The sequence below is a fragment of the Pygocentrus nattereri genome, chromosome 15, assembly GCF_015220715.1.
Source record: "Pygocentrus nattereri isolate fPygNat1 chromosome 15, fPygNat1.pri, whole genome shotgun sequence".
Lineage (NCBI taxonomy): Eukaryota > Metazoa > Chordata > Actinopteri > Characiformes > Serrasalmidae > Pygocentrus > Pygocentrus nattereri.
In genome coordinates, this window is record NC_051225.1 from 29,983,130 (window position 1) to 30,271,487 (window position 288,358).

Genomic DNA, 288,358 nt, shown 5'->3' on the forward strand with positions numbered 1-288,358 from the left:
TTGTGTTCTCAACTCAAGAAAAGCCATGTGATCAGTTACTATATCATTTTGAGTTGAGCTGACTTCTCATTTTTAAAAGTGTGTGACTAGACACACCCACAAAATTCATGCCTAAAGATACAGTACTGTGCAAACATCAAAGCCCTTGAGGACACACAAATTTTAATACAGCATGCAACACCCTCTGGAAACATCTGATTGGAAGGAAATTTGTTCTACAGCATTATAATGCCCACCAGCACACTGGTGACAAGATTGAGATGTACTCATCAAACAAAGATGCTGCTTGTGTTTGCAGAACAATGTACTGGCTACCCCAGTAGTCCAGACCTCGCTGAATGCATTTGAGATTATTTGGATCATGAAAAGCAGAAAATGAAACCAACATCTAGACTGACCTTTGGATAACATCCCTGCAAATTCCTTTAAAATACTAAAAATTCTTAAAGAAATGGAAGGGTGGACATACTAAATACTGAAAAAAACATAATATTTAGACTTATAGACTTCATTATGATGCTCTGTTAAACATTTCTTCGACTGTGAAAAAAATGAATAACTCATATTTACTGGCTATTTTGATTAGACATTACAAATAAATGCGGTCTCTGACTTTTGCAACTACTAGATACTTACATATAAATTAGTATGTAATGTGAATTCACTGTGCAGCAAAACATCAACAACAACTCTGTTGCCAAAAGAACAGATTCTTTTTATAGCTCGTTGAATTAGAAGCCGTCCTTCTGAAGCAGATCCGAGACGTGCCACATGAAGAAGAAAGAAACCCATCACTGAATCACATGTGGCACTGTGTGGGGCCCAGAAGAGGAAACACACACGACCCCCCAAACCCCCACACGCATCCCTCCCCCAGTCTCACCAATGACTCAAGCCTGACTCACACCAGCTCTCTGATCTTTCACACTCCCTCACTCCTGCTTTCTGAAGTCTAACTGGCTTTATTTGCTGCTGTGAAGCAACAAGCTTGATGTCCTGAAAAGTGACCATCCACCAAAACCCCTGCCTTTAATCAATGTCCCAGTATGGGAGTGTCTCTTTCACTTGCTATCAGGCAGGGATGAAGGTTTTTGCACCCCGTTATTCAGCTTTTAGCGCTGAGTCAGAAACACATGCAACATTAACCCTAGAGCAAACTACTGGCTTGTTCTAATAGCCTGGATGTTCACAGATGACAGAGCCTCTTACCACACCTGCTCAATTTCCTGAGGTAAAGCAAACTGACACAGTTCATGATCATATTAATGAATAATAGCTGTGTACATTTCTGACATCACAATACTCCAATATGATCACTACTCCTTTAAGAAATTATTTAATGCATAATTTCTGCATTTTAATTTGACTATTTTGGTACGATTCAGAATATGGAATGTTGCCATTCCCAAAAAAAGTAAACTTTTTATGATTTTAATTTTACCACATCATGGAAACACAGCTATCATTAAAATCGTGTGATGTAATGTTAAATTGTCATGATATATAGACCAATAGAAATGCACCAAAATAATTTGAAATAAATTTTTTTTACATTAACTAAATTTTTTAAAGAATTTTTCAAAAATTCTGCATAATTACAAGGTTAAGCAAAGTCAAAGTAGTTTGGTGCAAAATGTTTAATTCTACAGACCTTTAGTAAGTCAGAATTCTTCACAGGCCTCTAAAAACTACATGACAGAAAACTATTACATTAATAGGTTATGAATACTCAGCCTGATGTCTGAGATATTGTTTTACAGTAGGTTTGACAGAAAGTTTGGCCGAAAATGTATTTTAATTAATTTATTCTAATCTGTTCATGTTGAAAGGATACATTGAAGTTGTTCTAAGACAAAATGACATCTAATTCTTGAAGATTTACCGCTATTTTACCATCATCAACATTACGTATAAAACATTTTATACATATGAACACACAAGCTGAATTAATGGATTTTATAGGATGTTAAAACTATGGGTTTATAGATCTGTGCTTGAATGCAGAGAAATATTTACATATAAAAAAACCTGAGGTTTGCATTAATGAGATGTTAGAATATATAAGTAAATCTTTTGCATCTGAATATTATTGTTATATCAAAACCTCATTACTTAGACAGCAGTGATATACAGTCATACGCAAAGCTTTTTGATTTTCCACAAAAATGAAGACAATCTCTAAGGGGAACAAATTTAAATATGGCATTAGTGCAAAAATGTTGTTTTATTTGTTTAATTAAATGGAAAGATTATTACAATTATCTTTGCGCAGGCCGTGTTGTATTTTTTGCCCAATATATTGAGTTCAGCATTGAAATGAGCAGAACTGTGTTCTCTGTGGAGGATGTGTTAACTTCGTTTTTTCACCTAGAATATCAACAAAACAGGGGTGCCTAAACGTTTGCACACCACTGTATATTGTTCCAGATAATGACACTAGCAGAATAACAGTGTGTAACTAAAGTACTAAGATAATTGCAGACTTCTATTAACCTATAAATTAAATGCCTGTGCAGTTCAGCCCAGCCCAGCAATTTTAGTCAGTTGTTTTAATGAAAATTCTCATTTCCATTATTCAGTATGAACGTCTCACGCCACAAGGCTTTAGCACTCGTACCCACAGCACTGCCGTTATTCTCTATTCTGCTGTGCTGCTGAAAGTGTGCTATAGTGCTATAGCTCTAACCGGAGACACGGCGCTCTGCTGGCCCTTTAAGAGTCAAGCTTCAGCACAGCTCAAACTGCAGCAGCCCTCACCCTCACACGTGTGCTGTGTCTCTCTGTGGGCTGAGGCATGGTCCCATGATGGGAGAGAGAGAGAGAGAGAGAGAGAGAGAGAGTGAGTGAGAAAGCTTTATGCATCCCATAGTCACGCTGATCACAGTGAAGGAAGGAATGAGGAGGCTGAGATGGTTCATTTTAAGTCAGTATGCTGAATAACATTTTGAATTAGATGTAAAAATGTCACAATCTCATTAAAACCTAATCTATTTTTAACTCCATTTTCACTTTCTCTTCTCTTCCATTTTTTTTTTTTACACCATTTGACAATGTCCGCTGACCTTTACACCTTTATACTCTATGAGACTTTCCATGATGAGTGGACTAATACAAATGGACCAGAACTTCACAAAACACGAGTTTGATACCTGAACATCACGTTCATGTTTACGTCCACTTAAGGAACACTAGACACTAGACACTAGACACATAGACAGTTTGTCTCTGGTTTTGAAACCAATCTAATCTTTTTGAACGACTGTAAAATATTCCTTCTTTTTCTTTCAAGCCAAATCAAGACATGAAAGAACAAAAAAACAACAAAAAAAAAGGAAAATAACAAAATCCAATAACAATAATATAAATCTATATAAGCTCGAATGTGTATATATATATATAGTGTATATTATATAAAACATGAGAACAGACAACATTTCTCATTTAATTTCATTTATTTAGTCATTTGTTCATATTCCTGGTGTGGTGCTAAATCAAGGGAGAGGAGCAGCTTGCACCTATGTGTGGAGCGGTCACAGCAGCTCCGTCTCTCCACTCCCACGTTGGGCTTTGTTCGTCTAATGTTTATATCTGCAGTGTTTTGTCCCAAGTATTTGAATTTGCCCGCCCAAGGCTCCTGGCAGTCGGAGACCAAAGGCAGTGACCCCAGTGACCCAGTCAGCAATCCATCCCTGCTTGAATACATAATGAAATACATCATACATATGGTGTGAGTATTGATATTGGACTATATATGCTGTGTAAAAGTCTTTGGCACCTGAGAAAATTATAATATTTAAAATGTAACGTTTCTGAGCAGGAAGCATTTATTTGCACAAAAGAACACTAATACTGACATAAACACAAGTAATCTTAATACAATAAGTATTTCTTTTATGTATGTTTGTTTAAGCATTAAAGCTTTCTTCGGGGAAGCCACGGATGTCTGGGGGCATTGAGAAGAGGTCAGGAATCAAACGATGTTCTTCTGATTAGCTCAATATATATATATGTATATATATATATATATATATATATATATATATATATATATATATATATATATATATATATATAATATTTATATATATATAAATTATATAATTTATATATATATATAAATGGTAATTTTATAGGAGAATGAAAAAAACTACTTTACTTTCAATGTAAGTCAATGGAACCAGATTTTTTTCCAAGTCATTTTGAACCACTTCTTTTAGTCCATTATTCATGGAATTTACACACAATGTAAAGAACAACAGCCTTTTTTCAAATTACATCAAAAACTGAAAAATGACAAAAATAGAGATAGAAGGTTTTCTACCGACAGCAGCGATATATGGAGAGAGAGAGAGAGTGAGAGAGAGAGAGAGAGAGCGAGAGAGATATGCACATATATCATGCAAAATTTGGATGTCCCCAAAGGACATAGTTTGTTGATTTGTTAAACTAAGTGAAAACATAATCTACACAGAAGTCATGGCATATTTTACATTTTTGTTTTTTCCGATATTTCGAACTTAGTGAATACATAGAATTTGTGCTCTAAAATTGGCAGAAACAAATGTCATATTCAAGCGTCAAACTTCCCTGTAAAAGATGTGTTCACAGAACATCAACAAAACATAATCAGCATATAACACATACAGTACGAATATATGTCATATATATTTAACTTAAGGATGGAGACTGGAAATAGGCAACTTAGAGTGTCTATATCTTGCACATATTTAGGTATATTACACATAGTGAGACAATTTATTTTGAGTATTTTTACAGAAAACCATCTCAACCCCGTTCACCTGCGCCCCTCCTTCCCTCACTGTGCTTTTGATATGAGAAGCTAATATGGTAATAGTATCTGGTAGCCCATCATAGAGCAGAACACAAATACTGAAAAATAAGATATCTGATGGCAGAAGTTCTTCTGTTCTTCTGGAATCATAGCATTGCTGCTAATACTCTCCTCAGAACCAAAAAACTGAATGGTGCCCAAACCATTCTTTTCTCCCACCCTCCCCCTCTCTCTCTCTCTCTCTCTCTCTCTCTCTCTCTCTCTCTCTCTCTCCCCAGTCTCTCACAAAGCCGCCCACGCATGTGTGCTTGCCAAACCCAGTAGCCCACACAGACGCGTGTATGTGTGTGTGAAGTCTGAAGTCGCGCCGCCTCCCCCTTTACCAATCCCATGCCCACAAGACTCCGCAGTGCTTCTGTATGACCCCACTGTGCCCACAGGGAAGAGCAAGCAAGCGTGTTGGCGTGTGTATATGTATGTGTGTGCATGCGTGTGTTTGGGAGGAGGCAGAGATTTAAGTGCAGTAATGGAGGTTGTCACGTCAGGCAAGGGAGGCCTGTGTGTTAGTGCTGCCGAGCTCAACACTGATGGAACCTAACGTACAGTATATACGTCTCATAGCTTTCAACAGATTTAACAGCACATTCATAGCTTATCTCTCAGAAATTCTCTGTAATCTATTGTCCAAAACTCCCATAGCCATTTAACAGTTATCAGACAAAATGTGCTGTATCAGTATCAGGAATGTAAAATCAAAAACACAGGACAGCGGATACAGAACAAGATGTGGTTTCCCTGCCTGAGGAAAATAAAAAGGATGCTCTGTGCATTTGTATTAATGTGAAGAGCTTATATAATGGAAAACTGAATGTTCTGAAATTCCTAAACTCAGCTCAAAAAGGTTGGGACAGCATGTGAATGGCTAATGAAATAATAGAAAGCAGTGACTAGTAAATTTGGTTTGACTCAATATTTGATGTTTCACCTGTACATACTGTATACGTTCATTCCACGTTTGATGCCCGCAACACATTCCAAAAAAGTTGGGGCAGGAGCCTGTTTATCAGTGCATTACAGCTCCTTTTATTTTAACAACAGTCATTTGGACAGTGAATACTTCAGTCGATGCAATTTTTTCTATTATATAAGTCTTCAGCTGAGCCGTCATACATTGACAGACCCTGGCCTTGGAACTTTATGCTGGTAACAGTTTGGGTGGCCCTTTCCTTTTTTGGTCCATTTATTTCAAAAGCCATCTGAAAGGTTTAGACTTAACAGATGTATCTGTATATCTTTCTACTGTGTCTCTGTATATTTCAGTTGAGCTTGAGCCCAGAGAAGTCAGCAGTGTTTCTGGAAATATGGCTTCTATTGGGAATGCAGCAACAAATGGTGTTACAGAGGACTGTGGCTCAGCACTGCTGAAATGGCTGAGATGGCAGGCAACACTGCACCAACAACCTCACAGCCCAGCAATAGCACTACGAACAATTTGTGCTATAACAACAAACTTACACAAATAACGTGCACATTTTTAAGCTAAGAACAACAGCAACATGTTTACAATATATGTTTTGCCTACCACAAATACAGTGCCGCCCAAGAGCCTCCTTGCACAGCTGCATGGCCACGCCTCCCCCACTCCCCCACAGAACAAGCGGTAGCTGGTATTCCCAACAGAATTCCCAAGCTCATGAGGTGATATCCATGACAGAAGCATGCCAGTTTTGACTGCAGTGCAGACTGAGGGATTCAATAATCACTAGCTGAGCACCATTATTTATAAATTGCTTGATTTTTTACTGACTATTGGGAACATGGTGCAGGTGTCATTCTTCTCAGAATGAAAGAGTTTTTAAAAAAACAAAGAAGGTGACAAGGTAAAACATCAAATGTCTTGTTTTTGTAGGCCTAATGTTTGTCCTTACTTTTTTGGAATTGAGCTTTGTGTGTAAAAAAGTGTTCAAGTTTCAAGCTCTACTACTCACTGCCTAGTCCAGGGGTTGGCAGCATGCGACTCTTTTACTGCTCTGCCATGCAGCTCCACGGCATAATTAGATTTTTAGGTAAAAGTAAAATAATTCTTCTTTGCAGTAAAATGAAGCTCTGCTGATCGTTCTAACAATTTGAACAATAAATGGTCTTAAACGCTGGAGTTAATGCAATCTATAAGTGCTTATTCACATTTTAACCCTGAAAGGTGGCATGGATACTGCTGGTCACCATAGCACAGACAACAATCTCACTTAGCTAGTAGCAAAGGAAAAAGCCAATAAGATTTAAGATGAACATTGATCATTTGGAGACGATAATACAATGAGAAACTGTCAAACAATAGAAAGTCATGAAGCTAAAGTCAGTTTCTCATTCTCCAACTTCTCATTCGAATTTTTCTCTTCCACTTTAAATGCGGCCTGAGATGCTAAGGTGGAACAGAAAAATTTTAATAAGAAGGTGGCAAGTGAAAATGTCAACCGTTGAGAGATATTTTACGAGAAATTATTTACTTTTGAATAAATAGACATTTTAGTACAAACTACTTTTAAAATCAAAATCTACTTTTGAATAAAAGTTTCCTGCCAGAGATGCAAGAAAAGCGGCTATAGCTGAGCTAAAACTTAAAGCTGAGAAAAGTCTGTTTTTGTTTATATTATATTTTTAGCCTATACTAATACATCAGAACATATTAATTATATTTGGGGCAGTCGTGGGCTGGAGGTTAGGGATCTGGCCCTGTGACAGGAAGCTTGCAGATTCGATCCCCATAGCCGACAGTCCATGACTGAGGTGTCCTTGAGCAAGACACCTAACCCCCAACTGCTCCCCGGGCACCGTGGATAGGGCTGCCCACCGCTCCGGGCAAGGGTGGTTGTGGGATCAAAAAAGTATCACTTAACTTAATTAAGACATATTTACAGCCAAGATGGTAAAATGGACATAAAATGTTGTGGCTTCCAAAGTGGTTTGATTTTTGTTGAAAGGACAAAATGGCTTTTCTTAACATTTGGATCACTGACCCCTGGCCTACTCTACAAAAGCAGTACAGCACTGCCTGTTCTGAATCCATCATGGTTATGATGTCACAACCTCCATATGACCTCCCATTCAGCCTACAGACATTTAGTTGCCTATTCAAGTAGAAGTGATGTGCAGAGTTGTAACTGCAGACAATTATTGGAGTGGAAGATGTGGAGAAAATAGTTGTGAAACATTGTACTGTTCCTGTCTCTTGGGAAGCAAGTATATCTTAAGCAGCTTTCCAAAGAATCCATGCAGAAATCTAAAAAGAATGGCTGAAGTTGGTGTTTTCCCTGACTTCTCTGAGGATTTTCCCCATGCATTTTAGCCTGAACTGTTTCTTCAACATTACATACCTCATTCTAATTGTGAAGGGGTCAGCCAATCATATCACAGAGGCACTGTGACAAAAACAGTTTGTTTAATGCTGCCTATTTCTGCCATTAGTTGTTTGCATGTCAAGCTTAGCAGAGGATGCTGGGAAATAGAGTGAGGTCAACCAAGGGACAGGCAGAGGGAGAGAGAAAGAGAGAAATACAAGAGCAAGAGGAAGATGGACAATATCATATTCTTCCCTGCAGCAAAGTGAAAATGACTACAGCCTCAGAAAGCAGTTAACATGATTCAGTAAAAGTATAAAATTATTAATTAAATAAATACATGGATAAAGAGGCACAAGTAGAGCATGAGGCTCAGTTTCCTGTTTAAGGAAGCGTGACACTATATTTGGTCAAATATGAGTCACTAAGATGCACTACTGTTCTAATGTTTGACATTACTCTCTTTAACAGTTTAAGCCAATTTGTTGAGAAGAAATATATGAAATTAGAAAAGTGCATTTCCTGAAGAAAATGCAGAGCAATTGCGCATGTTCTCCTCATGGATTTCCGACAGTCCAAAAACATGCAGTCAAGTGAACTGGAGATGATACATTGTCCTTAGGTGTGAATGTGTATGTCTGTGTGTCTGCCCTGTGATGGACTGGCAACCTGTCCAGGGTGTTTCTCTCAGTTACCACTGGGATAGGCTTCAGTACCCCCAGAAGGATAAGCAGCTTAGACAACGTGTGCATGTGTGTGTGTGTGTGTGTGTGTGTGTGTGTGTGTGTTGCCTTGCCATCAGGCACTTGTTTTCTTCTGAGTGACAGTAAATTCAAAGGGTCCAGAATGTGGGGGATAAACAAGCAGTAGTGTAACTACTGTGTGCTACAGTTACAGTGAAAATGATGGGCCTGTGGTCAGCATGCTGCTACTCCCTGACCATCAGTACAACAAACACACAATCAGATCACAGTATTAATATTAATGGTGCGCCATGACTGTCCCTGTCTTTGAGTTTTCTGATGTGTAAGTCAAACAACTAATTCACTGTCATTCAGTAAAAGTGTTCATACACAGGTGTAAATCGGTCACTCACATTTAATACTTGCTCTATTTGTGCCTCTTTATTCCTGATTGTAAATGAAATCAATTATGTTCTCTATATTTCTGAGTTATGTTAACTGCTTTACCGCTTCCTGAGGCATTAGTCATATCCAGACTTCAGAAGGGAGGAACATGATCTTGCACGTGTATGAACATCACTCTCTGTCAGTGTGTCTGTCAGTGCGTCTGTCTATGTGTATGATTTTGGGCAGGGGTGTGTTGTGAGACAGGAGGAGAGACTAAAGGAGGCTGACGTGACCTACATCTCCACATTCATTAGCATAGCCCCCCCAGCCCCCCACCCACCCCTTCAACATTGCGGCTGATAATAAACCAAGACCCGTGTCATAGGGGTGGGGCCATGTGAGAAGGACATTTACATTATTTACATTGGGTCTTTTGTTTGCCTTCGCCTGACCCCTCCTCCCCTTCCAGATGGCTCACTCTCAGATAACCCTCATGCGCTGACAGCTTTAATAGACAAATGAAGCACTGTGCTGTTCTTCACCGCACGTTTTCCCATCTCGTGCTCTGGACAGGGGGCATTATTTAATGAAAGAGAATGCTAGTGATGATGCTGAGGAAACTGACTATCCTCCCATAATGTCAATGTCCTAAGAGTCATAGGTTGGAATATATTATACTGATAAACTGATTGGTATAAAGTGCTAATAGAAAAGGTTTTTCATTTTACCTTAAATATGGTCAATCAGCCAAAACATGTTTGGTGTTTGCTTCTTTAGTTTTGCAATGGAGCTACAGCCACCAAGTAGAAATGTGTGTGTGTATGTGTGTGTGTGTGTGTGCCTAAACTAGAATGCAAACGTTTTGAGCAAACATAATTTAAAACTTCCTGTACAGGGAACTTAAATATGGATTTTTTTGCATATTTACTGCATCATTTTTATTTATTTCCTAAATTTATTATCCTGGACAAAAAAAAGCATTAAATATAAAATGTGCCATTAATTTCACACTGTTTTGCTTTTATATTCCAGCAAAACATTTCACCAGGGCCGTCCAAACTTGTATATGTAGTGCATACAAGTTTCTTTAAAGTGCAATATTTAACATTCTTTAACATATAAAACGGAAATGAAGTGCTGAAATGGGTAATATTAATTAATGGGCAATATTAAACACCTATAAAATCACTGGGCCCCATTCACCAATATCTTCCTACATTTTTTCTTAAATGTGTACTTGAGAAAAGTGCTAAGATTAAGTCTACATCAGATTTGTGATCTTGTGTTATTAAACCACAGAATTGTTCAAACGGTGCTCACATATTTGTATGTAAAAGCCCAAATGTGCATAATGCCCTATATAGGGAGCCATCCGAGATCCAACCTTAAGATTTTCAAAGATATCAGACTCATTCACCAGCTATTCTTACGAATGATTCTGGCATTCACCAGTGTTTTCTTATTTGGGAGCTTGTTCACACTCACAAGGCTCACTATATAGTGCACTATGCACGTTTAGGCTTTTACACACAAATATTGCACTTTATGTCCAATATGAATTGTGCAAACATGGCTGAATCCAGAGTGGTTCTTTGTTAGACACACTATGGACTGCTTAAATGCAGTAGCTGTTATTTTAAGACCTACACAGTGCACTTTGTAGTGAGAAGGGAGCCAATTCAGGTTCTGCCTGAAACAGTTTGCAGCAGTGTTGAATCACCTGGCCTGAACACTGTGCACTGATTCACTGGACGGATTTATTTGGTTCTGCTCAAGCACAGCACTGCCATTTGACTGTTTCCGCTATCGTGAACTTCCAGGGCCTTGACAATGGATAATAACGCCTTTTGTGATAAAAGATATTTCAGTTCAGAATGTGTTAAGAATAACTCACGACAGTCAGTTTGTTTTTTTTAAAGGATGGTGTATCATTTTATGCAAACGAACTTACACAACCTATCACAAGACCATGAGTGAGTCTGTGAAGAGGGGTTGAGAAACGCATCATGTGCCTCTCACCGTGTGTATATTGGTGGATTCATGTGTCCATTTTGTGTGAAACTGACCAATGGACACTCAGGAAATCCCTAAGGACTGACCTAAGGGTGTCAGAAGCCCTTCATTCTTCATTCAGTTCACACTGGAGACACGTGAAAGAGTTTATAGCCACTGAAGTTGCTGCGGCAGTTTTGGAAAGTAGTGATGAAGGTAACAGAGCATTTTGATATATAACATATGGGTATCATGTAAATTTAAGAAGATGCAAAAGTCAAGAAAATGCCCTTAGACCCCAGAGAGAAAAATTATAATCGAAATGAATTGCACACATATTGTAGTGTTCTCTTAGGCCTAATCCTTTTTCTTATTTTCACCCCATCCTTGTATCTCATATCCAAGGGGCAGTGGTGGAAATCTTCTCCCACCAAATGGGACCCTCAAATAAAGAAGAGCATTACTTCATTAACAGGGTACTGTAGGTCACCCTGCCAGTCTGCAGTGTTAGCAGATGAGGGTAAAGTTCAGCTCCTCACTGCTGGGCTTTAGTTATATTTAGGTAATCATATGCCTTCAAAGAGGGGGGATGTGACAGTTATTTACAATCACCCACCACTAATTCCACAATGAAGCTGAAGTCAGCCATTCAAAAGTTACTTGTTTGAATTTTCCTGTTCCACCTTAAATGGAGCAGCAGTTACTACCACCAAGACATTAGCATACTAGTGATTTTTACACTTGTTATGAATAAAAGGACCATAATACATCATTTTTAACAGACTCAGAGACGTGTTAGTTAGTTTGACTTTTCAACTACTTTACCATTATTAACATAGCATAAAAACTCAGAAGACGAATAGAAGCACTGATCATTTTCAATAACAAATAAGAAAGCAAAACACCATTTTTATGTTTGCTCCCTTAGAAAATCAAGCAAACGTCATTTGTCCGGAGATGTTCAATGTTTTGAATACAACTGTATTTGCATTGTATTGACTTCTGGTTCCCATCATCACTGCCTTAAAGTACAATGTAGTACAATGTACTATTTGTCATCAAACCACTCAGAATGACTTTGTATACTTTGAACAAACGGTGAAATTCAACTTCAACTTCAATAAACGAATCATTGCCTGATGTAATTTGATAAAGGACTGATGGGTTCCTGATAAATGGAAGAGCCATTACAAGAGGATGACCGTTGCTGCCCTACAGCCTTTCAGAAGTGCTGTAACTGACATATATTTGCTCTAAATGGTGTTTCTAGTAGTGCTGCATTTTCTACTGTATTGATCAAACTATTGCACATGCAATGTATACTATGTGGATATTCAGCGCAGAGAGAGCTCTGGTCTGGTGGACCTTGTGTTTAAGCACACTAAACATGGACGGTACAGTTTTAATCTCTCTCTCTCTCTCTCCCTCCCTCTCTCTGCAGTTGTTCCCAGGACAGCCATTAATCACGAATGAAAATAATGGATGTTCTGCACACCGGCAAAACCATCTATTATCATGCTCTCTCTCTCTCTCTCTCTCTCTCTCTCTCTCTCTCTCTCTCCCTCTCTCTCTCTCTCTCTCTCTCTCTCTCTCATGAGCGAACAAAACACATAGTATCAGAAAAAATGCACCGCTCAGAACAAAATGCAGATATTTCTGCTCAGTGGTGATGGTGCACTGCTGATACTTCAGCGTTGTTTTCACGTTTGCAGAAGCTGGAGGAGAGATGCTGGTCAGTCCCATTGCTGACACACCCGCCACAGGCTCTTATGACTCACAACGCCATTCAAATCAGCACCGGCAGACAATCATTAACCCTGTACTCTCTGCCCAGCGAGATGGTCCTTTATTCTGGAAAAAACACCTTTTAAAAAACAGAGAAATACTTGTTCAGGTTCTCTTACTCTGAGGCCGTAATATGAACATTTTGTCATCAGTACCAATTTTAAGGACCCAAAGATATATACAGGGTGAGTCAAAAGTCACAGGACACTTTTTTATTTTATTTTTTATTTTATTATCAACTTCTATCTCTGGGGTCATCTCAAAGAATTTGTGCATGCTGAGAAAATCCGCAACAAACACCACTTTCAGCACAGCATCATGGAGGCTTGTGACAGCTCAAAAAATAAAATAAAATAAAATCCTATGACTTTTGACTGACCCTATATACACTCACCGGACACATTATTAGGTACACCTTTCTAGTAAAAGGTTGGACCCCCTTTTGCCTTCAGAACTGCCTTAATTCTTCGTGGCATACTTTCAACAAGGTGTTGGAAACATTCCTCAGATGTTTTGGATGGTTATTTGAGTTACTGTTGCCTTTCTATCATCTCGAACCAGTCTGCCCATTCTTCTCTGACCTCTCACATCAACAAAGCATTTTTGTCCACACAACTGCCGCTCACTGGATATTTCTTCTTTTTCGGACCGTTCTCTGTAAACCCTAGAGATGGTTGTGCGTGAAAATCCTAGTAGATCAGTTTCTGATCAGTCTGGCACCAACAACCACGCCACGTTCGAAGTCACTTAAATCACCTTTCTTCCCCATTCTGATGCTCGGTCTGCACTTCAGCAAGTTGTCTTGACCACCTCTACATGCCGAAATGCATTGAGTTATGGCCATGTGATTGGGTGATTAGCTATTTGTGTTAACAAGCAATTGAACAGGTGTATTAGGTGTACCTAATAAAGTGGCCGGCGAGTGTGTGTGTGTGTGTGTGCGTGCGTGTATATATATGTATATATGACGTGAATCAGGCGTGTTCAATGAGGCAGTGTGCTGAAGTCTGCAATGTTTTGACCTGCAAAGACTGGAGCCTGACACATGTGGTATACAGTATGAAGACATTGAAAAAATTCAAATAACTGACAAAATTCTCTGCTTATTTCAGTGATGGATCATTGATAAATAATTAAAGATACACTAGGCAAGTTTGGAGGACTTGGAGACCTTTTGTAATAATGTTTTGCCTTCTCCGAGCAGATGAATCTGATGATTGCGAGTGCATTGAAAGTGTATTCTAGGTGAACTCTGGCAAAACTTGGTGAAGGACAGGTCCTCTGAGGACATAACTGAATCATCTACTCTTGTCATCATACTGTATCTTCATCAATATATAATTTTGCATTTGACATTTGAACATCAAGCTTTTTTTAAGCCTGTGTGTGTGATGCCGACATGTAAAGATGTATGGCGTGGTCCGAAAAATTCCCATGAGATTTGACCCGACACCTCTGACTTTTATTTTTTTATTATTTCAGGCTTCACCATATTATGGTGTTTCTTTCCTCTTGACTTAGTAATGCTACTTCTCTCAAATGTTACAAAAAATGTACATAGTGCAGCTTGGTTATTAAATTACAATATTTAACAACACATACAGCTGTGCCTGCTGTGACTTATCGGTCGATTTTCATGACGGTACGATATATCGGTCAGACACTTCTCTATAGGAGCTGATGTTGTGGACACATATATGGTCTGGTGGTCTTTAGGATGATCCTGGGGGATACAAAGACTTGTTTAATGAGTTAATTGCTGCTGGGTAAGCGAGCCGGGGGTCGGTGCAAAGTCTCTAAATCGAACCATAACAAAGGTGGGGGTGAAGAAGGGAGACACCACAACTGTAGGCCAGACCTGGGGCCCTGCAGTAGTACTGCTGTGTCTCTCTCTCTCTCCCTCTTCCCCCTTTTTGCTCTCTCTCCAGAGACGGCCTATGTTTTAATTGAATGTGCTCGCAGCGCTGAAGACAAAAAAAAATAAAAAGGGACGCACACTCCATGCGCCAAAGCTGTGTCCAATTACTCCAGCGGGGGGATGGGGAGGGCACAGGAGCGAGAAGGGAGCAGAGATTATGACCCTGAGAGATTAAAATGGAGAGACTGGGAGTCGCCTAGTGAGCTGTCCAGCAGTGTTGCTTACAGTAGGCCATCTCCACCATCCACAACATCTCTTCACATCTTAAGGCAGGACTAAAGCCACTGTCCATATGGCAGTCATTTGGTGCTCTTGTTGCTGTTGTTGTTTTTTTCTCTTCTCCTCATCTCTCTTTATTTATGCTTCCATTCATAACCCTCAGTGAACCCCCTCCATCTCTCAGGCATCCCCCTGTAGCAGTGTGTCACAATAACAGCGGCATATTTCCCTTACACACCCATTACTTGCACAATGACGGCGGATGGATGTAGATAAATAACTAGCATCATTCAACAAAGAGCGACACTTAAATCAGAGCGCATCCCGGCAAAATTATTACAACAGCAGCACGTCAATAACGAGGCCGCCAACTTCCAGCGGAATCTGGAACACGGCGACTGATAATCAGCCCAGTACGCCGGGTTACGTCCATGTAAATAAATCAAAAATAATTGCACGGTTGATCTCAACAATTCTAAGACATCCAGGCAATTACGATGAACAGAACTTGGCAAGAAGACACAACGTTCACATCAGAACCAGATTTATTATTCAAAAGGAAACCTCAGCGATGACAGTTTGCGGTGGGGTTTTACATATAGTAACTGTTATTCTTAAAGACACTTTAACAAACACTTCCGTAACCAGAAACGAAAATCACTTTTATAAAAGTCACATAAAAGACTTTATAAAAGATTCATTCACGTAGACGAGTGATCCTAGTAATGATGTCTGTAATCCAGAAAGTGCCAACAGGATGTTAAGGCACAATAGTATTAATGAACACTAATTTACTCTAAATACACCATCTATACATTATATATTGCATGTAGAGAAGAGCAGGGCAACACACACAAGGACACAGGAGCGAGAAGAGAACAGAAATTATGAGATTAAAACTGAGAGTCTGGGAGTTGCCTAGCGAGCTGCCTAGCAGTGTTGCTTACAGTAAGTCATCTCCACCGTCCACAACATCTCTAAAGATCTCAACGCAGGACAAAAGCCACTGTCCATATGGCAATCATTTGGTGCTCTTGTTGTTCTTGTTTTTCCTCTTCTCCTCATTTCTTTTTAATTATGCTTCCATTCAAAACTCTCAGTAAACCCCTCCCCCTCTTGGGCATCCCCCCTATAGCAGTGTGTCACAATAACAACATCACATTTCCCTTACACACCCATTACTTGCACAATGATGCAGGATGGATGCAAATAAATAACTAGCATCATTCAACATGATGATTTTAGTTTACAGTAGCACGGGGCAACATATTTACACACACACACACACACACACACACACACACACATACACACACACACACACACACATTATCTAAGCCGCTGATCCTTCTGGGCTGCAGGGGGTGCTGGAGCCTATCCCAACAGCCATCGGACAAAAGCCAGGAAACACCACAGACATGTCGTCAGTCCATTGCAGGCAACACATTTACTTTTTTGCTAAATAAATTTTGTTTGTAACACCTATAGTTTATGATCGTTTTTGCCAAAATTGGAGCTCAAATGTTACAACTTACCCCAATGGCAAAGGGCTATTTGTCTATTTTTACCTGCAAAATACAAAAAGTTAATATCAACACAAAAAGTATGTTTTTGATAACTGTGTGCATAAAACCTTTCCAAAAAGTAGCTGTTTTGAATTCATACAGGAGGAACTGGCTCCCCTCGATGTTACCCATTTGTTGGGTTAGCTGCTCACTGTGGCATAACTAACCCCACCGTGTGGAGGCTGTACTGTGGCCTGGCTGGCTCTCATTGTGTGTTGCTTGTACACATCAAAATGATGCAATATTACAGGCATCAACAGGGTGACTAAAAGAAAAGTGTGAATTCTGTGGCTTGCACACACAACACTGCGATCAAAGAACACAAAGACAACAAAATAATTGAATAGTATGGAACAAGCTTCAGGGGAACACTAAGTTTAGTCCACAGACGGAGCCCTTTTAGCCACACCCCTGCATTTGAGAGCAGAAAGTTGGACTGCATCCCTGTCCCTCATGACCACATGAGCAGTCAGATCCCATTGTTTTGAAGTAAATGTGTCCCGAAGACTGAAAATCAGTGTGGACCACTAACGAAACATAGATTTTGTGTTTTAATTAAAAATGTTGTGATTTTTAAAAATGATTGTGTACAATTCAAATGTGTCACTACTGAAACATTTGGTAAAGTTTTGTTAGTGTAGTGACTGTTTGGTAGTTACAAATGGAGTGTTTAATCATTTGTTTTAATAAAATAAATATAATTATAGCTAAAATTCTGAAACGACATGATGCAGAGAAAGGCAGGGTCATTTGTTTCGTTGTCGCTCAGCTCTGTTCACCAAAAAATACTATACACTTTACTCATGTCTTTCCCTTCAAGCAACATGAAACCAGCTGCATTAGTGCAGTACAGTGACTCCATTCTAACAGTGAAAGGGAGTGTTTGACTGCAGCTTTGAGACTCTAACTGCTTTTAACTGAAATCTGTTCTTTCTTTTCCAGTCCAACCTGTTCAGGTGCTATTCAAATGAAAAAAAAAAAAAAACAACAGACATGTGTACGGATTCCTCACAGAGCCACAGTTCATTTAAACAAACTATAGCGTAATGAAGACAAGAATGCTTGAAGCTTAATTTTAAGTTTAATGTCTGCTGCCTGCCCAGGCTTATCAGTTACAGTGATGTGTAAATACACGCTGAAGGAACATAAATCTGTGGTTTAACAATTGTTTGCCATTTTGTTTTGCTACTTTGCTGTTTTACAGCTCACAGATGGCTGAAGTAGCCATGTGCAGACTTCAGTACAGTATGTCTCCATTGCAGAAGCAGTAATTGTAAAAAGCTGCTTTTCTGCGAGGGTGAGAGCCTGGAGGCCTACCATCATGCATAGTTGTGGTCCGTAACCCATGTCATACGTCATGCTGCCTGACACTGCTGTCCACCTCTCACACTTCCAGAAGTTCAGGCCAGGCTGGCTGGTCTCAAATGGTTGGACTGGACGTGTGATTTCAGGCACATTGTGATGCTCTTATCAGTGTAAGCAATAGTCAAAGATCAAATTAAAACAGTTTTCCACCTCAGGTGTAACCAATTGGCAAAGCATGTGCAGCACCTGAAGTCTGCACCAGAGCTATGAGGCTGACCACTAGAGGCGAGTTTAAGTCAAAACTGAGTTTGTAACAGTCAATTCTGAGTTAAAACCGAGACCAAGAGTGGTGAGACTGAGACAATACCAAGATTAAGACCAGATTAAGGCTTTTTTTCAGAATATAAAAATAAAAAAGAAGAAAAGGGGGAAACTTGAAATTTGTTGGCACTTCATGTGACTTCTACATGTACTGTCATTCATTATATGTGATATACATTAATAAATAACATTATACCTACCATATTTTGTAAAACATGCTGTTTCTATGCTCATTGCCCACTGTAACAGCTTCACTTACTGTATAGCTGCACTTTGTAGTTCTACAGTTACAGACTGTAGTCCATCTGTTTCTCTGCATACTTTGTTAGCCCCCTTTTACCCTGTTCTTCAATGGTCAGGAGCCCCAGAGCCCTCACAGAGCAGGTACTGTTTAGGTGGTGGATCATTCTCAGCACTGCAGTAACACTGATGTGGTGGTGGTGTGTTAGTGTGTGTTGTGCTGGTCTGAGTGGATCAGACACAGCAGCGCTGCTGGAGTTTTTAAACACCTCAGTGTCACTGCTGGACTAAAGAATAGTCCACCAGCCAAAAATATGCAGCCAACAGCTTCCCGTGACCACTGATTAAGGACTAGAGGATTCCCAACACAAACTCTGCAGCAGCAGATGAGCTGTCGTCTCTGTATTTACATCTACAAAGTGGACTGACAAGGTAGCAGTGTCTAATAGAGTGGACAGTGAGTGGACACAGTGTTTAGAAACGCCCATGGGGGTCCTGACCACTGAAGAACAGGGTAAAAGGGGGCTAACAAAGTATGCAGAGAAACAGATGGACTACAGTCTGTAATTGTAGAATTACTAAGTGCACTAAGTTAACATAATGTTATGCCTGTTGCTGGTGTATATGCCCTAAAACATTATTACTTATAATTATATTATAGCTCCAGCACCCCCCGTGACCCTGACAGAGAAGCGGCTTAGAAAATGGATGGATGGATGGATTATATTATAGCCTTAGCCCAACTTTACATTGCAACCTTTGGAAGTAAAGGGTGGTGAGATTCTTCTCTGTCACTTCTTCAATAAAACATATTTAGAGCACCAACCAAATTTAACTGAATCTAAACCAAACAACATATATCTATTTTTATCATTAAACAAAAACAGTAATAAAATCTCTTTTAGAACCAATGAACATCAACAAACAAATAATACCCACATTCTTAAACAAAGATGCTGTAGAGAAGACAACAGTTTAACATAGAGCCATGAACACTCAAAGAGCCATCTGCATGTTTAAAGAGTTCTTTGCATGATACAATCATTCTTCAAATTATTGGAGAAGATGGTTCTATATAGAAGTTCTTTGAAAAGGGTTCTATATAGCACCAGTAAAGGGTTCCTCTATAGATACAGTGTCAAGCTTTGGTGCTATATAGAATCATATACAACACATTATCAATCTCAAGAACCATTTCACCATGCACGGAACTCTTTAAGCATGCAAATGGCTCTTTGAGTGTAATTGGTTGTGTTTACATGAAAAGATTTTTGCCAATGTGTGTGACGTGCGATCAGAAAGCAGACGCTTGTGGTTCAAACAAAAAGATAAAAGTTTTACTTGGGGAAAGGCAGAGCTGCGTCAAAAAACAGGCATGGGTCTAGTCCAGTACAATTCATACGATAACAAAGGCAAGCATAACAAGAAAGGGCAAGACAAGGCAAAATCCACAAAAAACAGCTCCTCCTCATGAGTCCGCAACAGATTCTGGGAATTGTAGTCCTGATCCATATGCAGACTGGTAGCAGGCGTAACAATGTGATTGACTCTATTCAACAATCTAATGGAAAACCTCAGTTTAAATACACACATCAAGTAATCTGATCCAAAACTGCGTGCATGCGTAGTGAACCACTTAGTGTAGACGTTACCATGACAGCAAGCATCATGTGAGTCCATTCAGAGTAAGACGAGCAGCAGTAAGTTTTCAGATGCTGCGCTTCTGTTTTTAATTAATTAATTAAATGATGCCAGACTCATGAAAACGTACTTTACATGTACTTATTAAAGAAGGCCGAGAGGAAGATGTCATGCTTTGTGACACATAAGCTGGACGCCCGTCCCACTGCCATCTTTCAAAGCTCAAAGCATAAACTTCGTCTCCTATGCAATTTCTGCTCCCGCCATATTGAACGTTATTAACATTTGCAATGTGTAGAACGTACTGAAACTTTCCGATTGGGAATATAACCAGATACAGGCGTATACATGTATATTATTCTTCTGTTTATTGGATTATTTACAGGATTACCCACCTCGTTCAATCGGATAGAAATTGTATTCCAAATGGCCGTCAATCGGACTAGACCATTCCTATTGAATGGTTTACACTGATGTATTCCTTTACGCTTGAGCAATTAGTCGGTTTATCAGGCTTGTGATGTCATTTCACCACAGCAAGTGTTATGACAACTGACCCTTTTGGAATAAGCTTTTAAAAATGTCTATATTGCTTTACATTAGTGGTCTTGAAAGCCTGAACTGTAGGTGTTACGTAGCCTTGAATGCTGCCCTTCAGTAAAATGTTGTATGCTAGTATGTCAGTGTCAGAACTCTGCTGTCAAATCAAAACCTCACATGTCCAAAATTATAACTTTACAGGAGAAGGAAAAAACTTACTTGACTTTTAATGTAAGTCAATGGAACCAGACTACTTCCCAGTTTCTTCTGTCAATTCATCATGAAATTTACACACAATGTTAAAAACAACAGGTCCGTTCAAATTATGCCAAATATTAAAAAAAGGCCAAAAATGGAGATACAAGGTTTTGTTCCGACAGCAACGATAAGTAAACATGAGTAAATCTATTTGAGACAGAGTTTGAGGCATGTATGTGATGATTTAGGCATGCAGTTGGCACAATGATAATAAATGAAGTATATACTACAATGACTACATTCAAGGGGGAAATTGTTCAAATCGTTCGCCCTTCTGTCACTTTAACGGCGATCGAAAATATGATTTATTTATTTTGTATCAATCCTCATTCCTGACATCAGTACAAACTACTCCACTTTAAACTGTCTGTGTATCGGACTGATAGTGCAGCAGCATAAGAACGAAGCAGAAAGCTGTGGTATCCATAGTGATAGGAGACAGGGGTGGGGGTGGAATGCTGTGGGGGCGGGGGGTGTCAGCTTCTCTCTAGGCCTCGTAATTAATTCTGCTCGTGGGGGCTGAATTTGGGTAGGGGAGGAGCTAGGATAATTAGGGATTAGAGGTTATGTTGTTCCAGTTTTGATGGGATTATTTACACACTAGTTTTTAATTACTGTGACCCATATGTCATTGAATGCAACCCCTAACCACATCTGAGTGGGTTTTTGGCCACAGCATTCAGCTAAATGACCTAGCCTGGCTAATTACCTGCTCATCGTTGTTCACAGGTTTGGAGTGTGTGGTTCATTGAGCTGGTCGTGTGTTCACTTTCACACCTGATTATTATCCCTTAGGAGATACTCCACTTCACTGTGGGGTCACTTCTTTGTCAGAATACTTTACTGTCCGCACTGTGCTCGTCGACAGTAATGTCACTTTGACTGTATATAGCAGGGTTGTCAAACTCAGGCCATGGAAGGCCACAGCCCTGCAGAGCTGACGGGTTTCCCTCTATTCAAACTGCATTAGTTGGGAAGGTGCTACAGCATGCCAGCTGTAAATTGTTAGAATCTAAAAGATTCTAAGACTGAAAATCTAAGAGAAGGTTTTGTCATAATTGGCATTTGAAGATATTGTTGTGGATAAAAATAGTCAAAGTCAAGTTTGGCCTGCAAATGTAATTAATTGTGAAATGACTATGTAAATAAATATGTAATACTGCCACTGTGATAAATAGTATCGCAATGCAAAAGTCAGAATTCCAGTCCTTAAAAAATAAATACGAAGATCTGTTGAAATTTTAAGTCTAAATATAATACTGAGTCCCAAGTCTCAATACAGTATTTGTCATATTTATGTTGCAGCAAAATTACTGCTTCAGTATGAAATGTGATAAAGATGCAATTACATCCATCCATTTTCTAAGCCACTTCTCCGTCAGGATCGCGGGGGGGTGCTGGAGCCTATCCCAGCAGTCTTCAGGCAGAAGGCAGGATACACCGTGGACAGGTCACCAGTCCATCGCAGGGCAGACAGACAGAAACTCACACCTAGGGGCAATGTAACATGTCCAATTGGCCTGACTGCATGTCTTTGGACTGTGGGAGGAAACTGGAGAACCCGGAGAACATGCAAACTCCACACAGAGAGGACCCTGGTCACCCGGCCGGGGAATCGAACCTAGGCCCTCCTTGCTGTGAGGCAACAGCACTACCCACCACGCCACCGTGCTGCCAGATGCAATCACAAAACTTTGCAAAGGGCTTTTAATTTAAAGCGACAGAGACATGGGCCAACAACCAAAGCAACCTTACTATGTCTGTGCACCTGACCAGAAGGAAAGTGAAAGAAGAAAGACAGAGAGAGGAGAGATGAGAAAGTTAGATTAAACAGATTAAATCTAAGTTAGATTTTACAGTTTAAAAGAATTTTTGCAATGTAATGTTATTTTCTACTGATGTTCATGGCTATTGATTATTATTATTATTATTATTATTATTATTATTATTATTATTATTATTATTATTATACCATAAAATAATGGTCCAGCTAACTTAACCTTAAAATGAGCAAAATCAGTAAATGAGTGCCAACGATGTGTACATTGGGAGAGTTACATGTAAATATTTGAAATGGGTTACAGTTCTCCTGTTAAAAATTAAAGTAATGAAGCTTAATTACTCCACCAAAGTAATGTAACTTATTACATTTAATTGCTTTTGATTTGGTCCATACTGCCAAATGAATGGAGCCCATGTAGACGATGAAAAGATGCAAAGCAACAGAATGACTGTTATATTCTACATATTAAGTTTTTTGGGTTTTTTTTTCCAAAAAGAATATGTTCGGGTGTAACTTCATTTTTAATCACTTTTTAATTAAAATCAGTCCTTATGGGAAATTCTGTTAATTTGGCAGCCATCTTTGCAACAATGCTGGGCAGTTATTTCCAGCCAACATATTTTAAAATCACTGGTAAAATCTGACAAAAAGCTCAGGAATAGTTTGTAGCATTTGGCTCAATAATGCAAAAGAAGCATGATTTTCTGAGTTGCTCTGGCTACAGAACTTACGTGCATCTCCACAATGAGGTGGGGCTTTTCCCACTCGCGCCAAAGCATCATCAATGCTTCTCTGCTTGTGATGAAACCAGCTAGCAGACTGTCTCTTTTTCTTGAAGAATAGACTTTGTACACAAACAGACGCCATGTTGAGTGTTATAAACTTTCCCACTCATATTCCAACCAGTGACCGGTCTCCTTATTAATAATGTCTTCTGCTGTTGTGTCACTTCTGTTTCATATCTTGTCTGATAGTTGCGAATTTTAGTACCTTTTGATGTGCAACTCCAGGCAGTGAACTGTGCTAGGGGGCTTGGGGATTGGAGTGAGGGCCTGCCAACACTGCTGAAAAAACTAACTGAATAACACAGTGCTTTGATTTCTAATACATAAGATGACATTGTGTAATGCTGGTGAGACCAATGCTTCTGCCAGTGTTGTCACTGTTGGGGACAGTTGGATAGTGCAGTGGACAACACACTTCCCTGCAGGGTTCGGACCCAATCCAGGCTGCACTCTGCAACACCATTATAATCTGTGAATCTGTAAATCAAGACTGTGGGGTTAACATCTGTTTTAAACCTTACTTTGTCTAATTAACAGATAAAAATGTATGCTTGGTATGTATAACATTAATTGTATGCATATTTTTGTTTCAATTAGAAAAGATTAAAGTGACATGAACAAAGTATACACTTAGATAAACCTGAAAGTTTTTTGGAGGCACACTTTGCTGTAATAACTTGCAATATGTCACATCTTCTAATGATTCTTACTTTACCAAACTATAATAGTAGCCCTTTTCAAAATTAATTCCCAGAAATATATTAACAAAACGTGGTAATAGATCCAGCCCTGTTGTTCTCATTATTGAGTGTAATGCCTGTCAGTGCATAAAGCTGGCATAAACATCTGGGCCATGACTTATCTAGGCAGTGAACATCTGGGCATCTAGGCTATCGTGTACAAATCGGCCTGTCAGAGCCCTCATAAATTCAATATACAGAAGCAGTGCTGGTGAAACTAACCCACCTCCAACAGTGCAAAACTCAATCTAGGAGGTCGTCTTTGAGTTGAATCAAGTAGGAAGCTGTGGCCACAGAGGACTGACACCCTACGTATAAAACCATTGCAACAATGACACCAAATATGGATTTATTTTTTTGGACTCCCATTATTTTTCCATGCAAAAAGAACAGTAAAATCACATCTCAGGACATCAGCATCGACAAGCAGTCAGGAGATGCTGCTGTGTAAAATGTGGAAGCATGTTAAAAACCATGCTGATATTCAGCTAAACTCAATCATTTCAAACCCCCCAGGTGCTGAGACAGCGGCACTGAGCTCTAACTGCCACACCACCCTGCTTCCAAATGCCTCTGTTTGTCAATATTGACATATAGGATGTTGCTTTTCTTCTCCTCATCCTCTCTCTCTCTCTCTCTCTCTCTCTCTCTAGCTCTCTCTCTCTCACTCTCTCTCTCTTTCTTTCCAGTACATCCCATGTGTCAGTGAGGAGCTAATCCACACAGTCTATTTGCCCTCTTGTTTTGTTTGGTTTCTAATTTCACCACTGTTGGAAAATTACACATAATTGCAGCCTATAAATGCTACCCCCCCTTTCTCTACGAGCTCTCCCATCCCCCTCAGCGCCTGTTCCTCTTCCGCTGTAGCCAATAAGTGTCACTGTTGAAGAAATTCTATATCCTAAAATTGAAAGTATCCAACCATTCATGAAAGGAAATCCATAAAACACTGACTGACAGACGGGCTTGGACATGCAGGCATTTGTAAATACAAATGTAGCCAATCATTAAAGAAGAGGATAACAAACAGTAGACAGAAGTTTCAAAATTAATTTTTAAAAATGCATTTCTATAGTAATATGCTATAGTTTGTACTTTAAAAAACACATTTTAAATGACCCTTCCTGGATCGGGGCCTTGTCGTGGCAAAAGGGCTTGTGTGGTCTAGGGACCTTCAGAGCTAAGTCGTCGGGAGAAATATGCTCCTGGTAGGGTCTCCCAGGGCGAACAGGTCTGGAGTGAAGACCCAGACTAACTTGATCCAAAAACCCCATGAAAAAAGGACACAGACTATTGTGTATCCTGCCTGGGAGAGGGTCACAGGGACCTACCCCTGGAGCCAGGCCTGGGGGTTGCATCCCTCAGCGAGCATCTGGTGGCTGGGCAGGCCACATAACCCAGCCGGGCTCAGCCCAAAAGGCAACGTGGGGATGCCATGTGGGCCCACTACCCGCAAGGTCCAGTATGGGGGAGTCTGTGCTTATGCACCAAACAACAGGTCAGAGTATTTGGCCTTCTTGGAGCGAGTGGGCGGGGTTCTGGAAAGGGTTATGCCTACAGACTCCATAGTCTTACTGGGAGACTTCAATGCTCACGTTGACAATGCCTGGGAGACCTGGAGAGGCATGATTGGGAAGAACGGCCTGCCCAATCTAAACCTGAATTGTAAATTGTTATTGGACTCCTGTCCCAGGCATGGATTGTCCATAACAAACACCAAGTTTGAACACAAGGATGTTTGTAAGTGTACATGGTACCAGAGCTCCTTGGGTCAAAGGTCAATGATTGACTTTGTTATCGTTTCATCTGACTTGGGATCATATGTTCTGGATACTTGGGTGAAGAGAGGGGCTGAGCTGTCAACTGATTACCATTTGGTGGTGAGTTGGATCAGTTGGCAGGGAAGCCTGATGGTCAGACCCGGTAGGCCAAAGCGAATAGTGAGGGTGTGCGGGAACAAATGTCGGAGGCCCCTGTTCAGAATGATTTCAACTCTCACCTCCAGGAGAGCTTTTCTCATGTCCTGGAGGAGGTAGAGGACATGGAACCTGAATGGACCCTGTTCAAATCCTCCATTGTGTAAGCTACCAGGTGTAGCTGTGGCCAAAAGCTTGTGGGTGCCTGTCGGGGTGGTAACCCAAGAACCACCTGGTGGACACTGGTGGTGAGGAAGGCCATCAAGCTGAAGAAAGAGGCCTTTAGGGGCTGGATGGCCTGAAGGACACCCGACTCAGCAGATAGGTACTGACAGGCAAAAAAGTGGCAGCCACAATGGTGGCAGAAGCAAAATCTGAGGCATAGGAGTTTGATGAAGACATGGGAAAAGACTTTCAGTTGGCCTCAAGGAGATTCTGGACAACTGGTGACTCAGGAGCAGTCAGGGTGGCTGTGCCCAAGCTGTTTTCGGGCAAGGGTGGAGAAACTCTGACTTCAAATGAGGATATTGTTGGTCGGTGGAAGGAGCACGTTGAGGAACTCCTTAATTTGGAGACATGCCTCCCTCACAGGAGTCAGGGCCAGAGGCTTCTCACGTGTCAAGTCCCATTTCTCTGGTGGAGGTCACTGAGGTAGTTGGCAAGCTCCTCAGTGGCAAGGCACCAGGGGTGGGTGAGATTCATCTGGAGGAGGGCATTATGTACGGAGGTCGGAGGGTGGCATCTCTGCTATTTGCAGACGATGTTGTTCTTTCAGATGGATCACATGGATGCCTCCAGTGCTCACTGGAGATAAGGGGAAAGGACTTGCGCCAGGGGGAGGAGTTTAAGTATCTTGGGGTCTTGGGATGGGAAGCGATGGGAAGAGGGATTGTGAGATCGGCTGCAGGCTGGCACAAGCAGTAGCAAAAATGTGGTCACTGTACCGGAATGTAGTGGTGAAGAGGATTTACCGGTCAGTCTACATCCCAACTCTCACCTATGGTCATGAGCTGTTGGAAATATCTGAAAGAACAAGATCACGAATACAAGCAGCGGAAATGAGCTTTCTTCGCAGGGTGGCGGGCTACACTCTATTTGATAGGGTGAGGAGCTCGGTCATCCGGGAGGAGCTCAGAGTAGAGCCGCTGCTCCTCCGCATTGAGAGGAGCCAGCTGATGTGGTATGGGCATCTGATCCGGATGCCCCCTGGACACCTTCCGGTGGGGGTGTACCAAGCACGGCCTACCGGGACAAGACCCCGGGGTCGTCCTAGGACCCACTGGAGGGATTATATCTCCAAGTTGACCCGGGAATGAGCTGCGGGGAACAGGGTCACCTGGGATTCTCTGCTCTCAACTGCTACCACGACCCTATCTGGACTAAGCAGTTAATGACGACGATGATGATGATTTTAAATGAAAATAAGAATTTAATACATAACCTTAATAATCTTATGTTCTTCCAGAAGTGCACTTGTGAGGTCAGACACTAATGTTGGACAAGAAGGCCTGGCTCGCAGTATCTACGCTAATTCCTCCCAAAGGTGTTCTATCAAGTTGAGGTCAAGTCTCTGTGCAGGACAGTCAAGTTCTTCCACACCAAACGCACTCGTCCATGTCTTTATGGATCTTGTTTTGTTCACTGCTCACAGCATGAAATTGTCCAAAATCTCTTGGTCTGCTGAAGCATTAAGAGTTCCTTTCACTGGAACTAAGGGTCTGAGCCCAACTCCTGAAAAACAACCCCATACCATAATCCCCTTTCCACCAAACTGTACACTTGGCACAATGCAGTCTGACAAGTACCGTTCTCTTGGCAACCACCAAACAAAGAGTCGTCCATCAGATTGCCAGACGAAGAAGCGTGATTCATCACTCCAGAGAACACGTCTCCACTGCTCTAGAGTCCAGTGGCAGCACTTTACACCACTGCATTTGACGCTTTGCATCGCACTTGGTGATGTAAGGCATGGATGCAGCTACTCAGCCACAGAAAACTATTCCATGAAGCTATCTATGCTGTTCTTGAGCTAATCTGAAGGCCACATGAAGTTTGAAGGTCTGTAGCAATTGACTCTGCAGAAAGTTTGCAACCTCTGTGCACTAAGTGCCTCAGGATCCGCTAACCCTGCACTGTCATTTTATGTGGCCTACCACTTTGTAGCTGGGTTGCTGTCATTCCCTGTCACTTCCACTTTGTTATAATACCACTGACAATTAACTGTGGAATATTTAGTATTGAGGAAATTTCACGAGTTGACCATGCTGGAATTCACTGAGCTCCTGAGAGCAACCCATTCTTTCACAAATGCTTGTAGAAGCAGTCTGCATGCCTAGGTGCTTGATTTTATACACCTGTGGCCATGGAAGTGATTGGAACACCTGAATTCAGTGATTTGGATGGGTGAGTGAATAGTTTTGGAAATATAGTGTATGTCTGTCTAGGGTTCAGGAAGAAAGGTTAGGACATCTTTCTGAAGGGCCAAATCAAACGTTGTCATGGGCCAACTATGGCATGCAGGCCCCATTTTGGGCAGCCCTGACATATACAGACATAGCTAGATATTAAAAACTTAGTCAAACATGCTAACCAAGTGACTAGATAGTCATACATGAAAGAAAGAAGGAAGAAAGTTTATCCAAATGGGCTAATGTGCCTATTAATCAGTAGGAGCTAGTAGACTAAACATAGTTTATTAATCCAAACATGCTAACATCGCTAACACTGACTAGAACTTACGCATACAGGTATAGCCAAATACTAAAGAATTAGCTCATTAAAACATGCTAGCATGATTGGACATTGACTGGACATTAACAGTGACTGGATATGTGTAGACTACTCATACAGGCCTAGCCAGATACTAACTAAAGATGCTTATGTGACTAACAGTGACTCAATGCTAGTAATCATCCACTGACATTGTGTCACATTAATTGGGGGCAGTTTGCTTTCATTTAGTGTTAGCAACATTAGCATGTCCTGATGGAACCATTCCTTTAAAAACAATGCATGGCTTCCTATAAGCTACATAACCTACTTTTGAATGCTTTTCCATTTTCAGGCCTATTCCATGAGACATGTTCTTGCTACAGTAAGAGAAGACAAATGTCAGGTCACCTGTAACAAAGGGCTCACACTCCACCCTAAAAGAGACTCTTCCTTAAGGCCACAGAGTTCAACATATTTTCAAGGACTTGCATATTTTTGATTGAGCAGCAGTGTCGAAATGTGTGGTTTTGTGAATAAGAAGAAATGAATTAAAAACAGAAGCTAGACAGTGCAAGATCTTGGACGAGAGCCACTTTAAAGCTAAGTGAAGTGGGAGCAGCGAGAGAGAAAGAGAGAAAGAGAGAGGGAGAGCAGTAAAGAGGTCATGAAAGTGGTTATGAAAGCGGCTCTGACCTAATCTGCTGTGTTTATGGCTTTTCGCAGTCGCAGAGATGCATGATGGAATTAGAGTGGGCGGTGGCATCGGATCGCAGCCGAGAAAACAGACAGACAAGACCCTGTGTGCTCATTTCTTTTACATATATTAGCACACAATTTAAGGATTAAACTTTTCACATAACCTTCAAGGCCTTCATTGAGCCATTACTCAATTTTCTTTGTTAGAATGACATCCATCCAGTTTCTAGTTATTTCTGGAAACATTTCACTGAGACTAACACTGGAGGTGTGTGTTGACTATGAAGTAAATAAGTTACTTTGAAATAAAATATTGATTCTTCTTCCACTGTAGCAAGAAACTTCACTGAGCTCCTTTTACAGTCTTTTACAGTCTTTTACAGTCCTTTTATATTTAACCACATGAGGTCCATTTATGACATTTGTATGGTTTTATGTAACAAAATTAGTCAATATCTCAATTTCCTTTTATGTCTTAGAATTACACAGACTGTTTTTGTTACTCTTTTAAGGCTGATGTATGTAAATGGCTTCTGTTCTGATTTGCTAAGGGTTAAGGGTTGCTAAGTATTTGTTAATTATGCACCAATAAGTAATTACATTTTACATTTACACTATCTGGCAGACTCTCTTATCCAGAGCGATTTACAATTTGATCATTTTTACACATGTAGGCAAAGGTGGTGCTGGGAGTCTTGCCCAAGGACTCTTATTGGTATAGTGTAAGGTGTTTGCCAAGGTGGGGATTTAAACTCAGTCTACAGAGTAGCTAATGCTTAAATACTTAGTAATTAGTAATTGAGTACACTCTAAACTGATACTTTAGTTTTATTCCACAGCCTATTATTTCATCACTAAAGAATACACTAATGAATATTGAAACATTCAGTATTTAAACATTAATTAACTGCTTATCAAGCATTAGTTAATACTTAAGTACCTAGTAATTAGTAATTAACTACACTGATAACTGATAGTTTAGTTTATTAGTTCATAGCCTATTTAGTTATTACATCACTAATGAACATGCTAATAGGTAATTAAACATGCAGTATTTATTTATATGTTAATTAACTGCTTATTGAACATAAATGAATGCTTGAGTACTTAGTAATTAATAATTGAGTACATTGTTAACTGATATTTTAGTTTTATTTCATAGCCTATTATTACATCACTAATATAATTAAGCGTAATATAATTAATGCTAATAAGTAATTAAACATGCTTAATGCTTAATTAATTAATGCTTAAGTACTTAGCAATTGAGTACACTGTTAACTCAGTTTAGTTTGTTTTTAGTTTATAGCCTATTTACTTATTTCATGTCTAATGAATGCACTAATAAGTAACTAAACATGCACTATTTATGTATTAAGTAACTACTTATTTAGAATTAATTAATGCTTAAGCACTTAGTAATTAATAATTGAGTACACTGTTAACTGGTAGTTTAGTGTTTATTAGTTCATAGCCTATTTGCTTATAACATCACTAGTGAACATGCAAACAAGTAATTAAACATTTAGTATTTATATATTAATTAACTGCTTGTTAAACATTAGTTAATGCTTAAGTACTTAGTAATTAGGATTTGAGTACACTGTTAACTCAGTTTATTTTGTTATTAGTTCATAGCTTATTTACTTATTAACTCAATAATGAACTAAAGTATGTTTTGCATATATACAGAAGTAACATGAGAACTAATAAGTACTTATAAGTTAGTCCCCTCAATTATCTGTTAATTAACCTCTTGATTTATAATTACATTTTCCTCCACTGTGCAGTTCACCTCCACATATTCAGCAGCCGCAGTGTTCAGAGCTGTCTTTACATTTTCACCATTAATTACTCATTATTTCATCTTAAAGGGTAAAATTCATTACTGCTTTATATGTTACTGTGAGTAAATCAATGACTACTAATATACTAATTACACTGCAAATTCATGATGAAAAGCAGCACATTTTAAATCACAGCAGAAACCTTAGTGGACATACTGATTAGGCCTAAAACAGGTGTATGTAGACAGTTTGTCTTAAAAGCAACAAAGTGAACGGCTGTATCTCACACTAATGTCCTAATATCTGAAATTTCATGCCAGAAGGATTCATTTCAGAGCGATGCCATGGAAACCCTGTTGGATCCCTCAGCAACTTTTTTTGGACAGATAAATGACTAACTAAATAATTTAAATAGCTAAATCAGTAGATTAATGAACAGATCATTAAAAAGAACACTTAAGTACTTATTCTCATATTACTTATTTACACATTTAAAGGCACTTATCAGTTCATTAGTGATGTAATAAGCAGAAGTTAGTGCAAAAGACATGAGTAAATAAGCTATAAACTAACAACAAACTAAACTATCAGTTAACAGGGTACACAACTGTTAAAGTACATATCATTAAATAATGCTTGTTGAATAGTTAATACATATAATTAATAATTCTTAATAATTTATTAGAATACAATTATCAATTAATCTGTGACCCTTAATGTAAAATGTTACCATTGGCTGCCTTGTATTCGTCCTCATTTAAAAAGCAGTCTGGGGTGAAAAACTCCCTTATAACTTCAGTTTGAATGGGTGGAGCTAAACTGTAATATAGGCAGATATATGTAAATGCATTGAGTTTTGTGATGTCACAAAATAGTTCATTCAAAACAGGCTGTTTTTGCAGCTTAGTTTTGGGATATGGGCTGTACGGACCGAGCTATTCATTGTAGGTGTTGAAACTTATAAAAACTGGGCAAAACCTGATTTTCCATGCTATGACCCCTTTAAAGAGTTAGTCTGGTGAAAAATCAAACGTATCCAACTGTTCACTTACCCCAAATTTAGTTGATCTGCCAAGAGACATTTGTCATCCAAAGTTTTCCTTTTTTATTTGCAACATACAAAAAATAAAACTTTTTACTGACCCAAAATAGCAACAAGACTCATAATAACACTTACTGTAGGCACTTGCTATCATTCTAATGACAGTATTTCTTTCGCTAGTCTAGAATCAGATGCTTTCAGCTAATTAGCCCACAACCCACTTTCAACAGTGTGGCGATTAGCAGACTATCAGCAGCAGCGTGTCAAGTGAAGGCACGCGTGCTCCATGCACTTGTGCCACCAACAGCAAATCTCCCTGAGCAACAGCAAAGCGCTGTGCCCGGCAATTTAAAACATGTTGATGTTAAAATAGTGTTCTAGTGTACCTACTCATGGCCTCTCTCTCTAAATCTCTGGCCAGATTTAGACTACAGATGTTTCACCACTCACGGTGTCAAAATGATTAATGTCAGGATTTAATAACACAGAAAAACAAGGAAATGACAAGCGCAAGTTATTATTTTGAGCATCAGAAAAAAGCAGTAGTTAACAGAAACTTCGTTACTGTCTAAAGAAAAACATCTACAAAATAGTAACTTTACAGCAGAGGGTAAAACATTTGTCTGTTTTTATGTAAGAAAATGTAAAAAAGTTTTATTGAAAATTATTTTTCAGCATTTCTATTGGTCCATTCATCATGGCATTTTCACAGGATGTAAAGGGCAGCAGGGTAAATAATGTAGAAAAATAAAAATCACATTTTTCTGTGGACAGTGATGTTATACAAAGTGTCCAGGGTTGGGATAGCTACTGAAAAATTAGTAGTTAGCTCCTTTGTAGATATTTTCAACTTTCTACTTTGTAGCAGCTACAATTTAGCTACTGTTCCAGAAAGAGTAGTGGCTACTTTTTAGCTACTTTCAAAGCGTGATTGTCAGAACTTTGTGAATCTCCACCTGACACACCAAACAAGCCCAACTGACAGTGTGAACAAGACAATGCATTTAATGATGAGCCAGAAAGAAACACGCAATTGAAAAGCTCCAAATATACAGGATCACCAAAAAGTGTAACCAACAATCAAACTTACACAACCAAAGGTGTGACAACAAAAATAACTGACTACAAACCAGAGAACTTTGTGCAAAGCATTGTCAACTGCTGAAATAAAACTGCTCCAGTTAAACATTTCAGCAAGATACACTGATCAGGCATAACATTATGACCCTGTTTTGATGCTCATTGTCCATTTTATCAGGTCCACTTACTCTATAGGATCACTTTGTAGTTCTACAGTTACAGACTGTAGTCCATCTGTTTCTCTGCATACTTTGTTAGCCCCCTTTTACTCTGTTCTTCAGTGGTCAGGACCCCCTTGGAGAGCAGGTACTATTTGGGTGGTGGGTCATTCTCTGCACTGCAGTAACACTGATGTGGTGGTGGTGTGTTAGTGTGTGTTGCACTGGTCTAAGTGGATCAGACACAGCAGTGCTGCTGGAGTTTTAAACACCTCAGTGTCACTGCTGGACAGCAAGATATGTTGTCTCTGGCTTTACATCTACACTGTAAACCGACAACACAGGTGCATCTGATAGAGTAGACAGTGAGTGGACACAGTGTTTAAAGACTCCAGCAGCACTGCTGTTATTGCAGTGTGGAGAATGACCCACCATCCAAATAGTACCTGCTCTGTGAGGGTCCATGGGGGTCTTGACCACTGAAGAACAGGGTAAAAGCGGGCTAACAAAGCATGCAGAGAAACAGATGTACTACATTCTGCAGAACTGTAGACCTACAAAGTGCACCTATATAGTAAGTGGAGCTGATCAAATGGACAATAAGTGTAGAAACAAGGAGGTGGTCATAATGTTATGGCTGAATGGTGTATGAACAGATATTCACATTCAGAGTCTTTATTAAACTTCAGCAACACTTCAGCCTCAAAAAAATTCTCATCATTGACTCTGACTTTGTTTGGGGTGAGAATCAGGCCTGAATAATCTCTCCACTGCTGCAGAGCTGCTGCGGCTCAGCAGCAGAACTAGATTTCTAGGTAAAATAACATAATAATCCTCCTTTGCTGTAAAATCATTATAACATACAATTCTAACACGGTTTTCACAATAAAAGTTCTTAAACGCTGAGGTTAACGCATAACTGCTAGTTCACCAACGTTTAATGCTGAAGACTGATGTGCAGGCTGCTGGTCACCATAGCAACGCAGATAACGAAACAGCAAAGAGAGAGAAGATGAACCTCTATCATTTGGAGATGAATGGACTTATTTACATTTATAAATCACTCTGGTTTGCTGATACGTTTAATTTGAGCAACTCGCAAAACTTAACTCAGCTTTTCTTTCTCCCGCTTCATCCATCATCCATCCATCCATTTTCTAAGCCGCTTCTCCGTCAGGGTCGCGGGGGGGTGCTGGAGCCTATCCCAGCGGTCTTCGGGCGGAAGGCAGGATACACCCTGGATGGGTTGCCAGTCCATCGCAGGGCAGACAGACAGACACGCACGCACGCACGCACGCACGCACGCACACTTGGCCTGACTGCATGTCTTTGGACTGTGGGAGGAAACCAGAGAACCCGGAGGAAACCCACGCAGACACGGGGAGAACATGCAAACTCCACACAGAGAGGACCCCGGTCGCCCGGCCAGGGAATCGAACCCAGGCCCTCCTCGCTGTGAGGCGACAGCGCTACCCACCATGCCACCGTGCCGCCCTTCTTTCTCCCACTTCTCGTTCCAATTCTTCCATTCCACCTTAAATGGAGTAGCAGGATAAGCTGCAATCATTTAAGGTGGAACGAGAGAATTCAAACGAGGAGCTGGAGGATGAGAAGCGACTTCAACTTCATAAAAAGTCAAACAGTGAGAGACATTTTACAAGAAACTCGCGAAGTTTCCTGAGATGCGAGAAAAGCGGCTACAGCTGAGCTAAAGGTGAGCAAAGTAAGCCTGGGTTTGTGTTTATATTTCAGCCTGTATTAGCTCATCAGAACACACTGAGACATACTTACAGTCAAGATGGTGAAACAGACAGAAAATGTCGTGCCTCACAAGGTGGTTTGATTTTTGTTGAAAGGACAAAACGGCTCTTCTTAACATTTGGGTTACAACCCCTGAGCTAAGCATACTAGTAAAGGGTGATGAGCGCGTGGGGTGTGTGCGGCTCAGTCATTACTGCACAGTCGCCACCGGCCCACTGAACGGCCGCGCTCTGTGCAGTGAAAAATTTCGCTATAGCCACACAAATATTTGCAGGCGCTACAGCTACTAGCTACATTTCCTAAAACTGTAATGGCTTCAGCTACTAGCTACTAATATTTGTAGTTAGCTTCAAAAAAGTAGTGCATTACTTCGCTACTCCCCAATCCCTGAAAGGGTCCAACACTAAGGCCCAATCCCATTTCACCTCTCGCCTCTACACTTAGCCCTTAGCCCTCCGTTATGCACATCCATAACTAGAGTGCAGTGTCCCAATTTTTTGTTGAGATAGAGGAGTAGGGCAAAGTGTTGGCATTGCATTCCAAACAGAGTGATATGAGAGAATAGAAAAACCGAGCGACCAAAGAAACCCACAAATGTGAGAATTTTCTCAGTTAAGAAATTACGATATTAGTGGGTGGAATTGGATGCGACTAAATTGGGGAGAAAATTGTGGGAAAAATTATGATAACCACTGTATTGTCTTAGTTTAATGTCATTTCAGTGTATTATGGTTCTTTTCTTCATGACAGTATTAAGCATACTGTTGTCTTAGCAGCTAGCTAGCTAATTTTTTTTTTACATTCTATTTAAGGTGGATTGGGACTTCTGCGTCATATCACTGAAGAATTAGGTTGACCTACTAATACCCTGTTAATTAAGTTATTATTATTTTTTTTTTTTGGAAGCTGTACCATTTCATAGTACCACTACATATACATATAACTCATTTCCAAGGGGCAAGTTGACACTCGAAAACAAGGGGTAGGGCTAAAAATAAGAAATGGGATTCGACCTTAGTATAATACCAAATCTATTAGAATGTCCTATACACTTCATCTAAAGGTTTGATAGACCTCCAAAACTGTCGCCATTGGTTAAACAGTGCTTACAGCTTTCCTCTTTGAGAGACAGTAGAAAATCAAGCTATAAAATAAAAGACAATAAAAAAAGAAGTTGTGCACTAGAACACTGAAACTGAGATGTCATGCAAGAGTTTTTGGATCAATGAGTCTAAACCCAAGATGTTTGGAAGTAATAGAAAGCATTATGTACGTACAAGCAATGCAAGACTTCACAACCCTTGCCTACAACCATCAGTCAAGTATCATGGTAGAGGATCAAGTCAGGGGATGCATAGCATCTGGAGTTGATGATGTGTTTTTGATTAAAGGCATCATGAAAGCTGATTTGTACATTTTAATGCACCATGCAATGCTGTCTGGAAAACATTTGAGTGGGAAGACATTCATCCTTCACCCTTAGAAAGAAGGTTCTACATTGTCACTGGGGCAGTACCCGTCTAGTTACTGGGTAGTTCCTTCAAGGGTACATCTCAGTACCTTTAGTCAGGGAACATAATTGTACCATAATTTATTGAATCTATATTTTCTAGGTTGTATTGTCTCTACACACCCGTCTTGTCTCCAGGCTTTTATTGCATCAGAAGATTGATACATGCTTATCAAACAAAGAAGCTGCCAGTGTTCTCAGAAAAATGGACTGACCACTCAGAGTCCAGACCTCAACATCATTAAATGTCTTTAGGATTACCAAAGAATGCGACCAACTTCTAAGACTGAACTTTGCAGGTGTGAAAAACATCCCTGCAGATTTCACTGAATAAGCAAGTCTCCCAAAAAGAATAGAAGCTGCAATAAAGGTAAAGGGTCGACACATTAAATACAGAAAAACTTCACATTACATTTAGTTAATGAGGCTTTTGTGCAATTTTCTGTAAACTACATGTAGCGCCTCTAAAAAGACAATAATGAATCTCCACAAGCTGTTCCTCTGTGCAGAATGCAACATAAACAGCACAAAGGATGCTGCATGTTCTTCACACGTGAGTATGCACCCATAAGATGCCTGCAGCTGCTCCATATTCATTTGATTGCAGCTAATATTTGTTTCCCTATCTATTGTATGATGTCCTTAGTGCCCTCTGTACTGTACTGCACTGTATCCAGATCCTGATGCTGAGTGCAGTCAGTGCACTGCTAGTAGATATACTGCTGAAAATGCATCTCTTCCTGCATAAAATTTGCAATATTCTTCCTTTTTCCTGATAGAATGTCAGTTTTAAATGGAATAGATGGTTTAAATATGTAGTTGGTCGGCTAAATCCTGTTTATTGCTGTTTTCTTCTTTAGTTTTATGCTGGACAGAAGTACAGAGATAATTCAGGCTTTAAGGTGGCCACTGCCAAAGCTGGTGTCTGCTACAGAGCGGACAGGCCATTATAGGGCCTCAGCCTTGCCATTTGCTTCCGCATCAACAAAAAAAGAAAATGAATATTCCTGTTGGTATTGGATACAGTGGTTGTGTTTAAATGATTAACTATACTAAATAGCTAACTAATAATAACACTGAGAGGGAAAAAGCATTAAAACACTTTATTAAAAAATGATGGACCATTCTACTGAATTAGTTCCAACCGCAGTCCCACAATCAAAAAACATATAAAACAAACAATTTATTCAGAACTTTTTCACAGAAACATTTACAAAATTATGTTATGATGTATTAAAACACAAGGCATTAACTGAGATAGTAATAAATGAAATATATACAAAATCATAACTTTCTAAGGTACTTTCTATTGGGATGTGACTGTAACCAAACCCTAACTCCTAAGTTTACACTTGCAAAAATAGTACTTTATTACTTTTAACTTCTTTTTTAAAGAGCTTTTGCCATTTAATTAAAGCTGAAAAATGTAAAAATGAATAAAATACATTTATTAATGACATGAATGTTTATAAGAAAAACACATGCACTCCAAGCCACTTATCCTTCTGAGTCACAGAGGGTGCTGGTTCCTATCCCAGCAGCCATTGGGCAGAAGGCAGGAAACACCTTGGACAGGTTGCCACTCCATCACACGGCCATCCTATAGACATATACAATCACATCTACAGGCAATTTAGCATGTTCAACTGGCCTGACTGCATGTCTTTGGACTGTGGGAGAAAACATCCAAACTCCACACAGAAAGGACTGTGGTCACCCAGCTGGGGAATCAAACCCAGTCCCTTCTGTGACAGCACTACCCACTGTGCCACCATGCTACTCTTAAATGAAAAAATATGAAAATAAATGTTGTCCGTGTAAACATACTGTCCTTCATGGCTGCATAGTGAGCAGTTAGATCCCATTATTTTGAAGTAAATGTGTTCTAAAGTCTGAAAATCAGTGTGTAACATTAAGAAATATCACTACTGAAACACATATTTTCTGCTATTAAGTAACGTTTTGCGTTTTAATGACAAATATTATGAATTTATGTATGTACAGCTGTTCAAAGTTGCGTTTGCTATTCATACTAGCTGGCATTTTTCAGCTCTGCTCAACATTTCTCTACTGAAACTTAGTGTCTTGATATGTTTATTTCAACAAAACAAGCATATCAAGATATAGGATCATTCAAAGCAAGATCATCTGAAGTCCAATTCAGTTATGAAATGTGTTTTGAACTCTGACTTTGAGTATGATGCACATACATAAAGGTTAAAGTTTGAGATATGACTGTTACATAAAGTTGCATTCTAATTTCATGCAATAAGTCATGGTGAAGGTGTCCAAGGTGTAAACCTAATAATTGATCAACACTGGAATGGAGAAAGCTGCAGAGCCATAGCATAGGCCTTAAACATCCCTGTCAGTACAATTAACAATTGCCATAAAAACACATAAGCAAGAAAATCTGAGAACTAAGTTTAAGGCAAATGTGTGATGATTAAGACTTGCTGGTTTGTAGTGTATAAGCCTCTATCTGTCATTAGCTACATAAACCTCATAGCTCTAGCGCAAAGCTAAAGAGGCAAACTTCAGAGTCTTGGCTGATCAACTACATCTAGGGATAAGGGAGTGTAATTTTTTGGCGAGTTCCTCCTTCGGCCACTAGAGGAATTGATGAAATTTGCTACTGTATGTTGTGATAACACATTTCTAAGAAGTCATCTGATTGCAGTGCAGCTGAACATGTGTGCTTTCTCCCTCATGCAGTGTAGTGTTGCACGCTAGTGGATATGAAAGCAATAAGAAATCTTGATGTTTTGCATTGTTGACTTTGTTTCTCTGGATCAGGCCAGCTAACACAATCTGCCTGTTCCCTTTCAGGGCCTCAACACCCCTCAAACCATACACACACACACACACACACACACCCACACACACACGCACGGATATACACGAACACACACCTCCCCCCTCTGAGTGGAGGAGTCATGTGGACAAACCGCAGGCAGACAGAGATACACACAGAGCCAGCACTCCACTCTCTCTGATTAGTGCAGAAGAAATACCACTGCCAAGCCTTCTCACACTCATCTATATATCCCAATTTTTATATATATATATATATATATATATATGTGTGTGTGTGTGTGTGTGTGTGTGTGTGTGTGTGTGTGTGTATTAATATATATATATATATATATATATATACATACACACACATACATAAAATAAGTAAAAATGTAAAAATAAGGGATCTTATATCATTACTGTCAATGGTAACATTTTTGAAGGCAAAAATTTTATGTAAGTTATTGTAAAGAGACTATATCTCAAGCAATTTTGGGGTGTTTCTGTTGGTTCAGTTGTTAAATGATGTGGAAAAAGTTGACAAAAACTGAGATACTTTTATTTTGGACAATGACATTACGTATTTCATATATGTACTTATATTTACTAATAATTTGTTTCATATGCATTATATACACTCACCAAGCACTTTATTAGGAGCACCCGTACACCTACTCATTCATGCATTTACCTAATAGGCAACAGCACTGCAGCGCATAAAATCTTGCAGATATGGCCCAGCATCTTCAGGTAATGTTCACATTAACCATCAGAATGGGAACAAAATGTGATCTCAGTGATTTAGACTGTGGTATGATTGTTGGTGCCGGTCGGATTTTCATGCACAACAGACTTTATAATTTACTCAGAATGGTGCAATAAAGAAACATAACATCCAGGGAGCATCAGTTCTGCAGACTGAAATACCTTGTTGATGACAGAGGAGAACAGAAAATGGATAAACTGGTTTGAGCTGACAGAAATGTAGCGGTAACTCAGATAACCACCCTGTACATTTGTGATGAGCAGAAAAGGAATCTTGATGCGGATGGGCTACAACAGCAGAAGACCACGTTGGATTCCACTTCTGTCCGTTAAGAGAAGGAAAATGAGGCTGATATTGACACATCAAAGCTGAACAGGGTGAAGACTGGAAAAACAAAGCCTGGTGTGCTGAATTTTGGTTTCGGCTGAGGTACACAGATGATCTGCAGGAGTTGCGTGATGCAGTCATTAATGGAGTTATGACATAACTGAAGTTTGAGGAAAGATCACACTTAACACTCCTCCTTCTCAATTCCAGCTTCCTATAAATGCCAGTCCTCTCCTCCTACTTGTGACGAAATATCGCAGCCCACCTCATCCCCTTTCTTCTCCACCTTGTCCACGCCTGCACTTGATCTTTAATATAGGGGGGTCGGCCTTCTCGTGAACCACTAAGTCAGAGTTCCCCTTCTCTCATTATCTCATTTACCAAGGCGTGGTCTGCATTCACAATCTTATGATAGATGTTAATGTACAGAGATCTGGTCTGTTCATATATATAAATCCTAAGTGTTTAAAACATGAAACGTAAAGCTTTGGTATAGAAGCACTTTGTATTAAATCATTTTGTTGGTCTTGTTAGGCCTGTGTTACATCAGAAAAAATGTCAGGAAATTTTTTGCTGAAAACGTACAAAAGACACCCCCCACACTCACACACACACACGAGCACACTCACATACTTACACAGTGACGTATGCAGTAACACACCCTGCTGCCTTACATACTACTGCCGCTTACACACTCCTTATCCTCTGAGATTCACACACACACACACACACACACACACACAGTCTTCTGCAGGTAGACTCCTCTCACATATTCACCTTTGCGCACACTCATCACTCACTCAGACATTTTCACTCGCCTCTTTCACAAGCACTTTGTAACCTTGATTATTGTATAAACAGCAAATATTGTACGTACAGTACACTGTACATTTCAACCCATCCACGCATGACCTCGACTACCTATGCACATACATGCGTGCTTATTCTAATTCTCCATTTTTTTTTTTTTGTCCATTGTGAGAAATATGTATTTTTATTGTGGGAATTTTTTAATGAGTTCAGTGAAAATTAATCATTTAAAAGGACATCTAATGTGATGAGGGTTTATTGACTTGATTTAATAGTTCTAACAGATTCTTATGTGTTCTAGAATTTTATAGATTGATCAACTAAACACATATCATTTGATATTGAACAAACATTCTAACCACTGCTCATACAAAGTTAATTATATATATATATATATATATATATATATATATATATATATATACACACACACACACACACACACACACATGCTATATTTCCAAAAGTATTTGGTCGTATGTCTACATACACCTATGAAGTTGAGTGAGATCCCACTGTTAATCCATAGAGTTTAAAATGATGTCAGCCCACCCTTTGCAGCTATAACAGCTTTATCTCTTCTGTGAAGGCTTTCCACAAGGTTTAGGAGTGTGTTTATGGGAATTTTTGACCATTCTTCCAGAAGCACATTTGTGAGGTCAGACACTGATGTTGGATGAGAAGGCCTGGCTCGCTCTAATTCATCCCAAAGCTGTTCTATTAGGTTGAGGTCAGGACTCTGTGCAGGCCAGTCAAGTTCTTCCACACCAAACTTGCTCATCCATGTCTTTATGGACCTTGCTTCGTGCACTGGTGCTCAGTCATGTTGGAACAGGAAGGCCCCCAAACTGTTCCCACAAAGTTGGGAGCATGAAATAATCCAAAATCTCTTGGTCTGCTGAAGCATTAAGAGCTTCTTTCTCTGGACCTAAGGGGCCGAGCCCAACTCCTGAAAAGCAACCCCACACCATAATCCTCCCTCCACCAAACTTTACACCTGGCACAAAGCAGTCAAGTACCATTCTCCTGGCAACCACCAAACCCAGACTCGTCCATCGGATTGCCAGACAGATAAGCATGATTCATCACTTGGTGCTTGGTGATGTAAGGCTTGGATACAACTCCATGAAAACTCATTCCATGACGCACTGTTCTTGAGCTAATCTGAAGGCCATGTGAAGTTTGGAGGTCTGTAGTGATTGACTCTACAGAAAGTTGGCGACCTCGGTGTACTATGTGCCTCAGTATCTGCTGACCCCACTCTGTCATTTTATGTGACCAACCATTTAGTGGCTGAGTTGCTGTCGGTCCCAATCGCTTCCACTTTGTTATAATACCACAGACAGTTGACTGTGGAATATTTAGTAGAACCAGACCTTTTTCAAGTCATTTTGGATTGTTTATTTTGGTCTAATCATCATGAAATTTACACACAATGTAAAGGGCAACAGACATTTTCAAATTATGTGAAAACTATTAAAAAAAACATAAAAAATAGAGATATAAGGTGTGTATATATATATATATATATATATATATATAATAAAGACAACTGTTTTATAGAGGACCACACTGTGTTTTCTGAAGGCTAAAAATACAAGGTGCACTGTCCTCTATACTAGTTGATCAATTCAACTTAAAACTGAGCACATTGCGGAAGAACGCAGCTGACTAGGTCGCATAATTCACGATTCACCATGTGAGCCAAAACAGAACAAAATTCATCTCTCTCACTGAAAAAAAAATATCTTCATATATTTCTGCTGGACTGACATCATTTGCGGTAACTGACTCCCCTCGTTATTGCCCGCTATCCTGCTGCCTCTCATGTTGTTTTATTTTTCTTCATCATTTGAACTGTCTTCATCCTTCCTGTCATGCATTTCATTTTATTCATGGTCATTTTCTCATCTGTCGAACTCTCCACCTCATCTTGATGGTCACTGTCCTTTCAGTCATTGGTGGAAGCTGAAATTATTGGAGGTTATTGGACTCAGTGGAATTTATTTATTTATTTATTTATTTATCTAGCATGGTGGTGCAGTGGGTAACACTGTTGCTTCACAGCAAGAACGGCCTGGATTCAATTCCCTGGCTGGGCAACCAGGATCCTTTCTGTGTGTAGCTTGTATGTTCTCTCCATGTCTGTGTGGGTTTCTCCGGTTTCCTCCCACAGTCCAGAGACATGTAGTCAGGCCAACTGGACATGCTAAATTGACCCTAGGTGTGAATGTGTGTGTGATTGTGTATGCCTGCCCTACGATGGACTGGTGACCTGTCTAGGGTGTTTCCTGACCTGTCCAGGGCTTTTTCCCATTGACTGCTGGGATAGGCTCACACTGAGTTTTCAGCTAACATGCTTGTGCTTTTAATTACTTTAACATGATGTCAGACTCAGGAAAACATGCTTCATATGTACTTATTAAAGAAGGGGTAGAGGAAGACATCACATATTGAGACACATAAGCTGTACTTAACGATTGGGAATATAATTGGATACAGGTGTTTACCTGGTTATTGTTCTTCTATTTACCGGAATATTTATAGGATAGCTCACCTCGTTCAATTTGGAATTGTATTCCGAACAGCCTCAGTCGGACTAGACTATTCTGATTTAGGTGTATGCATGGATGAATTCTATTCCAATTGAGCTATTAGCTGCATGTAAACGTGGCTAGTGTTATGGCATGACTAGTCTCACAGGACCAGACATGACCTCATAATGAGAATGTATACGTTTGGAGGCAAGTCTGCCATAAACAAGACAAGACTTCCTTGAAAGGTCCTCTAGTCACTCTTTCAATGTCCGTGATACAATGACAACCCAAGTTTCTTCGGGGACTTTTTAGAGATGCTAACGTTACACCTATGGGATAATGACAGGTTTGTTCATTGGACCATGTTGATGAGCCCACTATCGCCCCCTAAATGGAGCTTTACCTTCAAGAGGTGTTGGATTGGTAAAAACAAATCCACACTCAGTCTGTTCCCTCCCTAATTATTCTATGTCCCCGCCCATATTTAGCCCTGAATTTCTCACAGTTGTGACTTTCTTGTTACGAGATCAAGCCTGGGCCTCCGAGGCTCATTACCTAGTCATGTATTCTATACTGAAATTTAGTTCTGCTGAGCAAATATTATTTGGTCATAACACTGTTCTCACATTAACACCCGTTACAAGTCTGTTAGGAATGTTTTACATATTTCATTACAATTATTTATTTTCTTTTGGTCACACCTGTGGGACTCCTCAAGGGTGGGGCCCAGGGCCCTGCTGGCTCCATTATTGACTATAGTATTTGAGGGTATTAATCTTCTTGTTTGGTAAGAACTAGTAAAGACAGAAGAATAGCCTTGCAGGCAGTGGTTATGACTAATAATGGCACTTGATGTGGTACATAAAAATACCATTATATGTCTTATTCCATTTTTCCCTGAGTTTAAAACTAAAATATACTGCTAAATAACTGTATACCCAGTTTAGATAAGAAACAAGTGGGCTATAAAAGACACTTTCATAAGTGGTAGTTCTATTACAGCAACAGCTGAAAAATACAACAATACGTCTAACACTCACCACACATATACAAGGTTCAGGTAAGTTTCTCCAAAGGTCTGTGTGGGTTTGCTTCAGGTGCTGTGAAAACATGAGTCATGTGTGAATTGGTTACTCTAACTTGCTTGAATGTCTCTATATATGAGTGCTGATGAGTTTATTCAGGATTGAACATGCCTGTGACTGTAGGGTTCATTGACTCAATCAGCCAATCAGATTGCAGGAAACAGAAGGCAGGTTTGAGCCAGCCAACCACTTATTTTTTAAAGCTTAATATCTTAGGTTACATATTATTAATATCAATCAATTTATCAATCAATTAACCCTTATTTAACCTCAGAGAATATTTATGGTGACCCTCATTTACAATGTTGCTGAGTGCGATGTAGACACCCATCATTGTTGAATGCCTCAACACTTTCAGAGGAGAAAGCTGAGTTCCAAGTCACAGCCCTTGAGACACTTAAATTTAAGTTGGAATCTACAGGAAAAGATCATGTTTGTTCCCTCCACCTAACAAGAACATGACCAGATATTTTTTAGATGATCATGTAGGCCTCAAACCTGTACATCAACTAAAGGAATGAACATAGCAGTGAAATTCACAGTTTATGTGACATAAAACAACTTGAAATTCTGCACAATGGCTGTGTTAACATGTAAAGATTTTTGCCAACCCAAATGAATACATTCCTACTATAAATTATTATTATTATTAAGACTGAGGTGTTTACATGCGCACTTTTCTCAACAATCTGATGGAAAACCTCAGAGAACCATTTAGTGCAGACGTTACCATGACAGCGAGCACCACGTGTGTCCAGTCAGAGCGTGACGAGGTTTAAGCTTGTGTTTTTTATTGCTTTAAAATTATGACAGGCTCAGAAAAATGGACTTTCAGACAAAGACGTCGTGTTCTGAGACACATAAGCTGGACACCTGTCCCACTGCCATCTTTTAACGTTCAAAGCATAAACTTTGTCTCCTCTGCAGACCAGTTTCTGCTCCCCCTATGTTGAATGTTATAAACTTTCACACATGCTAAGAACTTACTTAAACTTTCCGATTGGCAATGTAGTCGGATACAGGCGTCTATATGGATATTATTCTTCTGTTCAAGGGATTGTTACAGGATTCCCCCCTTGTTCAATCACATGGAAATTGTATTCAGAATGGCCTCAATCGGACTAGATTATTACAATTGAGGTGTATACATGGACCCATTCTATTACAATCGAGCAATTAATCAGATTATTAACAGACTATTAGGCTGCATGTATAGGTGGCTAGTGACATATTTGGCATCCAAAATGTCTTCAACACCCAAATTACAAGTTTTAATGTAAATAATCAAGTAAATCAGTCATTAATACTGGAAAATTATATTATTATCATGATCCACAAGCTAAACAAAGCTAAGAGGAATATCATCATGGTATGAAAAGATTAGATGCAAAAAAAAAAGAAGCATTAAAATGTCTGGTGTATGCAGTAAACTTTCTTTTTTAGCATCAACTCCCTTAACCTGTGGCCTTATTTTTGCTATTATTCTTCAGTAGCTACAATAAATGATTCATTCAACTACTAAGGGACTAATTTGTATGGTATGTAGTTATGAAAGTGAGGAATTGAAGTGTGTTGCAGTTTAAGGGATTAACCCAGGGCTTTGAAATCCTACATTTTCACAGGAATTTTCTGGCAGGGTCTGTCCATGCCACCCTTCAGGGCTTATTAAGTGCCGCCAGCCCAGCCTAAAGCCAAGCATGAGTTCCCATGTCCAGTGCGAGTCTCTGAGGGTTACGCCGTCTACTCTATCCACAGCTCCTGCTCAGCCACTTGGCTCCCTGGCCTCTTAATGCCTTTGGTCCTTTTGTCTCATTTCAGTGCACACTGATTCATCCATTGTGTCGAGTGTGTCTGGAGCCCGGGACGTTCTCCAGTGAAGGTGTGTGCCAAGGTTCGCTGCTCTCCGCCTTTCCTACAGCACTCTTTCCTCCACAGCGTACTCCCCATGTACATATTCATGTCTGTTTGCATATGTGTTGCATGCATAAGCATATGCAAATCAGAGAGGGAGCACGCGGTACCAGCATGGCGCTTTGTGAGGCAATGCTAGGTGAAGGATATTTTGGCTGTCATGTCTGGTTTTAATATACTCCTTATCAGTTTTATAGACCTTGCCCCCTTTTTTTACAAAAAAAGCAGAAGATTGTGGCTTTAATGTGAACTTCTTTTCAGATCATGCTTCCTCGTTTTCTGTCAATGAAAGCTTCCTTCTCTGTATTGCTAGCTTCCCCAAAGGGTCAACTTTTCGTGGCCATTCATAATTCTCTTCATATCTTACAGAATCTTCGCTTTTTTAAAGAGACTATGAGGAAACTAAGCAATGTGTGCTGGCAGTAAGTAGCTTTATAATTGCTTTCAACGCTTTAACTGAATTCTAGGAAAGAGACTCAAAGGCAGCTGTATGCTGCATGTGATTGAAAGCACTGAGAGCTATCTTGACACATTTTGCTAAAATATTCCACAAACACATGCAAGCAGAGTAAATTAAATACACTCCAAAAGCAATGGCACGTACATAAACACCGCCATCCTACATGTCATAGCTAATGAGGTCCAACAGTAGCTTCCAAATGAATGTTGAAGCACTCTCCTCCTACTTCCATCAAATCTCCCATCCCTCCTAACTCATCAGCACGGTAGCCGCTAGTAGGCCACGTCTGTGTGATCTTTTTAAAGGCGACCAGGAACTGAACTGATTATCGTCTTGGCGGCCAGGTCCCCAAATAATGAGATTTGGCTCAATTAGGCTTGCTCTGGAGGTGCGAGTGTGAAGTGGAGAGGCTGGAGAGATGCTGGACTAATCCACACATGGAGGCTGATCTGAGGACAGTGGATTACAGCCCGCTGCTGCTGTTTATCCCGCGTGTAAACCAGCCGCCCGCACCGCTCACACCTCCTCCAGAGATAAGATCAGGTCTGGGAGGGTGTGGGGGGCTTGATGAACAACGGGACTCAGTCTTTTTCCAGCGCTCAGACGCCGTAGGCCCAAGTGTGTCTGGCTGCTCATAGGAGCATGATGTTACATGAGAGGAGAGGTGGAATTCGACTGGGGAATGAGACTGGCTTTTGTGCTGCTGTTAGTGCCGGACCTACAGGTGTAGGCTGAAGCACTGAATGTATGTTAGAATTGTAAAACTCCTTACAGTGATGGTCTAGGCTAATGTAACTAACAAGGACTTTTATACCGCTGCTGTCGGAAGAAAATCTAATATCTCCGTTTTTGATGCTTTACTTTTTATGTAAATTTCATAGTGAATGGACTAAAAAATGGCTCAACATGATTTGGAAAAAAGTCTGGTTCCACTGACTTACATTAAAAGTAAAGCATGTTTTTTTCTTCTCTCATAAAGTTACCATTTTGGAGATACAAGATTTTCTTCTGACAATTTTGGATACCAACCAGGTCTTGACTGATCAACTAAATCTGACTTTTGAACCATTGCTCTAGGCTTAATAGTCAGTTAATAATCGTAAGGTTTGTTATCCAGTATGAATTATTCAAGCATCTACTATGAAACTAATATGTAAGATATGTAGCTACGAGATTGGGAAATGGAAATCTTGACCCTCAGACAGGTCCTTAGAGTTTAAGGAATTAACTTTAACCACTATGCTTTGGCCAGAGGGTGTTGGGCTATTCTCCAGTCAGAAGATTTACATTGGTTTTCTCAGCCTTTCAAGTGGCTGTAACTAATGTTTGATTCATTAACTAATGCTTAGTCTTTGTATTAACAAGCACATGGAATGTTGTCCTTGATCTAACTGCATTCTGTTGTCTGTCTGTCATATTGACAGGAAATATGGTCATAGATAACGTTCTTCTGTAGCACACTCTCTGTTGTAAATACCCTCTTGGTCTCAATTGGCTAGTAAGCTTCAATGAGAGCAGCTTGATTTTTGCCCTGAGACCCCTCTGCCAATAAGCAACCCAAAACAATGACAAAAACATATTCCCTTTCCAGTCATCCCACCTTTTACACTGTGCTGAAGATGTTTTCTAACCAGTCTGAGTAGTCATATAGCTAGAATATGTCTGACCTGTCGCTGCCTGTCCATACTTTAATGGCTCACCAGTTTAAAAAGGTAATCTAGACACTTACATTTCAATCTAACATATCCATGGCTTCATCATGTGATCCCCATGTGTTCTGACACAAGGGTTTGGAACCCATCTCAGACTGGCTAGATTGATTTTTTTTTCCTCGCTCTGGTTTTATGGTCTTTTCACAGGCCTGTTGAGATATAGTTTCATTCTCCCCCAGGCAGGCCGAGCCTTCAGGCCCCACTGCTGACAGCAGCTTTTATTTGATGTGGACGTTCCGTGTTGGGTTTCAGCACTGGCTCAACATATGATCCCCATTACGGGCTGGAGTAGGAACGCATGGCGCGAGCTGCCTGGTGACGCTGGGCAGAGGTGGGCTGGGTGGAAGTGTTAATACGAACCATACATGAACTCACTGCCAACTCAGGGACTAAAAGGAACAGCCAAATCCAACACAAGAGATGCACAACATGCATTCAGTCAAGTGAAATACATGCTTACCTATGTATTGAGCCATATTTAGGTATAGGAGGCCTGTAGCAGAAGGATATGTTATTGACAGCGGCCTAATTCGAGGTTTTTCCAGACTTTTGGACTGTCTTCATAATGGAGTAAACCAGTATACTGAAAATGGTTTATAAGCAGAGTGAAAGGTGACTGATGGATTGTTCACCTTTTGGTTAATGTATCCTAATGTAACTCTGCAATTTCTCGCAAACGTCTGTTGTACCCTATGCAACAAAAGCAATGCACGAATATAAGTCAGATGTGGCATATAGATCATCATAGTGTGGCTGATATTGTTCTTAAATATTTGCTTATGTAATTTCCCAACTATTCAGAAACTGCATTCATCAAATACACAGATATAACACGGCTATTGGTTCAAAAGCAACAAAAACATTCATGTTATACTCACCTTATCAATGAACTCATGTGCCCGACTTCAAGGTTCTTCTCAAATGAGTAAATTAGAAGTATTCTTATTTAGCCACCATCACATTGGGCTGCTAATATGTGGAATTTTTGCTGATGGCTTGCTATACTGCTCTGTTGACAAATCTTCTCTTGTCATGTCATTGCTTGTCATGTTCACAGGCCCCAGTGTTCATTGTTCACTTCGGCTCATGATCTGAGGTGACAGTTCTGCTCATATGATAGTCATATCTCAAAATGCAGTAATTTGATGGGAAAGAAATTTTCACATTTAGTGCCTCTTTATGTTTCCATTCCAAGACCATTCTCTCCGTAAAATTGGGACTGCACACTATTTTATAATACTCCCTTATCAGCTCTGGGCTTTAGTTATTTACTTTAAAATGGACTAATTTCTTATTCTAGCGGAGGGGGGAGCGGACGCTGACTTGAACAGCTGCTTCATGACCCAAAAAACTGTCAGTCTTTCCCTGGAATAAATTGTGGAATGTTCCATTTGTCGAAGGAGGGGGGTTCGGCTGTAAGGGAAAACACATGCGAGTGAAAACCGGCACAAAAGACGCGACTTCGGCGTATCACGAAGTTACAGTGTGGAAATGTTTGCTGAAATGAAAATGCTTCTTAGCAGAGGGGCACGTTTTAGTGAAAATGTCTGGATTTTGAGTTCGTATTCGTCGTGCGAACCTCGCTCCTCCAGAGAGCGGATTCGAGTAGGCTCATAGTAGAATCAATTCACAGAGAGGGGGAGCTTGAAACCGTCTCACTCATGCCTGTGTGTGCTGAGTTTGGTGAGCGGCGTGTTGGGCACCTCGGAGCTTAAACTTTCTGTGTAAGATCTATGATATGTTGTCCATCTCTCCCGTCGCAGGCTGTGTGTCTTGTCTCATAATTTTTTTTAAAGGACGGGGGCGATGAGTCGCTCTAAAACGACACAGTAAACTGCGTTACTGTCACTTCTCTCTCGTTGAGGCGGAGTTGGTCTGTTTCAGATTTTTTTACGTCGCAGTGTTTACCAAAGTTCAGCCTTAACGTTTCGGTCGTTTTATTAACTTTACCTCAGGAAACCTTCGTGTGTCGTCTGATCTTTAGCTAAACACAACTACGATAGCCATTTTATTTATCCTAACCATGTGTCTTCCTTTTTATTTATTGTTTTTTTCCCACATTTCATTTGAGTCTGTTTACAGGGTCTTTCATCGCCCTTCTGCCTCATGAAGAGTCCCACACAGCCCAGCTGACAAAAAAACAATTCAACTATTAGGATTAAAACCTAATGGGTTTGCTTCCTAATGAGAATTGGCTCAAAATTGGTTACCTTTAGAGACCATTCTTTTCCTTTAGGACACCTTTAGAACCCATTAGGACACCATCAGATGCATTTAGGTCACCTAGTAAATCATTCAGATCCTTTACATTGTGAGATCAACCCATCAAGAAAGGCCGAAACACATTCCAGAACCACCAGGAAGAGAAACACTTATTATTTCTTGTTTTTTATTTCAGCAGGAGATCCAAAACACATCAATCTTGCTAGCACAAGTAGATTTGCACAGGTTTGCATGGTCCCGCCGAATCAGAACAGTCAGTAAAAGCAAAATGACACAGAGTCAGCACAAACAACTGGAAAGTGCATCACTTTATCATGAGTATGCAACTTTTCTGCTGTTTTTGAGGCGGCGGTGTATTCCTGTTCAGCGTTATTATGGATAAAATTGTTAGACAGTTAAAGAATTTGCCGCATTACCAAGTTAAAGTGGCATTCGGGCCTAAAACTAGCATTCAGTATGTTGTCATTACGTAGTAATACGGTTTAATAGAATTCATGTCATTTTGTGTTTTTGTCTGTTGTTCTCTCTTCAATATCCAGCTTGAATAACACATATATAACCACTATGCTCATGTATCGCTGATGTGTATAGATACAGACATTCATGCTTCATATAAGTAATCTTAGCTATCCAGCTTCCATCTGCATTAGAGAGCTAGTGGGGAAAAGCATTCAAACAGCTCGGCCCAAAAATCCATCCCAAAGCAGTTTTAGGTTTTCCGAAGTTCCTCCCACCTTCGTGATACATCATCAGAGGTGGCTTTTTCTCATCTTTAAACTGGAAAATTTCTCCCTCAAGACCATAATGGCACCACTGTAAGAGGCAAATAGGCATGTCTACAGCGAACGGATAGCAATGGTTACATTTTTCGTTCAGGCCAGAATGTCTCTTTAATAGAGTCAGAAGAGCACAGTGCTACAGGCTCACATCCACTTATACACGTCATACAAATGGAAAGTGTTTTGACTTCACATGTAATTACACAGTCCTTTTCCAAATGTGACATGAGTTGCTCCGCTAGCTTTGACTGACATGTATGTGACCTGCAGGCAGAACATGTTTGTTTCGCTGCTCTCTGTCTTCAGTGCAGTTACTGTCAGGACCTGTGAAGCAAAATCTGGCATCAGCCGGCAGCTGGTCTTGCATGTTCCGTGTGCAAGCGTGTCAGGTGAGCACCTCACCTATGGGTATGGTCTGTACGGGAGGTCTAGCAACGTGGAGCCTGCTTGTGTTTTCTCGTCTCGTGCATATTTTGTCATTCCAAAAATGATTTAAGCACATTAGTAAACCACATTCAGAAAGCACCTGTTTATGCATTCATGAGCTGATTATGGAAAATACTCAATATCACGTTCATACCCCTCTCTCTCTCTCTCTCTCTCTCTCTCTCTCTCTCTCTCTCTCATTATTCTGCTGGTTTCTACAGGGCGCAGTTATTTTCAGTGGGCTGTGTGCGGCGGCGGTGGGTTTGGCTGTTTAATGCACTGCAGGTTCAGTTTACCAGCAGGTAGGGGCTGATAAGGGAGCAGTGCGGGCTTGGAGCAGCAGAAAAGCCTACAGCCTGCCTCCAACCTCAGCCACTGTTTAAGGTACCACTCAAACGCAGCCCCACTGCTCCCCCTATGGTTACCTTGCCAGAATGGGCATCTGTCTTCGCACTGCTAGGCGTCTGTGAAAGTAGTGATGGACTAAGATTCTGTTCTTAGGGCTACACTCGCTCACATTGAGTTATCTCAGGCATGCAGATGTTTATTTGATAGTTCTGTAGCTTACAGGCTTAAAGGTGTTTTGGAAAAAGAGCCATCTTATGTTTTTTAAATGGTATTTAATGATGCGCTCTCATTTAGATGAATCTGTTTAAACAACACATTTAATAGTTTATTAGTGAATTTTATGACTGTTATAGAAAAGAAGAAATTACACACACACAAAATATAATTTATATTTAAGCCTATAAGCAGCATCTACATTGGCAGAATGGCAGCACAGTACTGGTCTTTGTTATAATAAGCCATTATTTCACCTGCTCCCTCCCTAAAGTCCTAAAGGGCAGTGCGCTTGGTTACAGGCTGTATTCAGATTCCATGTGAGCAGTGCAGACAGATGTCATTGAGTTTATTGTGCATATGTGGCTCATTTTAGCTCATATGGTGTTGGCTACCTGAGGACCCGGCCTTGTATGTCACACTTGAGCTGAACTGAGTCTCTGTGGTCCGTTGTCCTTTGGAAAACGACTGCCTGTGCCCTCTAGAATTATTAGCACCCTTAAAGCATAAAAAGACCATGTGCAAAATGTCTTTGTTGTTTATCAGTTTAAATTTATTCAAACATATGAAAGCACCTAGTCTTTCAGAGATTCAAATTATATAAAGACAAAAATCAGTGTTCTCAAAAACATGTAACGACTCAACTGCTGACACTTGTAGACATTTTAAAAACAAAATCTAATTTTCAAATCCCCATCCATGTTTTATTATTTTTTTGCACAGCTGAGTCTTTAAGAACACAACACGTGATATTGACTTCTTAGTTTGCAAGGTATAAATATGAGGTACACACCCACCAATGTGCAGATGGAATAAATCAGAAAATACACAATTCAAATGAGTGAAAAAGATTGTTGACGTTCATAAATGAAGCTGTGGCTGTTCAAAAAACAGATTCTCACCTAAAAACACTACTATTAGGGCAAATATTCAGAATTTTTAAAAACAATTTTCAAACAGTTGGGATGAAGCTGCCTGGAAGAGGATGCAAGTATATTTTATGCCCACCCACAGCGAGGGGGATGAATTGAGAGGCAAAACTTTCTCAGAGGATTACATTGGACAGTTGCAGTCGTTGGATATACAGAGTCATCAATTCTCAAAATTACAATGGATGCCACCTCAGTGGCCATGACCATTTAGAGCCCTTGCCGGCAGAAAGCCTCTGCTGTCATCAAATCACAATGGCCACAGAATCATGCCTTTGTGGTGACCATCACAATCCCCTAAACTAAACCCTACTGAAGAACCCTGGGGAACCAAGAACTGAGGATTTGGCCTTTGGAGGATGAGCAGAGATTTTGGGTGGGGGAATGATCTTAGTGAATTTAAGGCAATGTGTGCTCCCACCTCATCTCATCCAGCGTTGTAAGAGAAGCCTCGGTACAGATGTGTTGGCAAGAGAGGATGCACAAAATACATTGTGCATGATGGGATGCATAAATGTGACATAAAATATACAGCTGGTGGAAATCAGTGTCACATGTTTGATGAAGGGAATATACTTTTAAAAGGAGGCAGATTCCTAAGTGTATGGTTCTAGGAAAAAACTGTACTTGCCCTAGAACCAGTATATCATGTGGAAGTTGTGTGAGCAGAATGGTTCTTCTACACTGCAAAGAACAGTTATATGAAAATGATGATGATGGTTTGCTCAAAATAATGCAAACTGTTGACTGTAGGTTATGTTTCCAGTAGCATCTGTCCAACGGCCTAACTGTACATGTGATGGAGGCCAAGTGCAGTGATCATAAAGTCTTGGGAAGTGAAAATAATGTTAAACCATATGGGTACTGGCTTGGCATAAATTCCGCAAGATGCCACAGTAGATTAGGGCTTATGAGTTGGAGTGAAGCATTGGCAAGCTCGCCATAGTTCAAGTACGTGCACTTCAAGCTTCTGAATGTCCTATGGTCCATAAAGATATGATGAGGCTACAAAGGAGCTTCTTCCCACAAGCCATCACTCTCTTGAACAGTTAAAATATTACACAAAAACAATATTCCAAATACTGGTATGTAGTAGGTTCAACTCCATCCTCTGTAACTGCCATCTCAAACCAGTGTTTATATAACCCCTATTCCAATGAAGTTGGGACGTTGTGTAAAACATAAATAAAAACAGAATACGATGATTTGCAAATCCTTTTCAACCTATATTCAATTGAATACACTACAAAGACAAGATATTTAATGTTCAAACGGATTAACTTTTTTAGATAGTTTTTTTGCAAATATTCACTCATTTTGAATTTGATGCCTGCAACACGTTCCAAAGAAGTTGGGACAGGGGCATGTTTACCACTTTGTTATATCACCTTTCCTTTTAACAACACTTAATAAGCGTTTGGGAACTGAGGACACTAATAGTTGAAGCTTTGTAGGTGGAATTCTTTCCCATTCTTGCTTGATGTACAACTTCAGTTGCTCAGCAGTCTGGGGTCTCTATTGTTGTATTTTGCGCTTCATAATGCGCCACAAATTTTCAATGGGAGGCAGGTCTGGACTGCAGGCAGGCCAGTCTAGTACCCGCACTCTTTTACTACGAAGCCACGCTGTTGTAAAACGTGCAGAATGTGGCTTGGCATTGTCTCGCTGAAATAAGCAGGGACGTCCCTGAAAAAGATGTGGCTTGGATGGCAGCATATGTTGCTCCAAACCCTGTATGTACCTTTCAGCATTAAGGGTGCCTTCACAGATGTGCAAGTTATCCATGCCATGGGCACTAACACACCCCCATACCATCAGAGATGCTGGCTTTTGAACTTTGCGCTGATAACAATCCAAATAGTCCTTTTCCTCTTTGGCCCGGAGGACATGACGTCTGTGATTTCCAAAAACAATTTGACATGTGGACTCGTCAGACCACAGGACACTTTTCCACTTTGCGTCAGTCCATCTCAGACGAGCTCGGGCCCAGAGAAGCCGGCGGCGTTTCTGGGTGTTGTTGATATATGGCTTTCGCTTTGCATGGCAGAGTTTTAACTTGCACTTATAGATGGAGCGACGAAACTGTGTTCACTGACAATGGTTTTCTGAAGTGTTCCTGAGCCCACGTGTTAATATCCGTTACAGAATGATGTCAGTTTTTAATGCAGAGCCGTCTGAGGGATCGAAGGTCACAGGCATTCAATGTTGGTTTTCTGCCTTGCCGCTTACTTGCAGAGATTTCTCCAGATTCTCTGAATCTTTTGATGATATTATGTAATGTAGATGATGAAATCCCTAAACTCCTTGCAATTCCACGTTGAGAAACATTGTTCTGTTGGACTAACATAAACTGTTGGACTATTTGCTCATGCAGCTGTTCACAGAATAGTGAACCTCACCCCATCCTTGCTTTTGAATGACTGAGCCTTTCAGAGATGCCCCCCTTTATACCCACTCATGAAACTCACCTGTTTCCAATTAACCTGTTCACCTGTGGAATGTTCCAAACAGGTGTTTTCCTCAATTTTCCCAGTTTTTTTTTTTTGCCCCTGACCCAACTTCTTTGGAACGTGTTGCAGGCATCAAATTCAAACTGAGTGAATATTTGCAAAAAACAATAAAGTTTATCCACTTGAACATTAATTATCTTGTCTTTGTAGTGTATTCAATTGAATAAAACTTGAAAAGGATTTGCAAATCATCGTATTCTGTTTTTATTTGTTTTACACGTCACAACTTCAGTGGAAATGGGGTTGTACTAGTCCCACAATGGGGAAATCTCACCTCCGCATTTAACCCATCTGTGAAGTGAAACACCACATACACTCTAGTGAGCACACACACACACACACACACACACAAGGGTCCCAATTCGCAGTGCCCGGGGAGCAGTTAGGGGTTAGGTGTCTTGCTCAAGGACACCTCAGTCATGTGCTTTCAGCTCTGGGGATCGAACCAGCCACCTTCCGGTCACGAAGCTGGTTCCCTAACCTCCAGCCCATGACTACCCCATACTGCCCCATACTTACCTGCCATATTACCCCACTTATCTGAGTGTCACCTCAACTCAGCTCTTTAACTTTAGACCCATACTTTGCACATTGTAAGGTTTACAGGTATGACTGTGTGTGTCTGAGTGAGTGAGTGATGGTAGGAATGCATGTTTTATTTTATTTTGTTATGTTTTAGTTCATTTATTTTTTTCACTACATGTAAATGTCTGTCTGATACTGTGCACTGTGAGCTCCTGTAACCAAAACCAAATTCCTTGTATGCGTAGCATACCTGGCCAATAAAGCTTGATTGTTATTCTGATGTATGATCCTATTCAGCAGTATAACAAAGAAGCCTGTTTTTCTCAGCATCATTCCTCGTACAGTACATGCATTTAATTCAACATATGAGTATTGATGTTACATCCTGTTCTTTTTAAACTGTTTTAACTGCAACTGTCTCCTCTGGGAAAGGCTCAGTGGACACATTAAGCGTGTGTGCATGTCTGATTTAAAAGGCAGCTATTTTTCAGAAGATACTGCTGGACAGCTCTTAAAAATGAGACACTTTGTGACTGATTGCTTGACACACTTTAGACGTCAAATTCAGGGAGATGTTGAAAGACTTAGCTGATGGGATAAATTCCCATTTATCCCGATTTTGTTGAAAGTGAAATGTAGACGAAGGCCACATTGAAATACAAGAAATAGAAAAGGCAAATATATTTTCTTTACATCAGAGGTTCTGGCCTTCTTTGTTCTTTATGCAATGTTTTGAAGTTAAAGTGCGGGTGTAAAAGCAATGATGCAGTAAAGCATACTCTGCGTGCATATAAATGTTTTTTTTCAGCCGACTCCATCTCCAAGCTAACGTCTACCATCTAGTGGCCATATGATAAAAACAGGTTTATCCAAGTTACAAGTATTAAGATGGCATAATATGGGGGGAATGGTAACTATCCACCTTTTTCCAGCACTCGAAGACATTTGTTATGAGCCTCTGATTATGGCTCATGAGTCTCTGAAAGATTGTGTATGTTCTGGTGTCTTTTCCACTTCAAAAAAAACGTAATATTACTGCCATCTTTAAAAAAGAACTAAGTATGTTCACATAGCTTTGATGCTTGGCTTCCCATGCAGGTCAAACGCTGCACCACTATTTGTGTGAACAGTTGTGGATGATTGACAGGATGTCAATTTTATAATGAAAAAATAACTGCCAGAGATCCCTCTTCCGACTCCAAGTGGTATTGTTGCTGTTGGCTCGTCACTGTGAATGATGGAGAGAAAATCTGTCGTTCAGTGAAGTCTGCCCTCTACTGTTGAGCTCTGTCACTTGTCTTTTTCCTTGCACTAAATGCTAAAAATGCTAAAACCTGGAGCAAACAAACAAATACGACCAACACTCGGCTAAGTACAACATGAAAAGACTTTATTTTATTGTGTATTATGGATTAGGTCATTGAAAACTGTTCAAAAGAGAAAGTCTTATTTTATACAGCAGTGACCTTAACTGAGAGCCAGTTAGGATATGGACTTTAAGATACACACTTTCTTCCCTCTTTATCACCTGCAATTATAATTACACTGCCTATTCAACATTAAGCTGTAAACACAAAGATTAAAAGCGTACAGTAGTTTGCTGCCAGAAGGTGACAGGTCATTTAAGTCTCATAGCGTACTAGCATGCACTGCGACTAGGACTGAATAGATAAAATAGCTTTACAAGACACTTTGCACTAGAAACGACCTTAGGCTGGTCAGTTCTACAGCTGGTTACAAATAGTCTATTTATTAAAGCCTAGCATTAAGCGGAAGTAGAACCATCCCATACCCTACCCATGCACACACACATATATATGTGTGTGTGTGTGTGTGTGTGTGTGTGTGTGTGTGTGTGTGTGAACACAAAAAAGCCAGAGGATAGTAGAGAAATTCACATTTTTACTGTACAACAGTACAGCAACATACCTCTGCATCACCCTACCTGCCCTATGAGAAATCTGCGCTGGGTGTAAATACTAGATGGCAGCGATTCACACAGGGGACAAATTTGGTACACTTGCGACGGAATCTTATCAAAGAGCATCTAAATGATACATGAGACGCTTAAGACTTTATACATTAGTGTTATCATAAGCTCTGCGTAAACACAGAAATAGATAAATAAATAAATAACTACACGTATGTACACTGCGTCATGCTCCCATTAATCTGTGAGTGGGGGCACGCTTCCAGTTGTGTTCAAACAGATCTAAAATCTCCCATTTCCAAAAAGGGAAACCACTCCCGATCGGAGACAGAGACCAATCACAAGCAGGCTAATCAAGCTGTCAGCTTTTGTCTTTTTCTCGCTGTAATTAAGAGCGTCTTCGCTGTTTCGGCGACATGCTACTTCAAAGAATATATTAGTGTTCCGTCTGCATGTTGTGCAAATGTTTTAATCAGCTGTTCCGACAGTGCGACTCCGTTTATGGGCCAGGTTTGATTCCTCACACTTGTCAGATCAGCGAGTATCTGACGTTAACAAAGCTGGATAGTTTCCAACAGAATCACCTTCAAAGCCCCAGGCTTATCTATCTGTGTGCTTCATCTCTGCATGACACTAATTAATCTGCGCGAGCACTTAGGAAGTGTTCACCTTCCATTTACGTTGCAGTGTGTGTTCTTTCTTATCTAAACTCTTTAAGCACAGCATTCAATGCTTGGCAAGTAATCTTGTTTTCCTAAGTAGCATTGTCTAGTGAACAAAACCTACAAATCTACATAGCCATGAAGAAAATTACTCTCATGACAGCTGTGTAATTTATTCCTTAGTCCTTAGCTCATATACAGTTATGAATATGGATTGCAAAAGAAAACGAGTGTGGACAAGCATTTATAGTACAACTGCAAGTGTCTGGCAGATTCTGTGAAGACCTCAGACACCAGACAGGACATAATTATAAATGTTATATTAAATGATGCCATGCATGATTATTTTAGAAAAAAAATGGTGTGATTTTTATCCCTGTAAATGAGAGCGAGATTAACCGATTCCGACCCCTCTAAAGTGAGGTTTTGTTCAGGTCAACTTTGACTGGCAGAGGTCCTGCCTCTTTTCCCTCGTCAGACTGGCCAATTGCGACAGCAATCACTGGAGTCAGATGGTATGGGCTGACCTTTGGCATGTCGTCCAGGAACTCCTTATCTCCGTTGATGCTCAGCTGCAGTGGAAAATGAGCCCATGAGTAAAAACCTCAACAGCAAACATAAGACTGCCTCTAAGTTCATATATCCAGATATGCAGTATATAAAATATAGTATGATACTGTTGTTGTTCTGTCCTTTATATGTTACACACAGCAAAATCAAGTGTTAAATGTGTCATTAGAAGTTGCAGCTGTTGTCACTAATAATAAAATTAGGATATAACTTGATTTATTTATTTCTCAGCCATAACGCACAGTAACGAGCGGTTCTGTTGAGTGCGGCTTCCAATCGGTACAAAATTTGTAAGTAGGAGACATTTTTCACTATGATGTGGAGTTGATGAAAAGATATTGGGCATAAAAGCTTGTTTTGCAGAAAGAAATATATAAATGTTTGCCCTGTTTTATTATGTGCTGTCATCAAAACAAATAGAAAAGAGAAGTGTAATACAAAGACATGGTTGTTTCTGCTATTTAGTCTAGTGTTCTCTGTTAATCGTGATTTCTCAGTGCTGCTGTTACATTTATTGGTTAGGAAAACAACATGATGTAGCAAACGGGTGTGCCTTCCAAATAATGTCGATTATTTTAATATTTTCAGTATTTGTAGGATTTCATGAACACATCCGGTTAACCATGGAGACGGAAAAAGCAATGGCAAAATAGAACATATCTTCATCTGAGCTGTGGCCTACCTTTTTAGGTGACAGCACTGGTTTTACACAAACATTGAGCATCATGCAGATGAATACATTTCAGAACATGTTTTATTATTTAAAAAATAGTTGAGGGAGACGATAGGTTGTCGTGTCAGACGCCAAGTTCTTACTGATCTGAACTGGCTCTGAATGAGCATGCATACTCGGACACAATAGAGTGCATCGAACCTTAAAGGAAGCCTTGTATGTCTTTCATACAGCAACAGAAAATACAGTAGCCCAGAGAAAGCGCAGCTTATACGTGCTGATCCATTTCACTCTGGCTAATGTAGACATGCATGTGTCGTAACTCATCTGACAGCAGATTTAAACAAGTTAAAGAAGACAAATTTGGTCACAGATGAGATGCATGGTTTGATAGTGTTATATAGTAAAGCGAAACAACAGTAATACCTTTGGACTTCCAAGGGTTAAGACAAGTGAATTTGCTAGGCAGCAGGATCTAGGCAGAAGGATGGGTTTGATATGGCTCTCTTGTTTGTGTGAGTATGAAGTGAACAGCTGATGAATGAGTGTGTACCTGAGTCTTGACATGCTGCTCAGGTGCCGTCACCAGACTGGCGCAACTCAGCCACAACATCACCATGATAGACAGGAAGAGACACGCTGCCAAGATCCAGCGCGGCAGACCTGAACGTCTGCGAAAGAGAAATATACAGAGAGGGAACAGATTCTTTACTGCCCAGTTCACTCTGTTTACTCTAAGAATCCCTTGGACTTTTAATCCCTTAAACTGTTTGTGGGCCCATATTTCAGTTCTGCACTCTCATTAGTATATAATCTATATATTGATATATTTGTTGCAGTAGTTAATAAGCAATTCATAGCAAAAAGTAATAAGCCTTGAGACAAAAAATGAGCACTGTTGGAACTGTTCAACCTCTCCCACCTTGACATGCAGCCCAGGAAGTCGTGCTCAGCAGCGGGGTCCTCAGTATGCTGGTTGCTGTGTTTTCCCTTTCCCGCAGCCTTCGCTGCATTTCTCTCCCCATGCGACCGCCCTCCTAAAAGGATGCAGAGGCAGCACTTTCAGCAGGAGGTCATTGATTTTGTGACCTATGAGCTTTGAAGAAACTACAGCATTGCGCAGGGCATGCTATGAACTAACCTTTAGATGTTGCAGTTATGGCTAGTGTTACCAAAAGTGTTTTCTTATATGAATTATTTCTTACATGTAGCTCCATGAAACAAGTGGAGAAATTCTGTCAAATTCTGTCGAAGGTTCAGACTCTAAACTTTTAATCCGTACCGCATTTGTGTTTAGTCTGAGATAATTTATCTGAAAAAAACATCTTTTACATTTTCGTCAATGAATCAAAACTTAAAGTAATTGCAGCTGAATTTAAATAATAACAATAAGATAAACTCAATGTAGACCAAAAGCATCATTACCCTAGACTTCTAAGGGTTAAAGTCAAGGCAGAGAATGGATCAACTGTGTTTACCGGCCAGGGCTGGGCTTACAAAGAAAAGAGCTGTAAACAGCCTGAAGAGCTAAAGGCGCTCCATCTTACCAGTGTGTGGCCGCTGTGTGTGTGGGTTGACTTGGGGCCAGGGCTTGTCTGCAACATTGGAGCGAGGAGCCTGCAACTCAGGCAGGGAGTACTCAATCTCAGGCTGGCTCTGAAAGAACCAACAAACACAGCGAGAGCCGGAAAGTGCGTTGAGAGATTTGTTCCGGAGGAAGGCTTCTGAATAACAGAACATGAACAAGACTAAAAATGACTTGCAAATTTTTTACTCTTTGCAAACATGCCTCATCAGTAGGAGGCAACAGACAGAAAAACAATATGGACAATAATATTAAAAATACATGATGATCTACTGCCCCATCATTCATATCACCTGTGTCTTGTTAACTGTAATTGTTGTGCCTGTTTTATACTGTCTTTGCAATGTCGTGCTTTGGCTATATGTTTGCAGGCCTAGTCATGTTAACAAGTTCAGGTTTTCTGTTTATCTTATCAGTATCTGTTCTGTCAGTGGTCATCAGTTACCGACCTTTGTGTGACCGTTTATGTACCACCTTTATCACTTTATCAGGAGGTTGAAATTTCAGCGCATCCCGACACACAAGATGAACAACCACACAGTGACACAGGAAGTGGTGAAATGATCAAAACACTAACGCTAGCCTAGGGAAAAGTAATCATTACAATATTTTCCATTCAACAACAGAACTGTCATTCTAAAAAATTACAAGATTAGATGTTTAACCTCTGAGGTCTACACTGAGCCAACTTTGATACCTTAATGTCAGTGTGACCCTTCAAAAGTAAGTTTTTCATGACTCAAGAGCTTTGCCCGCTGAGGATTGTACCCGAGCATCATTTTTAATGTATAATGCAGCTGTTTCACTTTACAGTCTTCAAGTACTACTTGTTCAAGGTGAATAAAATACTGTTTGATGTATTAAATATATGCACTGAGGAGGAGGCCATGGTGGATCCAGTCAAAATTTGCTTAGTCAGCAAACACTGCTTGGAAAAAAGCAACAAAACTTTGTGTGGTAAACAGCCCACAAGAGGAGAGCTTGTCGTTAACTATTTAAAAATATTACCTTAATGTTCTATCACAGTTTTGGGGACAGGATGAATCTATTTCACTACTCAATACCCCTTTCATTGAATCTGTGAATGAATATGCTTTTCTTTGCAAAAACTTTCTGAAGTTACCATTTAGGAGCTCATATGAGATGCACTCCTAAACATCTTGTGGTGGTGACCTCAGCAAAGCAGAATGTTCACAGTTCTCCTCATGAGAGAAGCTAATGCTAACTATACGGAACACACAAAGGCTGCGGCATTGAAAAAAAATTATGGTTTGACTGGCTTTCAATGAGTGATGGCATCAGTAAATACTTATAATTCCTGTAAATTTAAGTCCATGTGACTTTAATCTCACTAGACAGACAGATGTTTTAGAAGCTCTCGATTATTCTTTCAAGACAAAGAACAATTGCCCAACGTATGGGAATTTTTTTATAAAGGGCCATGGTTGGTGGCCCCACAGATATCCAAGATGAAGGTTCCTAGAGATGTTTCGTGGTGGAGAATGGTCAGTTTACATTTGCCAGGATTTCGAATGCTTTAAGTGAACAACAAGAGGCCCTACAAAGGCCCCATGAAGACATGTGCAGCAAGAAATGCTATATAGAATGGGTAATTTGGCACGCATCTCCTTAGACTGCCCAGGTCCAACGTAACCTCAAGCCTCTCGCAGTCACTGTTATTGAAAGCCATCCTGTCAAAAGCATTGAATCCAGATGTTGAAGAAGGGAGAGGATCAAAGAGGGAAAAAACGAACATCTTAGGAAGTTAATGTTCACTGGCCACAGACTGATGGAATCTTGCCATTAGTGAAAGCGGTCTAATGTGCATCTGTCACGCATTACCACAAAACATGCCAAAGGTGATCAGCAGCATTCACGAGACTCCACCAAGACAAGAGGCTGGGGTTGCTGACTTAATTGTAAACAATCTCATTTCCCTTATTTGGACTTTTCTTTCTCCGGACCCATCTTACCTCCTCTTCCGCTCTTGCGGAAAAAACCTTGCACCATGTCCACGTTGAACTCAACTGGAATTTAAACAAGATGCCAGACCTCATTTGAAACAAGATTTGGTCCCCCAATCAGTGGCTAGTCCACAGTGGATTTATGTTTATTCTCTGGCTCTGAGGAAACAGGCTGATTCCCCCTGATTACCTCTGAGGGACTCATCAAAGGCATGGGCAGAATGGATAAACATGATTAAGCCCAGGCTGCTGCTTAACCGATGGAATATGTTGCCCCATGAGTGACATCCAGTGGGTCACAGATTTCCCAAACTCCCTGCAGACCCTTCAGAATGCTAGAATGGAATGTGGTTCTGCTGGAAACCTGTGTAGATAAAGCTCAAGTAGCTTGCACATTGCAATGATTGAAGCATTGGTAGAAATGATTCTATATGGATTATTACAGATGTAAACTTCACCCTACACTTTCTTTTCCTCTGTTCATTCACTGTACGTCTTCCTTTCTTGTTGACAGTCAGTAAATATATGTATCTGGTTTTATCAACACCACACTCACTACAAGAAATTCTGCCATAAAGGAAAAAAATCCTTTTCTCCATTTAGACCACTGAAGCAAAAGGCCCATCATTAGTCCCCCTCGTTCACCACAAATGGTGTACAGCTATTCTGGGAAAGTGCTAGTTCTGTAGCCTCACTTTAAACATTGGATATCAAAGTCCTGTCTCCTTGGTCTTGATTTTTCCCTCCTTTTGGTAGTTTCCTTTGCCAAACTCAATATTTCAAATGACTGGCTGTCTGCCAGCTGCCCACTAAACACAGGCTGGTTGGGCTGAGTGATGGCCTGTGGAAGTCTCTTTCTCACTTCCCCCCATGTCATAACCGCAAGACAGACATTCATCATGACTCTGGATAAAGAAAGACAGGCAGACAGACTTGTGATGGCTTAATTCTACATTCTTGAACCACATCTCTAAACCTGTTTTTCTAAAGACATGTTTTGTCTTGGCTTGCAGAATCTGCTGGGTTTTTGCTGATGTGAATAACGGTGCTCCAACTTTGGAGTTCCATGCTGTAACTCAATGCAGAAAAACTTGAACTGAAGCCTTTGGCTTATGCATGAACCCTGGGGGGACACTGGCTATTTCTGTAGAGGTTGCTAGTGGGCGTGAAGTGGATATCACTCTAGTATACATGAGTTTTAATGCTGCGGTGGAGTGAATGCTGTCCAAAAAAGACTACATATGTTTTGGTGAGAACACGCTAAGTTAACCAAGGTTGCAGCACAATTTTTAAAATGAAATCTAGTGCTTTTAAACATTTTTAGGATCTCAACAAGGTAAAATAATCACATTTACACTGTAAACCAACACACACAGTGTAATATGCCTGTTTTGTTCAAACAGATTAGTGGAAAATCATATATGCATATTTGCTTTGAGATATATGCTTGATGACTTTTCAGTGTGTATTACCCTTCATCAGCGGTCAGCTTCTGACCACAGGACTACTCCGCTGAATATTTCTGGCTGGTAGGCTATTCTGTTTATTAGTTTATCCCCTTAAAATCCCAGGCTTACTACAACCCCAATTGAAGTTGGGACATTGTGTAAAACATAAATAAAAACAGAATACAGTGATTTGTAAATCCTTTTCAACTTATATTCAATTGAATACACTACAAAGACAAGATATTTAATGTTCAAACGGATAAACGTTATTGTTTTTTGCAAATATTCACTCAGTTTGAATTTGATGCCTGCAACACGTTCCAAAGAAGTTGGGACAGGGGCAACAAAAGACTGGGAAAATTGAGGAATGCTCAAAAAACACCTGTTTGCAACATTCGACAGGTGAACAGGTTAATTGGAAACAGGTGAGTGTCATGACTGGGTATAAAAGGAGCATCCCTAAAAGGCTCAGTCGTTCAAAATCAAGGATGGGGTGAGGTTCACTATTCTGGGAACAACTGCGTGAGCAAATAGTCCTACAGTTTAAGAACAATGTTTCTCAACGTGCAATTGCAAGGAATTTAGGGATTTCATCATCTACATTCCATAATAACATCAAAAGATTGAGAGAACCTGGAGAAATCTCTGCAAGTGGCAAGGCAGAAAACCAACACTGAATGCCCGTGACCTTTGATCCCTCAGGCGGCACTAAAAACAGACATCAATATCATAACGGATATTACCACATGGGCTCAGGAACACTTCAGAAAACCCTTCAAGTGTAAGTTAAAACTCTGCCATGCGAAGTGAAAGCCAAATATCAACAACACCCAGAAATGCCGTCGGCTTCTCTGGGCCCCAGCTCATCTAGGATGGACTGACGCAAAGTGGAAAAGTGTCCTGTGGTCTGACGAGTCCACATTTCAAATTGTTTTTGGAAATCACAGACGTCATGTCCTCCGGGCCAAAGTGGAAAAGGACTATTTGGATTGTTATCAGCGCAAAGTTCAAAAGCCAGCATCTCTGATGGTATGGGGGTGTGTTAGTGCCCATGGCATGGGTAACTTGCACATCTGTGAAGGCACCATTAATGCTGAAAGGTACATACAGGTTTTGGAGCAACATATGCTGCCATCCAAATTGCAAATTGTTTTTGGAAATCATGGACATTGTGTTCTCCGGGCCAAAGAGGAAAAGGACTGTTCGGATTATTATCAGCGGAAAGTTCAAAAGCCAGCATCTCTGATGGTATGGGGGTAACTTGCACATCTGTGCACAGGGTTTGGAGCAACATATGCTGCCATCCAAGCAATGTCTTTTTCAGGGACGTCCCTGCTTATTTCAGCAAGACGATGCCAAGCCACATTCTGCACGTGTTACAACAGCGTGGCTTCGTAGTAAAAGAGTGCGGGTACTAGACTGGACTATGACTAGACTATGAAGCGCAAAATACGACAACGGAGAGCCCGGACTGTTGAGCAACTGAAGTTGTACATCAAGCAAGAATGGGAAAGAATTCCAGCTACAAAGCCTCAACAATTAGTGTCCTCAGTTCCCAAACGCTTATTGAGTGTTGTTAAAAGGAAAGGTGATGTAACACAGTGGTAAACATGCCCCTGTCCCAACTTCTTTGGAACGTGTTGCAGGCATCAAATTCAAAATGAGTGAATATTTGCAAAAAACAATAAAGTTTATCCATTTGAACATTAATATCTTGTCTTTGTAGTGTATTAAATTGAATACAGGTTGAAAATGATTTGCAAATCATCGAATTCTGTTTTTATTTATGTTTTACACAGCGTCCCAACTTCACTGGAATTGGGGTTGTACATACTAATGCTTATTATTCAGTAACTACAAGCACTTTAATGCAAAATGGCTGAGCTGTTCTTAGGTTATAGAAATGTGGCCATTTAAGGAGTTAATATACACAATAACTTTTTTTTTTAACTTTAGGCATCATTTCAGAAATTAATAACTATAATAGCACAAAGTAAGATATTTTAAGACAGTTTGTTTTTTCAATAAACATGTTAACATGGGCCTCCTAGTACCACCTAAGGACCCATCTTCAGAATTCCCTTCTTCTCTTTTGTAACTACATACCTTAAATATACCTTATACCTTATATATACACCTTAAAAAAGTTTCATAGTACTTAGAGAATAACAGTTGCTTCAAGGTTAATAAATGAAAAATAAACTCAGAGTCTGAAGGTCTAACAGGTTCATGTCAGACAAATCTATATTACAGAAATGCCTGGTTGGAAAGTTGGAAGGTGGAATGACTGAGTTAAAATTTGCATGATCATGTACTTCTAGTTTTTTTTTTGTACTGTATATTTAATTTTTATATTGACTTATTTTGCTATTTTATGAAACTGTTTATGTACAAATGACATTACTTAGCCAAACAATGTCTTTTGAGCCAAGTGTATGACAATTTATGTATGTAGTTTGCACATGGATAGCTACTAATAAGGTTACATTATTTAGTAGCTACATTAGCTCAACAGCCCCAGAACATAACTAAAAAAGCTAATAAAAGACAGCAAACATGTCTTTGCTAAGTGAATACCAGACAGAACTGAGATAACTGAAGACCAGAGAACTGTAAACAAATTTTTTACGTAGTTAAAAACTAACCTGGAAGACAACCACCTTGCCGTCATCAGCCTGTAGGTAGAAGGTCCAGGTGGAGGAGATGAAGCTTTGAGCAGAGCTGACAATATCGTTACACCAGCTGGACACAGCGTCCATCACTGAGACAGGTTTGGGACGGTTGGTCAGGGCTTTGAGCTGCAGAAAGAAATCCGAAGCTGTTTGTTAACTGGATTCAAATGTCAGAAGACTACACGCCTCTAGGAGCCGAACTCCTCCATTCCTACCTTCCTCCTTTTGATCTCGGGTTCGGCTGGTTGGCTGGCACAGCCTGTGCTGCAGGCCTCCTGCTCCAGTAACTTACTGTATGCCTCCTGGCACGCTGCAAACAAATACACAGACACATGCACGGTACCTGTCAGGTATATCCATCCCCATTCAGGTCTCCCTACAGCCTGGCAGTCATCAATATCAACAAACATCTGAGCATCTGCCTCTTCCACCAGAGTGCAGGATTGATTTTCACTAAAGCTGCCTCCCACAGGCTGGATAGCTCCAATAGAGACTGTTCTGTCTCAGGCAGTGCTGTTTGCTATGAGGGTAGAGCTGCTACTGCTGGAAAAAAAACATCTCCAGACAATCTCCAAGACAAAGACTAGTGATACAAGCCTTCCAACAGTAAATTCCAAAGGATTCCTTTAGATATTTTGTGCAGAGACACTCTGATGCAACTCTGTAGTGTCTTTGTGTGGTCTTCTTTTGTTTAAGCAACAATATCACCTGTCCAGGTGCGCCCAAGGCCTTACCTCCCTGGCATTCCTCCTTGCTGTTGTTGAAGCCAGTGTTTCCATTCACAAACTGGCAAATGGAGTAGAGGCGGCAGCCACGATAGCACGCATTCATGATGGAGTCCTGCAAACACACAAGGAGCTTTGTGAGAGCTACAATCGTATCTGATATTTACATTTATGGATTTTAGGAGATGATTAATCCAGAGTGGAATACAGAAGTGCTTTGTTGTCTTCTTAGCTTGGTATCTATAAACTAGTGTGAATAGACTACAGTCTAAAGACACCCTTAAGCTAAGACACTCCCAGAAAGAGATACTGGCGCCAATACATTTGACGGAAACATCCCAAGAATTTTTTGCAATGATAAGTGTTTGTTGATCACAGAATTCCTTCCAAACTTTCAAACACTTTCAAAATGATGGCGAATTATGCAAAATATCTATCAGTACAAAATTATACAGTGTATATATTATACGCTGTACATCCAAAATGTTTTGACACCTTCTAATTAGTGAATTCAGTTCCTTTAAGATGAACCCACTATAACCCTGGCATTCCATCGCACACATACAGCATATGTGATCTCCGATAGTATAGAATTGCCAATAGGATGGGACACTCTGGAGCTGCCACACATTGGCATAAGCAAAGCCAATGCCAAGCATTGGTCAGAAGGGTATAAAGCCCCCCCCCACCCTGCATTCTCTGGAGTGATGGAGCTCCATCCAGTACTGTTAGCTGGAGTCGTGATCCAGAACTAATCCAACACCAGTACCTGACCATACCAATGCTCTTGTGGCTGAATGCAATCAAATCCTTACAGCAATGTTCCAACATCTAGTGTAAAGCCTAGAAGAGTAGATGTTGTTACCTCAGTAAAGGTTCCAGTGAGGTTATGTAAGTAGTTCACTACACCAAATCAGTGTTTAACTTCATAATACACCACTTTTTGTTGCCAGCATAATGTACATATTTAATTGATATTTAATCTTTGTTAGGCTACTTGCAATGAATGGATGTTGTAAAGAAATTGACATCAGTAACAGAAATAATGGTATGAGTAGTAACTCAGGGGCTATATGATACCAAAGTATGGGCGAACTGAATCCTATTGACATTAGTACATAAATCAAATGAGGAGACAGAATTAAATGCAGGATATTTAGCAATAATTTAGAACAGTCAATAACTAGAGCTACCGTCTTGGTGTAGTACTACAAAGATATGTAATGCATAAATCCACCTCAGACACACACATTGTAAACTGTGAACATTGGGCCTCATTCACTAATATCTATGTTTTTTCTTGAATGTGTTCCTGAGAAAGCTCCTAAGAAAAATCAACATCAGATTCATGAAGTGTTCTTAAACCGCAGAACTGCTCGGGTGTGTGTAGATCCTGTTCATACCCAAGAACAAATTCCAAATAAGAAAACATTGGCGAATGTCCGAATCTTTGTGAAGACTCTGTAAGTGGATTAGAAGAAGGAATTTCTTCTTAAAAATGGCTGGAGAATGAGGCCCAAATGAGTTGACTTGTAAAAAAATAGTTCTGTTTTTGAAACAAATTAATTTCAAGTTAAGTCTACAAACTTTAATTTAAATAACTGTCACATAAGCATATGACATTTAAAAAAATCCAAAATTTTATGAGCATTACTGAATTGTGCCACACTTTTCTATTTAATTAAATAAGGTCGCTATACACAGACTGCATGGAACACAACTGAAACCTTTCAGTGCTATTTGGGTTTCATCGGAATAAAATTTTCTCGGAGTCAAAGTTAGCAGCTTTCATTAATTAAAACGTTCTCTCATTGGTGTTTGTCCATCTTCTGTAACCCAGTTGTTTAAAGATGACATCATTTTTTTAACAGTTTTATTTCTTAGGTCGAGTGATAATGAGGGGTTCGTTGTTTTCTCAGAACCTAAAATCTTTGTGTAAATTCTTTTGGGGCAGTCATGGGCTGGAGGTTAGCGAACCAGCCTCGTGACCGGAAGGTCGCCGGGTTGATCCCCAGAGCCGACAGCACATGACTGAGGTGTCCTTGAGCAAGACACCTAACCCCCAACTGCTCCCCGGGCGCTGCGGATTGGGCTGCCCACCTCTCTGGGCAAGTGTGCTCACTGTTCACTAGAGTGTATGTGGTGTTTCATTTCACAGATGGGTTAAATGGTACTAATAAGGGTCAATTCATCTAAAACACTTTGTTGAAACTGCTTCAAACTAATATTATCATTCTCAGTTCCCACCTGAGAAATGGACTGCATCAGTGTAGCATGCAATGCTCCAGTGTAATAATGAAAGTAACTGCACATTACATTCATGTTATTTATTTGTTTAAATGTAAATATCCCCAAAAAAAGCAACATTATTGGGATCCATCATTAAAAAGTGCTTAAAAGCAGAACATCAGCTGGCCTGCTGCCTGCATTCAGGGAGAATGCTCCAGGCTTATTTTCATGTAGCTTCCTGGCCTGATTCCCTGAGCTTACATAATCATGTAGGGATTTTTAAGGAAAACAATAGGCTACATGACGCTCTGTCGAAGTTGCGACGTCCCATTGTAATAAACAGCGCCGCCAGACGGCTGAGATGAAAACGTCAGCAGACTAATGGCATTATCTCAGAGCCGCAGTGTTACTGGGCCTTTCACAAAGCGCAGACACGCCGCTGTTCGACCTGTGTGTGACTGGGGCCACTGAGACACAGCGCACGACTGCATTTCACGGATATTCAGTCTAGTAATGGAGATGAGTGAATATCAATATAAACACCGAGCATTTGGTGACGAGAGAGTTTAGATTAGACAGCCTAGATGAGATTGTGAGGAATTCCGGCTGAACATAATGGCATCCGGCTGATGAAAACGGCTAGAGAAGCACCCCTTTGATTAAAATGCTGCATTTAATCTCTCCTGTGCTGGTGTGAGGAGCTCAGGAGCTCCTGAGCGCCCCCTAGCACTGCACCTGCCCAAGGTGATGCTCAGCGAGCCCAGAGGAAAATGAAATACAACCCCGACAAAATGGAGCAGCCTGCTTGATTATTATTCAGCTGTGGTGTATTTGGCACGGGGTGAGGATCATTCGGCGAAACGTTTTCATTCTCGGTCTCGTTCTGTAACGTGGGTGGTCAGCAGGCCCGCATCTAACAATGAAGAGCTCCACGAGGACACATTTTGGCAGAAACTGCTGTGGAGGGGGGATGAATAAGCGGCAATAAACGCTGACCGTCGCCTAATGGGTTTGGTGTAAATGGCCCATTGCTCACGTCGCCGAACATTAGGCTACAGGTCATGCATAAACTGCCTTATAATGTTAGGCCTGCTCCTCAGACCGCAGGCTGCACGGGGCAGGGGACGTCCATGCGGGCTGGAACGAAGACACAAAGCCGTAGCTGGGCTAGAAAGCCTCTATCGATTAAGAATCAGCCCGATATAACAACGATAACAACGACGATCCATTTTTGACATCACATCATCCCCCCTTGAGACAAAAATCAGAGCATGAAGACACAACTGTTCCCTTTTTTCAGGTTGCACCACATAATATTAAGGGAAAAAAGCCTGGCGGTGCTGCAAATGGCTGCGGCTGAGCGAAAAGCCTTTCCACTTTCCACACATCCCACTCTCCCTGCTGCTGCACCTTGCGCTTTAGCTGAAGCACACCAAACGTTTCGCCGGGCAGGGGTCACTTACTTTGGCCGGGCTTTTGTTTCTAATGTTGATCTGGCATTGCTTTTTGCAGTAGCTGATGTCGCCCAGCTGGTTGTCGAACAGGTCGGTGGATGCGGCCGCCAGCGCCACGCAGAGCAGAGAGAGGAGAGCTGGACCGCTGCGCGCCATGCCGCCCACCCGGAGCATCTTCTGGCCGAATGCAGTGAGCAGAGAGGCGGCGTGCACTGCAGGCTCTGTCCGGCTCGACTCCCCCGCTTTCGCTTCGATCTACATCTGCTTCGCCAGCGTTATTTTTTTATTTTCCCCACCCGTATTAGGACAAGCCCTGCCTCATGACCTAGCATTGGCCAGTAGGAGTCATCGTCCTGGGTGCGGATTGGCTGGTCACTTTACTCTTCCTCCTCTACGATTGGTTAGTGCGGTAGTAGCTTGTGTTAGGATTGGCCACGAACTATTAGCCTATTCTAGCGCAGGAGGCGGGGCTTGGCTGAATAGCATTCGCTGATGCACCGTCTAGAACAGCGGACTGTGCTTCAGAGTATTAACTATCAACCAATCACATCGCAGGGGGCGGGGCTACACGGAATGCGGGTGGGAAAAAGACAACGCCGCTTCGCTAAGGCGCGTTTGGATGCGCTGTGACGTTCCGCCTGATAACACCCTCACGCACGCGCCTGCCGCTTTTCAGCGCGCGCGAGGCGCTGCATTGTAGACTCGAACGTGCGCGCAAACAACCGCTTTACTGTCCGCTTGAATGCGCCTGTTTCACAGCGAGTTGGCGCTCACTGCAGATTAATGTGCAATTACACTGCCTGAAGTAAACAGTAAAACAGACAATCAAACAACATGACAACAAACAGGATTTCTTTCTCAGTATGAAAAAAGAGAATAATTGGCAATGAGACAACAATTGACAGTTATGAATTATAATTAAACATGTTACACATACACCAAACAGCCAAAACACCCTTGTTTCCATACTCATTGTCCATTTTATCGGCTCCATTTACAATATAGGTGCACTTTGTAGTTCTCCAAAAAAAAAAAAAAAAACAGACTGTAGTGCAGGTGTTTCTCTGCATACTTTGTTAACCCACTTTTACCCTGTTCTTTACTTGTCAGGACCCCGACAGGACCACCACAGAGCAAGTACTATTTGGGTGGTGGATCATTCTCAGCACTGCAGCGACACAGATGTGGTGGTGGTGGTGTTAGTGTGTGTTACGTTGGTGCGAGTGCATCAGACACAGCAGTGCTGCTGGAGTTTTTAAACAGCTCAGTGTCACTGCTGGACTGAGAATAGTCCACCAACCAAATATATGCAGTCAGCAGCATCCTGTGGGTAGTGTCCGGTGACCACTGATGAAGGACTAAAAGATGACCAACACAAACTGCAGTAGCAGACGAGCTGTCGTCTCTGACTTCACATCTTCAAGGTGGACCAGCAAGGTAGGAGTGACTAATAGAGTGGACAGTGAGTGGACGCAGTGTTTAAAAACTCCAGCAACGCTGCTGTTTGTGATGCACATGTACCAGCATAAGACACACTAACACACCACCACCACCACATCTGAGCTGAGAATGGTCCACCACCCAAATCATACCTCCTCTGTTGTGGTCCTGACCACTGAAGAACTGGGCGAAAGTGGGCTAACAAAGGCCCAATCCCATTTCTTAGTTTTACCCCTACCCCTTGTTTTCGAGTGTAACCCTACCCCTTGAAACTGAATTACAAGGGGTAGTGGTTGAAATCGACCCCCCATGAAATGGGACAACCCTTCAAGAACCGGAAACGTCATCAGTTGTCATCAGCGACTTTTACGTAAACAGACGAGGCTAGGTTTTCCGGCCATTTCCAGTGTGCCGCCTCCAGGTGTGGTGATGTCGCTTGTGTGTCACATGACGGGACAGGTGAATCATATTTAAAATAGCCTGGAAAAATAATCAGGATGTGTTTTCCTGCTTTGTCTCCAGACTATAGCAATAATGGTATATCACACTGACATTTATCCGAAGGAGACTGAAAAGCATAGGTGCTCACGATTCATTCACAACTTCAGTTTTACGCATCAATCAATCAAACGAGTCGCTGAATAAACAAGAGCACAAACAAAAACGACATCACTTCATTTACAGCTACTAGCGCTGCTCTGCAGGCGACCCTGCCAGCCTGCAGTGACAGCAGAGGAGGGGAAAGTTCAGCTCCTCACTGCTTAAATTCATTTAGGGCATCATCCGCCTTCAAAGAGGCGGGGCAGTTATTTATTATCACCACCAAGAATTCTTCGGTGATATGAAGCTGAACTTAGCTTTCTAATCGCCAGTTTCACGGTCGATTTCCCGTTCCACTTTAAATGGTGAGGCAACCTCACGTACCAGAACGTAACTGCTGCACCATTTAAGGTGGAACGGGAAAATTCGCCCGGACATCAGCGTATTACTAGCGATTTTTATGCGTGTTATGAAGGAAATGACCATAAAATGCTACTACAACGGTTCTCTTACAATAAGGGAATTCGCAGGGCATTCTGGGAATTTTCTCATAACCCTCCGTTTGTAATGCGCTTCTGAAAAATCTCCATTTGAAGGGCCAAATAGCCCTAACACTTCATCCTACCCCTCCACCTCAACAACTATCGGGACAACCCTACCCCTAGGCGTGAACGCGCAAAACAGAGGGGTAGGGCTAAGTGTTAGGGGCAAGGGGTGAAATGGGATTGGGCCAAAGTATGCAGAGAAACAGATGGACTACAGTCTTTAACTGTAGCATTACAAAGTGCTCCTATATGGTAAGTGGAGCTGATAAAATAGACAATGAGTGTAGATACAAGGTAAGCATGATGGTTGATCAGTACATACAGAGAAGTACCAGATAAGCATATTCAGAACTACAATAACATACACTCATGTGCAAAAGTTTAGGGTCAAATTACATGTTTTATTGATTTTCTGAGTGAACGCTATAAGTTAACACATCCTCTACAGAGAACACGCTGCTACACAGTGTAATGCACTATTGCTATTTATTTGCTGAATTTAACATAATGGGGAAAATGAATAAAAGGTGGCCTGTGCAAAAGTTATGGCACATTTCACGTTTTCACATTCAAGTATGTTAAACTTAGCAAAGTCATAAAAATGATGCATTGAAAAATGGCATATTTAAGTTTGTTCCCTGTAGAGACTTTTAACTTATTTTCAGCAACACGTTTAATGTGACGGAGGTGTTCAGACTTTAGCAAACAACTGCATATTACAATCACGACCACCTTCTTTAACTTTATGCTCTTCAACTTTATAGCACCACGTCATTTCTATGGTATGTGTCTATCCTGAACATGTGGATGCCTAGATCTGTGTTTATGGTGCCAACTGAGCTCATTTTGCTGTCATTAGAGCCCGACTGCAAGCCTGACAGGTTTATGGCATATGCTTAAACCATCACCGGTAGTTTGATGCTGCAAGGAGTAATTTCACACAAGGTCTGTTTGTTATCCTCCAATAGCCTAAAGAAAACCACAGTAACAATATGAAAGATACATTAAACATACTGAGAGATTAGAGCGTCAGTCTTTGTATTTCCATCTTCCTTATGGTACACACTCTTAGCACTGTAAGGGCACCTTTATAGCCTCGTATCAAAAAAAGAAAACCATATAGAAGAGTTTTCTGCACCATAGAACTGTATAACTATGCAAGCAATGATTTGGGCATTCAGATTATTATTTGAATTGTGATGGTTCTCTATATAGTGAATGTATTTGCTAAAAAACTTTGAAGAACCCCTTTTTGAAGGGGGTGTACGGGTTAAATACAAGAGAAATCCCAAAAAAGAGAGCAGTTTTAAGTTTCAGTTATCATATTTGTTGAAGGTGCTAATAAATTCCATTTGGTGTTCTGTTGGCCAATAACGTTTATTTTTCATTTGCTAGTTATTTTTATGTCTGCTTAGAGTATGAACAAGCAAGACTTACACACCTTTTACCTTCTCTATAGAAATGCACTGACCAACAGAATTGATGAGCCTAAGGTCATCGTGTCCAATGCCAGGCATCATTCAGAAAGGTATAAACCCCCCAGCATTGGGATGTAGTGAAACTGTGTTCTCTTAAGTGATGAAGGTCCATCCAATACCTTTGGGATGAGTTGGAATGGAGTTTGTGATCCTGAACTCAGGCACAGCAACTCACTACACTAATGCTCTTGTGGCTGAGTGCAGTCAAATATTTACAGCAATGTTCCAACATCTAGCCTTTCCAGAAACGAAGAGCCTGTTACGACAGCAAAGAAAAGGGGATGTTGGGATGTAATATACAATACAATTATTGGGTATACGCCTTCAGAATACAGAAGTCAAGTACCTGTGTTCAGTCTAAGTTACATTTAGTAAAGGAAGTATTCAGAATACAGGTAGGGGAATACTAATAGAATACCTATAGGCAAGATTTAAAAAAATACAGTCTTCAAAAGAAACGCCAGCAATGCTTGCTTTTGAGCTATTTTAAAATCAGCGCACGGCATGTAGCAAACATGCTCGTTAGACAAACTCTAAAGAGGATTAACACTGAAGTTCATACTAAAGCCTGAGTAGACTGATAAACCAACATGATGATCAGTTATTCATCTCAGCATTCCTGTGCTCTTTTGAGGGAGGATCAAACTAATAGCCTCCTCAGTTGTGGATATGTGTGGGAGTGATTAGTGTCGGTGTTGTAGTGGGCTTCTGCTTGGGGGATTACGGGCGTAGAAGTACACTTCAGCAGGCCTGCTAGAAAAAAATAAAACAGTACAGGCTGGCATGGCTGATCACCAGCACAACCAGCATATGCTGTGTTTTGGATGCTGGTGTGCTGGTCAGCTAACATGGCCATGCTGGCTGACCAGCCAAACCAGCACCAGACCAGAATAGACCAGCTGTTTTTTTCAGCAGTGGACTTTTTCAGAGTACTCTGTTTATACCCTTGCTCTGAGCAGGTGTCTAAATATATTTGAACGTGAGGATCCCCACAAATGAAAGTGTTACATCTAAAATGCAGACTTGATTGTCCATTCCTTAACCTTGATGTCCAGTTTTACGTGTTCAAATGAACGAAAAATGGACCACTATATGACTACAATGGACAAATGAAGGAGTCTCCTAATGATGAGCGACTGGGGAAGATGTAGGAGGAGCTTCAGGAGTAACTTACTCCAGACTTCCAACACGCACTCAAACCTCTCTAAAAACTCCGGGCTCCGTGTGAACGCTGCTCTCCACAAAGGAAAAGGCGTCACACACCTGCTGTGGTTTGCTGGTTCATGTAAAACGGCTTTTTGCACTTTTGCCTGAGAAGCGAAAATGGCTCGTCCGCGCATCTGTTCCCACCAACGTGATGAAAACGGTTCCCGGAGCAGCAGCGAGACGCTGAAGACGGCACTAGTAGTGTGGACTACATCGTGTCTGATCTTCATCCCACACGTCTTTACCTCGACAACACGTAAGTAGACTGGGCTGCTTAGCACGCTGCCTGAGTTTGGATAGCTACAACAGAAAGGTGTGCACAGGCCAAAGCAGCCTTCCTGAGGAAATGTGCAGCTAAAGCCCCAGTTTAGAACTGAATCAACACCTACAGTGTTGAACTAACGTCCTAGTGGAGGCTGTGGATGTTAATTAACCCATACATGTCGAACAAATTCCACAGAACTTGATCTGATTGGCCTAAAGTGATGAAACTTTGGTAGAACTTTCTAACAGAACCCATTTGGAGTTTTTAACATGTACTTGAATTCAGAAATCAAATTTGGGGTTCACACGTTCAATTAAAAATAGTTCGGTGTGACCAAAAGACTAGATTTTGGTAATATTAAGTGGTTTTAGCCATACAGTTTGATTGATTAGACATGTCTTCAGATTTTTGTGTAATCTCAGAGAACACATAAAACAAAGAAAAAGAAAAAATAAACCCACAGATGGATGTTAAAGGGTTCATTAAACCCTGGGGATTTTACTGAAAAAAAAAAAACTTGCTAAGAATGCATAGGATGCACTGGCCTATAGTCTTGTCATAATGAATTTAAATGACTGTCCTTTAAAAAAAACTCCCCCTTTATAACATAATATTCCCCTTTACTCCATATTCGCCCTTAGTCCAAATGCCATCGATCAGCCAAGACATGTTTGGTTCAAAGTTAGCTTCTTTAGTGTTGCAGTGGAGCTACAAGGCAGTATAAGTCTATTCCACCCGAAAAGCTTCTGGGTGACATAGACTTACATTATGTGTTAGCCGCATTAGCGTCGACCTTTAGTGCAAAACGAAAGAAGCAAACACAAAAACGGTCCTTATTATAAATAGGATTTTTCGCTGAACCATTCCTTTAAAAAGTAAATGAACTATAGGATAGATGAAAGAGTAATGATACACCCTTTGACTGCCAAACATTCTGCTTCGTATTCCTATCACAACATTTCATTTGAATTCTCTGAGTCGTTATGACACAGAAGAAGAGAGACAGTAAAAATATTTCATCCAGAGAGATATGGTGTTTAAATGTTTAAAAGGTTTATCCACCTCCCACCAAGAGTAAACTGGGTCCACGGTGTCCCTAAGGAACGTAAGTAGCAGTGCGCTAGAACAGCCTAGTTTGCCTTTTGAGCATTTGTCATAAACCTGAATAAAATGTGAGGGCCCCTGACAAAGAGAGGGAAAATTTGGAGGATGGAAAACCACTTAAGCTCTTGACAAACGACCTCGTGTGACCTCTCCAAGTGATCTCCCAAGTGTTGAAGCATTGCTGTCATAAATCCAGCTCCAAACTCCCGTTTCTGCTGGTCGTAAATACAGACTCTTATTTTTCTGACCCCCAGACTTGGCTGTGATCTCCCCCCAGGACCCAGCACTTCTCATCGGTTCCAGCCTAACCGTGGTGTGCACTGTTAGCTCTGAGCTGGGGCTAGCGGCCAGCTCTCTGTACTGGACGCTTAATGGGAGACGACTGGCCAAGAGCACCTACATGGTGCTCAGTCCAACAGAGCTGAGCGTAACCTTGCACAGGCTCAACGGTTCCCAGCAGCAGTCAGGGGACAACTTGGTGTGCCATGGTGGCAGCGGGGATGTGCTGGCAGGCTCCTGTCTTTATGTTGGAAGTAAGTGGGATATAGTAGCAAATTCTCAAAGTGTAGAATATCTAGAAAGTGAGGTATTTTATGTAATTTTATTTCAAGGTATTTTATGTAATGTTGAATTGTATAAGTACTTGATTCATTTATTAGTCTGAAATTATGTGCTAACTACGTTCTTTAATAGGGGTTTAACAATTCTCAGTTCAGTTAAATTCATGGTGTTGTATAAAAGAAAATAAGGTGAGGTTTTGCCTTTTAAAAAGTATATGAATCACATAGTGGTTAAAAATGCATGACTGTCCTTATAAAATACTTCATTTACTTTTTACGTTAAATTGTCATGACATTTCAGCCTGCATGGCAAACGTCAGATGGAGGGAAAAAAATACACTCCACTTTTAATGAGGCAATGCAGATGACAAGCATTAACAATGATTACACCTTTACATACTGGTAAAAGTGGTGGGAGGCTCCACCTAGCCCCCTTATATAGCCCTGGCCAACCAACTGAATTCTTGGGGAATTCAACAATACAAATACAGACTGAGGCAGTCATTGTGATTTTAATGTGAGTTTTTATAAGGAGTTTTAGTCAAGTTTTTGCCACACTGTTGTTTGGATTACATTTTTCTCTGTGCCTAAAATGTGCCTTAAATTAATACGTTAAAGTTCATGTTTTTAATAGTACAGAGTTCGAGACTTGGAATTAGAATAGAATGCCACACTGAAATATTGTCTAATCCATTCTGGTTGGTCTCTTAGCAGCATGTAAACATTAAACAGTAGCTGTACTAAAACATCACACTAGTCACAATCTAATACCGTCGCTGCGCAGAGAAAACCATTTCTCTCCTTTGTTTCGTAACATACCAGCTGTTCTTTACACTGTGTGAAAATATCATGATGAATGGACCATTAGAAATGCTCTAAACTCACTTAGAATAAAACCTTTTTACATTGACTTACATTGAAAGGCAAGCGTGTTTTTGCTCTCTCCTGTAAAGTTACTATTTTGGAGAGCGATGATATGTTAACTCTGAGCTAACACACTATGATACAATACATTATTTTATATGAATAATACAATATTCCTCGTAACTACTGTGAACTTTGTATGGAAATTGAGTGAAGAATTAACATGTAGACCAACATAGAAATGTGTCCTGTTTAAAGGCTCAGTTTTTGACTCTCAGATGATTAGGAAAGACTTGATAAGACTGGATTAGAGATGGAACAATACCACATTTTCTTTAACAGTACTGGAAGCTGATACCAATAATAATTCGATATTTTTTCTTTAAAAACTACCAAGCTTCAAAATGAGCGATTTTTTTTTTTTTTTTTTTTTTTTATGGAATCACCTCATGTGATTTTCTTAAAGTACCATGCTCAGACTACTGACTACAAACAATGTACTCCCCCAAAGGAACACATACATAACCAGCAAGATAACAAAAAAAAGGGCAGCAATTTTTATTCAGGTAAACTTTCACGCACAACAACACAACAAAAACTATGGTTACTTAGCTGCCTACTTGTTCTTATGTTAATGTTAGGCTATTCTTGGCTATTATGACTATACTCTTATGACTACTCTTGTCATCATGCAACCTACTTTACATTATGCTGCACTGCAAGAAACTCTGTGGTATTTCAGGCTAGGTTGCTGCTGTTTATATCCACTCCAGCATTTTCTGCTGGTCTCGGCTGGGTATCAGATTGGTGTAAGTGCCACTGTAGATCATCTAGTTATCCTGTTTGTGTGCAGTGCCCCCTGAAAAGCCAGTTAATCTGTCCTGCTGGTCACGGAACACCAAAGACCTCAGCTGCAGATGGAGCCCTGGTGGTCATGGGGAGACTTTCATCAGTACAAAATATGTCCTGAAGTACAAACTGCGGTGAGACAGCACATTTAAAGGCACTAACATTTAAAACACGTTCTCCTCCCTGACTATAAAGTTTAAATTGTGAGCCAGAGAGAAGCTTGGTGGATCGTAAACTTGCCAAGCAGGTGGCTTGAAGTTAAATGACTTGTGATCTTTTAACATGTGTTATTATTTGAGAGGTTTGTGCAGTGTATTCAGACCTTTTAAAGTTTTAATTGGTGTGCAGATGGTATGGCAAAGAGAAGGAGTGTGAGGAGTACAACATGGGCCAGCTGCATACGTGTTACATCCCACGGGATTTGGCCATTTTCACACCATATGAGATTTGGGTGGAAGCATCCAATCAGCTCGGCTCTGCCACCTCTGATGTCATCATCTTGGATATCTTAGATGTGGGTAAGTAGAATGCACTGCCTGTGTCTTCTTAAATGAGGCTGCAGGATTGTATTGTTAAATAGCTAACGAAAGCAAAGCCAAACCAAGCAGAATGGCTTGGGATTTTTTCTGCAAGTATCTGGCCGGCACTTCCCAACAGTGAGCTCATCCTCCAGCTCCTTTATGCAACATTTGAGCATATCACATATGGTACACACACTTTCCTGTGAGAGTGGGGTTTTTATTAGGTTTGGAAAAGGAAAAAACATCAGGGATGTGGCTGAAATTCCAAATGTGGTCGCCTTACAATGGGCACAGGCACAGAAAGCATCTAAAGCACTACTGGAGCTGAATTAGTTTTATCAGGAAATGTAAATTGTGAGGGATTTGACTGCCCGGTTGGTAGAAGACAAGGATGAACAATAATGTAAATTTAGGCAAATCATTAGTGTCTGCAGATTATTGTGATAACTGATATTTTCATGATCCAAGTTCATTTACAAAGTACCACATTTGAGCGTTACAGAGCCTTAGCCTCTGGCTTGCATTTTCCCTGATGGTAAATTAATTACCACACAATGACTTACTAGGTTAGCTTCTAATACTACTTAAAGCTTCACTATATTTCCAAAAGTATTTGCTTGTCTGCCTTCACACACATGAACTTGAGTGATATCCCATTCTTAATCCATAGGGTTTAATACGATGTCAGCCCACCCTTTGCAGCTATAACTTCAACTCTTCTGGCAAGGCTTTCCACAAGGTTTAGGAGTGTGTTTATTCTCTGTGCAGGCCAGTCAAGTTCTTCCACACCTTGCTTTGTGCACTGGTGTGCAGTGTTGGAACAGGAAGGGACAATCCCCAAACTGTTCCCGCAAAGTTGGGAGCACGAAATTGTCCAAAATCTCTTGGTCTGCTGAAGCATTAAGAGTTCCTTTCACTGGAACTAAGAGTCCAACTCCCAAAAAGCAACCCCACACCATAACCCCCCCTCCACCAAACTTTACACTTGGCACAATGCAATCAGACAAGTACTGTTCTCCTGGCAACCGCCAAATCCAGACTCGTCCATTGGATTGCCCAACAGTGAAGCGTGATTCGAGTCCGGTGCCGGCGCTTTACACCACTGCATTCGACGCTTTGCCTTGCGCTTGGTGATGCAAGGCTTGGATGCAGCTCCTCGGCTGCTCTCTACGCACTGTTCTTGAGCCAATCTGAAGACCTGTGCTGTCATTTCACATGGCCTACCACTTTGTGGCCGAGTTGCTGTTGTTCCCAATTGCTTCCACTGTGTTTTAATACCAAGGACAGTTGACTGTGGAATATTTAGTGAGGAAATTTCACGACTTGTTGGACTTGTTGCATAGGGGGGGTCCTATCATGGTACCATGCTGGAATTCACTCAGGAGCTCCTGAGAGTGATCCAATCTTTCACAAATGTTTGTAGAAGCAGTCTGCACAGCTACGTGCTTGGTTTTATACACCTGTCGCCATGGAAGTGATTGGAACACCTGAATTCAATGATTTGGATGGGGATTTGGAGATCTCTCTGGTAGAAATGTGTAATTGCATGCAACATGCGGAAGAACATTTTGTATCATTTGATTTTTAAGCCCTGCTTGCACAAGCTATAAATCGGACACTCCTACAGAAAATCAGCACCATATGTTTTGTCCCACCTGCAGTCCGGTAAAGGGCTAGTTTCCATCTGCATTAGGCTATTCATTCATTTGCAGAATTTCTCTGCACCTGTGCATCACACTAGCCCTGCACCACAAGATATCCTGGTGAGTCCAGTGGGAATGCAGACCTCTACTTCAGACCCCTTCCTCAGGGGGGATGAATTTGATGATTTGGAGTGCACATTCAAATAGAACCTCTAGTGTGAATAATATAGTTTTGTTGTCATATTTCCTTAAGTATAATGTAGATTTTGCATTTGCGGCATGAACATTGAGTTGGACATTCTTTTTAACTTGAAATTGTGAAGCCATTTGATGTGGTCTAGAAAACTCCTGCAAAATCCAACCTGACACCACAACATTTAAATTATTATTTCAGGCTTTAGTTCTGTTTGTATGGCTATAATGACAGCTATAATTTACATAACATCAGCACTTGTTTACATCTATGTGATATTTGATAATATCAATTATCAGCCTAAGGCCAGCATGGGATAAAGTATGTGTGTAATTTCTCAACAGATAATTAAGATTGAAACTTCAGCCTGGATGTTTATGTCAGACTTATGTAACAGACATCGCATTCAATAACAATAACAACACAGCGCACAGCGATCTCTATCACCAGGTTGTTGCATTACCATGAGGTCAGTTCAAAGTGGACTGCTATTACCGAGGGAACTCCAGGTTCAGTGAATTACAGAGAGTAAATTGCTCCAGAATTATTACTGTCAGACTTAGAAGCAAAAACTACAGACATTAAAGAATGATACTAGATAAAAATCACATATCTCATCTGTAATCACTTCAATTACATTTCCCCAGGTAAAACTAATCCAGCTTTAATAGGGCTTAAGATAGGACTAATTACTTTTTCAGTTTTTTATGAAAACTCTTCTTTCTGTGGCACACAAACATGGTAAGGAGATGCTGAGGGAAGGCAGGGGGATGCCGGCTGCATGGAATGTCCCTAACCTCTCCTTTCTTCATTCTCTCAATTACGGAAACAATAAGTCTTGGAATTCACTTCTCTTTCCCCCGGAGGCAAGCTTGATTCAGTGACAGCATTTCATATTTGCAGTGAAAGCATGTCTTTCTGAGCTGTGACCAAACAGAAAAACGTTCATGCAATAATCACTGGAGAGTGATAGTCACTGACCTTATCGTCATGTGTTGCTAAACCAGTTACAGAACATACACAAACACAGAGTCAGTGACAAAGAGAACGTGGAGTTTTGCTGTGTTAATCTTTCGTTGGAACTGTCTGAACATTGCAGAAGAAAGTGAAAGACACTAAGTATGACCGAAGATGCTCCGAGTAGATACTTTCCTAGCTCTGTTACCCCCCCTTACACCCTAAGGGCTGCACGTAACTTACATATTATTTTCAAAGTAGACGCCAAAGTGAACAGCACAAAGTGTAAAGCCAGAAACATCACCACTGTTGTAAGAAAACATCTCTGAAAGACTGTCTGACATAATGCCCATTGTGAAAAGAGCTAGATAAATAAATCTTGAATTTACTTTAATGTGTATTGTAGTTATTAACTGAATAATAAGCCTGTAGTTTAAGGAAGTAAGCTTACTGCTTTTGTGAGTTTTGATCTCGACTAGAACTTCAGCCATTTGAAATACTTCCCCAAAAAACCTCCCTTTGAGTTTTGGTTGCTGGTGAGCCAGCAATCACAAGGGTGTGGGTTCAAGTCCCAGGACTTCCTGAGTATTTCTCGTTGTGCCCTTGGGTAAGGCACTCCCCACCGCCTTAGGCGGTGCTGCTCTGTTAGACACACTGTACTGTTCCCAGACTAGGATAAGCCGTAACACCATGCTTATTCTGTGGTGGTTACATATAGATAACAAATGCAAGCCCTGTCATAAATATGATTTTTGTAATTGGGTTTACATTGTGATGTGTAGGTTTTTTATGCTGTTGTTCCGTTTTTGATTTGTCTTCTTTTTAGTAGCCTCTTTTGTAGGCACCCTCATGGCTATTACACTGGCATAAAGGAAATCATCTCAACTTTTTTTACTTAACTTTGTACATCAGTCTAATTGTATGAACACTAGATCTAGTTCCACCGCCAGCTAGATCTCCCTCCATCCCACAGTGCTACCAAGCTGCAATGGTGCAGGCTAGCACATACTTCCACTAAGACATGTGAAGCCAGCAGCCACATCTTTATAAACTGCCGCCGGCATAACATCACTGGACAGCTCAACACGCTTGGAGAAGAACTGGCAATGTTATGTTCTCTAACAGATTCCTGCGCTGTCTAGTATCACGCAGAGTGATGGGTGGGAGAGAGAGGACTTCCCAGAGAGAGAGTGAGGCCAATTTTTCTCTCTTGGCATCTATGTGTGAAATGTTGTGTTGAGCTGCTAGCGAGCAATGGGGGGCAAAACAGGAGGAATAGGAACCCACTGCTGTGAAAAGAATTGACACAGCCGTGCTGAGATACACAAAATAACTTCAGAATTTTTGACATAAGAAAATCATGTACAACTGCAACAATAAAAAAATGTAAACATGCTAAAACTCTTTTTTTTAGATTAGAAATGTTCACTTGCTTGCTTGCCTGCTCACTTTCCTTCCTGGTTTAGTAAATCATACACATTCCATCATACTAATGTCTTCCCTCTACATTGTAACATGCATTGAATTGAGAATTGAGTACATAATTGAGTATGAATTGAGATTCACGTGTTTTGGGCAATAATTGCGCTGATGTAGTTTAGTCATGTGAAAAGTATGTACATGACATGATTCGATAATTCTTGCATTTCTCCTATCTCAGTGACCACTGACCCCCCTCCTGATGTGCACGTGAGTCGGGTGGGTGAACTAGATGATCAGCTGAGTGTTCGCTGGGCCAGTCCCCCAGCCCTCAAGGATTTCCTCTTCCAGGCCAAGTACCAGATCCGCTACCGCCTGGAGGACAGTGCCGAATGGAAGGTACAGACAGGACATTCCCAAATACTTGAGTCATGCTTATTAGAGGGCATTTCAAAAGGAATGCGAACAGTAAGAGAGCACAGCAATCCTTTAATCAAAACTAATGAAATTGTAAAATGTTTTAAATAGCAGTCTTTAGTGTCAAGTTAATGGTGATTTATGTAAAGGCCTTGAACTGCAAATTAATTCAGCATGAGTGCCCTTAAGGGATTGTTGTGCATGTAGTCGGTAGTGACACAAGTTTGTACATGCTGTTTCTGTAGGGGAAACACAATCAGTATGCAAAATGTGTCTGCAGAACATTGTGGTAATATCATCGTTGGTACTCCAGTGTCACTGCACATTTGTGTCCCATTAGGTGGTAGATGATGTGGGAAACCAGACATCTTGCAGGTTAGCAGGGCTCAAGCCTGGAACAGTCTATTTTGTCCAAGTGCGCTGCAACCCCGTTGGCATTTATGGCTCAAAGAAAGCAGGGATATGGAGCGACTGGAGCCACCCCACAGCTGCTTCCACACCCAACAGCGGTGAGCTTGTTGGGCGTATTGTACTTTTATTGTACATTTGCTGATATGGGATGGGGTTCATTCTTTACAGCACTTGAAAGGCCTTTTTACATTATTCATTTTTTAACAACCCTTTATCCCTTATTATTATAATGTTGTTCCTTTGTGTTTAAAACTGATATAGTTTAATGGCCTCTGTCTTGACTGACTACCTGGATTGTACTTGTTCGTAAAGCAGAGAGTTCTACAACAGTTCAGCATGAATATCTGAAGGGAAATGTGTTGGTTTTGATGCATCAAAACAGCACTGAATTCAAATCTGGCTGGTCTTATAGCTTAGTTTACATACACTATATTGCCAAAAGTTTTCACTCGTCTGCCTTTACACGCATATGAACTTGAGTGACATCTCATTCTTAATCCATAGGTTTAATATGATGTCGGCCCACCCTTTGCAGCTATAACAGCTTCAACTCTTCTGAGAAGGCTTTCCACAAGGGTTAGGAGTGTGTTTATGGGAATTTTTGACCATTCTTCCAGAAGCGCATTTGTGAGGTCAGACACTAAGGTTGGATGAGAAGGCCTGGCTCGCAGTCTCCGCTCTAATTCATCCCAAAGGTTTTCTATCGGGTTGAGGTCAGGACTCTGTGCAGGCCAGTCAAGTTCTTCCACACCAAACTCGCTCATCCATGTCTTTGTGGACCTTGCTTTGTGCACTGGTGAGCAGTCATGTTGGAACAGAAAGGAGCCGTCCACAAACTGTTCCCACAAAGTTGGGAGCATGAAATTGTCCAAAATCTCTTGGTCTGCTGAAGCATTAAGAGTTCCTTTCACTGGAACTAAGGGGCTGAACCCAACTCCTGAAAAACAACCCCACACCATAATCCCCCTCCACCAAACATTACATTTGGCACAATGCAGTCAGACAATTTCCGTTTTCCTGGCAACCGCCAAACCCAGACTTGTCCATCGGATTGCCAGACGAAAAGGCATGATTTGTCACTCCAGAGAACACGTCTCCACCATTCTAGAGTCCAGTGACGGTGCTTTACACCACTGCATTCTACGCTTTGCATTGTGCTTGGTGATATAAGGCTTGGATGCAAATGAAGGCCACATGAAGTTTGGAGGTCTGTAGCGATTGACTCTGCATAAAGTTGGCGACCTCTGCGCACTATGCTCCTCAGCATCCACTGACCTTTTTCTGTCATTTTGCATGGCTTGCCACTTCGTGGCTGAGTTGCTGTCATTCCTAGTCGCTTTCACTTTGTTGTAATACCGCTGACAGTTGACTGTGGAATATTTAGTAGTGAAGAAATTTCACGACTGGACTTCTTGCACAGGTGGCATCCTATCACGGTACCATGCTGGAATTCTCTGAGCTCCTGAGAGCGACCCATTCTTTCATAAATGTTTGTAGAAGCAGTCTGCAGGCCTAGGTGCTTGGTTTTATACACCTGTGGCCATGAAAGTGATTGGAACACCTGAATTCAATGATTTGGATGGGTGAGTGAATACTTTCGACAATATATTGTATATGAACTGGGGACTGAACCTAAGAAGTTTATATGGTATGCCAGAGCTTTTTTTTTTAATCAAAAATAGAACAAAGGAAAATTTGGTTTTCCATGATATTGGCTTAATGAACACTTATTGCTCAGTAGTTCCATTGACAGTGTGATCAGAGCTTTGAATGAGAACTGTGGAACACTCATAGCTTAAATACCTCAGTTTAATGGAACTTTCCATTAAGCTGCAACATCATGGGCTAATTAGATAGTCCATATGTAACCCCAGAAAACAACAAAACAAAAACGTCAAGCAACTCGATAGGGATCTCTCATCAGCGTATTCAAAGCTTTCCAGCAAAATGTCAATGGGCCTCAGGGAACAGTTGATGAATTCTTTTTGCGAGTCTTCATAAATGGCTGGATTTAGCCCTTCAAATATGTTCAGTATAAAGCGGTGGCCACATTCAAACTGAGTGGAAACGTCTGGAATCAGTTGGAGAAATGACAGGTTACATGACTTTCACATGGCCTAAGACAGGAAGCTGTACCCTGCTCTTTTGTTTGCCATGTTTTTGGCCCATATTAGAGTTATTATGATTTGTGCAATACCAGGTTATTTAGTGAAACAAATGCTGAACCAAATCCTGCCCTACAAGCAGCACAGTGCTAACTTTATGCTTGTGGCCAGTCATTTTATATCTGTTGATTTAAGATGAATAGTCATCGAGTGCTATTTTTAGTAATTATCAGTGCTTAACCAGTATATTAACTTATAATATCAACAAACCATGGTTTTATCAGTGTTGGCAAAATATTGCTGATAATGTGCTGATAATTAGTGATTTTTCTTGGCCACGGCATCATGAAGATTCAAACTCCTGCCTGTAAGATGAAACTTTACAAGGCTGTACCACTGATGAACCCATTTGAATATTTGAATATGAAACAATGTTAAAAATGACAAAACATGTAAAATGTATCCAGACATAACCTGTAGCATGATAAAAACCTAACACAAAAAATCTTTTTTTATGAAGAGCACTTACGAAAAATTCACCCGCAAAGATAACTACAATATCCATATACTATATTACCATCTGCTGTTTAAGGTTAAGAAATGTGATCTTTGAGAAATTACAGTAATATTACAAAATTTATAGTTGACAACTAACAGTCACATCAGTCTGTAAAGCACTTATGACAACTAATAAGAGAACAAAGTAAAAAAATGTGAACATTACAAAAATAGCCGATATCAGTTAGCAGAATTCGTAGCCTCAAAAATTTCATATAGGCCTTAGTAATTATGATGTCATCACTACAATCTTTTTATAAACTTTTGGTCAACCTGGTTTCAGACATCTTGTTCACTTATCATAACAATACCTAATACCATCTCTTTCTGTAGAGCTTCTGCAGAGTGGGTCATGTGATCCAAAGTCAGAAGAGCAGAACGCCACCCTGCGGCGTGAACTAAAGCAGTTTTTTGGCTGGATGCGGAAACACACTTACGGCTGCACCAACGTCAGTATCAAACTTTATGACCAGTGGCGTGCATGGCTACAGAAAGCCCAAAAAACTCGCAATCAGGTAGGTAAGAAGACATCTCGCACTTCTGCTCCACCTTTATGATGATTTCATACATTTTTCAGCAAACTTTAGTTCACTGTTGATAGTTATTTGCTGAGTTTAACAAAAAAATACACACACACAATGTGGTATACTTACAATATATGTGGTGTGCAGAGGTCACATTTTACATTTTATTTTTTTCCAAGTATATAGACCGTTTATATTGCAATATGTTATATTTTGTGTAGAAAGGGATGTTTACTTATTGATATTTAGAAAAGCAAGTAAACTGACAAATCATGACCTCTGCCTCACACACAAATATACGTGTATATATAAAAAGGAAATTCATGTTATAGGGGGTATTAATGGGTAACCTGCCCATGTGTGAAAGCATCATTAACACTGGCCATATTTTAGAGCAACATATCACTGTCCAAAGAATAACAAGTATCTTCAGAATAATATCTTTACAGGAGAGGGCAAAAACATTCTTTACTTTCAATGTAAATTAATGTAAAAAGGTTTTATTCTTAGCAATTTAGTAATATTTCTATTAATCCATACATGCTTTCTTTGGACAGTGGCAATATCTTTCTAGACACATTTTGAGGGACACCCATGTTTATTTCAACATTACAGCAGCAAACCACTTTCTGCACTTGTTACAACAGCATGAGAGTGGGGGGCTGGAGTGATTTGCCTGCAGTCCAGAATGTCTCAATGTGTGTTAGTACACTCAAAATATGACTAAATATGACTTGTGTGACACACACACACACACACACACACACACACACACACACACACATATATATATATATATATATATATATATATATATATATAAATATATAAATAATGTATACAAAATTTATGTATACAAACTCACACGTATGTTGTGTATATATACATACATAGCTCCCCGTGTGTGTGTATAATCTACTGCAAATGTCATGCAGCATTGGGTCATCCAGCATATCCTCTGTGTGCTCCCTGAACCAAAGTAATTGTTGTTTTGTTTTTTCCCCTCAGGAGACTGGTAAAGACTTGGATTACTTGATTAGTTTAGAATGTTCTTGTTGTCACATCCGTTAAGAACTGTAAAGCTGCATGTGGCATGCCTCAAGAAGAGCTGGTACCAATTATATTGAGCAGTCCCTATAGATCATGTCATCACATTTACTTGTAAATGTCATTTCTCTTGCCTTTCAGGTAGTACAAAGCGGTAAATCTTAGCACAAGTCCAAACAAGACTGGAACAGTTTGTGGACAAATGTGACTATGGGGTTTTTATCACTCTCAAGTGCTTAGGATAGTTTGTTTTGACAAACCCAAAGGCTCTTTTGAAGAATGCAAATGGAGCCCAGAATGTGGCGAGATGATCTGTTGATGTGTCCCTGCTGCACAACTGCGTGCGATCTCTAACCAAGAACAAAGACAAAGAGGAAAGTGCATGAGAAACCATTCCAAGGACAAAGGCGCAGAAGGGGAGAGCTCTGAGGTAGCCGGAGCACTGCCCACATGCCTGAGATGGAGAGAAAGCATCAGGCAGGTCAAAATAAGAAAGAAATGGAATTTGCCCTTGTATCATTTGTTTAGTGTCTAGCTTCTGGGCTCATTAAAACAGAGCCTTGCTAAAATCCTCTGAACAAGAGCCAATGGCAGATACCCTGCTCTTCCTGGACACATCAAGCAAATATTTGTTACAGTGAATTGTTGGAAGAATAAATATCATTTGTGCACATTCAAGGAAGCAGAGACACACAATTTGTATACAAAAAATAGAAACGGATGTCCCTACCAGGCATTGATTCCTTGTACATGTTTTCTCTTTTATTTTTGTATAAAATCACAATATATTTAATATATATTATGCAGCCTCTTTCAATACAATCTGAACTGATATTGTTTATGGGAGTTGATTTCATGGCTCATAAAAAGTGATGGTATTTTAAAGAAACGTGTTAGCAAAAAAAAAAAAAACCTAATTTACACAATTTACCTCTTAGCGCAGATGTAGTGGATCAGCCAAGGTAGGCTTGGTGTCCAAATTCTGCTTCTTTAAGTACTGGAGCTACAAGGCTAATGATGCTAAAAACATTAGAAGTCAACAGATACACAAGTCTTTTCTATATATGTGCCCAAAATTTCTCAACCCACTCAAACCACTTAATCATTAGCTTGTGCAGACTCATCAGTGTGGTTTAGGACACAGTATGACTTTCTGCGAACCACATAAAATGAACAAAACTTCACTATGTAGCTGTGCAGGCATGTTACACAACAGGTGCTGTGGTTGAAATCTGATTTCTCTAAAGACTGCCCCGCAGAATCGGACACCTCTTCACATCATACTGTGCCCTAAACCTTCCTGACAAGTGTTTACGACCTTAATGAAGACCTGGATATGGTTTGAGCAGGCTGAGAGAACTTCTGGTAATATTTTTAATGGAATTTGTAATGCTCGAATAAAGAAGCGAAATTTGGACACCAAATGTCTTTGCTGATCTCAGCTACTTCTGGGGGTGTTTGGAAATTGTATAAAGTTGATCTTTTGCCAAACCATTCCTTTAACAAGACCACCAAAAGGACAAGCAAAAAGTAGGATTTCTGAGCTTATAAGCCACACTCAGTCTTGCCAAACATGTCCACATCAGCAGCACATGTGCACACTGCACGCATCAATAGCTTCAGCTGATCCAAAAGGCAATGCTGTGGGAGAGAACACCTATATCTGACTGGGTGGTATCCTCTACCTCTCATTCCGGTTCTTCTGAGTCATACTTGAAGTCCTGTAGAATCTCACTTAGAGCCTCCTTGTTCTTTATAATACTGAAGAATCAGAAAGAGAGAACAGGAATAACACAATTCACTTAAGCTGGCTTATTACAGCTATTACAGCATGTTTTCATCAGTGGCACGGTCAATCTGGCTGTATATTGATCAAACACAATAACGTAGAGTCACTCTTACTCCTGTTTGATCTCCTGGACCTTCTCCTGACAGCCTTCATCATCTGGATGATCTTGAGCACTCTGCTTGGCCAGCTGCAATTTAGCTGTCTGTAAGAAAGACCATTTATACTCATCAGACTGTTGATAATCATACACTGTCAAAGTTCATAAAAATGATCAAAGCACATTTTCTTTCACAGAACGCTGCATGTTCATGATTCAAGAAACATTACAAATACTTCTTTGGGAATTATGAGAATAGACACGTCTTTTCACAAAATACAGTCTGACACTCTTGTTTATCTTACAACTTGGTGTATCTTATTGCGTTTTCACACTATTTACTGTACTGAAATGAGATGAGGGAAAGGCTACTAGCATTAAAACAAAGTAGTTTATTGTTGATACTGAGATGGTAAACTGACCCCTTGTGGCAGCAACTGGGACAGCAACATCCAATTATAAAATACTTAAGTGATGGCAATAGGTCATTCCCTGAATGCAATAAATGATCGTAATTAAGTGGAATTGCTACAGGCAAGTCCCTGACTGACATTTATCGCCATAGTCCATTGTCAAAACGAACTGTTCATAGGTCCTTCCCTATAACTGTCCCCTGGCAAATTTGTAAATATGCCTAAAAAGGGAAAAGAAAAAATGAATGTACTGGCAGTCTGATTGCTGTGACTCCTAGGCTCTGTATGGAATTTTTCCTGTCCCATCTGCCTTCGACATTTAGTGCACCTATTAAAATATGTGACAAGCAACCTACCTGAAGCACATGCATGCATTCTACTCTTAAAAACAGTCATTTTGACCCACATCTTAGTAGCAACACTGAGAAATCTTTAATGAATTTCATAATGGAGATGGAAATATTGCTTTAGAATGCTATAAATATTCGTGAGACAATGCCCACAGACATTTATTGTTTAAGTAAAGAAGCACTAGCAAAGGTTTTTTCCACACATGAATTATATACCATCCATGGGAAAGCTTTGGGAATAAAATGAGCGCATCCACACATAAAACTAAGGTCACCATGGCCAATGACAAGTACTGTCATAGAATACCTTTATATATAGAACTAATCAATGAACATCAGTAATGCTCTGTGAATTCACTAATGCTGTTGTGACTGAACGCATCCAAAATGCACAAAGATTAATGTATACTTCTACACTGTACTTGAATATTCCATTGGAATTTTTTGCCAATAGAATGAGGAGATACAGAACTAATCATCAAACATCAGTAATGCTCTGAACTCACCAATTTCTTTTCAGTCTGGCTGGATTTGTGTTGCAATTTTTTTATGTAAATCACACAACTCAGGTAAGTGCATTCAAGTGAATGTTACTGCTACACCTGTACACATAAATGTCACAGCATGATTATGTACGATTAATTGTGCTAAATAGGTCCTTGATTAAGTACTAATCAGAGTACAGATTCCTGCACTATGTACTTCTGCTTTGGTGTCTACTTTGTGATGAGTCCAAATCAGCTGCGTCATGTGAGCAGAGTCTCAAATCTTTAATACTAGAGTTAGAAACTTAATTTAGTCTTGTTTATTAGCTGCAGGCAATGCCCTGTACAAAAGTAAACCCTATTTAAAAAATGGTCAGGTTTGATACGGCTTCAAATAAGGACCCCTTCACTGGAGCATAACCTTCAGAAAAACAGTGCTACAAACATTAAAAGCCATGTTTCAAGGAAATAAGCAAAACTTTGAAAAGGTTAGTCTATAGTTTCAGCTGCAACTAGCGCAAGAGCTAATTCAGCTGAAGCTTTACTTCAGCTAACATGAGAGGGAATGCATTACAGCGAATAACATCACAGTTGTGATTTGGGATAAAACACAAGTTTAAATGCTCTAATGCTTTTATACACCAATAAAAAAACATACAATGCAAAAAAAGCCCAAACAATATCTGCAAGTTCCTCCTCCAAAAAAGTAGCCTTCTGTGTTATGAACAGAACTGTAAAACTGTCACAATATCAGGTTTAAAATAGCTTTTTTCAACACTTTCCAGATTAACCTGAATTTTACTGTATAACTCTGACTAATTCCAGGTTGTTAAGTTGTTTTAGCAAAGGTAGAAAGCTTCTCAACCACTGTCAATGGAACTAACTGATGTACATTAGGTTTTAAAGGAATGCGATCTTTACTAAAACTTCAGCTAAATTAGCTGTAGCTATTGAAGCTGTATTAAATCTGAGGCTGTTACGAGCTGCAAAAGAACGGCACTGCATTATCGATTCATGTTGCCGGTTCTAATTTAATCACTTTTCTTCCTGTTTCTTCAGGTTGAAATGCCCTGGGTCTTTAGTCTCAAGTCGATTCACCAATCAGTTAAGGTTGAGTCAGAGTCAAATGGTGAGTCACTTGACATGCGACTCGAGTCAACATTTGACTCTGTTATCATGGAACGCAATTTCTGTGTGACGCTAACATAACTCAAATAGACATTACAGGGAGCTGCATAAAAGAATGATGATAAACACGGAGTACACACCAGTTCCAGTTTCTGCTTCTCCTTGATCTGCAGCTTTTCAATGTGTTCAGAGAGATCTGGGCGGTCAAAATCTTGGTGGAGGCGCTCTTTAATCTCCAGCACCTCTTTGGAGATACCACAGAATGCCTTGGTTATCTCATGAACCAGTTGTCTGTAATGGTCAAAGTCGTAGTGGGGCCCTGTCCTCAAGTATGCCTCATGACCCCTGTGAAATAAGCCAACCATATTACTTTATACAGACCAACAGTAATAGCCTACTGAAGTATTTCTCAGTCCTGGTTTTCCCAATTGCACTGCACAGGTTCATGTTCTCCCTGCACCTGTGGCATTTCATTGATGCCTCAAAATTTTCAGTTAAACATGGAACAATAAGAGATTTAGCACCTGTGGATCCAATTGTTAGGTCTGCATTGCTACTGCTACTGTTACTACTGAATAACATACATGTCAAACTTCATGTCTTGTGTTTCAAATGTCTTTTATTTAAGAAATAATTACATTTTTATCCATCTGACCAATGAAATGGAGACCCTGTATTGAAGCCTCTAAAAGGGAAGAGTCTCTTCAATATTGCACCTTACTGTTAGGAGTGTAATCAGCCGGACAAACCCAGCTAGCATCCAGAGTGACCAGTTTTGGCTCTTTTGTGGACTCATTGATGTGCTGGCTGTGTGGTTATTGATGCTATAATGGTCAGAATAATATATTCTCATACCAAAATGTAAGTACAATGTTTTAAGGCTCATTAATGGTTGAATCAGAACTTCATCCAGCCTAGCTACTGTCCCCTTCTAGAGTCTTAGTCTGTCTGCATGGTATATTTATTGACGTACATATCTGAAATGCTGCACTTTCTTTAGTCCATATGGCCCCTGAGTCTGCAAGAGAGTAAATCTTTTTTAAAAGTTATGTTTTTTTGAACCAACCAATCCATATCGCAACAAAAGTTAGTTAGACTCACATATCATATTAAATCTGGTCTCTTGTAACTAGCTAGCTATAGAATCTGAACTGACTAGCAGTATGAACATGACAATGTTAAAAGATGACCCAGTTTGATGTTTACATAAAGTATAACTGTACAAAATTACATTACGCTAGACAAGACATGTATTCTGTGGTATTTTACTTCATACATGAATGGATTAACATAAAAAATCCTGCAGAAAACTCAACGGCTCAGCGCGAGCCTGATCCCACGGTCATTTGAAATATTTAAAATTCAACGGAAACTCAACGGATCCAGCGTTTATTTGAAACACTGGAGATGACGAAAAATATTCTTAAGACATAATAATATACTTAATATAGTGTATAAAATTCCTGTTTGAGTAATTTTATAATCTACTCCACCACACTTTAATCTTGTGTTGACTCACCGACGTTCAAAACTGTTAGGCCATCTTTAGAGCTAAGGCTAGCCCGCTTTATTAGTTAACTAACTAACCTAGCTAACCTAGTTAACATAACTCAGTTCTTAATGAGGCAGACTAACGTTGAGTGCAATAACGTTAACTTTTTTTTCCTTTAGGTGTCTGAAGCAGCCATGTCATATCAAGTGAACCCATAATATGAATGGTAAGTTATGATAACCTTTTCTGTTTTCTGTTTTTTCTAAAAGCTAACGCAGCTAGCTAACTAGCTAATTTAAGCTTATTCGCAATGTCCCACCGCTACTAGGTTTAAATCAATCATGCTGGCTAACATTAGCTACACGGTATCTCTGACTGAAAAAAATTTTTTTAGAAATGCCAACTGAGAAACATTTGTAGTCTGCACTTTCGGATACTGTGCTTCTAAAACAACCATAGTATCAGTATTCAAACGTTTGAAAGCGTTTTACTACACAGTAGAGACTAACGTTCATCTCCGTCGTGGCTTAGAACCAGATGAACTGCTGACCTGTTGATACCTAGGCTGGTTCTCAAGGATTCCTGATCAGCGGAACCAGATGTAGCACGAAAACATGGACCGGTGCAGTGCATATGAACTACAGCAGTGTTTCTCAGCCCTGGTCCTGGAGGCCCACTGTCCTGCACATTTAGAGCGTTTGCTTATTTAACACACCCACTTTAACTCAATAACAGACTGTTAATGGATGAGGTGTGTCGAGTACGTTAGGGAAAACACTGAAAAGTGCAGGGCAATGGACCTCCAGGTGTTTTAACAGTTTGTCCTATTGAGCACGCGCATATCATCAGTATAATGTAGCTAGTAACTTATGGTAGTAAAGGTTTCAAAGATTTTATTGAGGATTTAATATTCAGCTTATAGCATTTTCTGATAAGCTGATTTAGGCCATCAAAATTCTACCTTCATTTTTACGCATGGAGCTTTTAATAAATATGCGCACAGATAGGACATTTCGACTGAAATTAGACAACACTAAACAAGAAAATGTACAATACAGAAAAATGACAACATTAGTTGAACGTGGTCACAAAGCAGTAAAACTTACTCTTCAAAAAGCTTGTATGCCTCCACGCGTTCAGCCTGAAGTGCGTAAAACCGTCGCACCAAACTTCTGAAATCTGAGGGGGGCTGACAATAAATGATGGCATTCATTTAACATTATAATGTAGCTAACTAGCTATCATAATCAGATGGAAGAGGCCGTGAAAACGCTAAAGAGCTAAAAAGACAATCGAACCAGTACCAGCTGGTACATTAAACACTAAAGCTTGTACGTAAGAGCAGCTGTATCTTACAGCTATGAAAAAAAAAGCAGTGTTTTCCAAAGTTTCATTCAAGATTTCACTTATCACATGAACTCACCATGATGTAGCAACGCTGCTGCTTCTCTCTGGTGGTCTTTTACTTTCGATCGCCTGCTAACGCTACTTCCTGTTTACCTTCGCTTAAAAAAAACTACACTACGTCCGATGACGTCACGAACACGTGGCAGCCTTTCAGCTAGTGCTGTACTGCGCTGAAACACAAACACAACCGCAGCTATAGTTTTCATTCATTCAGTTTTTATTCACTCGACTAGTTAAGGTGCTCTTTTGTTATTATGATTTGCGTTTTCCGCTGTAGCAGACTGTGTGTCTCGCCTGTGCGTTTAAGCCTTGCATGCAGAAAATGTTCAAGAATGAGCATATTTGTCCAGATTTTTTAAAAACGTGTCTACGTTTATAAAGCTACATGTATGCAAAAGTTTTGGGCATCTCTGGTTAAATGGCATGTTTTTTTTTTGCTTATAAGTGAAAATAAGTGAACACATCCTCTACAGAGAGCACACTTCAGCACATATTAATGTGTGATTACTGTTTGTTTGCTGAATTTAACATTGTGGAAAAATTAAAACAGAAAATGTAAGCTGTCATGGCACATTTCATATTTGAGTTTTTCCAGTATGTTAAACTCAGAAAACAAATAGAAATTGTGCATGAAGATTTGAAGAAAAAAATACACTTTTAAGTTCACTCTAGAGGATGTTATTTTATTTTCACTTTAAAAAATCAACAAAACATCCCATTTGCATGCAACTGTAGCTACTTGTAAATCATCTCCGCATTTATCAGTTTTAACCTGAAGGTATGCAAATAGTATTTTATGTTGTTATGTGGATAGTTTATTTCAGGGCAAAAAAAATCTAATCACTATCTGCTAAAAAAATGCCCTAAGTTTTTTATATTTATTTTTTAGGCATTTGCGTTCTGTAACGTCTGTCTCGTTCTTTTCTGTCGCACTGAAAGTACCTGTGGCCAGGGCGCAAATACAAGCGCAGGACACTTCAGGCAACTTAGGTTCTTCTTAAATGGGTTAACGTTTGCTCTATGTAAGAACCTTTAGACAAAACTGTATTGTGAAAAAACGCCACTAGGGGGAGTCAGTGTGCCGTCCAAATCCGAGTCTTTCGGGCTCGTGGTTTCGCGAGCAGGATTCCAGATTCTCACCCATATAACGCTACAGTAACAGTGCTGCTTCATTCAGGCGCATTAGAAATGCAGGCTAGTTAATTGAGGATTTATCCCCAGACACTGCTGTACTCAGATTAGCGATCAGAAGCCTGTCCCCATTTTCGTGTCAGATCGTGTAGACGAACTCAATCTGCAGACTCTCAGAAGTTCAAGCATGGTGCTAAGCCTCCCTGTTAAAAACTCCAGTGCAGTGCAGTGCATCCAGCGCACGCGACTCGATTCTTTTTCTGGCGCGAGCGCTGACTGAGAGCAAAAAAGAAGCTCGGAGTGGTCAAACGGGAGAGCGAGCGAAGGGCTGCAGTTTTAAGACGCAGACTGACCGCACTGCTGCTGGAGGAACCCACTCACTGGCTCCATTCCGATCGGCATTAACGAATATTTCAGGGGCGGAGGTGGTCGGTAATCATCGCTAATGCTGAAATATGAGCAAACGGAACTAAGGCGGATGAACAAGGCACGCCAAGAAGTCGTGTCTCTGCGTGAGGACAGAAGTTAGCCCCCAAGAGAGAAAGAGAGAGAGAGAGCGAAAAAATCGGGTTGCACGGAATGGGATTTCGCAAAGGGAGATAAAAGCCTCTCTCTCCTCTCGCTGAACCGGGAACGAACGGCGGCGAACGAGCCCCTATGTTTCCATCAATGGCGAACTTCTGACTGAGGAATTCACAGGGAATAAAAGGTTTTTGGTGGGTCTGATAAGGCAGATTGTAAGCACAGCACAAGACGGTCTGAAGACGGAGCGAGAATGATTAATTTGTACCAAAGGTCGTGGACTCTGTCGTGGTCTCTTCTCCTGTGTATTTTTGGGGGAATCGCTTCACAGGAACGACAGTAAGTTTGTATGAAAGTGTTCAGCTCCTGACCTTCAACTACTGCCATTTAATTAATATTTAAAATTGATTCAATATCTTATCCCCATGAGTTAGCTTCTTTCAGCTCTTTTGCTGCTTTGCAAATGGACCAGGTTTTACTTTATCTGAGTTTTTTAGTCTTAATTCATTTGTGTTTTTCAGATGATTATAGGCCTCTCTTAGATTTATTCCAGTATGTTTGTGATGCAGGGAATATTTTACTCAGTCCCATTTTGCGCATCAACATTTTATTCCATAATCCATTTAATTCCCTTTTTATCTTACAATTTATTATGGGCTGCTGGTGACAGCACTTGAATTCTGTTACTATTGCTCACACCTCTCACTTTTGAGTTTCAGCATTATATTATAGGCCAAAATGATCACAAAAAGGGGTAACGGGCAATCTTAAGTTCCTGTGCTGATAGATGCTGCATGTTCTAAGAAGTTCCACTGCTGTTCTCTAGGGAGGTTTTTGCCCTGAAGTTGTTTCTTGTTGCTTTTACTTTCCCTTGAGTAATGCTTTTTGACTGAAAAAACAAGACCTTCCCTTAAGTGTGGTTTAAGGCTACCTGACCAACCTGTGCTGCAGATCAGACCGCTATCAAGGTTAGCTGGAGATTGATTAAATCTTGCACAAAATTATTGTTTCCTGTGACTGAACATTGACAATCACTCTATCTGTTTAGATTTCCATTGATTTTGGACTCAAAACACATAGCATTATAATGTTAAAAGCCATACAGTAGCTTTTCAGGAAAGATGTTATGACCATGAAAGGATAACCTCATTCATCTCTTAGTTCTGATTTTATCAGGTGCTAACAATAGAGCACTACAAAGCTGGGAGTTTGGCACACAATGATTTGATAATTTTATAAACAATCCTCTTTAACTCCCAAGTGCTCCAAGCTTCATTTTCTCCTCAGTGTTTGAGCAACAACTTCTCAGACTGTGCTAATTCCTCAGTGCTATGATTGACCCAGACTGGCAGCCTTGTGGTGGGTTAATGTGGGCTAACTGTCATTGCATCGCATTCTGATCTGCCTCCTAGGGCTTTCTGCAATAACCCCGTTTTTTTTTTCCTGGTGCCTTATACTTGTGTCAAAAAAGGCCTGGATGGATACTTTTTAAAATTTGGTGATAAATTGCACACCTAACCCTTTACCTAGGGTTAGGTGATAGGAGACTTGTTACTTGTTAGAAGACTTGTTAGAAGACACACTTGTTAGAAGATGCTTTCATTCAAGACACTCTCATAAAATAAGCTCTTTTTTATTCCTGTTACAGCTGATTCTAACTAGAGTATGTGACATAAACGAGCAGAAGAAAATATTACTAAAAGGGTTATTAAATTACAAAAGTCATTTTAGCAGAAGGTGAAGAAATTGTCATTCAGAGCCTAATACCTGATGTCCCCTTACCAACCAAAGTCTACCCTACTGGAGCTTCCACTTGACTTTGGTTTAGAGATGTTAGTTGTTAGTCAAAGTCAACTGATTAGAAGAATGGCAAGAGAAATGAGGATAAAATGCTAGCTTGACGCTGCAGGGGAATATTCTCGTTGCTTAAGATGATAATTGCCTGTGGGTCACAACCTGCTGCGCAGTATTGCCAACCTTCTGATAGCAGACAGACACACTACACTAATGCAGTTTGATTTGAGTGCACAGCGCCCTAAAAGCCATATGAACAGTTGAGTACTTAGAGAACTTTTTGTCTTTACTTTTAAATGTCTACAGAATGTCCCTTTTGTAATGGCAGTGGTCTTTCCATTAGATTGAACCTTTGAACACACAAGGAAGCATTAATGAGGTATTATGTTATTATTAGTGCATAATCATGAAGAGAGCGCTGACCTATGCCCATATACTTGTATACATTCCTACAGCTGTATGTATCAAACACAGTACTCTTCAAGTGTCCATCATTGCTACTTTTCCGAAGGCATTGAATTTGTAAGCGTGAGCAGGGTGTAACCAGAAAAAGAATGTGAGGCTAAATTGGTATATAGTAATCTTGTCAGGGGTTTTGATGTTTGTTTAGAACACTGGAAAAATAAGTGTAGCTGAACAAAAAGTGTTTAATTTTGAGGAAAATCTGTAATAGGTAAAAAGACAGTGAAAATAGTAAAAAAAAAAAGTGTAAAGCAAAGGAGACCTGATCTGTTTGCAGCAAATTTGTCTCTTGCAACATGACTGCATGTTTTCAGACAGTTTTGTGACTTATGACCTTTGACCTCTGTAACTGCAGCCTTCAAAGCTGTGAGCTATCGGAAAAACAACAACAAAGACGTGGCAGTAAAATTATAAAATGCCTTCCCATTAAACTATACTAATATTTAAGCTAACTTTATCATCTTTTGAGAATGTCGACTTTAACCTGACAAATATCTTGTGTTTTTGTTAGAGTGAGAGGGAACGTAGATAAGTAGGACCATGTGTTCCCATTTGTGTGCATTCCTTGTAGTTCATTTACACATAATTTAAGTTTGTGTCTCATGCACAGGGGCTACCTGATTGCCGCTCCATCGGTTTTTCGTGCTGGAGTGGAGGAGGCAGTGAGTGTCACCCTCTTTAACACTGTGGAGGAGACACGCGTGCAGGTGCAGCTAAGTGTTAAGGGTGAGACAGTGGCACACAGTCATGGCACAGTCCTAGGTAAGTACTCTGCTAGACTGGCTGTGGCTTGATTCAGTATCAGCATTATCAGTCTAAATTACCCTAGTCATTAATAGAGAAAAGGCATACTGCTCTTAAATCAGCACTAAGAGTTCATGTGGTGCCTTGCAGCTTGGTGTTGTTAACTAGCTATTAAAACTGCACATGCAATTTGACCATTGACTTGGTCCTACAACTACTGTGCTTACTTGCGCAGTTTCACATGTTAAATCTATGATAAGTGGACACGGGTGTTGCATAGTATGCCTTTGTATATCTTATTAAGACTGACACTGATATGCTACCTGATGACAAAACATGGCACATTTTCTGCTGTTATTTATTGCATTTTAGGTGGTACTGCAAATGCTTTGGTAAGCAGTAGATTTAATTAATTCAGGTGCTGCTGTCTGTCGTGTACCATATCTTACAATTGACTAAAATGTTTTCTTTTTTTCCAGATAAAGGCACTCTTAAACTGAAGGTAAGGCTAGAAGTCACTGTTACCTGTTTATTCTTATAAAGACAGTCATGCCCATGATATGAAGTAGAAACAGGTTGTGATGCCAATATGTTGCTTCCCTGATGCACATGTTAGGTAAAAGCACCCAAATGTTTACAATAATTAATCAAAAGTTATTAGTAACTTTGCTTTTAGCCCTGACCTCAGTGCAACAGTTTGACATGTGTTTGCTGGTAGTTCCTTAGCGCATTCACTGTTGTGATTTGCTCAGGTGCCATCAGACTTACGGGGCCAGGCTGTTCTCAAGGTGTGGGGGAACCGACACCTCACTGAAGGTGGCTACATCTTCCACAACCACACTACAGTAACCATTGACAGCAAAGGCACAGCAGTCTTCATTCAGACCGACAAGCCCATCTACAAACCCCAGCACAAAGGTCTCTGTCCTCACCCTGACTGTGTTGAATAATATTCTTAGCTGTGGTAGTTATTAAAATGATGATTCAGAGAAAAACCTAATTTACAATTAATTACAATGTAATTTACAAATTTCTATTGGTTTCATTCTGGAAATACAGAGCTAATGTAGCTAACATGTAAGAGTAGAGGTGGGCAATATGGCATATAGTATTGCAATACTTTAAGAAATTTTCACTATAAATGAAACCTTCTCAGACAACTGATCACTTGGAACAGAGAAAACAGTAGTACTACGTTTAAAAAATCTGTCAAAACTGAATACAGTAATTTTTAATTCAATATTTTGCTGTGTTGCACTAAATCCAGTTAAACAAGAAATACATTCTTTTTGTAATGAAACAGACAGTTTCATTACACTTACTTACATGGTTTTTGACACACTGTTAGCTATAAAAATGGACAAAAGTGAAAAATAGTAACAGAAACATTTTCTCAGTAGTTCTGTTAAATTTGAGCTACATTAGTCTCATAGCTCCTGTGTAAAACTAAAGTAGATTTCAGACATTACATAGGTCTCAGCTATTCAAATCAACATTTGTGACTCGGCACGAAAGTTGATATATTGTGAATATCTGGTGCTGCAAGTTTACATTAAGGTAGAATGGAGGTGTGAATGACTTTCTTTTCTTGTTGTTTGTCCTCTCTGTGTTAGTGCTCATCAATGTGTTTTCCATCACGCCAGACCTGAGACCTGCTAATGACAAGGTAAAGTGATTTCCTACCCACGTCTTTGGTAACTAACATCAAAATGAGTACCTATAGTAACTTCCATGAAGATGTTTCTTTCAGTAGTTTGACAATATACAATTAATGTTGGCTACTGGTAATTACTGACATAAATGCAAATTGTAAAGGTTTTTCAGGACAGAAAAAGCACAATACTTTAGTTGCACTCTTTCTGTGTTTGGCGCATATAAATGCATGCAGCTACACAAAAACAGCGCAATTATATTATTTACTGCCGACAGTGTGGAGTCAACACCTTTTTCCTGAAGAGTCTCCAAACCAAGCACATTTCAGGGTAGATAGTGCCCTCATTCACAACCAAAGCCTCAAGAGTTAGCTAGTGCCAGAGGCCTGCACTGCTTTAAACAGATGCCAGATTGTTGAAGCTCGAGGGGAGGGGATGAGAGGGCACCTTTTACCATGCAGTTATGCACTTACTCAAACATGTGCCACTTTTTTTCTTTATTCACAGATTGAAGCTTACGTTGTGGTGAGTGGACGTCATGCGGCTGGGACCACCCTGGTGGCACAGGGTGCTTTTGGGCTTTATTTTCCCAGCAGGCCCAAGATTACAGGGCTGTGCCTTTTGATAACAGGCCCGGAGTTCATAGTCTGACCCTGACGTAGGCACACATAGGCAATGGGACAAGATGAAAGAGAGGTGACTTTGCCCAGGCCACCGCCTTCTGCCACTCTAGACTTAGATGTCACTTCCATCCCTCATGCTGTCCAGCCTTTGAAGCCTCTCTGCACCAAATGCTGCTGCCTGCCTCTAGAACATTCCTCTGGAAGCTGTGTAAAGCTGTGTAAAGAGGAGGATGGGGAGTTGGAGGGCACATTAGATAAATGTTTGCTAAGTATACAAGTTGTGTGTAAGTCTGCCGCTGCAGCCGGTCGGCCTTTGGGGAAGTGGCAGTCAGGGGATCTGCGTAGTTTAGCTATGACTGACAGCTCCCACTGTCTCAGACCTTTGAATGGAGTAAGGTTAGTTTGTTCAAGGCAACACGGGAGTTGGAGTTAGTTTACTTAACTCTGATTTTCAGCAACCTTTTTTAGATGTGTGAAGTGGCCTCTAGTTTTAGACAAACTAATAGTGGAGAAGTTTTTTTACTAGATGGTTTTATCAATTACATATGTATTTACCCAGGACCCAAGAGGATCTCGTATGGTCCAGTGGAAAGATCTCAAGCCCATTTGTTGTGGTAAGACACCATCCTTTAGATAAGTCTACTGTACTTATAATCGTACCACTACAATGACATTTAAATGGCTCATATTCTAACACTGAACTCCTTGTCATCTTCATGAAATCTATTTGAGACAACTCTTGCTTTGTGATATGGTACATTACCATGCTGGAAGTAGCCATTATTAGATGCTAAATTGTGACCATGAAATGTTACACATGGTCAGCAATAATACTCATTTTGTGGCATTGAATTAGTGATTGATTGGTATTAACAGACCCAAAGTGTGCCAAGAAAGCTTTCCCCACACAATTACACCACCTCCACCAGCCTGGACATGTCGACACTATGCTTTATGCTTTTGGTTCAAAATTATGACCCTACCATGTGTTCCTCAGCAGAAATCAAGATTCATCAGACCAGGCTATGTTTTTCCAGTCTGTCCCGTGTCCAGTTTTGGTGACCCTATGCTCACTGCAGTCTCAGCTTTCTGTTCTTAGCTGTGGAACCTGATGTGGTCTTTTGCTGTTGTAGTCTTTTTCTCAAGTGTTGTGAATGCTGAGATACTTTTCTGCTCACCACAGTTGTACAGAGTGGTTACCTGAGTTACTGTAGCCTTTCTGTCCACCTAAACTTCTCATTGTCCATTGACCTGTCTCATCAACAAGGAGTTTCATTCCACTGTTGTGCATGATTCAGAGAGAACAGAAGTTAATACTCTGACCAGCCTGTCTGGCACCAACAATAATGCCACAATCAAAATTACTGAGTTCACTTTTTTTCCCCATTTTGGTCGTTGATACTGATGTGACCCGTATCTGCATAATTTAATGAACTGCATGGTGGACTGATTAAATAATTGCATGAATAGGTAGGTGCACAGGTGTTCCTAATAGTAAAATAAAATAATAAAAGTTTCTGGTGAGTGTGTATAAATTACCACTGTTCTGATTGGCTGCTATGTATGTCTTAATATAAGCAGTCCAGGCTGGAACACTCATTATAACTTCAGTTTGAATGAGCAGCGCTAACCTGCTGTATGCTGAATATGCCTATGTAAATGCACTGGTTTTCATAACGTCACAAAAATAATTTATTATTTTAAAAATGAACTGTTGTGATATGATATGGGCCCTTAAATGCATAGATGACTTACTCTCCAGTTGTACATATCTCCTGTTATTAGTGACCCAGCACTTTTATCTTAACATATATTGAACTATAACAGCCATGATATGGTAAAATTGGCAAAACATTTTACTGACAAAAATGAAGTAATAGACTAATACATGTTTGTAATGTTTTGATGTTTGTAAATTATCTGAAGGAAATAGATAAAGTAGTAAGTGGGCAAATGTTAATGGGTCACTTACACCACAAGGTATACATTTAAATTTAAAAATTTATGCATGTTATATGTAATACAGCTTCAGTATTTAGTCAGTTTATCAGTAGTTACAGTAAAGAGTCTGTTGACCCTGGCTTTTTTGTCTGTTCTCAGGGATTGTTAATATGAGTTTCCCGCTATCAGACCAACCAGTCTTTGGCGAGTGGCTTGTTTTTGTTGAGGTGCAAGACCACACCTACAACAAGTCTTTTGAAGTTCAGAAGTATGGTAAGTTTTATCAAGGGTAGAATATTTTGTAATGTCTTGATCTTTGAGATGGAGGCATTGAGTTCTGTCACATTGAGAGCTGTCAATATGTTATATTTTTATGATTAGAATTGTGCTACTGCTTCAATCACTGTCTCTTCTTTTATCATCTGCCTCGAACAGTCACACCCAGGTTTGAGCTGATTTTGGAGCCCCCGCCATACATACGAGATCTCAACATATGTGAGCAGGCCACTGTAAAGGCCAGGTGAGAACATGATGGATGCATTACTTTAATAGATAGCCCAATTAGAATATCGTGTTTACAAGCACTTATTTGCTAGGTATACGTTTGGGAAGCCTGTGACAGGCAAGTTAACAGTGAACATGACAGTAAACGGAGTTGGATACTACAGACATGAAGTGGGTCATCCTGTGGTGAAGACCATGGAGGTAAGTGAAATTTTATCTGGATTGCACATACAGATTTTTCCTGTAGGGTTGTATAAATGAGAACCAGACAAAGTTTTTTAAGAAAGCTGAAGCCTTAATAAGGAGCATTTTGAACATGCAGTGAAAATGGTAATGCATTGAATTGACTTCATTTAGATGTGTATATAATTTGTACATTAATTAATTGTGTAACATCAGCATAATTTTGTCTTTTTCTTGCTTTTGGAAATAATTTTGATGTAATATTAATATTCCTGTTAAAATTATGTACAATTAAATTGCATTCATTTTTTCAGTGTTGATCTGATTTAGGTTCACATACACTGAACAAAGTGTTTAAAAAGTACTAAAAAAGCATTGTTTAGAGATACAAATTAATAATTTGAAGTATGTAAACATAAATTTAGTTTTTGCTCTTTCTCTCTAGATCAAAGGGTCAGCAACCTTCAGTCTCTGTGTGAAGGATATGATGCCTCTGGATGTCACTGACCACTTCCGGGGCACAGTACACATGTGGGTATCAGTGAGTAGTGTGGACGGAGGCCGGCAGACCATGTTCGATGATTCCACGCCAGTCCACAAGCAACTCATCGACATCAAGTACTCCAAGGACACACGCAAGCAGTTCAAGCCTGGTTTGCCTTATAAGGGGAAGGTGAGATGCTCTTTACAAGCAGATACATTGTTTTCTTTATTGTAAATCGACCCACACATTGCATTTTTGAAATTTTTATTGAAATGTGCCAGAAATGTAATTTTTTTTACATTACTGTTCCCTTTTGACCTGACTGACTGGCTGCTTTTGCAGTTTCCATTATAAACTCTACTCTCTGGACTAGAGAGTAAATGGCACATTTAAAACTGTAACAGTGTTTGCGTAGTAAACTCTTAAATTTTATAAAAAGGAAGGAAAATTTCGGTTTCCAGAACATATGCCCTTGATTAAAATTTTAGTGAGAGCTTTTTTTTTTAAAGCTTAAACATGCAATTTCGTTTTTTGTTATATGCTCCCAGATTGAGGTATTGTTTCCAGACGGGAGCCCTGCAGATGATGTCCAGGTCCGTGTGAAGGCTGAACTCACACCAAAGGACAACGTCTACACCAGTGAGCTGACTTCGCAGAATGGCGAGGCAGCTTTTGAGATCCCTTCCATCCCCACTGCTGCCCAGTATGTCTGGCTAGAGGTCAGTGGGAGGGTCGTGCTGGCCAGAGACTGAGGGATCTCCTGCAGCTGTGTTCAGAATTTGGCCTGGAACCTGGCAAGATTGTCATCTTCTATCAGTGATAGAAGTTTAGTATATTGAAAATGTTTAAAATTTAGTATATTGAAAAAGTATGAAGTCTTTTTAAACAAAGATGGCACACATTTCTAGAAATAAAGAAGCTAAAGGGAGTGTGTTTTCCTTGTGGATCCTGAGTGGATTTCTTAAAAAAAAAAAAGAGTGGCACAATGCTCACAATGTTTTCAGGTTCCTATGATGGTGATCCTTCATTCTTTGCACACATTATCTAACCCTTAACAGTTTCTCCCTTCATTGCTTGCAGACCAAAGTGATAGCTATTGATGGAAAACCAGCAGGGGACCAGTATCTGCCCAGCTATCTGTCTATTAGCAGCTGGTACTCTCCAAGCAAATGTCACATTCAGATCCAGAGCCCTGTTGCTCCACTCATAGTAAGTCACAAAGTCATTGTCAATCATATCCCTAAACCTTATGAGCAGTAGGTTATATACAGTTGTTTTCTTACATACCATTCTTACATATAACCTATATGTCTTACATTGGTGGGCCTGTGGACAGATTAAGGAGAGACTTGCTAGAAATTAGCACTGCAGATTTGAATGTTTATAAAAGGTTCAGTATTATGTGTGAATTTAGCATTACTGATTTTTGTGCTTTTTCTGTGATTTTATGACCAAAATGTTACTTTAGATTGGGCAGGAAGCAGAGATCATGCTGAAGTCCACTTGCCCCTGCAACTTCACCCTGCACTATGAGATCACGTCTCGTGGGAATATTGTCCAGTCGGGCCACAGGCATCCCAACAACACAGCCCATCGTGGCAGGAGAGCAGCTGTTACCTTTGACAAAAACATTCACACCACTCCTCAGCCCCCACTAGATTCGGGTCAGTATTGTTACAAGGCCATTAAGCTTAATATTGTTAATCAAACGATTGCTGTCAGTAATGCTAGCACTTCACAGAAATTCTGGTATATAGCTCTTTTAGATCTATAGATTATTCTCTGCTCAGAATGCCATTTTAGCAAGACCCATTTCATGTTTTGTTTGGATTTTTGGACCATTTTTGTTGAAGCTGTACAAAAGGATCTCACAATTACCAGTGATATACAAGCAGCATTTGTTAACCAACAGTCAGCAAACTGTGCTCTATGGGTTGCTATGTAGCTGTCTCAGATGCCAAACATGTCTGAGAAGACTGACCTTCACGTCTTTAGTTTTACAGTGAGTCTGCTTGAGACTACAATTTATGGAGACAAAACGGTGATGAAAGTGTGATGATTTAGGCATGCAATTTGCACAATACATACCTATCGGCTGTACGCTGAAATTACTTACTAAATACTTAAACCACGCAGACTTAGTGCAAAGCTGAAGAAACACAATATGGACACCTGACATTTCTTAGATGATTGACTACAAGGGGAAACTGTATAAATTAGATATTTGGTTGAATCATGTGCCACTGTATATGTTGCTGCTCATGGAATCTTCTTTTTTTTGTATAATTGGTGGGCTACATGTCCAGGTTCAGCAGAAGCCTCAGCTCAGGATGATTCAGACAGCTGTGTGTCTGTAGTGAACTTCCCTGTTATTGCTGCCATGGCGCCCCTCAGCCGCCTGCTGGTCTATTATGTCCGTGAGAATGGAGAAGGGGTGACTGACAGTCTGCAAATTCCCGTGCTGCCTCGCTTTGAGAATCAGGTCTGTCTCCTTTTTCTCTCATCATCCTTCTCTACTTTTCTTCTTCAGTTTTTTTTCTGTTTGGTTCTCATTCTTAATTATTCTACCTTATTTCTGAGGTAATAAATACTGCTCCTGGATGTAGAGTTTAGTTCAAATCTGTAACGCCAGGCAGCGAGGAGGCGGACGCATATGCTGAGATAAGTGACTTTTATTAAGGTTCATAGTCAAAACAATCCAGGTTCAAATAGCCGATACGGAGAGCAGGAGGGACAGACATGACAAAATGAACACAGAACCTCAAACAAGAACCAAACACCATGACAATACAATACACCCAACACGGTCAAACATCCAAACAACAAAGACCAGCAAAGACAAGGGGCAAACACAGGGCTTAAATACAACAGGGATGATAAGGGACAGGTGGAAACAATCAGGGGCGGAGTCACGAAACAAGGGGCCAGACTAGATGGAAAAACAAATGCACATGGAAGATCAAAACAGAGGGGCATGTTGTCTATCAGAAAGTAAACAGAAAAAGCACATGGAGTCGTGGGAGAATCCAACCGTGACAGATCCCCCCACCTAGGCGCATGGCTCCGAAGTGCGGCAAACTAAAACAAAACCAAACAGACACAGGAGACCAAAACAGGCAGAACTTAACCAGGACAGGAGCTGGGACAGGACATGGAACAGGACCAGAAGGCACAGAAATCGGAGCAAACACCAAAGGCACAGAAGCAGGCACAGAAACAGGCACAGAAGCAGGAACAGGCACAGAAGCAGGGGCAGTAATAACAGGCACAGGAACAGAAGCCAAAACAGGAGCCAAAACAGGAACAGAGACACAAGAACGCGGAACAGGAGGAGACACAGAAAGAGAACACGGAACAACAACCGGAGCAGGAACAGGCACAGAAACGGGAGACAAGATACCAGACACAGGAACCGAAGAATCAGCAATTGAACGAGGATGAAAAACGGAGGGAGGATGAGGAGGCACAACACAAAACAACGCCAAATGAGAGATGAACGGAGGAACAACAGGACGAGGGAAACAGGAACGCAACACAGACCATGTAAACAAGAGGGGAACAGGAACCAAAACAGAAACCGGAATAGAAACCGACACACAGACAGAAACCGGGACAGAAACAGAAGGAGAGACAGGAACAGGAACCAGAACAGGAACAGGCACAGACACGACAGGAGGGAACAAAACCACGCCAGGAACAGAGGATGGCAAAAACGAAGGGACAGAAAAACCCGCGGACACAGAAGCAGACACAGGAGGAACAGGAGGCCCACAGGGACCAGCAGACAGGAGAAACAGGATGGCCACGGGGAATAGCAGACATAGGAGAAATAGGAGGCCCACGGGGAGCCACAGACACAGGAGGAACAGGAAAACCACAGGGAACAGCAGACACAGGTGTAACAGGAGTCCCACTGGGAGCCACAGACACAGGTAAGGGCAGGACAGGTGGGAACAAAGGAACTGCAATGTCCACGGGGGCAGGCTGGCCTGTGGCAATGTCCACGGGGGCAGGCAGGCCTGCGGCAACATCCACAGGGGCAGGCAGCGGGTCCGGAGGCGCGAGAGTGCCGCAGGGTGCGGCCACGGGATCAGGCTTGCCGCGAGGTGCGGCCACGGGATCAGGAACTCGGGCTGGGTACAGCTGCACCAACCTGGAGGAACAGGCACAAACAGAACCCACTCAGCCGTTCCCAAGGTTCACTCAAGCTATGGAAAACGCGCAGTGGCGCTTGAGAACGAGCTGAGTACCACAGTAAGGGTTTTCTGAATGTTCCATCCGTGTCACCACGTCTTGCACTGCAGGTCACTCTTCCCTGCAGCGTTACTCAAGATGGGCAGACCCAAGGCGCTTATCTGAGTGCTCGTCGTCCAAACCGAAGACAGGATGGTCTTTTGCCGTCCTACGGGACTGACGAGACGCTCATGTACCCTCAGCGCCAGGGGATGTGCTCTCACTGGTGTGGCGGCATTGGGACGGAACAGCCACATGCCAGTGTGTCGCTTACTCACTGCATCCATTGGCGGCTGGTCTTTATGTAACACCGGGGAGAAAGGAGGCGGACGCATACGCTGAGATAAGCGACTTTTATTAAGGGCAAATCCATGGTCAAATAGCTGATACGGAGAGCAGGAGGGACAGACATGACAAAATGAACACAGAACCTCAAAGAAGAACCAAACACCACGAGAATACAATACACCCAACACGCTCAAACATCCAAACAACAAAGACCAGCAAAGACAAGGGGCAAACACAGGGCTTAAATACAACAGGGATGATGAGGGACAGGTGGAAACAATCAGGGGCAGAGTCACAAAACAAGGGGCCGGACTAGACGAAAAACAAATCCATGTGGAAGATCAAAACAGAGGGGCACATGGACGATCAGAAAGTAAACAGAAAAAGCACATGGAGTAGTGCGAGGAGCCAACCGTGACAAAATCCTAATGTAACAAACCTGGGTGTAATGGTCAGATGCTACAGAAGTGCTTGATTCGCTACATTTGATTTTTTTTAGGAACAGAACTAAACTCTGCTGGGCATCCTTGCCTTACATTTCCATTTCCATTCTTTTTCTGTTCTTTCTGTCTCAGCTGCTAATATAGGCTAATGCTGTCCTCTAGGTGTCGGTCTCTTTGTCCACCAATGAGTCGATGCCAGGCAGTCCACTCAGTCTTCGTGTCAGAGGGGAGAAAGGCTCATGTGTGTGTGTGGCCACTGTGGACAAGAGCATGTATCTCCTGAAACCTGGCTTCCAACTCACCCCTGAAAAGGTCTGGCCTAAATAAGTTGTTCAATTTGCTTATTTATTTTATTTCCAGAGCATAATACTTTTGTCTAGAAGTTTTGATTTGAAGTCCAGGAGTTTTGATTGGTATTTTGCAGGTGTTCAAGGAGCTTGCTGATTTTGATGTGTCTGATGCTTTTGGCGTCCCCAAAGATGATGGGCATTTCTGGTGGCCTGCATTGTCATCACGGCGACGGCGCTCTTCAGTGTTCCCGTGGCACTGGGATATCACCAAGGATGCTCGCTTCGCTTTCACGGTGAGGCATGGTCAAGGTTAGCATTAATGTACATCAGTTTGCACATATTTTATGTGCAACCCCTCTAATTATGTGAGATTTACTTGCCATCACACCACTCTGCAGCACTAAATGATTTGCTTCATCATTGAAAGTTTGCCATCTTAGTGAGACAAATAAATGTTGGATGAGGCTTGTGCTGATCCTTTAAGGTTTGGTTACATTTTGAATTGTAAATAAATGTTTGATTGTACATATAGGCTAAGTGCTGTGGCTACTGATACAGCAAAGTGCTGTAGCTACTGATGCCCTGGATTTTGCATTGATTCTCTCAACAGGAATTCACCTTAACATTAACATGAGGCTAAAGTCCTATAGAAACTTTGTTGAATAAATACATCTAAAATGCATTTTATGATGGGCTAACTCGCTGATTTGGCCATTATAGTTTCTACAATTCTACAGCATGACATTAGTGCAGAAAAAGAGATAGTACTGGTGACTCTGAGCACCAGTTGGCCCATTTTATGCGTGCTTGGTGGGCATATATCTGACTGACTGGACCGCTATATGCAGCTATTGCCAGGGCCGTATATGTATCAATTTAATGATGAGGAATACCCGGCAGGAGAAAAGACTTTTCCTCTGCGTGGTCCGATGGACATTTTAGACAGTCTTGTCTATTTTAAGAATATTATCAACAGACTACTCTTTCAAAAAGCTTTCAGATAGCTTGTGAAGACAAAATTGAGCATTTCAGAATAGTGATGGGGACATGTCTCAAGTGTATCATGTGTGTGAATTATGTTTATGGTAAGGCTAGTGTCTACTTAAATGCTTGTGATGTTAAAATATTAGCCTTTGCAGCTTGTTTTCAGAGGAAAAGTTTTTTTTTGATAGTCTTAAAGAGCAGCTGGGTGTATGGTTGTGTGTGTTGCAGGAGACAGGCTTGGTAGTGATGACGGACATGGTAAGGCTGAATCACAGGCAGACTGGTGGCATGTACACAGATGAGGCCGTTCCTGCCTTCCAGGCTCACACCTCCACCCAGGCAGCTATGCACTCCCGCTCATCAGCACGGTACTCATGCCCACCAAATTCTGACTGACTAAGAGCCACTTACACTTGGTCAGGGGTGTCAAGCTCTGATTTTAGAGGACTGTGGTCCAGCACTGTTTGGTGATTTTCTTGCTCAGACACAACTGCTAAAACGTAGCACTTAGTTTCCAGGTTTAAAAAGTTATGTCTGAATAGGAAATGACTGTAGGCCTCCAGGACCAGTCTGAAGACTGCTCTAGAAAATGAGCCATCAGCTAGCAATTAAAGACCACAGTGGTGTATGAAATGGGATGAACTTAGGAGATCTCAGTATTTCTTATTTATAACCATGCCTTACAAATTTAAATGATCTGTCTGACTTGCATATTTAATTATCTCATGAATGTTCAATTTTTTTTCTATAGAGCAGTCAAACACAAACGCACTTTCTTTCCTGAGACGTGGATATGGCACTGCCTCAATGTTAGGTACTCAAATTGCCCATTGCTCTTATCACAGAGCATTAGGCTACAAGTCATGCATGAATTTACAGAATTGTATAAGAATAACGATGTATGTATCCATTATCATTTACATAGTTATTGTTTAACCTATATCTTTGACAGCAATGCAACTGGAGAAGCTGAGTTGCAATTGGATGTCCCAGATTCCATCACCACCTGGGTGACAGAAGTGACTGGTCTCTCAGAGACGAAGGGGCTGGGCCTAGCACATCCAATAGAGCTCCGCACGTTCAAGCCCTTTTTCATTGACTTCACCTTGCCATACAGCGTGATCCGCGGAGAACAGACCAAAGTCCCTCTCACTGTCTACAACTACCTCCCCACCTGCACAGAGGTAAAAGACATAGTCTAAGATCCAGATCAGTTGATATTGAAAGTAAGCAACCAAAGCTTGTAATAAAAATGCCAGACACTGGAAAAGCCAGTGTGACTTATTGTCCTATTGATCAGAGAGAAATCCACTTATCACTATAGTTCAGCAAAAAAATATTAGTTTACACAGTTTTCCATTTATCCTAAATCTACATAAGTGCTACATAGACCAATTAAATTGTTAATTGTTTTTCAAAAGCTATCATTTTAAGGTTGAAATGTACATAGTTTCGGTATTCTGTTATGCAAGCTAATATCAGCTCCATTTTGAGTAGACGTCCATATTCTTATTTTGGGGTCTGTTATTGATGTACTATGGCATGTGGAAGCGGAGCAGAAATGGAACTGGTGCGCATTTATTTCATTTGCAGAGGAAGAATTCTTAAGGGACTATGGGAAACCATGAGTCAGGCAGCATGGAAAATGAGCAATGCGCCTCCAATTCCCCAAAATCCTTTATGAGCCTTCAGGAAGTCACGCTACATGAGCGCTAGAAAGTGAGAGCAAGTGACCGGAGATATGATGCAATTTTGTGTGCTGAGAGTTCCATTCACAGTGTATACTGAATTATGGAGGAACACCCTGACTTACACTGTTTCACTGTTGCCATTCTGCCATGCAGGTTCATGTGAAGGTGTCTGTGCCTAAAGGGATTAAGTTTGTGGGTCACCCAGGGAAGCACCATTTGACTCGCAAGAAATGTGTGGCCCCTGGAGAGGCAGCACCTACCTTTATAGTACTGACTTTTATGGAGCTGGTTACAGCAAACATCACAGGTCAGAACCTTTGCTTTCCAATGCAGTGTGGCTGCACCTGATGTATGGTGTCCACTTTAATAGTACTTAGTACATTGAAAAGCCAATTCTTCAAATTTTGCATTTGTATTACACTGTAAAAAATTAGAGGTCAGTTCAACTTAAAATGATTTAGTAACTGATTACATGACTTTTCTTCAGTTGAGTCAACTTGAGGACACAAAAGTTCACACAACTCAAAGGTCTTAGTTGAGTCAAAAATTCTCCAAGCTACTGTTTCTAGATCTGCATCTCAGTTAGATAAACTAAACTGAATGTGTTTTTTTTACTCAGTTTCCCCACTAGCTGGCGCTTCTTCTATCACAGTCCCATCTGGCATATTCTCCTCTTGGGTTTCCGGATAATGGACCACTGTGGTATTGCTGGAATTCAAACTCAGAACCACCTGATGTTGATGAATTATTACACAGCTGCACCACATGAGATGATGCCATGCTTCAAAGTCAAAACAACAAGTATTTCCTCCAGTGTATTAAACATTTGTAGACACAAAATCTGAGTTGCTTCATGTGTTCCTGAGTGGTGCAGTAGACTGAGCCATCTACCCAACAGGAGGTTGTGAGTTTGAGCCCCAGCGATTCCATTGCCATCCATGCGTGTGTACTCAATGTCTCGCAGGATGGTGTGATGGAGAGAGTCTTGGCTGGTGTGGAAGTTGAGTATAAAAAAACAAGTTAATTTTATTTACATAACTGAGATGCAGTACTAAAAGCATTAAGAGAACTTTTGACTCAACTAAGAAATTTGAGTTGTGAACTCAAGAAAAGCTATGTAATCAGTTACTATATTATTTTGAGTTGAGCTGACCTCATATATATATATATCATGTGTTTTTTTTTCTCTCATGCTCTCATGCTTCCTCTCATCCTCTCATGCTCATTTTTTGACTTACCCTTTTAAAAACGTAATATGCCATTAAGGTTGAGAAGTTACTTGCTATGACGGTTCGTTATGACCTCTTCGTGTTTTGACCCTTTTGCCAATCTGCTGCACACCATTGGAATTGTGGCTGAAGAGGGCTTACTTCATTGGCTAGGGGTGACCCAGGTTTGACCCCACCAACATAATAAAAGTTATTGACTTGAAGACGGCATGTGTCTGAATGAAAGGCTGTATGAATCTGTGTCATAGGGTGCGAGTGTCCATGTGTAGATTAACTTTGTGAGTTTGAACTCAAGTGTCCTGCAGCTGAACATGTGATATCACAACAGTTTCACTCATAGTAAAGTGAACTAAGTGCTAAGACCAAAGCACAAATATTTTGAAATCCAGACCCACGTGATTTGCTTTTGATGTCCAGTAGTGGTCCAGATGCATGTAAGAAATCACAAATAAATGTTAGTATTACACAAGAAAAGAATCACAACAAAAAATGAGACATTTTTGAAATGGACAAATGTTTTGATTACAACATATGTGAATACTCAGTTATTAACACATTTCTAATCCTTACATTAGTTCTCAAATTGGAATAATTCTTCAGCAAGAGCTTTATTGCATACTTTCACACAACATTCATGCAATAGCTTTCATGTAATGGCCCCTGCTGGAATGACCCTCAGTGCATTTGAGGGCAGCAAACAATAGCAGAGAAAAGTACATCCTGGGGACAAAGCTGGTGGTCAGTGGGGGGGCTGGATAAGGGAGGCCGGCTTCTCCGTGGCTCCCAGTGGCATGTGGATGAGTTTGCGGGTCACTGCTGGTCAATGAGCCCCCCATGGCTCTGTCCTAGTCCTTGTGAGCCCTGGTCATTTCCCTCTCACTACACACACACAAAGAGAGTGCGCTGGCATATGGCCATCTTGCAGTAGACCCATGTGTGTGTACTTCACACACCTTTCACACACATCCAAAGCAATCATGGTTGATGAAGATAAGGAGGGTTTTTGTATAGCGTAAATGGCACCATTATGTGCCACAGTCATTGTATTTGCATAGCCCCTTTCATCCGTTTACAGTAAGTCAGGAGCTTATGTAACTGAAGGATGTCAAAATGGTCACCTATTCCAACCACCTCTGTTTTCACATTGATTTGATAATACGGCTTACTGCCAGTGTTCTGCCAGTAGACTCCATACAGTGGCTGATGTAATTTGCTTTTATTTATTTATTTTTTTTGTGACAGCTCGTGCTATTGCGTACAGTGAGCCAAGCTGCTGTTCTGATGGCCTGCAGCCCAATAAAGCAGGCAAAGCAACTGAGGAGCAGGAGGAGCGCAGGAGCCCTGCGGGAATGGACTATGTGCGCAGAAGTGTGCTGGTAGAGGTACAAGCTGCGCTTCTCCATATTTTCTTGTTACCTTATTACGATGGTCACCGACCTTGCTCCTGGAGATCTGCCTTCCTGTCAAGTCTAGTTCGAACTATAATGTGCCACACCTGCCCTAACTAATTCAGTCTTTAGAAGTACTTCCCTGAGTCTCAACGGCAAAAATATTAACTGTAGAATGCACACTGGCAGGCTGCCATATGTAGCAGGATGCAAGTAGCCATTAGAGGTTACTATACTTAAAGTAGTTGAGATTGGCATATAACAATATAGAAAGTTTAATAATAGACTTACTTTTGTGCAACATCATTTCAGTGCACAGGAGTGATAGTGTGCTTGTAGCTTGCATTTAGCATTTTTTTACATTTTGTCTTAACAACATCACAATACAGAGGATACACTGACATTTGGAATAAAATACAGACAGGACCAAAATATTGTGTTTTGAACATTTTTGTTTAAAATGGCTTAATATGGGCTATTTATGAAAACACCATAGGCAAATCCTCCTTAGACCTGGAGTTAATAATTACATGATGCTGACTATAGAATGAGGTATGACATTTGAGGTATATATTAACATTGAGGATTGAGGTAAGGAGTGGTAGCATGTTAGACATGGTCTAAATTCTGCAAGGAAACATATACATGTCATGAGAAATGGTTACTCACCTGTTATGTCTCTACAGCCTGAAGGTCTACCTAGAGAGTATACATACAGCGTCTTCTTTGTCCAAATGGTAAGCAAAACCTCTTTCAGTTCACTTACATAAACACCCACTACACAGCTTAAGAGTCAGTTCAAGAGTGTAAGTTTGGCCAACAGTATCAGGCTTCTTGATTAATCTAGAAAACATAATGTAGTCATCTAATCTAGTACAGCACTGACTGATATTTTGTGCTAGGTAGCCTAGATATTTATGCATGCTGCCACAATTATGTTTCTGTTCTTGTTGTTTAAACCTCATTGCAGAAAGAATCCATATCTCCACGCCAAATAAGTATGAATACCAGTATGTGAAGAAGCCATCAAAAGTCACACACATACAAGTATCAGTGAAGACCCACAATGATGCCCACATTGCCCTGGCACCAAGCGCCCATGACAGCACTGAGATGGTGGAGGTGGTGCTGGGTGGCAGGCAGAACTCTCGCTCTTGGATCTCATTGGGGAAGATGGGGGAACCTGTGGCCAGTGTCCCCACACCTGGTATCCTGTCCTGGGACGAGTTCCGTAGCTTTTGGATCAGCTGGAGAGGAGGTGGAGTTCAGGTAGGAAATTCTTTCCTGATACATGGAAAAAGCAATATATTAATGTTCTATTTGGCCAGAAGTTTCATTTTTGAACATTTGGTTGGATTGATAGATAGGTAGATGCATGGATGGATTAAGAGAGGAATGAATGAGCCAGAAATAGAATAAGAAACTGTTTTGGCTCAGGGCTAGTTCTGGGCGCTGGATTTAGGAGCACTGGCTGAAAGCCATAGGATTTCTGTGTGAGCGTTTCCTGGCGCCTGGGCAAAAGGGGCTTCTTTGAGTGTGTGCATGTGTGTATTGGAGTGTCCTGGCTCACTGGCTTGGCACACAGACTGGGCTTTTAATGGCATACTTGTGTTAGGTCATGCTTAGTTGGCTGATGTCACTGTGGGGACTCAGTGATCCATGGCCAGTGCCTTTCTCACACTGGTGACCAGGGTTCATGTCCAGTATTGGACCCACACTACTCACTGTTAAAAGCAATTTAACTGAATATGTAGTTCATAGCCTCCCCTGTACTCCTATAGCCAGAGCTGCATTTGCTAATTTAGTGACCTCTTTGCAGATTGGTTTGATGAGATTATGGTTATGCAACCATAAAATCATGTTAATATCATGGTAACTCTGTGTAAGGCTACAAATTGGGTTTAGGTAGGCTTAAGGTGAAGGGACTATGTTTTGCCAAGGCTTGGCTACCACTTGGCCCAAATATCAAAAGCTGCTAGTAACTTGCAATATTCATCAAACTGTTTTTAAAGGAGACCTCAATTGACTTCCAGTGTGTTATTATTAAATTAAACTAGTCATGTTTGCTTCATTTCCTCTGAATGAGGCCATACATGTTTGTAACACGGCAGGAACTAATTGCCTAATAATTTTGTCAGGATGTAGCTGATGTGAAAAATCTGGAAAGCATTGTCTTGAGAGGCTTTTAAGGGCTCAGTCAAATCAAGCAAGTACAAAGCAACTGTATAGTTTCTCTCTGGACCTGCTCACTTTCAGTGTTGTCATGGTAACATCAGACAATCTGTGATAGGTGGGTTATGGCCTGGAGCCATCCACTGAGTCGCTGATCCTGCAGTGGGCTGGGCCCCTCCAAGCGCAGGTACACCACATTGGTTTTTCCACGGGATGGGGCTCTGTGGGAGAGTTCAAGATATGGCGCAAAGAAGATGTAGACGAGAACCACAACGAAGCATTCACACTGGGAGTCCCACACAATGTTGTGCCAGGTTCAGAGAGAGCCACCGCCTCCATGATTGGTAAGCAGGTTTAGTTTAGTTTAGCTAAGTTAGCTAAAGTAAGTAAGTATTAAGTGCATCTGGCCCACATTAATTTCCAGTAGTGGTCCCATAAATAAATATTGTGTTCTTTTTATGCATCCTTTCTTTGTGCTTTAATATTTTACACTGCAATTTCAACTCGTAAAACTTGAAGTTCTTATATCTCTGTTGTCGAAACAAAACTTTGTATCTCCATTTTTGTCGATTTTCTGTTTTTGACATAATTTGAAAATGCATGGTGGCCTTTATATTGTGTGTAAATTTCATGAAGGATGGACTAAAATAAATGGGCAGAAATGGCTTGGAAAAAGTCTGCTTCCATTGACTTACATTTAAAGTAATGTATGTTTTTTCCTTCTCCTGTAAAATTACCATTTTGGAGATACAAGTTTTTGTTCTGACAGCAGCGATATGTTGGCCCACACTTCAATTGCTCACTCCCATAATTACATAACTTATAAATTAGCTTCATAGTAGTTACCAAATAGTGCATAATATGATTATTAACGGAACAGTAACCCTAGGATTTAAAGTGCTAAACTCTGAGATATAAAAGCATTTTTTCATTGTGTCCCAGGGGATGTCATGGGTCCTACTCTGAATAATCTGGACAAACTCCTTCGGTTGCCCTTTGGTTGCGGGGAGCAAAACATGATCCATTTTGCACCAAATGTCTTTGTGCTCAAGTACCTGCAGAAAACTCATCAACTCAGCCCAGAGGTGGAGGCAGAAGCCATAGACTACCTGCTACAAGGTACTGCTGTAAGGTAGATTTTCTCAAATTCCAGAATTGACCCTCAACCCCTGAATTCATACCTGTCCATACCTGACTCATTTCAGGCAGCTTACATGTAAATCACTGTAAATTTGCCATAGATAGTTTTTTTCTGCACGTACAGTTGTGAACAAATGCACTTTCAATGTATCATAGGATATCAAAGACAGCTGACATATAAGAGGCAGGATGGCTCTTATAGTGCTTTTGGAGAGAGAGACTCTTCTGGAAGCATGTGGTAAGTTTCAATCTTACAACATGAAGACTTCCTGAATATGCATCTTTCAACAGCTTTGCCTTCTTTGTGTCTGCAGTCCCTGCAGAACTGCCTATGGGCATATTTCAGTAAGATAAGTTTTTTATGGAGTCAGTAATTTACTTTTTATAGAGGCATGAATTGTTAAAACCAAGATTAACTAGACTCATGAGTCTTAATAAGCAACCCAACTCCAGTTATTTGACTCCAGTCATTTTCACGTTAATTTATGTAGTTTGGGGAATTCCTTCCAATAGTTCAGAATAGATGCCTTTAGCCCCCCTGTTGCTCGCTATAGTGCTCTTTACTTATGCTGTCAGACATGTGGGAGCCTGTACAGGAAAGAGAATTAGCTTTGGCTGTTCATGAGGCTAAAAGTAGGGCACATCTTGTTCGAAGCAATTAGTCTCTTGATCCGCTGTAAACCTGGCAGACACCCTATTCAATTTCCATCAGTGCGCATGACACATGTTTCACTGGGAAACATGCATTAAGAAGCCTTTTGACTTCATGAATCACTTAATTTAGTGGCATTACCATGTAGTACCTCAAAGCCACTGGCACTGAGCCCCTTTGCAGGTGTTGAACCCTTACACATATCTGCAACCAACAGTTTATTAATCCATCAGAAAAAAATGTTTAGAAGTCTGAACAGCCATGCTTTTGTTTCTGCTCCAGAGTTAATCATTAGCACACATCATTTAAGGCCAGGTTAACAGCAGCCTTAGTACTGGGTTAATATGTCCCAGCTTTGGCCCAATCAATGTGAGAGGAAATTGCTGCTCCTAATTAAAAGATTGAGCATAATAACGCAGTGAGTATTTAATGTCTCCATCAGTGTTTTGGTGCCCTGGTCATGTGAAGTTCTTCAGTACTAGTCTGGTCTGGCACTTATTGAGCTGGAATTAAGCATGAGCAATTAATCTGACAGCATTCCTTGTTACTGCCTGGAGGGCGTGCTTTATGAGAGTGTAGCAGAGTATTAGCATGTCTTTGAAAGAAAGAAAGTTGTTTGTGTCCTGTGTGGGTTCTAGCAACCTATCCTCTGGCATCATTCACATACCTGACACTTCTGGATCCAATGAAAGCCACATGTGGCTGTAACCGGTGTAACCCTCCCATTCCCCTTACTCCTCACATGCATCCCAGTGGTAACCCTCAGTCTTGTAAACTACTTGCTATGCAGATTTGAAGTAAAGACTCAAGACTACATCCCGATCTTTTTGTCACAACCTTGAACTATGATGATATGTATATAACTGTGAAGAGAAAACTACAGTTTCATTTTGATTGTGCCACTTCACTTTTGACAGTATACACTGTGGCTAAACAACATATTCTTAACTGCTATCTTATTATTTTAGTCTTTGCAATATTGTTTTCACAGAGGACTGTGATATGCAAGTCCTGGCCAACTTTACACACTCCAGATGAGTCTCGATGAGTGTTTGGATGAATCAGGATGTTCACCTGATTAAACAAAATAATTTTGCACAAAAATAATGCAGGCCAGACTTTAACTATGCCATGTCAAGGATTCACTAATGTGTTTTTGTAATATATTGTAAGTTATACTGCAATCACCGGCCACTTTATTAGGTTATTTATTTATTTCTGTTCAGTTGCTTGTTAACACCTAAAGCTAATCAGCCGATCACATGGCCGCAACTCAATGCATTTAGGCATGTAGAGGTGGTCAAGACAACTTGCTGAAGTGCAGACCGAGCATCAGAATGGGGAAGAAAGGTGATTTAAGTGACTTTGAACGTGGCATGGTTGTTGGTGCCAGATGGGCTGGTCTGAGTATTTCATAAACTGCTGATCTACCGGGATTTTCACGCACAACCATCTCTAGGGTTTACAGAGAATGGCCTGAAAAAGGGAAAATATCCAGTGAGCGGTAGTTGTGTGGGCGAAAATGCTTTGTTGATGTGCGAGGTCAGAGAAGAATGGGCAGACTGGTTTGAGATGACAGAAAGGCAACAACTCAAATAACCAACCAAAATCTCTGAGGAATGTTTCCAATACCTTGTTGAAAGTATGCCACGCAGAATTAAGGCAGTTCTGAAGGCAAAAGGGGGACCAACCTTTTACTAGTACCTAATAAAGTGGCTGGTGAGTGTATAATCGCAATATGTAGCGGTACAATTGAAATATGGAATTTCATTCATATTGCTCCACCCTAGTATATGCCTTTCTATCTAGAGCAATTGCTTTAACAGTTTTCTGCCAAAGCCAAACTCTAGTTAGCTAATCACTGATTGTAAGACCTGAGCAAGCCTGAACTAAGGAAGCTGAGTCTGTCTCCTTCATTTCCTTGCCCACTAAATCATGTTTACACTTCCTAGAGCCTCTCTCATGGGACAAGCCATTATAGCCTCTGACACAGTATTACTTAACATTATAAAAATTCCTTCAGGCCGGAGGCTCCAGCCCTGTTCCTCCTCTTGGGAGAAATAACATCCAGGGCCTGGATATCATACCCTTTTTAATGAGTGGGTGTTTGGCTTGTTCCTGTAGTAACAACACAAATGTACACAAAAAAAAGTGACTGTTTATTTACCGATCTCTCCTTTCATTGACAAAGCAGCTTGCTTCATCCCTTGGCGGCTCCCAGAGGAATGTTGTCATGACATGCCATGTTACCATTAAACTAAGTCAGCACAGGGCTTGCGTGCTGGAATGGGGAGAGGTTGCAATGACTTATGGAGGTGGGAGCACTTGCTGTGTTAAGCTTCTCACCATTGCCTTAAGCTGTTTCAGATTGTGCCTCTGAGCTCATCCTCACTTACGTCATGAAGTGAAGCCAGGACGCCTTTTGGAGAGAAGGGTACTCTAGGATAGCTGTCAGTTGAAAGTATGGAATGCTGCTCTGATATGTCGGCATGCAGAAACATACTTGATGTGGTATCATGACTGTTCTGGATTTTCCAGATGGAACAGCTGCTTGGTCCTGTAACACTGATCTTCACATGTATCTCCAGGATAGAAAATGACACATCCCATCAGATGCATGAGTGTCTATATTCCAGACACTTGTTATTTTTCATTCTCCATGTTTAAATAAAATTCAAGTGAGACTGAAGATATAATTTTATCTAAATGTATGCAGTGTGGTAATACTAATACAAAGACCTATAGCAAAACAGGTTAAAGTTAACTCTCTATATGCGTGATGGGTTTTGACATCCTTCTCTTCTGCAGGTTGACGGCATTTGTGCTGAAGTCTTTTGCTCAGTCTCGTGGTTTTATCTTCATTGACCCAGAGGAATTGCAGGCAGCCAAAGCCTGGCTGATTAGCCACCAAAGAGAAGAAGGCTCCTTCCCTGCTATGGGCAGGATACTCAACAAAGACCTGCAGGTACCCAAGCAAAGTTTTTGACAGTTGTCCTGGAGCAAATACTTATGGATGTTAGTGGACTAAAGCTGTGACAAAGCTGCGACAAATGTGGCAGGATATGAAAATTTATTGTTTGCACTTTCAAATGACACAAACTGTCATTCAGCTGAGCTGTTCTTCACTGTTCTTCTCATCACTCTTCTGGATGTTATCCTTTTTGTTTCTCTGAAAGGGTGGGATCCATGGAAAGATCTCATTGACAGCATATGTAGTGACCGCTCTCTTGGAGACTGGGATTACAACTGAGGTGAGACCTTAGATTCTTTTAGGAATTTTTCCTATGTATTCTGTCTATACCTGAATTTTCCCCCATGCAGGTCCTCAGTTCCCGCTAGCACTCTTCCCACTTAAAATAACTCCAGACTCTTGGCACCGTCTCACCAACCTACTCAGACAAAATTTGCCGACCTGTGTTGAGTGCATTCCTGTTAGCTGAGAAGATGGATATTCTGGCTGGATATCAACAGTATTTTTTCCAGCTATGTGACAGAAATCTAATATGGAACCCTGCTGTCTAAATCGAAAGATTTATGATAAAAGCATGTAGATACACTAGAATTCTTAGAAATTTTCACTCTTCCCACATTCTTTTAAGCTTACTTGGAATTACGTAGAGTTCTGCATGTATATAAAATTGTGTTACAGATTTGGTAAACTGTAAAACTACTAATACAGTGGAGGAAATAATTATTTGATTCCTTGCTGATTTTGTGAGTTTGCCCACTGACAAAGAAAAGAACAGTCTATAACTTTTAATGGTAGGTTTATTTTAACAGTGAGAGATAGAATATCGAAAAGAAAATCCAGAAAATCACATTATAGAAAATATATAAATTGATTTGCATTTCATTGAGTGAAATAAGTATTTGATCCCCTAGCAAAACAAGACTTAGTACTTGCTGGCAAAACCTTGTTGGCAAGCACAGGGGTCAGACGTTTCTTGTAGTTGATGGCCAGGTTTGCGCACGTATCAGGAGGAATTTTGGTCCGCTCCTCTTTGTAGATCATCTCTAAATCCTTAAAGTTTCGAGGCTGTCACTTGGCAACTCGAAGCTTCAGCTCCCTCCACAGGTTTTCTATGGGATTAAGGTCCAGAGACTGGCTAGGCCACTCCTTGACCGTAATGTTCTTCTTCTTGAGCCACTCCTTTGTTGCCTTGGCTGTATGTTTTGGGTTATTGTCATGCTGGAAGACCCATCCAAGACTCATTTTCAATGTCCTGGCAGAGGGAAGGAGGTTTTCACTCAGGATTTTATGGTACATGGCCCCGTCCATCCTCCCATCGATGCGGTGAAGTTGTCCTGTGCCCTTAGCAGAGAAACTCCCTCAAACCATGATGTTTCCACCTCCATACTTGACAGTGGGGATGCTGTTCTTGGGCTCCTAATCAGCATTTCTCTTCCTCCAAACACAGCGAGTTGAGTTGATGCCAAAGAGCTTGATTTTGCTCTCATCTGACCACAGCACCTTCTCCCAAGCACTCTCTGAATCATTCAGGTGTTCACTGGCAAACTTCAGATGGGCCTGCACGTGTGCCTTCTTGAGCAGGGGGACCTTGTAGGCATTGCAGGATTTTAATCCATTACGGCGTAATGTGTTACCAATGGTTTTCTTGGTGACTGTAGTCCCAGCTGCCTTGAGATCATTAACAAGCTCCTCCCATGTAGTTGTAGGCTGATTTCTCACCTTCCTCATGATTATTAATACCCCACGAGGTGAGATCTTGCGTGGAGCCCCAGACCAAGATCAATTGATGGTCCTTTTGTGTTTCTTCCATTTTCGAACAATTGCACCAACAGTTGTCTCCTTCTCACCCAGCTTCTTGCTTATGGTCTTGTAGCCCATTCCAGCCTTGTGCAGGTCTACAGTCTTGTCCCTGTCATCCTTAGACAACTCTTTGGTCTGGCCCATGGTGGAGAGGTTGGAGTTTGATTGATTGATTCTGTGGACAGGTGTCTTTTATACAGATGACAAGTTGAGACAGGTGTCTTTAATGCGGGTGACGAGTTGAAATTAGGAGTATCTAACTGGTCTGTGGGAGCCAGAACTCTTAATGGTTGGTAGGGGATCCAATACTTATTTCAGTCAATGTAATGCAAATCAATTTATATATTTTCTTTAATGTGATTTTCTGGATTTTTTTTCGATATTCTATCTATCACTGTTACTTAAACCAACCATTAAAAGTTATAGACTGTTCATTTCTTTGTCAGTGGGCAAACTCACAAAATCAGCGAGGGATCAAATAATTATTTCCTTCAGTGTATAATTTTTTTTATGATTACTTGAAGTGGTGAGCCAAATACTAATCATATATAGTCCATGCTCATTTATATAGATATTGCCTTTTCATCCACAAAACTCATAGTGCCTTGTTTCTGTGAGAGATTGGGGCTTGGCCATGTTCCTGATCCTTCTTATCAACCTAAGTTGATCTTGAGAGTTTTGCTCTTCGAAGCGCAAAAGGAATCACCTGCTTAGCTTACTTCAAAGGCCCAAATCCTTCCACTTTCAAATTGACTTAATGATAATAAAACTGCTTAGATCAACATGAGTGACTGATCAGGGACTGCATCCATGAGAAAGAGGACATCTGGAGCAGATGAATATCAGTGCTCCAGTATCAAACAGATGAAGCTTTGTCAGCAAGTATCTACATTTTAGAGATGTACTTGGTAAGTCCTGAGGTCCTAATATTAGACTATTCAAAAATTCAGGCTTTTTTATGTAAATAAATAATACTAACACCAGTACAAGAAATGTCAGCACACTTGAGCAATACATAAGTCTAAAGTTGAGCATATACTACACAATTTAGCAGTCTTTACAGAATTTATTGTATTGTCTTTTCTTTATATGATTATGCAAAAACACAGGTATCGGGTTTTGGCTATGAAAAAGTACTCAGAATCCCAAATATGTGACAACAGCACTAGTCTGAAACTGCACCAGACTAGTCTGTGATTTTTACAAACCGTATTTTATGAACCATTTACACAAATATTTAGATGAATATGGGGTTGGGTAACGTGGATGTCATCAGTATTTTACTATGATTTGGCAAGTTGACATGAAATTGTATTGTAAGTCAACAGCTTTTTTATCACTGTGCATACTCATTGTTTGTTTTCTTTCCTGGCTCTTTTATTGACTTTATAATATCTTTTATAATATCTTTTATATCACTTTATTCAAAACCACGCAACTATGTATACTACACGATAGAATGTTTTGACATACTATTTAATATAGTTGTAAGTGGTTTTGGATTGACTTTGCCCACCAGATCATCCATTTAAATTTATGGGTATGCTGAGGTTAAAATTACACTACAAATTAGATTATGCACAGCGTAGGTTCCTAGACTCTGAGAAAACATTTCTGGAGTTTGTCTACATCTTAGTGAGTCATTGGACATGTTGGTACAGACGGTTTCTTAACATAATATATTATTTCCTTAAATCAGAAGTATCTTTTTTGGCAGGAGGAGAAGCTAGCTGTGGATAAAGCTAAGGCCTTCCTGGAGAGTAACACATACTCAGCTGATGACCCATACACAACAGCCCTCTCTGCATATGCTCTTGCTCTGTTGCGAAGCCCTTATGCCCCCCTGGCTCTGCGACGCCTCAACCACATGGCCATCACCCAAGGTATTTCAAGGTGTCTGTGCACTAGTGGAAGTGACCTTAATGTGCACTTCCACACAGAAACCTTAGAAGGTACAGTTCAGTGGTTGTCAATGGTTGTTTCATCAGACATTTTTTGAGAGCTCTTTTAAAGTACTTTTTGGTGTTTAAAGGTCTTTATTATTCATTATGTGCTATGAGTATCCTGACCAACCTTTCACGCTCAAGATAAGTTTCTGTGGGTGTCTGGATGATTCAAGATATTGACCTTATCCCACAAACATAAATCATTTTGATCCAAAATAAAGCAAACTGGTCAAGTAAATCACAAATTGTATGGTAGATGGGTTAACTAGGAATAAAACAGAGAAATACAGCTATTTTAAGTCTCATTATTTGTTCACTGTTAACCCCTGTATGTGCACAGATGGCTTTACTCACTGGAGTCTCACTGGCAGCACTGTGGCTGATGAGGACACCTTCATGGGTTTTAATGATGGCCTTTCTCAGTCAGGTATTGATCCAGCTGTCACTCCTCATTCTCACTTGTTCAACAAAGAATACAACAAATTGTTGTAACAGTTTTAATTAAGCTCAACAGCAACTACTGCTCATTCTGCTAATATTTTTTTCCTTTAAAAGCTAGTGAGCTTAAATATTAGCAAGGGTTAGCATTAATTGAATCAATTTACATAAGATGGCTAACATGCTCAAATGCTCTGTTATTCCACAAGAAGAAGTATCTAGCCAACAGCAATTACTTATTCTTCTGTTAATTTTACACTACATGTGGCTACTGTTGTTAATGTTATCATGTGACATATTTCACTTTATATTATGCTGCATTATTTCTGATATTTTAGGCTAGATTTGTTACAGAATTTGATGAGATTTGTTCTGTTTCACCTTCTATGTCTGATCTTACTCGTGTTGGCTCAATACCACTACTGGGTATTGGATCAGTGCAATCTGTCATAGTAAGTGCTGCTTTCATTGTGCAAACCCAGAACATACTATTTTCTTTTTCCATTAGTGGTGTCAGCAGAAGTGGAGATGACAGCCTATGGTCTGCTCACTTACACCTTGATGGGTGATGTAGCATCTGCTCTTCCTGTAGTTAAATGGTTATCTCAACAAAGGAATGCACTTGGTGGCTTTTCCTCAACTCAGGTAGCAAACAGTGCAAGTAAAATGTTATTGAATTTACAACCCCAATTCCAATGAAGTTGGGACATTGTGTAATCAAATCAAATTAAATCAAATTTATTTGTATAGCGCTTTTTACAACGGATGTTGTCACAAAGCAGCTTTACAGAATTTCAGACAAGAAAAAGTAAAACATAAATAAAAACAGAATATGATGATTTGCAAATCCTTTTCAACCTGTATTCAATTGAATACACTACAAAGACAAAATATCTAATGTTCAAGCAGATAGAATTTGTTGTTTTTTGCAAATATTCACTCATTTTGAATTTGATGCCTGCAACACATTCCAAAGAAGTTGGGACAGGGGCACCAAAAGACTGGGAAAGTTGAGGTATGCTCAAAAAACTCAACAGGTTAATTGGAAACAGGTGAGTGTCATGATTGGGTATAAAGGGAGCATCCCTGAAAGGCTCAGTTGTTCACAAGCAAGGATGGTGCGAGGTTCATCACTTTGTGAACAACTGCGTGAGCAAATAGTCCAACAGTTTAAGAACAACGTTTCTCAACAGGCAATTGCAAGGAACTTAGGGATTTCGTCATCTACAATCCATAATATCATCAAAAGATTCAGAGAATCTGGAGAAATCTCTGCAAGTAAGGCAGAAAACCAACATTGAATGCCCGTGACCTTCAATCCCTCAGGTGGCACTGCATTAAAAACCGACATCATTCTGTAACGGATATTCCCACATGGGGTCAGGAACACTTCAGAAAACCAGTATCAGTGAACGCAGTTCGTCGCTCCATCTACAAGTGTAAGTTAAAACTCTGCCATGCAAAGTGAAAGCCATATATCAACAACACCCAGAAACGCCGCCGGCTTCTCTGGGCCCCAGCTCATCTGAGATGGACTGCTGCAAAGTGGAAAAGTGTCCTTTGGTCTGACGAGTCCACATTTCAAACTGTTTTTGGAAATCATGAACGTTGTGTCCTCCGGGCCAAAGAGGAAAAGGACTGTCTGGATTGTTATCAGCACAAAGTTCAAAAGCCAGCATCTCTGATGGTATGGGGGTGTGTTAGTGCCCATGGCAAGGGTAACTTACACATCTGTGAAGGCACCATAAATGCTGAAAAAGGTACATACAGGTTTTGGAGCAACATATGCTGCCATCCAATCAACATCTTTTTCAGGGACATCCCTGCTTATTTCAGCAAGACAATGCCAAGCCACATTCTGCACGTGTTACAACAGTGTGGCTTCATAGTAAAAGAGTACTAGACTGGCCTGCCTGCAGTCCAGATCTGTCTCCCATCGAAAATGTGTGGTGCATTATGAAGCGCAAAATAAGTCAACAGAGACCCCGGACTGTTGAGCAACTGAAGTTGTACATCAAGCAAGAATGGGAAAGAATTCCACCTACAAAGCTTCAACAATTAGTGTCCTCAGTTCCCAAATGCTTATTGAGTGTTGTTAAAAGGAAAGGTGATGTAACACAGTGGTAAACATGCCCCTGTCCCAACTTCTTTGGAACGTGTTGCAGATATCAAATTCAAAAAGAGTGAATATTTGCAAGAAACAATAAAGTTTATCCGTTTGAACATTAAATATCTTGTCTTTGTAGTGCATTCAATTGAATGTAGGTTGAAAAGGATTTGCAAATCATGTTCTGTTTTTATTTATGTTTTACACAACGTCCCAACTTCATTGGAATTGGGGTTGTACAGAGAATGTTTAAGATACATCATCCTAACTGAACTGTGACTCAAACTTTAAGGAATCTCTAACATTCTAATGTTATAGGACACGTGTGTAGCCCTGCAAGCACTATCAGAATATGCCATCTTGTCCTATGTTGGAGGGGTGAACCTAACCATCTCTCTGGCTTCAACCAATCTGGACTTTCAAGAGACCTTTGAGCTTCAAAGGGATAATAAGAAGATTTTGCAGAAAGCTGTGGTAAATAATTCTCATTCTCAACAAGGCCACCCTGCTGTACTACCTGACTAGAGGTTTGTTTCAGTAGTCAATACCAATACCAGTGAAATTATGCTATTCTCAAAAACATAAGCACAACAAAAACAGAAACAACATTCAACACTCACTTCTTTCCTAAACAATTAATAATGAATGTTAACAATGATAAATGACATAAAGCTTCAAGTGCTTAGCAAAAGTGAAGAGCAAACAGCAGCCTTAATTATTTGCATTATTCAAGTTAGCAATATTGTTTCAGTAATGATACTCTGAAAAGAATATATCTGGAATCCACACCTACCCTTCCCTCTGGATGAAGCAATAAGGGGATTTGAGACTCAGCCATATCAAATATTGTGTCAGTAATTTCAAGCCAAAATAATCACAGTATGTGTATTTTCTGAATTAATACACATTTTATAATGGTAGTTTTTAATTAGTCATCAGATTACAGTTGCTATATTTGAGGAGTTTCCACTTTTACTTTTAGCTTGAAATTAATGTCATGGACATGTCCTTATCATGTCTTGAAAGCAAAGTATGTTAATATATGAACTTTGCAGTTTTTCTTCTTAATTACAATTTAATCACTGCAACAGCACATTGAGGCACCATTGTCGTGTTTTTTTCCTTTCATATCAGTGGGTGTTCCCAAGTTTTCTTCTGTGTGCAGTCAGACAGAAATGTGGAACCAATTTCGACTTGGTACTAGAAATCTAGTACTGTTTGCTTTATTATAATTCTTTTGCCGTTTATTTTGCACTGATAACATCTTTACAGTGGATACATAATGTAGATCTTTGATATAAAAGGTCCTGTATGATAAATGATTAACTTTTGGATGCATGTGTAGAGACAAATGGGTTACTTCTTAGCTGAAGGCTTCTTTCAAGCTTTGCTGAGCATTTTTCTTGCCTGTCTGCCACTTAAGTGTTTGTACTTTAACCAGGCTAAAAGGATGCCAGGCTCTAGAGAGTTTATTTGTACCTGCCTCATTAATTTTGAGCTGTAATGGTTCTGCCCTTTCTCTCGCATTTATTCATCCTTTCTCTGCCTCCCTTAGATCCCCAGTATTCCCACAGGGCTGTTTGTGAGCGCCAAAGGAGAAGGCTGCTGTCTGATGCAGGTAGGTCTCTCTGTCCTCGTTCTTCATAGGATTTATTATGTCCTCTCTAAAACGAATTCCTCCGTAGGGACATCCAGGTCCATTTCCATGACTCATTCAGTGCTAAATGTCCACATTCCTCTATGGAAATTGCTGAGATCTGGTAAAACTTTGGCAATTGTGCTACAAGGGTATGTTCTTTCCTAATTACTTACCCCCTGGCTAGGATGCCATTTTTTCCCTTGTACCTTGTCCCCCAAAACAAAAGGCTTATTGAAACCAGGGCCTAACAAACAACAGCTTGGCATATTTCCCCAGTCCCCGGATGCTGTGTGTTGTGCTTAGGATAATTGTGATGAAAAATGTGAATCTTAAAAGCCCATTCCAAATCTGTTCCTCACTGGTAAAAAGTAAAGGTGTGTAGAAGGTTAGTGGATTACCTGTGTATTGGTAAGAAAAGTAATTGTCTGTGTAATAGATGCACATGAAATGTCTTTATTTACAAAAGAGATAAAAATATGGATAAAACTGATAAAGCATAAGGCATGTTCTTAGATTAGGTAGGATGTGTCTCTGTGTGATCTCTTCAGCCTGACAGTGCCTTAGGCTCAGAGGGAGGGTTTGTACTGTAGCCTTTAATCACACACAAGGGGACCACATGAAAGAAATGTTGGTGCTCTCTACACTGTGTGTGTGTTTCTGTGTAAGCATATGTGTAAATATTCAGCTGAAAGTGCACATTTTTCCATAATTTCTTAGCAAGCTTGATATATATTCAGTGCGTTAATAACAGTCTAATTGCCATTTTTGTTACCTCTTCTTCAGATCGATGTGACTTATAACATCCCTGATCCTGTAGCTAAGCCGGCCTTTCAGCTGATGGTGCAGCTGAAGGAGCCCAGGCAGGAGCGCCACACTCCGCTGTCCTCCTCATGGCACTCATCCTCTCGTTCCCGTTCCCGTGCCGATAACCGCTCAGAGCTAAGCCGTTCACGCAGGGCTCCTGCCGAAGACGAGGACCCTGCTGGCCACCAGGACCACATGGACTACCGCCTTACCCTTGAAGCTTGCACCAGGTACAGTGAAGCACCTTCGTCCTGTCTTATGAACATTATCATCTGATTTACCTTGGTTCCTTCTGATGTTTAATTTTTGTTTACATTATGTTGCTTTATTGCAGTTTTTGCTCAAATCCAGTCTGTTTTGCTCAATCCAAACTGTTCACATTCAGGAAATATTTAAATGACTTAAAGTACTGTGCAAATGTCAGAAGCCACCTTACATTTTTTAATTTCCAGTCAGAACAGAAAAGAAGTACAAGTTATTAATTTTTTAGCATTGGGAATACATATTAAATAAACTACACAGAAGCCACAGTATTTAGCGTGTCCACCCTTTGCTTTCGTTACAGCTTCCATTGCTTTCAGTGTTTCAAAGAAATTTGCAGTAAAAAATTAGAAATTGTCCAGATCTCAAGAGTAAGAGTTGGTTTTGTATCTAATGATCCAAATCTCCTTTGTGTGATTTGCATATTTTCTTCGATTTATCTATTTTCCTTTTCTCAGTTATAGCCTCTTGACCACAACACCTCCTTTCAGACCTTTAACACTGTTGAGAGTTGTCTTATCACAGAGGAAGGATGGACAGAAATGCCTCTGGATATTTTCAGATCTGAAGCAAGAGTGAAGCTCAGTTTTCTCAAACATGAAAGCTTTAAGTGCTGTTTATCTGTTGATAGTTATAGTTGTCTACCTAGTCTTGTAAGTTTTTTAGGTATCCAATATTCTCTGCCCTTTAATCATTTTTTTTAAGTTCAGTTTCAGTTTGACTTTCATCTGTCTTATGTAGGTATATTAAATATAGTATATTATATCTAATCTTATCAGAAATATCTCCTGAAAAATGAATAATTTGTATTTAATGGCCATTTTGACTGAAAACTGCCATTTTGACTGAAGACTGCACAGTAATGAATGTCATTAGTGTGAACACACCTCTGTCCTGAAAGTTATAGCTAATTTTATCAATTGCTATAGCTATTCATAAACTGATGCCCACACTGGATGACTCTGATTGTTGTTGACAGCTGTTGTTGTCATATCTTACATGGCCATGTATTGTACATATATCCAATGTCGGGCCAGTGTCTCAAAAAAGGTATTTGTCACAGATTCTTGGCACCTCAACCATGTAATGTGAACATAGCCAAAAACACATTTTTGCTAAATGACAATACCCGGTGAATAAGGTTAGATACAGTTTTGTAAGTTCACACTTTAGAATATGCTCTTTTGTTACCTAGTTTTTTTGTCAAGCTGATTCTAATCCTGGACCAGCAGCTTGGCCTCATGCTCTCTGCCTGTCCACAGATGGCTACATCCTGGTTCATCCAACATGGCTGTCCTGGAGATCCCTCTACTATCAGGCTTCCGTGCTGATGTTGAGAGCTTGGAAAAGGTAAGATACATGGGGTTCACACCCTTTCTTGTAGACTTGTGCATAGAGCAGAGATTGTTGTGCAACAATTCATAGTGAATAGGAATAGGATTCTTTATTTTGTGTTTGTGTAAATATTATTAGACGAATGGTTTTATAGCAGCATATAAAAACCATGTCTGGCTGCTGGCCAGCTCGACCTCGTTCAAGTTACCCAATTCCTAGGAGAGAATCATGAAGCCTTAACATATCCTCCACAGAGCTATAATGTTACAACAGCAGCCTGAACCAGGTCCTCTCAAAACCCCTGACTCTCACTGGGGTATGGGGCCTAGTAACACAGGTAGTGGAAGGTTTGATGAGGTGTATGGAGTCCGGGAGTTAGCTGAGGTCACTTCCCCCCAGCCCTCAATCAGCTGCATGTCCCTCATTACAGCCTTGTTATATGTCCCAAGCCTCCTGTCCCCCACGCTAATAAAGCATAGGCTACCCGGGGAGCAGTGCGCTACAATTAGGCTTCAGGCCTTACTGTGGTGGGACAACCCTGTTAGCACTTTCAGCCGCTAACGAGCTGGCTTTACATGGCCACCTCTGGCTGGCTCCATGTTTATGACATGGCTGCCGCTGTTTGCATTCCAAGGTTTTTATGGGATGCAGGCTCACTTACGGCGTCATGTCTCATTGTTTTGATAGAATGCTGAGAGAGGAAGGGGGGGTGGGGGTCATCTACTTATACTGCGGTCAGGTAATGAACTGTGGAGCTGTCAGAGACAGAATCAGAACATGGCAGCCAAAGATCTGTGCTGGTGCATTGAAAATGAGATTATGTGAAGAAACAAATCTTTTGTACTGAAATGTTTATGATGCAGTGATATCAATTTGCGCACAGAGCGCACAAACATATGCATAAATTCATGCAGTATTTCTTGGGTGACAATTTATATGGGGTAGCAGTAGGTGTGTGTGCATGTGTGTGAGAGAGACCCTTATAAAACCCTGCACCCTCTCCCATGTCCAGCAGGACACATTTAAGGCACATACACACACTGGTAAACAGAGTCTGACTAATTCATCCTGACTGTTTCATTGTCCATGTAGAAAATAAAGCCCTTCTGTCTTCAGCTGTAAGATTACAACTGGGCAGAACCTGCGAAATATACTCCTAATTGTGCTGTGAGAATCCCTAAACAAACAGTGAGGCTCTAAAAGATGTACTCTTTTACTTCTCTCTGTTACATACTGTCACCTTCCCATCACAATTGGTCTCATGACAGAATTTCTTCATCTGCCAGGGGTTTCATGATTACTCAATTAAACTCAATTTAATTAGAGAATAAAAATATATATATATATATAAAATATCTACATAATCAGTCAGCAGTAATTAGTTTACTCTTTGCATAATGATAATGCTTTGATGCTATACCTTAAAACCTTTATATCTGTTGGACACACCATTTATACACATTTTTAAAAACACAGTGTCTTTATACTATGTGTTATATACTCTCTTAAAAAGACAGTGCTTCAGGTGTTCAGTTCTTTGCATCATAAAAAACAAGAACCTTTTTGAAAAGGGTTCTATATAGCACATAAAGCTTGTATCAATAGGAGAACCCTTTTGGCTGCTATATAGAACCAATTTCGTAAAACAATTTATGGTCTTTTTCACTCTCCCGTATACATATAAACGTTTGTTAGTTTCTTTTTGAAGTGAAGTACTTTGGAATCTTTGAAAGGTCCTGCATGGTGGGTTATGTTTCCGTAAAGATATTTATTCTGATTACTAAATTGTCATATGATTAGATTACTCAGTTATTTGTGTAACCAGTAGTGAAACCTATTTATGTCATTTGTCTGCACATTATGTACTACTTATTCTGTTTGCAGCTGTTGATGGATAAACGAGTGGGGCTCAAGAGATACGAAATGGAGGGCCGTAAAGTCCTCTTCTACTTTGATGAGGTGAGCAACAGGCCTATTAATGAGTACCCTTATCATCTGTGTTCAGTCCAGCCTTTCAGTGGATCTGCTCTGCAAAACAAGCACCTTCTTGCTACTGAATTGAAAAAAGTGTATGTAAAATAAATGTAGCATCATACAGACTGGGTTGGGGCTTCTAAACATGCTGAAGGGTTTTAATTTTGTGTGTTTATTGCTTCCCACAGATCCCCAGTCAGTGCATGACTTGTGTAGCCTTTCAGGCAGTGAGGGAGTACATTGTGGGAAAGACAGCACCAGTGCCAGTCAAGGTCTATGACTATTATGAGCCAGGTAGGATTTATTTCCAAATGTAACAAACACATCACATTAGATACCTCGTTGACTCATTTGGCTCATTGTATATATGTCTGTGTGCAGCATTTGAGGCCACCCGTTTCTATAACGTGAGTGAAAGCAGTCCACTGGCGCGGGAGCTGTGTGATGGTACCTCATGTAATGAAGTAGAGAGTTCCAGTAACCAGTGGACAGGTACAGTCACCATTTCCAGCCAACAAAACAAGCCAACTCAACTCTTTCTTTACTAAACTGGCCATTCTTCAACTCACTCTCTACTCTCATAGCAGCAAGTGTTCTGTTGTCTCAGTTTTTTTATTTACACCTTTAGTGAAGATGATGCCATGAGGCTTTGCAGTTAACCCTTAGATGTCTGTTTGTAGTCAAGAAATGACAGAATCATGCCAAAAACACTGTATTTGCAATAGTAAATTTGAAACAAATTAAAATAATACAAAAAACCTAGTATTCAAAGTTTACAATCCACACTTTCAACAGAATTTCTCTGCTTGTTTAAATGAGCTAAGAGTGAGAAATATTTAAACAGAATGTAGAAAGAGTGTATACACCATAGGGGACAAAGGAAGATTAACAACTGCTAGCAGAAATCACAATACAGGGCTTGTTGCAACTACTCACCATTCAAGGCCACATGGCTGAACAGCATCTATGAGATCCAGTCATGTTGCACTCTTCCCTATCTGGTCAAGCTGAAACGTGGGGTATGCTTCTGATTTTACATGTCTGTTTTAATAAGGGTATGGTCTTAGAAAGAGAACATTAAGATGAGATAGTGTCTTTTACCCCTCAGATCCATGTGGTTCTGCTCTTTCAGTCGTGCATTGTTGGTGCATTACAATAACACATTGTTGTTGCATTACAGCAACGGGGCAGGGAGTTGTGCAAACGAAACATTCTATCAACAGGCCCCACTCAACTCTTTGCTTTTCCTGCAGAGCGCTGAGTGTGTTTTTGTTTGTGGTGTAGCACACAGGCACGCTTATTAGCGGTGGCTGATGTTGCTACAACAGATGACTGGGTTTTGGCCCTGTTGCTATAGAAGTGGCCGCAGCCTGACCCTGACTTATTTGATGTAGAGTTTCTGTGGAGATGGACCTCTAGAATATATAGAGTGTGCATGTCAAGTTACTCAACCAGTTCACCTTTTGTTTTTGTTTTGTTTTTTTTTTTTATTTCTGTCACACTTTTCCTTATTCTGTCTTTTTTCCTCCTTCTCTGTCTTTTTCCTACTTTCTTCCTACAGGCTTTGTGCAGGGCAGTCAGTGTAATAATGTGTTTGGCTGTCCAGAAGAAGAGCATTATGAACGCTGTACATGCTACAGGGATTGTGGGTATGATGGAGAGCCAGTATGTGGCTCTGATAGCCAGCTCTACCAGAACCAGTGTCAGATGGAGGTGTCTGCCTGCAGAAATGGCACACGCATTGAGCAGGTGCCCCTCAGCCAGTGCCCTCAGAGTAAGTGCTCTTACACCTTACACTAGGCGTTCCCAGCTCCAGTCTATGTCTCTGTTTTAATATTACTAATTATACTAAACCTGATACTTGGTTCTCTATACGCAATACACAAATGGATTCATCCATTTGTAGTAGTCTAAATCACAACCAATGTTACAAAATGTTACAAAATGTACGTTGCTTGCAAAACCACATCAGAGTCCCTGCAGATCCTTGAAAACATCCTATGTTTAATTGTAAATACATTAATTTTTGATTTTCCAGGTCTAAAATTGTATTAAAATGTCTGGAATTGTATTGCAATCCTGTTTCCAAAGTTTTTGATGCTGTGTAAAATGTAATTAAAACCCCAATGCAATGACATGCAAATAATTTAAACTCTGTATTTAATTGAAAATAATACAAAGACAATGTGCCAAATGTTGACACGTTTTTTATTTTTGTTAGTTTTTGTTTTTTGTTTTTTTTTAAAAATACATGCCCATTTTTTAAAAAATACATGCCCATTTAGAATTTAATGCCAGCATCACGTTTTAAAAAGGCTGGGACAGGGCAACAAAAGACTGTAAGTCATGCAATGCTAAAAAACACCTGATGATTAATTGGTAACAGGTCAGTAACATGAATATAATGGGTACAAAAAGAGCATCTTAGAGAGGATGAGTCTTTTGGAAGTAAAGACGGGGATGGATTTACCACTCTGTATAAAACTGCACAGGCAAATAGTGCAACCATTTGGATTCTATCCATATTTTGTACAACCAGGAAGACTTCTATATCAGTATTCTATCCCTTGTACCTGCATCTCATTTATTATCTACCTCAAACTAACTGTACAACAGTACATTTCATAGTTTTATTTCATAACTTATTACTGTACAACTGTACATTGGAATAGTGCAATACTAGTGTATACTGTGTATATTCAGAGTCAGTGTATATATTTATTTCCTTTTCTTCTTAGATATTTATATATATTCTTGTATTGAATTCTATAAGGTGGCTACACACCTATGATTTTCACTCACTTTCCACCTCTGTAAATGTGTGGTGACAATAAACATGATTTGATTTGATTTGATTTAAACCACTCAAGACTTAATATTTTTCACTGTAAAATAACAAAAAAATCTTGAGGATGATCTACAGCACATAATATAATTAAATGATTCAGAAAATCCAGAGAAATCTCTATATGCAAGGGACAAGGCCAAAAACCAATATTGGTTGACCTCTTGGTTTGGGCTCTCAGGCAGCACTGCATTAAAATCAGACATGATTCTGCATGGGCTCAGGAACACTTCCAAAAGTCAATGTCTCTGAACACTGTTCATTCACAGTGCAAGACAATGACAAACCTCATTCTGCATGTATTACGACAGCATGGCTCCCTAGTAAAAGAGTTATGGTGCTAAACTGGCTTGTCTGCAGTCCAGACCTGTCACCCATTGAAAACATGTGGCCCATTTTCAAATGAAAACCACAACAAATGAGACCCCAAACTATTGAAAACAGCTCAAATCTTATATTAAACAAGAACAGGAAACATTTCACTTTCAGAACTACAGCAATTAGTCTCCTCAGTTCCCAAATGCTTAGTGTTGGTAAAAGAAGCAATACAACGTAGTAGTAAATATGCCCCTCTCTTAACTTTTTTGGAATGTGTTACTGGCATCAATTTTCAAAATGGACGTTTATATAAAAAAAAACAATAAAAGTTCTCAGTTTCAACATTTGTTATGTTGTAGTAGTATTTTCAATTACATATAGGGCATGATTTGTTTTCATTTTTTATTTACATTTTGTTTCTCAGCATTTTTGGAAATTAAATTTGAGGGAAGGGATTAAATTTGATCTGGGGTAGAATGAATGAGCATGTCTATTTTCAGTTTTATGATTTAGTTTACTGGTATTTTATGTCCCACAACAATGAGCATTGCTGCAATGTCCAATACCTACAGTATTTGATTTTACTTTATATAGTCCATGTGGTAGATTATGGTAGTATGCCTTCTGTGGCCGTGATCTGCAATTCAAACTAGAAAAAGAATGTTTTCATTCAGCTTTTGATTTGAGGGTCACAGCGGTAAAAAAAACAAGAGCTGTGAGTAAGCAGCACAGGTTAAGCCATGGGGACATGCAAATTCAGTAATGGTTTTACTTTTTCCTTTTAGAAGTATTAAAAAGTCTTAAAAGTCATTAAATTTGTACTTAAAATGTGCAAATACCCTGAACACATTTTCACCAGAGAGGTCTCCAAGTTCCAAAATCTTACATTTACATTATTTGGCTGATGCTCTTATCCAGAGTGACTTACAATTTTGATCATTTTACACAGGAAGGCTGAGGTGGTGTTAGGAGTCTTGCCCAAGGACTCTTATTGGTTTAGTGTAGGGTGTTTGCCCTGGTGGGGATTGAACCCCAGTCTACAGCATAGAAGGCAGAGGTGTTAACCACTACACTAACCAAACACACTTACATAGTGCTGATTAGTAGTATTAAGTGTGTTTGAGCAGAGAAATCAACTTTGACCCTGCTGGACTGGCATTGAGCAAATCTGGCATATGCACTAACCCAGTTGTTGCCAGCCCTGGTCCTGCACACCTTGCCCTGCGCAGTTTGGTATTTTCCCAGCTCTAGCAATTCAACTCTGGAAGTACTTGCTAATTAGTTAATTAGTTGGATCAGGTCTGTTTCAGCAGAGAAATTTAGGACTGTCACTATTGATTATATTGGTACTCAAGTTATCTGGTGCTTATTTTGATGATTATTCAAGTAATCTTTTTCATTTCTTTCTTTTTTTATTTTCAAAGACCCCAACAACAGTTATAGAACACTCTTTGGGATTTTTGACACAGAAGCCAGGACTTAAGAGAAAATGAAGATTGACTTTGTAATTATAATGTTAAAAATACATAATAAAAATAAAGATTATCTAGAAATAGAGAATATTGATGTGAAGTAAACCACAACAATTAATGTTCAGTGTCATTATTGCCCAGCGATTAATGTGACGGGCTCCTACTATAAAAATCACCATGTAGGATCAAAGTTTCAAAGTCAAAGTTTCCACATTTAACCTAAGACCTCCTGAGCTGCTATGTTGCAAACCTTTTTTTGAAAGAAACAAAAGGAAATAATGTGTTTGTTATTTATTTGAATTGCTAACTAATCACTAAGTTCCTTCATCAAGTGATTAATTATAATACTAACTACCCTAGAAAAATTACCAAAATAAACAGAATATGATTACTTCTGGACCAGGGGTGGAAACCATTGCACTGTCCAGATTGCTCAGCTGCTGCCCTCACAATAAATGCATTTGAATACACTAGTGCCCATTGCAACTAAAGAGTACAGGTCTTAGCCAGTATATTCAGAGTGAATGTGCTTCTACACCCAAAACCCCAGAGGCCTTAGCCAGTGCCCTCAGAGTGGCACTACTTATAGTGAAGTTTTCTGTAAAAGAAGGAACACAAACAGCAGCTGTTCAGTTCAGGGCTGAAGGAACATCTAAACTAAAGTGGATCTCAGCCGAGTGTTACAACGTTATTCAAAATGGTTTTGTATTAATGAATCTGGACAGTTTTTCTCTTACACCTGAAAACACATCGGGGGGGCAGAGAGAGCTCCCTGCTTGCAATTACAGCCTTTCCTTGTCCAGACAAGCTCAGCTTTAGAGATTAATTCCAGCTCATCCTTGAAAGTGTGAGGTATGTGTGCCTGGTTGGTCAAAACAGCTGTTCAGGTGCAGACTGGTAGTTACATGAAACACATACACAGAGATACATGCACACATTTCCCAGCCTATGCTGTATTACAGGGCACCCCAAATGACATGGCACTTTTGTCCAAGGCCCTTTGAAAAAAAAAAAAAGAAAGGGGGGAAAAAGGAAAATCCGTGTCACATTCCTTTCCGACGCACAGACTAACAACAAAGGCGCTTTCTTGTTTTACGGAGCACCGTGGGGAGGGGGAATAGGGGGCAGAAGAAAAAGGCCGCGCGGGAAATCTCACAGGCCTTGCCAAGCACTCCTTCCTGTCGACCGGCTTGAAAGGGGCCGCGGCGGCAGGCTAAGAGTTCCGCTTGTGTTTGTTTGGATATGTTTGGTGCCCTGCTCCAATTTTGCGTAAACACAGACTCAGAAATCAGGGACTGATCGTGTTCCAGAAGTGAGGTTTGAAGTGTCAAGAGAGGCACAAAAGTATCCCCCTGAGCGTTGGTTATGGAAGCCAGATTACACCTAAGGCTGAAACTACAGAATGGTGAAATCCTCTCTGAGCATTTTTTAGCCTTTGTAATTCTTTCCATAACCTGACCTGTGTAACTCCATAACACTATTAATATTCAGGGAAACAGACCAATTTGCAGGTGTGTTTTGGGTAGGGTTGTCATAATACCAGAATTTTGAGGTTGATACCAAGTGTGGTATCAGTACTCAAAGAATATTCCCACTTGTTACTCTATATTTAACATCTATCATTTTCATGTTTCTGCCTTTTTATTGATACAAATCTTTTGCAATCAAGTAGATAACTAATTTACACGTCCTCATCTAGCATGATTAGGTGTCTAATATTAGGTGTCTAATATTAGGCAGCTTCCTTGCCTGTTAATCATGAAGATGAAAACCTGCCCAGAATTGATTTTGCATTATTAGCTAATTTGTCAACTTTTCAGGTCAGGGATTTATAACTTTTGGCATATTTTGTCTTCATCAGCAAAGCAGAAAAACTTTACCCAAACCTCAGGCCCTAACAGAGAAAGAGAGAATGAGAGTGCAAGGGAGGAAATGTCTTTTACTGAATGACTATATCATTTTAAAATACACTCACCAAACATTTGGTTAGGAACACTTCCTTTTTTCTACACTCACTGTCCATTTTATCAGCTCCACTTCATATAGGTGCACTTTGTAGTTCCACAACTACAGACTGCAGTCCATGTGTTTCTCTGCATACTTTAGCCCCCTTTCACTCTGTTCTTCACCAGAGGGCAAGTATTATTTGGGTGGTTGATCATTCTCAGCACTGCGGTGACGCTGATGTGGTGGTGGCATGCTGGTGTGTGTTGCGCTGGTACAAGTGGATCAGACAAAAATATGCAAATACATAAATTATTCTAATTTAAGTAGTGGAGAAATTGCGTAAATTGTGTGTACTTTTTTTTTAATTGCTTCATCTAACTGTCATTGCACAGAAATTGCAGGCAACTCACAATTGCATGAATATATATGACAGCTATAACCACTGTAATTACTTCTATTTACATTCTAAATAATTTAATTATGAAAAAAGTGTAACGCTCTGTCAGGCCAGATCAAATGTCCAAACAGGCCAAGTTTTACCAAAGTTCTGATCCGTTGAGAAACACTAGTTTTGAGGGTGGTTTCCCAGTTTTTGCTTAAAATTGTTCTTAACTGTGTATGTGTGTGTGTGTGTGTGTGTGTGTGTGTGTGCGTGTGTGTGTGTGTCTGTCTGTCTGTCTGCAGTGGAGGCGATGATTGAAGAGCAAGAGCCAGCAACGGGCGAGGAGCCAGAGCAGACCCCAATGCTTATTCTTACAGGTAATACCTCTCTCTCTACCTCCCTCTCTTTCTCTATCTTTCTCTCCCCCTCTCTCTCTCTTCCTCTCTCCTTTCTTTATCTCTCAATGGCCGTCTCTCACTGTCTATTTTCTCTCTCTCTCACTCACACACACCCTCCACCCCCATCCCTCTGTCTGCACACCAGCTGCACTCGCCCTGCAGAACTGTGTGTGTGTGTGTGTGTCAGTCAGTCAGACAGGTGCTGGAGAGCTTATCCTGTTGAAGTGCAGATTGAAGGGAAGCTTGTGCATGTTGTGTCTTGCGAGGCAGTCAGGGTTACATAAAGGTATTGGCTGCTCAGCTCTCAACTCTGTCTCCCTCTGTAGCAGCAAATAACCTTCTGCCACCTGCAAAACATACAAGTAACATCAGGCAACAGGAGATTCTGGGTCCACTTTGATTAAAGACTTTGGGATGTGGTTTCCTATGGGAGTCTGTCATGAATATTCCTGTGGTGTGTTTAAATTTCAAATTGATGGAACATCAGGTTTGAATAATGGAGTTACTCGTGTGACAAATGATGTCCCAAAAAAGGTAGAAAGCAAATACTTGATGAGGCAGTAGTAAATAAAATATTGGTAACACTTCACTGAAGGGCAGCATTCATAAGCATTTTGTGCATGACACCTCAAGCCTTTCAAGAAAATTGATGTACACCTGCTGTATAAATAAACATACTTATAAAGGCTTATTCCAAGTCCAGTTCTCATAAAGGCTTCCTTTGTCAATTTTGATATCATTCTACTTCAGTAAGTAGCCTGTTATGACAACTGACGCTTGTTAGAATAGGCCTTTATAAATGTGTGTAGGTTTATGTCATTTGTTCTGAAAAACTTATGTAGGTGTCTCATAGCGCTATAAACGCTGTCCGTAAAGCATTACCAAAATAACTATAGTGTGTGTGTGTGTGTGTGTGTGTGTATGTGTGTGTGTAGCCACTGGAACACTGATTAGAAAGGCACCAGCAAGACTGAGTGGACTTGCCCTGTGTTGTGTTGGAGCAAGTTAAATGATGTGCTTGTTGAGTTGGCTCTCAGTGTTCATCAGCTTTGAGCTTAACTGTGTGCTCTAGTTTAGATCCTACGAGGCACAAATCTAAGCCTCTGAATTATAATCTTCTCTCAGAGCTAACTACCCACCTGGTAATTGTATGCATTGATGTGTTACTTGAGCTTAATCTTTAGTGTGCTAAGGGCTCATTACATGATGGATGTGTGTATACTGAGGGGGCCTGGCTTGTGCAGACTTGCTGCTTGGCTGTGTCTTGCTGCAGCCTTAAGCTAAACCCTGCACAGTCCAAACGCACCTCTGATCACAAACTCTGTAGCTGCTTAAGTATTCTTCCTCCACTGCAGCGACGACCTGTCGAATACTTGTAACACAACAACACACACTCTGTGGTGTGCAAAACTAGGAAAAAGGTAGATTATTTGTAACTCACACACAAAGAAATTATCTGTGTTTATGGGCAATAAGCAAGAATATAGTAAGAAATTAAGAAAACAAGTATAACATTGAGGCTTGTAACTTACCATTATGTTTTTGGTTTTATTTTTGAGTAAAATGACAAGATGGTGAAAGTCATTTTCAGATTAGATGGACTGTGGAAGTACTGTTTGTTAGCTAGGAGCTCCCCCTGCAGGCCTCATGTAAGACAGTCTTCTGGTGACTTGTTTGGAATAGTTGCGCATGGGTATGGGATTTCCCCCATACTCTAAATGCATTTGATTACCCGAGAAACATTTGGTCTCTGATATTTGCTTCTGTGGTTTTGCACTCAAACTGCAAGTCTGATGTAACTAACAAAAAACGAAAGCCAAGAAATTTACATCACACGTCATCAAAATCAGCTTGATTTTTTTCTTAGGGACCTTGAATAAATGTAAGTGAAACATACTGTTATCTAGAAAATTGACAAAAACAGATAAAAACAGTAGAAGCAGCATTAGCTTGTGGTAAATGTTGATAAAAGATTACCATCTGCTCTTTGGGGCGTCTGCCATTTGCAGATGCAACAACACGGATAGAGTAAATGTGAATTGAGTAAATGAGAGTTGGCAGCTATGTTCAGGAAAAGACCAGCTATGGGATTTGCATTCGTGCTAAACGCCAGACTAGTGAAATTTGGGGGTGGGTTTTAGATGGGACTTACTCGTGTTAGCAGTGGATTACAATGCGATGAAGCACCAAAAGTTTGTTCCTGCAAGACTGATGTGGAAGGTGACAGTGTGGCATATGTGTACAGTGCCCTGACCGTTGCTGTCATGTGTTAGAAGATGAACAGGACTCCATGGAGGAATTGTCCTACTACTCCTATGAGTATGACCCTGATGTGGAGCCCTTCCCTCTGGAGAAAGAGGAGCAGTTGGGGCAGACTGGAGAGGAAGTGGAAGCTGCTGAAATGCTCAAGCCCCTGGACAGACAGCCACCAACAGTGGATACAAAGGATTCACCTGAACGATGGTAAGCTGCAGCTGCTGAGGCCCCATTATGAATTAACCATTTTTGATATTCAAAATCTGCATCGAATATTATTTTAATGCATGTGACCAACTACTGTGCTTTCTGACCCTGAACGACAATGAGGTTTTCCTCTGTTTATCAGAGCTGGGTTTCCTAAAAGCATCTTGGCACAAAGATGGTTAATAAATGTTAAAGCGAGAATCACACAGAACACTCTCTATAGCTAAGCTTTTGGGATACTGGGCCCAACTGGCTAGCTGAGTGCATCAGGTTGTAATGAAAAAAAAAAACAAAACAAAAAAAAAAACAGAATCAGTAAAGTTGACAAGTGTCTTGGCAATAAAAATATGCTGTTACTTTTCATTTATGATTGTGCTGATGCAAGAGTACATTATCTAGAATATGTGGCTTGAGCAGTGCTCTCACTCAACACTAATTCTCCTCCCTTTCTCCCTCTTTCAAATAGAGAGCTTTTCTGGGCGGCAGCGAAGACGAACGCACATTGTACATTCTCTGTAAATACATTTGTGTGAAAGGAGAATACAAGGGTTACCCAAATCTGTTTCAAGAAGATGGTGGTACTATGTTGTGTGTATGTGTATTTGTGCCTGTGTGATTGTGTATGTGTGTGTGTGTGAAAGAGAGCTACTGTCTCTGTCTTCTTTCTACGTGATAATGGCCATCTCTCTCTTTCTCACAAGTGGTTGCCTTAGCTCTTTATACAGTATTTAGTGATATTAAGTTGTCTCCTTGTAATCGTCTTGTAATCTCATTTGAATAGTCCAGTATTTATGTTTGTAAGTATATTTGTTAAAAAACAAAATGCTATTTTATTGTTTTGTTTTCTGTGGTATTTATTTATAGCTAGTGCCTTTGTTTTCTCTGGTTGTTTCCTCTCCCTGTCTATACATCTTCCTCCCTTTCCCTCCTGTCCTCCAGTCCTCTCTTTACTCTGCCTGAATGCAAAAGATTGACAGCTCACTGCCAATGCAGGCCTTGCATTAAAACGTTGAGGTGCTTGACTACTATCATTAGGTAATGGACTCTTCCTCTTGACAACTACCAGAGAAAGGATACGCATCTTGGATATCATGGAGAGAGCAGCTGTAATGACTAACCCCAGAATAAGCTCAGTTTAAAGCTCACCCTGGCAACCGATATATGTTCCTACACTGTTTAAATCAGTCGGTCTATTGGTTGCAGTCCCTACGTTGTGCAGACAGATTAGACCGTGCAATGCATAAGCTGTTTTAAGTTCAGTACTAAGGACTACTGGCCGAAAGTCAACTATGAAGTTTGAAGAATCGGTGTAAATTGAGTAAATCTGAATTGAATGTAACCCCAGTCTCGTCAGGTACATTCTGTTTCTTGGAAGAAAAAGAACAAGGAAATAAACATTGTATACGAACTTTGACCTTTTTTCCTGTCTTTCTCCAAAGTTTAATGAGTTTTGAAAATGTGAGGATGAATGCGGTGAAGGGAGCAGCAGGTGAACCTACCAGATTCAAAAGAGGTGGGGGCTTTGAGATGCAGTCAAAGCCTCAGGTGAAATTCCTGGCAGCAGTTTTTTGCTATGAAGCTTGTTCAGAGCTTGAAGGAGAGCTTGAAAGGTCCATGACACCAGAGTCATGTACAGAGATTCTTGGGGGGCACAATCTAAAAGTATAAGAACCAGTATCATCAGAAAATGCTGGAGTGGACGTCAAAAGGAAAATAATAAATCCCTCTGTGAATCTGTATTGGGTGTGGCCTGAAATTGTACAATGTCATGTTAGCAGTGTCTTTCTTTTGTGGGGTAGGGGAGTGTTTAAGTAGTTTGAGCATGATCACCTACTTTTAGTATACTTTTTGATATTCACCTGAAGTGTTCTAATTAAAAAGCGCATAGTCTCTTTGAAAAAAAAATATTGCATCAGAATTAGCCAGTACTACTGTTTTTGATGTTGGTATTATAAAAGAAAAACTAGTACTGTGCCATCTTATAAAATGGACATGTAAATCTCTGTCCTTAATTCAATTTATATTACAATTCTTTAGGATGTGATTCCTGGTGTTTTAGATCATTAGGGTATGATTCCGATTTAATTTTAAAATACAGTATTGTGCAGAAATCAAAGACCACTCTTATTTAATTCCTGTCAAAATGGCCCTTTTAGCATCAGAATAAAAAGCAGAAAACATTTAACAGGAAATTACAGAGAAGCCCAGTTTTTAGTAATGTGTCCATCTTTTGCATTTATTGCAGCTTCCTTATTTTCAGGACACTTGACAGTTTTTCAGTGTTTTTTGAACTCCAGGTGTAAAATAGTATTCTATAACTTATTTTCCTTTGACTTTCCCCTGCCTTATGCTAATAGAATACTTTATATCTAATCTCAGAAATATTCCCTGAATAATTAATCACTTGTGCTTTATGGATGTTTTGACTGGAAGTTAAATGAACAGTGATATCTGCTTTTTGCTCAGTACTGTAAATTTGAATACACACATGTAGCTAGAGGATTTACAAATACTGGCCTATTGACAATAAAAAGATCAGAATGTGATATATTTCAATAAAAACACGAATATTTCTTTAATAAGGTGAGTGCATACTTTTAAAAAAATGAAAAGATGATGCAGCATCATCCATGTCTAAAAAACAGACCTCACAAAAGTACAGAAATGTTTCAGCTGGAAGATCACCTTTGTTGTCTCAGGGCAGGGGTCATGTTGTGGCTTATGTCAGTGTCTGCAGTGCATGCACCTGTATAACATGGTGACCCTGTGCATTAGGCACTACAGTTTAGCCAGAATGGCATCAGCCTTGTTAACCAAAGGCTCAGGTTACCTTTGTGTCTGCCTAGGATCGATTTAGAGCATATTAATGTTTAACGTGTGCCCGGTGCTTATGGTCCTGCAGGATATGTTCACTTTACATAGCTGCTGGCAATGCATCTTTACCTGAAATCAAAGTTTGCAAGGTTTTGGAAGATCCCAGCACATTTCAGGTTCACGAAGTCAAATCGAGTCCTGGAAATGATGTAGTATATGAGTTTTTTTCACCATTTTTATAATACTGGAATTTAAGTCGAAGTAGTATCATTTGTATACTGTAGTATATATTATTTGTGTGCACTGGTGCAAAATACCTAAGAAATTCATCCAAAGATTTTTTCAGCAGCTTTGCAGGGGGCCCCCCCTGTCTGCAAGTCTCTCAGGCAACCTCATGCTCTACTGAAGCTGATAGTCCAGCCTGCTCTGATGAACATGGTTGAAGGAATGAAAGGGAAAGGGGTGAGAGGAGGAGCACTAGAGAGATAGCATTACACTAGCCAGGATTCAGGTGATGACACTTTTGCTAAACACTCCTTTCATGCTTCTGAAATACCTGTTTGTATATTTTATGGGCCAGTCTGGCTCAGTCTGAGGTGACCACAGAGGAGCGCACTTCATATCCAACACTTAAGTCTTTCTCTAGTTTCTGTAAACCAGGTGAAGGAATTCCCATCTAATCTAAAAGGAATATTTCTCCACAAATTGAGGGTCACCTGGTTTGACTTGGCGAGCTGGAGCCACCTGGACAGTCTCTGGAGAGTGTGCCTTTATCTCTTCTGCTGGTGAGAAGATCAAGATCATCTCAGAAGCTCCATTTTTTGTGTAACGTAGACTTTATAGCAAAGTTGGGGGATTATAGCGTCATACTGTTCACTATTAAAGGTACTAGTAGACCTGGCTTGGGGTTTTGTTTAGTATGAACTAACCTGGCGTGAAAGATCTGTCTAGTTAATTCTGCACAAACAGATCTGTCACAGCTTCCACAAGTATTTATGACTATGAGTGATATGGAAAAAAAGAAGCCCATCATCGCAGGCAGAGAGAAAGGTGAGTCATGTCAGTGTATGACCAGGTGTGCTGATGATAAGCAGCTTATCTTAGTATATTTTGACTTGACTATTACTGAAGATTTTTACAGTAACTAGCAGAATAAAATCCATTAAACTGTAATTCTTCATTCTCAGTGGGAGTTTATCTCTGCCCCTGAATCTTCTAGTGCCTGCTGTAACATGCAGTTGATGTGAAAGAATGTTTTAAGATCCCACATTTGTAGGCTGGTAGTGTCACAGCATAACAATATGCAGATTGTGTTACCCTGTCCACTCAGAAGCAGGCCTGTCATAATGCTGAGATGAGGTTCCACTTCTGATGGGCTATAGCAAGATTCTACTTACCATTAGTCTGTGGGTTTACTGTTTAGGCATTTAGCTTTACATTTTGCTGTTTATGAAGCTGAAATTCATGTGAGTTTTAGGGTAAAGAAACACAATGGAATGCGAGCAGCATAATTACATGATTCAATAAAGTTAACAATGTGATGAGACTATACAAAACTAAAATTACATTGGGCAAGCTTGCTTGTTAATTTTACCAAATGGCATTCACATTTTGTTAAAAGGGCCTGGTCCAGGTCGCTACGCCTTACCATCAACCATTGGCTTTCTAGGCCATGACTTCACCAAGGCAACTAGTCCAGCATACTCCTTCCATGGAAGGATGAGCGATAACAGTGAGTAATGGCAGACCTTGTGAGTTTAAGTGTTTATGTATTTTAGCAGTTTAAAAAAATGAATCACTTATTTCATCTCCAGCATAATGAGACACTGTCTACTGTGTAGAGCCCATTGCTCTAAATCAAATGTTGTACGACCAGATTAGAAGCACTAGGGGGAGACAGAACCTAAACTATGTTGGGTTAATCTTAAATCGTAAATGTTACAGTCTATCTGAATCAGCAGTTCTCCGTTCTAGGGGCAAAAGGGCAAAGAACTACATTTCTGTGCTACCTGATTCAACTCACTATCACATCATTATTTGGCCTTTATTAAGATGGGACTTACAGCATGGAAAACACAGACAGGCAATAAAACCATTAATCTAATCTGTATTAAGTGAATCTGTAAAGAAACTGCTTATTTCATCTTAGATAACTACTTTGCAATTTGAAATGATTTTCATGGCTTTATTTTTTCCTTTTATTGTTCATTTTAATGTTTGCTTAAACTGTAATAAACATGGTCTTTAATGTCTTCCAGTGTATTATGTGGATTCCAGTCCAGGGCCTCGTTATCACATTGATGCAAAGGTCACTAGATTTGGTAAAGATGGCAGCCCTGCCTACTCCATACTTGGCAGAGTGTCGGGTCCAAGTAAGTTGATTAAGTAGTTTTTGAGCCGTTGTTAAATAAGACAATATGTTGACTTACTTGTGGACTGTTCAAGACCACTAAATGTCACAACCATAAGGCATTTGGTATTGGCAGAATAAGCTTAAAACCTTTAATTGACTGAAACAGCAGCGTGACATCTGCTGAATAACAGATTTTTTTTTTTTTGAGTTCCACCGCCACTGGTCACTTTTACACTCTTGCTTCTGATTTGTAGAGAGAATATTCCAGACTCCAGGACCAGGTGCATACAGCCCCGAAATAGCTCCTTTATGCAGCACCCACCGAAGACCACCATGCTACACCATGGGCTACCGCACACACTATCGCTCTGCTGATACAGTGCCAGCTCCAAACAAGTACACCCTTCCAGCTCTAATGGGTTCCCATGTGCTTACGAAACCCGCCAGTGCCAGCTATACAATCTCTGGGAGATTCGAGTCTGGTTGTCATGCAGAAGACCTGTCAAAGACACCAGGCCCTGGCAGATACAACCGCACAGACCCCAACGTTTACCTCCCCCGACAACCAGCATTCTCAATGCGGGGTAAACACAACAGCAGCCCCAGTGAGGGTCTTTTGAGACCTGGACCTGGAAGTCATAACCCAGAGAAAGTGACCGTGCATAAGCCTCAAGCACCTGCTTACACTTTAGGTTTCAGGCACTCTGAATTTGTTACCCCTTTAGTAGCAGACATATAAAATGGACTTTGTCTGGAAAAGTAGGTGTAAAAATAGAATACTATGAAACAAAATACAAACATCCATAAAAATAAACGCATTAAGATCCATCTCAACAAGATATTTATTGATGTCGATAACAAATTAATGAACAAATTTGCTGGTCTACATTTGTACAAGGGATGTTAATACATATTGATAGCAGCCAACAATCAACCAAGTAAAATTTTAGACCTAAAATGTATTTGATGAAATCACCCTGGCTCTGGTTCACCAATGCAAAGCACCAGAGCATCAACACCTTTCAAACTATGTCACATATTTATGCCAGTAAGACCTGGAAATAACATGTCAATCCACCCAGCTTTTCATTACATGACCTCAGTGCAGATCTAAACAGACACTTCTGTACACAGGAGACAGACCTTTCCCCTTAAAGCTCCATTCGGGCCTTCACTATTACATCTCCAGAATTAAGGGGAGAGGGGGGAACAATTCGTAACATTTCAATACCATAGATCTGTAAATAAGGAGCCTTATATACAACCCAAACGCATGGAAAGAAATGCACACATGGCCCAATTCTGACCACATCACTTCAACTTTGAAGGTCACCTTCCAGTTCTCTCATTCCTTGGAAAGAGGTCTTCGAAAAAGGAGTATGTGGGGTTCTGAAAGTAGAGGAATTAGACTTGTGAAAATTTCAATGCACATTAAAGGCATGACCTAAACTTTGAAATATAATTTACCTGGCTTATGGATCATGTAATGTACCCAGCCCTGGCTCTGCTGCACTCCTAGCCCTCTCCATTCCTCCTCCGACATTAAATGGGAAGAAGGCACCAGTTTGGACAGATGTTTCGGCAGCATGACATGTCTGTAAATTAAGTTTAAAAGAATGATTAACGGGAATTCTTCCCATTTTATAAAATGTACAAAAACTCAAATCACAGAACAGTTAACGGAGTCATTCGGAGTGTTCCGATGTGAAATGGCTCACTGTGGAGAAACATCAACTCAGAAGTCTTTAGCAGTGGTGATGAGAATGACACTGGGCCTAAATCACCTAACCTATATCACGTGTCCTAAGGAAAACGTCTACGTCAGATTCATGACATGTTCTTAAACCGCAGAACTGTTCACACAACTAGCTAACTCTGCTCTTACCTTGCTAAGAGCACCTCCCAAAACAAGAAATCTCTGGTGAATGTCAGAACCTCCGTGAAAGCTGCGCGGGTTTTAACCAAGGAGAACTTTCTTCTCAAGAATGGGTGACGAGTGAGGCTCATTTGATTACATAAACACTTAGAATTCCTCTATAACTTAGTATTTCCTAGACGGCTCGCAAACTGTAGCTAGCTGGTTACATTATTCCAAATTTCTGGCAAAGCGGGTAAACAACTGTTAGCATTAGCTAGCTATTAAAGAACTAAACACGTCAACGTCACCTAGCGCCAAGTAGGTCACCGCTCTTCGTAGATTGACATTAACGGTGTCAAACTAATGCCGTTAGCTAGCTGGCTGGCTAGTTCACAGTACTTATTTTCCAAACCTTTTCAGAATACAAGCTTATTTACCAGCATTAGTGCTCAAATTTAGCTCACATAGACGCCCAGGCGCTGCTTGGTTCGTCTGTCTGAAAGTGAACGATAACGCTAAATACGGCTTCAGTACTGGGTGCCGTTAGCCTAGTCCACTGACAGTGACCTACCTGTACTCATACTCATCGTCGGTGTATTTATCGGAGTAGTAAATTTGTTTCTTCGACATTTTCCCAAATTCTTACAATACAGAATCACGTCGTGGAAGGTCTAACTTTTCAGCCACGGTCTTATGTGGACAGTCTAATAAACTCTCCGCTCTCGACAGCGCTTTCTCAGACCGACAGCGGCTTCAGATTTTGAACTGTAACGGTCCCTCGCTGCGCTCTGATTGGCCGAGCGGGCGCGCTAGAGACACCAATGTCTACTCCGCCCGCGCAGACGGGCTTGACTGGAGGCGCAGAGGGACACACCGAGATTTCGCTTCTAAAAGGAGGAATTCACCGGATTTTCAAAATTTCTACATAACGCACAATCTCTGAGACATAATAGAAGTAATTTAGAGTGGTTTGATGTGAAGTGGTTCATTACAAAGAAGACTTTGCAACGCTAGCTCAAATTTCTTTACAGTGGTAGTGAAAGGAACGAGGGGTCGCCATGTGTACAACACAAATACAACCGTATTTCCTAACTTAAACGAGTTTTTATTTTATATATAATGCTTGCAATGGTAAAATAGTGCCAAAAATAATAATTTCTGCAATTGTAGAAATAATATATAATGTTTTACGATAAAACCTTGTATTAGTTTGAATAAGCAATAAATAATAAATAAAATAAAATAAAATAAAAAGGGGCATATATAACCCATCTGATCAAACTAATCAGGGCTGAGTTTTCTCAAAAGTATCACACTGAACATGCTCTATACCAGTTAAGATGATCTCAATGGGGAATTCCACCGATTTCTCAAATAATTAAATGTGTTAGATGTAAATATCATTCAGAGGGGTCTGATCTGAAATGCGGCGATCTAGACTGACTAAGTCAGAATTGTTCACAGTGGAGGTGATAGATACTGAGTGTTTGAAGAAGTAATGCCTCTAAAAGCTCCCTCACAGAAAGTTAGATATAAGGTGGTTATGGACTATATATAATTGAATTACACAGAAATTTAAAAAAAAAAGGGTGGCATTCACCTTTAATACTAAGATGCGTTCAGGAAACTGGGCCCCGCTCATGAACTTACTGTATTTAATGAATGTAGTAGAGCAGGGAAACATTAAAATGTGACACGGCTTCTCCAGGGCCAAAGTCAGGAACCTGTGCACCTAGGACACTAGCATGCAGAAAAGATTTAACTTAATGGGAAAGATAGCAAAGTTTAATTTAAAAAGCACGAGTGAAACATGGCTATAACACCTAACATGTTTATACATAGGCATTGACAATGCCAGCATGTGGTTTTATAGGGGAAAGTCCCTAATAAGCCTGCATGCCACAGAAGCCCCCTTGCATTTTTAAATGTAAATGTTGAAAAGGAATTAAAGAGACCTACAGTTGGGTTTTCTATTCACGATCTCAACTCAAAACATGACAGAGTTCTTTATTTAAAGGTTAATAACATTAACGTAGAGATTAATGAGTAAATAAATTACTTATATGACAGGGTTGCTTACTTCCTATTTCAAAAATAGCTTCTCTGAGCAAGCGTCTAAAGTCAGAAGTCAAATGACCAACCGCCGTCTTAACAGTCTGGAATATAACTGAAAAGAAACTTCTAAAAACTCATAATAGTAGCTGGAAACATTCCAGTTCTACTTGTAGTGAATCATTATATAAAAATGGTCAGTTTTGTGTGTGTATGTGTTTTTTTATATTAAAATCATTGATGCAAATCTGTATTAATTAGGCTTGAATACAAGCAACCAACAACATAATAAAATATCTGAATTTGGATTTGGTGTGTAATTACACAAAACGCTTCAATTCTCACACTGTTGTTCTCAACAAGCCCACCACTCATTCCTATGGCCTTAGTCAGAAGATTTTAAATGGAAGCCTAAAGTCTGTAAGAGCTCATGGATGCATTACGGGTTGAGTGAAAAGGAATTAGTCACCTACTTACGTTTGCACTGAGGAGTTTGCAGCAATTTTGTCAAGTTGTATCTGCTTTTCTCTTCAGTATCCAGAGCATGACTAACGCACATGATTAGTAAGATCATGATTAATTATATAGACACTGGCTGCATGGTCCAAACATCCATTTACAAAAACATATCTACAGCTTTTGAAAAAAACATACACACAAAATGAATGCGATTAGTGGAGTGACACACTCAGTGGAAAACATTAAAGCACTCAGCGCTATTCAGAGGCAATGGTGCTTTATTTTCCAACTGTTGCTGACCACAGCCACGCTGTACACTAACAACTCGTTCTCTCCTCCAGCTCACATCTCATCACATCAAAAGTGTATTATCACCTTTTCTTCAGTTTAAACGCACAGATCTCCAGTTAGATCTGAATTCATAACTCAGATCAGTCTAGTTTTTAGTCAGAGGGCTGAGTGAGAGAAGTGTGATGACACAACTACAGCACTTCATCTGCTTCAACAGACTGAGTGTCTTTACAGCCAGAATCAACAAGAAAGGACAGACAGACGGCCAGCAGTACCGCAGAGCTTAAAACTGGACTCTCCGGTCCAAATCGGACACCTGGCAACCCTAGTCAAACAGAGCGTAGGAGTCATGAATACATAAAGTACATCTTTGTGCAGAAGCTGTTTTGTTGGTTTAACAACATACAACATAATTCTGCTGACCTGCTAACACAGCTGGCTATTTCTAACAAACTGTCCACAGCTTTAGTGTTGGTATCTGGGGAGACAGCCACAGTCTGCGGATGATAAGCTGACAGTGTCCTATGTAATCACTTAGTTTCACCTCACTTTTACATGCTTAAAGGTCTTCAACGTTAGAATAGCTGAGCTCCAGTATAGGAACATGAAAGATGCTGATTGTATACGGGCTGCATTTCGCTTGAGTCTCTTCGCAGGTGCGTGAAGAGATTTCAGAAAATAAGACTTTAAACTGAAGATCCTCTCTTTACTTTGAAACAAAGATATTTGTTTAACAATTATATGATTTAAAAATACATATTATTGGTCAACTTAAAGAACAGAAAACAGTCATAAATCAGCAAATTATTAGTCGGGGGACAATTATTTCCCCTCCAAATAACTGAAGAGGACATGTACCTCTTGCCCCAATAAATCTATGCCTATGATTAAAATGAATCATTTCAGGTTTGTATGTTTTTACAATTTTTTTCTTTTTTTTTTAACAACTGCTTTGATGGTGAACTTAAAATCATACGCTGTCATGGCTAAAGTTTAGAGTTATGCTAATTCTACAGTAAAAATGTTAACTGTTAAAATGTAGTCAGTGGGCATATTTAAGAATAGAAGTGGGCTTAAAAATGACAAGCTCAGTCCAGACTGGTTTTCATCTTTTTTTGTTATTTACTTCATCATTTTAATAACACATCATATAAAACTGGTCTGTTTGTGTTAAAAGAGAGTTTAATCTTTCATCTCATATATCATTAAGGCATATCACCAAAATCAGAAAACTCCATGTGAAAAAATGCTTACTCAGATTTAGGTGGGCTCACTAGGGGCTTTTCCTGTAGATGGTGAAAGGCCGAATGTAAGAAGCCTACACATCTACTAGAGGCAGAATAAACACAATGACGTCAAAATGTGTTTCTCACCCACATTAATGTCAACAGTGTATGAAAGTAAGTAGGAAAATCTAGTACACCTTTTCCCCAGTGGGAACCCATTATACACACACACACACACACCACCACATCACTGTGTGTTGTGCTTCAGTACTTTTGTCAAGTGTAACCTCAAATCCATTCTGATCTACAGGCACACTGTTTATTTTGACATGAGATCATGTGACTAAAGTGAACTCAAAGCTAAGGTGAAGCACCATTTTCCAAAGTGCTAAAATTTGACCACAGTGTTCCTGTGACCTTTGCAACTAGAACAAATGCCAACGTAGAACAAACAAAGACAGAAACTCAATACAATATGAAATAAAAAATGATTGGTCGGCTTCCTGTGAAATGAATAACCCATTCAATTTGCCCTCCATGCAGCATTAAAAGACCCCTTAAAGTAAATATTTATAGCTTATAAGGGATGATACATCTCAGAAATCATGATGTGTAGTACACAACAGGGTACTACACTTATTTACAATTCCATTCATACGTTCACTGACCATTAAAACTGAGGAAAATAACAATATGTAAATCGTTTAAAGCTTACCTCACTGGGCGATTTGCTTGGCAGGAAGTGACATTAAATAATGTTGCCTCGGATAATAACTTTTTTTCAGACCGTTACAGCATCAACAGAAACTCTGACTCCTTTCATACATAATTTGACCTTTAGATAAGTCGTTATATTAATGCTACTGTTGATCTGTTCACAAACACGCCTTTTCATATGCAATGACTCATGTGAAATCAAGGGTGACAAGTCACAGTGTTTACATACTGAACTGTTTATACCTTGTGGTCTCATTTTATTTTAATAGAGTCCCCTATAGAGTCCCCTATACATTCTCTCCAGATGTTCAAATTATTAACAAACTATGTTGATTCTAAAAAGTGGTGGGGTTAAGGTTAGGATTTGGACCAGGGTTAGAGCTAGGACCAGAGTGAGGGTTGGGTTTAGGTTAAGGTATTAGAGCCAGGTTTTGAGTTAAAGAGCATTATGGCCAATTTAGTGGATATTTAGTTGAATGTAACTTGAAAGTAAATAAAGTGAACAATCCAAATAAACTGTTACCCAGTTTATGACTCTGACTACCCAAACTTAAAGAGATGGTAATAATCACTACAGGTAATGTTATCGGATCATTACCACAGACAATTCTGTCAGTGTGTGCTTTGAGTTTATAAACAAAAAAGCTTATAAAAGAAAAAAGAGGAATAATTACAGACTCATTTTTGTTTCTCGAATCGACCGATGATTAAGCTGCACTTCATCAGAGCTTATTTCTTACCTCCTTGCAGAGTAAAACTAGCCAGAAAACATGTTTGTACCTTTTGCAACTTCGCAAATATTGACTTTGTTAAGTTCAACAGTAACCACTGATTTCATCAAACGCTCTAGTAGCATCGTTGGACATCTCAGGGAAGGTATGTGTGTGTGGGTGTGTGTATGTGTGTGTGTGTGTGCGCGCTGTGTGTGTGGGTGTGTGTGAAAAGGGAACATGCAACAGGATAAACTGTGGTGACTTGTGCTTGTGCTCTCAGTAGTGAACTGATCAAATCTCTTACAAAGCTATCACACAGCACTTTATTTGATGTAGCTGTGAGTCAGACAGCTTTCTGAACCTGATCTGCAAATGACTTTGACATAGGTAAGTTCAGCAAAATGCAAGTTGTATTATGTTTTTTCTCTCCTCAGTGCCTCTCATGTAGGTCATGGTGACAAAAAAAGTGATGCTTTATTTCGCACTCTTGCTTCCAGCACTGATACCAATCTCTTCCTGAACTAATTATGATAGGTGATTGGCATGTGTGATATATCTCACCTTTTAGCACCTCTAGCAGTAGATAATGTTTCTCCATGAGGACTGAAACATCGTCAACTAGCATTTTAAAACTACACAATTCAAACACGTCTCGGTGGTCCTCAAACCTCCACATGGTCCACACAGTCGTATGCAAAGGTTTGTGCACCCCTCTCAACCCCAACCAAATAAGCAGTAATTGTGCATTAAAATAGGCAGCATTGTGATTAGATTAGATCATGTCATTAGATCAAAGGCGCCCAAACTGTTGCATACAACAATGATTGCTACAGTACTCGAGTCCGGACTCGAAAGTGTAAATTAACTGTCTTGGTCTCAGCATCGTTTGGACTCGGTTTCAAGGTAAAGTGGAGTCGGTAATCATTGTCGAGAGTCTGAGGCAACAGGAAACGGAACTTTTGTCCATCGTTACAAATCATCAACACAATTTTTAATAAGTCTTTCCTCCACACGTTTGAATAAAATGCATGGTTTTATTTGTTTGTTGATGTTCATGGTTTCCAAAGTTCAAACAGCTCCCGAGACAGATCAGAATGATTTTATTACTCTTTTCATTTGACAATCATAATGCATGCGTGTTGTTTGGTTTATAATTAGTTGCATTTAGGTGGTGACTGTATATTTTAGCAAAGAACGGACAGAGAATGACATCATCAATAAATGACTTCCAAAAGTTACAATTCAAAATTAAACTACGATAAAAAAAAATTATAATGTTTTAGGCCATAAATTATGTAATAAACATGATCAAATCTATTGCAAATATAATTAAAAAAAATAAAATATCTCTGCTGTCGGGAGAAAACCTTGTATCTTCAAAATTACAATTACAATGTAAGCCAATGGAACCAGACTTTTTTCCAAGTCATTTTGGGCTGTTTCTTTGGGTCCATTTATTATGAGATATACATACAATGTAAAGGGCAACATGTATTTTCAAATTGTCAAAAACTGAAAAACAACAAAAATGGAGATAGCAATTTTTCTTCCGACAGAAGTGATATATTTTACAAATTATATTTAAATTTTTTGATATTATTCAATAATGTATATTATGCAAGTGAACGATAATAATTACACAATGAACTACAAATGAATTTCAGTGCCCCCCACTTCTTCTTTTGATTTTTATATTACAAAAAAATTTTAATTTGGTTTTGGCCTCAACTCTGACTTGAGTAGTAACAAAGTCTTGGCCTTGGTCTCTGTCTTGACTCTGACTCACCACTAGTGGTTTTGACTGCAACACTAGCTTCAATCCAATTTGCAACACAATACTGGTTTGAGATCCACTGAGCTTTAAAAACAATGCATTTAAAGGTTTGAGCCAGCAGACAACGTGTGATTTAAACTCTTTTTTTAAGGCCAGTGAAATTACAGAACACGCAAGCTCCAATGATAATGAACACATCACACAATGCACTGCAAACAGCGAGTGATGGAGCTGAATTTTCGTCGGCTACACCCAAACCAGGCTTAAAAGGGTTAAACACTCTGAGGTGGGGTCTCCTGCCTTGCGGTGTGAGCAGATCCCACTCTTTGACTGTACCATTAAGGAGACGCTTGGAATGATAGTTAAAGGAACTTTATTGCTCACAAGTCTAAGGATATTAACTTAGGCTATTAGTGTGGCTCTCAGCTCACATACAGAGTGACCTGCAGTGAAAAAGCAGAGCTACCTACTGCGTTGTGCGCAGAAAAGTTGGCCTGCTGACATCAAGTTCACTTTGTAGAATAAGCTTTCAGTGTAGCTAGATGAGACACAATACAGGGCAGCCTATCAGAACAGAGGACTTTGACATGAGTCAAAAAGTCTTAAAGGCACAGTAATAAAACAGCCTGCTTAATTCTAAGAGCTAAAGGTTGGAAAATGAGCAAGTACAAATGAATTTAGACGTATAACTGCACACAAACCACACCAATGACTTCAGTGAAAAGTAAACGAGCAGAAAATAGGACCTTTAAAAAGAAAGGCACCAAACAGGAAGATCCCCTGAAGAACCACATTTTGTTCCCTAAAGATCTAGTGCAGCTTAAATAAATAATAATAACACAAAAATTTCAATGAGATGTAAACTCGTGATATGATGTTAATACACTTATTGAAATGCTACGTGGTGGTTTATACAAGTCTGAACCCCAAGTGGTTCCATTCCAACAGCATTAAGTAACTTATAACAGCTAATTTGACTCAGAAATCTGTACTTGGTAAAGTGACTCAAAGTAAATTCTAATTAACTAGACCGTTCATTTTAAGTGCCTCCCATAGATTCAACTTTATACAGTGTAACTAATGAAAGCAGAAGAAAAGCAACACAGGTTATCATGGATTCTAAGGTTTTTGGATGCCACTTAGCAGCAGCACACACGCTAACTTTCTGTTATAGCCAACAATTATGAAACTAGGCAGTTAACAGAAGAGTATAAGGAAGATGAAGACATAACGGAAGGCATGCAGGGGGAAGATAATGTGAAGAGAGTGAGTAAAACAAGTAAGACAGTATGCAAATAGCTAGTAGCAGGAACCGGCGGCACAGATGCTGAGTTTTACACAACAAAGCTGCATCAACAAAACAAACACTTACCAAGTAAATCTGACGGCTCACTGCATTTCCCAGAAACAACACAGCTGACTCAGGTCCATGGTTTTTTAAGGAACGTCAACAAGAGAAGAGAACTGATTAAAACCGACAACAGAGCGGTTTCATTTTTTGAGCATAAGATGTCTTAAGGCTTTAGAAGATTCAGACTCCCTTCAAACATATTTTGACCTTTAGGTGACCACGCAACGGAAATCAAATTGTGTTCAACTGTTCACATATGAGTTCCCGCTTAAAACAGAGTGAATGTGCTCCAGACCCACTCAGAGTAGAGGCTCCCAGGAGAGCTGTGATGGTACTGCGAGAGAGAGAGTGAGTGAGGTAGATGGGATGAGGCTCCTGGTTGTAAATTCTCTTAAGTGGTGCTGTGTCACTTGATTTTATTTCATCCAAAAGATCTAGGTACACTAAGACTACTCTCACTAATTAGAAACGGCCTCAATGCCTCATACACAGTTAATGTGAAAGTTGGCAAAATTCTTTACGTGAAAATAAGTTCACTACAACACCCTCAGCACATTTCATACACAATTACTGTTTATTTGCAGAATGTTATGTGTTGGTAAACAAACAAACACAATAAATAAAAAACAACACGAAGCTTTAATTTTTTCCAATATGTTAAATTACACCTCTAAATCATGCCCATTAATGATTCATACTGCATCCACACCTCAAACAGACTCACTCTGATCTTACCTGTCACTTCAATTTAGCAAATCTATTCCTGTACACACACACACACATATATATATATATATATATATATATATATATATATATATATATATATGCACACACACACACACACACACACACATATATATATATATATATGCACACACACACACACACACACACACATATATATATATATATATGCACACACACACACACACACACACACACACACATATATATATATATATATATATGCGCACACACACACACACACACACACACACATATATATATATATATGTGTGTGTGTGTGTGTGTGTGTGTGTGTGTGTGTGTGTGTGTGTGTGTGTGTGTGTGTGTGTGTGTGTAAACTTATTCTATGCCCTGCATCACCTTTATTTACCTCAGTCTCACTAATTGCATATATGTAAAGGCATCCAACTGCACACATCACAGCTTTTATCTCATAACCTATATTACCGTTACAATGGGAATGGTGCAATACTGATGTATATTTACAGTCTATGGACTACAGTCTACAGACGGGAATGTGTATATATTTTTATATACTTGTAATATATTTTTGTATTTAAGTACCACTCAGGGGCTGTGCACCTAAGATTTTCACTCACCATCATTTAATTAAAAATAAATACAGAAAACCCACATATTAAAGTTACCTGTAGAGAACGGATGAACTTACTTTCTCTTAGGAAATCAAGAAAACATGCAAAATTGTGCAAAGGTGTTCAAATCTCTTCATACGACTATTAAATAATGGGTTGTTTTGAGCGCTCAAGCTGTCAATTGTTTACCACTGTTTCCATGGAAAACATGGACTTCAAAAATACACCTCCTGTCTGTGTCTGACCACACTTTCACAACAAAATGCTCTCACCTACTTGTTGACACAGAAATAACTAGTGGAATATGTAGCAATGCAGTGTTTCCTGTTTGTTCTCCTAGTATAGCATAGTGGAGTACAGCATGCCGATGTGTGCTTGAGGCCACCGTGACGTCACAAACAAAGGAAGAGACACTTCTGTAAAACAAATGCTGCCTCTTGCGCAAGTGGAGCGCGTGCGTCAGACTCCAAAAGTGTCCGACGCACAGACCCCAAAGTGTAAAATAACAGAGGCTTAGAAGGTCAGTAACATGCCCAGTGTACAGAGGACAGTGGAGCAATAATGGAAGAACAGGCAGCAACAGAGTAAGGTACTTTCACGTTTACCTTCTACTTACTTGTGTTTAATCAAGTGTGCAGTGTCTCTTGCCATGACTTTACTATTTCCACTGTTTGTTATATGAGAGAACTAGCTAGTTCTTAGAACATCTTATCAGGCTCATCAGGACAGATGCAGAAATGACTACAGTAGTGAATCTTCATTCCAAAGAAAGATAACTAGACTTCATGTGAAGTGAAATCTAACACATGCATGAGTGTGTGTATTTATAAGTAAACTAGATTCATTGTTTCTTTCCTAGTGCTCCATATATAAGTGCTTAGACACATGCAGTACTGTGCAAAAGTCAGCAATCCCTTTATTACCCTTAAATAGGGCCACTGAGTACAAGTCATTCATTTCTCAGTCGTAAAGAAATCCAGAAAACACAACTTCTACATCACAATATCTATGTTTAGTATTTAGTGTGGTGGTCTTTTTATTACAGCGTTCATTCTTTTTGGGAGACTTGATTTCAGTTTTTCAAAGAAATCTGCAGGAATATTTTCCATACCTCTAAAGTTCAGTCTTAGAAGTTGGTTGCATTTTCTGCTTCTAACGAGCCATGTAATCCTAAACACACTGAGCGATGTTGAGGTCTAGACTCTGGGGCGGACAGTCCATTCTTCTGAGAATACCAGCAGCTTCTTTGTTTCATTTGCAAATGTTCTGCTTTATAGTCTATTTCCTTTTCCCAGTATGGGGCTTCTTGACAGCTGCACATCCTTTCAAAGACATAGTGCTGAGATGTCTTCACACAGCGGAGGGATGGACAAAAACTCCTTTTTTTCAGATCTGAAGCAAGAGAGAAGCATGATTTTTTTTCTGTATCACAAACATGAAAGCTTTAAGTGCTGTTTATCTGACGGTGAGCTACCAGATCTTACATAGTTATTATTATTCAGTTTTTCCACTTATTTTCCTTTTGATTGGCCTAATTTATGCAAGTGGATTATCTTATATCCAGGCTTCCTCAGGAATATCTCTTAGAAATTGAATAACTGATACTTAATGGTTGTTTTGTTAGAGATTAAATAAATGAGGGGAGATATCTGACTTTTGCACAGTATTGTATATTGAGACATACTGCATATATTTTAGATATGTCATGTTTTTAAATGTGTTTTTTTCTTCCATATGGGTCTGGTGGTGGCTACATGGCTCTACTCAATGTGTAAGTGTGTGATGTCATGCTGGGAGGAGGTGCTCAAGCAGATGTGCGTTAGCTAATGGTGTCTGAGAGCAGCTGGGCAGGGCTGATAGACGAGCAATAACATCATGACATCACCGAGAGAGAAACAGAGAGGTGGGAGGGAGTAATCGAGCCACACTAAGGGAAAGGGCCAGCAGTCAGAGAGCAGAAGGAAGGAGAGCGGGAGAGAGGGAGAATGTGTATTGCATGTTAGAGGGGTGAACACGGCACTGCACCAAATCCATAGAGGAGGCTTCTCTTCCCAGAGGATTCTTGTGGATTTCCCTTTCTCTCCCATTGCATTTTTCCCCTTTTCTCCCCCCCCTTTCCCCTTCCCCTTCCCCCCCACCCCTTGTGGCCAGTGACCATCCCCTGCTCTGGGCTGCCTCTCCGGGCATGCTACTTAAGCCCAAGTATGGCCGCTTCCGCAACGACTCCGTGACCTCCTCCGACGACCTGATGCAGAGCTTGGCCATGAGCGGGAAGGTAGTGGTGGCCACTCCAGTGGCTCCTTCATCTGCACCGGGCTTGCCTCTGCCACCCTTGGAACCGGCCACCCTCCCTCCTCCCTCACAGGCCCAGGCACTGGCTGATGCTGATTCGCCTGGGCCGGACGGTGAGCGGGACAGTGCCACCACCTTCTGCATGCTGATCCCAAAGATACCCCAATGGAAGTTCTCCAACTCGCTACTCAGCCGAAGCCCGTCTAGCTCCAGCTCGGGCTCCAGCTCCAGCAAAGACTCCGGCAAGGCCGTCCCATCTGCTTCTGGGATGGCTGCAGCCGCCAGCGGACCCGTGGCCAGCCTGGCTGCTGTGCTGAATTCCTGTGACCCTGTTTGTGTGGGTTCCTGTTCCCTGCAGGCTGTCGCCAAGCAGAGGGGTTCAGCGGGTTCGGCAGGATCAGCCAGTCCCAGAGGTTCTGGGGGTGCTGCGACGGCGGAGGGGAGTCCAGGAGGCTCTGGAGGCTTCCGGACGGGAATGAACCGCAGGACCAGGGTGGAAGGCATGTGGCTGGGTGGAGAAGACCTCAACCATAAGGGCAGCTTCATCCACAAGCCATCCCAGGGCTGGCTGCACTCGGACAAGAAGATCAGCAGCACAGGCGCCTCCTACATTGTTAGGGTGAGTCAATAAATTATTAGCTCTCAATAGTGTTTAGCAGACTTTCAGCTCTTTACAATAAGGTACTATTGTAGCCTTGGCTGTGAAAAGCATTGTGCGGTCCATGGTTCACAGTTTACATCACCTACTCTACATTGTATTGTGCTGAAGAAATGGAAAGACATTTGAAAGGCACTATGATTTCAACAGCAAATGTTACAAACTAATGCAGGCATAAAGAAAGAAATGCAGTGTTACATTCGACATCATGTGAATGTTGGTGCGAAATAAGAACAATGAACTTGCCAGTCGTTGGTTGGTCTGTGGTGCGCTGTTGGAAAATTAATCTATAATTAAATTTAGATATATTGCTCTGTGAGAACACAGTGCGTCAGCACAGCATGAGATGTAAGTAAGTAAACAATATCATAAACACATAAATGTCGAGCTTCAAAACTAAGAAAATGAATAAAAAACACTTGTTTGTCCTTTGAGAGAAGCAATGAGATAATACCACTCTACCACAATTAACAGCTCAACAGTCTCTCAATACTCATTAGTAATGTTAAATGCTGCTGACATTTGACATAGCCTGTGCGATCCCTTATGGTCCATAACGAGTTACCGTAGGTGGCAGACTGCTTGACGTCGATGTCAATGAGCTTCCCCTAACCCTCCCATATTGCTCAGTCTCTCTTTCTGACCCCGGAGAAAGAGAGAGAGAGTCTGGGCTTGAGCATAGTTCCTAATTGCATTACACAGGCACATTCATTCCTCTATTCAATTACATATAATCATAGTCATTTGTATCACATGTGCTCCAGAGGAACCAGGGTGATTTATTGGGGCTTTCAGTTAATTTTAAATGAGACCAGCTATACAACAACATATTAAGGGACTTCTGTTGCTTTTGTAAACCTTCCTATGTCTGAGAGGCCTAATCAAACCCTAACTAGGCCAAAACCACCTACTTACTACAGGACCACCATGTGAACAGTCATATTTCCAATGTTATATATTAGTACTTTTATTAATACAACACTGTAGAATAAGTTGGTTAGATGAGTGGGCTTCATAATGTCCTCCATATTACACCAGCAAGTATAACATTTTACCTCTTCCTCACACTCCTGAGGGATAGCTAATGTCCTTTGAGTTTCAAATTCCTCTCTTGATGTCATTCTGGCAAAATTCACGAAGTCATGGCTTATGCAGAATGTCTAGATTAATGCACTTTGTACAATGTAGCAAGGAGGGGCTTGTTTTGAAGTGGAAGGAGCTAGTTTCTGTTCCTCTCCAGTTTCTTGGAAAGGTTTCTGGAACAGCAAACTGAATTGAGAAAGAGCATTGCTGAGGAAACAAGATTTATCAAGCAGGAATAAATCCTGTGACAAAGAGGACTTTGAGGCTGAGAGCGAGGGTGCAGACCTCGTCTCTCAGATTAAACACTTCCCGCTGCTTCCTAATCTCATTAAAACACACTCAGGCTCTTTGGACAGGAGCCTCGGTTTGTTGTCGAGGAAGCCATGTTGCTAATCTGCACTGCCATTATTACACAGGTTGTGGAGAAGATGACTCTGTGTATAACTATAACATATAACTGGGTGTAAAATTACACTGAAAAAAGTTGCTTTGAATTTTCAGATTCAAAGATTCAAATGTGTGCATCATTTCCATATGAATAAAATATATCAACAAGATGTACTAAGCACGTTTTGTTAGGGTGACGGAGGTTAAGTTGGGCGGCATCATCAGTTAGCAGAAAAGAGTTTCATACTGGTTTGTGGGATGAGTGTTATGAGTCATCTTCATGTGCTAAAATAACAGGCAGTTAACTCCTGCAGAGCAAACTGACATACGAGCATTACTAGCATTAGTGCGTTAAATCATTATGTTAATCAATAATAACCTTTAATGAAATCCGGCTGTGGGTCTATGGTCTGTGTGGAAGTCAACTAAGTCTCCTCTAACAAAAAGAGAGACTTATGTCCACTTCTTAGGAATTTTACCACATTAAAAGCACCTAACCTCTATTAATCTAATATCTCTGATATGTCATAATTTTATTGATCTATGATATATGAATTTGACCAATTTTATATGCTCACTCTTAAAAACAAAGGTACCTCAATGGCCATTGGCTTGGATGTAGGGTTCTAGGAAATCTTTCATTGGTATATAACCCAGAGATTCTTTAAACTTTAAAAATATCCTTTACACTCATACATCTCATTTACAAAAAATAGTTCCTTATAGTATAGTAAGTATCCACTGAAAGGGTTTTTAGGGAACCCATAGTGACTCTTCCGCTCCAAAGATTCCTTTTTACCACCTTTATTTTTTAAGACCTTGACTTACGATTTAACTCAGTCACCAACTTTTCAAGTCCAGTGAAAAAAATGTTGTTCATGTGGTTTTCAAAACAAGCATCATGAACCAGTGCTTTGGATGGTCTAAAAGTCTATAACTGTCTCCTCTAACCTAAAAATATCATAATTATTAGTTTGCATTGTTTTCCACATAGTCACTGAATAACTATGCTTTGTATGCAATAAGCTTGTGAATGCAAGGGGTTAAATTATCCTTCAGCCAATATTAGAGTTTCCCTCAGTGTTCCCAGGCCTGCATGAAATAGCCTGCTGTCTGAGCACTTCTGCTTATCCCAGAAGGCCCATGCTGCCCCCCAACCCCCGCCAAACATGGGGCTTTTAGCACTGTCTATCCACCTATCCTTTATGTCTGCTGTAATTACTATCCCCAATCCACCCATTACTCTGTCACTTGGAGGCTGAGGATGAGCTGCTGCGTTGCAGAAGATATATTTTGCACCCTTACATAATTACATGCTGTTGATTAAGCTGCAGCCATATGTGGCATTCTGCATATGTACTTCTGCCACTGTCTATGCAATGTGCAACTTATCAACATCAGTGTGGTTGTGTGTGGGTGTGTCGGATGATGAAGATGGGCAATTGTTACCACCATTTCTTTTGATGAACCATATCATAGATTAACTCTTAGAACTTAGTTAATTCTCGTAACTCGCTGAAACAAGCAAACATACGAACAGAAATAAACAGAAGTCAGAAGTGCAGATTATAAGCTATCAATTCAGAATGTAAATGAAATGTAACTGTAACACATTATATAATTATTAGTTTTATCTCTATTTAATTATTATTAATTTAATTATTGCTGGCTTGCATTCATTTAAGCAGATTACACAGATATCACAGTATAAATAAAATAACTGACAGTTTTGGTATATATGACTATAATGTATTTATGTATATATATATATATATATATATATATATATATATATTAAATAAACCTATTTGTTCTGTCAGTTACAAACAGTGTACTATTCTGGGATGTCCCTTTACTGTTAAAAAGAACCATATTTAACAACTGAAGTAAATCTAATATTATTATTGGGCATAATAATAAAAACAAGTATGAAACATATGAAGACAGATATGTGGTTTCACACACACACACACACACACACACACACACACACACACACACACACACACACACATTTTTTATGATCACCACAGGACTAGAAACTGTAATTAATTAATAATTCTAGACTTCCAAGGATTAAAGTTTTTTTGTCAGTATGATTGGCTTCTTGTTTCCATAATGAAACAGTGACAAATGTTTCTATGTTTTATTTGTACATTTTGTTTCAGTATATGGGCTGTATTGAGGTTCTCAAATCAATGCGATCACTGGATTTCACCACAAGGACACAGGTGACGAGGTAAGCCACTTAGCTCATTTCCTCAATGCTGCTAATGATTTGATAGTTTGTAGAAACATTTTATGTAACTTTTAGTGTAGGAAACACTAAAATAACCACTACCCATCTATTTATCTACTCATTTTAATGTCAATATATATATATATATATACACCCCTCACATTTCTGCAAATATTTTTTTATATCTTTTCATGGGACAACACTATAGAAATAAAACTAGGATTAAACTTAAAGTAGTCAGTGAATCACTGAAAATAACTCGAAACACAGCTATTAATGTCATGACTGTGAGTCCACCTCACAGTCAACATGTCCAAATTGTGCCCAATTGTGTTGTTGTCCCTCTCTGGTGTGATGTAACTCATTAGAGTCACACAGTTCCAGGTGTGAATGGAGAGCAGGGCTGTTAAATTTGGTGTTTTGAGCACAATTCGCTCATACTGGCCAGTGGATATTCAACATGGCACCTCATGGCAAAGAACTCCCTGAGGATGTGAGAAATAGAATTGTTGCTCTCCACAAAGATGGCCTAGGCTATAAGATTGCCAACATCCTGAAACTGAGCTATAGCACAGTGTCCAAGGTCATACAGCGGTTTTCCAGGACAGGTTCTACTCGGAACAGGCCTCGCTAGGGTCGACCAAAGAAGTTGAGTCTACGTGTTCAGTGTCATATGCAGAGGTTGACTTCAAAAAATAGATGCATGAGTGCTGCCAGCATTGCTGTAGAGATTGAAGAAGAGGGAGGAGATTCTGTCAGTGCTAAGATCATATGCTACACAATGAATCAACTCGGCCTCTTCTGAAGCTGATGCACAAGAAAGCCTGCAAACAGTTTGCTGAAGACAAGCAGTCGTGGAACCTGAATTACTGGAACCATGTCCTGTGGTCTGATGAGACCAAAATAAAGATGTTTGGCTCAGATGGTGTCCAGCATGTGTGGCGGCGCCCTGGTGAGGAGTACCAAGACAACTGTCTCTTGCCTACAGTCAAGCATGGTGGTGGTAGCATCATGGTCTGCGGCTGCATGAGTGTCGCCAGCACTGGGAAGCTGCGGTTCATTGAGGGAAACATGAATTCCAACATGTACTGTGATATTCTGAAGCAGAGCGTGATCCCCTCCCTTCGGAAACTGCATGGCAGTTTTCCAAAACAATAACAACCCAAACACACGTCCAAGATGACAACTGCCTTGCTGAAGGTAAAGATAATGGACTGGCCAAGTATGTCTCCAGACCTAAACCCAATTGAGCACCTGTGGGGCATCCTCAAGCGGAAAGAGGAGCGCAAGGTGTCTTAACATCCACCAGCTCCGTGATGTCATCATGGAGGAGTGGAAGAGGATTCCAGTAGAAATCTGTGCAGCTCTGGTGAATTCCATGCCCAAGAGGATTAAGGCAGTGCTAGATAATGATGGTGGTCACACAAAATATTGACACTTGGAGCACAATTTGGACATGTTCACTGTGAGGTGGACTCACTTGTGTTGCCAGCTATTTAGACATTAATGGCTGTGTGTAGAGTTATTTTCAGAGGACAGTAAATCTATACTGCTGTACAAGCTGTACACTGACTACTTTAAGTTATATCCTAGTTTCATTTCTATAGTGCTGTCCTATGAAAAGATATAATGAAATATTTGCAGAAATGTGAGAAGTGTACTCACTTTTGTGAGATACTGTATATATGTACATTCACATATGATTTGTTCTTTGGTTGAATGAAAGCGAAAAAAGGCACACTGTGATGATTAACTTTTTTTTTTCACTGAATATATTTAAAAAACAAAAAGGGAAACAATTTATTCATTTAAACTATTCCCAAATGAAGCTGAATATCACTCTAGAAATGGAATGTGTGCCTTCAGAGACGGAATTTAGTTCAATATTCTGGTTAGGGCTGCACGATACGTACAAAATTCCATATGCTGAAGGCAAGTACAGTAATATTCATGAAGATTCTAATTCTTTTATAAAATAGTTCTGCAAAAAAAAGTAACACAAAGGCTAAACAAAAACCCTGAACATTGTCTTAAATGTGTTTTTCAATGGCCATATCCTTCAGCCCCCCAAAAAAGTTATCTAATGTTTCCATTTTCTGTTTTTGTATGTGCTGAAGGCAAAACTAAGTAATGATTAGCTCTTATCACTGAGGTGTTATCACTAATAACATTTCTCAACCAATCAGATTGTGCCTTCGGAATCAACTGTTGCACAAAATATATTAAAATACATTCATGACATTTGGCAGACTCTCTTATCCAGAGCGAATTACAATTTGATCATTTTTACACAGGTAGGCGAAGGTAGTGTTAGGAGTCTTGCCCAAGGACTCTTACTGGTATAGTGTAGGGTGTTTGCCCAGACAGGGATTGAGCCCTAATCTACACCGTGGAAGGGAGAGATGTTACCCACTACACTATATCAAACACAGTTGTGATACATTTGTGAACCTCTAATAACATAATCAAAGACTGGCCTGCATATTATCATGTAAATTATTTAAATTTGTTGGACCATGTGAATGCCTTGACTCATCAAAAAAAAAAACAAGAATACTCAGCTGAAACATCTGAGGTTGGTCAGAATGCTGGTAGCATGCGATAAAATTAGCTAATTACAGGGCTCAGTTGCTTAACCCAGCTTCCTGTGATTGTAAAGGCCACAATATCATAATAATGATACAAACTACATATTGTGCAGCTCTAATTTGTGTCCACGCACAAGACTTTCTATATGCACTGCAGGCATGTCCATGTATGCATGCACATGTGCACATGTCTATGTATGCATGTGTTTGTTCTTGTGGAGGCGGAGCTGCAGATTCCCACTGGGAATGGTGCAGTCTGTCTCTTTGCCCCTGGCTATTGATCGGCAGTAATCCAATCCCCATAGCCCACACTGACTTTAAGTGCTGCCAGAACCATGCAGATGCAGATAGAGATGTATTATTGATGACGGTGGTTAATGACTGGAGAGCTGCAGCAGGTTGAGCATCAGAGAGTGTTGAAAACAATGAACAGCGAGGTTGGGATAGACTGGTATGCTGGGAGGCGGGAGGAGGAGATGTATAGAGTGGTGCGCTTAGGGTAGAAATGTATTATGGGAGTGGTAGGTGTGTTAAGGGAAAGCATGCTCTATAGACCTCAGAGGTTGAGGTAGTAAACAACAATGTTACAAAGCCAATATAGTTTCTCTGTACATTTTTCCATGAATGTCTTTGAATAACAAGGTCATTAAGTAGTCAAGATATGATTATTGCTGCATACATGCTACAAGCAAGCTAATACTCAGGCATTTAATTGGCATTTATTCAGCACTATTATATGACAACACTAGCTATTCACATATCAGCCAAATCCACTTAACTTCAAGACTTGGCAAAGTTAGTTTGTTTGTGCAGGGTATTTTGGAGAGGTTGCATGTTTTTCATGTGAATTTAATGCAAGTGTTAACTTGCTTGTAGCAAGCATGTAGCAATATTCCTGTTCCAAATATTGAATAAACTCATAATTCAAACGACACAGTGATATTCAGCTGGAAAACGTGTGTGGAACAAAAAAGAGTTTTGGAACTTGTCGGTTAACCACAAAGTGTGATGGGTCGGGCTTTGAATAGACAAATTCTTTCCATATACAAAAATAGATTAGTCCTTTTTTTGGACAGTGGTTTATGGGAGTGGTATTAAGAAATATTGGTATTTAAGGAAGAGATGTACTATGGGGTTGGTAGAGTGGTATAGAGTGATTGTGCCCCATTTACCAGTATCTTCCTAAATGTTCTCTTAAATTTGTCCTTGATAAAATTCCTAAGAAAAAGTCTATGTCTGATTCATGTTGTGTTCTTAAACAGAATTGTTCACAACTTTGTGCTCTTGAGTGTGTTCTTACCTGAGAACAATAAGAAAACATTGGTGAATGTCAGAATCTTCTTGAAAATTGCAGAAGTGGGTTTTCAGAAGAAATTTCTTCTTAAGAACAGTTGGTGAATAAGGCCCATATTTTAGGGAAGTGATGTACTATGGTAGCTGTAGAGTGGTACAGAGTGACTGTGTTTAGGGAAACTATATACTATGGAAGTTGTAGAGTGATATAGATTTATTGTGTTTATTCACTCAAAACGCCCTTGCATCCAGCTACATTAGCTTCAGTGAGCAATACAGCTAGCCATACATTTTTAAATGTAAAACATTTTTATGAGATGTTTGAACATAACGTATATACACTCACCGGCCACTTTATTAGTTCAATTGCTTGTTAACACAAACTCAATGCATTTCGGCATGTAGAGGTGGTCAAGACAACTTGCTGAAGTGCAGATTGAGCATCAGAATGGGGAAGAAAGGTGATTTAAGTGACTTTGAACGTGGCATCGTTGTTGGTGCCAGACGGGCTGGTCTGAGTATTTCAGAAACTGCTGATCTACTGGGATTTTCACGCACAACCATCTCTAGGGTTTACAGACAACGGTCTGAAAAAGAGGAAATATCCAGTGAGCGGCAGTTGTGTGGACGAAAATGCCTTGTTAATGTGAGAGGTCAGAGGAGAATGGGCAGACTGGTTTGAGATGACAGAAAGGCAACAGTAACTCAAATAACCAACCAAAATCTCTGAGCAATGTTTCCAATACCTTGTTGAAAGTATGCAACAAAGAATTAAGGCAGTTCTGAAGGCAAAAGGGGGTCCAACATTTCACTACTAATAAAGTACCTAATAAAGTGGCAGGTGAGTGTAAATTAAGTAATTATTGTTTTGTCTGGCCTGCATATTAAACCTGTGGTGTCTTGCCTTTCTTTTTTGTTGTTGCTAGTTTCATAGCCTTTAGCATGCTAACTTGCAGGCCAGCAGCGTAAAGTAACAAAGTAGTATCAGCAGTCTTGTATAGCAGATGAAGTAAGCTGCCTTCAACCCAGTGTGAACATAACAAATCAAATATTATGGTTTTTGAAACAGTAAGTATTTTATGTGTATTACTGCTTATAAACAGCTTTGTCCACCATGCTGCTGCTGACTTTGGTGTTCACTCAGTCTCTTGCACCTTTGAGGGATCATCTAACAAATTTCACTTAAGGTAATGGAACGGCCCTTAAGATGGTGCCGAGAATTTCTTTGAGCGAGAAGTAGACGAGGGCATGTTAAAACCGGTATTGAAATGGGTGGACTGTGTTTAGGGAAGAGATGTATTATGGGAGTGGTTTAGCCTATGATAGCATTACTGAGCAGTGTGGGCTGGCTGTGATGGGAATTGCTGGAGTTGTTGACACAATTTGTAGGGTGTGTTTTGCCAAAGCTGCCCAATATAAACTGTTTTTTATGCAGGAGGAGGAGGGAGGTGGTAGAGGGAGGATGAGAGAGAGAGAGAGAGAGAGAGAGAGGAGAAAGAGAGAGAGTGTGAGTGGGTGGGCTCTCACATCAGTCATCGTCATGAAGCCAGCATACAATTTCTGTAAGACTGATCATACGGTAAATAGGGAGGAACACAACAGCGAAGAACAGTACACACAGTCACACACACATAAATACACCAACATGCCAAATCACAGACTCACATATGCATGTTGCCATACTCACCTTAAATTCAGACACACAGTGGTGGTCTGTGAACATAAAGCTATTTGCAGCCACAGCCCCCTTTCATTTTATTTAGCAATTAAGCAACAGAAGCTGGTTTATTGAAAATAATCCCTCAAAAGTCCTTCTGTGGGGACAGTCGCCACCTTTAAAATTTTAATGAGATATCTGATATCCATCAGGTCCTTCACCCAGGCACTCAGTCAGCCACCAAGCCATCAGCTCAGTGTCCCTGAGGCTGCTAGAGATGCACTGTCTGACACACTCAAGCAGCCACCATTACAGCTATAAACGTCTGTTAATGTCCACCAACATAGTGAACAAAGAAAGAAGCAAAAAAATGTGACTCTTGCTGCTTCTGAAAGCGTTTCACCCCAAAGCTAGATCACGGTATTCTATTCATGCTGAATGGCCAAACTAATAACACTGACATATTTCTGTGGTGGATATGCCTTCTTGCATGTCTCACTCACTCTTGGCTGTGCTCCAGAGCTTAGTAGACTTTGTGGTGACCTTAAACTGGCATTAAGTCTGAGGCTAATTTCACTCAATGTTAATGTTTATATGAAAGTACTGTTTATATCAGCCTGTATAGACCTGTGCAGACAAACGGTGCTTGGCAGATCCATGTAGGCTAAATGTTTTCCATTAATGTCATTATAAAGACTATTGTTTTTCTTTGATGTTAGACCTTTTGGAGACCACCCTTTTATTTATGAAATTTGCAGTTAAAGTGGCCAAGTACATGCTACTCATTTTTCAGATTTAACAGAAAATTAAACAGAAGCCTCAACAAATAAATGCAATTTTTGACCGTGTTTAGTTTACCAACCCTTTGACTTCATCACATCTTCCATTACTTTTGGGATACTTGCTTTCATTTAATTTCAGAGAAATGTGCAGTAATATTTTTCCACAACTCCAAATCCAACTCCACAGTTTGGATTTTCTTGCACAACCCAAGTAATCCCAAACACATGCGATGATGCTGTGGTCTGGACTCCATTTTCAGTATTCTAGTGCAAATTTTCTATTTTTGTCTGTTTCCTTTCCTCAGTGAGGGCTTCTTCACAGTTACACATCTTTTCATAACCATGGCAGCGAGTTGTCTTATCACAGTGGAAGGATGAGTGGTGCATGATTTTCTCTCTCAAGAAGAAAGCTACTTAAGTATTTAAGTACTGTTACTCTGAGGGTGATAGTTTTTGTGGTCTTTCAGGTCTTGCTCTGTTGTTATGCGTCTCATTTTTTCTGTATCATGTAATCATTGTCTGGAAACTTTCACTTTTCCTTTGACTTTCCCTCTTTTTTATGCAAGAGGATTATCTTATATCGAATCTCCTCAGTAACACCTCCTTTAGCCAGTTTAGATGCACATGAGAAACGTGTGATGCAGCTAAGGTATGTTTGGGTATTTGTTTGTGGACATATTATTGTCTCTTTGGAGGGGAACTTTGTCAGTGACACTTTTAGGAACAGCTTCTGTTGGAAAACGTAGCTGTAACTCAGTGGCTGGAAGGGATGGGAGAATTAAAGTGGCAGTAGTGTGCATAAATGTAAAGAGTGGACAAGTGTGTGAATGTTTGTGTATTTTTTCATATTTATAACATACTGCCTTCGTTATGAGAAAACATATGAAGTCTCAGAAGTGCAAACCAACTGTGTGTGTGTGTTCAGGGAGGCCATCAACCGGCTGTGTGAAGCTGTTCCAGGTGGGAAGGGTCCCTGGAAGAAGAAGGTAAGCAATGACGATTATTGATCTCCACTTCACATTAATATTCAGATGACACTGTCTAAATAAAACAGCTCTATTTTGCATTCATATTTTGTCTGTAGGCTGCCAACAAGGCCCTCCAGGCCATCATGGGGAAAAGTAACCTGCGTTTTGCTGGCATGAGTATTGCTGTCAACATCTCTATAGAGGGCCTGAGTTTGCTCGTCCCCACCACACGACAGGTTAGAAACTTCCACAGAGTCTTTACGCACTTTGAGCCTCACATCTGAGACTTAACATTTCCCAGAAGCTACATATAGCAATAAGAGACAGAAATGTAATCTTAGTTACATAATGAGTTACGTTTACATTCTGTATACACAGGCTCTAGTCTGCATTTTTGTTTTGTTTCTTCCAAACAACTTTTATAATGAGATATCTTTTTAACTGGTTTATTCACTCAACTTTAAGTGAGATATACATAATATGAAATTACACCATGCTCTTGGTATGGATTGCGATAACTGAGACTTCTTAGGCTTGAAAGAATTGATCTGTGAAAAAAAAAAAAAAATTATATATATATATATATATACACCTCAATTATAGCTGATGAGCTGAGACATGTTTGGTGTTCAGATTTGACTTCTTCAGTTTAGCACTGGAGCTACAAGGCTAGTGCTTACAAACACTACAGATCAATAATCACCCAAATCAACCCAGAGCACTCAAATACACAGGGAGGTTCTATTTGTTTTCATAGTTCATATTAAGTGATACTGTGTCCTAAACCACATTATCAAATTTGCACGACCGGATGCAGTTTGAGAGAGTTGAGAGAAGTTTTAGGGATGTATTTACAGAAAAGATTTTGCTTGAATTCTGGTGTTTTTTTTTTTTGTTTTGTTTTTAAGGTTCAGATTGAACAGATCGACTTGGGGAGTTGTTGACTACACTGATTTTGACAGAGTCAGACATTGTTGTCATTGTTGTTTCTCTCCCTCTGTGTCTTTCTGTCTGTCTCTCAGGTGATTGCACATCACCCTATGCAGTCTATTTCCTTTGCTTCCGGAGGAGATACGGTGAGTCCTCAAAGCACTCTCGCTCTCCTAATGCCTATCTGAGCACTCTGAGAGCGGCTTCCATTCCCATCTTTAATGTCTGCCTATCAGAGCAAATTGTTTCCAGTTTTATTAGGATTCAAGATATTGATATAAACAACTCATCCCACTGCATTTTTTATTTTTCAGGATACACCTGATTATGTTGCGTACGTGGCCAAAGATCCTGTCAATCAAAGAGGTATTGCTGATTTCCTAATGCATCCGCTACACTGTAGGTGTATAGGCTAGCTATATTTCATCACTACTTCGTCACTACTTCGCTTAGCTGTTATGGCACCTCATAGATCTACTACTTTGCCCTGATGGCTAAAACAGATGTTTAAACTGTATGTTGTCAATTATCAGTACTGTAGCACTGAACATAGAAATTTTACATAAAGAAATACAACCCCATTTCCAAAAAAGTTGAGATGCTGCAAATCATTTAAGCCCTATATTTCATTGAAACACATTCCAAAATATTTACACTGTGTTTCATTACCTCTTCTTTTAACAGCACTCTGTAAGTGTTTAGGAACTGAAGAGACCGACTGCTGTAGTTTTGAAAGTTTCCCATTCTTGCTTAACATAGGATTTCTGCTGCTCAATAGTTCAGGTTCTCCTTTGTCGTATTTTTCATTGTATAATGTGCCAAATGTTTTCAGTGATGACAGGTCTGGACTGCAGTCAAGCCAGTTTAGCAGCCAGACTCTTTTAATACAGAGCAATGTTGTAGTGAAACATGCAGAATGTGGTTTGACACTGTCTTGCTGAAATAAGCAAGGCCTTAACTGAGAAAGACATTGTCTGGATGGCAGCATACGTTGCCAAAACATGTATATAACGTTCAGCATTAATGGCGCCTTCATAGATGTGCCAGTCACCCATGCCATGGGCACTAATGCACCCCTATACCGTCATGAATACTGGCTTTTGAACTGTGCTCTGATAACAAGTCTCCATGGTTTCCAAAAAGAACTTCAGATGTTGATTTATCAGACCACAGGACACTTTTCCACTTCCAGCTCAGGCCCAGAGAAGGTGGCAGCATTACTGGATCCTGTTTATATATGATTTCTTCTTTGCACTTAAGAGTTTTAATTAGCGTTTGTGGATGCAGCGCCAAAGTGTTTTCACAGACAGTGGTTTTCAGAACTGAGGCCATGCAGTGATTTCCACTACAGAATGAATTTTTAATGCAGAGATCACAGCCAGCAAATACTGGCTTTTAGCCTTGTCCCTTACATACAGAGATTTCTCCAGATTCTCTGAATCTTTTAATGATATTATGTACTGGAGATGGTGAAAAGCAAAAGTTCTTTGCTATTTCACGTTGAGAAATGTTATTCTTGAATTGTTTCACTATTTTATCACGCAGTCTTTCAGAGAATGGTGGACCCCTCCTCTTCTTTACTTCGGAAAGACTCCATCTCTCTGGGATGCCCAGAGATGCCGTATATTGTCTTTAAAGCATTTTCAATTAAATATAGGATTTAAATGATTTGCAGATCATTGCATTTTGCTTTCATTTACATTTTTCACAGCATGCCAACTTTTTTGGAAAAAGGGTTGTATTTCATGTGGAGTGTTTCAATAAAGCGTAAACTGATAAATGATGGCTAAGAAAGGACCCATGCCTAAAGCAACCTAAAACCACACTCAAGCAAAAAAACATTTCTCCTTCAATGACAAAAGTGCAAAAATAGAGGAAAAAGTAGCTACCAGAAGTATCTGAACCCTACAGAACTACAGCGGAACAGACTGAGAAGATCTTACTTGGATATTTATAGAGTAGCTGAGGTCGTTTTCATTCTAGCCCGTTTTTGTAAGTCCATCTGCCTGCATGGTATGCATGCACGCAAAGGTGAGTTAAGGATCCAGCACAACATTTATTATCTAAAAAGGCTGACTATTTACTCCTAGCAAAATTTGTATCCCAAACATGTCATAGCTTGTCAACTACACTTAGAGTAAGTGGAAAATTGTGTGCATTTGATTTTTTGCTGAACTATTCCTTTAAGCAAGCTGAAGTCTGCTTTCCCACATGGTTAAAGTATGCCTGTATTTCTCAGCATGCCATATTCTGGAGTGCTGTGATGGCCTCGCGCAGAACGTCATCAGCACTATTGGCCAAGCCTTTGAGCTGCAGTTCAAACAGTATCTGCACAGTCCACCAAAAGCCATCCCCAGCATGGACAGGTAAGAGGCAGAGCAAATAGCCATCAACTGATATTGATACAAAACTCAGAGTAAGATGATGCTCAACACAGACAAGACGATTCTATTAATATCAAAGATGCCGTCTTTTCAGTTCTCTTCTATATCATTTCTAATGGCCATTCCAAACAGAGCTGAAACATGCAGGGAAATATCTGATGTGCTGTTCTAAAAGCATTGTCATTGTTTTGTGGTGCACGCGGTGGTAACTGGATACACAGTGCTCAGGTTTCTGATCGCCATCCTCTTTTGGTCCTGATGAACTAAGGGTCATTATTTAAAGCTAAACTCATTTCATTGGCTCTCAGAAGCTGCAAGCCTGATCAGTGTCACATTTTTACCAGAGCAGACAAATAATCTCTGTCACTGTGCTCTGGATTTTAGTCCCATCGGCAATTAACCATACTCCCTCAAAGCCCGATGAGGTACAGTAATAACCCTATTTAGAGCATGTTATTTCCAATATGACCCTATAACCTGTTTTGTGAGTGAACAACAGGATTATTGTTGTTATTTATAAATGTTTGTGTTCTTATTATGTTATTTAAGTAATGAAATCAGTTTAAGCTGTTATTAATTGATTACCTGACTATGTTTATACTTGAATGATCGTGGCAGGAACATCAGGACAGAGGAGTCAGCATGGGGTGATGATGAGGAACCATCAGAGCATGATTACTACAACAGCATCCCAGGAAAGGAGCCTCCACTGGGGGGAGTGGTGGACTCAAGACTGAGACCCTCAGGAGCATTGTTGGGCCATGTGCACAGCCTACCAAACAGCAAAACAACACAGGTAATCAATTACTCAGTAAAAAAAAATCAATTGCCCTGTTAAAAAAAAAAAAATTGATTAAATTATGTTTTCTCAATGAATCAGCAATGATCAGCTGGCAGTCTGCATGATGAAAATGCTTATTTTAAATTCCTCTATTGATCTCGCGTACAGCATGAAAACAGCTTGATGTATGCACTTACTTATATATTTACTTTTTGCCACAAAGTATATATATATATATATATATATATATATATATATATATATATATATATATATATAAATTATACACACAAATGTTTGCAAACTAAGAATATGAATGTTAGCCACTGGATCTTAAGGTAGTAGGTTTTCCGGCGGAATATGTAGAATGTTTGAGTAATTTACAAAAGGCACAAATTCAGCAACCATACTGAAGCAATGCTATATGCTCTCTCTTAGATGTTCTGCTATTCAAACACACTATAGATTAGAACCTGATCAGACCTGCTCCTTCAGCTCCGTTCTCTTTTTCTTCCTGCCTTAGTTACTTATTTACTTATTGTTATTAGCTCAGATCTACCAGAACTCTTGATGTGGTTAGAGGTCATCTCTTTTCTGAACTGGCGAATATCTCACCTCACTTCAGTGGAGCTTCTGCCTCTCATAAAGAAATTTCATATATCCATCTAAACACTGAGGACGTTGAAGGATATGAAACCGCATCATGATCAACACGATGTGACCTTTCACTGACCTTAGCTTACTGTAAACCAGAGTTTATAGGTAACGTCACTACTGATGTGATTCAACAGTGAAATATGAACAAATATGAAAATAATTGATCCAAAAGCTGTCAATAAAAATGATATCTCCCTCTTATGATCATTCACACTCTTACTGTCTATGAAGTTTCTTAAAATTCTCACTTATTTCCCCTTGATGTCTCACCTAAAGCAGAGACGTTATAAATAAACAAGCTCCCAAGTCTTGTCCTTCAATCAACACCCCGCCTGCTCGTTAAGCCTCTAGCTGTAAAACCTCAGATGTGGAGATCTGCCAGAGCAATCTGTATACATATATATATATATATGAGTGAAACGTTACAAACTGTTTATGAGGGTTTTGGTAGGTTTTTCCATTGATTTCACATATATGTTTGAAACGGTGTCCCGGTCGTCACTTTCAAGGTCTTGTAACGTTACTGACGAGATGACCAGAGATCCGAGAGATCAGACCTTCATATAAAAACTGCCTAACGTTAGCAAAATTAGCTAATAAGCAACCAGTAAATTCTCTATAGCCAGCTATACTGACCACAGTTTGTCACAAATTCATATTGTAGGCCTTTTCACTCTGTAAACTACTATTTTACTCTGTGCATGATGTATTTTGAATAAGACCTAATGTTTTTGTATGTTTTTGGCTAAAATACCAACCGACTTTACCTCCCCAGAGCAGCACTGAAAACCACCCCCAGGTCTGATATGATCGGCCAGGCCGTGCTGAACGGCAAAGGGCCTCCCTTTCATGTAGTCTCCGGGAGCTGGATTAGAGCAGCGGCGGCAGCGCCTCCCCCAGTTTGCGCCCTGCCATTATATCATAGTGTAAATTTTAAGAACGAATGAGTAAAACTATTGATTTAAAATCAGTTAATGATTTAAAAATTCGGAGTAATGTACTCCTACCTGCGCGTTTGTTTTGAGGAGTTCTGTCAGAGTTTTCCCCTCATCTTGACGGATGAAGTAATGTTTAGAGACGTTTAGACAGTTTGTGATTGGCTGAGAGACATGCCCATCATTATTTTGCAAATGGTCAGTTAATTGATCAAGCAGTTGATTGCCCCATCACTATAATATAATCTACAGTAAAGCCTTCGTGAACTTCAAACTGATGATTTCGAATGCAGTGCTGGGACTCCCAGTTACTGTTTCCATATGTCCTCTGCTTCACTTGAGTGACTTGGCAAGCTGGGAGTATCAGCAAGGAAAACCAGAAAAACAAGCAAACAGGCCAACAGTATAGTTAGACTGCACCTCCTTTACAGTTCTTAATCCATATCTCCTGTGTTTAAACATTCTTTGTGTTCTGTGGCCAATTTATTTTATTCTCTATAAGCTTTTCACGTACAAAAACCTAAAAACCTCTAAAATCCTGATGAAACTGAAAAATCTCTATAATGGTTTGAAAATGACTCATCGACAGTATATAGAAAGGAAATATAATATTTTGAGGTTTTTAGGTAATATCCATATCACCCACTCTTGCTAATTAATGCTGACAAGAGAAGTGATCCATCTTCTCCTCAGCCTTTCTAAGAGCTTTCAGGAAGCTTGCAGCCAGTGGAGCCATCATCAGTAAACCTAGAGAGACTGTGCTGGTGTTATAAGCCTGATGTTCAATTCAGCTCTGATGTGAAATGACAGGCTTCTGCTAATGTTGTTCTATTGCTATGGCTCGATTCACTAATAACCTGAAGTCTGTTTATCTGACATTTATAAGAGTTCATTCAAACTAATGTGGGAATTAGAGTGCATTAGATCATTGGGTTGGTGGTGGGGGCTATGTTTGTTATTGTGAGCTCCAAAGAAGAGTTCTGGTGCATGCAAAATAATAACCCATCTAAGGTAATTAGAACCTTGTTAACTAGCAGGCCTTGTTATCTACCAGATCTATAACCATTCAGTTCTAGCCTCAAACCAGTCTTTGCTATTTGGAGTAGATTTCCAAACAGATTCCATTCTTGTGTATATTTTCAGGCTGGATCTGCAATCAGGAGAGATGCGTCCTCTCTCCCTGCGGCTCAACTGTGTTATGAAGTGCACTGGGACACGGAGAATGGCAGTAGCTCAAGTGAGACACACTACATATTACTGTCCTGAATGTATATTTTAAGACCTTCAGAAACTGTATGTATATTTCATTTCCCCCAGGAGGGTAAATTACTACTTATCAGTCAGAGTGCAGGAGAGGAAAATATTAAAAGCCAGTCATGCACTGGAGGGAAACTCTTAGTAGCCAATCAGAGTATAAAAGAGAAAATAGCAGAAGCCAATCAAAATGGATGTGGAAATATACTAATAGCCAACTGGAGCACAAGACCAAAAATACTAGACAGAAACCAAAAACAGGCAGAAACATCATCATGATAAATGAACAAGAGAGAAAATCCTGGTAGCCAATCACTTGAAAGGAAAATATCACAAGTCATTCAAAGGTCAAGATGGAAAACATCACTAGCCAAACAAAACACAAGAGAGGTACTACTGGCCAATCAGAGATGAGTAGGGAAGAAAATCAGCAAGGGAAAACAAGCCGTAGTCAGTTAGAGTGCAAAAAGAGAAATTGCTATTAGCCTATTAGACCAAAGATGAAAATTCTAGTAGCCAATCAGAAAGCAGAAAGTAAATACCACTAGATACTCAGAGTGCAGGAGGTTCTACCAGCTTTCTACGGTACAGAAATTTCCACTGGCTGATATCAGCTGGAGGGGAGATACCAATAGCCAATTAAAGTGCAAGAGGGAAAAATTCTAGTATCCAATCACAGAGCAGGAGAGACACCCCTTCCTAATCAGACTGTATAAAAGAAAGATACAAGTAGCCAAGCAAAGTGCAGGAGGGAAAATAGGAACCAATCAAAGACCAGAAGAGAAAATACCACAAGCGAGTTGGAATAGGAAAAATACCAGAACTCAGAATGGAAAATAGACGAGGCCAATCAAAGCACAGAAGGGACGATGCCAGAAGCCAATCAGAGTATGGGAGGGAAATCTTGATAGTACATCCAAACATAAGAGGAAAAAATACCACTAGCAAATCTAGTGCAGGAGAGAAAATATAAGCCAGAGTGTTGTATGGAAAAATATATTTTGGGCAGCCCCTTGGAACATTTTCTTAAAAAAAACCTCATTGCCACTATCATTAGTCAACTATGCAGTACTGCATTTCAGTATATAAAGCATAGATTAATAGGTCAAGCAACATAATATCAGATCCTTTTTTTATTGTTGCTGGCTGATTGCATAGCTGTATATCATTTGTAGGTTTGACGTCTGATGGATATTTGAGAGCAGATGGACATCCTCCTGGAAGCCGGGACTATGAAGAGCACCTGTATGTGAACACACAGAGTCTGGACAACATGGACCCTGCAGCAGACAGGCAGGGAGGACGCAGACCTGAGAGCCCCAAGAAAGACATCTTTGACATGAGTAAGTTAAAGGTCATAGCCAAAATGTCACGGTCTTATAGTAGCTCAGTACTGGACCTCTGATTGACCCAGTGTAGACCTATTCTAGGACTGTGCATACTAGTTGATTTGTTTGGTTCTGCTTAAATGGACACTCCAGCCAAAATTAACTATCACTACATCTCTTGTAAACATGCTCACTCACATCCTACAGCAGTGTGTCTCTTGAATTATATTTTCAGGTTGAAAGACTAGGAAAACCCCCCCTATGATGATGTATCTTGAAGGTCCGAGGAACTTTTGACAAAGTACAAGTGCTTTGGGGGTGACATGTGATTTGGCCTTTAAGTGGCCTTTTTCCACTAAACTGGCTAATGAAGCCAGGTAGCTAATGTTACTGCAAGGAAGCTGAATAGCACATCTAAATTCATTGGCCTCTGCATTGGTGAATTTCTTTTTTGACATAGGGAGGATTCAATGTTGTATGATGTTTTTGCATGCTGGGTATTGTAGTGACAGAACATCGATGGATGAAAACAGGACACAAAACTATGAATTATGCCGCTGAAGGATGAATTGCAGTGGCACAGTATATTAACTTAAATGACCAATGTTAAATACTTGTTTTTGGCCAGAATAATATAGTTTAATGTTTTTTTTTGTTTTTTAGGCCAGAATCCCCCTTTAGCTCACCTGTTGGTTTTGTATTATGCAGAATACAAAATAGAAATAATAAGAACAAAAGAACAAAAAAAAAAATAAAAACAAGAATAGAAATCTACTTTAAAACAACACATTTAAAATCTCTTAGTATTACACTTCTTCAAACTGTATTGCTCTCCATCTGATCCTATGTATTCCCAGGGAAAACCCACCCCAATTCATTATATGAATGACTACCAATCCTGGCTCTGGAGTACCCTCCCTTGCATTGTTTAGTGTTGTCCTGTGCTTATACCCACATCACTTCAGGAAAGGCTTGATAATGAGCTGGACTGGGTTTCCCAAAGGCATCTTTTTACGAAGATCATATTGAAATAGTAGGGCGAGCATCATACTTAACACTGTCACTGCTTTTAAGATGATCTTAATTTTTTTTGTGTATCTGGGCCCTGATTTGTTGGATCAGGTGTGTAGGACCAGGCAAAAAACTTAAATATGCAGAGACAGAATACTACAGGACCAGTTTTGGGAACGACTAAACATATTTGGTCTTCTGTGCTTAGCCACTACTCATTCACTGACCATTCTGTGCGGCTCACAGGACCATTTGAGGATGCTCTGCGTCTGCATGAGGCTGGTGGCGGTGTGTGTGTGCTTGAGGACCAATGGCCAAGCCCCCCACGCCGCCGAGCTCCTGTGGCCCCTACAGAGGAGCAGCTCCGCCGAGAGGCCTGGTACCATGGGCGCATGAGCCGCCGTGATGCTGAGAAGCTCCTGATCCGCGATGGAGACTTCTTGGTGCGGGATAGTGCCACAAATCCAGGGCAGTATGTGCTGACAGGGATGCACTGTGGCTTGCCCAAACACCTGCTGCTTGTGGACCCTGAGGGAGTGGTGAGTACTTGTTCTGTAATGTGTCAACAGAATGTAGACAGCAGCTCTGAACAAGTCCCTTTACATGCCTACGATGTTCCAGAAAGGTGTTCCAAGGGATATATGCATAACTAAGTATAAATTTAGCTTAGTACACATGTTGTATCATTCTAAGGCTAATGCATGTTTTAAAATATTTAATGACAACATTATTTTACCCCATCCCTTTGCAACTGAAAGGTGGAATGATAACATGAAACATGCCCAAAAATTAATGGTGAGGGTATTTTTAGGTATTTTATGGGGACTTTAGCGACTCAGAGGAAAGCTGTTAACAACTTAAAAAGCTCTGAAGCATATCAGTACCTTCACAGTAGCAAGGATGGACAGATAATGATGATAACTGTGTGCAATTACATCAGTTACATCCTTTTAAAAGCGGAAAGTGAGCCTAGCCAGGGCCTGAGGAGTTGGTACCGCCAGGCTTGAGTGGTAACAGACTCAGTGGATCATGCATAGCAACACTTGGGAGGACATACAGTGACGCTACAGCTTTTTCATGGAAGGTTAGCTGTAGCAAGCATAGGTCGATAGATCATGATAGTTCATGAAGTAACATTAAATCAATGCAGACATTTACAAATGTGGAGGCCCAGTGAGGCCCTGCAAAGGCCAGGATACTCTTAGAAATTAACTGCGCAATTTCCCTAATTCATTCATGTTGGTACCACTTAATTTATGGCCCATAAATATACATAGCTTGTTTTCTCAGCTGTCTAAGGTTCTCTGAAAAGTCTTTGCCAGCAATAAAGTTCAAAGGCATCAACATTGTACAGCTTTCACAACCATAAAGAACCACGGAAACTTCATTATTTCCAGCTTCTCATGGTTTATACTCTGTACAATCCAAATTCTGACGGTGATTTTATTTTTGCAGCAATGAATTCTCTTTTCTCATTTGTCAACATCAGCAACTAGACATCCAGAAGGCTTTAATCTAGCCATGTAGGCCTTGCAAAAAAAAGATTGTAGTATAAAGCTCAGTGAAATCAAGCAAGAGTGCAGTCTTCATGGACAGTGCTTACCTTGGACTAAAACAGGGCAATGACTTGAGTTCAGAAAAACATGGATCCATATTTGAGCTTCATTGACAACATCTTGCAAATTTCTACCATTTGTTTTTGGTAACGAGTGTGGTTTTATTTCATTCATAACTCTCAGGTCCGAACGAAGGACATGCTGTTTGACAGCATCAGTCACTTGATCAACTATCATCTGAGCAACAAGCTGCCCATTGTAGCAGCTGAGAGTGAGCTCCACCTCCAGCAGGTGGTCTGCAGGAAGCAGTGACCTCCACCCAAACAACATGCATGAAAGGGTAAGAATCCACACAATCCTAAGTAAAGTAAAATTTAACTAATCAGTCATAACATTCTGTGTATTAATAGCAATCATACCAGTTAAAAGAAATTTAAATTTAATGTCATTTTAAATGCAGACTCTTCTGTGTCTGTTTGTTAAATGCAGAGTTAAATCTTGCTTCAGATCTTTTTAAATTTGAAGCTCTTATGGAACTGGCTTGTAACTAAGTCAATCAGTCACTCACTCACTCATGTTTAGCAGGCACCTTTAGCAATAAAACTGCTTTGATGCTTCATAAGAGCAATGCTTCACATCAGTGACACTGTGTGTCCTTATTAAAGTCCTATTTAATAAGTATTTCTGGTGCAAGATTTTTAGTTCAAGCTTTTTAATAAATGGGTGATGATGAATCTTTATTGAATCACCAGCAGACAATGTTGTTATTTTGTCCCAGGTTGTAATGAAGCTAGGCCTCATCCTGTGCAGACGAGCCTGGGGCCCCACACTTTTGCCTTAAACACGGACTCTCAGCTTCCATTGGACATGTGGTATCACACATGGGATTCAAACTACGACTCCCAGCATGCCCTTCTGTTCAATCAACACAAAGTTTGAACCTAGGGCCAGCCAGACAGCTCACTGAATGGGAGTCTAATGCACATTTCCTAAGACAGAGATCTGCAATTTACAGCTCACATTTGTCTTTTTACTCTGGAACATTCCAAATGAGGTGTAATTAAAAGTCACCTCTTTGAAAATGTGAACAAACAGTGACTACGCTTGAGTGCATTCGTGTTCAATGTGCCGACATTCAGTTATATCCGGGTACTGGGTCAGTTTCGGAGTCAAGGTATTAATGTCTTCAACCAGGAGATGGGCACAAGCTTCTCATTGTGCTATATGATTTGTTCTCAGGACGCAGTATTTCATATGGACATAACATGGACATATGATGTTTCATAAGCTTGATGATGTCGCTCAAGTCTGTGTTATGCTGTCTTATCCAGTACATGTATAATTTATGAAACCTCAGGACCAAATGCACGGTCATGCTTCTGTAATGTTGTTTTTTTATCATAGTATCAATTTGGAAATTCATTGTCAAGTTTTACGCAGCATACCGGCATATCACATATTGTGGGCATGGCATTTCACATTTCATCTCTGTAGAACCAACAGACAAACTGTACATCTTACTTAAACATGGTATTTCATGTAGTTCAAAAATATGTGTATGTGGGCAGATTCAGACTCTCCATATGTCTGGATTCTTTAAACGGGGAAGCATTTTTAACATTTTAATTCTAGACTTTTGGGTAGTTCAGTAGATACAAGGGTGAAGTGGCATATATGCACTACAGATGGAATATTGGTTTTGGGCTAATATCAGTAAAAAATGCGTGACTGTATAAAAAGAAAGAACAAATTCGATCCAATTCTGTATCCAAACTATTCTGAAATAGCTACACTCGCACTGTGTGATGTGATGTTATTGGCTCTGTATCTCTTCCTGTGTAGAGCGTTTGAGTAACATGATAGCCTGCTTTTAGATGCTCCTCTTAAAAGAATACTAGAGCTAAAAATTTAGCTTTCACAATTTTACATGTTTGGTGTACAAATGATGCTTCTTTAATTAAGTGCTGGAGCTACAAGGCTAACATTGCTTAAAAAAACAGCAGTCAATAGTCACCCAAACCTTTTCCATAAATACATCCCCAACACTTCTCTCAACCTGCATCAAACCGCATCCAGGTCCTCATTAGGGGTTTGGGAAGCAGTATGATTTGCTGTAAACTATAAAAATGAACAAAACATCACTGTCTAGCAAAACAAGCAGGCAGCCAATTTAGACAAGACTACACTAATGATTTCTGTTCATAATGTATATTTCTATTTATAAATATATCTTTATGGTTTGAAAATTCAGGATTAATTATAATTAGAAACAACAGAAATTGAGAGTGCACTGCCACTATCTTCCATGTGCATGCTAAAATGGCTGCCCGCTTCCAATTTAACAGCACTGTGTGAGATTTTTTAATAGTCAGGAGGAAAATACACACTAAAATATGGTCTCTGGATGCTGCTATGAGTCACCCTGTAAAGCATAAAATAATCATTTCAAAGACAGAGTCTTCAGGTCAATCACCCAGGAGTGTTTTGGACCCATCATGCGTCTTTATGTATTAACGTCACACATACAGGCTGGTCCAGTTTGATGTTTAGGTCTCGGAAGACATGTACTTCACCAAGTTTTGACCTACTTCTCTTTGAAAACTCTTTCAACGCGAATTCCAATGACCAGATTTATCTGCTCGGGGAAGGGGCCCGAAACACAACCAACGTTACAAGTGTTCTTCTGCATGTTGCAGTTACACATTTCCATCAGAGAAATGTTTAATCCCTACCATCTTACATCTTACAACTATCTTACAGTTCATCTTTTAAAATAACTCATTTTAATGATTGTAATGGCTGATGCTTAACGTTCCAATATCAGTATCGGTAGTGGAAATGAATTAGTGCCATCATGCGATCTCTCATTTGCCCTGTTCACAGTGATTTTCAATTAGACTTCCTGTCTAAAATCCTTTAGTTGACTAACAGGAATTGGCAAAAGGCTCAAACATCTATACAAGCTGAACATCTACAAAAACAAATTGTGTCTAAAGTATCTGCACTGAACTACCTAAAGTGTATTTATATTTTTAAAGTTAAAATGAGGTGTTGACCCCTTTTAAGGTTGAGTTCCTAAGACAATGAAATAATACTAAGAGGCTTTTTGTTTTGTTTTTTTTCTGTTTTTGGAGGCCATGTTGTCATAACCATAAAACAATACTAAGAGGGTTTTTTTGGGGGGTGGGCATGTTGTCAGTAGCTCTGAAAATAAAAAGAAATGAAAACTAAAGGATTATACTAAGTTTTCTGTGGTCATAGACATGTTTCCCATCCCCACTGGGGCCATGTTTGTTACTGTTTGTTGCAAATGGTGAAGATTTTCTTTTTCCTAAGCACCTACAGTTAATAGCCTATTAATATACCACAACCCAGAACATGCAGGCTTCACTTCACAGAGTATCTTCCTCTCTGTCCACTCTCTGGAATATAATATGGGGACGGTTCATTTGAAATTGCTGAAATCAACAGTAGAGATGTTGGTTGATCTGGCCATTTAAATTTTGCTGGACATTAAAGGGAAACCATTTTTGATAACACAGGTCTTGAGAAGTAAACCAAGGAGGATATGATTCATTGTAGAGAAACTTCCTGACTCTGATTTCTTCACAGTGGTGGTGAGGGGAACCAGAGATCACAATGTCCATCCATCCATCCATTTTCTAAGCCGCTTCTTCGCCAGGGTCGCGGGGGGTGATGGAGCCTGAGCAAGTCTTCGGGCGGAGATCACAATGTGTACAGTGCAAATATAGCCATTTTATTTATTTTTTATTTAAAAAAAAAAAAAAACAGAAAAACAGTGAGCCTATCCACGTCTAATTTTTTACATGTAATTTGAAAAAATACATTTTCTAAGTGTGTTGATTGGCCCTGTAACACTCAGCATGTGTCTCTCTGACATACAAAATTACATTTTGGGCCAAAATCTCACCTCAAAACTAAATGCCTGCATCAGCCAGTGCATTCAGACGTCTGGTTCCTATCATTACCACTGTCAAAAATTTGTACTCAATTTGTTTCTCTAGAACAGAGCATTTCAAATCAAACCACTCTAAGTGACTTTGTTTATAACCTAACAATGTAATGCAGAAATTTTTAAAAATCTGTGCAATTACCCTTGAAGACCCTTCTATAACTGTTGTCTGGTTAGGTAGTATTCATATCATGATAATATGCTTAATCATATCTTAGAAGTACTACAGAAAGACCCAAGTTAAGACATGTAAAGCAGTAATAAATATGTGTTCTGAGTTTGTCACCATGGAGAATGTTGTTACCAATCATCCAGCCAAAATTAAATGAAGAACAAAAATCACTAATAAAATGAATTATAAAATTAGGTTTCAGAATTGTGAAAAATAAGCATTATTCTGCTCTAAAACACCGGGGGCTTGTCCGCTGTAGGTTTTAAAATGTTAAATCACAGGAAAGGTGCAGTCTTTCTCAAGTGTCAAATATCACTACAACCTGAAAAATGGATGCTCCATCCAACAGCTTTATTATGCCAGACTTAAAGCCATGCATGTTTGACCCACAAGAGCCTGAGCCCAATATAGAGCCTTGTTCTGTAAGCAACCGTTCCTGCTAATGCAAGCTTAGACTCCACAGCTTCAACTGAAACAGCCCGAAAAGTTTAAAGTAGGCCATCTAACTGTTAGTGCCTTGAGCCAAGACATATAACTTTTAGAAACATAGCCAAAGTTAGTGAGGCAAGCGCTGTAGTTTTTAAATTGTTTTAGTGCTAGGTAATGCTAAGTATGTCTCTAGTGCGTCATCAAGCCATGATTTCAGGTCCACCCAAAATTCCACAATTTACAGTTATGTAGTTCACAGTCTTCAGTCACGTTTTCAGCAGTTATTTTCTAATGTGTTTCGAAACAATCTCTGGGTTTCCTTTACACAGACTTTAAAGGCACATTTCTATAGTGCCTCATGAAGGTTCTTGAACCACAACATATACAGTGATTACAGTAGCACTTTGATCCTTCAGTGACTGAGACAGCTCTGCATTTTACTTCCTGTCTGCTCATGTTGATCAGCCACATGACTGACAGCACACCTGCAATATTCACAAGTATTCACAACACAAAATGCTGTGTATTCCTTCCTTTAGCTGCTGTCCTGCAGGGTACCTGTGATTCACTATTAAATTCCAAAAACCTTTTCTGAGATGCTGTGATATGACAATGTAATATATATCTGAATAAAATATATTTACATCAACACAATTCAAAAGTATGCTAACTGGTCTAATATATTTGATTTGTGTGGAAATGATATTACACATTTAAAAGAATCACTTTCTTCAGTATGCAAGTATTTTACAACAGAGAGGTTAGTGACCGTCTTGAAATTCAGATTTTTGCAGAATCAGCGGTACAAGAGCTGACATGAGACACAGAGACTTGTCAGGTTGCCATCAATCCACATATCCCCTCCCATCCAGACCACTTTCTCAGCATATTCGTGTAACCATGGAGTTGCTGTTCCAGTAAAGTATAAACAGGACAACAGTGTGTGGGTTATTTATTTCTTAGCTTCTGTGCTAAGTGGATTTGAAGTGATACAGTACTTGGTCCTGCAAAGCCTTGCTCAGCAGTTTTGGATGCGCACAGCTGTCACGATTGGCTCCTCCCTCTCCTCCATGTGCTTTTTGTTTACATTTTATTGTCCACATGCTTCTTTGTTTTGAGTCTAAGTCCAGCCCCCTTGTTGTCTGACTCTGCCCTGATCGTTGCCACCTGTTTTCCGCCTGTCCCTCATTATCCTTGTTTTGTATTTAAGCCCTGTGTTTGCCCCTTGTGTTTACTGGTCTTTGATATAAGGTTTGTGTTTGAAGTGTATGTATTGTTTGAAGAGTTTTCTGGCCTGTTTGGAGTTCTGTTTTCATTTTTGTCCTGCTCTCCGTATTGGCTCTATGACAATGGACTGTTCTGACCCTGATTATGGAGTTACACTTAATAAATCTCGCTTCTCTTCGCACATGTGTCCGCCTCATCGCTCCCCAGCGATACAACAGCTATGGCAACATACTCTGGACTTTATTCAAACTAAAATGCACATTTTATACATGAAATGCTGATTAAATTGTGTATTTACAATTGCATTTCCATTGTGAGTGTGCATTATTAAAGACATTCAAATTAATATGCAAAGTATTTGCATATCTGTATATAGTGACTGGAAAAAAATTTATATGGGAAAGCAAAGAGTTTTTGACATTTCTCATTGTCTTAATAGCCTGACTCTGACCTATTTAAAAAAGGAAAAAAAACAATTTGCAATTGCATTTCCTCATTGTGACACATCAGCTCTGCCAAAATCATAATGCAATCACAATCCTGTTCGCAACAGGCCCTTTTCACATTTCTACATTTTTTCTGCTGTAAGTAATCGTTGCAGGGTAACACTGCTTCTGCTAATGCAATAACAAAAGCAAAGGTGACAAGCAGAGTGTGTATAGCTTACTCAAGTGTTCAAGCTTGAAGCAAAAACAGCCTTATCTCAGTTTCAGTGGTTTGCCCGCTGACCATGAGCAGAGGAAGATTGGTTTATGCAGTTAGAAAAGAAATAAACTGTGTCATTCAGAGTAGAAGAACCTCTGTGTCAGCATTTCACCGCTGCTGACTAACATTACACTGAATGCACTTCGTGCTTTAATCTGCCTGCTGCAGCTGCTTTGAGTGGAACCATTTTCATCTGTCCCTGAAAAACTGTCAGTGACTGAGAAGGCGAGGGCTCAGCATGAAGTAGATGTCTAGTAGAAGTAGAAGTAGTTATATATATATATATATATATACGCCTGTATTTCTGAAGTTGTTAAGTGTCCATAAGGCAATGGCAGAACGTTTTACCCAGTGTTTATGCACTTGCATTTCTTGTGAAAAAGGCTTCCTGTCAATCGAACACTGTGTTCGAGGCATCAGTAGGGACTTTTTAGCATGAAGTGCATTTTACGAGAAAGTGAGTTTAACTTTGGTGGCTCTGGCATAGAGCTAGATGCTTGTTTAATGCAATACAGAGCTACAATTCAACTGGTGAGTGACATTTTAACACCCACTAACCAGGCCGAGGATAATTCTGTCCAAAGTGATTCTAGACCGACAAGAACAAGGCCTTTGACCTTGGATTTTCCAGGCCAAAGAGCTGTAGAGATTAGCATTTACCCTCATCTAACACTCTAAATTCAGTTCATAAAGGCATTGCTAATTAGCTGATGAGCTGAATCAAGTGATTTTAATGAGGCAGTGTGATGAAGTCTGCAGGGTTTTTGGCCTGTGAGGACTGGAGTCTGACGTGTGGACGAGTTTCTTAGCTTTTAATGTAAGTCAATGAAACCAGACTTTTTTCTCTTTTTCCATGTCATTACAAATGAACTTAAGTAAAAAGACCGATTTAATTCTACTTGGCGTACTGTTACAGGGAACTGTTAGAAGTACTGTAGCGAGATTGAGTGTCACTTGCTACCTCTAAACACGTGGAATATATCTGATTGAAAGTGTCAGTGTGGTGATTTAGGCATGCAGTTTGCACTGTGTTAATTGGTGACTACAAGTTTCCATTATGTGTTAGCTACATTAGCCTCATAGCCCCTGTGCAAAATTAGGCACACTTTAGATAAATATGTTTCGGCTGTTCATCTACATTTGGCGTAAGGGGAAAATTGTATAAATTGGACTCCTGGCATAACTATGACTTTAATAGTCAGTCACTGACGTTTGAAGTGTGATAAGCGCTTGTGACAAGACCTGGATCAGCTTTGTTATGTACCATATATCAGCAAATCAAGTCTGTTCAACATTTTCATAATCCTGAAATACTTTAGAACCAAAAGAGCCTTGGGGCAAAACCTTCTCAAAACTATTGAAAAAACAATCTTAGGCATCAGCCAGTGTGTTTGCTACTGTTTCATGTATTAAAAGGGAACTTTTTTCTTCAGATGTCTGGCTCCTATTACCACCACTGTGAACATTTCTGACTCAGTTAGTTTCTCCAAAAAGCATTTCACATCAGGCCACTCTGAATCGCTTTGATTACATCTCATCCATTCAATTATGCAGAAAATTTGAAAAGTTTCTGGAGTTCCCCTTTAATACAAACATAACATAGAGGTCAAGAGAGGCAATCAAACTCCAGTAAAAACACTGAGAGTGATAGATTGATATTATGTTACTGAATAACATTCATGAAATGATTAATATGTAATCAAATCCATTTTGAAGGTGACTTTCCAAAACTTGCACGATCCTGAATCAGCAATTCCTCATTACAGTGCAGGAAAAATAATACATGGAAGACAATAGTGCTGTATTTCTTAGTGTTTATTGAAATGTTGTATAAAATTATTGGTCATCACCCTCTAGTAGGATAGGAATTAGCTAATAAAGCATCACAGATAATGTCAAACATATTCATCTCTGTCATATTCCAAAACGATATCTGCTCACATCCAGCTTAGCAATTCACAATTTACTCCCAGACATAGCGCTAACAGTCATCTGCCCTGCAAGGCTTTGCATAGTGTCAGTCCAGCCGGTTCAGGGGTACATCTGCCTAAACTCAAGCACAGCATTCATTCGATCCTGCATGAGCTGTATATTGCTGTTAGTTTAAGAACAGTGAGGTGTGTTTTAATGGCTTGTGTCCTTTTGGGACATTCGGAGGATCTGGAGTAAAAGAGCCTGCACCTCCTCATCCATTCGACCCTGCAAAATGTAACATACAAAGAGACATCTTTTGTAGCCCTTCAAACTCTAAGCTTATTATTACTAATTCAGTAACTGCTTTAAAACTAGTCATGTATTTAAGGCAGTAAAGAATGAATGACTGAACACATTGGTGGTCCATATGATATACAGGGTTAGGTAGGATACAGACACATCTTGTAGAGAAGAGAAAAGCAGACAAAATACCGTAAGGAGACATACATGAAGCCTGTGCATCACTGACCTGTACTGCAGCGAGGAGGTGAGAGCGATATATGGCAACCACTGCTTTGTGCTTGCGCTCCCAGTCCTAACAAGACAAACACAACAGATTTTTATTTTATCTTTTATTTTCACACTGCTCTTTAATTCAAGCGCACTGAGCTCTAATTTGAGAGCTAAGTGCTGCCCCCACCTGGAGTTGCTGTGTCAGTGCAGATACTCGGTTCTGGAGTGCCAGCTGCTGTCCTGGTATCCCAGAAGAAGGTGTGGAAGGTGTTGTCAAACCAAGAGGAGGAGTCAGAGCGCCCAGAGCCTCTTTCAGACGGAACACCTCTTTCGACAGCTCTGTGATCTACAGGAAGGGGGGGGGTATTAACTAAAGTAGTATTTACCACTTCTGAAAGCTTCAATACAGTATATTAACTATAGCAACAGACATTAAAGTAATGGTAACTTTAATCTGCACTGGAACTAAAACATTGAAATAATAACTTCTACTCACCAATTAGCATTGTTCAAATGGCGTTCCACACTTTCTTTTATCTTCAAAGTTGTTCATCTCAAATTTTGTTTATGGGATTTCTGACATTGTGTTTCACTGTCATCTATAAAATGTCAGATGTCTAGATGACTGCTACTATTTTTTTAGCTGAACAAGATACTTTAGTCCATTTTACTAGATAACAGGAAATAATGCAGCATCACACAAACATAACCACGTCCATTTGAGATTATTTCACAACTGGATGCTGCCTCAGTATGATGCTAATTGGTAGGTATAAGATCCTGATTACTTAATTACTTCATAAGGGAAATTAGATTCTGGCAAATGTACAGACTGTCCTATAAGGACTTCAGCTGCACATGCAAGTCACTCCACTGTTGCTGACCACTGTTGTGTTTTCTACATTATCAGCGTGCAGCACTGTGCTCTCATAATTATCTGGTATAATTATGTTCACAATTCTGTTTTTACTGTTCATGGTTATTGAGTTTGCTAGCTTGCTATCTGCACCATTTTCCATTGTCAATCTTCTGGTCCAGCCTCAGTCATGCCCATTTCGCAAGTGACACAAATTGCAAATTTCTTGTAAGACTACAACTTAATGGGGCATTCAGACAACACATTTTCAGACACAACATGGACATGCCCCTGAGTAGGGCAATTCATCACACTTGATAAACATAACATGGAAGACCAATCAATAAAGCAATAAGCCACAAAAAGCCATGCGTAACTGTGATTTTATCACAGGAAAGGGTGTTCTTAAGCGTGACATGAAGGAGTGCCTAAAACAGAGTTTCCACCAAAAATTGTGCTTCCTTTAGAGTTTAATATCATTGCCAAGCAACCATGGATCGCTGAGTGAAGGGAAAGTTCAGTCACCCATCGTTATACACTGCACATCTCATGACTTTTTAAACTTTTTGTCACGTAACAACGACAAGAGTGCTGTTTAATGCAAAAACCTTCACTTTAAAGTACTTTTTGGCCACCAGATTACCACTGCAAGTCTTATTTAGTACCAATGCAGTGGCGCCCCTCTTTTCGTGCTGGGGCTGAATATCAAATGGCTCCCCACTCCCTAAACAGTGCACTATGTAGGAATTTAAATATTAGATCCTGCAGTCCAACGGAGCAATATATAGCTAAGAAATATCTTTGGGACTCAGACACATCCATGCTCAATAAATATTGCACTATTTGGCTGTAGAGGATAGAATTTTCATAGCTAGAACACTATTTAGTGTGTACAGAGCTGTCTGCGATTCAGCCTGGGTTTGACGCTACGTCTGACATGTGAAGCCTGTAATCCATTCAAGTGACATTTTTAGACTATTACACTGTACTACACAGTTAATCATACCGTAAGTACTTTCTAGCCTGTGTTGTTAATGATGGAGTTGTTTAGGCTGACCAGCCTAGTTCAAGTTAAGAGAATAAGTGGCCAGCCCCTCAGTTTAAGCAAAAAACAGGTTAATACTTAATCAATGTACTTAGTGATCCATGCGAGCAGAATGAGACTCAAAGATGAGAGTAGGAAGCCATTAACAGCACAAGGGCTTTTTGTGACAAAATGTTTTTTCAACTTTAACGCACAGTTTAAGAACATGAAATGCGCTACGCAGGCTGGATGACCACTTTTCCTTTGCAGACTGCGATCATTGACAACAATGAAAAGAAGTCCGCTTGAGAGAGTCTGAAAAGGCTTAATTCAGCCCTTGCCTTTCTTTGCTGGGGCAGCCTCTCACCTTGCGGTCCTTCTCCTTGATTAAACCCTGTGAGTGCTGGATGTCCTGGTGCAGCTGCTGGATATGGGTGGACTGGGCTTGCAGGTCAGCCAACTGCTGCTGGACTGTCTGCAGCTGTGCCTCAGCCACCTGGCGCTCGCTCTTATTGAACAGAGCCTCCCTCTGCACCTGGAACACCTGCAGGAGGAGAAGAGGAGAATGAGACACAAGCAGATTAAGAAGCTTTACAAAATGCATGAAAATGGGTCCACGAAGCTCACACAAGAGATCACACCTCCTCCAGGGTACAACACACCAACACACACATAAACACACCTGCTTATCCTCAAAGCAGGGCTGGAGGTACTTACAGGAGAGACTGTGCATGCATGTAATGGAGAAAAGTATCATCACTGTGTTATGAAGAAAAGTCACACAGGCTCACACAGTCACACACCCACCCACACACACACGCTGGCAGACCTCAGTGCAGGTCTTCTCATGCTTGCGGGTGAGGTCAGCCAGGTGGGCAGTCAAGGTGTTGATCTCGGCCTGTAGAGAGAGACGCTGGGCCTCGTGGTCCTCTTTAGACACCAGGCCCTGCTCTAAAGCTTTCTGTGAGCGCAGCTCCTTCAGCTCCGTCTCTTTTTCACTCAGAGCATCCTGTGCTGCCTCTGCAGCACTTCGGCTTTCTTCTAGACGCTGCTGCAGCTCCTCCTGAAAAGAAAGAGGCATCCAGAGGCATCTTGAACATTATGTGTACCCATCTTCTACATGTTTTTGTATTTTGTTTTTCATCCAAGTTCCATCTGTAACATGTGTGTGCTTTTATAGAACATAAAGAGTCATCATTCATATTTACATAACAATATTTCAACCTCTCTTTCTCTCTTAGAAATAAACAGGCTGTTTTAATTCATGTAAAATGCGTTGACTCTTTGTTGCTAGTGAGCAATGAGAGCTGAAACTGGTTATGTTTACATGCAATATCATCTGATTGAATTCATTCCAACTATAGATTAAGACTGAGGTGTTTATATGCTCACTCAACTCAGCAATCTGATGGAAAATCTCTGTTTACATGCTCACTACGAGTAATCTGATCCAAAATCACACAGATGCGTTGTCCCACTTAGTATGGACATTACTATGACAACAAGCATCACGTGAGTCCAGTCAGAGTGAGACAAGCAGCAGTTTGTTACTTGAGTTTTTAGCTGGTGTGTTTGTGTTTTCAATGACTTCAAAATGATGTCAGACTGGAAAATGCTCTTTACACATACTTATTAAAGAATGCCGAGAGGAAGGCGTCGTGTTCTGACACACATAAGCTGGATGCTCGTCCCACCACCCTCTTTTAAAGGTCACAACATAAACTTCATCTCTTCTGCAGACCAGTTTCTGCTCCCATCATGTTCAATGTTATAAACTTCTGATGCACATGCGCAGAACATACTTAAACTTATCGATTAGGAATGCAATCAGATTCAGGCAATTACACTGCTATAATTATTCTATTTAATGCATTATTTACAGGTCTACACACCATTCAATCAGAATGAAATTTTATTCTGAATGGCTTCAATCGGACTAGTCTATTCCAATTGAGGTGTTGGTATGATTATTAGCGGATTATCAGGCTGCATGTAAACGTGACTACTGTGAAAATCAATGTATTCCTCTCCACAAGAAGGGCTTACTGGTATAAATCAGACAGCAGAACTGCAGCTGTCTTGATGTCAACATTGTGTGTGCAATTGACACAACTAAAAACATGAAAACACAATAAAAACACTGTTATAAATGTTGACTTGCTGGGGTATCTATGGAGATGAAAATCCAATTTGCTTCTGGCATTGTAAATCACACACATATCATAAAAAACTGCATCATTAAAGAAAAAAAATGCATAATGGAAAAAAGGAAAACTGACCTTCAAAGAGGTTAAATACATAACTTGCCTCGGGTATGTCATTAAACAATTTTAAAAAGTTTATGTAGTTTCTAACACTGTACGACAAAGTCATCTAAATAAAAAAAAAAATTATGTTCCAAGACAGCAATTACTGTTGTTTTGGCTATCTAACATATTTTTGTCCATTTAAGCAAGTTTTTGGTGACATTATTTAACAGACAGGTACAGTTTGAGACAATTCTGTGATTCTGACATTCAATTTGCATAATGCTAAACTGGTGGCTATACACTTCCATTATCTGTTAGCTTCATTAGCCTTGTAGCTCCAGTGTAAACCTAAAGAAGCTCATATTGAAGGCCAACATTTCTTGGTTGAACTGACTACATTTAAGGTAGGGGAGAATTGTCTCATTTTGACTTTCTGACACACTGTTGCTCTAAATGTTCATTGCATGTCTTAAGATGTTCAAAACTCCACTCTCACCTTGATTTTTTCATGTTCCTCTTTGCTGACCATGCCCTGCTGTGCAGCCTGCAGCTTATTCTCCAGCCTGGTCACTTCAGCTTGGGCATGCTCACGAAGTGCCCTCTCAGTCTGCAGCTCCTTTTCTGTCTGCCCCAGCTGCTGGGCTACAGCGGACAGGACCTCCTGGTGCTTGGCCAGTGGTACGGCGTCCCTCAGCTGCAGAGCGTCCTGAACACGGCCCTCCCTCTCAGCAACCAGACAGTCCAGAGCCTGTGCTGCCTCCTGCCTCGCCACCTCCAGCTCTTCCTGCACTGCCGCCAAACTCCGGCTGGCCGGCAACAGCCTTAGTGAGCGGTCTGATAGTGAGGAGAAAAAAGGGCAAACATGGCATTTTTAGGCCAATGCTAAGAAACAAAAAGGCCATCCAGGTTGTGGCCAGATTGAACGCTGTGCAAAAGTCAAAAGCCATCCTTCATTTCTCCACTTGCATTAGGAAGTGGTGAGTAAAAGAAAAATAAGCAAAAAAACTAATTCCCAAAATTGTAGTGAAAAAATGATTAAAAGATATAGAGAAAAGCTTTAATCTTTGGAAGACAGGAGAAAAACAAGCTACACTCTTGCTTCAGGTCTGAAAAAAATGCACAGGTGTTTCTCTGTCCATCCTTCCAATGTGAGAAGACAACTCAACACTATAGGTCTGAAAGGATGTGTAGCTCTCAAAAAGCTGTAACTGTAAGAAATGAAAAACAACAAATTTGCAAATCAAGCAAAGAAGCTAGTGATGTTTTCAGGACAATAGACTGTCCACCCCAGAGTCCAGACTGGTTTTGGTTATTTGGTTTTGGGTTTGCTTTATTAATGAGAAAGCAAAAAATGCAATCAACTTCTAAGACTGAACTTTGGAGGTGCTTATAAAAAGCATCTAAAAAAACAACAGGTTTCTATGAAAAACTAAAAGCAAGTCTCCTGAAAAGAACGGAAACTGTAATAGAGACAAAGTGTAGACACACTAAATACTAAAAAAATATAAAATTGCCTTTAGTAGTTAAATGTTTTTTCTGATGCTGAAAAATAAATAACTTGTACTCAGTGATTGTTTTGACTGTTTGTTTTGATTGTTTTGCACAGTCCTGTATATTTAGGTATAAACTTATGTTAAACATTATGTTGTTTAAATATAGAGATACATAGATAAGAGATAACAAATTGAGTTTAATGTGTCCAACTGTATCACAACCAATGCAATAACACCTTGATCTCTGATGAAATCATTTGATCTCTGTTCCTTCATGGTTGGTTGGTTGAATTCTGTAATGATGTTAATTTCACCAAAAAGGCAAGCACTGTCTGCAAGCAGTGACAGACTATTATAGGATATGGGACCAAATTGAAGTGATATGTCATACAAAAATCACATTTATACTTAAACGAAAAGCCTGACACCCGAAGTCAGGGTGCCAAAAATGCATAGAGCAAGGGGTTGTTTTTTAATGGCCCAGTGGACAACAAAGGCGCTCACCCGACACAATGGATTGCTCAGAACCCTCAGACCGGTCCTCTTCATCATCTTCTTCATCCTCCTCATCTTCATCATTGTGTGGTGGAGGACGGACTCTCTCCAGCTCCAGCAGGGCCTGGTTGAGTCGTGAGGCTGCCTCTGCCCTCTCGTGGGCCAGCTGCTCTAGCTGGAGGCCCAGGGTGACCCGCACCTCGTCCAGCTGCTCCTGGGGAACACTCTCCCTCAGCTCAGCCTCCAGCTCGGCCACCCGCGTCCGCAAAGAGTTCACTAGCAGTCTTTCGGCCTCCTCTGACCCCGCCCCCGTGCTCTGCTCCAGAGCTGCCTCCAGCTCACTTACTCGTTTTTTCAGCCTCTGTACTATCTCACTGTTCTCTCGCTCTTTCTCCTTCTCCTGCAGAGACGCCTCCAGCTCCTCCACCCTCTGCTTCAGCTGCTGGATCGTGTCAGCGTCGCCCTTGTTGGGCTCTGCCTTTCTGCTGGCCAGCTCCGCCTCCAGCTCCTGCACCCTCTTTGTCAGCTGCAGGGTATCCGAGTCTGCCCTGCCCTTCTGAGCCTCAGAATGGATGCCTGTTGTTAACTCTGCTGCCTCCACTGAGTAAACCCCCAGCCGCACCTGTTCCCTCAACTCCTCCAGCTCAGCCTGGGCATGGGCCAGCTGCTCCTCTAGGCTTTTGACTTTCTCCTCTTTATCCTGTCCTTCTGTGCCTGGAGCCTCTTCTTCAGGCTTCTCTTCAGACCTGAGCAGAAGAATCATAACTGTTTTGAGTGTTTGTATTAATAAAAATGAATCCGTAGTGAACTGTATAATGCTATTAGTGTGAAATGGAAGCATCTAGGAGCAACAACAGCTACGCCACAATGTGTGGCCACCCAATGCTGAAGCATGTAGTGCATAAAAATCACATATCATCTGCTGCATCACTCACTATAAAACTGCCTCTGGAAGCAACAACAGCCAAGAACTAAGCATCAGGAGCTTCAGTGGGCTTCCATGGCTGAGTAGCAGCACCCAAGTCAAAGATCACTAAACACAATGCCAAGCATTGCTCTGCGGCAGTGGAAACGCGGAGGGATCATGCTTCACTAACGGGCAGTCTGATGGAGGAATCTGGGTCTGACAGGTGCCAGGAGAAAACTACCTCCCAGAATGCATAGTGGAGTTTGGGCTCCGAGAAGGGTAATGTTAATGGTACAGCATATAAAGACATTTTAGACAATTAAACACCCTCAACTTTGTGGCAACAATGTGAAGAAGACAAAATTGGGGGACAAATTCCCACGGAAACTCTCCAAAATTTGTGGAAAGGCTTCTCAGAAGAGTGGAGATTGTTATAGCTGCAAAGGGGGGACAACTTCAAATGCCAGGTTTTTGGCATTTTCCCAATTTTCTCCTTAATTAAGTCTACCCCAGTGAGACCACTACTAATCCCACTTCATCACTACCACTGCTGAAGAGGTTAAGGCTAATTATGTATGTTCTCTGAGTCACATGAAGCTGCAAACTGCCAATTCTTTTATGCCAGTCAACAGACACCTGTGGTGTCTAGCATCACACTGAGTGAGGGGAGAGGGAGAAGCCAGACAGAGTGAGGCCAATTATGCTCTCTTGGATTCATGGCTACAGATGACTGTGGCATTGCTGGGGATTGAGTTGTATATATATATATATATATATATTTTTTTTTTTTTTTTTTTTTTTTTTTTCTTTCTACATATTATTACTATCAAATACTATATCAGTGATTGGAATATTACAATTACTCCAACTACTGTCCACTCAGACCAATGCATCACACACTAACACACCACCACTATGTCAGTGTTACTGCAATGCTGAGAATGATCCACCACCCAAATAGTACCTGCTCTGTGAGGCTCCATGGGCTCCTGCCATTGAAGAACAAGGTAAAAGGGCTAAAAAAATATGCAGATGGACTACAGTCTGTAAGTGCAGAACTACAAAGTGCGCCTATATAGTAAGTGGAGCTGATAAAATGGACAATAAACGTAGAAACAAGGAGGTGGTCATAATGTTATGCCTGATCAGTTTATTTATATACACACACATGTTGTATGTATCACGCAAAGGGTTCTTTGAGTGTTCATGGTTCTACATAGAACCATGTTCTTTACTAAAGGACCCTTGAAGAGCCCCCTTTTTTATCAGAGGCAGGCTACCATAATTAATCAGACTAACTAATGGTTTTTCCACAAGACTCTCAAAGACTAAACAAAGTTAACAATAAGAATCTTAACTTTTGGTGCTCATATGGATTAATATGTTTGTTTTGTCAAAATGTAAATTATTAAAAATGAATCCAAACACAGCCACTACAGCAGACATGTTCCAAGCAATATGATGCCAGGATGCACCTACTTGCGGTTTTAAGAATGACTACCTTACCCAGTTTCCTCCTCTGCAATGCTGGAGCCCTCGGCAGCAGCCTGTGCTCTGGAGTATTTCTCCTGCAGCTCCTCAAACTCCCTCCTCAGGGAGTCATACTGAGCCACCGGCACAAAGTCTGGGCCGGAACTCTGTATATCCGTGTCGTCCTTCTCGAACATCTCCAACATCTGCAGAGCCCACCACACAGAAGAGCATTAGGAGAGAAGAACTATCAGCTGCCATTTATTTTTCATATGAACAGCATATATTATTTAGGTTGCCTCTACATTCATAACAGAGATGCTAGATGGAAAATATGGCCTGAGCGGTATGACTGAATATGAAAACATAGTCAAAATGCAAAATATCAAAATAACAATGCAAGCAGATGAAAAAGGTTATGTAAGACATTCCAAAGACTGAGGGTAAAAAGGTCTGAGCCCATGTAGCAGATATACATGGATTTGTCAACATGTTAACATCTGAAACATGGGCTCATTAAAAGAGAAGACACAATGCTGTTGTCTTGGCAAAGGAAGAAAGTGACAAATATTTTTTCTTCAAATCATTTTAGCTCTCTGGCCTTATTATCAGGGGATCGCAAGTTCGATCCCCAGCAATGCAACTGCCATCCATCATTACCAATGATGCTTCTGGGGTGCTAGCATTAACTGATATAAGAGATTTAGTGTTAGTTAGTGTTCTCCTCCTAGCGTGTTGAGCAGTCCAGTTGCACTAGCAGCAGGTAAGCATGTGGCTGGCCTCTGATGTGGTGAAGCAAGCATGTACAGTTGCAAAGTGAGCAAGAAAATTAGGTTAAAAATCCCTCACGTGTTAAATTTAGCTCACATTTTTACTGTAAGATCAAGCTGATAAACGGCAAACTCTTTTTTTCTTTTTGCTCAGGTTGGCATCCTGGAGGTCACTGAAAATATCTGCCTCAGCACTGCCATGTTCGTCACGACATTTCAAACACTGAGAGCCAACAGTGTTCTAGATAAATCTGATAACAGAGTTACAGAGAAAAAAAAGTAACCTATTTCCTTTTATTAAAATATTTGAGTTGAGTTTCATTCAAATATAAACGCCTTTTCAGTTAACAGCCAGTGGTATAACAGCCAGTGGTGGACAGTAACTAAGTAAATGTAATTCGTTACTGTACTTAAGTAGTTTTTTCGTATCTGTACTTTACTGAAGTTTTTCCATTTTGGCCGACTTTTTACTTTCGCTCCACTACATTTCAGAGTCTAATATCTGACTTTTTCCTCCACTACATTTTGTGAAATCTGTCGTTCCTTTTGGTTTCTGTGTGTATAAAAACGTAACATGTCAAAACAAAAGAAGCGCAAAGCAAGAGCACCAATCAGGGCACAGCGGTCACTTTGTTCTGAGCTTGTTTTGACCTGTTGGTCATACCGACCCAGTGCAAGCACACGGTTCAACGTCAGTGCAGTAGCGCAAAAATACATACGTCTACCTAAATGGAACTAACCTAACTTTGTGTAAATAGACCACAATATAGAAATATGTACACATATGCAGTCGTGACTGGCATGTTTCTTTTTTTCTGAATTCATACAAACACTTTCATTTTATAGTAAATTCGTTTGGGCTGGTTTATGTTTATGAACAGAGGCCTACAGATCAATACAGTAAAGGAAAACTTATTTGTGATCCTGAGTTTAAAGCCAGTTTTTATTTCAGTTTATAACTAATTTACAAAGTAATCTTAAACTGAAACTTTGCTTGTTTGTAAAAGTGATTTCAGGGCCACTTGGTTCTACCTGCTGGAAACCGTTGGCCTTCAGTGTTTTGTGTCTCACAATCACATCATTTTAATAGACGTCAGCATCACTAATTAATAACATTTTATTAAAAAACTGGTTTACCAAGAGAGACACTGGAGGATTTTCACCTAAACTGAGTTCATGAAGCGAGTCTTGTTACAAAAATGAAAATAGGCCATTAGAGCCATATTTAAATTTTTTAGTACTTTTACTTTTGGTACTTAAGTACATTTGAAGGCAAATACTTCTGTACTTTTACTCAAGTTGAGGTCTAGAGTAAGGACTTCTACTTTTACTGGAGTTAAATTTTACCTTGGGTATCTCTACTTTAACTCAAGTACATGATTTGTGTACCTCTGATAACAGCACTTTTTGTGCTCAGACCTCCACCCATTCTAAGACTGCCGAACATCTAAAATCAAAGTATATGAGTGCTTGACCTCAGTAGAGCGTTTATTTTCTGCTGCAAGTCCTGCTGCAAGCCCTCCTCATGCAGGCCATTTGTTCTGCCCCAGTCCTCCTTTACTATGACCTTCTTTGTATGTCTGCACTCAGAGAGTGTCTGACGCCATTCTATTTTTACTGCAACACTTGTCTCGGACAGAAGTGACGACAAAAAGTTTCTGAATGTCTTCCCCGTTATAAAAGCCGAGTGCTTCAGAGGCAGTATCTTCACTGTCTCCTGTGACAATGCATTCTCTAATCCATATACACTAAAAAAGTCTGCTATTATGGTAAGAACTGGATTTACATTCTAATCCCAGTCTTCATGGTCACTGTTTGAGTTGTTTCATAGCAACTAGAGGCCGCTGGTTCAGCTGGTGTTTGACCATGCATAATAGGAATATCAGGTTATACATAGAGAGAGAACGAGAGGGAGAGGGACATGGAGAGTGAGAGACAGAGAGAGAAAGTTGAAAGAGAGAAAGTTGAGTCTGAAAGCAACTAACAGCATGTGCCCTTTAAGAATGAGGTCAGTGCTATGCGGTTTGTTTGAGCATCCTTTTTTGTATTGCCCAGCAAAGCAGCCTTTAAGTCAAATTCAGTACATACTTGCAAGGTTACCGGTGTTTGTGGGTTTGTATCTGTATATATGGGTTCATGGCTGAAGAGACGAGGCAAGGTACAGTTAAGCCACCAGTAGATTTGGGTTATTCCCACAAACGTGACAAATACTGCAACCCAACTTGAAAACATTTAAATGACTAAACTTTAATGTGTTCCTGTTTGGATGTACAAGCAATGATGTCTGATTAAATAATTAAAAATAAACCTGAATGATTTCAGTGATTTTAACCGGATTTTTAGTATCCATATTTTGTAAACAGTGTGTTTTGGGGAACCTTTCTTTTCGCAATCTTTATACTGTTGTCAGACTAAGCATTTTAAATACCTCACTTTAAACATCTCATTACTGCAACACATTAACAGCCACTGAGGTTTTTCTTTTTACTTATGCTACATAACATTTGGTTCATCCTTACAGTTTACAAGAAAGACATTCAAATAAAGATATTCAACAGTTAATTAAAAGTACACATGTGGACACACAGCTGTAATGAGAATTGGGATAAAAATGACAACTCCACAAACAAAATTATATTTTTTTTAATGTGATGCTTATGACAAATATTTCTGGACATGTTTTTTGTGAGAATGACCTGTTTGCGTATGAATCTGCGTGTGTGTATATGAAACTGCACCTGCACTTTGAGAAGCAGGTCAGCGTTCTGTGCAGTCAGCTCTTCCACCTGCGCACATAGCTGCTCCAGGCTGTCTGAGGGGGCAGGACAGCCCGGTTCTGCCTGAGCAGACGATGCCTCGGCCTCCGTGCATCGAGACCGTTTGGACAACAACCTCTCAGCTCCTAATAACAAAAAAAACGTAAGGTCACATGACTTCATCCTGGAATCTTTATTGGTGGTTCCTACAGGGAGGCAGGACTTGGTAGAATTGTGCAAACAGTCATTCTGTATTTAATTCATTCATTCAAGAGTTTCATTGTCATATGCACAGCAGAACAGGCAGTTACACTGTACAATGAAATTCTTACTTTGCTGTTCCGCCATTCACCAAATATTTGGAAAATTTTTTCTTAAGAGAATAAAAAAGAAAATATAAGAATAACTCTAAAAACAGTAGTAAAAAGTAAAAGTAAAAATGTACAGTATGTGCAAAGTTGAAATAAAATTAAAGTTACATGTGCGTATGTGCAAATATGTAGAGCAGCTGTTCATAATGTGCGTCAAGTAATAGATGTAAACAGTAGTGTTCTGACAGCAGCAGTACAGTCTATGTAAGCTGCAGTTGTTGAGTGCAAGGTTAAACAGGTTCAGAATGGGAGGGGGGAAGAGGTAGTAAGTGAGGTATTCACCAGTCTGATGGCCTGTGAATACAAACTGTTGGTCATATTAGAGATATGCTGTGTTGTTGTGGACACAAAATAAAATAGAAACATTAAAAAATGGCATAGGTTCACTAGTCATCAGGGACACAGGAAGTGGGGACACTGAAGGTGCTGCAGCACCACCCTGTATTATTACTATTACAGTAATAATAATAATAATAATAATAATAATAATACAGAGATCTGAACTTTTTAACAATTTGAGTGTGGCAAAGACCAATGTGTGCTTGTTTTAGAGTGGAGTTTTTTTCTATTTTTATTTCTATTTTGTCAAAACCTGTGGTAGCCATGCACTGTTTAAGTTAGCTCTGCATTTTCATTACAGTGAGCTGACCCACTTCTCTCAACAACTGGGATGCCACTACAATACACACATGTTGAGGTTTAATGACAAAGTGTATGCAGAGGTATAAGACAGTTCTGAAGTCCAAAGAAGCCTGATATTGTTATTGCTATTAAACTTATTTAATGTTATATCTCCCAGTCAGTGTGTCTTCCAGCGTTAAGTCTCCCTGTGAGACTATGCACATGGTATAACTGGTTACTACGCCACATATCAGCATCTGATTGGTCACTGCTCAGGTCATTTGCATAAAGTTTCATAAAGAAAGTGAGAGCGGAGAGAGGATGCGCATCAGTGGTCTGATGTGCCAGTTTATGTATATATTGTCGTCTTTCGCCTTGTAATGCAGTGTGACACACTGTGTTTAATGTATATGACAAAAAATTAGATAAAAGACAAAAAACTTTGTAAGACGTCATTGCGCACGTCACATATGTGCTGCTTAAAACTTTAGCACCGCCAACTTAAAACACTTTCCCGTGCCCCTGCTAGTAATTAAAATGGCAATATGGAGGTAGACAATACAACACAACCACATTTGAAAAATAACAGCACCCTGGATCTTTGTGGGTCATCTGAACACTGGGCACTTTGCTGTATGAGGGCCACTGTTTGTGGTGATATTACTCTGAGCTGGATCTGCTGATGGGCAGGATTGCGCTCACCTGGGAAGTCCAGCATTTCATCTGGATCGTCAGTGTCCTCTGAGTCACAGCCTCCACTCAGCTGAGCTCCCCTCAACTCCTCCAGCGCCATCTGCAGGTGATCACGCTCTGCCTCTGCGTCTCTCAAACGTTCCCTCAGTGAGCTCAGCTGAGATACACGTACATCAAAGCACAGAGATGCAACTCAGACCATATCTATTAATACTGTGAAGTACAGCACTGTGAAAAAGTCCGAAACCACCCTTTATCATCAGAAAACCCAATATATTTGTTTTTTAATGTTAGGAAAAAAGCAGAAAACCTATTAAACTGCAACAACATTATCTTTGTTAGTATTAACTGTGTCCCCTATATGCCTTTATTACGGCTTCCATTCTTTTAGGAAACTTGTTTTAATTTTTTCGAAGAAATCTGCAGGGATATTTTTATACACCTCTAAAGTTCTGTCTTAGACGTTGGTTGCATTTTTCTGCTTCTGACAATCCAAGTTATTGATTCTTTGTTTGATTTACTATTTTTTTTTCCAATTTCTTTTCTTAGTAACAAATTCTTGACAGCTACGTATATTGTAATGGCCTAGACTTGAAGCAATTTATTTGATTTTTTTACCCTGGAAAAACAGACAAATCTGAATTATTATATTAAATTTAATCACTAGCAAATGTCCTGCTTCTGTAGAGCATTTGAAACATACATGACACTTGCTGGGGCCACGCTAGCTGCTGTTGTCATGATTGGAACAAAAACAACAATTTGAGTTAATTGTTAACTCCTTAATGAGTGTAGTACCTCCTCCAGTGCAGCGGCAGCGCTGTTCTGTTGCTGCTCCAGAGCCTTGATCTTCTGCAGTAAACGCCCTCTCTCCAACCGAAGCCTTCGAATCTCCTCAAACACCTCCTCATCCTCCACCTCACGCCATAAACGCAACACAAACAATAAGAAAAAAACAACATGGTTTGAAGTGAGTGTGTGATGATGTAGGTGTGCAGGTTACACAGCAATAATTGATGAGAGCCAGTGGATAAATAAATAAAAATAAATAATAAACCTTTCACTTTTATAATCATCATTTGCTTGTTCTTTTACAATTTTACACAAAACGTTTCAACCTCAAATTTTGAATAGACCAATGAAGTCACGCGTCATTCCGTAGTTTGCATTATACCCAAATTTGGAACGCCTCAATGGCCAGTATGAACGGTACTTTATCATTTCTGTTGTGCCCTATGGTAAATAAAAATGTTCCAAACCTGATGCGTTTTTTCCTGTGTGCATCTTTCTCCTGTACATCACTGGATCATCTGAATTACGAGGTTGTTAAAGAGTCATAACACTAATATTGCTACAGGAAAGCTAACGCTGCTGCACATCAATCTGACATCACCAAGCAAAAGTAAGGCGAACATAAGACAAGTGTTTTGATGAATTGTGCTACCTTTTTGAAATGTACTAATGTAGCACATAATTATATGTAGCTCCCTGCATAAAACCTCTTGGTAGGATGTTTTGATAGTTTAATTCACCTCATCAAATAAAATCTACTAGCATCAAAACTATGAAGCTGAAGCCTGCTTCTTATTCACCAGCTTCTTTTCCCCTTCCACCTTAAATGGTGCAGCAGTTATTACATAGCCTCACGTGCCAGAATGTAACTGCTGCAGCATTTAAGGTGGAATGAGAAAATGTGAACAAGAAGCCAATGAATGTCCTTATCAGAAAATAGTACCAGCATTAAAAGAATAAATGGGACATGTTGATAGCCTAAACCTCTCATCAGGTGGCAAGTAGTAGTATTAACCTGAATCTGTACTGAATTAACATTCCAAACACAATAAAATGTTTTAAATACTGAGATACTACACTGTACTAATGATGTGTGCATGCTTGGTAGGACCGCTTAATGGGTACCGAGGGCATTATTAGAGTATTAGAGAAGAGTATTAAAAAGGTGAAAACCACTTTCACTCTGGTCATGTCGAGCAGTGTTGCCTGAGTGCAGGTCAGCATGTAGGGCTACCACACTGGCAAAGTGTGTTGGTTTGAATGTTCTGTTTTTTAAAGAGGCTACCAGTCTAATGACGTCAACTCAGTGTGCAATAGCATTAGCTTTCATGTATCAATATTCAAATTTGAACTTTTTATCAACCTCATACTTCACAGGGTCCAGTGATATTTGAAGGAAAAATCTTCATAGGACAAAATGTTTCAACGTTGGAGCGTTCTGCTTACTACAGGATGCGACTTCCTTCTAGACTCTGAGTCCCTTATATAAGAGCATGACACTGACTACAGAATGATGACAGAACTTCAGTGGTCTATAAAAGCACTTAGCTCTGTTTAACCCATGTTCATGTTCAGTTAGCAGCGGTGTCAACTGCATCCCCTTTCAGCCTCTAAGCTGCTTTGTGGTTTCTAGCAAAATGCATAGCGCTCTAACAAAGCCATCTCCCATCCTCAAGAGAGCTGTAGAACAGGAGCTACGCAGTACTGATCACTATGTAATGCTGACAGATATATGTCACTAAGCTAGCTTAGCAATGCTCTGGAGATGACAATTTTGCCTTTTTTCATTCATTTTACTTTTTATTCAATTAAATATTAAGTTTTAATATTCATTTTAAGGTAGTTGCCAAAGTTTATAAACTCCAATTTATAGTTTTACCTGTTTTTCTTAGTCAGTTCTTGTTGTATTTTTAGTGTTCGCTACAGCGGCCAGGGTTGCCAACTATAACAAAAATCCCCTGCTCCTAGTTTGCTTAAAGATTCCATATTTTGAAGCATCATATTTTTCCACCTTCAACTGCATTTTCAAACTAGTCCAATTTGGTCTGCCCTGATCATAACTTATTCATTTTACAAGAAGAACCCCCGTAGTGGGGAAACTTCACATAGGGCTAGAATGAAAATGCTATTAAAAGACAGCTTAAGTGATATCCCATTAATCCAAAGGGAAAGGGAAGGGAAGTTGGTCGTTTTACAAGGGGGGTGTTTTTTTGTCTTTTTTTTTATTTAACAGGGTGATGGCATCCCCTTGCATTCTGCCCTGGTGATAGCAGTCAGCAAGTGTTAGTAGTTAACAGTTGCCACTTACAAGGTTGTCTGCAGATGAATGCTGAGTCCTGGGGGCTGGGGATGGAGGGGCAGAGGTCTCTGCAGCTGGAGACTGGGTGGGTTCGGGAGGAGGTGGGCCTGGAGAAGGGGGTGCGCCCTAAAACATTCAAAAGGACAGCAAATACCATGCAATGTGCAGCATTTTTGGTTTGAATATCATGATAATGGATCATGAGATACCTGTCTGGGGGACTTTGGAGGAGGGGGGGCTTTCCTCTTGCGGGGCGTGCTCCCGCCTGGCAGGGGTGGGGGAGCGGGGGGTTGCTGAGGGAGGGAAGGAGTCAGGCAGGTAAGCAGGTAAGGTTAAGGGAAAGATAGCAAAGCAGCCAGGAGCACTGTTAGTCCTCTCCTATGGCATTTAAAGGGGCATTACGGCCTAAAGCTAGCATAGACAGTTATTTGTAATGTAGTATTCCGCAGTGCAGTATTCACAGAGTTCACTATTGTGTACTTTTTGTTTTTCCCACCATCCCTATTTTCTCACTTTCAATAGCCATTATGCACTACACAAATGCACCACACAGACGCTGGGAATCCCTACAGTGCCATAAAGTTCCTGAATGTTAGCTGCTGATGTAGAATACATCTGTGGTTCCAGCTAACATGACTAATATAGTACTAACAAAACTGGTAGTCAGATTTGTGTTAGCTTCTCTAGAACTCAATAGTCACCCAAATATAGTTTTGTGAAACTACATATCCAAAACTTCTTTCCACTCACTCAAACCGCATACAGATGTTCATTAAAGTCACGCAGACTTGTTGATGCTGTTTAGTGCACAGTATGACTTATTCTAAAAATGTCCAAAACCTCCACTGTGACGACACCAGGGCTGATATTCACAAGACAGGACTGGCTTTGGATAAGATTCCTTTATATTTCTGATGGTCATTGTCACAAATCCTGACTGCTCTCAAGGCGTTTAGTGAACACAGACCCTGTTGTTTAAAGTGCCTGCCTGCAGTTTTGTTTAGTTTTATAACTCAAGGTAAGTCATACGATGTCTTAAAGCACATCAGCAAGTCTGTACAACTTTAATGAAGACCTGGGTTGTAAGAAGTTTTGGGGAGGTATTTTTACAGAAACTATTTTGATATTTGGTTGACTACTGAATTCTAGTGTTTTTTTAACAGAGTTGGCCTTGCCCCTTTAGTTCTAAACTAAAGCAACAAAATTTGGACTTGAAAAATGTACTATATCTGGGAAAGTGGAAAATTGCATAAATTAGAATTTTTGCTGAATTACTCCTTTAACTGCTCTGAGAGTAGTTGGTGGGTGTGCATGCTCACGTTGGAATGGATCAGCATATGGAAATGAAGTTTTCTGCGTACTACCATGTTTTCTTTCTGTTTTCGTATAAAAGAATCTGTCTTTATTGCTGTATGCACTGCGATAGCTTCTGAGCCAGAATGCACACACATTCAGAATGGAATTCACATTGCTATGGAAATGCATATTATTGATTTGTTTCATCAGAGTAACAGTAAAGGACGACTGATGTGTGAAGTATATTGTTTTTGTGTATTTTCTTGTTCAAAACGAAACAGTAGTTCATGTGTACTTTACAGTTTTATGCTTTCCTGCTTTAACACACTTGATTCAGCTCATGAAGAATTTGACTGTTAGCTAACAATGTCACTCACGACCAAGAAAACATTGCATTGCAACTGGGCCTGAAGTTGGGAAACATCAGTTTAAGCCCCTAAACTGCAGTAATGATAATAATTCAGTTATTGTTCAGTAATGACTATAAGTCCTTTGGTAACTGAAACTAACTAGTTATGTGATTGAGTAATTGAAATGTGGCCCTACATATGGACCCTTAGAGCTAAAGGGGTTCAACTGTTGTATGTAAAGGAAACTGGGTTATTCGCTGTATGATACACAGTGAAGGTGGTGGTGAGAATTACCTCATCACTTGCTCCCTCAGCGGCTATGGGTGCACAGGAAAGAACAGACAGCAGTGCACTGAGATTCAGCATATACACTATTGTTTAATTATCCATGGAGTCATTGTTCAAAATGTTTGGAATCAATGTAAATATAGTGTAAAAATCAACGAATAATATAAAAGCAGTAAGGCGGGAGGTAGATAGAGAAGTAGATTGATGGATGGATAAACAGACAGACGGACAGATAGATAGATAGGCTGGCAGGCAGGCAGACAGACAGACAGACAGACAGACAGACAGACAGACAGACAGACAGACAGACAGACAGATAGATAGATAGATAGATAGATAGATAGATTCTTTAATGGCAGAGTGAGCCTCACACTTAATAGTCTAACAGGTTACAGATCCTAACATCATGATGCTTTTGGGAAGCTGGGCCCTGAGCTGTACATGACTCTAAAATGACTGCATAAACTTCGCTTGCAAAAAATCTTGAGGCAGATGATTAGACAGCAAATCCTTTAAAGAGAAAATCAGGTTATATACTTTACCTTTGAATAACTTCTTGTTGTTGCACATGCATGTAAAACATTAAACACAACATCTAAACTGTATTTTGTTCTCTAGCTTAGTGAATTTAAATCTGCATCATATGAGTTGTTATTGTATATAAGCTTGCAAAAATGATTCATATGAATAGTCATTCCACACTTTTAAACAATGATGTATAGTTGTAAAATTTTGATGTGTCAACTTAGTTTTATGAAGAAAATCAACAAAACATCATTTGACCCAGGGCGCCCAAACTTTTGCACACCACTGTACATACACAAACACACACAGACACACACACTGAGTTTACGCTAACAAAGTAAGAATGCACTGAGGGATTGTGGCACATCAACCTGAAGATGGCGATTCACTTTCAGAATGATACAATTGATTATTATAATATTAAATAAATAACATGTTTTAAATGTTAATGTTTAACTCTTCGAGACTTTCTAGGCTTCCCAGGAATGTCTATTGATTTCTAAAAAATCTAAAAAACAAAAAGACCAATTTCTCGCGTGAAATGATAGAGCATATTATGAAAGTCCACTTCACAGTTCGTCTCCTGTTTCTAATAGTGTCCATTTCACATGCCGTTCCTAAAATACCATACTGGACATTTCTACATAACTCATACCAGTAGCCAATCGCATTCATAATATCTAATACGAAGTAAAATTAAACTCACTTTAGCGTCAGGACACTGATACAGTGATTCATTAAGATCTTATAAGAATAACGATAATATTTACTTTACTTAAGGGCCAGAGAAAACATATATATAAATGTCACTGCATTGCCACAGGGATTCATAAAATCTTTGAATACAAATATAACACTCACTTTCCTCAGGACCACAGAATGTCTACTGAACTCTGTCATTAAAGCATCATTATGTGTAACATAATCACCACTATGTGTTTGACATAACAAAAATAGCCTTATGAGCCCGACCTAAAGTATAGTGTTACCAAAATGGAAAACAGCAGCGGCAGTTGTACACCAGGCCTCTCTACTGCAACAGTCACTGAGTAGTGGCTACAAGGTGAAATATACTAATACATCTTCCGCAAGCTTTAGGGAAAAAAATGTCTTTTACAGACTTTATATGTCTGTGTTTAATCTTGGACGGCCAAAAGATGTTCATGCGAGTTGCAGTTAGCTAAGCGCTAACAAAGTACTAGAATCTCATAGGGACGCTAGCAGAAATTAGCATTACTCTAGAGATGGGTTTTTTCCTCATGTTTTAATTGAGTTTTGATATTCTTCTCTTGAATTGAAGGCCTAGCTCTAATAGTAATGCTTCACCACTGGATTAATGGTATAAATAGTTCCTCTGGTCATATTTGTGTAATCACTGTATTCCGTGCCCGACCGCAGACACTCCACTGCAGTGAAGGATGCATTTATACATCACTGTCACTGAGCCTACTTCAAGGGATCTCTCTGTAACAGCTGCATTCACTTCCAGCACCCATCAACATATGGTTCACATCAGTCTTGAGGAGCTTTGTAACTCGAGGTAGTGAAATACTTTCCCTCTGTGTCTCATCCTGCCACAATAAGCCGCATCTGTGCTTTTGATCCACTTTCTCAGATTACGGGCATTTTCAGAGAGCCTGGTAGACTCCAGTACAGGGCCGAGAAGGCGCCAGACTGCAGACGGCTTCTCTCGCTCTCTTTCTCTCAGGGGAAATGAAGGAGGTACAAGTGGAGCGTTACCTGCATCCCCTCCTCCAGGCTGTAACAGCTGGGAAATGCGTCGGTTGCCGGCAGTGACGCTATAGTGCATGGCATTGTGGCCCAGGGCGTCTGTGAGTTGCGGGTTGGCTCCGCCCTTCAGCAACACTTCTACCGTCTCCAGGCTGTCACTCTCGCAGGCCAGCATCAGAGCTGATCTGACAAACCAGAGCACAGTTACAGCATGAGAAAAGTTCCAGGCAGGAATATATTCGCATTCAGTCTTGGATAATCCTCATTTTTTTTGTTTTTATACCCATTAAAGCGATAGTTCGGCCAACACTCAAATTCATCCAGTTGTGCTCTGTACACCAAATGCACTTGATCAGCCAAGATACGTTCAGTGCACAAAGTTTGCTTTTTTAGTTTTGCATTGGAGCTTTGCGGCTAATGTAGATAACAAGTAATGGAACCATTTGTACACCAGTTAGCATCAAATTACATGCCTAAATTATTACTTCATTACTTGTTAAATAATAATAATAATAATGACAATAATAATAGTAATAATAATAATAATAATAATAATAATTAGTGGAGAACCCTCAGGTTCTTCTAGGTCTTCAAAGAAGGTCTAATAATTTCTGTAAAAAATGGTCTTTAATTTTATGTTCATTTTTATTTTAAACATCATGCTCATTGTATTTTATCTTGTAAGTATTGTAGTAATTTAATTGTCAAGTTTTGTTTAGAAACAAAAGGGTTAAATAATCAGGATTTTTTTTGTCTCCATGTTATCTACAGCCAAGCCACCTCTCCTATTGGTTAGGAATTCAGGAGCTAAACTGAAGGCCTTACACATCAGATTAACTACCAACATCATTGGGAACTGACAGTGGAATCAACCAATCAGGGTTTAATTCATAACGGGTAGGGCCAATTACGTAAAAAAAACACCACTGTAAGCCTTCTGGAAGCTCTATATTCTTCACTGACTGCTACGAGTGATAGCCTGACAAATACAGTCCTGTATATATACTATACACATATATATATATATATATGTATATATATAGTGATTTTATGGATGTTAGTGTGTTTAACCATTTTCAAACCTCTCCTCGAGGAAGCTCAGTATTATATGCAGTTAAAAAGCAGCTCCTGGTTTGACTAAGTGCTTCACTAAATTGTGTAACTGATGATATTAACAAGTCTCTATGGTGGCTGTGAAGGTGTCAAGGAAAAATATGGACCCAAGAAATTCTTGTTACCTTTTATTGTTTTTATGTTTATTCGAATTATGAATATGACTTTATTCTAATGTATATTGTGACAAACTTACTGCTGAGGTAAACTGTCTAAAACATTCGCACAGTACTGTAGGTTTCTGTCAGTTGTTAGAAAAGGGCAATAGAGGTAGCTGATCTATGCCGGGGCTTTTAAAGTGAAAGAGCTTCTATAAAACTGCTACACACAAAATCACCAAACCACCAAACCACACAGTGTATGCCTGGTGTTAGAGGACATTCGAGTACAGCTCAAGTAGTCAACTAACCAAAACGACTCCAACACAACATAAAACTCATAACATAAGCTCCTCAGATACATTAACTTTGGATGTGATTCCTGCTGTCACTGTGCTTCAGACATAGAAAGTTTGAAAACTATAGGGATCAAAACTATGAAACATACTTTACTTACAGCTGTACAGAAGCTCTTTCCTGATGTGGAACAAAAAACACTCTTCACCACTGCAAAGCTACTCAATCCAAAGTAGCTAACGTAAAAAAGCTAGCTAATGCATGTCATTTTAATGATTAATTGTTAACGAACATTGCACTCATTTACACCATCAATGAATTAAGTCTGTGTAGGTTACCCATTATGTACTGGTAATGGCAAGCACTTAAAAACATGTATTCATACTTTGTCAGATAAAAATGGTATTGATGCATCTCTAACAATAATAATAATAATAATAATAATATCAATAATAACTTCAAATTTAGTTATAGAGCCATTTTCACATGTTGCGGCTCAAACTGCTTACAATGAAATAGTCATTTGAAAATACAATGAAAAACAAAGTAAAAGAAATAAAAAAACAATATTTTCACTTTATTATGTTGTTTCAGCGACGTACTGTTATCATTAAAGATATTAATTGTATGTTGCATAACTAAAAAACTGTACTAGCAGCTTACTTTTGAACTTTGAGGCCTAAAAAGGTTTCTGTACTTTTATCCACTTTTGTATTAAGAAATAGACATTTTATTGAAAGATTAAGGCATGCAGTTTGCACATAGCAAACTGGTTTGAACCACTAAACATTTCTTGGCTGGTAGAGTGGTCTGTGGTAAGTGGGAAACTTTCGCTCAATGGTTTCTTTAACGCTACAGTGTTATAACACCTTTAAAACAGTTCATATTTAGGTAGGCACCTATCAGCCAAAGTGAAACTAACACTTGGTGTCACATCAAAGAACTCAGAGAGGTGAAGACATTTTTCTCATGATGTCCTTCTACATCCATCCGGTGCATTCAGTGCACAGTAACAAATACAGGGCTGTCAGAAAATGTTTGCCCCCTCCTGATTTTCTCTGACTTTGTATATTTGCTGCACTAATGGTTTCAGATCCTCATGCAAAATGTAAAATAATACAAGAACATAAGGAAACAAAAAACACAGTTTTCAAATAAACATTTTACCAGGATTTTCTGGTAGAGAGCAGAATTCATGGCTCCGTCAATTACGGAAAGTCACCCAGGACCTGAAGCAGCAAAGCATGCCACACCATCACACTACCAGCACAATGTTTGACTGTTGGTATGATGTTCTTATATTGGAATGCTGCGTTAGCTTTACGTTAGATGTAACAGGACCCTTGTTATTCCAAAATGCTCCACTTTTGACTCCTCAGTCCACAGAACTTTATTCCAACAGCCTTAGGGTCTTCAAGGCGTTTTCTGGCAAATGTGAGATGAGCCTTTCTGTTCCTATTGGCAAGCAACAGTTTTGGCCTTGCAGCTTTACCACAAATCCCATTTTTGCCCAGTTTCTTTCTAAAGGCAGAATCATGAACGCTGACCTTATCTGAGGTCAGCTTGGCCTGCATTTCCTCAGATGCACGTCTGGGTTCTTTAGTGACTTTGCTGGAGTCCCAACCTGTGATATTTTAACAATCTTCTTGCTCATATCCTCCAGCATTTCTTTTGAACGCGTGATACTGTGCTGCTTGCTGAGACTTTTTAACCTAGGTCATATTGCGTGAAAGATTTGATTAAAGTTATGTTTAAACTCAGTAGGTTTGGCAGTAATAAAGCTTGAGAGGGTCGAGTTTAATTATCCCATATCATCAACTAAATTTGGCGAGTTTATTGATTGAATAAATAAGGTGGAAATTACTTTTTCACACAGGGTGACCTGGTGTTGGATTACTTTTTTCCTTCAACAAATGACATGGTTATTTAAAAACTGAATTCTGCATTTACCCAGGTTTTTGATGTGTTACATAAAATTTTTCTTTGAAGATCTAAAAAAAATTTTAACTCACAGAATTCACAGAATCCCTAAAATGCATCAGGATCTCAATGACCTCTAAGACTGGCTGAAATGAAACGGACTGTGTTCTACCTGCCCTGGTTGTCCTGTTTGTTAGGATTGGCACCTCTGTCCAGTAAGAAGGAACACAACTCAACCCTGCTCATCTGGGCCCCGAGGATCAGTGGAGTCACCCCATCCTGAGAAAAAAAAACAGAGGAAACTACATTACAATCCACAAAACAACAAAACTTATGCAAAGATATTAAACCTAAATTCTGACCATTTTTTCATATTATTTTCAAGAAAATAATTTGTGGTTGGACCAGTGGTTCTAGTCCTGGGATACTACACTACACTCTTCATGACGTTGCTTTCCCTGAACAACAAAAACCAAGGCAATGTTAAAGCTTTATGTGGATAGTGTACATTACATTCACCTTCACTTTTTCCTAACACCTAACACTCACACTATCTCTAACCTCAACTTCAACCCAAAATCATTCACCAGACAATTGACATCTGTAGAAAAGCAACAGGGGAACATCAGAATAAATTGTAAGCGTGGGGGTCCACGGGACTGGGACCACTTAGAGCCCATTGTTGTAAAATGTGATGTAGGCTTTATAAACAGTGTCATGTGCTTTATCCACCCACCTGAAAAGCATCTGCTAACTATGAGAATACATATCATGCCTTTTATTAGTTACTACGAGGCCTTTTACACCTTGCATCAACATGCTTTTTTGGTGACTGGATTACATTTAGATTTCACTTGGCATGATAAGCCAGGTTTATACACACCCAGGATGCCTTGTGATTGCATTACAAGCCATTCAAACCATGACATATCTTGAAATCATTCAACACAAGCATAAACAGAATGTTTCCTATTCTTGCACAACATAGGGATATATTTTTGTGAAAAGTGTAAGCAGCATCCAGCCAAAATATATCCAGATACCATCCAGACATGAAACACATGTTAACACAAGGCGTAAACAAGTTCTATGAGTTTTTTTTTTGTTAACTTACTCCATCTTGAACATCAAGGTTGGCTTTAAAGTCCCATAAGATCTCAGTGCAGGATAAGCATCCACTCACAGCTGGTTCAGACACACAGAGAGGAAGAAGAGAAGACACACAGAGAAGCCAAATACTAAGTAAATGCCATGTAGACTACATTAACAATATAACAATGTGATAAGCTACAACAAGCCCTACCAGCATGGTGTAAGGAGGTCCGCCCATAACTATCTGTTGAGTCCACAAGCATCCTCTCCTGCAGGAACAAGATGGAGAGAATAACTCTGACAAATGCTTCACAGTTCATGTCAACAACATCAGTGTTACATTTAAAATACCTGCAAATACAAAGTCATGTTTTCATTTTGCAATGCATTTAGATTAAGTCTGTCATTCCCAGCTACTGAAACAAGCTCCTGGAGTCTCAGTCAATACATAATTTTGATACAGTCAATACAGATACAGAAGATATTATATCATGATCTGAATTTGACAACATTATTGTTGTATGTAGAGTATTCTTTTAAAGAAAGAATGGACATTTATTTACATTTCTTACATACAACTTTTTTTCTGTTTTGACATGATAACAAAAGAAATCTGGAAATACATACAGAACGTAAACATAATGTGAAAGTAACTATGTAACTATGTAATAACTATGTAATTACATATAAATAATAGTCTAATGTAAATTGAATGCAAAGCACAATCACAGTAATCAATCTAGACTTCTGAGGATTAACTTAGATGCCATTATAACAGCATAAAAACAGTATATATAGTAAATATAGATAACTTATCAGACACATTGAGCTGCAAGATGAAACTGCTTTTGTATTCTGCAACATTCTTGTGATATTCTACCAGGGTTGATAACATTGGAATGACATCTCTATTTACAAATAGCCCTTAAGATATCAGTCTGCTTACTTGTAAAAGTCTCTTCAGACATTCTGGGTGTCCATTCTTGGCAGAAAGGTGAAGGGCATTGAAACCTATGGAGATGGAGGAAAGACAAGCAGAAACTCTAACCGTGTCAAATTTCTGTTTTCTTTGTCTGATAGTGAAACATCTAGGAATGAATTAGAATCATAACCACTTTATTGTCCAAGCACACTGAATTTGGTGCTAACAGAAATGGATAGTATTAAGCAAATAAACAGAAATAAATGTTGGGCCGTGGGTAAAATGTAGTAGTAAATAGAAACTTTATACCAGGCCAAAATCTAGAAGTGAGTGCTTACCTGTACCATCCATGATGTTAATGTCCACACCATGAGAAATGATGACCTCCAGACAGTCCACGCGGCCTCGTGATGCACACAGATGGAAGCTAAAACCAAGACATCAATTTACACAGCTTCCTGAATTAGTTCATCGTTATAAGACATTTCTTTCATATAGCTTTCATATATATATAGTACATATAGCAAGAGTTTTACTGGTGTAGCTTGGTCACTCACGCAGACTTGCCCTCTGTGTCCAGTTTGGATGGACAGAGTCCTTTCTTCAACAGCAGAGCAGCCACCTTCTCAGGCTCGTCCTGCTCCACGGCCTGCAGCAGCCTTTCATCACCCTTACTCCAGTCCTGACTCTGCAATACACATTAACAATGACACACAATTATGAGAAAGACAAAAGACAGAACATTAGTGGTGTGGCCATGGTTTAAAGCCCCGAAGGATAGTTTTCTCCAAAGGTTTCAGTCACAGTTCATTTGAAAAGTAAAAAAAAAAATAGGCTTTTTAATAACTTTTTATACTTTTTAATAACTTTTCACTTTTCTCTTCATTCGTAAATCTTCTGCTCAATTTCCTCCAAAATGCTATCAGATGTTTTTTTGCAAGTGTGACACCAGATTCGCACACAAAAAAAGTTTGATCCTCGTCCACGCCACAGACATCCATGTCTGCGAGTCCATGAGTAGCTAATTGGTCTAGCCCTCAGTGTCTGTTGAGCCATATTCCAGCTGGGTTGGTTTTTCCTGAGGAGGTGCTGTAATTTGAGTGATTTCTGAGGAGATGTCTGATTTTAATCCAGTACAAATCTGCATAGTCTGTGGTCCACAGTCTCCTAAATACTCATTTCAGAGCAAATTACAACTAGAATTTACCAAACCCTGCTTACCAAAGCTCTCTTAGTAACAACAACAAAACCGCTCTAATAAGCTCAATATGACCAGATTCCTTAAACCTCAAGTTCAGAACAATGGGCACCAACCCACACTGAAATGAAAGGTAAAGTATCCTCTCTTGTCCTCCTCATCACTGTTTGTAGTGAAATACATACTCCTACTTTCTAAAATTAAATGAAAAGTTCTGGGCGAGTGATTAGAAACTATATTATCTTCTCCTTTTTAGCCATTTAGCTCCAAACTGGGGTCAGTCGTGGGCTGGAGGTTAGGGAACAGGCCCTGTGACTGGAAGGTCACTGGTTCAATGCCCAGAGCCAACAGTATGTGACTGAGGTGCCCTTGAGCAAGGCACCTAACCCCCAACTGCACTGTGGATAGGGCTGCTGGGTAAGGGTGCTCACTGCCCCCCTAATGTGTTTCACTGCACGAATGGGTTAAATGCAGAGGTGACATTTCCCCATTGTGGGACTAACAAGGGTCACTTAATCAAACATAGCTCCCCAATTCTTTGAGGACTTGCTCGTGGGTACAACCTGGCATTTTGCATTGCTGTTTTTAATATAAGTGTGGCACCTGTTACATAACACGGTAATAAACATCAACACGATAATGAAATCCTTTGGTATGAATTGGTCAGGCAAATCACACAGATTAAATTACATGATCTCCTCTGTTCAAACAAATCCAGTGTAAATAGGGCTTAAGCTGATGTAACAGATGTGACAGTTAGTGTTCTCCTACAAGCATGGCTTAGCTTTTATGCTGCTAAGTAGCTGCTTAAAAAAATGCGATGACCGCCTGCTTCACATGTCTTGGATGAAGCACTTGCTAGCCTTTTCCCAGCTAAGCAGTAATATCAAAATACCTAGACAACAGGCAGAAGTGCCCATGACTAAATTTGCCAGAAAACTGGGTAAAAATACAAAACCAATAAAAGGAGTGTCTGCACGTACCGCCAGTGCTCCGACACAAGGACAGCAGCACTTCATCAGGCTCCACACCAAATCAGGATCCATAGAGCTCAGAGCACAGGCGTCAGCTCGTTCCTCCACACATTAGTGCTAGCAAGGCACCCTTATACAAGCCAAAACACAAAAATCCAGCAACCCAAAAAGTCCCTGATGTAAGTTCTGTACCTCAATGAGTCAGCTCCTATTCCGTTACCTTTCGGATAGTCATTCCAGTTCACTTTAAGGCTCTGTGACTATTTCAGACTGGTCAAGATTAACTAACTGAAGGCTTTAGCACCTCTGAGAATGGTTATGGTCAAACTACGGCCTAAAACCAAAAGCTAGCAGCTTGTGGTGCGCAGACTGGTCAAGATTAACCAACTGAATACTGGTCAACATTTAGTAACTAAAGGCTATTTCACCTTAGTAAGTATAACTACAGTCAATTCTAATTCTACTGCCTAACCTGGTTGCTAACTGCTTCCTGTGTGTAGGCTGGTCAAAGTTAAATAACTGAAAACTGGTCAAGATGAACTTACTGAAGCCTTCGTCACCTCTGAGAGTGGTCAAACTACTGTCTAAGCCAAATGCTATTTACTTCCTGTACGCAGCTTGTTCAAGTATAACTGTCCGTATCCCGTCCTGTTCTGTTTTCTGCAGAGCACACTGCAGTGGCTAGCTGACACAGATACATACAGAAGCACACATACACACACACCTCCCTCTCCCTGTGTCCTTCTTTCTCAAGCCTCAGCCTGATTCTGTCGTCTCTCCCTCTGCTCCCCAGTCCACTGTTTTGGTTGTTTTACTTCTATCCGTCCTGTCTAGCCTGTACTCTGAAGCTTGAGCCACCTTGGTGTATTGGCACCAAGAGGCCAGGACTCAGCAAAAAACACAGGGAGAACAGAAACTCAACCCAGCTTAAGCACAAACTGTACACTAACAAAGCAAAATGCACTACACAGTTGGGGTTTAACAACCCTGACTGGCATCAATGTACATACTAAGACATGTAGGCCTATGGGCTGTATGTAGGAGTTCAATTGGGATTTCAGGGGTGGAGTCCTATTTTCTCAGTGGGTGTCAGCAATGTAGGAACAATATTTCAATATAGGAGACGTCATACAGTGTTTTCAGCACTGATATCATGGAAATGCGAGTAAGTCATTAAACAGAAACAAGTCTGTTTCTGTCTTAATGGTGTAACTTAGTCAATTACTCGACTAAGTTTTTAAGTTGTAGTGCTGTCTGACAAAGATGAACATTTTTTTTTACCAGTGTGCCTACAGTTATCTATTGTTATCTAACAAACTCCATAGATTGTATAGAAAACTATTAAAATTTGGATTACATTACAGTAGGTCAGCTTAATTTGCCATTAACGTGAACCAAAGTTGTCAGAACTCAGTTCAATTTAATCCTTTAAATGGCCTGAGCCCACCAGTGGGCCCAAAGTTTGCTGTACCTCTATATAGCCAAAGAACAGCTCAGCTAGTTTGCATCGTAGTCCATGTAGTCACTAAAGATAGGCCTTAGTATGTAACAAGCCAGGGATTTTAAGGGGTTAACCCTGGCTATATACCATATCACACTACACATTGTGTTACATTTTCTTTCCTTAAATGGTGCAAAAATGTTTGAGAAGAAAACTTGTTACATTAACATTCATTACAAATAAAGAATGTAACAGATAGTAAAATTACCATTTTGGAGGTTTTGTATCTATACATGCTAAAGCTTTTAAGGCCATAATCTATGGTGCCTTCAAGAATTCAAATGCACCAACGTATTCACTTCAGTCTGATTGCAGATCCTTACTGTTAAATAAGGCTAGTCCAGCAATATGGAAACAGTATGTACAGTCAAAATCCTCTGCCCCACTGTGAAAACGCCTCTAGTCCAATGCTGCAGCTGTGATGTCTGAAGGCACTGGCCTTTATATTGTCCATTATGGAGTAGGTGTCAGAGCCCTTGAGATATATATATATAGAAGGAATTGTCTGCATAGATCATAAAATTGTCTTTCTTTAAGTGCCCCCTCAAACCAATAGTAACCACTGATCCATAAAGTCCTTATGATCTTCTCTATCACAGCTTCCTCTCACAGATCAACAGTTATAAGGTGTTAATGAAACCAGACTGATAGGTCTAGGAAATAGAAGCCTTGCTAACAGATTGTCAGGGAAATCTGCTAATGCCCCATTGGTGTACAGTATTAACTGCCCATTGCAAAAGAACTGGAGAAATCTGACTCAGTCTGGGACCGTAGCTTTGGTGAATGAAAGGATGAAAAGAAAGGCCAAAGCAATCATCTCACATTCTCTCCCCCATGGCCGGTCATCTAACCATCCAGCACCTCAGTTTCACCTTAAACCCTGTAGTTTATGGAGCTTAAGATGATCTACCAAACTTCAGACTGTAGAGATTAAGAGAATAAAGATCAGACAGTGGGAACAGCATATAGAATTAGTTTATATAATAGCATATTAATTGTTTTCATTGTGAACTGATAGTGTGGAATAATATATCCACCACTATGTGTGTGAGTGTGTACGTCTGTGTGTGTGTGTGTGTGTGTGTGTGCATGTTTTTGAATAATTGAACACTGGTCAAGATCTCAGATTACCACTGAGGCCGTCTGTAGGCCGGTCTGGTCCCATATTGGTAAATGAGACTCATAATGAGCATGGAGCCTGGGCATGTGCTCACCCACACAAACTTGCTGTCTGTGTTTGGGTACACTTGGTGATAAAGAACACTTCACTGATTAAAGGTCCTGCTGAAGACCGATAAGCCCAGTTTAGCTCTGTAGAACCAAATTAAATGGGTATTAACAACAGCATAAAGCTCCATCACGCATTCAGTACAAACCTCAGTCTTCTTGAACTTTGCTTTTAAGGTCTTCATTGTGTGCTAGACTGTGCAGATGCTGAAAGAAAGACAACCAAAAACTCAAGTCACACCTTCTCAATGATAGAAATCAACAGGCCTGTATTTTCAAAAGTATTTTCACAGCTCATTTCACTGCTGAGTTTTTTTTATCAGTGATATAATCTCTTCAGAAGCAAAAAGATTAACACAAGCACATTATTTTCTTCAGTGTTTTTGGGAGAAGTGGACTAATACAGCTGTACACTGGGAGATCTACCACATGAGGGGTATCCAAACTTTCACACATGTGAGAGGCACATATTACACATCAGTAAACAGAAAATCAGAAACTACAACACAATAGAAAAGCAGCAGGCAATGACACTCACGTTAAACGCATCAGGATGAGGTCCACTGGCTTCTGGACCCGTCGTGGTGCCCTGTGTAGGGATGCCCTGTCCCAAATGACGTAGGGTGCAGTCAACACGCCTGTTGGATTTGGCTGACTTCGCTCGAAAACTGACCAATCAGCTGCGAGCAACAGCTCCGGGCCATTTCTGATTGGCACACGAGTCTTGCGTTGTTCTCTACGTTGTATTTTTTTCATGTACATTTGCTTCAGCTCTCGTCTCACATCCTATAAATCCACATTAGATATATATTTTTTGTGATACAAGTGAGACTGTTTACTAAGATTAAATTCTAAAACTTATTAGCGCACCAATCAGCGCACAGCTACAAATGCAGGACCAATCAGCACGCTGTCAGGGGGCGGGCTTAACCGCTGGAGGTGGATTTCCACAGTCTTCGGCTGTGTCTTAAACCACAGACTGCCACACTATACATACTACACTAATGAAAGCGCTGCTAGGGGGGCGTAAAGTGTTTGACACACTATTTAGTGCGGTAGTATGCAGTTTGAGACGCAGCTGCTGTTTTCCACCGGAAACGCTGAATTGTGTGACGAAGAGAGCCACAAAAGTTGTCCATACAATTTCACTTTTACTTGTACATGTTCTGCTTCTCTTCAAAATAAATCGAGTCATCTTGTTAGACCACGTCAGTGCCATGGCACAGTGAAGGAACGCTGAACGTCGTTGTGTTTTCAGGAAACACGTGGAGTTACTGATGAGCTTAGAAGGTATTTTGTGAGGTGTTGTGTGTAATTCACGTAGATGGCCACTGAGCGGCGCACGTGTAACATTTGGTGATGGGTAAAAGTTGGGCTTACATAAGGCCCTGAACAATGAAAATAATCAGATCCGTTCTTTATTAGACGCCATTCTGAAATGCCTATTCTAAACAGAACAGGACGAAAACAGTGCTGATCTGCCTTTAGCTCTGCATTTTACATTATAAATGCTAGGAGCTCATTGTGCTAGATCTAGGGCTGCCGCCTCAGAACTGTAAAACTCCTGGACATTCGACCAGTGGCTTAGTTTTTTACTAAATTCAGCGGACAGGTAGCTGTGCTCCAGTCTTCAAAGAAGCATGCCAGCAACACCTTTCAGAAACAGTTGTCACTATGTTAAGGGAAAGCTGAACAACTGACCAAACCATATACTAACAAATGGAAAAAATGGACACAAAATGTCCAGGAATGGAATCAGTGTTTTCCTGGACAGTCACTGAAACACCTGGACAATGCAGAGAGATCCTGGTAGCAGCCACAGTCAGTAGGCCTGTGCTTAATTATCCTGTCCATATTTATACTTGATTGGTGCCTGAGGCCAGGTGACCGGGGTCCTCTCTGTGTGGAGTTTGCATGTTCTCCGCGTGGGTTTCCTCCGGGTTCTCCGGTTTCCTCCCACAGTCCAAAGACATGCAGTCAGGCCAATTGGACATGCTAAATTGCCCCTGGGTGTGAGTGACTGTCTGCGTCTGTCTGTCTGCCCTGCGATGGACTGGCGACCTGTCCAGGGTGTATCCTGCCTTCCGCCCAATGCCCGCTGGGATAGGCTCCAGCACCCCCCTGAGGGAGAAGTGGCTTAGAAAATGGATGGTCCCTGAGGTCAAAGAAGGGTTCTTTAGGAAAGGCAGTGGTTCTATTTAGAACCATATGTTCTTTGTAGAACCATTTCATGCTTAAATGATTCTTTACATGGAGAAATAGTTCTTCAGATTAATGGAGAGAGTGTCTATATAGAACCATTTTCTTTATTCAAGAATTCTTTTTAGAATCATCTTTTTATGAGTGTATATGGAATTTTTTTTTAATGTTGTGTATAGCACTAAAATGGTTCTTCTGTTATTACATGTCTGACATCATAACAACAGGAGACCTTTTTTTTGGTGCTATATATAGAACCATTTGCCTGTTTAAGTGGTTCTTTGCATGGTGAATTGGTAGATCAGATTGATGGAAAATGTGTTGTATATGGTTCTACACAAAACCTTTTTTGAAAATGGTTCTATATAGCATATAAGGAACTATAAGGGTTCTGCTGTTACCATCTCAAACTTGTAACAGTAGAAAAAAACATTTTTAGTGCGATATAGAACCATATTTAAAAAGATTCTATATAGAAATGCATACAACACCTTCTTGATCAATCTAAAGAAGGATGTCACCATGCAAAGAACCATTTTAGCATGCAAGTGTTCATGGTTCTATATAGAATCATTGTCTTTACTATAGAACCCTTGAAGGGCCATCTTTTTGAGAGTGCACTTGTTAGAATGCTGGCAGTTTTAGTTATTAAAGATTAGTATGTTACTCAATGCTACATGTATAAATAAAAAAAAATGAGTGGAACATAATGGAGCTTGATTGCACCGTCTGGGCTGCCTGAGGACAAAAGCTGACCGGACTAAACCTCCTGTACAGCGGCAGTGCGCCTGCTGATTGCATTGCTTTTCTCATCTACAAGAGGGTAATTTGCCTCTCCATTCTTGCCTCTCTTGCTCTCTCCTTTGTCCCTCGAGGCTCCTTCTTCCCGGCTCGCATGTCCCCGTCTGTAAGGGCTAATTTAGAGAAGTGAGGGCATGATGTGGTGATGGGGGGAGGGGGAGGGGAGGGGAGGGGGGGGGCTCTGCTATGACCTCATCTTCCTCCCCTCATCTGCCTGTGGAGAAAGAGTGAGATCATGGCTCCCATAAAAATGGTGTTTACAGCCCCTTAACAGTCTGTATTATCAGGTACTTCAATGACTTCAATTGACTTTTTAAGTAACATCAGCCAATCAAGAATTATTCAGTGGAAAAAAGGTCGTCTCTGTCATGACGAGTTTTTAAATGTACTCATGAGCCCATGTGTTGATTAGTAAATCTGTTTCTGCGTGTAATAGCCTTTTTAAAATGTGTACACATGTTAAAACACTTTATTTAGTGGCTTTCACAGAAAATCCATCCTCTTGCCATCCTCACGTCTGAAACCGCGTTAGATTCCAGTGTTGTTACTGAACAGAAGGCATACATACATGCGTAAAAGTGTCTATTCAAGGTACTTTTCAAATGTTCACGTACTCACTACTTGTAATTTACATATGCAAATCACTGTTTGAATAAGTTAGGATAAGTCCCTAATGATAGGAATTGCTTTGGAGCAGCACATTCATCTACAAACTGATGAAGAGTTGATTCCCATAGGCCTTAATCACTGTGTCTAATTGAAGATGTGAATGAAAGGTCTCGGTTGAAGTAAACACTCAATTCAACAAGTGTTGCACCAGATATTCACGGCCAACATGACAGAAATGTGTTGCAAACATCTTCAGTCTTCAGTTAACAATTAATATTAATAGGGCAATAAATATTAATAACTCACACTTCCACATTTGCTGGGGGCAGAAATATAGATTTAGGTATTAGGCCTATGAGTGAACAACTGGACCAGAAACGGGCCATTTCGGCCTAAAACTAGCATTTAATATATTCTTTCCTTTGTTATAAAGTGTTATGTAGTCCAGCACTGCACCCTTTAGTGTTTTTTCTGTCCGTCAGTATTCTCTCATTACAATTCCCAGCATGCATTACACAAATACATCATCCAAATTCTGGGAATCCCTATAGCAATCAACAAATCCTGACTGCTAGCCACTAATCTAGAATAAGATTAGTACCTCTGCTGTGCTGGGCAACATTAGTGATGTAGCACTAACCTCAACTGGTTGTAAATTCAGCAAGCTAGTTAAAAAGACTCAAACAGCCCGAACCCAGATCCACCCCAAAGCACTTGTAGTCCTCCAAACCTTCGTCCTCTTTCAATACACATCATCAGAAGAGTGTTTTCTATGGTAATCATTAAACCAGAAACTCTCTCTCTTGAGTCTACAGCAGTACAGCTGTAGGGTGAGATGTACTGGCAAGAGTATCCCTTTAAGTTAATTCCTAATAATTCTGCCATATAGTGAAAATGAATGTGTCACTGGCTTAAAGGGGAATTCCACCAGCTTTCCAAAAGGCCTGCATAATTCAGTGGCTGAGATTTAAGCAAAGTCATCTATGGTGGTTTGATGCGAAGTAGTCAGATTTCTTTACAGTGGTGGTGATAGAAACCAGAGGTTCCAATGTCTACAATGCAAATATTAACAGTTTATTTACAATTCAAAATAACCAGTGAGCTGCCACGTGTCTTCTGAGTTTTTGTGTGTACCATTGATTGTTTTATTTAGGAACTATTTTGCCATCTGTCATGTATTCTTTCTATGAATAGATTAAAAATAAATTGATCATAATATGTTTTAGGCCAAAACGTCAGGCTGGGTATTCACAACCATTTCATGTAATAACTTTCTGTTGTAGCTTCTAGAGGCATTAAGCACATTGGACGCCTGATTCCTATCACCACCACTGTGAACAATTCTGACTCTCTGGAATGAAGCATTTTATACCAAATCAATCTGAATGACTCTATTGACATGTTAACCATTTACTCATGCGGAAAATTTGAAAAATCAGTGGCGTTCCCCTTTAAAGATTTTAAGGGGCCAAAGTTAGATGCCGGTAGCAAGTAAAAGACATAAAAATGGGGAGTAAACAAGAAAACTGTCATATTTTTATTCACTGAACAACATTCAAATCTGGGGGGTGGGGGTGGGGGGCTGTAAGACCCTACACACTTATAACAAAGATGATTCTTCAAGGGTTCTTTTGTAAAGGCAATGGCTCTATTTAGAACCACGAGATCTGTATGTTTTATGCTTAAATGGTTCTTGGCGTGGTGAAATGGTTTTTCAGACACTGATGGAGAATGTGCTGTATGTGTTTCTATATAGCACCAAGTAGAACTGTGCTGTTATTGCGATGTCAAGCTTGTGACAATAGAAGAGCCATTTTGGTGCTATACAGATCTATAGAACCATATGCAGCACATTCTCCGTCAATCTAAACACCCATTTCACCAAGCAAGGAACATTTAAGCATGAAATGGTTCTATAATAGAACTCACGGTCCAGATAAGACCATTTATCAAAGAACCATCTGTGTAGATACACTAACACAAATTAATCTCTTAAGCACTTCTTCATATTATAGGATCACTGGCACATCTGGCACGTCACATATTGATGTGCCAGCTGCAGGTTTATGTGGCACAGCCACAGCGTGGCATCACCAGAGGCTGCCAAGTTTTCTTATCACGGTAATAAATGCCGGCTGAATAAAAAAACAGGCCACCGCTGGATATCCTCCCCTTTAAATGCCCCCTCTCTCCACACGCTCGTTAAAGCTTCACTCGCTCTTCCAGAGCAGCTGAAGCCCTCAGCTCTCACTCTGCTGTCTGCTGCTCCTCAGCGCCGGAGAACGGGCTCCTTTTCTGCCCTCGAAACAGCGTTTTGTCGTGTTTTTCTGCTGGAAAACTCACCCCTGGGCTTCAAACTGCGATGTAGATGTAGACTGAGGCGAGCGGAGCTGCTCTGAGAACAGTGAGTAACAAAAGTCTAACTGCATTTCTTCAGGCTTCGGTGCTTTCACTGTCACTCTTACAGCTTTTGTCGCCGATGCGGTTTAGAGATAAGCGTGTAAAGCGGCGAGGGAGTCGTGTTTTGTACACTGTGGGTTGGATTTTGAGGATATTAAGTGCTGAGGAGGTGAAGTCCAGTCATGACTGGGTTAGTCCATTCACACTTGTCAGCAAAACAACTGTTACGAAGTTCTCGGTTCGAGTGGCTTGATTTTGGGTTCCGTTAACGCTGAAGTCAGCAATGTTTACGCTTCCTCTCAGTTCCGTTCGGTTCCGTTCAAGCATTTATTGTCACACAGTGAACCGTGATATTCTCACATTTCTCACAGTTGACAAGCTAAAAAGACCACACTTCACAAACAAACGACTATTAGCCCTGTTTCACCTGTTTACACGCCCCCGTTTCGGTTACTATGATTTTTTGCAAAGTAAGCTCTGAATGAGTGAATCTCGATTCTCCAGCATTTTGTGGGGTGGAGATGGGATTTGATCACTTTCTCCCTTTTCAGCCTGTATTCCCTTCCAACAAACAGGGAAGACATGCTCAGAAAGAGATCTTCTCCTAACCTGATGGACTTCTAATACATGGTTAAGTCCTGCCAGTGATCATTTTCTCCTTCTCTCCTGTTTCTGAAGTTTGGCTCCTGAGGAGGAATAACCCTCAGGTCTAAGATCTCGTTGTTTTCTTATATAGCTCTATTCCTTATCTCAGAACTCTTTTTCTGGGTCTCTCAGTGAACTTGTGCTTCTCTCATTCATCACCAGTATTACTTGCATATGTTCATCTCCTCTTTTCTCCTAACGTCTTTCATACAGTATTGAGATGTGCTTTATTTCTTTGAGATAATCTTAAGAAAAGCCGTTTTTCCTCTGGGTAGCATAATAAAAAATTGCAGAGCTGAATGTTAAGGGTGGGCTTATATACTGTTCTATAACATATAACAGTACATCAAGACATTTTCACAATACATGTTATTACAGTACTTATTTTCTGAGAGTGAAAACATTGAAACAAAAAAGGAATAATTTCAACGTACAAAACATAATATCAAAAACTTTTTTTTAAAGCTCCTCCTGGCATAATTTCAGTTGGACAGGACTAAATATGCTCTCTGTGTAATGGCACGTGTTGTTCTTCAGTGTTCAGTATGCTCAGAAACACATTCTATTGTAATGTGATGGAATTTGTCACAGGAACAGTACATACTGTCATTTTCCATCCTACTGTACAGTACATTTAATATAGTCTGTAATTTATTAATTTTCATTTACTGTTATTGAAGTACTGTCTTATAGCAATCTACAATAATTTGGTAATACCCTGTTGTAAACTATAGTATTTATATTGGTTTAACTAGAAGCTTCAAATAAAGGTCCTATAGAAGTTCTGTAGTATTACTATAGTGTGTTTGTCTATTTTCATGTATAATGAATTATATTCTTAATACATTTTTTTTGCACTGTTACAACAGTAGGTGGTGAATAGGTGACGTGACTCTTCAGTGGGAGACGCACACGGTCCACATGAGGGCCCAGCCAAGCATTTCCCACGGATTACGTTCTTCGCTGGCTGTGCATCTGGACTGAAAAATGAATTTCATTTTCAAACTACCATCAGGCCTGGTTATTTTTACGTAGGTTCAAGTTTTGACTTGACAGTCTGCCTTCATTTGTGACACGGCTAAAACAATTGTTTTTCATTTTTGCTTTTTTGTGCTTGGTTTGGAGTATATATTCATTTACAGTTTGGCCACAATGGCAAAGTGGCTTAAGGACTATTTGAGTTTTGGAAGCAAGCGAATGCCTCCTCAGCCACCGAAGCCAGACTACACAGAGAGTGAGATACTCAAGGCTTACCGTGTGCAAAAAAGCTTGGACTTTGAGGACCCATATGAAGACTATGAAAACAAAGGCAGGAATGATAGTGGGTCAGCTGAGAGCCCGCTTGCAGGAATCGGCTCTATGTTGAAGAACAGTGCATTGGATGTGAAAGTGGTGTCTCCTAAACATCGGCTCATCAAGGTGGACTCACAAGATCTAGGCCGGACCAAGATTCTTCTAAGCTCCGTGTCATTAGAGGACCCAACAGAGCCAGTAAGTGGAGTAAGGTTGGAATATTTACATTTACGTTTACATTTATGGCATTTAGCAGACACTCTTATTGAGAGTGACAACAGTTTCATCATTTTACACAGGTAGGTGAAGTCAGTGTTAGGTGTCTTGCCTAAGGACTCTTGTTGGTCTAGTGTAGGGTGCTTGCCCAGGCAGGGAATTGAACCCAGTCTACAGCATAGAAGGCAAGGCTGTTACCTCACACACCATACCAACTGAAACATGGATTTAATTTTCAGAATTGTAAATAAAAAAAGTTTAATTGAGAGTATGTGCTGTGCTGGATGGGGCAATATAGCAAAAAAAAAAAAAAATCATGATACTTTTCAAGATTTTTTCATTTTCACAATTATCTCAGTGTTTTATTTTGTAAGCTAAGACAGATACTATAACAATTTCTTTTGTATTATGCATTACTATATCCATTTTTTACTATATGTACTACAGATAATGCTTGCCTTCTTTCTGCATTAGACAGCTAGTGGGGGAAAAGACATGCGGCAGACAGCCCACCCCCAAAAATCCACCTCAAAGCAGTTCAAAGGTTTCTCCCACCTTCAGGAGACTACTGAAGGGAGTTTTCTACTCTTTTAACTGGAAAATCGCAAGACTATTGTGTCTCGAGAGTGTGATTTTTGAACCGTGATATTCTCACATTTCTCACAGTTGACAAGCTAAAAAGACCACACTTCACAAACAAACGACTATTAGCCCTGTTTCACCTGTTTACACGCCCCCGTTTCAGTTACTATGATTTTTTGCAAAGTAAGCTCTGAATGAGTGAATTTTGTGCGGTGGAGATGGGATTTGATCACTTTCTCCCTTTTCAGCCTGTATTCTCTTCCAATAAACAGGGAAGACATGCGCAGAAAGAGATCTCCTCCTAACCTGATGGACTTCTAATACATGGTTAAGTCCTGCCAGTGATCATTTTCTCCTTCTCTCCTGTTTCTGAAGTTTGGCTCCTGAGGAGGAATAACCCTCAGGTCTAAGATCTCGTTGTTTTCTTATATAGCTCTATTCTATATCTCAGAACTCTGCCCCATCTCTCTGGAACACCCTTCCTACCCAAATTCGCAATATTGATTGTCTAACTACCTTCAAATCTCGGCTTAAAACCCATCTATTCACACTTGCATACTCCTGATTCCTCATCTTCACTTTTCTCTGTTTGTCTTGTTTCTCGTCTGGTTGAAAGTATTTGAATGTATGTTGATTTGTTTATCTGTTTATTTGTTTTTTGTTTTTTATCCTCTTTTATACTCTACCATTCTTCTTTTAACCGTTGTAAGGTGTCCTTGAGTGCTTTGAAAGGCGCCATTACTAAATAAAATGTATTATTATTATTATTATTATTAACTCTTTTTTATGGGTTTCTCAGAGATGGCGAACTTGTTACTCTTCTCAAGATTATTGTGTTTCGAGACTGTGATTTTTGCATTACTGTAGGAGGTGAGTAGTTATGTTCACGATGGATGTAGCAAGGGTTACTTGTTTTGTTTTGGCCAGAGTGCCTCTTTAAACATGTCCAGTTACACTCTTTTGGACTTGACATGATCTCCCCCAAACCCTACGCTGCATGAAAGGTGCATCCAAATATCTTTTAACAGAACAGGGAGTTGTTCAGTGCTCATTAAGAATCCACAAAAAAGCATATTATTATGTGTTTTACTGGAAAACCAATATCATATTGGCTTATAGCTGACCCCTACTATGGGGTCTGTAACATACACACTTTAACATGGTCTGTAGGTCGTGAGATAGATGGCTTCGTCTGCCTGAAACTGAAGTAAGAAGCATGTGAAAGGATTGAATTACAATGCTCAGCAATGCTTGATGTAAGCTAATCCATTTGTAATCCCTGCATGGATTTTGACCCTTTTGAACTGAGACAGAGGTGTCAGAGCCCTCTGATGTACGGGTGGGCTGGGGCACATGAATAATAGATTGAGTTTGCTTAAGCATGCAGAGGGGTCCCATTGTGAGATTGTGAGGGCTCGCAAGAGCCTAAAAGGTCTCCATTGTTTTTCCTGTGATCAGACACAAGGTACAGGCACAAAAGGCACGCACACTAGCACATCTGTGCTGTGAGAGATGGCCTGGCTGCAGGTACTTTAAACAGACATATTGATTCACTGCACACACTAATCACTGCCCATGATGAGTGAGCTGATTAGCTTCGCTTGGGGCAAAGTGTGGTCGGTGGTGCGGTCAAATGTGATGCCATCTATTTGATTTGTGCTGTAACAAAGCTCCATCACTGCATTAGGTCTTAAATGTACTGTGTGGTCTCATCAGTTTATATAAATGCCTTTTCTTATAATTCTCAGTGAAAAGGACTGGACAAGGCCATTCTGGACTCATTTTTAAGTGGAATATTTGGCTTAAAATGAACCGGATGCCATTTTCCTATTTTATGACAGTGGAAGATTGCTGCACGTTGTGGTTGTGGGACAGCTTTCTGAGTGCTGGCATTGAACCTGTGGCTCAGTGCGCTCGTTTGGGAGACCATATGGCTGCCTTTGTAGTTGTCAGGGTGCCAGCTGATGGCGGACACTCTCTGTGGCTGTGCTGAAAGACAAATGCTCCTCTAACACTCTCATCAACACTTTCCACTGGAGGCCTTCTGCCCCATGAGCCAGAATGAGGACTTTCTCAAAGGCAATTTCTTAGCAATTTGCAATGAATGTATGAATATGTTGCTTGACCTTCTTCAGAAACAAGGACACAATGCATCATTGGCCATGTTTCACTGTTAGAAATAAAGGTACCTTGCAGGTACATTTTTCATTAATCAAGGTACAAACAATATAAATGTACCCTCAAAGGTACAAGAGAGGTTTTAAGTCTAATTGTGAACCTTATGTAAGTTTATCACAGTTTATCACAACTTTTCATAACCTAATGTTTTAAAACAGAACGGTAAAATAAAAAGCCTGGAGACGAGGCGGGGTGTGTGGAGTCAGTACAGCTTAGAAAACACAATTTCAGTGGATTATGGTACAGTTATGTTCCCTGACTAAAAGTACTGTGATGTACCTTGGAGGGTACCACCCCAGAGACAAGAGGGGTACTGCCCCAGTGACAGTTTCATGCCTTTATTTCTGAGAGTGTTTATGTGCAGAGATTTTCACCAATCCGACTGAATTCATTCTGATTATAGATTAAGACGCAGGTGTTTATATGCGCACTCTACTCAACAGTCTGATGAAAATCTCCATTTACATGCACACTACAAGTAATCTGATCAGAAATGTAGAGTACCACATTGTGTAGATGTTACCGTGACAACAAGCATCACATGTCCAGTCAGAATGAGATGAGCAGCAGTGAGCTTTCAGTCAGCGCTTTTAAATTGCTTTGGTAGTTTGTGTAAAGCCACTTCATTTGATCGTATGCTTCTCAGAACAGCTTGTTATTGTTTTATTTTTAAGTCTAAAGCATAAACGTTGTCTGTAAATGTCTGTTATGACACATCGGCGCATGCACAAAATGTACTACAACTCTCCAATTGGGAATATAAACATGTGTATCAGATCATATGGCTAGTATTCTTCTGTTTAATCGATTATTTATGTGATTGCATGCCTTGTTCAGCTGGATACAAATTGGGGCAGTTCGGAAGACAGTCAGACTAGTCTATTCCGATTGAGGTGTTTACATGGACGCATTCTATTCCAAATGAGATACTAGTCAGATTATTAACAGATTATTAGGCTGCGTGTAAATATGAGAACTGATGTGAAGCCCTGCTTTTACATAGCATCTGTGGCACCCCCTTGTGGAGAATTTTAAGATTGCTAAATGTGAGTGAGTTACAAGCCATGATTACAAGCCAGAAGTGCTTTATGGGCCTGTGCCCACTGACTGTTAATAGAATGATGATTAAAAACTAACCTCCTGCCTGTTTAAGAACTGATCGTTCATTTATTGATTTATTTGATGCAAACCATTAAAAGACACCAGTATTCCCACGGGTAATTTAACTTTTAATTATATAGGATGCCATATCTTACATGAATATCTTGCATGCATTTATTGTACCTAACACAGAAGAGATTGTTCTATACATGTGGCTGTTGCTTGTTGCTGCAGGCAGATATCATGCCTGTACAAAAAGTCACCTCTGTGTTATGGTGCATGTTTAAGGACATCTTCAGATTACAGAAAAATCCAAAAAAAAGAAAAGAATTATCGTTAGAATGACAGCAACACCTGATATAGTTTAGCGTTTACTTACACAGTTATTTTCCAAGAAGTTTTGCAAATAAGAAGCCTGTGTTAACACTGCAGGCCTAGTGGCACTCATCTAAAAACAATAAAGTTGTTGTATAAGGAGATACAAACTGATATCTGATAAATGAACAGACAAGAATTATGTAGAAAGGCAGTTGTCTGATTTTCTCTCAACACACAGTTTATATGATTATGTGTTTAGATCACAATGTGGTGTAACACATTATGTACAGGTGCATGCACGCTGTAGTTGAATTTTGTGTGTGTGTGTGTGTGGGTGCACGTGCCCAGCTGTGCATGTTAGCCATATGTTAATGTAGATTGAAGTGCAAGCCTGTGGTAAAAAGCAAATAAACATTGTTATTGTTTTTTTGTTGTTGTTGCCTTTGTTTCTTTAAAAAAAACAAGCAAAAAAAAGCTTTGTCTATAAAAATTGCCCAACATGGCTGGTGCCAACATCTGGTGATTTGGCTGTAAAGAAATCGCAATTGGCATTTAAAAAAAAAAATCATGGTTGCCCATAATAGTGACTTTTTGCCCCCCCAATTTTTATTTTTTTATTTCTTGGCACTCCCCAAGCACTCACCCAACACTAAATACAATCTATACTGTAATATAGATTGGCTTTCAACTGTACTGTGTACTATGGCTTTTGCTCTGGTCCAAATGGTTTTGGTAACAATGAAGACTCAGCGTGAACAGTGAATTAACCTCTTTCCCGTACGCAAGCTGTGAATGACTGTTCAGATTTTAAGCATTTGCTTCTTTGTACCTCACTAAGAAATCTCACCATTGTCTCACACGATTTAGGTGGTCCCCTCAGCCCCTGCGATTGGTGACACCGACTACTCAGACCCCTTCGACGCTCGCCAAGATCTGCAACCAGAAAGCCGCCAGACTCCTACGACCCCTGAGAACAATGGCTACATGGAACCTTATGAAGCTCAGAGAGTAATTACTGGTCAGTCTAGTGTTTCATCAGCCTTCCTTTCCAAAGCCTTGCAGTTTGAATTCCCTCTGTGTCTGTTTGCTGGAGCATGTCACATATTGCTGTTGATAAACAGAAGTGTCCAATTCCTGAGTCATGAGGGCAGCAGTCCAGCACAGTTTGGTCATTTCCATGCTCAAACACACATACTAAACTGGGAAACTGCCGTGTTGAAACAGGTGTGTTTGTGCATGGAAATCGGCAAACTGTGATGGACTAAGGCTCTTCAGGATTAGAGCTGAACACTCTGCTTTACAGCTATGGATGCTCATCTTTTTTAGGCTTGTTTCAAATACAACTTCTGTGTCATGTGAGTGATGCAAAACATCTCTTTTTTTTTATTTCAGCACCCGTGTTAACAGGTTAGAGTGTTTGAACTGCACATCAATGTGTCCTAGACAGATCCTAGAATAGCGCAGCATCTAGAGAATAGGTGTCAAACCTGCTTTTCCTAGCCAGATTCAGTGAAAAACAATGAAGGTGACACAAAGCATCAAAACATGACAAACATACAATTCATCACCCTCTTTAATAAGTTAAGTTAAAATGCATTAAATTATACATTTTTCTGGTTGATCTTAAGGCTTGAAATTATGCCAAATGTTTATGCCAGATGTTTCTGCTTATCAAGCTTATTAAAAGTAATGAAACTGGTTTGACTGTTGATGCATTTGGAGAATGGATGACTGTGGAACTTTCTTACAAGCAGTGACCGTGTCTGGTCATGTCACACAGACGTATGTATGAAACAAGGCTCATGTGTAGTAATAATGCCAAGATGCCCTGAGTTTATGAAGCAAGGCATAATCGCTATCTAATTATTGTATATTATTATAAACTCTGTCTGCTTACCCTAGTTACACTGAATGAATGCCTTTATTCATTGTTCTTCTTGCCATTTGTGAGTGAAACTGGTTTGAGTTTGGCAGGAGGTTCATTTGTTTTTTCAGTTTCACTGAGGGGGTGATGAGGGGACTCAGTCTCAAGTTTAGAAGTCATTTTAATGTTCTTCAGTGTGTACTCTTAGAGTGGACTCTGTTCCTTCAGTGTCTTAATGCCAGTCTTTCACACTTGTTTGGAGATCTGTTCATTCATTGTTGGGTGTTCTGCCATGCCTCCAGGGGGTCTGCTCAGAGAGCGTGTGTGTGTGTGTGTGTGTGTGTGGTGTTTGCTCTCCAGTCAGGAGAAGTTCTCTGTTAAAAGCCTTTGTCAAAGTGTCACATTAGATGCAGCATTGCTCTTCCTGCTCCTATGTCTAAACAAAAGCCATATACCCAGGGACCTCCTGTCTGAAGCTAGCTAAAAATACCAGGCTGGGTTAATTTGATCTCTAATCTAATTGATATGCTCCATTTATTACTCAAAGTGTACCAGTGGATTGTTTTTGTTCTGACTGGAGTATATTTCAGGGTCACTTCTGGTCAAATCATTAGTTTTTTGTACAACACATTTAACACATTTAAAGACATTTTTGCAACACATGATTCTTATGGTACTTTGACCTAGACACAATGCACCAGTGGTGAGACATTTAAAAACTGCCATTAAAAACTATATAATGTAGTAAATTACAGGATAGTTATTTTACACTTGGTGTGTGGCACTAAATCTGATTAAACAGGCCTAATTATGCTCTCTTATTGATGAAGTACTATTGATATCCATGACATGCTCTTAAAAGGATGTTGTTCATTACGTTAACAATAATTAGCCTGATGGTAGGAAAATATGTTCATATATTCATGCTCACATCTAGTTAGTATGGTCAAAAATAATGAAAAAGAAAAACAATTAGTATATTGTCTTTTACTTTTAACTTAAGAAGTCCCTTTTATTGTGTTGGCTTCAAAGTAGGTATCTGGTACTGAGCCTGAGTGATTGAAATGAAAGTAGTTTGTTATAAAATAAATGTGCCTAAAGTACAGACATAATTTAGGCATGAACCCTAAATGTTAGAAGTATGCTGTAAAAATAGTTTACATGCCCAGTTCTACTAAAATATGATGTATAGTCCAAATGGGAGTATTTCATTTACAACCCCAATTCCAGTGAAGTTGGGACGTTGTGTAAAACATAAATAAAAACAGAATACCATGATTTGCAAATCCTTTTCAACCTATATTCAATTGAATACACTACAAAGACGAGATATTTAATGTTCAAACGGATTAACTTTATTGTTTTTTGCAAATATTCATTCATTTTGAATTTGATGAGATTACATGAATGCTGTAAATTTTCAATCATAACTAAAGTATTGCTTGTTTATGCAACATATTTTAACAGTGCTGGCCATGTACAATCATATTGAGGCTTACATGTCTTAACAGTGAGGATTCCCTTTAAAGCATGTGTCAAACACAAGATCAGGCCCTCCACACAAACCTATTCTGCCCGCCAAACTATTTTAATTTTTAAATAATATTAGCTCGCTTCACGATGTGCTGCATTACAGTCCCCAACGTAATGCAACATAAAGTACGCTCTTACTCTCCTACCCTAACAACAGTCTATGGAACAGTGGTTTCACCACAATTCTACACAATTCTGCAAATTTCCACGCCAATCATATCACCAAAATGCATTTCAGCTGCAGTTCAATTAACATAAACACTTAACATCAGCTCAGCAGCTCTGAAACTGAGCCCAAGTCTTAATGAACTTGCAGCAAAGAAAGGATGTCAGGTGTCTAGTTCAAGTAAATGGGTAGGTTTAAAAGACTGAGCTCCTGAGGACGTTTTAAATTTTGAATAATTCAAGTGTCCATGTAATATTTCAAGGTCTGCTATAAGTGTCTGTATTTTACTGCTGAAGTTTTTGCATATTTTGATTCGATTTCTTAATACAGCCTTTTTACTGGTTGAGTTTGACACCCCTTCTTTAAAGGATGCTTTCTTTGTCAAGAGACCCATAATAGAGTTCTGAATATTCACTGGACATTTGCATGTTTTTTGCAAACGCCTAATCCTGCCCTGTTGTGTGGATCGTCAGTGCGGATCGTTCTCACCAGTTAACGTCTGCACTTTGATTCCATCTCTGTGTGTCCTCCTTATCTGCTAATAAGTGTCAGCGCTGAGGTAGAGTGGAATCTCTCAGCTCCTTCTCTCCTGTCGGAGGCTCTTAACATCAACATGCCGCCACCCCCCCCTCCCCCTCACCCCGGGGTCCGTCCCCCTGGGGCCTCAGCTGTCGCTATGGAGACAGCTAGGGAACCCACAACAAGAGAGACATTTGAAGGTTAAAGTTTGCCTTGCCCCTGATTGTGGGGCCTTCGTATTTTTTCTTCGTCTGGCCTTCTTTCACTCTCTCACCAGCGCTCACCCTGGTCGTTTATCTTCTCTGTCAAAAATTTCAAATCTCGAGGTGTTTCGACTGCAGGCTTGTAACTAGAAATGCAGTTGGCAGAGATGCTAAGGGTGGGCGATGTGGCAAAAATATAACATATTGAATATAATGTACTTGGACATTTCCACAATATGTGATGTCTATCACAATATTTTGCTTGTCCAAGTTGGTCCAAGTTGGACCAGACAGCATGCACCAGCAAAGATGATGTAAAACAAGCACAATGATTTAAAAAAAATGAAATTTATATATACTGTCGCTCTTGGAAGAAAACATCATATCTGCAAAGGGGTAACTTTACAGGAGAAGGAAGAAACTTTCTAAAGTTATAATAAAAGTAAATGTAACGATTTTTTTTCATGTGGTTTCATTCCACTTCTCTTGGTCAGTTCATCATGAAATTAACACAATGAAAAGGGTATCTTGAGTTTTCGGATTATGCAAAAAAAGATAAATAGAGAAAGATTGGGTCTGTTTACATACAATTTAATAATCTGTTAACTGCAGAAAATCACATTTCATTGGTAATCCAATCAATGCATTTACATACACTAGAGTAACCAGACAGTGTGAAAACTCTGGGTCTACAGTAATCAGATTTCTGCTTTGTAACTGGCCAATAAACACACAGAAGAAGACATGGTGTAAATGTAACACAAAACTCATACTTCATGCAGCTTCTTTTTTTTTTTTTAAACCATCATGGCACTTGAAAATGGATATACATCATCTGGAAGTTGAAGAATATTTAAATCCCTCATTTCGTCAAGAATGTGTTTGGTTTCAGCATCGCTCCAAAAGTGTTTTGCTGCTTGCCAATGCAGCTCACTTATTTCCAGTAGCACTGTCTGTGTTGCCCATGCTCAGATTGAGAAAGAAATCAGTTTACAATTTTCAAATCTGATTACTGAGCTAAAATCCATCTCTCTTTTATCAGATTTCTTAATCGGATTTCTAGACCTTACTCTGATGTAAGAAATTGGAGTGTGTTGTTTACATGACTATTTGAATAACCAGGTAACTGCAGACATGCGATTATGATTGGATTATTGAGTGCCGCTAGCTTTTTTGCTTGTGTTTGTTCTCTGGACATTAAAAGAGCACAGATTTGGGGGCAGATTTTAGAGGGGCTGTGCTTTTTTTTTAAGCACTGCCTTTTGTCACAAGTGAGTACCAAGAGTTCAAAATTTATGTCTGACCTCTCAAGAGCGTTGTCTAAAGTCTTGTGGGAAGCCTCCCCGGAAGAGTTGAAGCTGTTATAGCTACAAAGGGTGGATTGACATCATATTAAACCCTATGGATTAAAAATGGGGTGTCACTCAAGTTCATATGCGTGAGAAGGCAGACAAGCAAATTCTTTTGCAGTATAGTTTATTGTCCAGGGAACAATTTTGTGAAACAAGTATTTGACAGTCAGTAATTTTGAAAATAATAATAATAAAAAAAAATCAAGAATTGTTTTCAAAGCAACAGAACAGTGAGTTATCAGTAGCTTTCCACCCCTCAAACTATAGTACTTTGTGAGGATGATTTGTCAGAATGAGCTAACTTTACTGTGGTTAGTCAAAGACATTTCATTTTCTGTTCATTAGAAGAATTTAACAGGAATTCTTAAAAATTTGGCAACTCATCTTGTCCCTCTGTCCCATACATTAGCTATCCAACTATGCTAATTAACCAGTTGTGTATAAGATATGCCTCAGTCTGTAAACAATTTTCACGTTAAAAAAAGGCATCAACCCGTCCTGGATATGAATTCATGCAGTTAGTAAAGGGTTAGCATGTTAACATGGTTATGACGCTGCAACCTAAAGTGCTTTTAATGTTAATATTTACATTTATTACTATATCACTGAAGCCCCTGTTTATTACCTACTGTAGCTCAGTGTTATGTGCAGACTTAAAGCACCATTTTCTATTTTTCAATTTTCAGAACATTGCTAAACATTTTTATTGTTACAGTTTGACACAGGCAGATTAATTCACGTTCATTTTTTGCAGGCCCACTCTTGTCATATTGCCTAAGAGGCAATGTGCTGTGATGAGTCTTGTTGTGTTCTGTTACTCTCAGACTATTGTTTTGTATCTGTGTGATGAGTGCATTGCTGTGTCAAAAAGTCCCCCCAAAAAGAAAATTAGTGGTCTGAACAAAAAGCTTTCATGTTCTCTTTCTGTGAATTCTCTCGCGGTTAAATGGGAAGTGTATTTTGTCCTGTGGGGGGTTTTTTTGTATATAATGCATCCATATCACACCTCACCTGTGCTGAAAAGCACTTTTTTGCTTTTGTTGATTGGCTCCCAGCTATTGAGTGGAAAGGAAATAGAAAATGGCACGAAAATGGCTGCTGTGTTAGATGAGACATTAAAACTCAAGATCACTGTTGAAGCCCATGTGTCTCCCAATCTGCTTTCCCCTATCTCTCTCTGTCTGTTTCCTTCTTTCCATCTCTCCATCTTTCCATCACAAGGGTTTTGTTAAGCCTCTCCATATGAAATCTTGATCCTCTGCCAAGCTGTGCAAACACAATTTGTCTCCCCTTCAAATTTGTGCCCCGCCACTCTTCAGCACACATTTTCATAATTAATGTCGCCCGGCGAGGGAGCCCAGCTGGGCGATGCAGGGAACATATCGATTTCATGTTACATGTTGTTTTTCTCCTTGCAGCCTGTCTCCATCCATTCTAATGAATAAATGCTACTGCTTGCCCTGCAGCTGAGGACACATGCTGTATTTTTATTTTTCTTCTTTTTTTTTTTTCTTCAATGTAGAATCCAGTCCTGTTCCCTGAAACTTTTGCCACTTCTGGAAGAAACCTTAGTTTCTTAACCTCTTTAACCTTAAGGACCTGTATGTAGGTTAATTAACTTGTAACAGTCTTGTAACTGCATCACTTACATATCAGTTTCAAATAATTACCTGAAGTTCTACCAATACTTGCTGCATAATACAGCACCAGTTAGAGGTGCATAGTATGGAACAGACAAAGCAGTGTTTCCTCTAGGCCTGAAACAAATGTTGGGGGAGCACAGTCACTAAAGCTCATTAACATTAAGATTTAAAGGTTATTTGAATCTATAGTTTCCCAAATTACTATTATCAGGATGATGCAATAGGATAAACAATGGCTGCTTTGTTTAAGTTGGTGGAGATGACCACAAAACGTAAAAGTTTCACATTAGTTATTTATAACAACATGAAATATTTTCTCGTTTGAATTTGTTTAAATGGGACAAAATATACTTGAGTGTAGGTGCTTTCTGACTAACTTTCAAGTATCTGTAATAGTAAACAAACAGGTTGACTGTGGGGAAGGAAAAACAAAAACTTTATCCAAAAATAATTTAAGCTGTGTTGCACAAAATGAATCAGCATGAAGAGGAATCTTTTATTATTCAAAGACGGCTGAGAGACAGTAGTTTTTTTTTTTTTTTTTTTTTTGGTTGGATAATTAACAGCTGCCTCTTCAAATGTGTCAGTAGGTTACAGCTAACCAGTGTCACATTGGGTGTTAATGAGGTAGAACGCATCTGCATCAGATAGAGGTTTTGATATGACTGATAATTCAAAGCAATATTTAATGACACGTTTATTGTACTACTGAACAGCTAAACAGTTCTTGTACTAAACTGTCTGTATTTATTCATTTTACTGCATTTTTAATCATAGTTCTGCAGAAATAAACACATTTCTCTGTAATGCTAATCCAGATGGATCTAGTCCCAATTTCTACATTTTGTAAGTATTTACATATCCACATTGGCAAATAAGTAGATGAAAATAATGGTGCATCACTACAAATAATGTAATACAATTAACCACAATATCATCATATTGCCCACTCCAAAATTGGTGAACTGTTGATGTGGCATGATATTAAAGCTGCTATCATTGTTCTGACTGAAAGTATGTACATTTGTTGAGTAACATGAATGCCTTGATTAATCGAAAATCTGTGCCGCGACTATCTGAGATTGTTGTGAACATGCTGAACAAAAATAGTCATAATAAAAGAAACTGGTTAAAAAGTCTGTATATTGCAGCATTAAATGAATATGATCAGTGTTGTAATAATATTTAACAAACGATATATTGTGCAGTCATCGTACCAGTATGTTCCATATCAGTATTTCTTGATGTAGGGAGCTCCACATGTTCTTAATGGCTTGGTTTAGGTGGGTAAAAAGCTGGACTAGAAAAATTACTAGTTTGAAAACAGTACACTATATGATACAACAGTGATGTTTCTTATGATAACTGTGTTCTCTCAGAGCTGCAGAGGCGAGCTGGAGGCCGTGGTAGAGGGGAGGTGCAGCTGTACGACACCCCATACGAGGAACAGGGCTCCGGGCCCATGGAGCCAACTGAAGAGGGCAGAGAGGGCAGACTGCCGCAGGATGACGAGAGGCCAGCGGACGAGTACGATCAGCCCTGGGAGTGGAAGAAGGACCACATTTCAAAGGCTTTCGCAGGTAAGAGGAGCAGTTGTTTTCTTTCTGTGCAGTGAAACATAGTGACTGAATCCTAATGAACTCCCGATATAGTGCAATATGCTATGAAACTGTGGCTTCTACACCCAGGTAGTATATATGGAGCCATGCAGCGGTGCAGACTATGTAGCATTTAATCTCAAATGGCTCTCTGCTCTTTCATTAAGTACAGTTTATTCATTAAGTACAGTTTATTCATTTTTCCAGGGGGAAAAATTAAGAAATGTAGAAAAACACTGGGACAAAATGGCACTTCTAACAGCCATGCAAGACCTGGTAGACCACCAAAACTGTCCCCATTAGATAAACAGCTTTCATCTTTAGAGAGAGGAGAAAATCAAGCTCCATTCTTGCTTCAGATCTGAAAACATCCACAGGTGTTTCTGTCCATCCTTCCACTGTGTGAAGACAACTCAACACTATGACTCTGAAAGGGTATGTAGCTGTCAAGAAGCCATTACTGAGAAAAAGTGGAGAAAAGAACATTTGCAAGTCAAATAAAGAAGCTACCTGTGTTTTCAGAACAACCAACTTCGAAAACTTTGAAGGTGTGGAAAAATATCCCCATAGATTTCTTTGACAAAGTTATAGTAAGGCTCCCAAAAGTAATGGAAGCTGTAATAAAGGCAAAGAGTGGACACACCAAATACTCAAAAATATGACTGGGAGAAGGGAGACAGTCTCCCTCAACTTTGTCTTCAACACAGCCCCTTCTCATCAGTGCTCCAGCAGCCATGAGGAACTCAGAAGAATGCAGGTAGGGATGGTGTGAGATTAATAAATTGAGTGAATGAGAGATGCTCATGTTTACAGAAGAGTCACAGGCACTTCTGCTAATTTACAGCCTCACTCACTCCTAATCAAGTGTTCGCACTGGGGCAGGGCTTTGAATGACTGTGCAGAGCATGCACCCTTTAGGGCTTTACTGTGTTTGTGTTCCTGCTCCGAATCCACCGAAATTAACATTTGGAGTGATTGATGTTTTATTGGTGACTACAGAGGGGGGCTATAATATATTTCAGCATGTTGCATTAGGCTGCTTTAGATGCTGACAGGAACTTTCAGTGCTGCATATCTGCTGTGACGCTGCTGGGGTGATGGATAGTGGGAGGGAGAGAGGGATAGAGGGAGAGCTGAAGGGTTCAGAGATGCTGCTGAACACCCCCCCCCCCCTTCATAACGCATACACACTGAGAGACTGATGAAGGAGAATTAATGACTATGACTGTGGGAGAGAGAGATTTTGTATGTGTAAAATTGAGACAAAGAAGTGAGTGTTTGCTGTGTGTGTGTGTGTGTGTGTGTGTGTGTGTGTGTGTGTGTGTGTGTGTGTGTGTGTGTGTGTGTGTGAGAGAGAGACACAGAGCGAGATGTGTGTGTATAATCCGATGTGTCAATTTGTGTGTAGTTGAGACAAAGTGAAATCCGTCTGTCTGTCTGTCTGTTGCTTGTTCTGCTATCTATTATTTCATCACAGTCTGTCTGTCTCTTTATCTGTTGAAGATTTTTTAGGATATATTTCGTTTGCTTTGAGCTTTAAATATACAGTAAATATCAGTGCAGTGTTATGGTTTATACCACTTTTATTAGGGAAATAAAAATGTTTTCCATTATACATTGGCTGTTATTTTTCACAGAAACTCACTATATCCAAATACATGTGACACATGACACTTATACACAACATTTACACAGCATTTTGGATTGAAACTAGCGCTCTTTATTTGTCTTTATGCCTTTTTCCTTTTCTGTGTGTTTATCTCTTTGCATCTGTATATGTCTGTACTGTCTGTCTATTTCTCTACCAATGCATCTCTCTCTCAACCTCACACACTCTCTGCAGGGCTGACACACTTTGTGTGATAAACCACTGCAGGGTGCTGAGGGGAGCAGATTCATCTCCTAACCCCCCCTCCCCCACCTTCGCACACCCACACTCTTCATCATCACCCCTCCTCCTCCTCTACCTCTCCCTTCTTTCTTCACCTCCAATCACACCTTCTACACGCTCATAAGAGATGATTACAGGGAGAGAGTGTGTGAAAAAGACAGTGGGAGATCCAGACTCAGTCCTCACTTTCCCTTTCTGTCTGAATCTGGATATTCTTTATTCGGAGATTTTTATATCTCACTCCTAATGCAGTTCACTGAGGCCAGTGGCACGATATATCCATGCTGAACGACATATGATCTGTATTGTTTTTGAACAATATTGATTTTCAGTTTTAGCGTTGAGAGATATCAAAAAATGCACTTGCTACGTACAGTGGTATACAAAAGTTTGAATATCCCTGTCAAATGACATGTTCTGCTGATTTTATGAAAATATGTTAACACATCCTCTACAGGAAAATAATTTAAAAACGACATGTTAATACATTGAAAATGTATTGACTCAGTATAACATAATGGAATAAAATACATTTTGCACAGGCCACTTTTTTTATAGTTTTTTTTTCTTCAATATGTTAAATTCAGTAAATAAACTGTGCATTAAATTAATAAACATTAATGTGCATTAAAATGTACAGAAGTATGTTTTCTGTAGAGGATGTGTTAATGTATTCACTTAGAATATTGACAAAACATGTCATTTTAACTAGGAGTCCCTAAAACTTTGCATGCAACTGTGTATCAGAACATACATCAAATCTGAATAAATAGTGTGATGCATATCATGTATCATAAAACTGTTTTGAAGTATCACGATGTAATATTTTTACCATGTCACTCATACCTAGTCTAAAATACCAGCACTTAAGAAGAACAAATTCATTAACATTATCAATGCAAAGTGTAGTGTCATTTTACAAATACCTTACAAATCATGATATCTCTACTGTCAGAACAAAATCGCATATCTCAATGTTGTTGTTTTTCAGTTTTTGACATCATTTGGAAGTGTCTGTTGCCCTTTAGATTATGTGTAAGTCTCACGATGAATGGAGCAAAAGAAACGGCCCAAAATGAGTTACAAAAAAGTCTGGTGCCATTTGCTTACATTAAAAGTAAAGAAGGTTTTTTCCTTCTCCTGTAAAATTATTATTTTGGAGATACAAGGTTTTTGTTCTGACAGCATTGATAGCATTGATTTGTAAACTATGAAGATATTAAATTGTTATTCCTCTTGAATCACTTTTTTTTTTTCTCCATGCCTGAAAAATTTAGTCTGCCCTGAAAGTCCTTTATGGGCGTGTGTGCATTGCTGTGAGTGAAATAAAGTGATCTAGTATGTGCTGGATTGTCAGGCTGCTAGAAGAAAGCCCATGGGAAAGAAGACTAGCTCTACTGTTGATTTATCTCTCTCTCTCTCTCTCTCTCTCTCTCTCTCTCTCTCTCTCTCTCTCTCTCTCTCTCTCTCTCTCTCTCTCTGACATTAATGAAAAGACATGTCTTGTGCAATTCCATCTTTTGCGAGTACACGAGAGGGACGAGTGACGGGGAGGTGAAGGAGGACTAATGTTTCACTTGGGAGGAGAAAGAGAGGGAGGATAAATGTTTGTCGGGGGATAAACAGTCAAGATGAAACTGATTAAAAAAGATGGCCTGTAATGGAATAAGAGCAAGAAGTCTGGGGCTATATTTTTCTGATAGGACGTGAAGGCTGGATTCATTCTTGCCTGTGTTTTTAAATGCTTTTATGGAGAGTGGTTTTCTCTGTGCTTCTCTACAATATAGCTACTCTGCTGCGTGTGTATTTCTATTTTACCAGTAGATGCATTGTTTCTAATATGAAGATCGTTCTGGACAGCGGTCTGTCTTCTCATATTCGAATGAAAAACTAAAAGGAAGAAGTGGTGCAGTGTTTCTGATGACTGCAGTAACCCAATCATCACATCTCTGAATAGCACTCAGCCTGTTTGATTCTCCTGCTGAGAGTTGCTTGTCCCTTTGTTCAGTAATGCACAGTGACACGGCTACAGGTTAGCTGCCTATATGTGTTTTGGTGGAGGCCAGAGACTACGTCTGCATCTGTGTGTATCTCTCTCTCCCTCTATTCTCCTCTCTCTTCCTACTGCCCCACACCTCACCTCTCTCTCTCTCTCTCTCTCTCTCTCTCTCTCTCTCTCTCTCTCTCTCTCTCTCTCTCTCTCTCTGGGTTTCAGGTCAGTAGTTAACTCAGGCTGATGTGCTGCCCTTTGTCAGTGTTACAGGAGCTGGCAGGTGAGGAGGAGTGTGTGTGTGTGGAGAGGCTGGAAGGTGTTGATGTGGATTGGAGCAGGAAGGGTGCAACATGGCTGCTTAGCAACCTCAGTATACAAGGACTGCCCTCATTTATACCATGTTTACGCACAGTGACAGTTCAGAGAGTCTCATCGCACCCTGCCTTTTCTACTGCAACTGCTGCTGGACTCTTAAGTCGATATCATTGTCTGTAGTCAGTTTCTGTAGCCTGACCACTCATCTCTAAATACTGAGCTTTTTTTTAATATACTGAAGAATAAACAGGTGTTAAATCAGAATATCTTTGCCCATAGAGGTATTTAATTTGTGTAATATAGTAGTTCTAAGTGAGATTATAATAAGAATACAAGAGTATTTAACCTATTTGTGAACAAATAAGTGACATCAGGTGAACTTATTTTACTGCACTTAGGGGAAGTAAACATATCTGCCAGTGCAGGTAGGTAATTTCACATAATATAAATAAATAAAATGACTATAAATGGGTTAAATTATCATGTAATGCATTTGCATGTACATTAGCAGTTCCAGGCCCAGCTGCCCACGTGCTGCATGTTACTATGATAGAATCTGTAACTGTAGCGCTCTCATTCAAATACAGCTTTTAAATGGCTTTTGAAGCAATATCTTCAGCAACATCAGACCATGCTGGACAGTGCTTGTTGGAGACCTGAGGATAAACCATTATAAACTTTCAGTGGCAGTAGCAACATGGAACCATTGTAATGAGCGGAGTGGAGGATTTGGACTGTTGACTGTATAAATGATGTATATGATATAATATGTGTGTGTGTGTGTGTGTGTGTGTGTGTGTGTGTGTGTGTGTGTGTGTGTTTGGCTCATGGGGGTCACCCTCTGATCCAGCCCTCTCTGCTTGTCCACATGAGGCCATTGTGTGACACCACACATCAATAATGCACCCAGAGCAGAGTGAAAGTGCTGTGTACGTCTGCTGGTCCAGGGCTTCAATAATTAAACAGACAAGCAGGAGATGTATGGGGCTGTCTGTTCCTTTCTCCTGTTCAAGCACTCCTTTAGAAAGAAGGAATGAGGGCGTCATGGCTGGTGGTCTCTTATAAAGCTGTCACATGCACACCTCCCCCTTGGCCATCTCTTCATGTAATCCTGTTTGAGTGTGAGATGTGACTGTGTGCATTACAATGATGCACTGATGCTGTGTCTGTGTAATGAGCAGTGCAGGATTGAGATGGTAATAAGTTGGTGCACATGCTGCATTTTATTTCTGATTTCATTATTATATCGTGTGTGCCTGCTGATGCTGGTGATTGTCACCAAGGATCAACAGCTTTCAGTTTTCCTTTTTTCCTAGCCTCTGTAATTATGTCTCCATTCACCCTAGAGCTTAAAAAAATTGTCTGAACCAGATGGCACCTGACTGCTCATGTCTGATTTGGTTGGCTTCAGATTTGATTTTCCAGATACGTGTCAGACTTTTGCAGGGGGTTTAGATTTCACGTTTGTGTCCTCGCCATGGCTGAAGTGGGACTTGTTTTAAGACCGGGAATTAGATGATTAAGACTATCCCAAGTTAGTGAATTAGTTTCATCATTTCTCCTTGCCCACCTGCTCGGATATGTCCTCATCCTCTGTAAGTAGCTATTCATTCTCATCTTCTTGGTGCCACTTTGGTTTTCTGGCCACTACTGTCATGATTCATATAGGAAAATTGCTGCTAACTTCAGCTTCATCTTATCACTAATCTTTGTACAAGAATCAGGCTGTACCATTTCAAGTGGGGGCTGCTTGTTTTACCTCTGTCAGTACACAAGAACTGGCACTATTGTGTCACTTTCTGGTCAGTTCAGGTCCGATTAGAACTTAAATTCATCATCTGCAAATTCTGATGTCTCTCTTTTCTCTGTGTTCTCTCTTTCTCTCTCTCCTTCTCTCTCTCTCTCTCTCTCCTTTCTCTCTCTCTCTCTCCTTCCACCATCTGTACTTTTTTTGGGGTGGTGACCTGTTCAGGCTCAGATTTGAAGGAGCTGGCAGAGTTGCCCTGGCCCCCTCCAGTGGGCCAGCTAGAGGAGGAGCCCTCTCTGGGCGAGCAAGGTGACCCCTGTGACCCCCTGCTGATCTCTGACCCCTGCTGCCCCCTTTGTATGTCCTGCATATGTCTCGCTTGCTGAGTCACAATCACAGCATGCCTCCTGCAGTTACACAATCCAGAACCCCCCTTTTCTCCCTGCTTCAGGTCACTGCTCCATATGTCCCTGTGGAAAGCTCCCTATGCTGCTGTGCCTCCTGCTTAAACCCACAAAAACAATATGGATTTAGTCCAGGCATGTTATAGGGCCCATATTATAGAAAATATTTCCATGCTTTCAATTAATAAGTTCTGTGTAAATATTGTTAGTGTTCCAAATTGTTTTGTTCGCTCCCCAGTCCTTATGGTCCGTCTGGGCAAACTAAGCTGTAAAAACAGCCCAGTTTGATGTCACACCTATTAACAAATTTAGATGTGATCTCTCATTCAGCTTTCAGCAGTGAAGTAATAGTGAGTCGTTACAGCAGATGGGCTGTAGCAGTTATTGGAGTGGAAGAGGAAGAGAAAACAAATGTTATGTTCCTGATGAAGCAAATCTATCAGTGCTGCTTCCCAAGGATCCAGACATCTGAATGGCTGAGGTTTATTTTTTCCAAGGTCCCTGAGAATTTCAGTCTAAATGTTAGTTTGTTCTGTAAATTTCAGCTCTGCTTTTTGAAAGAAGCACAATACAGAGGAGCCAGTCAGCACAGAAGTCTTTTACATATGTCAAATGTATCAGGTTCCAGTCCTCGTAGCCCAAAATACTGCTTTATTAAATACACCTGATTCAACTCATCAGCTAATTTGCAAGGTCTTCAGAATTCAGAGTGTTAGATGAGGGTAAACACTAATATCTGCAGCCTTTTGGCCTGGAAAGTCCCCAGTTTGACATGCCTGACGTATGTCATGCGTGTGACCGCTCATTCAGCCTATAGTAGTTTAAGTTATAATAGGAATTAGGTAAAAATGCAGAAGAGTATGGGTCCTTTAACTATTAGTATAGTAGCAGTAAAATAAAGTCATTTTGTTCAGTTTGTGACTGTGTGTTCTGCTGTTTCTCAATCTCTCCCTATAGTGCAGTTTGAGGGTGCGGACTGGGAGCGCTCCTCTCCTCCTCCAGATCGTCTGCGTTCCCCCAGAGCTCCTCTTGTCACAGGCAACATGAAGCTCCGCAAGCCCAGTGAGTCTCACCCCATGCTGGGTGAGCGTGTGGACCCCACCCTGCCCCTGGAGAAACAAGTGTGAGTTACACTACAGTGCTAGATTTTAGCCTGGCTGTCACAGTCAGTACAGTATATACTAAAACACTATACTACATTCTGAAGTGATGAAAGGTGAAAATGGCAGTTTGGGACTTTTGGGAAATGGCTTGATGATCTCATCTGTTCTGTGCAGTGCTCTTGGGAAGCCAATCCCAGCATGCTGTGTTTTAGGAGTGTGTGTAAATGATTTATGGGAGTGGTGTGTGTGTATGGTTATGCTATTAGACAGGCCGCTGGAGTGTGTCTGCACTGTAGCGGGCAGTTCGTCAACTGTGGAGGACACATTATTTTCCTCTCACTGAGGGTGTTCACTGTGGTTGCATGATAAATCATATATTTATCATTATTGTGATAATGATAAGTAATACAGCATCAAAGGTTGAAATGGGGAACAGAATAAATTGCCTCATGCACAGAGTGATGGAACTGACTGCTACTGCTACTACTACTGCTATTAATATTAGTAGTATAATCATTTGTAGGTAGTTTGACCAGAGGAGGATGGGTCCCCCCTGGTGAGCCTTGGTTCCTCCCAAGGTTTCTTTCTTAGCTCTGAGGGAGTTTTTCCTTGCCACTGTCACCCCTGGCTTACTCACCTGGGGGGGTTACATTCATGTTAAAACTTTGTCTTCTCTGGAGTTCTGTGAAGTGGCTTTGTGACACCATCAGTTGTAAAAAGCGCTGTGCAAAAACAAAAATTTGACTGGTAAGAATGAAGTTCTACAAACTCAACAAGTGCTTCTCGGTGCTGGGCTTGTGCCCTCCTGCATGAAGAGCAAGTAACTGAACCATACAGCTAAATAGACAGTTACAGGATGCGTCTATGCACAGCTCAAAAACTCTGTCCTAGACTACTGGCCTATAAAAATGGTTCAGATGTGATGATCAATACTCCCAGTATTGTGTGTGAAATCCGTAAGCAGTAATGTCTACTGTCACAACAAACCTGCTTCACCATAAGGAGCTTTACAAGGAATTAAATATATATGTATTTGCTTTTGTAGATTATCCTAGGGTTTCAGTCACATGATTTTTTTTTTTATTGTGGCCACTATATTTGGAATTGAATTTCTAGATTCGCTGCTCCACAAAAACATAACTAGAGGTGAAAGATGGATAAAATGACTTACTTTGGAAGAGAAAAGCGTTACCTCAACAAAGTCAATAAAATGGGCTGCGATCATTATACAGTTTCCCCCTGAACACCTGATCCCACTTAAACTGCTGGACAAGCTACCAAATTTGTGTTTTCTTGACATACACAAGCTCTCTTGTGATTCTGGAGAGTTTCTCAAAGCATTTAAAAGCACAGAAGCCCACTGGCTCTTCAAGTCAGGGTGGTTAAAGGATCCTGTGGTATTGCAATAAAGAGGAGATGAGACTTTTTGTCATCATAGGAGCATAAGGCGACATCAGCTTATTAACACAGATGTGAGCAATGCTGGTATTTAGATAACTTTTGCTAATGTTAACAGCCGAGATATAAACAGTTGTCCTCCTAATGGTTCCACAAACAGCCAGGTATAACTTCTCAGTTTCCGGAGATTTAAATGATGTTTGAATGGAGAAACATGAACATTAAATATAAAACTGAATGTTGTTTGAGTCTGTAAACTATGTCGTTTTTCGACAGATGGGATTTTGTAAGTTTGCTAGTGCAGTTGGTGCAGAGTTGCCCTGTTCCCCATTTGATTGAGTCCTCAGAATGGCAGCGACTATACAGTGTGATGTCATGCAAAACATGGGAATGTAGGAAATGAAACTAAACATATGGATTCATTTTGGAAGGCCTTGTAGGGCATAGAAATGTGCTTACAGTTCTGATGGATGTAGCTATTAGTATTTCATCTTTTTGTAATTCGCAGAATGGTGAGTGGTGTAATTTAAAGGAGAGGTTTGTTAGCCTGCACACTATCTCAATCATAATTTATCACTTTTCTTATTGTCATAGTGATGTCAAACAGTCACGTTTCAAGTCCATTTTGTGCAGCCAGTATCTTTCCTTTCTTCAGAGCTCAGAGGCTCTTTGATTTACTTTTTAAAGGGTGTGACACTGTGTGTGTTTTTCAGGTGGTACCATGGTGCTCTGTCCCGCTCGGATGCTGAGTCCTTGTTGACGTTGTGTAAAGAGTGCAGTTATCTGGTGAGGAACAGTGAGACCAGCCACTCTGAATACTCCCTCTCTCTCAGGTGCAGTACAATGACCACTGCTTTTTAAATAAAAGACAAACTAAAACACAAAATATATCTTTGCAGTCTTTCAAAGAATATTGTGATTCATATTATGTGTTGTGAAAATGTGTCAAAGTATTGTGAGATTATATTATTGCCACATCGCCAAGAACAGAGGCCTTATTATACATATCACCCAGATAGCCTAGCTCTGTGTAGCTTTGAATTTGACTCTTTAGGAAAGGATTTGGTGCACCATGGAATACCAAATTTCACCATAGTTCAAGTCAATTCAATTGCTTATTTGAATATGGTTTAAAATTATAGAAAAAAAAACAAAAAACAAATATAATCTAGAGAACTATTTACACAGTAGTAGGATATATACAAAAATAATACATCAAGCGTTTTGGGGGTTCTACTATGTTTTCTTGTATATACTATATATTCTTTGTTGAATACTATTATAATTAATTATAATTGATTTGACTGATAATTGATTTGACTGATGCATCATAGTGCACTGAAGCATTTTTATACCCCTGCAAACACAAGTATATTGGCTTGTTTATTCATCCCACCATCGGTCCAGGACTTTTGCCCATCTTTCCTGTTATGAGTTTTTATCCCTCTTTCTTTTATCTGTTTTTCAGTGGTAAATTGTGACTTTTGGCACTAGGCCTTCAATTAGAGCCATAACTATTAAAAACTCTGTGGGGCAGTCGTGGGCTGGAGGTTAGGGAGCTGGCCCTGTGACCGGAAGGTTGCCGGTTCAATCCCCAGGGCCGACAGTCCATGACTGAGGTGTCCTTGAGCAAGACACCTAACCCCCAACTGCTCCCCGGGTGCCGTGGATAGGGCTGCCCACCGCTCCGGGCAAGTGTGCTCACTGCCCCCTAGTGTGTGTGTCTATTCACTAGTGTGTATGTGGTGTTTCACTTCACGAATGGGTTAAATGCGGAGGTGGGATCAAAAAAGTATCACACTGAGGTGTCCTTGAGCAAGACACCTAACCCCCAACTGCTCCCCAGGTGCCGTGGATAGGGCTGCCCGCCGCTCCGGGCAAGTGTGCTCACTGCCCCCTAGTGTGTGTGTCTATTCACTAGTGTGTATGTGGTGTTTCACTTCACGGATGGGTTAAATGCGGAGGTGGGATCAAAAAAGTATCACTTAACTTAAAACTTGAGGATCTCTATATGATAATGGACCATTGTTTATTGAAAATATGCCGAAACAACAGCAAAATAGGCATTTAATACTTTTTTAAAAATAATTCTAAATAAAAATAGTTTTAGGTAGGTTTTTTTTTTGTTTTGTGTTTTTTTTTTAACTGTTTGCTTGAACTAGACAGCCATCTTTTCTTTTGTGCAACCACCTATAGATTGTTGTTTTGTGTCAGAATGCACACTGTGCTGCAGTGCATACTGGGGACTGTAGTGCATCTCCGGTGGAAATGGGCAACTATTAAAACCATTTTAAAAACCTTGTGTTTGTCGCAGGGCCTCTAAAAGACATTCCATGTGTTACTTGAAGCTTGTGACAAACATACTAGCATATTTTTACCTTTGTAGCAGCGATACTTTTAGGGATGAACTCTGTTATAGACCTGTTGCCGATGTTTTCTATTTTTAGCAACCCACTGATTAGGCTGCTGTTTGTCTTTACAGGCAGTGGTGTATCTAGGACTTCTAGAAGACCTAGAGTGAAATTTTTTTTTCCTCACGAAATTGTTCCAATCTATCGTTTGGACATCAAAACATGATTGATTCCTTTGTAATTAATAATGATTGACTTTGTAATTATGCTGATTGTTCATATAACACATTCAGACTTCTTTTCAGCTCCTGAAGTCCTAACCGATTGGAGGGCATGCTTAGATATATCTACCTGGATACCACAACAAAAAACAATTTTTGATTGACCAGGCCAGAGTAGTAGCATAATACCTGCAGAGTTTAAATACAAGCATGATTCTGTTGCCTAGGAATGAACTACAAACTACATGTATTTTTTTAGTTCCCAGAAATTTTTAGGGTCTGAAGGGGCCCTGATGGTTTCCCTCTGCTTTTTCCCCCCATCAGCCTTGTTGATTTCATGCTGAAGTTTCTTCAGATAATCTATCCACCCTTGTCAAGGTGCTTATCTGCCCCAGTCTCTCTCTAATTACTATCTTGAACCGTATCCCATTCAGCCTAGTCGCTCTCTCTCTCTCTCTCTCTCTCTCGCTCTCACTCTCTCTCTTTCTCTCTCTGTCTCTCTCACTCGCTCTCTCGCTCTTTCTTTCTCTCTCTTTCTCTCTCTCTCTCGCTCTCTTGCTCTCGCTCTCTCTCTCTCTCTTTCTCAGCTGTAATCAGTCAGGTGAATCACTCCCCACTTCACACAAGCCTTCTTGCCCTCGTGCTGATGAATATGAATGGCCTGCGGCAGGCCACACACAATCACCCACATTCTGAAGACTTTAAAAATATGCCTGTGCAAATTCTGAACAATCACAGATCCTTCCAAAAAACAACGTAAACCCATAAGCCTTCTAAGTGATCTGTTTACAGGAACTAGTCTGGACTGTGTAATGGCAATGACGGACATGTGCTCTTTCTCCTGTCATGTTGGAGCTGTGATAGAAACCAGAGCAACGGCAGCCTCGCCACAAATCTGCTTCTAAAACCACAGTGACACGAAGGCTAACTCCATATGAATTACCAGGAAAACATTGCCTCCTTTCACAAAGTCTCCCGTTATTCAGTTTTTTATCTTAAACATGTAAAACACAAGGTGGAAAAGCAATTTTCTTAAGTGGAGCATAAAGTACAGCGTGAAAGTGGACTGTGAAAAAAGGACATTTCCGCAGGAAAACAAAAATGTGTCTGTTTTTATGATTAGGTGCTTGTCTCTTCTGACAGGCATTTTCCCTTCTTGTTGCTGTGTTTTGATTCCCTCATACTGTACTTTAATGACAGACTGTAAGCAGCCAATTAGATCTCACCTCTCAGCCACTGTTTCTATAATTAGAAAACTAGAGGTGTAAACTGGGCTCTCTTAAAGGGGAGGTGTAGCCTCACTCTCCGAGCTTTCAGACACCAGACCTCTTGCTCAGTCCCTTTGTCCTGTTCTTTCATCCTTTGTTTAATTCCCTTTAATGCACAGTCCATATGGTGTTGAAATACGAGTGATTAGAATGCTCCTTTATTGTCTGATTAGCCATTGTGCTGCAAGTGGAGTCTTGCAGAGTGTCTCTTGGCTCTTTATAGTTTCAGTGGTCATCAACATTGAACCTAGAGAGCTTCCTGCACAGCTTGCAGACCACATCAATACGCTTGTACAACATGTAATTATGTAGAACGTTTCATGAATTTGTGAATTAAGCTGTAATTCTGTATTTATTTGTTCATTCAGAGCTGTTATGGTTCGTTCCTTCAGAAAGAATTTATGATAACTAATTTAGGTAATTGGTACTTCCAGTGGTGTAAATGGAGCTTTTACAGGCTCCTGCTTAATTGCCCAGCAAAACCTTGGTGAAAGCATTGCTTTATGACTATGCTGCTCAAGCATTGGAACAGCTTTGAAAAGACATTCTCATGTGTCTTTCTCATCTTAACACCTGTGTCATTAGTTTTTGATATCAGCATCAAATATAAAATCAATTTCAGACATCTAATAATATCAGGTGGTGTGTCCCTTCTAACATATATGCAGATTAAATAAACTGTTGGAAAATGTGTTTTAATCATTTAAAATGATAAATAAAATAGTTTATTATTTTATTAACATAAGTCAGGTGGTGCAAACATCCCACTACATATATAGGTAACCTAAAAATATGGTAATAATACAAAATTCTTAAATAAATAAATAAATAAATAAAAGGGTTGTCATGATTTTATGAAACATTTTTGCTGAAATTGCAAAAAACGTCTGTAAATTCTGATCATCTCAAATGTCATGCAGCACAAACAGCCACAAAGAATTTTTATTCTGACACAAGAGTGGGCAAGGGACCACAAAGACCCCTAGTGACCTTACTTTTTTTGTTTATTTTGCTAGAAAAAAAGTAGTAGTAGTAGTAGTAGTAGTAGTAGTAGTAGTAGTGCTTTGTATCGTTGTGTTTAAGGTTTATTTGGGTGCTCAAATACAATGTCTAGGTTATACATGTTTTCAGATGACTTGAAAATGTGTTTTATATCTGGATGTGCCATCTGACATGTTTGGGTGGTAAAAGTGATCCTCTTTACACATCAATTTAGACCACTGCAAAGCTATGCAACAAGTATCAATACATTGACTAGATTATTGCATATCACATCCTATTATGATTTTTTTAATTATTATTGTGAATGCCTAGTTTGTCATCCACATGCATTTGCCTAAAACATGGAAAAATGGGTTAATCTTCTTGAATTCTGTTTGTTAAATTCAAATCTCTCCTCCTGCTCTTCAGAAGCTGCCAGGGATTCATGCACATGAAGTTTAGCCAGTCGAAGGATGGCAAGTACATCCTGGGCCAGAACAGCCCTCCGTTCAGCAACATCCCTGAAGTCATCCATTATTACACGACACACAAGCTGCCAATCCGAGGAGCTGAGCACTTGTCCCTGCTCTTCCCTGTGCTGGTACAGACCCTGTGATTGGCTAGAGCACTGCGGGCCTCGGTGCTATTAGCTGATTCACTGGACAGAGGACTCGGTACTGGTGGTACCAAATGCTGATCTGATCTTTTATCTTCAATTGAAACAAAAAGGAAGCTAAAAAGGACATGGATTTTGGACAAACTGGCAGCCGCTTTTTGAAGACTCGTGCCCAATTTAATGCTTAATTGACTTGAGTGGTTTGACAAAGCATCTCATCACAAAGATCAGACTCTCACAGCAGTATTTGACTATCCAATAAGCTCTATGTGACCATTGTTACATTGATCTGTTGCCTAACATTCTTTCATTAATCTCTACCGTAATGACTCTTGATTAGTTTGTGCTCGTGTTCATTGTCAGCCTTGATGTCCCTCGGGACAACTGGAGACTTTTATGGTGGCTGTAAAGGAGCTTTCCACAGGCCATTTTATGATTACACCGCTAATCAACGTGCCCTTTGATCCATGTGGGACCTTTTCAGATTGCTTGGTCTGGTAGCCACGAAGCCAGATGCCACAGCCAGTGTCCCTGCTTGACTAATTTAGAATATTTCAGTGTTTCCTTGGGGTATCTCTGTTCTAAAGTAATCATTTTGGTTCATTAGAATGGTCTTGCATAAGCTTACAACTATATATTTTACCTGTTTTTGTTTTGTTTTTTATAAGCAGTAATGAAGTGGTATTTGAATCGTGTTATTCAGTTCCAGAGGGGCTGTTGTGAAGAGTGTAATCAGGATAAAATAATGATGAAAAATATGTTTCTTTAGCTGCTACATTTAATCTGTTTTTACATATTATGTAATAAAATTTCCGGAGAGAGTATGCTTTGATTGTGTCTTCTCTGTAGGTGCTTCAGTTAATAAAGCTTGAAGCAGGGGCATAGCTGCAGGGCCCCCTCAATTGGAGGTCAGGCACCACTGGATTTCTAAAAGTTAAAAAAGAAAATTGATGCAGAATCTAATTTGCCTGCCCTTCTTATAATACACTCCAAACATGGCTAGGTCTTGTATCCTTTTGCCTTCACTTCCACCTTAAAAATGACCACTACAGCTTTCCTTTGATCATCACCAGTTTTTTGGCATCCACTATCACCATCGGTCGTCTAACACAGTTGTAAACCATCTCTACAATTCTGTTTACATCCTGGCGTTGAAGGAACTACCCAGCTCAACTGATCTGCAGACTGTGGAACCTGAGCTGAGCTGTGCTAGTTCCTGGTGTAAGCTATTATAGTATTCGCAAAACCCCAAAGAGGTGTGTGATCACAGGTGTTGATCTGTACTAAATCAATAGGTTATCTTTGAGGCCTGATTATGCCTTAATGTCTGCGAGAACATATCCAGACATCCACATTCACCAAGGACTATATTAGGAACGCTATACGCTAACACTGGTTCCATCCTCCCTTTTCTCTCAAAATAGCCTCAAGGCATCTTTTTCCACAAGATGTTGGAAACATTCTTCTGAGATACTGGGCCATGTTGACATTAGCCACATATTTTCAGGTGCACTTTCATGCTGCAAATCTCTACCACATCCCCCAGGTGTTCTACTGGATTCAGATCTGGTGAATGGGAAGGTCAGTGAAGAACACTGACCTCTTCGTCATATTCATGAAACCAGTTTGAAGTGACTTTTGCTTTGTGATATGATGCATTATCATGCTGGGAGCAGCCATTAGAAGATGGTAAATTGTGGCCTTGAAGAGATGCACATGATCAGCAACAAAAACAGGCTGTGGCATTCAAGCGCTGATGGAGTGGTAATAACAGGCACAAAGAGTGCCAAAAAACATCCCCTACACCATTATACCACTCCCACTAGCCTGGGCTGTTACAACAAGTCAGGTTGAGTCTGTGGATTAATGCTGTTGGCTCCAAATTCTGAACCTACCATCTGTGTACCTCAGCAGAAAACAAGATTCCAGTCCAGTCCAACTGTCCAGTTTTGTTAAGTTGTGGAGCCTCAGCTGTCTGTTCTTGGCTGACAGATGTGGAACCCAACACGGTCTTCTCCTGTTGTAGCCCATCTACCTCAAGGTTTGATGTGTTGTGCATTGTGAGATGATTTTCTTCCCACCAAAAACACAGAGTGGTTATCTGAGTTACAGTAGTGTTTTTGTCACCTCAAAGTAGTCTGGCCACTCTCCACTGACCTCTCGCAATGACATATGGCTGTTTTTTCGTTATTGCACCATTCTGATTGAACTCTAGAGACTTGCTAGACTTTATCTTAAGTTGCATGAGTATTCTGGCATTGACTACATTTGTTATCTAGCTGAAGAATGAGCTAGAATTCACAGAAAATGCAGCTGTTAATCAAAAGCAGCAAGGCTAAACTTGCAGCAAATGAGGGGATGTGGCCAGGCAGTGCAGTGCTGATATAGCCATGCTCCCTCTAAGCTGAATGAGTGCAGATGAACTCTGATTAGTTAAACAAAATTCTGGAGTAAAGCTATATTATAGCCTTGTCTCTGATACATGCATCTAGCTGGCCCCCTCAATCTGTAACCAAGCCCCTCCCAAGCTAAGCCACTGATTTGAGGTCGATTAGAATGACTGGTTCATTAATGAATGGCTCCAACTTGTTACACACACACACTTTTCATGACGTCCAATCTTTTCACATTCATTATATTTCAGATGTTCACAGACACATTAAACACACTGCAGGGGACAGTGGAAAGACAGCGTTGTAAGAGTGGACATGTCCATGGTCTTCCCATTACAGCCCACGCTTATTCTTCCTCCTTCATTAACCACCTGTGTGTGTGTGTGCGTGTGTGTGTGTGTGTGTGTGTGTGTGTGTGTGTGTGTGTGTGTGTGTGTGTGTATGTATGTATGTGTCGCCTCATTATTTTGCTATTGCATGAGTGAAGCAGGCTGAGATTGCTTTTATTACAGTGCCAAATGAAACGCCAGAGACTGATTACTGGTGTGACGGAGAGAAGAGAGAGCAACTCACATCACTCCTCCACCTCCAGACTGTGGTGTGAGGGAGCCGAATATGTATGTGCTTGCGTGTTTTTGTGTGTTAAAATGAGTGATGAGCGGCCCTGGTTTCAACGGGAACATTTATGCAGGTGGACTGTTTTTTTTTTTTTTGTTTTTTTTTTGTTAAATACATTTTTCATGGAGTGATTTTTGTCCTTGTGTGTGTTTGTATGCTCTGTATGTGTGTGTGTGTGTTGGTAGAGATGTGTATTCACCTGCCAGTCATAATTTTGACCGTGTGTGTGCAGCAGTTTATAAATATATAAATCAGCTGTTGCTAATTTATTGAATGCACTGTGAGAAAATGACACCTGCGATCTGTGTGCAGCCAGGAGCAGATTCACCCTGGAGGGACACACACACTCGGGTTTGTTTTTATACCTCGTCAGGACGTGGGGTCATACATAACGGGAGTGCACACAGGAGTAGACATGGAAAAAAACTCAATCAATCTTGCTGGCAAAATTAAGAATTAAGAATCGTTGAAACATGCTTGTTGTAAATACATTGTATTTGATTTAATACTCAGATGTGTATCAGATATTTCTCCAGCTACAACTAAATCGAGAAAAAACTGAAATACTGATCCTTGGTGCAAAAATTCAGAGAGAGATGCTTTATGAGGAACTAAGTGTTATTTTCACTTAGAGAAACAACTAAACATATAATTTGACTGGGGGAGTTCAAACTTTTACATATGACTGTACATCAGGTACACCTACCATATAGGTGCTGTTACTGACCGTAGTCCATCTGTTGCTGCACAGTGTGGTTAGTTCTGTAGGTCAGACCTGTTTTCTTCACATTTTTGTGCTGAAAATGAATAAAAACATCCAGATCACATGGATTGCAAGGACACAAAATGTGTGCATGAACACAAAGCAGCAGGCCTCACCCATCAGGCAGAGACAAAGGCGTCCTTCAGCAAGAGTTTTTTCACTTGACAGTGGACTGTATAGACTGACCATTCCCCACAGCTGTTCACAACACACGTATACTCACACATACGCATGTATGATTCGCAGAACGTGGGCCAAAGAATTTGCACTTAACTGTCACAATTACTATTGTAATTTTAAAAATGACTTCTTTTCACTTCAAAATCAACAAAATGTGTAATTAGGCCTGGGTGCTCAAACTTGTGCGTACAGATTTGTGTCCATGGTATGCATTTATTATCCTACTATCACAATTATTCTATAATTATCAAAGCAATATAAATAAATGCTATTTGACTTTCGTCTTTAGTTGCTAATTTGAATGTAACCCGTCAGGCTGCTCTTTGCAAACAGTAACAAACGACCACAGGATTCTGGGAGCAGATTAAATGCACCGCATCATCCTGATAACAGTGTAAATGCAACGTTTCATGTATTAGCTAGTGGTGGTGGAGCGGTTGCCATGTACCTATACCGTGCATCAAGTTCCAGTCCTCACAGACCAAAACACTGCCAACTTCAGCACAATGCCTCATTAACCACACCTGATTCAGCTCATCAGCTATAGCAAGGCCTTCATAAGCTGAATTCAGAGTGCTAGATGAGGGTAAATGCTAATCTCCACCACACTTTGGCCCAGAAGGTCCCCAGGTTGACATGCCTGACCTACACTGATGTACCTGATACAGTTACCAGCCAAACATCTGTTAACCAACTATTGGTGTCACCGCTGTACTGATGATGGTCCACTACCCAAGGAATATCTGGTCAGCATTGGTCCACTGGCCATCTCTTTCCACTGATGGATAGAGTAAAGGGGTAATAACACATTGTGCAATAACAGATGGGATACAGTCAGTGATTGTTAGACTAATCAAAACAAGAAATGACAGATTGTTGGACTGATCAAAACAAGAGCTGATAGAATGGATGTTACTTAGTGTAGGTAAAAGGTCATGGTGCATACACTGGCACATACATGCATGTATTGGCATATGTGCCACATGCATATATCCATTTGCCCAAGACTGACGTGCTAATCTCTCGGGCATGCCACAGAAACATATACAGTCTGAGAACAGCACTGACTGGACAGGTGTGTCTGCTAGCCTGTAACCAGAGATGGTCCACAGCTGCCACAGCTGAAAAGAGTCGGGTTCGGGTATGTACGTGTTGGGAGGGGGTCTCATAACACACTAATGCCGCCTGCTTGTCATTCACCCAGAGAAAGCCCCCTACCGTATCACCAGATATCGAACAATGAATACAATGCAAATCTGTCCCGTAATTAGGCTCTTTATTGTCATGGAGTAATTACGCTCTCCAATTTCTCAGCTACATTTCTCAGCTTCAGATAAAAACCGGCACGTGACCCACCAGGCCGCACGTAAGACAAAGCATGCGTTCACTCACATTTCTCACAGCTCTCAGATACTATCAGACTGTGTTGTTCAGCAGACAGTGCAGCAAGGCTGGCATGGCTTTCTGTCGTATTGGTGAGATAGTATGGCACATCCTGAGTCCTCGTCAAGTCCTAAAGCTGAAAAACGTTCACACCATCAAATCTTTGCTAGGCTACAGGTTATTTGCATGGTCATCATCAACTGGTAAAAATGTGATCAATATTTATATCCTCTATGATATGAAGATGTAATAGTAGACTTACACTATATGGCCAAAAAATGTGGACACACATACACTAATTATTGAGATTAGGTGTTTAAGCCATACCCATTGGTAACCCATTGGTAAATAAAATCAAGTACATAGCCATGCAAAATCCATAGACAAACATTGGCAGTAGAATGGGTTCAGTGACCTTAAACTTGGCATCATAGGATGCTACATTTGCCCTGTTCGATCTGCCCTGGTCAACTGTAAGTGCTATTATTGTGAAATGGAAGTGTCTAGGAGTAACAACAGCTAAGCCACAAAGCGGTAGACCACTCAAACTCACAGAGCCACCCAGCACTGAAGCACCTATCCTCTGTTGCACTGATCACTACAGAGTTCCAAACTGTCTCTGGAAGTAACATCATCACACAAACTGTGCACTGGGAGCTTCATGAAATTGGTTTCTATGGCCAGGCAGCTGCACACTAAGACCACTACACACAATGCCAAGCATCAACTGGAGTGGTGTAAAGCACGCTGCCACTGGACTCTAGAGCAGAGGAAACGTCTTGTCTGAAATGATGAATCACGCTTCACTGGTGATCTGATGGAGAAGTCTGGTTTTGGCAAACAGCAGGAAAAGTTTGGTGGAGGTGTTTGAGCTGCTTAGTTCCAGTGAAGGGTGATGTTAATGCTACAGCATACAAAGTCATTTTAGACAAGTACATGTTTTCAACTCTGTGCCAACAGTTTTGAGAAGGCCCTGTCCTGTTCCTGCGTGACTCTGGCCCTGTGCACTAAGCGAAGTCCATAAAGACATGGTTTGTCGGGTTTGGTGTGGAGGAACTCCAGTGGCCTGTGTAAAAACCTGACCTCAACCACATTGAGCACCTTTGAGATGATTTGGAATGTTGATTGCAAGTCAGTTCTTATTCAACATCATTGTCTGACTTCAAAAATGCTCTTTTGACCAAATGGGGAAAAATTCCCACAGACACACTCCAAAGTCTTATGGAGAGCCTTTCCAGGAAAGTGGAGGCTGTTAGAGCTACAAAGGGCCACCAAATATATATGAATGCCCCTGTTTTGAATTGGGATGTCCAACAAGCTCAAATAGGTTGATAGTTCTAATCTAATTCTAAACTTTTACTGTTTGGAGTTTTTAGCCTGAAAGATTTAAATTGCCACTTAAAAAAATAAAAAATGAAAACAGCTATTTCCAGCTCATTTTCATTTATTACATGTGTTAATTCCATTTTGACTTGTTGAAATCATATCATTCTTTCTCATTGTTTCATACTCCAGTTGAAATCTTATTAGCAAAAAAGAAACTGTTCTGAGCAAATTCTGTTGTTGGGCGTAAGCATAGAACTAACTTTTAGCACTTCCTACATTTTGACAGCTCCTCTGATTAAAATGAGTTGGGAGCCATTGTTTCTTATCAGAACTGAACTGAAACCCTATATGCTAAAATATCATTCCTACTGGTAAGAAATGAATTTAGTCTTTACGTCTGAAAGTTCATGTGTTAACAGTTTTACTTGTTGAATTTTTGATATCAAAAAAACTGTGAAAGATAAAACACCTTTCTATACACTGTATGGAGAGTTCACCAGAGAATTACAGGCCGGTCAGCACTCATTTGAACTCTTTACCATGAGATAAAGCCAGAGAGGGCAGGTTGAGATGGTTTGGACATGTGTTGAGGAGGAATAGTGGATATATTGGTCAAAGAACATTGGAGATGGAGCTGCCAGGTAGAAGGAGAAGAGGTAGACCTCAGAGAAGGTTTATGGATGTAGTGAAGGTGGACATGGAGATGATTGGTGTGAAAGTAGAGGAGGCAGTAGATAGTGCAAGATGGAGGCAGATGATCCGCTGTGGTGACCCCTAAAGGGAGCAGCCGAAAGAAGAAGAAGACCATGAGTTAACCATGTGTATTTATGACCTTGTGAACTCTTCCAGTGCAACCTTCTTGTGGTGAATTCTAAAATTCAGGAGTTTACCACAACCTTTTGAACGCACCATTAGGCCATCTGTCCATTTCCTGATGTTTGACCTCTGACCTCTTAACATCCACTCCCCTGTGAACAGTTGGCTGGGATAAAGACCTGCTGCAGCACAGCTCATCTGTGCTCTCATCCTGCTCTGTTTGCCCAATCCTCAATCCCATTGCCCAAATGCTTCAGTGAGAACGCTGATCTGGGATCAGATGTGTCCAGGCAGTTTTATTCAGCACGATGTAAAAGGTGGTAAAATAGTTCTGCGAAAAATAATTATATATTGTAACATCTATTTTATACGTCTGATAAATTCGTCAATAAAAAGTTTTTAAACAGTTTTGAGTTTATACGGGAGATTGTTTTCTGTCTTTTGAGAGGCTTAACTGTAGTCGCAAACCGTGACTATTAGGCCTTCAGTTTGGGCTAATCACTAGGAGAGCTTGCTAGACTGTATCAATCCAGATACCAAAATCCTGATTGGATGACGTATGTTTCCAATCAAAACATATTAAAGTAAGAGAATTTCAACAACACTTGCGGAGTTAAAAACAACAAGCATGATGACTAAATTAAAACCGACTAAAAATTACACACATGTGATTAAAATTTTCAATGGCACAGAAATCATCAGGCCTTCTCTGAAGGCCTAGGAGGCCCTGAGTGTTGTAACACTTTGTTGTAACTGATCTTGCTGCATGGAGGCTGTGCTTTGTCCTGGCTAGCTCTCACTGTGAGTTGATTAAATTTATCAAACCTGTGTTACAGGTTGTATTCTGTCACTTACAGATTTAAATCAGGTACTTTTGGTGCATTTTGTGGATCAGACCTCTAGATCTACTTACTCGTAAAAGCCTGATGAATACAGACCTTTAATACAAGTTAGCATCAAGTGAATCTATTCTTTTTTGGTCGCAGAGCAATCGTTCAAAGAGAAAAGCACTAAAACTGGCACAAGACCAGAGAGAGCCCACCATAACCTCTATCTACAGAAGAATAATTGAGATCATCTGGACTCCAGCCTTGGATTCCCTCCCCCTCATCACACACACACACACACATACCTATAAAAACACACTCAAACCCCCCCACAGTCCCCTGTCAGCTTCTCGAAAGTGGCCTCCTGCTCTGCTAATGGGAAGAATCCATTCATTGCTGTTGCACTACCGTAGCTTGAGCTCCAGCTCCAGATGGAGCTATTGTCCCTCCAAGCTCCGGGCCAGCCAAGGTGCCACACTGCCGCATTCAGCCACTCACACTCCCCTCTGATCCGACATGCACTCTGACAAATGAATATCCCCCGTGAAGGAGAGCACAATAGCCCAGCGGCTGGGCCTTTGATCCATTGTAGCACTGAGGCTATTCACTAAAGGAGCGTGCTGCATGAGGTAAGAGCGTAACACCTCCATTTAAAGGATTAATCTCCTTTTTACCCATCTCCCTTTAGCAGTGCTGGCTAGTGAATGCATGTCAGGTGCTATGCTAGGTTACATTTCTGTGTTTTGTGGGTTGTCATGTCATTCAATGAACAGTATTTTTCATCATAGAGGTCGTCCTCTACATTAGGGATGGGCCAGAATTTCAAATAGTTCAATAGCCATGTTTAAAACATTGAATAGTAAATTATGATATGCAGATCAGCTTCACTTTAACATTATTCATTCTAATATTTAAGAACCATAAGAAGTTTGAATTCCACCAGAGGAAAATAAAATGGCCACATATTGCATTTTAGTCACAGTTTCTTATGTGTTTAATACAAAGAAGGGCTCATAGAAAGACTACTGCAGCCAGCTTAAGGCTACCATACACAAGATTAGGGTCTCTGGTGCTTGGTTGCAGATAATACAGAGCACAGCTATAAAACAGGATGTGTCACAGAAAAGCGGCAATAAACATCAAGCTCAAGCTCATCTTACACTCTACTTTTATTGAATTAATGGAAAACATTTTCACATTTTGTATCAGCTAACTAGACGGCACGGTGGTGCAGTGGGTAGCGCTGTTGCCTCTACAGCAAGAAGGGCCTGGCCGGGTGAGCAGGGCCCTTTCTGTGAGGAGCTTGCCTGTAATCCTCATGTCTGTGGGGGTTTCCTCCCACAGTCCAAAGACATGCAGTCAGGCCAATTGATGACAGACCAACAGAAATGCCTTCTGCCCAATTGCCACTGGGAAAGGCTCCAACAGCCATCCCCCCAACCCAGAAACATGAGCGGCTCATATAACGTGTGTGTGGTATCAGCTAACTAACTCTTCACAAAGTTGCTGTTTTCTGGCTAAAATGTCTGAGGCAATGAGGCCAGTAACGTTAGCTGAGGTGCAGCAGATGACATTTGTCTATTTGTCTTAAAGACTTCAGGCTGGCCCCACTCTCTGTATACATTATGTAACACTATGAATTTGTGGTCTGGGTCTGAGTGCATCACTGTCCCTGGTGGCACCTGGTGTGCAGTAGCCTGTAGCATTTCATTTAGTACATGTCCTACACGCATTAGTCCTGCATATATCCTGTTTATTTTTCAAATAATGCCTTACAAATTTAAATAAATGCCCTTCCTAACTCTACATTACTTGTCCTTTTCATTTTTTTCCTACCTGACAGCATCGTTTCCCTGTCAGGGATTAAGTCTAGTCCTGGACTACATTTTCTGTTCAATGGAGAACCTCCATTCAGAATGCTGTGTAGTCCAAGACTAAGTTTAATATCTAACTGAGAAACTCATAATGTTTTATGCACAAATGCAATCATATGGAGTCAAATTAGGGTCTTTAATGGTGACGAGAAAAAAAATATATCGCAAATATAAGATTAGCATTTTGCATTTTACGTTCCTATTTTGTTTTTGCAATACTTTCCCTCTTTTGCGTTTCTTTCTTTTGTTTGCGTCTCGCGTTTTACGTTCCTCATTTTTTTTTGCGCTTCTCGCTTTTCTTTGCTCCGGTTTTACCATCTGTGTGGGGGCGGGGAAAGAGGCGTGACCAAGAGCGAAAGGCGTGCCGTGAACGTTCCGCGTCATCAGTGGGAGCCACCGTCACACAGCGCGGCATTTCGGTTTACTGGTATCATGGCAGACGGTCGCCCAGCTGGACCACAGCTATATACACTGATATATATACAGGTATATACAAGCTGAGGGAACTAATGAGGACAAGTTGTAAGCCTTCTGTGCCGAACCATGTCTAGGTAGAAAGTGGTAAATCTGCACGTTCTGGTGTCTCCTTCTGCATCACACACACACACACACACACACACACACACACTTGAACACAGTAAAGGCTTCATGACCATCTAATTAGTTCGGGTGCTGACAAAACACCAACATGTGCAAGACAGGAGTACTCCAGGACCAGGATTGGGAACCACTGGCCTGATTCAGTAGACCAGTAGTTTTCAGCTCCAATCCTGATGACCTACTGCCAAGTGTGTGTGTGTGTGTGATGCAGAAGGAGACACCAGAACGTGCAGATTTACCACTTTCTACCTAGACATGGTTCGGCACAGAAGGCTTACAACCTGTCCTCATTAGTTCCCTCAGCTTGTATATACCTGTATATATATCAGTGTATATACCTGTATATATATATATATATATATATATATATATATATATATATATATCAGTGTATATAGCTGTGGTCCAGCTGGGCGACCGTCTGCCATGATACCAGTAAACCGAATTGCCGCGCTGTGTGACGGTGGCTCCAACTGATGACGCGGAACTTTCACGGCACGCCTTTCGCTCTTGGTCACGCCTCTTTCCCCGCCCCCACACAGATGGTAAAACCGGAGCAAAGAAAAGCGAGAAGCGCAAAAAAAATGAGGAACGTAAAACGCGAGACGCAAAGAAAAGAAAGAAACGCAAAAGGGAGAAAGTATTGCAAAAAAAAGCAGCAACATAAAATGTGAAACGCAAACAAAAGAAAGAAACGCAAAAGAGGGAAAGTATTGCAAAAACAAAATAGAAACGTAAAATGCAAAATGCTAATCTTATATTTGCGATATTTTTTTTTTTCTCGTCACCATTAAAGACCCTAATTTGACTCCATACAATCAATGGTAAATCATTTTCACACAACTCCTCTTTATGCTGTGGAATTAAACAGGCTGTTTTAATCCCTGTGCCTTTAAGAGTGATAAATGTACTTAAGTCTTTTCTGGTTGGCTGTGCTACAGGCTCCCTGCAGTAACAACACTCCTTATCACAACGTGAATGGGCAGGGCTGAACTGCTTTTGGTTCAAAGCATGTTAATATGGAAACGTGTTCATGGCTGTGACATCACAACCATGATGAGTTCAAAACAGGCTGGTGTTTACAGCTGAGTTTCCATCTATGGACTGGAGTGAACCATATGTTTTGAAATATTTATAAAGGATGGTACTCAATGATTTTTCCACACCTGGCCTCTTTAATAATAATGGCAGATCTTTAAGTGTAGTGGAGTCATTTTATGAAAAATTAATGACTGTTATTACACTGAAACCTTGTCTATATGAGATCATTTCTTTGATCTCATATAGACAAGACTTTGACAGCTCTTCTTAATACTGAGACAATTCTCGCTGTATTCTGTTTCTCTCTCCCGACTCAATCTGGGGAGAGGAGGTGAAAACGACATTTTAAATGTCATATCCTTCACATCCCCAAATGCCTTTTGTCAGCATTTATTAGGATTATATCTCCTCAGATAATGTCTTACAGCAGATCTACTGCTTGACTATTGCAGTACCGTCTTTTAGGAGGACTAGTGTACAGAACAGGAGACCAACAGCATTATCCATGTTTCATTATGAGAAGACAGCTGTATCTATATAAGCCCATAAGACCTACCATTCGTCTCAAATCTACCTACAGATAAGAGTGAATATCAACACTCTTAAAGGGGAAGCCCATCGATTTTTTCCTGCATAACTGGTTTGGTTTGATGTAAACAGTCATTCAAAGTGGTTTGACTGCAATGCAACATTCAAGAGAAACTTATGAAGTCAGAATTGTACATACTGGTGGTGGTAAGAACCAGACACCTGAAGCGCTGAAGGCCTCTAAATGCTCCTTCACAGAAAGCTGTTACATCAAACGGTTACAAATACGCTGCCTGTTGGCTGAGACACTGTGCGGTGATAATTTAGAGACAGGATTTTTTTCCAAAATGCATTTTTTGAAAAATATTTACTGTGGAAAGGTGCAATCAGGGCATCATAAGCAAACACACAATAAAATAAAACCATTTTTTCAGATCTACCACCAGTTTACCATTTTCAACTGTACATATAAAAACATAAAACATATAAAAAGACTTGTGTTTTAACTGGTCATTTTGTACAGTAAACAAAATGGCTCTAACTGCACTATAGACTGACCCTTGGTTCCTATCACCACCACTGTGGATAAATCTGAGTCACTACTTTTCTACACATTGAACCATTTCACATCAAACCACACAAAACCATCTTAGCACTTGAATTATGCAGAAATGATGGAATAAAAGCGCCAAAAAGGGTTCTTTGGCCGATAGCCATGGTGACACCTTTTGGCAAACCCTTTAAGGATGGTTCTTTAAAGTACCATTATTGTGAATTAGATGTGTAAGTGTGAAGAACGTGCTTAAGGTTTAAAGAAAAGAGCCTGACACAGAATATAACCTCCACATCAAAGGATAGTCCTAGAACCACATGTCCAAGGCAAAAACCATGTTTCATGTGACTAAATGTTACAACATATAAATCGACTTCAAAATGAATGTATGGGATACTGCAGCTCATGTGGTGGAAAAGGTATAGAGAGACGACCCTCAATCGGTATCTGAGATGGATGATAATGGCTCTTGTCCAGCTTGCAGCCACTTCCTTTTAACACGTTCAAGCAGCTCCCCCTGGCTGTCAAGCATTCATGTACAATCAGAGGAGTAAGACTGTACTACCAATTGGGAAAAGCCGGGATTTATCTGGTTCTGTATATTACATTCACAACAATGTATAAAAACATGCACAGCATTTTTGTTTGCTATGCAGTGACCAAAAGGAATGAAAAGCATACAAATCAATTTTTTTGCACTCATACAAACCTTGCCCAGTCTTACAGACCATATCCGAATCAATAGCCATCCACAGTTTAATAGAGTCATCACTCTTTATCACTCATTTCAACCTCACCAGGTGTAATATGAGCTACTGAGAGCAAACTATAAATAATGTTTTTGTCCAGCTGAATAATTTGGAAAAGAAAAAAAAACAATATATACCGTTAAAGGCATTTGGAACAGACAGAATGTTATAATGTACATAATACTGTTAAGGTATTACCTCCATGAAAAAATACAAATAGTGTTATACAAAAGAAACTGTACACTAGAGTGGACATAGTCTATAGTGGCTCTACTTTCTGACCTCCAAGATATAGTATTACTAAAAACACACGAATGGTGTTGCACTCACACAATTCATTGGAGTAGACTTTGGTGCATATTGTCACTGCCCAAAAGAAAATAATAAATAACAAAAAAAATCTTTAAAATGACAACTTTCCAGGTGAAGGCAAAAACTTTCTTTACTTTCAGTGTAAGTCAATGTAAGGAGGTTTAATTCCAAGCAATTTTGGAGCATTTTCTGTTGGTCTACCATCAAATTATTCTTAAATGTAAAGGGCAGTTGCTGTGCTCAAATGATGTAAAAACATTTTTTGGACAGCGACGATATGCTATGTTTAATATAAACATTCTTTTTCTATTTTACAGTAACGCATTGTGTACCACATTTAACCATCCATTAAATGTCCTTGTACTGTCTGTTAACCCTTCATACTTCATATTAGACACAGTGGCTTTATCCTCACCAGAAGCAAATCTGTGTGTTTGAGTCCACATTCAGCAGCTTCATCTTAATGAGTTCACCCATAGGCTTAATGTTAAGTGCAACAGTTGAAAGTTAATACAAAGATGCTTCTGCCATCAGTCCAGAGCGCTCCATTGAGGTCCTGGGCCCTCTGTTCTGAAGCACGTTGTGTTCCGGAGAGGTATGTGACTGCAGTTGTGAAGGTGTTCCTGTATTGGTAGGTGTTACACACAGATCCTTAGCCATCTGTATTTCCTATTATAAGGGGGATTCCGTTGATTTTTCTACATTTCTGCATAATTCAATCATTAGGATGTAAACAAAGTTAATCAGAGTGATCTGATATGAAATGCTCCATTCTAGAGAAACCTAACTTCAGAATGTCTGAAGAGTTTAATGCCTCTAAAAGCTCCCTCAAGGAAACCTGTCACATGAAATAGTTATGAGTACTCTGCCTCAAAAACCCCAAAACAATTGTTTTGAGATATGATTTTGACTTAAAACATATTTTTAAGTACATCATCAATATAAATGGAGAGTGTAAGTTTCTCTGCAGTACCACACCAATATAACTTTGTTTGTTGGTGTCAGTTTGCAAGTTAATAACACATTAATGAGAACAATTATTAACTGCATCCTTTTCTATTTGTGTTCCTAATGCATTTTCCTAGTTCAACACTTCTATTCATGTGTAGTTGTTGTGACTGATTGATAAAATTTGTTATTAACAGCTACTATCATGCCATAAATGCATTTATTACCAAAATATATTGAGGCATAGTATAATTTACAAGCCAAACACACCTCTGAGGCCCACAGTCAGTAATAGCAGTACTGGTGGCACCGGAGGATGACTTTGGCAGAATATGCTAGACAGTGTTCACGGAAGACATATGGATAAATGATTAAGAAATAAACCAATAAAAAACAATAGCAAAGTGGAAAACAAAACATAAGTCAGAGGCATGAGAGCAAGAATCTACAATCATGCATGGAACATGCAGCCACTGCTGCTCTCACTGAATGTGATGAAAACTGGAAACTGTGTTCACTAATTTCACAATCATCCTACATTCACATGATTTTCACATTCACGTTCAAGCTGAATCCTTGAAATACATTCTGACAAAGCTTATTTTGTCCACTCATACCAATAAAATAAAATGCACAGATTTTTTGGGCAAATAAAACAAATAAATGAATCACAGTTAACTATTTAAACTAAAGGGGATAATCACAATAATTTTTTTTTTGTTAGCCCTATCTCAGTGGTTGAATTGTGCAGAGATTTTGAAAAATCTGAAATTCCTCTTTAAACCAAGTGGCTACATTCCACAAGTAGGAAACCCATGCGCTTTAGTCCTCATCCGCCAGCTTCACCTTAATGAATTTACCCATAAGCTTGATGTTACAAGTGCAATAACTGAGGCATCTTTTCCATACATGTCCATAAGGGGTTTAAAAATGCGTCAATACACTGTCATGCATCTGTGAGAATGTAGCAATTAAAGTGCGCCAATTTTGGAATTTTAGATTATATAGAAGCGGTCAGGATAATACCCAGAAAGCCATTTCTTGGCCAAAGCAAAATTCTCAGGCTATTTTCAAACGTAAAAGAAGCTTGATGTGTTGTTTTCATTGTTAATATCCTACTATAGACATAGTTAGAGTGAGATTAGTGTATTTATGGTATTCGTGTAGAAAATATTTTTGCATCAAATTTTACCAAAACAATAAATTCAAATCAGATTATGGTTAAATTTGAGATTTCCTGATGCGAAATTATGACAATTGAATTAGATTGAAATTTACGCCCCTATTATTTATTTGTCCAAAGTGCTTCATGGATGTCCAGACTCCTTAAGATTGGTCTATACTGAAGATTCTCTTGCCGTTAAGTATCAGAACTTGCTTAGCGAGGGCAGCGCTCCTGCTTTGACCAGCACTGCGGACAACAGATCCGCTGGCCCAGAGGGGTGTGTGACCGCAGGTGTGGAGGAGTCCCTGTGCTGAGAGTTAGCTGGGGTGGGGACTTTGCTCCTCATCAGCGTGGACCTGACTGCCCCGCTGCCCACTCCTCCAGCACTGGATTTGCTGTTCTCAGCTGTGGGCATGCAAGTCCCTGGCAGTGGCGGCCCGGCGGTGGTCGGCACTGCATCTAGCGACGTCTGGCAGCAACAGCAGCACAGCAGGCGGAAGAAGGCGGCACGCATCTCTCGGCTAGACAGCGTGTAGATGAGTGGGTTGAGGGCTGAGTTGAGGACAGCCAGGACGATGAACCACTCCACTTGGTAGAGCACAGGGCAGCGCTCGGGCCCACAGCCCACGTCTAGCAGCAGCAGCAGGAAAAGCGGTGACCAGCATGCTACAAACACGCCCAGTACAATCACCACGGTACGCAGCAGGGCCAGAGAGCGCTCAGATGGGCGTGAGCCAACCCGCCGCCCACTGGATGTCACAAGCCGGTAGATGCGCACATAGAGCGCCACCACAGCAGCAAGCAGTGCGCTGAACACACTGATGCAGAAGGCCACATAGCTTTTGGCGTACAGTGGCAGCACAGTGGAGCAGGTGTGCAGCTGGCCCAAGCAGTTCCATCCTAGGCTGGGTAGGGCGCTAAGCAGCAGTGAGACAGCCCAGCAAGCTGCCAGCAGTGCTAACAACCGTCCACGTCCCCCTGCTGCTGCTTCACATGGCCGCAAACGGACCATAGTCATATGCCGCTCTACGCCAATTGCCAGCAGGCTGAAGGTGGAGGCGCTCAGTGCCAAAAACATGCTGCCTTCGCGAGCCAGCCACTGTGTCGGCGTCAGATAGAAGGTGCGCTCGCCCGAAGTGATGAGGTTGACAATGTAGGCCACACCCGCCAGCAAATCAGACAGCGCTAGGTTGGCAATGAGCAGGTACATGCGGCTGTGGAAGCGCTTGTTGCGCCGCAGCGCCAGCAAAACAGTCGCGTTCTCCAGAACAATCAGCACACAGATGAGCAGCTGCACGGCCATCTTGCAGGTGCTGCCACTCCGGGGACGTCCCCACTTGCCTGAGTGGTTGTAGTGGGTCACAATCACAGAGTTCATCCCCTCTTCCAGGTAGATGTCCATTCTGATGGCACTTCTTGGTTCAAACAGCAGAGGGCGTCGGTGAGCGGAGCTCTGGGAGCCAGCGAGATGCATCAAACATCATGACTTTTGGTGAGAATCTGTTCACATGCAAAACAAAGTTTCTGAAAAAGCACTCCTGTTGTGCATTAGCAACAAATTAACCATTTTTCTTAAACTTGAATTAAATTTCTCCCCATCAGAAAGACAAATCCAGTCAGGCCCAGATCATTAAATTAGACCATTTTGTTCAGCTTATGGTATTAATATGTTAACGCAGTTTCATAATGCAGATATTTTGGATGGACATCATGTTTTATGAGGTGCCTAATGAAAGACAGTATGCAAACCTGAAAGACTTTAGTAAGAAAACTAAAATAATGAAAACTGTTAGACCATGAGTGGAGCCACCTGCAGCTCAATGTGACAAAGACAAAGGAACCGGTGGTGGACCTGAGGAGGGACAAGGCACCGGTGACCCCTGTGTCCATCAGGAGGGTCAGTGTGGACACTGTGGAGGATTACAGATATCTGGGTGTGTATATTGACAATAAAATGGACTGGGCTAAGAACACGGACGCCCTCTACAGGAAGGGCCAAAGTCGTCTCTAATTTCTGAGGCTCCTGAGGTCCTTCAACATCTGCCGGACTATGCTCAGGATCTTCTATGAGTCTGTGGTGGCGAGTGCTATCCTTTATGCTGTTGCATGCTGGGGAAGCAGGCTGAGGGTGGCAGACGCCAACAGACTCAACAAACTGATCCGCAAGGCCGGTGATGTTGTGGGTGTGGAGCTGGACTCGCTGACGGCAGTGTCGGAGAGGAGGACGCTCTCTAAGCTGCAGGCCATTATGAACAATGGCTCCCACCCACTCTACAATACAGTGATGAGACACAGGAGCTCATTCAGTGCAAGACTCATTCTACTGAAATGACCACAGAGCACGATAGGAAGTCATTCTTACCTGTGGCCATCAAACTCTATAACTCCTGCCTCTATATCACAGTCACAGCCACTTTACTGTATTCATACGAACTTAAATCTCATGTAGATATATTGCAAATTTCTCTTTGTTTTAAATTATTAAAGTGTTTATTCTTTTACGTAAATTATTGCAACTGTAACAACTGCAATTTCCCTCTGGGATCAATAAAGGATTCTGATTCTGATTCATGTGCCAACACAGATCAGTTTCTCAACAAGACCAGCCTTGGCTAAAGATATAAGACTGAATGTAAGAGTGAGGACAATAAGATACAGAGTGACTGACTAGAACAGACCTGCTCAAAGTGGTGTGTGGGCCAAAGCTGGCCCATGAGGACGTCTGAATGAGCTCACCAGAAAGTCACCTTAATCCCCCAGCAACATCACTATTAAATTCTGATTTATTACATTTGTATATTTGTATACAATTTATAACCTATGTACCTTATTTATTTGCATTTAATTTGGTCCCTTGGCTCCCTTTCAGATAGGCAGTATAGGCAAACCTTATTTAAAAGAACATTACACTATTTATAAAATCACATATAGTCTATTATTCGACTATAACATGTGTCATTATTCAGATTTACTATGTATGCAGTCTCTGACTGACGTTAGCACATGAACCACGAAGTGGCTTTTTATCCGGAAGTTTCTTATTCAAAATTTCCATTCCACCTTAAATGATGCTGCAGTGACATTCCGGCGTTTGCGCATCATCAAAGGTAAATGCTTTAACTGCTGTATCATTTAAGGTGGAACGAAAAATTGTTTAGCTAAATTTGGACTCGTCCTTCATTAAGCAAAAACATCAGTTAGTAAACTGAAATGTTTTACATAGCAAGTACTTTTAAACAGTTAGCTAAGCTAGAAGTTTCCTAACCTGTGGAGAACGATATATCAAGCCATTCGGCGGTTAAACGCATCTTCTTTTAGTAGCTAGCATAACGGCTCGAACAGTCTAGAGTAAGTTAGTTAACCTAACGGTTTAGCAAACGTGAACCTCTCTAACTTCGTTTTCTGAGAGTTTTGGTCATTATAACTCACAAATGAATGTTTTGGCTGTGTGGTAAAACCTTTTAACGCATTTCCCTGACTGTTTTCGTGCTTTGGGAACTGTAAGTTAGCATCTGATATGTTTACGTTAATCTCCTCAGCCTGTCGGCGTGTAAACTGCTGTGAGTCCCACTGCTCTCCCTACAGATGAGCCTAGACACAGCTGACTTCCAATAAAAGACGAAGCTAAAGTCGTCTTCTCATTTCTTGTTGGAATTTTCACGTTCCACCTTAAATGAGGCGCGAGAACGTAACTGCAAAACTCGAAGAAGCTGGCGAATAGGACGCCGCTTTCAGCCGCGTCAATGAAAGGAACCCAAATGAACACTTTCTGATGGGGAAGGACTTCTGTGGTTAAGGGTTTAGGTTATTTCACAGAGCTGTGAAGACTTCTGAACCTTAAGTTGTTCAGTCGTTAGCTAATGTTAGTAGTAGCATCGATAACATACCTCGCATTCAGGTTCACAAGTAGCAGAATCTGCTACTGTCCAGCGGCTGACCGAAACGCTTGGAGGAAACGTGCAAAAGTTCAGGTAGTAGGCGCCATGCCGTCAAACTCAGAAAGGCATCGGTTTGGGTAACGTTAGCTCCCGTAACAGTTCAGTCAGACTCCGTAACATCACTCATCCTCTCAATCTCTGCTCCCAGACTTCAGCGTTAACTTTAACTCCAGATCACCACAAAAGGCTCATTTGTGAGTGTGAAAAATCGATGTTGTAAAAGCGCCACTTTCTCGTATGAACACTGAGCTGGTTTGTCTCCTCTTTAGTACTTCTGAAGGACCATCACTCCGTCCTCACTGGCGCTGCACTGCAGCAGCGTCTTTGCAGCGGAGCCGTTGTTTTTCCCCCCACCCGTTTTCCGACAAGCCACGCCCCCACGCACCGTGATTGGCTAGGACCTCCAACTGCGAGTATTCATTTTGAGCGTTTAGTGTTTTCTAAGCTTATTTCGATTTCGATTCGATGTTTTCAGTTTTCATTTTCCATCTCTTTTTTATTTTTATTTTGTGGTATGCTATCAGAGAGGGTTCATGGATAGGGGGCTAAGGCCCCACGATTTTTTTTTGGCCCCAAAATGTCTGTTCGTCATGAACCTTTAGAGTAGCAACAGGCAAAGATGTGACTTAAACACTATATCCACCCTCTTACAACAGGAAAAGATCAAGCCAAGGTACTGAAGTCAAGCAATCCCAGCTCATCTCTTTTAGATAAGCTGCCAGGTGCTAAATCAATGATTCAAATACACAGATTATGGATAAGTTCTGTCTCAGGAGATTTGGCTCTATAGGCATGACTAATAAGCTAGTGAAAGGCAATTCAATTAAATATTAATTTTAAATAAAAGCTTAAACAACTCTCTTTCACCTGCTCGTTCAGTCCTGTCACTCTCCTTCAGCTTCTTTCCTTCCCTCTGCTATTGTGTTTAGTTATTAAGCTCAGATTTAAAATAACTCAGGGAAACAATAAGAGATCAATCAAATAATTTATTTAAATTGGTGAATATTTTCTCATCTGACTGGCTTTTGACGAGGCAACCCAAAAGTAATGTAAACCCAAAAGTAACTACCTAACAAGACACCAAGTCAAAGCCCAACAGACAGTTATACTGACCATAACTTGCCATACATTCATACTGAAGGTGTGTATCTTCACTTTGTAACTACATACTCAAATTCAAAACATAATTTTACATAATGTATGAAAATAAAACATATTAAATGTGCCATAATCTTCATACATGGAACATTTTATGTTTAGTTTTCCCCCCAATATATTGAATTCAGCAAATGAATAGATATTGTGTATTAAATTGTACAGATGTGGGTTCTGCGTAGAGACGTTTTAACTAATTTTCACCTAGAAAATAAACAAAGCATGTCATTTAATTAGGGGTGCTGAAATTTTTGCAAACCACTGTAGGCTGTAATATACATTATAATATAGTATTCAGTCACCTATCCAAATCATTAAATTCAGGTGTTCCAATCACTTCCATGGCCACAGGTGTATAAAACCAAGCACCTAGGCCTGCAGACTGCTTCTACAAACATTAGTGAAAGAATGGATCGCTCTCAGGAGCTCAGTGAATTCCAGCATGGTATGTGATAGGAGGCCACCTGTGCAAGTCGTGAAATTTAAATATTCCAGTCAACTGTCAGTGGTATTATAACAAAGTGGAAGTGACTGGGAACAACAGCAACTCAGCCACGAAGTGGTCGGCCACGTAAAATGACAGAGCAGTGTCAGCGGATGCTGAGGTGCATAGTGCGCAGAGGTCGCCAACTTTCTGCAGAGTCAATCGCTATAGACCTCCAAACTTCATGTGGCCTTCAGATTAGCTCAAGAACAGCGCAGAGAGCTTCATTGAATGGGTTTCCGTGGCCGTGCAGCTGCATCCAAGTCTTACATCACCAAGTGCAATGCAGTGTCGAATGCAGTGGTGTAAAGCGCCACCTCTGGACTCTAGAGCAGTGGAGACGTGTTCTCTGAAGTGACAGATCATGCTTCTCTGTCTGGCAATCTGATGGACAAGTCTGGGTTTGGTGGTTGCCAGGAGAACGGTACTTGTCTGACTGCATTGTGCCAAGTGTAAAGTTTGGTGGAGGGGGGATTATGGTATGGGGTCGTTTTTCAGTAGTTGGGCTTGGCCCCTTAGTTC

The 288,358-nt window shown here is 40.2% G+C and overlaps 10 protein-coding genes across 17 annotated transcripts; 5 read left to right on the plus strand and 5 right to left on the minus strand.

Annotated features, from left to right (window-relative positions):
- Positions 1 to 58,680: 58,680 nt before the first annotated feature.
- tmem59l (transmembrane protein 59-like) lies at positions 58,681 to 73,508 on the minus strand. Its single transcript, XM_017717578.2, has 8 exons — positions 73,233 to 73,508; positions 69,550 to 69,655; positions 69,031 to 69,125; positions 68,789 to 68,941; positions 62,694 to 62,802; positions 62,069 to 62,183; positions 61,700 to 61,817; positions 58,681 to 60,475 (listed from the first exon to the last, which is right to left on the minus strand). The coding sequence occupies exons 1-8, from the start codon at positions 73,395 to 73,397 to the stop codon at positions 60,317 to 60,319; spliced, it is 1,020 nt and encodes a 339-aa protein (XP_017573067.1). The 5' UTR covers positions 73,398 to 73,508; the 3' UTR covers positions 58,681 to 60,316.
- Positions 73,509 to 77,613: 4,105 nt separating this feature from the next.
- On the plus strand, positions 77,614 to 92,603 carry crlf1b (cytokine receptor-like factor 1b). 3 transcript variants are annotated; one of them, XM_017717571.2, is made up of 9 exons: positions 77,614 to 78,688; positions 80,056 to 80,334; positions 82,079 to 82,208; positions 82,423 to 82,592; positions 87,049 to 87,206; positions 87,565 to 87,733; positions 90,632 to 90,813; positions 91,831 to 91,837; positions 92,011 to 92,603. In XM_017717571.2, the coding sequence occupies exons 1-9, from the start codon at positions 78,550 to 78,552 to the stop codon at positions 92,025 to 92,027; spliced, it is 1,251 nt and encodes a 416-aa protein (XP_017573060.1). In that variant the 5' UTR covers positions 77,614 to 78,549; the 3' UTR covers positions 92,028 to 92,603. The 3 variants fall into 3 exon arrangements, with proteins under 3 accessions (XP_017573060.1, XP_017573057.1, XP_017573058.1); XM_017717568.2 differs by having other exon boundaries at positions 91,831 to 92,603; XM_017717569.2 differs by lacking the exon at positions 91,831 to 91,837 and having other exon boundaries at positions 77,616 to 78,688.
- A 2-nt stretch (positions 92,604 to 92,605) lies between these two features.
- rex1bd (required for excision 1-B domain containing) lies at positions 92,606 to 99,133 on the minus strand. Its single transcript, XM_017717583.1, has 5 exons — positions 99,047 to 99,133; positions 98,730 to 98,812; positions 96,272 to 96,476; positions 93,772 to 93,860; positions 92,606 to 93,630 (listed from the first exon to the last, which is right to left on the minus strand). The coding sequence occupies exons 1-5, from the start codon at positions 99,047 to 99,049 to the stop codon at positions 93,558 to 93,560; spliced, it is 453 nt and encodes a 150-aa protein (XP_017573072.1). The 5' UTR covers positions 99,050 to 99,133; the 3' UTR covers positions 92,606 to 93,557.
- A 1,136-nt stretch (positions 99,134 to 100,269) lies between these two features.
- On the plus strand, positions 100,270 to 150,094 carry cpamd8 (C3 and PZP like alpha-2-macroglobulin domain containing 8). The gene is given in 44 exon segments (XM_017717546.2): positions 100,270 to 101,022; positions 103,550 to 103,701; positions 104,163 to 104,185; positions 104,436 to 104,601; positions 105,297 to 105,349; positions 105,843 to 105,860; positions 106,518 to 106,572; positions 108,059 to 108,172; positions 108,335 to 108,419; positions 108,496 to 108,604; positions 109,032 to 109,259; positions 109,619 to 109,789; positions 110,151 to 110,279; positions 110,539 to 110,734; positions 111,377 to 111,552; positions 114,197 to 114,346; positions 114,459 to 114,617; positions 115,537 to 115,676; positions 116,060 to 116,122; positions 116,261 to 116,492; positions 117,153 to 117,306; positions 119,471 to 119,610; positions 120,303 to 120,339; positions 120,342 to 120,353; positions 120,587 to 120,885; positions 121,907 to 122,132; positions 122,731 to 122,907; positions 123,085 to 123,166; positions 126,389 to 126,545; positions 126,757 to 126,831; positions 130,069 to 130,234; positions 130,638 to 130,724; positions 131,244 to 131,380; positions 133,161 to 133,316; positions 134,398 to 134,460; positions 135,265 to 135,515; positions 136,809 to 136,896; positions 138,766 to 138,840; positions 139,044 to 139,149; positions 139,237 to 139,347; positions 140,417 to 140,629; positions 146,122 to 146,196; positions 148,491 to 148,680; positions 149,147 to 150,094. Coding segments are annotated over 44 exon segments (5,583 nt in total). The 5' UTR covers positions 100,270 to 100,936; the 3' UTR covers positions 149,148 to 150,094.
- Positions 150,095 to 152,484: 2,390 nt separating this feature from the next.
- On the plus strand, positions 152,485 to 154,636 carry odf3l2b (outer dense fiber of sperm tails 3-like 2b). The gene is made up of 4 exons (XM_017717581.2): positions 152,485 to 152,544; positions 153,116 to 153,226; positions 153,753 to 153,866; positions 154,102 to 154,636. Exons 1-4 carry the CDS (start codon positions 152,490 to 152,492, stop codon positions 154,584 to 154,586), a joined length of 765 nt encoding a protein of 254 aa, XP_017573070.1. The 5' UTR covers positions 152,485 to 152,489; the 3' UTR covers positions 154,587 to 154,636.
- Positions 154,637 to 154,665: 29 nt separating this feature from the next.
- Positions 154,666 to 156,481, minus strand: cks2 (CDC28 protein kinase regulatory subunit 2). Its single transcript, XM_017717587.2, has 3 exons — positions 156,277 to 156,481; positions 155,315 to 155,442; positions 154,666 to 155,236 (listed from the first exon to the last, which is right to left on the minus strand). Exons 1-3 carry the CDS (start codon positions 156,333 to 156,335, stop codon positions 155,193 to 155,195), a joined length of 231 nt encoding a protein of 76 aa, XP_017573076.1. The 5' UTR covers positions 156,336 to 156,481; the 3' UTR covers positions 154,666 to 155,192.
- Positions 156,482 to 161,391: 4,910 nt separating this feature from the next.
- Positions 161,392 to 195,642, plus strand: shc2 (SHC (Src homology 2 domain containing) transforming protein 2). Of its 5 annotated transcripts, none has more exons than XM_017717556.2 (15): positions 161,392 to 161,550; positions 165,972 to 166,220; positions 167,783 to 168,542; positions 172,220 to 172,290; positions 179,536 to 179,596; positions 179,695 to 179,814; positions 180,601 to 180,654; positions 180,823 to 180,874; positions 182,748 to 182,874; positions 183,511 to 183,688; positions 186,409 to 186,502; positions 187,695 to 187,862; positions 189,105 to 189,397; positions 190,598 to 190,754; positions 191,193 to 195,642. In XM_017717556.2, the coding sequence occupies exons 3-14, from the start codon at positions 167,817 to 167,819 to the stop codon at positions 190,724 to 190,726; spliced, it is 2,073 nt and encodes a 690-aa protein (XP_017573045.1). In that variant the 5' UTR covers positions 161,392 to 161,550; positions 165,972 to 166,220; positions 167,783 to 167,816; the 3' UTR covers positions 190,727 to 190,754; positions 191,193 to 195,642. The 5 variants fall into 5 exon arrangements, with proteins under 5 accessions (XP_017573045.1, XP_017573046.1, XP_017573048.1 ...); XM_017717557.2 differs by having other exon boundaries at positions 165,977 to 166,220; XM_017717559.2 differs by having other exon boundaries at positions 161,411 to 161,550; positions 168,282 to 168,542.
- Positions 195,643 to 198,720: 3,078 nt separating this feature from the next.
- ankrd24 (ankyrin repeat domain 24) lies at positions 198,721 to 228,593 on the minus strand. The gene is made up of 23 exons (XM_037545179.1): positions 228,493 to 228,593; positions 227,957 to 228,077; positions 226,333 to 226,463; positions 226,114 to 226,202; positions 225,800 to 225,864; positions 225,065 to 225,122; positions 224,876 to 224,946; positions 223,934 to 224,040; positions 220,343 to 220,518; positions 218,084 to 218,106; positions 216,353 to 216,436; positions 216,153 to 216,269; positions 213,851 to 213,970; positions 213,062 to 213,209; positions 211,350 to 211,513; positions 207,878 to 208,047; positions 205,474 to 206,210; positions 203,973 to 204,310; positions 202,057 to 202,290; positions 201,595 to 201,771; positions 199,535 to 199,693; positions 199,364 to 199,429; positions 198,721 to 199,119 (listed from the first exon to the last, which is right to left on the minus strand). Exons 2-23 carry the CDS (start codon positions 228,017 to 228,019, stop codon positions 199,045 to 199,047), a joined length of 3,372 nt encoding a protein of 1,123 aa, XP_037401076.1. The 5' UTR covers positions 228,020 to 228,077; positions 228,493 to 228,593; the 3' UTR covers positions 198,721 to 199,044.
- A 7,913-nt stretch (positions 228,594 to 236,506) lies between these two features.
- On the plus strand, positions 236,507 to 267,007 carry shdb (Src homology 2 domain containing transforming protein D, b). Of its 2 annotated transcripts, XM_017717576.2 has the most exons (8): positions 236,507 to 236,688; positions 238,199 to 238,820; positions 243,885 to 244,035; positions 251,677 to 251,877; positions 258,067 to 258,150; positions 259,203 to 259,368; positions 261,460 to 261,579; positions 265,997 to 267,007. In XM_017717576.2, exons 2-8 carry the CDS (start codon positions 238,482 to 238,484, stop codon positions 266,181 to 266,183), a joined length of 1,248 nt encoding a protein of 415 aa, XP_017573065.1. In that variant the 5' UTR covers positions 236,507 to 236,688; positions 238,199 to 238,481; the 3' UTR covers positions 266,184 to 267,007. The 2 variants fall into 2 exon arrangements, with proteins under 2 accessions (XP_017573065.1, XP_017573066.1); XM_017717577.2 differs by lacking the exon at positions 258,067 to 258,150.
- Positions 267,008 to 279,653: 12,646 nt separating this feature from the next.
- On the minus strand, positions 279,654 to 286,496 carry s1pr3a (sphingosine-1-phosphate receptor 3a). The gene is made up of 2 exons (XM_017717572.2): positions 286,147 to 286,496; positions 279,654 to 283,759 (listed from the first exon to the last, which is right to left on the minus strand). Exon 2 carries the CDS (start codon positions 283,731 to 283,733, stop codon positions 282,462 to 282,464), a length of 1,272 nt encoding a protein of 423 aa, XP_017573061.1. The 5' UTR covers positions 283,734 to 283,759; positions 286,147 to 286,496; the 3' UTR covers positions 279,654 to 282,461.
- Positions 286,497 to 288,358: the final 1,862 nt, after the last annotated feature.

Bases quoted from the DNA above. Each gene is read 5' to 3' on its own strand.
- tmem59l (XM_017717578.2), bottom strand. From the start codon at position 73,397: ATGCTCCGGGTGGGCGGCATGGCGCGCAGCGGTCCAGCTCTCCTCTCT. The intron at 68,942-69,030 runs GTAGGAATGGAG...TTCTTTCTGCAG, and splicing joins CCGAGATCAAAAGGAGGAAG to CTCAAAGCCCTGACCAACCG. The intron at 61,818-62,068 runs GTGGGAGAGGTT...TCTCTTTCGCAG, and splicing joins TTCCTGGGCTGCATGTCAAG to ACGTTCAGGTCTGCCGCGCT.
- crlf1b (XM_017717568.2), top strand. From the start codon at position 78,550: ATGGCTCGTCCGCGCATCTGTTCCCACCAACGTGATGAAAACGGTTCC. The intron at 80,335-82,078 runs GTAAGTGGGATA...GTTTGTGTGCAG, and splicing joins CTCCTGTCTTTATGTTGGAA to TGCCCCCTGAAAAGCCAGTT. The intron at 87,734-90,631 runs GTGAGCTTGTTG...CTCTTTCTGTAG, and splicing joins TGCTTCCACACCCAACAGCG to AGCTTCTGCAGAGTGGGTCA.
- rex1bd (XM_017717583.1), bottom strand. The intron at 93,861-96,271 runs GTGTGTACTCCG...TCTTTCTTACAG, and splicing joins AGAAGCAGAAACTGGAACTG to ACAGCTAAATTGCAGCTGGC. The intron at 93,631-93,771 runs GTAAGAGTGACT...CTGATTCTTCAG, and splicing joins GTCCAGGAGATCAAACAGGA to TATTATAAAGAACAAGGAGG.
- odf3l2b (XM_017717581.2), top strand. From the start codon at position 152,490: ATGACTATGAGTGATATGGAAAAAAAGAAGCCCATCATCGCAGGCAGA. The intron at 152,545-153,115 runs GTGAGTCATGTC...TTTTGTTAAAAG, and splicing joins CATCGCAGGCAGAGAGAAAG to GGCCTGGTCCAGGTCGCTAC. The intron at 153,227-153,752 runs GTGAGTAATGGC...AATGTCTTCCAG, and splicing joins TGGAAGGATGAGCGATAACA to TGTATTATGTGGATTCCAGT.
- cks2 (XM_017717587.2), bottom strand. From the start codon at position 156,335: ATGTCGAAGAAACAAATTTACTACTCCGATAAATACACCGACGATGAG. The intron at 155,443-156,276 runs GTAGGTCACTGT...CTTAATTTACAG, and splicing joins GACGATGAGTATGAGTACAG to ACATGTCATGCTGCCGAAAC. The intron at 155,237-155,314 runs GTAAATTATATT...CTCTACTTTCAG, and splicing joins TTACATGATCCATAAGCCAG to AACCCCACATACTCCTTTTT.
- shc2 (XM_017717556.2), top strand. From the start codon at position 167,817: ATGCTACTTAAGCCCAAGTATGGCCGCTTCCGCAACGACTCCGTGACC. The intron at 172,291-179,535 runs GTAAGCCACTTA...GTGTGTGTTCAG, and splicing joins ACAAGGACACAGGTGACGAG to GGAGGCCATCAACCGGCTGT. The intron at 187,863-189,104 runs GTAAGTTAAAGG...TGCGGCTCACAG, and splicing joins GAAAGACATCTTTGACATGA to GACCATTTGAGGATGCTCTG.
- ankrd24 (XM_037545179.1), bottom strand. From the start codon at position 228,019: ATGGATCCTGATTTGGTGTGGAGCCTGATGAAGTGCTGCTGTCCTTGT. The intron at 225,865-226,113 runs GTAAGCACTCAC...CCATCTCCATAG, and splicing joins TAACATCATGGATGGTACAG to GTTTCAATGCCCTTCACCTT. The intron at 199,120-199,363 runs GTCAGTGATGCA...TACATTTTGCAG, and splicing joins ACCTCCTCGCTGCAGTACAG to GGTCGAATGGATGAGGAGGT.
- shdb (XM_017717576.2), top strand. From the start codon at position 238,482: ATGGCAAAGTGGCTTAAGGACTATTTGAGTTTTGGAAGCAAGCGAATG. The intron at 238,821-243,884 runs GTAAGTGGAGTA...CACACGATTTAG, and splicing joins TAGAGGACCCAACAGAGCCA to GTGGTCCCCTCAGCCCCTGC. The intron at 261,580-265,996 runs GTGCAGTACAAT...CCTGCTCTTCAG, and splicing joins GAATACTCCCTCTCTCTCAG to AAGCTGCCAGGGATTCATGC.
- s1pr3a (XM_017717572.2), bottom strand. From the start codon at position 283,733: ATGCATCTCGCTGGCTCCCAGAGCTCCGCTCACCGACGCCCTCTGCTG.